Source organism: Mastigoproctus giganteus, chromosome 5 (genome assembly GCF_048544385.1).
Source record: "Mastigoproctus giganteus isolate SK-2022 chromosome 5, ASM4854438v1, whole genome shotgun sequence".
Lineage (NCBI taxonomy): Eukaryota > Metazoa > Arthropoda > Arachnida > Uropygi > Thelyphonidae > Mastigoproctus > Mastigoproctus giganteus.
Genome location: NC_143579.1, coordinates 163367108 through 163655465, shown reverse-complemented (window position 1 = coordinate 163655465; position 288358 = coordinate 163367108). Strand labels below are relative to the sequence as shown.

Below are 288358 nucleotides of genomic sequence, written 5' to 3'. Positions count from 1 at the left end.
CTCATCCCAACTCGTTCCATCATTTTAACTTTCAGCACTCCTGATTTGTCATCCACATTAAAAACTGGCTATTTAAACTGCCGAATTCGGCCATATATTCTGAATCCTCTTCATTGTTTTAAATGCCAGAAATATGGTCACTACCAGCAGGCATGCATAGGTGATGCAATCTGTCCTATATGTGGATCGAAGAATCATACACAAGCAGATTGCTCAGCCACAATTCCGGTTTGTCCCAACTGCAAAGGAAGCCATCTTGTCCTTTTCAAATCATGCGATATGTGGAAAACTGGAAAGAAAATTCAAACGTACAAAATTGAACATAGTGACATATCCTGAGCAACGCAGACATTATATTGGCCATTCCTAGCCTGTCTTATGCATCTCACACCCTTATCAGCTTCCAGAAATGATTCTCCTATAACTAAAACCAGCGAAGCAACTAACGCTCCAATTAGTATCCCAACTGATACTCTAACCGCATCAAATGACAGCAAAAAATCAAACTACCAAAGACAGTAAGAAAATCGAATTGCCAACCAACAGTATGGAAGTAGATGTACACTCTGATAATGAGGAATCTATCTTAGAGCTTCACACGAATGACACTATGGATACTGGGCGCTCTTCCTTCCCAAAAAAAGAACGGAAAAAACGCCCAGCACACAAAAAGCAGTCTGATGAATGGTCTTCAGACAAATCTAAATAATGCATAACATCATACAATGGAACTGCAGAGGACTAAGCAGTCGTTCCGATGACTTAAGCGATTTACTAGCCCAATTTAATCCTATAGCCGTATGCCTCCAAGAGACATTCTTTTTACCCAAAATTTCGTTAAAATTCTCAAATTATACGATCTACAGACAAGATAGGAACTCAGTTGTTGTTGTTATTTGGTTTTTTAGGAGTATTAGCAACTTCGGGGATATGTGGTGGTCATTCCTTTACCTTTCCGCATCCTCCATATTTGGTGGTCACGGGTTCGAACCCCGGTCTAATCAAGAAGCGTGTGCTACGCACTGCTGCTCAGGAACTCAGTCTTCAGCACGTGGTGGAGTAGCCATTCTTGTTAATTCTAACGTACCATCCAGACCAGTCCAATTAAGAACCAATCTAGAAGCTGTGGTTGCTCGTATTGCAGTGGGTATTTCAGCTTTTTTTTTTTTTAATGAAACCCCCAAACACGAGAGGTATTAGAACCTATAGTACTTAGTACCGTATTGGGTTGGAAGTTGAGAAAACGAGAGAAGATATTTGCTGACGTTAGACTTGAACTTCTGTAGAGGGTAATTTTCAATAAATACGTACGAAGGAAGGTTGTTCCAGAAAACGGCAGTTGAATGAATAAACGAGGAAGATGAAAAGTTGGTTCTGTGAGTTTGAAGTTGAACAGTAAATGGAACATGGCGGCACGTGTTCGGACTGTTTTGAAAGAGAGAGCGAGAATTATAGAAGCCAATTCAGAAGAATAGTGCCCATGGAAGTATCTGTAGAAGAGGCATGCAGCAGAAACAATACGTCTATGGGACAATGAGTGGAGAGACTCTGTTAGAGATGAATCATTAATTAACTTAACTGCCCTCTTCTGAATGGAATCAAGAAGCCTGAGAGAGGTTTTGGGGGCACCACCCCAGATGTGGGAACAATATTCCATGGCAGGGCGGATTTGCGATTTATACAGAGTGAGCAGCTGTTTGGAAGAAAAGTAACGCTGAGAGCGAAAGAGAAAACCAAGTTTTTTAGATGCAGAGGAAGCAATATTTGAAATGTGCTTGTGCCAAGAGAGAGATTAGAGTCAGGGTAATCCCTAAAAAAGATAACTTGCCTAGAAATCAAAGTGTCACCAAAGATAAGCATAGAAGCAGAAGGATCATTTTTGCGAGATAAAATAAAAGACTGTGTTTTCGGAGGATTGAAATCAACTAAGTTGTCTTTGTCCCACTGGGGAAACAAGTTACTCTTGTTTCTATTTATATCCCACCATCTCTACCAGTTCCGCAATCGGAACTTGACAATCTTATTACTCAATTCCCAACTCGAATTTGTCTTTTCGGTGACTTTTATGGACACCATTCATTGTGGGGGGTCCACTACAATGGGCAGAAAAGGCAAATTGATTGAGGAACTTATAAATAACAATGATATTAATTTACTCAAATCTGGATCTCCTACCTATATTCACCTACCTACAGGATCTACTTCTGCAGTTGACTTGTCGATTTGTTCACCATCCATCTTTCTAATTATGACGTGGTCGGCATTATACGATCCCTTTAATAGCAAATCACTTTCCAATCATTTGCTCAATACAAATAGTGGCAACTCAAAATCCGATCAACGATCCAATTGTAAGTTTAATAAAGCGAATTGGGATGGCTATTCTTCCAAAATCCTTTTAGATAGAATTTATGTTCAACAGAAACCAATTGATGATGTAACCACTTACATAACCAACCAGATTCTCTAGTACTTTCATTGCAAAATCTAAGACATACCACACCCATCGAAATCACTGGTGGAATTCAGTGCTTTAATACCAAACAGGAGAAAAATCGTGCTTGGAATAATTTCCACATGCATCTTAACAACAGTAATTTAATTGCTTATAAGAGACTTAAAGCAAAAGCAAGACAAATTAGACGTAAAGCTAAACGTAACTCATGGGCTGCCTTTGCTCAACCATAACAAGAGACACCGACATACGACTCATCTGGAGACGGATACAAGGCCTAAATGGCAAATTTGTTCGGCTGCCCTCTCCAATACTTCTTGGAAAGGGAAAGACTTATCTACCCCTGAAGAAGTTGCTAATGCACCTTCTTGGGGCGGGGGATACACGGACTAATAGGCTGGCAGAGGTGAAAGTGATTCTTGCACTGCTTCTATCGAAATGCAATTGAGCACCAGCCTGGAAAGCAAGGCAATGGGGATTTTCAGAACTCCTGGGAGTCATAGAAGAACAAGTAAATACATGGACTGTGTTAGGGTAAATAAGAGTAGAAACAGGTGCATGTATACTTGTATGTACACCAATTCTAGAAGTATAGTAAATAAATTTGATGAGCTTGAAGTGCTGGTCAAGACGTCAAGGGCAAATATTGTTGGGCTATCAGATACGTGGTGTCACACAGACATAAGCAGTGCAGAATTGCACTACAGAGAAATAGTGGGCCAGTAAATGAGTGTCTTATAATGGGGGAAGCATCAGCCAAAAAAAAAAAAAAAAAAAAAAACACTTCATTTCATCCATTCGTTCATTCAAAATATCTGTCCAGCTTAGCCTTAAATTTATTTAGGCTATCAACTTCCACAACAAGGGATGGAAGTCTATTCCACCAACCAGAAAATTTCCGCACGTCTATCCTACACCTATCTTTCCTCAATTTGAATGTATGCCCTCTCAGGTGATTATTCTGAACAAGAGGAAGAATCCCATCAGCTTTGAGCATGCTCAAACCATTCAAGGCTTTATACACCTCAATCAGATCACCTCGCTGGTGTCTAGTCTCCAGACACTGTAATTTGCAAAATTTAAGCCTTTCTTCGTAAGAGCACCCCTTTGTTCCATTCACTAATCTTGTTGCCCTTCTCTGTACTCGTTCCAGCAGCTCTACATCCTTCTTAAAATGAGGCCTCCAGACCTGTATACAATACTCAAGGCGTGGCCTGACCATTGCCTTATACAAGGGAATCATCACCTCCTTATCCCTGCTAGAAAAATTCCCGTATATCATTTACAAGACACCATGAGCTACTCTTGCAGCCCATCTGCACTGCTCAGAGAACTTCATATCTGCCTGCACAATTACCCTCAGGTCCTTTTCATTCTCTACCACAGTCAGTGTTGTACCACAGAATTGATACGTTGCTGTTTCCCATATGTAGTACTTTACATATAGGAGTAATACAAGAGTATTACTCCCAACTAGAGGGAGTAATACCCTTGATCTGATTATCAGTAGTGATTCTTCATGCGTTAAGAATCGGAAGATAAAGCAACCACTAGGTGGCAGCGATCACAGTGTGCTGAAGTGGGATTTACTCAGTGAGTTACCATCAGGTGTAAAGGGAAGGGTGTTTTGCTTTCGTAAAGGTGACTACGGTGGACTGAGACAGTATTTAAATTCTATACAGTGGGACCAACTGATGATGTTACTAACAGCAAATTCAAAATGGGAAGCATTCAAAGAATTAATCTTGGAAGGTTCTAGCTTTTTCATTGAACTACGAAATATTGTTCAAGATTTAGGCCTAAATGGATGTGAGATGAACTAATTAGACATGTGGCAGAGAAGAAAAATGCATGGAATACAGGTGACATAGAAGCCTATGATAGATATAAGCTGGTCTGTAACCAAGTCACAAAGGAAGTTAGGCAGCAAAGGCAGATTACGAGAAATCTTTGGTAAAGGATGCAAAGAAAAACAGCAAAGATTTCTTTGCCTATGTAAACTCTAGAAGGAAGGGGATGAAACAGATTGGTCCACTTGATATCGATGGGTCAACTGTTGATGATCCTGCTCAGGTAGCTAAAAAACTAAATGAATATTTTGCATCTACATTCCCACACGACGAGTTAATCAGGAAAGGGAATTCCAGAGGTGTATTAAACTCTGGCAGTAAGCTAGATAATCCTGTAATAACTGAGAGTAAAGTGGAGGAGAAATTGTTGAAGATAAACATAAGAATGGCACCTGGGATGGATGGAATCTATCCAATTACTTTGAAGGAGGCAGCAAAGGAAGTAAGCAAACCCTTAGGCATACTTATGAGAGCGTCTTTGGACTCAGGGGAGGTATCCATGGACTGAAGATGTGAAAATTTGATCCCAATCCACGAAAGAGGATCAAATGGAGACAGGTAAATACAGACCTGTAAGTTTACCTTCTGCCCCAGGAAAATTAATGAAGGCACTGGTTAAAGAAGCACTGCGGGATCATCAAGACAAGACTTCAGTTATAGCTCGGACACAGCATGGGTTTGTTAAGAGGAAGTCTTGTCTGACCAATTTAATTGGATAATATGATGTAGTCACAAAGGAACTGGATGCACAGAATAATTTTGATATCGTATATTTGGATCTTAGAAAGGCTTTTTATACTGTTGCACATGGAAGACTGCTGCACAAATTGGAGCCTTGTGGCAGTGGAGGCAAATTGCTGCTATGGATAAAGGGATGGTTGAGTGGGAGAAGACAGAGAGTGGTAATCAGTGGGCACTGCTCTTCGTGGACTAATGTTATTAGTGGAGTCCCCCAGGGTTCAGTGTTGGGGCCATTGTTGTTTTCTGTATTCATTAATAATATTGATGATTGTATATCAGGCTTAATGTCCAAATTTGCAGACGATACGTAGGTCGGCAGGGTTGTTAAGGGCATTAATGACAGTACACTGCTGCAACAGGATCTAGAAAAGTTGAGCAGATGGGCTGAGAGGTGTCAACTGAAATTTAACATTGACAAATGTAAAGTACTGCACATGGGAAGCAGTAACCCCAGAGTAACGTATAAACTCTGTGGTACTATACTGACAGTGGTAGAGAGTGAAAAGGACCTGGGGTAATTGAGCAGGCAGATATGAAGTTTTCTGAGCAGTGTAGACGGTCTGCAAGAGTAGCTCATGGCGTTTTGTCAATGATATACAGGAATTTTTCTAGCAGGGATGAGGAGGTGATTATCCCCTTGTATAAGGAACTCGTCAGGCCACACCTTGAGCACTGTATACAGGTCTGGAGGTTTCATTTTAAGAAGGATGTAGAGCTGTTGGAACGAGTACGGAGAAGGGCAACAAGATTAGTGAATGGAACAAAGGGTTGCTCTTACGAAGAAAGGTTTAAGTTTTGCAGATTACACTTTTTGGAGACTAGGCACCTGCGAGGTGATCTAATTGAGGTGTATAAAGCCTTGAATGGTTTAAGCATGCTCAATGCTGATAGGATTCTACCTCTTGCTCAAAGTAATCGCCTGAGAGGGCATAAATTCAAATTGTGGAAAGACAGTTGTAGGATAGATTGTGCAGAAGTTTGCCTTTAGCCAGCGGATGTTTGATTGCTGGAACAAACTTCCATCTGTCGTTGTTGAAGTTGATAGTTTAAACAGATTCAAGGCAGAACTAGAGAAACATTTGGAGCGAGTGGGTAAAGTTTTCGAACGAATGGTCCACACAAGGCTCGCTTACATCATGAAGTCACAGAACCTGCTGCCAGATCATCAGTTCGGCTTTTGAAAAAACAGATCACTCTTATTCGTGCTAATCAAGGCTGAATTTTATATCCACAATGCCTTTGTCAGGAAACAATATCTAATTATGGTCAATTTCGGCATCTAATTATGATCAAGTTGGAATCTCGATTTCAGTGATATTTTTCAGGATTCAACTGCACCTGTTCCACCTTGAATGTACATTTCTACCTCTTACAATGTACACTTTCTTCAGTGGGGAAAGAATGGCATACCTTTCTTCTATATCAGGCAGTTTCACTCGGCTCACTATACTCTGAACTCCCATGCCTATTACACCTATACTGACGGATTGAAAATTGCCAGTACGGTTGGTGTTGCTGCAGTTTTTCCTTCACTTACTGTTACAGCCTCATTAGCATGCAGCGTCTTCACAGCTAAATTATATGCAATGAAATTAGTACTTAGTAAAATTATTGAGCTTTACATCTCATTTGACGTAATTTACGTCGACTCCCTCAGTACTATCTCTGCCATAAGGAAGAATTTCTCATCTTATCTTGAAAGATATTCATTCCTAGCTATTTTCCTGCAGCGCATCCAATCAGTCAATCAGTTTTTGCTGGATCCCTGGCCATTATGACATTCCAGGAAATGAAGTGCTGATCTTGCCGCTAAACATCCACAATTGTCTCTCTTACAACATCCTCAGGTTCCTCACACTGACTATAAACCCATTATTCGCAAAGAATGCTTCGATAATTGGTCACATATCTGGAAAAGTAACACCAACAATAACTTGTTCCAAATAAAAGAAGATCCAAAGCTGTGGCTCTCTGGCTTAAGATGAGATAGGCAAGAGGAAATAGTATTGGCAAGGCTCAGAATTGGGCACACTCATCTCTTCCCATTATTGGGAAAAAACCTAACTCAGTGCTCATCCTATCAGACGCAACTTACCGTCCGTCATATTTCGGTTGATTGTCCCTTACATTCAACCATCCGGTCAAACACTTTTCACTTTCAATGTTGAATATATCACCTGATTTATGTCATATCTTAGGAAATGAAGCAAATATTGAAGAACTTTTATTGTATCTAAAACATATTGGCTTGTAGAGGAGCATATGATTATTTAACATCTATAACTATATGTTGCCTGTAAATAAACGATGAACAGACACAATTTGGCCTCAGTAACCGTTGTTTTTAAGCCCAACACACACACACACACACACACACACACACACACACACATACGGGAGAGCTTAGCAGGTGGTATGGAGGGTAGCATCAGCTTGTTCTTGTTGACTGCTGGAATACGAGCGAGCTGTAAGACCTCTTTCCTATCGGTTTTATTTCTGGTAAACTTAATCAAGTCAGCATCGAGGTGCTGTACTTCAGTTAGCATTTGTTTGAGAGGAAGTGATTTGAGAGATGAAGTCTCTGGTGTTTTCTGCAGAGCATCGGAGTTAACTGAAGTTCTGGCTTGGGTATTAACGAGTAACACGAATCCCAAATGAACTGCTGGGATTTGGTCTGTGATCATTTTAACTGCGGCTACTAGTCGCTGCACACCCATTGAAGAAGCTAAGGTTGTAATTCTGTCCTGTGTTGAGAGATAATCTTTCTGGTTGGCCCATTTAAGGAGACAGAATTGTGCAGCAAGGATTGGCTTCTTCGTTGTGATACCTTCAGATGCCTGTCTCGAGCTTCAGATTTTGTTGCAGCAGCATACCATCATTGCTGTCAATTACCACCCAGGCAACTTTTGTATCATCTGCAGACTTAGATATTAAGCTTGATATACTTTTATCAATATCATTAATAATTGCAGAAAACAGCATTGGGCCCAGCACCGAATACTGTGGGACTCCCCTAATAACATTAGTCCATGTAGAGCACTGTCCACTGATAACCAATCTGTCTTCTCTCATTCAACCATCTCTATATTCATAGAGTAACTTGCCCTTAACGTCACAATGCTCCAATTTCTACACCAATCTTTTATGTGCAACAGTATCAAAAGCTTTCCTTAAATTCAAAGTATATTACATCAGAATTATTCTTTGCATCCAGTTCCTTTGTTACTGCATCATAGTATCCAATCAAATTGATCAGACACGATCTCCCCTTCACGAACCCATTCTACTCGTATAAATAAAGTTTAATTGCACTCCTGTCTAGACGGTTCTGCTTTACTTCTTTACCGTGACTGCATTTTCCCCTGAAACAGAACTTAAGCTAACAGGTCTGTAATTACTCGTGTCACCCTTTTATCCTCCTTTGTGAATTGGGAATACATTTGTACACCTTCCACAGGGACTGCTCCTAAATCCAAAAATGCTCTCATAATTTTTGCCAAGGGTTTGCTAACTTTATTTGACGCCTCCCTTAAAATTATTGGATAGACTCCACCCATCAAAGTTCCATTTTTATGCTGAACTTCAACGATTTCTCTTCCACTTTGCCCTCAGGTATTACAAAATCATTTAACTCTCTATTAAGGTCTGATAAACTTCTAGCTTTCACTTCCTTAGAGAACCTTCGTGTGAATGTGAACCATTAATATCAAGTGGACCAGTGTAATTTATCCCCTTCCTTCTAATGTTTTCATATGTAAAAGAGTCCTTGATGTTTTTCTTTGCATCATTTGCCAAAGATTTCTCATTATCTTCTTTGGCTTACCTTACTTCTCTTGTGACCTGTTTACTTGTTTATATCTACTGTAATAGGGACTAGTTTATCTCTATTACAGAGTAGATATAGTTTTAAATCTACGCTGGTGTCTCATTAATTCATCTGACATCCGTTTAGGTCTAAGCCTTGAACAGTATTTCTTAGTTGATATGTAAAGCCTAATAGCTTCTATGATTATTTTCCTTGAATGCTTCCCATTTAGAATTTGTTGGTAGTAACATCATTAGTTGATCCCACTATATAGAATTTAAAAACTGAGAGCACTGCAGTGTCCTTTACCAAAGCAAAAATCCTTCCCTTTACCCTTCATGGGAGTTACATCTTTAACTAAATCACTGTGATCACCACCACCAAGTGAATTTTTTATCCGCAAATTCTTAATGTACGAATAATCCACGCTGATAATGAAATCGAGCATACTTCTCTCTTTTTGCCTTTTTAGTATGCTGCTGTAGAAAAATCTACAAAAGTCTTGCTAGTGTGTAAATGATCAACTCACAAATTTCAGTCAACAACTGCATAGTTAAAAACCCCAATTATAAGAGATTCTGATTTACTGACCCATCCACTCCGTTTCTCTTCATAGTTGTTCGTTGTACTCATCATAGTCATTAGGCCTATAGCACACGCCTACTGTCATTTTTGTTTTCCCAGTGCTTATGTCACATCAAACTGACTCAATATTGCACTGACCACCCATGTCGAATGGATACGCTGCTTTTGAGTTTATGTGCTTCTTAATTAAGAGCATAGCATCCCTCCTCTCCTGTCCTTTCTGTATAAATTGTACTCCACATAATCAATTATTGCATCTTTTATACCTGAGTGACACCATGTCTCTGATATCCCACAATGTGGTATTTATTGATTTGACCAGCACTTGAAATTCATCAAATTTATTTACTATACTCCTAGCATTGGTGTACATGCAAGTATACATGTATCTGTTCTTACTCTTAGTTATACTAACACAGCCCATGTATTTCGTTGTTCCATGATGACCCCAGCAGGCCTTGAAATCCCCTTGCTTTCTGGGCTGCTGGATGTTCCAATAGAAGCGGTGAAAGAATCATTTTCACCTCTGCCTGCGGATATTGTTTTACATTAGTTTGTGTATCCCAATAATCTAGCAGTTTTTCGACCCACCTAACACTGCCTCGATAGCATCAGCAGATATTCTTGCACCCTTTCTATTTAAGTGTATTCCATCCCTGTAGAAGCAGTCTGTCCTGTCAACAAGCACAGATCACGCTGTGAAAAATTCTACCCCACGAGCTTTGCACAATCTCTCCAGGGCTGAATTAACTGACAAGGCTCTCATCTTGTACTCCCTCATGTCGTGTCTGGGCAGAATTGCAGACGCTTCTAAATTTAACCCTAACTCGCTTTTTTTTTTAAAACATAACCGTGCACTCGTTAATAAGTCCGCAGATTTTCTATTATTAATGTCATTAGAACCAACTTGTACAACAATATCACCTTTTGTGCCCCTAAAAGATGATATCTGCTGTTCAATATCATCAATATTTGCCCCTGGCAGACGAACACTAGTCCTATTCCACCTATCTGTTTTGCACAAACGAATGCTGTTCATTTCATGTTCTTACTTTGCAGCAATATTTATTATAATCATTGTATTGGGTAGCTGTGGGATTGACTGTAAGGTAATGTTTGCAGTTAACTCCAGTCCAATTATATTCTTTAATATTTTGTGCAGTCTGATTATAAAATTAATGTCATGGAATCGAGTGTGCCTGGAAAGCAATTAAAGACAATGTTTAAAGAGCTAAAAAAAGAAAATACTGAGATAAGAGGAAATCAGGAACATTAATTTGATCAAGACTTACTTACAGACACAACTGAAAAAGAAAAATATGCAAACCTGGAATATTTGAATAAGAAAATCAACATTTAAGGATCCTTACAATTTATCCGGATTTGTTAAATTCTACAGAAATGTTTACATTTTTGTCTTCTCTGCTCTCGACAACGAAATGAACTGCAAGATAGAATATGATATATACAAAGGGACTTCGCATTTATTTTTCCATTTGGAATCGATTCCAAATCCACGAAAATCCAAATCCATTAGATATTATCGAAAACGCGAAATTGGGGTACCTAAAACAGGCTATTTTTATCTGGTTATCCAATTTAAATATTTTGTAAGAGATTGAGTTGAAAATACTTCTTCTTGTTTTGGTGTTTGCTCCTTAATTTTTGAGCATCAGTGCACGTGTAATTTTGTTTGTATAATTTGTAACGATTGCTGGATATAGTATAAGTGTTATATTACTACTAATAATAATAATTTGTGCGTGATTATAGTTAATACGAATTAGTGTTTTTTTCTGAATGTATTTTAACGGTGTATTTTTTTTTTAATTTGCATTTTTTTCGATGTAATTATACTCATTTCATGTGAATCCTTTCTTCTGCTGTAAGGGGAACTCGCCAATTTAATTATTGCAGAGGTAAAGTGAAATTTATTTATATTGTGATGCGCTGCAACTCGAAAAAAGTCATTTATGCTTCGTTGGTAGCTGGAATTAAGCTGAGGATTTTTGTTCGACTTTAATTTAACAAAGTACATTATATAACAAATATTACTTCTCCATTCTTTTCTCAGCGATAGAACGAAAGTAGTATGGAAGCAGTTTTAATATTTAGAGCATTCTTAGAGAAGATTTTTTTATATTATTTTGTTGTTTACCTGTGGAGAAACAGATGCTTGGCTGCGGTGAGAGGCTTTTGAAAATATAATTATAGTGACGCCTTCGCCATGCACAAAACTGCAATTCTTAGAAATTTGAACTGTTGCTCACTTGAACTACGACTTACAGCCCGCAATTTTCGTCTCTTTTCAAAACTAATAAGCGGAGACAGATTCTCCTGGCACAGAGAATCTAATCAAGCAGAGCATCCCTCCGAGGATTTTTTTTTAAATCTCCTCTTTCAAAACCCCCTAGATATTACCGACTAAAGCGACCCGACAGCGCTTCTCCAACAACAACATTCTATCGGCCATAAATAAATTGACATGGACATGTTTCTTCCTAACAAAAATGAAAAATATTCAGACATGTAGAACATAATTCTCTCTTCGTGGTAGCTGAAAAGTAGAGGCATAAATACAAATTATGAGCCTCCATTCTCATAAGAACCTGTTAGAACCAAACATGACCCTCCTTGACGCTTCGTGTTCCCTTCACCCCACCAAAGAAAGACCTGGTTGACCAGATCTTTCTTTGGTGGGTGCTTGAGACTCAGAACTAACGTCTGACCGAGAGAAAAGTTTTTTGGTGTTTCGTTTTCAACAAGTTTCTTTGGGTGAGGCCGAAGCTCAGAAATATCCCTTGGTGCTCTCTCTACAGGGTAATGTACACATAAGATGTTCTTGTGAAATATTAGAAGCAAAATATTTATTAAGTTAATAAAATATGCTCCACAGAAGTTGCTTTCAGTGCAATTAACAAGATGGTTCCTTCAAATTGTATAGAACCAATTGTTGCCTCCTCTGTCTCGTCGAGAGTTCCCCTCACCCTAAGTGAGATATACCATACAGTCCTATATGGAAGTTTTCGTAGCTTTTGGAAAGATCATATTTTCTTATTTCATCACATGTTGAAGTTTAAGGAGTATACAGGATGTATCATAACATTTTGGGACCAACTTCGGGGATGATTTAGGACCTGCAAACAATAACAAAAGTTCATGTACACATAGGTCTGATTTCTACATGACACAAAAGTCTGATTTCGCCTAGTTCCCAAGCAATACCCATTTTTCTGTTCCAGCAACTATCTGTTTGATGCTCAAAATACCTGCTCAAAAGTTCCAGGTGTCTTTCGAATTTGCTATTCTAGTGCTACTAGTTTCAGGTTGGTCTATCACCATCCGAAACTCATTTTCTAAATGAACCGGTTTCCGCGAGGAGTTCATGTCTGTCAGATCTTCTTACTTGGCACATGACGATTGGGGAAGTTTTAGGCATACAGGTATGTTGTCTCACTGCATTGCATCTAGCAAGCTCATACATGAGATGCATTTCTGCGATCTGAATAAGCATCCATTATCATAGCAAGTGCACAGTATCAAAATGTTAATAACAAGCTCCAAATATAGTGTCCTTGTCAAGAGAACTAACTGAAATCATTCAAAGAACAATATGGCATCTTGTTTACATAATTATCAGCAAAGCCTTCTGTGATATATCGGGCATTATTTGTAACCAGTTGAATGGAGTCAGCTACGTTAACTCAGTACGTGTAAAGAACTGCTGGAACCCAAATAGCAGCAACCCGGAAATAAGGAGAAATCAAACCTAATATATACATGAACTTTCTTCATTGTTTTTAAGACCTACATCCAGTAGATCAATTGATTGGTCTACTTTGCAGCGCGCGTTTCTAATTCTGAATTACATTCAGTTATTTCCCTCCTTCAACTCGGTGGAGGGAGTTTAGTATATAAAAAGGCATGGTAAATGAATTGGAAATCAATATAAACTCATATATTTGTTATCATTGTCTGTGGAAGCAGCTGTATAGTTCAAACTGTCATGTTCAGTCGATGTTTCTTGTGAGTTTGACTATTTGGTTCTTCATACTTCTACAGCATTTACTCAGAAAATAAAATTGACTAATGGATAACATACACTTGAAAATAGTACATCAAGAATTGGTAGACAGCCAGATCGGCACGAATTATTTCATATTCCGTTAGTTCGCCAACGGAGTTTATTTATTCTGTCGAAAATAGATCACAAGGGAAACACCACTGGAGCTTTTTGGCTGGCACAGAAGTGATTTCGGAGTTTTAAATAAAGACAAGCCTTCTTTCACCATCCCAACGATTCTCCATTGCCTTCATTCTTTTTAAATCTCATTTGTATCTCATATTTTTTCATCTGTAGCTCGTCTTGCCTGATGTTTCTGCATTCCACTTTCTGGCATGGAATCAACAGCATTGTCTCTCTTCATAACACAGTTTTCACTGGCGTCTGGAGTTTTCTGACATTGGATTCTTCTGCTCCTTCGGGGTTTGTCAAATAACTGGAACTCGGGATTAAGTGTCCTTCCTGATGCTAATCATAGATAAGCTACACTTCTTGAAATTAAAGTTCTTCTATATTAAATGCAATTATCCGAAGATTATATTAATAAACAATGACTGTACTGTTTCCTAGTGTTGGAGGGCAAAAAGTGAGACCCGTGCCAGAATCTAAAACCCCCCTTTGTTCTCATTACGAAGAATCCTTCCCCCACTTCCTTCATATTCGTTAATAGTTCAGAGTTCAAGGCATGTTGCTGTTTCTTTCTGTCACCCGCGCAGCTGTAATTCGTAGGTATTCTTTGAACTTTGAATAGCGTGAGTATTTGCTCGATAACTATAATTTGGGAAAATTCAACAGAAATACTTATTGCAGCTAAGTTTACAAATGGCTTTTGTGTAGTCTATATAATGAGAGATTTCGCAACTGGCGCCGTAAGCCCAGAAGTCTCAACATCTGTTAAACGCACCAACTGAATTATGAACACTCAGAAGGTATTGCCTCTAACTCAATCTTTGCCACATCTGTCTCTAACATTCCCTGGCATCAATGCGACCTTCACAAAGACTGCTTTGTCCTGGTTTAGTGTAGTGTATCATAAACTCTGTAATATATGGCATTTAGCACTTACAACACATTCGCACTGCATTTCTAAATATTGACGACCCTAGAGATTATCATTTCTCTGAAATAGCGGGGCCGAACAGGATTTCATCGTAGCCATTTGTCACGATTATCGCAGATTTCCTTCGCCGAGCCTGTAATTAATGTCACCGATAATCGAACCCTATTTAGACATTCTCCTGCTCTTTATAATTAGAGATGTTTATTCACCGATACAGAATAATACTTGAATTAAAATTCCTTCACGATCTTGAAAATTACAGTGGGAAACTTTGAGCAACAACTACAAATAATAAAGAAGCACAAAGGTCACAGCGTTGTTTATACTGTTACCAGTATTTTAGTTTAAAGCATTCCTTAGACTAAGGAATTTTAGTCTACTTTTCGAAAATAGAAAGCGGACTTTTGAGATCATCTCATTTTTGTCTTTATATTCCAATCGAATTAAATTTACAGCATACGTGATTCTAAGGTACTCCGACGAGTGCTTTCATTGGCCGTTGTTGAAATTATAAGCGCATTCATTTATGGCCCTTGTGTTTGATAAAATCCGTTTAACCAAATTTGGATGACATGGAACATTATAGAACAGTGGTTGTTGGACTGTCAATCTTCTAAAGTAGCACATTGGAGTTAATCAGCTTCCTCTCCACACCGAATGGAAAACGCCTACATTCGAATCCATCAATAACGAGAGGAAATTTAATCGACTTTTCTTATAAAGTGACCCGTCTCAGGAGACGGTTGAATATGATTTTTCTCTCTGAATACTTGGTTTTTAGTCCAGCGAACAGGAAGATCGATCATAGAATTGAGGTGTTACAGACAAATATAGTGACCCTTCATAGCCTTAGTTGTTTCGGTGCTTAACACACACACGCGCACGTATATACAACCACTTTGAGCAGCCAGAATCTGTTGTGGGTGTTTTTATTTCAATTCGCCGTACTAGAACCATATAACTGGCACTCAAATTATAAACATTATTTGTTTAGAATTCTTCTTTTAACAAAGGGTGCCCTTCAATATCCTCCTTAGGGTTATTATTGTTCAAATTCGCCATTTTGAAACAAGATGGCTTCCACGTAAATTACAAATTATCATAGCCGACCGGGCTAGCCGAGTGGGTAAAGTACCTGCCCGGCAACCCCAAGGTCGCGGGTTCGATTCCCGCCTCGGGCTTGGATCAAAGTACTGCAAAAACCTTGGGAGGTGCAATATGGCCACAGAAGCCGATGCGCCAACAACTACCAAATCAAAAAAAAAAAAAAAAAACAAATTATCACTCTTCGTTTTCCTCGCGATTACAGTCCAGTGATAGAACAATATTTTTTTAATTAATTAATGTATTTATCTTTAAATATTAGGAAAGCCAAAGGATGATAATATCCACAAATATCTTACAAACCTTCTGCACTAGCACGATAGGATAAACATTTCACATTCAGAGTTGGAGCAAAAATTTACCCACATCTACATAAGCCTAGAAGTGATAACTGTAGTTAGTTATAACTAAGGACTGTCTTATTGTATTTCAAAGAAATCGGTGTCTCGCTGCCACATTTTAATTATAAGTTACACGTATCAAGAAGCTGGTTTGAAAGGAGTTAATTTAGATGAAACATTACTTTAGAATTCTAGCAAAAATATAGGCTTTTGAGTCAAATGAGGGCTGTAATTATTCGTTTACATTCTTTTCCAGATTCAAATTTCACTGTCTATGTTTTCTTCACATCATTAATTAGAAGAGTGCAATGCAGCCGGTGACTTGTCTGTTTTGAGTGTGTTTGGCCTTAATGACACGACATTCCTGGTTGAATTGTAGTTCCTTGCTATAATTAAAATTGTTTAGTCTCTGAGCCGTTCGTATTACGCAGATCTCTGACATGATGGCCGGAAATCTGGAAAGGAATTTCTTTCTAAAGAACCGAAACGAACTCTTTGATGTGCCCGTATATAATTGAGGCTGAAATGCGCCGTTCTACCTAAAGAGCCCGTGCTTTTTTATATACAAAAACTGATCTAGACTCGTGTCATTTTAGATGGTTAAAATGCATTTGGATTGCTTCACACAAAACAGCTTTTTTATGAGTGAAGTTAAAAATTCATTTGGAGCCCCATTTTTGCAATAAAGCTGAAATACCTTGTGTTCCTTAATTTTAAGGAACATTTGCGCATAATCATTAAAAGTCCGAGGCAGTAAACCATCATAGTTATTTCATAAGTGTGATTCCAAATGAGTGCGGTTATAAATTTTATAAGTGCGATTAAAAATGGCTGGGTCCTTTTTTTTTTTATTTTTTTTTCTTCACTAAACAATGTCCAATAGAAAGCTATGGCATTAATGCAACGTTGGTTATTTCAATTTAATTCAAATCGTTATACTGCTTATGCACCGACCCTTTTTATGAAGATGTCCATAATTCTTTTTCACTTACTGATTAGAGAATTAAATAAAATTTTTATTGCAAGCACTTGCTATCTCGATGCGAAATTTATAAATTACTATTAAAAATATTACTAAGCATTAAGATAATGTTAGCATTAAAAATAATGCTAATTGCCAAGCTGAATAATCAATTTGCCCAAATGTACCTAACGGTTTGCTGTCAGCTGGATGAAAAGCCAGACTTTAAGAGAGTTGAAAAATGTAGTCCTCGCTGAGACCTGCTAACTGAGCCACGTTTAAAAAAAAAAAAACCATAATTCCTCGCGTCACTGACGGAATTCGAACTCTGGCCTTTTGGGAAGACGGTAATTATAACTACTATGAGGCACGCGAGAATAATATAAATTTTTCTGTCACTGAAGAGTAGACCTATTGGTGGCCATGTTATTTCTGATATGCAAACGTATAAGACAAAGAATGAGCTAAGCTGCAGTAACAGGAATCGCAAGAGAATCGCAATCTGATAATTCTGCTGACCTTAATACTGCATTGTAACTTCAAATCGAATTTCTTTTTTTACTGGGGAGAGCATAAATTACCGCTGATAGGCAAAACCTCCCCTATTATCTGCTCACCCTCCTCCCAGAGGAAAGAAATCCATTGAACGAAGAAGGCAGGGAAGGGGGGAGAAATGAGGGGGGACTTCCCTGGCCCAGAGGCGTTGCAATCCAGGACAGAAGCAAGAGAGGAAAAAAAATGAGAGTTGTGTAGTGTTGGGTTATGTTAGTATTATTTCTTCGCTATTTAGCTGCCATGGCCCCATAGTGGGGCCCCGTGTTTTCGTCCACCGCCTTTGGGAGGCAGCCGGATAGAGGAGGAGAGAGTTCTCTGGCGTGGGCGAACCCTGGGCTGCGTCTGAGCTTTTCAGAGAGAGCCCCAGATAAGAAAAAATAACACTCTAGTGGAGGAAGACGTAAGGGGGTGATTGAACGGGAGAGAACACAGCAAGAAGATTAAGGTGGGCAAAAGGAAGGCAGTCCACCTAGAAATCGGAAGTTAAAGGGATAGAAGGGGACCCTCTGTGGAAGGAGCCCATCCGCCACGAGGGGGGCTGTCAAGAGAAGGCAGAAGTGAAGGGTTTGTGGTGGTAGGGTTCATCAGCCGATGGATAGGGATGGGAGGCAGGGGAAGGGAGGGTTGGTGCACGGTTTTATAACATATTTAGGGCAGCTGTTGAAGCACATGTCGCGACTATCTCACTCACACTCGCCATCTTTCATTCATATAGATTCTAGATACTGAACGGGACGCAGTTGCCACCTAAATGAACAGTCCTTTACAATTGCACTTTTCTAAAATCTCAAATCAGAATACATTCACTCAGTCACCTCATAATCAATATAGGTTCATTCACGTTTATACAGATTAACGTGGGAAAATTTAACAGCTATAATTTTTTTATTTTAACTTAGACATAGTTATTCAGTGGCATATATCGGACATTCTTATTCAGTCATCATTCACACGCAGTTATCCCTTTCAAAACAGTACTCTGAATAGGACGTAGCACACGTGTTTTGTAATTTTGTTTCCCAGGTTAAGTAGACTTATTTCACACCCAGTGAGCTAAGCAAATTAAAACTATTATCAAGCTGATGTGAGTACACCTACTAACATACAGACATACATACACACACTCACGAATGCATAATATATACATAATTAATAACACATACAACGTGCATATCTGCGTGCAACACACATACATTCATACATACACACAAACATACATAATCATACATTAATACTGTACTAGAGCATACATATAAACTTACAATAAACAAGTGGGCATACACAGGGGAGCTGCATTCCTTTGGATTCAATGATAGTAGATGCGCAAAGCCCAATGGCAGCCTCATTAATGCCAAAAGGCGTTTGCAGTGGTGTATTTTCCGACTCAACAACAGCGACAGATGGTTTATAGAGTAATGAATCTCGCTACACACTTTTGTTTCAATGGACGCAGAAGTGCGCAGAGAGCGCTTCGTCTCGGAAGCTTTCTCCGGGTATCTCCTAGCCGGCTTAGAGTTAGTCCAACTTAACGGCCTCTTTGACCTGCCGAACTCAGAATACGTCCTTTCTTTCAAACGGCTCGAGATTCTGCCTTAGGAAATATATCCATATTCGGCCTGTATAATAGGCTCAATTCTCAACAGGAGAGTTGAGCCTGCTATACAGGACAAAGATGACCATGTAACTTATTGGGCTTTTGAATGAAAAGTCCCTTTGGAAACTACCTGTTTGTGTGTGTCCGAATCTGTTTGATCATACAGAGCAGAAGTACTCAAAGAATTTTAAAATGCATCGGTAATAAATTAGGTCTCTTTGAGGTAAAATATGGATTTGACGTAGCCGAGTGGTCAGGAGCGAGAGTGCATCGCACACTCTCTTTGAGTGGACTGGGGTTCAAGCCCGTGACTGCTAAATACGATTAATGTTTGTATTGGTGGTTTATTGTAAACCTCACTGACCTGGTGGTCGTGCCGGAGTATAAACAAGAACATCTGTAGCTTCGCATGACATCAGTCACCTTCAAGACATGTTCAGATATAAGTATGCATCCGAATGTACGTTTTGGTGATATGTGACCACCTGAAAGTGCTTCTTGGTCATTTCAGACACTTCAAATATTAAACTTTATTCATATATCTATCAGACAAGTCTGAGCGTGTTAAGATAAAAAGATATTATTAGGCAATGAAGCCTAAAGTGATATTTTAATAAACTGGGGCTTAACTGAGCAGTTTTATTTTTAATTAATTTTATGTTTAATTATTTCAGTTTTCATTTTAAGTTTTGATTTATCGTAAATCAAAGAAAAGCTTTCCAGATTCATTTAAATGATTTCAATAACTTCGCATGCTCAGTGTACAATGAAAAAGCAGCCATAAGATGTTTTAAAAATTAGGCTTTTCAAATGTTTTCTATGTTAGAAAATTCTAGTGGGCAGTAAATAATATATCATTTGGCAGATTGGCAAAAAGTAGTATCGCAAAGGGAGGCTCCTTATTTGTGTGGAGAGAGACAGAGAGAGAGAAACCAACCTAAAAGGATTACAATGTGACAAGCAGCAAATCCCATTGGCTTCAACCAGTGACTCCTGGCTCTTTATTCTGGTAGAAATGTTAATGGGTACCCTGCAGCCACGAACGGAGGGACGCGCCTGGTGGGAAACAATTTACAGATAACTTGTGGTATCGGTGTTTCTCCAATGGTATCAAAGTTCCCATTGTGCACCACAAAACCACTCTCTTACACACCATTACTTCGCCACCACCAGTCTGCATTGTTGACTCCTCCCAGGATGGTTTCATCGACCCATCGTATTTCTTGGAAGGTTGGAGTAATCGGTACAGTAAAAGTAAGCCACGTTTGTTAAGTGTTTACAAGATTATTTTCGATTAAATTATGAACATTTTTACAATGAAAATTATGGAGTATCTGCAATTTAAAATAACGTTTTAAATTTCAGATACTCCAAAATGAAATGCATTTACAATTACGAATTTGTAAATGTAATTGATGACCGTTGTAGATTTAACCAACATACTTAAAGTATGTGATGGAAGTGATGTTATCGAATAGGAGATCGTAAGCTTGTTACATAATCAGGTATCCCTGATATTTTGTAAATTTACATGTTTTTCAGCATATGCTAATCTTGCAGATTAAGTTTTCATAGGCTTTACGTTAATTAGGTGGCATTGAGCGGTTAAATCTTCATATATCATAAGATCGGTAATACAATTGATTCCCTCCTCCCCCCCTCTCTCTCTCTCATTGTGGTGCAATGATCATTATATCTTATACATCTATTGTACTTTATTGGCTCTCATTGAATTAAACCGAGCTCTTTGTTCCATGCCTCTTTCGATGCATTAGGATGTGTCCCTCGGGTGCACTAATTAAGGTGCGTTTTCGGTTTATAGATATATATGATAAGCAGGTCAGCTAAATTGATGTTGGATTGATTCTATTGGCTGGTTAGCAGCCTTCGAAAGAGAAATTATTTTAGACAAGATGAGCACAGGACGTGAGGTAACCCTTTCGTGGTGGGCGAATAATGGTGGGCGTGTACCCTGTTGAAACTACCGTGAGTAGTTTGTGAGATGAATGACATGCCGGCATAGGTGTTTCAGTGGTTAGTCTGATAGTGAAAAGTTCTGACTCCTGGTTACGCACCTATGGGGCTGCCTGACGAATGAATGATTCTGATCCTGCTTTGGTTAATGCAACACGAGTAGCACTTCATTGGTACAAGTGAGAGAACGCTTTCTTGTGGCAATTTAGGAACATCGCGTCCAGTGCTGTGACCAATATGAATCAATGAGACAACTATGAAATTGATCTCAATGTTGAAGTATTGGTCAGAACTGAACTTAGGGAACGGACTTTAGTTTGAATTTGGGATCCATCACCCTCGAAGCACACCTGTCGTCTCTGGGTGGCTGGGTTCGTGTAGGAGAAACTGGGGGCACCAGTAGGGGATTTGACCGCCACGGCGAGCCTGCTGCTTCTGATGGCAGGCTCGCCATGGCGGTCAAATAGTGAATCGTTGCTTTGCTTCTTATTGATTTGGACATGGATTACATTACATTTCGAGACGCCAAAATGGCTGCCGTTATGGAAGCACGTGTTGATTAACGCTCTGTTAATTTTGTGTTTAATTAGTGAGAAATTCTGCTACTACAGTCAGGATTAATTGCATACCGAGGTTTTTAAGGACAAGGATCATCGTGGTGAGTTTTGTTTTATGCTTCTTTGGGTCCTTTAGTGTGCTTCAAGTCGTCATTTATTCAACGCCGGCGGTAATGTGTCTGCTTATCACAGCGGCATTATCCTGGAATTGAAGAGAGTGGCAAACAAAGGAAATTCCTGCTACCACGCTTGAACTACACTCCTTGACTGGGGAGGGATACCACCCTGTGAAATGGCTACAATAACTTGTTTACCATGACGCTGATTCTTGTGGGCTCTTTACCATTTATTAATGTACAAATTTTAGCGACTCTTCAATAAACGTATACTCAGTGCAGGGAACTATTTTTTACTGCGCCGTACTACACTGGGACGGCCAGCGACGTCACACGACTGCTTCACCGTAGTGGACACTAGCTTCGCTGACCAGTAACGTGTCCTCTCGCTGTCTCTCTCCGTCTCATGTCACCTCATTCCCTGCAGCAATACTCTACAGCAGGAGGTCCCGCACATCCTTTGAGAAAACTTTACTGTGACTAAGAGGATTAAGTTTTGTGTGGCCACCAAATACGAAGTGTTCACTTTCATTTATTTTGTCAATTATGGAAGGGGCAACACGTTCTAAAAATGTACATAACTGCAGATTATGCAAACTCGAAATCAACAAAGAAAACAAAGGTGCATACATCAAATGCTCCAAATGCAAATTCCAAATTTGCCAGAGCTGTTCAGGTCTTTCCTACATAAGCCTGAAAAAATTATCAAGCGCAGCCCGAGCGAAATTCGTTGCGTACTGCTGCCGAAAAAAGCCGGCGAATGGGCAAGGGAGCCCTTCCCACTCAACCTTGAGCCCCCCTCCCAAACTGCTGCGTGACTCCCACCTGATGCTGCCGTGCCCACTGCAGCGTAGTAGAAGGCGGCACGTCAGTGACAGCCAGTTGTATTCAACTCAGTTCGATAAAAGAAGCCATGCTGAAGCTGTTACTAACTCAGGAGAGCTTACAGCACACGTACAAGAAGAGTGCACAGGGGAAGCAAGAGAACAACCGGAACTAGCTGCGTCCCAAAGAGATGTAAATGATGATAAACAGCAGGAGCCGCCCCTGGACCACACGCTGCCCGAGGGCACAGTCTATGAGAAAACCCTCGTATTGAAAACGGCCCTAGAACATATCTTTACGGACAATCCCGATCGAGTATCCACAGGACTGAGGTCGCAAATAGTGACCATATTTCACAAAATGGAGACGATCCTCCATGACACGTACGTAGAAAGCCAGAAAGCTAACGCACGGCTACAAGCATATAAAGAATGCGGGGCAAAACAAACGCCACAGCGTGTCCCGACATACTCGGAAGCGCTGAGGATCCCAATAGCAAAGGAAACCCAACCAAGCGCAGAGACGCACCAGAAGAGGAAAACACTGTTGCCAACACCAAACCTGGTGATACTCCGACCAAAGGAGACTGGCAAGATCCCCTCTAGTGAGGAATTAAAAACAAAAGTAATTAGTAATATGAGGGAGGACCTTAAAAATACAAGAATAAAAGGAATACGGAAGATGAGAGACGTAGGACTAGTAATTGAAACCGAAACTAGACAAGAAATACAAAGCATCATAGAAAACCCCAAAATAGACGCTCTCGGATTAACGGCCCAGCCGCCCAAAAGGAAGGGACCGTCAATAATAATCTATGACGTCAATCCAGAAGTCACAGCAGCCCAGCTGGCCGAAGAGCTCTACCTCAGGAATCTGCAAAAGGAAATACCAGACAAAGAAACACACGAAGTAATAACCACAAAGTTTCATATAAAGGCGAGAGGAGGAATAAACAACAACTGGAGTGTGGAGCTTATACCGGAAGCTTGGCAAGTCTTAAAGGACAGAACAAGGGTATATATTGAGTGGGGCAGCTACCGATTCCGGGAGCGAGTGGTGGTTCCGAAATGCTTTAGATGCTGCAAGTTCGGACACACTACGCATGTCTGCACCCAGACAGTTCCAACTTGTGGACACTGCACAGAGAAGGGACACGCTTTTAAAGACTGTCCACACAAAGACAAGGAAGCCACCTGCGCAAACTGTAAGGCAATGAAAATAGAACACGCGCATTCAATCAAAGACCCGAAGTGTCCAGTCTACCTTAAAGCCAAAAGCATATACCAAAATAGAATCGATTATGGGGACAAGAAATAAAGAGTATAATATAGCAATGATTAAGATAATCCAGACTAACGCGCAACGAGCCAAAACAGTGGCAGACCAAATCCGGGTCAGGGCCGATGAGGAAGACACCGACATAATCATATTGCAGGAGCCATACGTTCACGCAAAGCGGGTGGTGGGGTATCCACTGCAATATAAGGCCGTCCACACGGAAGAGGACACCCCATGGGCAGCGGTCCTAGTCAGGAACACCAAAATCACTGCAACAAAAGTAACTCAACTGTGCACGACCTGGGCTGCCTGTGCCCAGCTCATTACAGCATTAGGCTCCCTATATGTAGTGGCCCTTTACAGCAGGCCAGGCCAGGAAATTGAGACCACAATCAACTACCTGCGCCGTCTCCAAAACACTCTACCGAATGAAAAAATAATTATAGGAGCGGATGTAAACTGTCGCTCTCCACTATGGCACAGCATTACTGCCGACAGAAGAGGAACAACAAATGGGCAGCAACTCGAAAACTATCTGATAGGATCCCAATTTGTTGTACTGAACCAACCGCACCAGCTGCCAACATTCTGCAACACCCTCTGGGAGGCCACCATCGATATCACCCTAGCAACTAGGAACCTGGCGAACCACGTGACCGACTGGAGGGTGGAAGACGCTTGGACCACCTCGGACCATCGGGTCATCACCTGCAAAGTAACAAGAACGCTGCCAAGAACAATAGCAAATATACAAACACCCCACAGATACGCAGTTGCCAAGGCAGATTGGCCCCAATACAAAGAGCTACTAACTACAGCGGTTAACAACAAACCTCCGTCCCTAGATCCACAGAATAATCCGAACGAACTGCAGAAGGCAATTACTAAATTGGTGATAGATATCAGCAACCAAACTATCAGGAAGAAACACCCCCGGCTGGGCGCAGTCCCCTGGTGGACCCGGGACATTGCCATGCTCCGGCGACAAATGAACAAGAGTAGGAAGGACTTCCAGAGGGCCCGAAGAACATGGCCAGCAAATGAGGTTGAAGCCCTGAGGCAAATATATAGACAAATAAGAAACCGGTACACTGACGCCATAAAGACAAGTAAAAGACGCTCTTGGGAGTCCCTGGTCTCCACAGCAGGGAACAATGACCCCTGGGGCATTGTCTACAAAGTAACAACCAATAGACTGCCTAGGGGGGAGGTGATTTCTACCACTAGGACTCGGCAGGGAGATCTCACCACAACCTGGGAGCAGTCGATGAATAACATACTCGACACAATATATCAAAAACCAAATATGTTAACTATGCCAGGTCAGAAACAGACATGCGAGAGAAACGATAACTACAGAAACCAGGCGATTGAGCCTCCCTTCACCCTGGATGAACTCAGCGTGGCCACTAGTAGGGTCAGAAATAGAAAATGCCCGGGCCTCGATCTTATTGAGCCTGAAATACTCAAGAAAACCGTCGAATACAAGCCGCACCTACTCCTCACACTGTACAATCGATGCTTGGAAACAGGACATTTCCCAACTGCATGGAAAACAGCAAATTTAAAACTAATACTGAAAAATCCTACCAAAAATCCAGAATTTCCGGATTCATATCGACCCATCGCACTGCTCCCAGTGGCAAGCAAATTGTTTGAAAGATTACTCCATGTGAGAGTTGTAAAACACTATGAAGCGGCAGGCCTACATGCCAGAAATCAGTATGGCTTCAGACCAGGATCCTCAACTGTGGACGCACTGGGAAACTTGTTAAGGATATTCCAGGATTGTAGACGAAAGTATCTGCTGCTCATCTCTGTTGACTTTGCTGGGGCGTTTGATTCACTTTGGTGGCCAAGCGTCCTGGCAAGGTTGAGGGAGGCTGAGGTGCCTCTTAACCTCTACAAAGTAATTGAAAGCTATTTAACGCAAAGAAGAGTGGAAATCAATGTGCACTATCAAAAAATAACAAGAGAGGTGCACAGAGGATGTCCGCAGGGGTCGGTGCTCGGGCCGCTCTTGTGGACAATGGTCCTCGATGAATTCCTGACTACGGACCTGGGTTCTGTGGCAGCACACGCCTTCGCGGACGACTTGACATTGACGGTAGAGGCGGACTCCAGGGCCCAATTGGAGACGCTGGCAAATCAGGCACTGCAGCGGCTGCAGCAATGGGCATCAAAGAACCAGCTGAAAATATCGTCAGACAAGACCTCATCGATCCTGCTAAAGGGGACTCTGCAACTACGACGACCCCCGCAAATTAAAATCAACAATGTAACAATCAAATTTGTGAGCCAACTGAAGTATCTGGGCGTTATCCTAGATAAAAACCTGACGTTCCAGCCGCATCTGAAATATATCAGAAGAAAAATCAGAGGATACTCTGGACTGGTAACCAGAATCACAAGGAAAGATTGGGGACTCAAGAAAAAAGCACTGATGCTTTACTATAAAACAACCTTCCTGCCTGCAATCACCTATGCAGCAGCGGTGTGGTATCCAAAAACGACACTGGTAGTCAACAAAAGAACACTAGAAATGACCCAAAGGACCATACTGCTATCAACAACGCGCGCCTGCAGCACGGTAAGTACCCCAGCATTGCAGGTACTTGCTGGAGCGCTCCCTCTGGACCTGGAGGCAGTTCAGGCGGGGCTACTGTTTTTGCTGGCCAGGGGAGTGGCCGCTACCCACCAAGGATACACGACTGACCCGGCGGGCAACCTAAAACACGAAAAAAATAGGCTACAAACCCACCTCCTAGATCTTTGGCAGAGAAGATGGACAGAGACTACAAAAGGCGAAGTAACAAAAAGATTTCTACCAGACCTCCGGAAAATATACCCAAAGCAGCCACCATGGTACTTCCCAGGGTACCATATGACAACACTATTAACCGGACACGGACCCTACAAGGAGAAGCTGTTTGGCTTCCGGCTCGTTGAGGACCCCAACTGCATATGTGGGGAAAGTGAAAGCTGGAGCCACATAGTCTATGATTGTCAACACTATGAAGACCTCAGAGGGCTACTAATAACAAGTTTAAGATACTTCCCAAAAGGACTGGAGCATCACTTCCTGGACACTGAGGATGAATATAGGGCACTCTCCCAGTATGCGCAAGACCTATTCACCAGGAGAAAAACACTAATAGCTATCTACAGCAACGTACACAGAGATTGAAAAAAAAATCGACGCCAAATGTGACAGAAAACCGAAACCCTGCAGAGGACCAGCACTTAGACAAGAAGAGTGCTGATCACACGGAAGAGAAAAGCAAGGACGGGGGAATGCAGCACAGACAGTAGAGAACAGACAAAACGCAGCACAGTTGCAAACAGCTTGATGGCGATCTGAAGAGGACACCCTAGCCCTCTTCACCTATTATTCCCACTTCCTTGGGGGGAGGGGACATTTTTTGTTCCTTCTTCTCCACCCCCAAACTTCTACTCTGGTGGGGCATGGGCATGCCCCACTGAAAACTGGGGCTATCTACTCTATTGGCCCCATATTTCTGTCTTTTCCCCCCAATCTTCGGTCTCCCTCCCCTCTCTACCTTCATCATAGCGAAAGCCCCACACGTCAAAAACTTAATATGATAAAATTACCTTACGCCCAAAACTCGGCCTAGCAAACCAAAGCGACATTACCCCTACAACAGCGCAGATTTCTTATTTATTTATTTTTTCTTTCTTTATTTTTTTTATTTATTTTTTTATTTTTTATTATTATTTTTATTTTTATTATATTTTTTATTTATTATTTTTATTTTTTATTATTATTATTTTTATTTATTTATTTTTTTTTTTATTTATTTATTTATTTTTATTTTTTTTTTTTTTATTTTTTTTTTTTATTTTAATTTTTTTTTTTTTTTTTTTTTTTTTTTTAAGGTCCTAGCCGCCGAAATCCCAGGAAATTAAGCGGCAGGACCTGCCAGAGTGAATCTACAGCTACTGGGTTCCTGGTCTGCCTCCACGGGGCGTAAGTGGGACAACGTTGGGCCTCAATAGGGGTCCAACGGCTAAATGACCAGATGAACAACGGTACAGAACACAACACATGAACAATTCCCACACACTTTTAAATCTCTGGCATTTCCCAGTGAACTGGTTCACCACACTGAAAGCAACACGGAGATGGGGGAAATCCCTGGTGCCGTAAGACAACAACACACACTTACACACACTTACACTTACACTTACATTACATTTCCTGAGCAGTGCTATTCTTGATTACGGCTTAAAATTGCTATGTGATGGCTACATCAGCTGCATATTTTTTGTGGTTACAAAATTCTTGACTTATCCTGACTGATTTTATGTAGTGAATGCAAAGTCGACTTTCTGTGGTGAGGTTAAGGTGGATATTTCCCCGTGAGAAAGTCTTATACTATAATCAAGATAAGCACACTCATGATCAGCTTTAGTGCGAATGCGAAATAGCTGTTTTATTGACATATGTACTGATGAGCTGACATACCCTCCAAATTGGAGATATTTTATTGATGCTGTCTGTGATGTTATCCATACGCTGGTAGATTGTATTTGATATCATCTGTACGCAGGCAGACGATCTCTGGCCATCCCCATGTGCCACGAATGATGAACAACTACTAAACTGGCTGAGACCACTTTCTTTAATAAATTAAAAAAATATATATCTCTGTTTCTTTCTGGGTATTATCATTACGCAAATAGCAGATCAACCAGGGATTTTAACCCACTAGCCGGAATTATTTGTTATATTAATGTATTGTATTTATGTATTACATAAATTATTTGTACGGTATTTTATGTACCTGACGTGGTTGCCAGGAAAGCTGATTGGAATCGCCAAGTTTAATAAATAAATTTTAAAAAAATCTCTCTCTCTCTCTCCTCAACAACTTCTCTAATACTCCACGGAATATTGATTTCACCACTTCCCACACGTTTTCGAATCTCCTGGGAGACTTAAAGATCTCTTCAAGGGCATTAATTATTCGACGTTTTAGACGGAAGAGAGAAATATGAGCAAAGAAGTCGTGTCTGTCGTGTACACTCCACGGTAGACCCTACAATGACCTCCATCAATGTTACATAATTAAGATAGCTTCCAGTGCATGGAAGAGCAGGAGACTCTCCTTGGAGACCGATGGATTCATGCTCGCCATCCAAGACCAGTTACTCACAACCAATAACTACAGGAAATACATCGCTAAGGACCCCGGAGTGACAGATGACATAACATATGCCGAGTATGCAACCTGGCTCCATAAACAACCAGCACATCACCACGGGATGTAGGATGATCATCACCCAAACGGAATACACTCATGGCACGACCGGTAGCCAGAATAATACATCAAAAGCTAGCAAAAATATCACTTCATCAAAGAATGTGTACGGTATGACAAATACGATCCCCCAGGGGCATAGAGGCCCTACTCACAAACTATACTGGAACCGGCCATGATAACGGTCAAGACAATCCTCGCAACAAATCAGACATAACTATCATCGATACTTACCTTCCTCATCGACATAGCGGGGTCCAACATCAACAACCTCCAGATAAATCTACGAGGAAAAGACTAGGAAGTACACAGACCTAAGACAGGAAGTCCAAGAAATGTGGCATATGGAACAAGTAATGACCATCCCTATCATCGTGTCAATCACAGGCATGGTGCCAAAGAGCTTCGATCTTGAAAACCCGTAGGACAGAAAGAGAAAGATCCTCCACCAACAGTAATAATACTAATAGGACACAATCAATCACTCCATGCACTTGGTACCGTAGCCCGTCACGAGGCAGAAAACATCTCATAAGGAGAAAAAGTCATAATAACCAACATTTTAAATAAATGTTGTTATTATTTGGTTTTTAGGAGCATTAGTAACTAAGGCCATGTTGCTCTAGGGATATGCGGTGGTCATTCCTTGACCTTTTCGCATCCTCTGTATTTGGTGGTCACGGGCTCGAACCCCGGTCTAATCAAGAAGCGTGTGCTATGCACTGATGCTCCTGGCTACAGAGGTGCCAATAAATGAATGTAATGTTTATGATATCGATGTGATTTATATCTTTTCTTATTCTTATACATATTATAAACGGATTTTGAGGATAAAGCAAATCTATCACCTCAACTGCTCTAACAGTAAAACGTTCTTTCTCTGTGAGGTCTTGTATACTTAGGGAAATACCTTGATTCGGCTACCGCGATATTCTTTCTATGTTTTTCGGTGTCTTACGTTTCTCGACGAGAAGTAAGCCTTTCTTTTATCTTAAACGTCCCTTACAACGAGTTTACGCGTCAAACATTGCTTAAAGCATCAATTTTTCTCGTATAAATCGCCTTTCTCAACGTCAATACTGAAGTTTCTAGCACAATTCTTAGAGATTTTTTTCAGAACAAGAATGGATTGTAAAGGATGCTCTCGTGAGACACGATCTGGGTGGAGCAAACTTGGTTTTTTTCGATACGAGTTAACGCGCTTGGTTAAAAGTTCCCTTCAAATTCCAAGGCCAGATTAAAAACTTATGAGAATTTGACATTTACAGATGTTGCCTATCACCACAAAAATGGCGAAATTTTAAAAATGGACTGTGTCCATTTATTGCCATCAATAATCGTCTTAATCAGCTTTGTTTGGTCTTGATTTAGAAGTAAGACGAAGTTATAAGGCGTTGGTCAGTATGTCTGTAAGTTGTTTGTATTATTTACAATAAGTCGCGGAAAGATAGCAACCTTAACCACTGTTCTCGTCGTGTGGACCCACTTAATAATTGGAGATAAATAATAACAGTCAACATCATATGTTGGTAGTTGTTGCAATAAGAAACTAGACTATAATCGATTAAACTGTGATGCGCTGTGATGAAACATTTTTTAACTATTTTATGACACGTGTGGGCGGAAATATTTCATCATTCTTCCAGCGGAGTTAGTAACTGGACAAATGAATGGACTCTGCCACATTCTTTCTCAAACTAAGCGTGTCGCATTGTCTTTCTTTCCATCATGCGCAGGAAGTTCTTCCATCATGACAAGAGTCTTTATCTATTGAAAAGGTAAGATCTTTTGCAACAAAATTGAACAAGACCCTGAAAGCAGCATCAGGGATTTGAAGTGTAGTGATATTGAAGATGTCATGGATTGCCTTTTCGGAGAGGTAGAATTGATTAAATATCATATCACAAAAACACACCGAAGTGCTTCGTGGATGGGATGGTGTGTCCTTTTTAAAATGTACTTCGAGTTAGTACCATGCTCAAAGCTCTCGAACGAAGAACAGTTTATGTGAAGCAGCTGATTTGTCGATCGCCCGTTGATACAAAGATCTGCTTACAGTATGTCCAGTGGAAATTTCTTTCTTAGGGGGTTACTTCGTTGTTTACAAACTTTGTCGCCTTTCCTGCATAAAAGAAGAAAACAAATTAATGTTGTTTAAGAAATTTGTTGTTATATTGGCGTAGAATATCTATATGTAAAAATGCTTGTTCACAAGCCGATTTTCACGTTGTGCAGGCGTAGTTAGATCAGCTAACTACACCCTCTATTGGAGAGGTTTATCAAAGCTACTTTATCAAAGAACTGTCTTGTGGAAAATTGCAATTAAAAATATCACAAGTAAAAATTAAAACCACTTTTTAAGTTGTCCCTCATAGAATTATCTTTCACTGATAGTAGGGTGGAAATCGTGTGGTTGCAAGTTGCAAAGTTATTAAGGAAACCTGTCGTTTAGCTGGTAAGAAATCTGTATTTTCAGATGGACAGATTTCTACATCAATCAGTTAAATTTCGACATTTGAAATTTAATCCATTAAAACGATCAATTACTGTGACCTCACGACTACTGTCGTTTTTCAGTATTTTATTGCCTGGACATCGTTGGTGTATAAGCTTAAATGATCGTTAATCGTTAAACACTTAAGAAAACGAGAAAAATTATCGCCTGCAGTGATTCCCAAAAGTGAGATTTTTATTTCTGTAAAACCTGTTTTGAGTGATATTAAAATGCGAAAACACAATCATTTCACGATAAGTATTATGATTAAGCGATCGATATTACCCCTGGCTCACTGACGGGCTTTTGATATGGATGATTGATAACCCCCTTGAAATTTGCAAAAAGAGTGATGATTCTTTGTAGAAACTTTGGAATGAGTTGCCAGTAGACTGGGAAAAAAGCTAAATTTATACTTCAGTAAACTGGAGCCATTGGAAATGTGTTATGCTTGCAGTGACAGTGCTACTAATCGGAACTCCGTTACATATGTACGAAGGAGCTACCGAAGGCAAGGCGAAAGAATGATGATACAACCTTCTTTCTCCCGCTCCAGTATGTTTGCAGAATACCTCAGGTCGACACGTGGTTGAAGCTGGTATGTTTGGCTGAATTTCATGTTTAATCTTCTCAAGAAATATTAATAAATAAATAAAATAACAGGGCGTTTATTATCATAAAATAATAATAATACTCTCTGCCTGTCTCCAAATGTCTTCTTAACAATTATGGTATGAGTTAGCTCATTCTTCAGATATTTTTTCATGCTCAGTAGTAATATGCAATTCCTTGTGCTATGGAGAACTCATTGTATCCGATGTGTTTATAGTCTGAGGCTCATAGTCTCAGATTACAAGTACATCGGATGATTTCAATAAGATCACACAGTTCTTGTACTTCCATACTGCTAATGCTGCTCCCTAGTAGCTAAGTGGCCAGAAACAACAAAAAGAACAAACGCTTCGCAGACATAATACCATACTCATATCTGACGATTTTATGGAGTTCTGTTTTCATCAGTGTACTATGACGGAGTTAAACTTACGTTTAGGTGCTGCCGTGCATAAGACATCACACTTGTCCAGTTCCTTTTACTGTGTTTAAACAGAACTGGGCTTGGATTACTCATTTCTTCTTGGAGGGTTCTTTTGCGAATGGACTTTGGACAATGTTGTGTACTTTTGAATGGATGTACCTGTGTACGATGTTTTGAATTGTATCCAAATTTGGGAAATCATGCCGTATTGTAAATATATATTGTACCAGGCAGGAACCGCCTGGTACATTATATCAAAAAAGTTAAGTAACACTGAAGAACAGATATAACGTTTTTGATTCAAAATCTCCACATTAATAATTACCTGAAGCTCCATTAATTTTTTTCAAGGAACATCTGCTCAGTTGAATCCATTAAGACACGCAGATTCGCAAATGGATGATTCTAGAGTAAGTCAAGTATGCTTTAATATCGTATTGAATACCATTATTAGAGCAGACATTTATAAAACCTTTTCTGTAATACTCGCCACTCTTTTGATGAGCCCATTCATTGAGTGTCTTATTAACCGACTGAGTTTATGTGGTCATCATCGGAGCCGTTGGAATTAAAGATAACTCCTGGACCATTAAACAGGTACATAAAATTATCTCAGCTGGAGAGGGCAGGTCCCTAAGTATCGCCTGGCGGCTGACTGACAAGGTTTCTCACGTTTATTTCGCAAAATATTTAGTTTTAATGTTCGATAGTTTAAGTTGTCACTATAATTTTTCCGTTCTATTTACTGCTGTATCTGTTTCACTCGTGGATGGCACAATAGTAGTTATGGTTACCATTCATCCACGGGAGGAAGTGTCTCTTATTGGCTTCGATTCACATTGGCAAGGCTTGAAATTTTAGGGGAGTTTTAGCAGAATGGCCTATTGAGTCGGTTTCGGACTATAGTTATAATTTTCTCTGGGTTTCTCACTACCAGAAAGAGGCAAACCGATCATTCAATTCATGCAATTTACAGGCACAATCTAAAAAAACAACCTACGTTTATCCCAAAACGTTCCTTATATCATAAGACCTGGTTGCAAATTTGGTAGATGATCTGAAAAGAAAAAAAAACGAGAGTGACTTTATATCAGTTTTTTTTCCTTCTAATTCCTCTGTCCGTTTACTTAAAGTGTTCCACAAGCTTTAAAGGCGAATGCGAAGATGATAAACCAAAACTAGGAGGGGATCATTGTGTTTCATCTCTCCAATTAAACAGCGACCAACTATTAAATGCTATAAAGTTTCCCATCTGGCTATTTATCTTGTAAATTCTAATCGAATCACCAGCTTTAGCTTTCAGTTTAACTTACTCTGGATTATAATCGCACACAGTAATGTTTAAACAGAACTGGACATAGAGCACTTGTTATGAAAGTTGTTTACAGAATCGAAGAAGATAAACATTGTAATCAGTTGATTAAATGTGAGATTGTGAGAAGCAATTGCCGATAACTGTGGCTGATTTTAATCAAGCATTAATCCAGTTATTTTGTCTGTGAACGCTATCGTTTCAACTCCTTCATGATATTTATTGATGGGAAATTAAGCAAGAAATAATTGGATGTTTTAAACTCCCAGATAATATTTGAAATGTAATCGTAATATTTTTTTTTGATTTTTCTTACGCAATCCACACTAAAAGAAAAATATTGAATAGAAATATCTTTTTTGTTCCTCTAAGCGTGCAAAATGTCTTATACCAAATTTTTTTATCACCTTTATTACTCTAATGACAAGAATGAGTTGAGGATTGGGAAGCCAGAGGTTTACATTGCACTTAAATTTTGGTGTATTATAAATTTTGAGAAATACACACCACAAGGAATGCTGTTTCTAAGGATGAATTAAAAGGTAGAAAGTTAAGTGAATTGGTCTTACAGTTGAAGTGCGGTGGCTGAAATGAAATAATCGAAGTAACAGTTATCCCAAAAGCAATTTGTCGCAGCGTGATTCATTGAATGTCAATTAGAAGTATGATGTCACAGTTATCGTCGTAAAATTTTAAATAATATCACGATATCGCAGATATGGGTAGAGAAGGGAAAGGGTTAAGCAAAACTCCTACAGTTAAGATCACTTTTATTTAGGCCATTTACTCCTACCGCTTTTCTTTAGTCCTCATGGGTAGTACATTTGGTATAATCACCCTTTCCTCGACAAAACCGTTATTATGCAAATAACGTAAGTTATTTTTTTTTTTACAATAAATGGCGAGCGTATTCTTTATTGTATCTGTTATCCAAATTTCTCTTCAGTATGAGCCTTAGAACTCGCTCCAGAGCCCTCTACATATAGATACTTTAATTTTAACAATTTACAAAAGGAAGGGGTGTTGTTGTTGTAGGCTTGTTTAAGGTTTTAAATAGGGACCACTACCAGGTCCCAATTTATAACCTTAAAACAATAAAGAAAGAACGTTTATGTAAAAACAGATCTGATTTCATCTTGATTCCGAGTTAAAGCATTTTCGATCCGGCAATTCCATTCATCTATTTACAAACAACTATTTATTTCGTTCTCGATATCTTATTGAGGGCTTTGCTGATAGTTATATAAACAAGATCCCGTAGTGTTCTTCGAGTGATTTCAGTTAATCCTACTGACAAGGGCACAACATTGGAGCTTGTTATTAAATTTTGATATTGTGCATTTGCTGTGATAATGGAGGCTTATTTAAATCGAGAGATGGCAGATATACATCTCCTGTATGGAATGGACTTGCTAGATGTATTGCAGCCGAGGAAAGACATCTGTATGCAGAAAACTTCCCTAATCGTCATGCGCCAAATAAGACCTTTCGGAGAATACATGAACGACTTGCGGAAACTGGTTCATTTAGAAAACGAGGAAAATTAGTTTCAGATGACGGTGGACCCATCAGCACCAGAAAAGCAAATCCGACAGACGCCGTTATCACAAACCTCCTCACCGCTCAGAAATTTCACATGTAATTTTTTAGCGGATGAGAAGGTCTGCGATGAAGTTTTTTAGGCGGATGGTGGTCATTCTGAGCATTTACTGGAAACGTAAGCAGATAATTGGGGAACACAAAATGGCTGTAACTTGGAAACGAGACGAAATCAAACTTATGTTTATGAGCTTTTTTTAAAAATCGTTTTCAGGTTTTAAATATATCCCTGAAATGGGTCCCACATTAGGTGAAATGCTATATGCAGTAGTTCCTCTCAATAATTATTCATATATTGGTGAAGTATCACTACGTTATTTTGGAAGTTAATATTTATCCTTTTATTTTAGGATTCACCATATGTTAACAACAGTTCCAAATTCGAAAAATCAAGTAAACAGAACTTATCCTTAATGCTGTGAAGAGAAAAAAAAATAAGCTACCCGAGCGGTAGCTCCTACACCCTAATTGCAAATGTAATTGTGTGTAAATTACCCATGTTCTCTAACAAAAGTAAACGGTTTCAGAAATCTTCCAGTTATTATAATTTTTAATTATTATTTTACACTGGGGAGTAAAGTATGAGTTACAAAACAGCATGTAATAAAAACATTAAGATTATACAATTTTAGAATAAAAGGAAAAAAAATTCAGTAAAAGAAAACTTTCCTTTGAAGTGAACGGAAAGATTTTCTGATATAAGTACAAAAACAGAACATCAGGCAGTTCAAAACGATGGATAGTTTTTATTAGAATAGATTTTGCATTCTATTCTTCTGAGTCGTTGTAAGGGCAGAAACGACCGTTAGCTGTGCGTGTAAATGTATGCTAGTGTGTTCGCACATGTATTCGTTGTAACAGAAATAAAAATAAAAATCTCGTACAGAGAGGTTATACAGTACGTCATGCACACATTCCCGCAAAGCAACAGAGACTTACAGGGAAGCTACCGTTACATGGGAAGCTTTCTCCACTGTAACTTAGTAAACGAATCAGTGAATTCGCACAACTCCTGAATTGGATTCGCAAATATAACGAAGTAGGTGTTTACAAATAATTATTTTTTGACACTACAGACTATTGTATTAACTTTTTTTGCCAACATATGAAATGCAGAAGAGCAATCTTAGAGGGAAATAACAACGGCGATGCTTGGCGTTTCACATAGCCCAGAAAAGCAATTTATTGTTGAAATAAACATTAATTCCCAAAAACCCGAATATAGGTAGTCTGTATCTAGCTTTTCTCTTTCGCACCAAGATAAAAAGCAGAGTACGGCATTATTACTACACTGGTGTGCAAAACTTAATGGCCAACGCTATTTCTAAAGGTTACAACAATAAAATCAAACGAAACAGCCTGTGGAAATTTGCATGACTGTGGCTGTTCAGAGGTTGGCACACAATATCACCCCGCTAACATCACTGAAAGGGATCGATATGCGGTCGAGGAGTTCTCGTCTGGGGAAGCGTTATCTTGGATGGACGTACACAACTCCAGATACTGGAAGGTGGTACTGTAACCAGTGCTCCCTACTGTACTGAGGTAATCCTTCCCCATGTGCGACAGTTCCGAAGTGCCATTGGCCCCGAGTTCGTATTTATGGATGATAACACCACACCCCATCGCACTGCTCTGTTGATATGCTTTTGGAAAGTGAGGACATCGTTCGTATAGATTGGCTTGCCCGTTTCACTCGATATAAATCCCATCGGACACATATGGAACGCTCTGGGAAGATGCCTAGTGGCACGTCCACACCCATCAGAAAATGTTCACCAGCTGAAGATGGCGCTGACAGAGGAATGGACGATGTTACCGCAAGAACTTATCGACAACATTGTTCTTGACTATGGGCAGGCGGTCTTGATGTTTTCTCTCCAACAACCCTTCTAAGTACACAGTTGAAGTGAGAGGTCCTTTAGGCACCTCAGATCACAACTTGGTGATTGTCTCTTCTCCTACAGAGCCTTTATCTCATGGCTGTTCCCAACCTCGTATTGTTTGACATTACATGAATGCAAAATGGGATGACCTGCGAGATTTCTTTTCTTCTTTTCCTTGGTCGGATTACTGATTCAAAACTTCTGATGTAAACGTTTGCTCAGATCGTGTCCGTGAAACTATTCTTTAGGAATGGAACCCTTTATTCCACACTACACTTGAAAATCTCGTCCTTTTTCTAAACTTTGGTTTTCCAATAAATGTGCTAAGGCTGTTCAAGAGAAGAACGTTGCATATCGTAATTGGCTTATTTCTAATTCTTTAGTTTCATTTTCTGCCTACACCAAAACTCGAAACAATTGTAAAGCAGTTATTAATCAGTCCAAACTAGAGTTTGAAGAGGCTAAGAGTAGAAAACTTGCTTCTTGCTCTAATTGTAGCCAAGCATTCTGGTCTCTTGTCAAAGCTATTGGCCGCAACTTTTGCCCATCTTTGTCTACCTCTATCCAAACCAAATGGTTCTGTTGTCACTTCAGCCAAGGATAAAGCTGACCTGCTAGCATCCCATTTTTCTTCCAGCTCAGGTATTAATGATCTTAGTAAAACATCTCCCACCATTCCCAACACGCTTCATTCAATGCCTCCTGTGGTCTTCCGCCAAAAGGATGTCAGAAGGATTTTGACGAATCTTGATGCTAAGAAAGCTCCAAGTCCCTATGGTATTTCTCCGCTTGTTCTCAAAACCTGTGCTACTGAACTTACTCCTGTTCTTTGCCGCCTTTTTTCACTTTCTTATTCCAAATGTGTTTTTCCTTTTGCTTGAAAGTTTGCTCATATTCAGCCAGTTCCTAAAAAAGGGTGACAAATCCCTCTCATGCATCAAATCCCTCCAATTACTTCTATTCTTTCTAAAGTAATGGAGAAATCAATTAACCGCCAACTCTTAAACTACCCAGATCAATGATCGCCAGTATGGATTCCGTCAGTGTCGATCCACTGGTGATATTCTGGCTTATGTTACCTATTTATGGACTAATTCAATGGAAAAGTTCTGTGAAACACAAGCAGTTGCTCTTGACATCTCAAAGGCTTTCGATTGAGTTTGGCATAATGGCTCTCTCTCTCTCTCTCTCTCTCTCTCTCTCTCTCTCTTTCTCTCTCTCTCTCTCTCTCTCTCTCTCTCTCTCTTTCTAACTTCTCCAGTAATGTCGGTGGGGAAAGAACAAGGTTCAGTTCTTTCTCCCACTATTTTCCTCTTGTACATTAATGACCTTCTTCAATTGACTGGAAATCCTATCCATAATTTTGCCGATGATAGCACATTGCATTCAACTTTCCATTTTGAGAAACTTTTCCCTGCTCAATCAACTTCTTCAACAGCTTCAACTTCTCGAAAATCTGCTACCAATTCCTTAAATGCCGATCTCCAGGTAATTCAATTCTCCAGTGGGGCAAAGACAACTTAGTTGATTTCAATCCTTCTAAAACTCAGTCTTGTTTTATATCTCGCAAAACTGATTCTTCTGCTCCAATGCATATCTTTGGTGGCAGTCCGATTTCTAGGAAAAAATATATATTTCTTTTCGGGATTACCCTGACTTTTAATCTCTCTTGGCACAAGCACATTAAAAATATTGCTTCCTCTGCATCTAAAAACTTAGTTTTCTCTTTCGCTCTCGGCGGTACTTTTCTTCCAAACAGCTGTTCACTCTGTACAAATCGCAAGTACGCCTTGCCATGGAATATTGTTCCCACATCTGGGGGTGGTGTCCCCAAAACCTCTGTCAGGCTTCTCGATTCCATTCAGAAGAGGGCAGTTAGGTTAATTAATGACTCCTCTGTAACAGAGTCTCTCCACTCGCTGTCTCATAGATGTATTGTTTCTGCTGCATGCCTTTTCTACAGATAATTCCATGAGCACTGTTCCTCTGAATTGGCTTCTATAATTCCCGCTCTCTCTTTCAAAACAGTCCGAACACGTGCCGCCACTAGCCAACATCCATTTACTGTCCAACTTCAAACCCACAGAACCAACTTTTCATCTTCCTCGTTTATTCATTCAACTGCCGTTTCCTTGAACAACCGGCGCCTCCGTAGCCAGGTGCCAGGAGCAGCAGCTTCTTGATTAGACCGGGGTTCGAGCCCGTGACGACCAAATACGGAGGATGCGGAAAGGTCAGGGAATGACCACCGCATATCCCCTGAGCAATATGGCCTTAGTTGTTAATGCTCCTAAAAACCAAAATAACAAACAAACAAACAAATTTGAACAACCTTCCTTCATACGTATTTCCTGGAAATTATAGTCTATAGAAGTTCAAGTCCAATGCCAACAGATATCTTCTTTCGTCTTCTCTACATCCAACCCAAGCACAGTACTAAGTACTATAGGTTCTAATACCTCTCGTGTTTGGGGTTTACATAAAAAAGGCAGTGCAAATCCTGCATTGACATTAGGGGTGGTCATATCTCCTACTGAGGACCACCTCTTTCCTTTGTTCCATTTTTAGCAATTATGCATCTGTATCATGGCAGCCAGTGTTATGTTGCCATTTTTCAATAAAGTCCCTCTGTACCGTTTTATTTCCGTTGTTCTGTCGGTGTTGTTTCCTTCATCATTTCCCTACCTCACGAGGTTCCTTTGGTATGCTTTTCCCATATCCAGGCCATTCCTATGAGAAGCTACAGATGAAAACCTGAATCGTCCTTAAGTTTTGCACAAAAGTGTATGATTAATACCCGTAATTCCGTTTCGCCTTACAATAACTATTAGTCATTGGATACCCCTGAGCAGGTTTCACTGATTTCACTTAACTGTTGATTTAAACTGCATTACTTCTGAAGAAAATGCGGTTCCATTGGTGGAACAAATAGAGATTGTTGAAGTCTGCGAATATTTTCAACCAACGTAATAATGTTTTAATCCAGTAAAGAAGCGGAGTAATATTTAAACACAGATATTGATGTATATGTTCGAGAGTCAAATCAGTGTTGCCTCCTCCTCCTCCTTTGATATTGGCAAATATGGGGCTTTGACATTTTAGAAAACGACTGCGTTATCGGCGAGTCGACTAATGTGACTAACCTCGGTTTTTAATCGAATAATGTCACTCAGAAGGTTCATCTATTATCCATTAAAAACTGAAGGGCACTGTTGTGAGTGACTTCGGAACTGGTCCATCATTAGACATCAGGAAGCCAAAATTAGTGATCTTGTGTCGAGTGGCGAATAAATGCATCGAATCAAACCGAGCATCCAAGTGGTGTTCGAAAGAACTGCCAGCTGAAATCGTAACTTCCATTGCTTGATAATAAAACTCCTATTGGTATGTGGCGTAGGCTCGCTGCATTGATAAAGTAAAGAAGCGGTATGGTGATAACTGGCCTATTTCAAACGTTGATTCTGCTACAATACGTATAATAATTGCACGGTGGGATCTTGTGCTGTTGTCACCGCAGTTCTCTATTGAACTCAAATGCAATATCTGCGCTGTGTCCTCCTCCTCCTCCGTCTTACAGTTCTAACCGCGTTTTGTCTTCTTGGGAATCGATTGCACGTTTTCTTTATTAGATGGTCATTTTCTGTGAGGAATAATATTAAGAAGAATAAAATTAAAAAAAAAATAATAAAATTAATAAGAGAAAAGGAAATGGACAACCTAAGCGTTTCCCTCCTCCGTTGGTAATAATCCAGTTGACCTTTGAATTTCCCCAAACTGTCAGCCTCTACCACCCATGTAGTAACTTATCCCAGTAATTTATAACTCGCTGGCTAAAATAAAACTTCCTGCAATCCAGTCTAAACAACTCCCCCCGTAACTTGAAATTATCGCCTCTAGTTCTAGAATCATTTATAATCTTGAAAATTTCGTCCTCATTCATTTTACTGATGCCTCTCGGAGCCTTAAACACCTCAATCAAATCTCCTCTAAGGTGTCTAGTTTCCAAACTCTGCAACCCGCATATTCGAAGGCTTTCCTCATACGGACACCCTTTTGCCGATCTCACCAGGCGAGTTACCGAACTTTGAACCCTTTCAAGAAGCACAATTCTTTCTTTCGGTGCGGTCTCCATACTTGAACACGGTATTCCAATGTGGTCTAACAATAGCCTTTATATAACGGGATTATGACGTCCTTATCTCTACTAGCGATTGTTCGATAAATCATCGATAAGAACACCATGGGCTTTCCTTGCAACCAGTCTACAATGCTCGGAGAACTTCATATCTTCATATAGTAATACCCAACTCCCTTTCCTCCACTACCGGCTTTAGTTCAACTCCGCCAAGTGTATAAGTTATTTTGGGTTTCCTGTTCCCCAGGTGCTGGATTAAAGCATAGCTGACATTTTTCTGACCATCCCTGAAGTCTATCTAGGTCATTCTGAAGAGGCTCTGCTTGGCGGAAATCATAACTACTCTACCAATTTTAACATCATCTGCAAATCTAGACATCACGCCCTCTATCCCTTCATCGATGTCATTTATGAAAATCAAAAATAATGGTCCTAAACTGATCCTTGGGGAACCCCACTTGTTACATCAACCCTATCTGAGGAATAACCATTTATCCTGCCCTGACACCACCCTGTTATCCATCTAAGGATTTTCCCAGTGATTCCAACCTGTTTCAGCTTATAAAGTAACCGCTCATGTGGAACTGAGTCAAATGCTTTGCTGAAATCCAAATAAAAAGCTTAGAAATTATTCCCTAAGTCCAGCTCTTGAGTGACCCTGTAAAAATAGCTAACCAGGTTAGTTAAATATGATTTCCCTTTACAAACGCATGCTAAGTATCCGTCATAATTTCATTTCTATCTAAGTGAATTTGAATTCCACTCTTGATCATAGTCTCTATGATTTTCCCTACTACTGAAGTTAGAGTAACCGACCGGTAATTTCTCACTTCACTTTTAGAACCGTTCTTATGTATTGAGACACATTGGAACTTTTCCAACCCACCGGAATGACTCCCTAGGCCAGTGATGCTCTCATAATTAGCCTCAATGGTTCAATGCACTAACTTATTGCCTCCCTTAAGATTATAGGGTAAATGCTATTAACCCCAAGAGCCTTACTGGCCTGTAAATTCGAAAGTTTTTTTCATTAAATAAGCGTGTGAAATTTCAACATCATTAATTACATTTTTTTAAACTTCACTCCCAGAATTTCTCATTGACGCGAAAGGTTTTCCTTCTGTAAATATCGATGCAAAGTAACTGTTGAGTTCATCTGCAACTTCAGCTCGGGTATCTAATACTGTCTCACGTCCATTACATAAGGGTCCGATCTGGTTTGTCCTTCTCTTCTTTGCATTTATATATGTGAAGAATTCCTTATTACTCTCTTTGCCAGCGATTTCTCATAATCTTCCTTTGCCAGCCTAATCCTTTTAGTGGCATTATTACAGATCAATTTGTAGCTGTTATAGGCTTCGGTACTTTTTATTGCTCTGTAACTTTTCCATGCCATCTTCTTCTGCTCAAGTAATTTGGCAACTTCATTATTCATCCAACTTGGAATCCTCCTCGTGGAGTATTTTTAATGGTATATATGCATTCAAGGCTTCTGTGATTAATGTTTTAATGGTATACCATAATTCAATTGTATTCGCTGTCTGTGAGATGTCAGCCCTGTTAATACAGGCCATGTAGAACCTTAAGGCATCGTAATTTCCTTTCCTGAAAATAAAACCCATTCCTTTTCCTTTAACTACTGCTACCTCTCTCTTCATCTTCCACCAGAGAACTCCCTGATCACTTGCTGCTACTGGTTCCTGCACTGTCAGCCCTATTATGTCATCTGATTCATGGGTGATGATGACTTCTAGAATATTCTTTTCCCTGACATGTTGATACAAATAGCAATCATCTAGTTGATTTAAAAATATCGTCCCCTATGTGGAGTTTCCTTCCCATTTTCTCCAATCAATTAGAAGCAAATTGAAATCACCCATAATAAGACATCCACGCTTACTTGCCCATTACATTTGCATGTAGAGGCCCTCATCATAATCTTCACAATCATCTGGTCTGTAGATTACTCCCGCTCTCATACCTTTGCTTCCAGCTATCTCACACCATACAGATTCTATACTAGCATGCGAAACGTCTGAATCCGGGAAAGCTTTCGTCGCACTCGGGCTACTGTTGATAAGAAGCATGACCCCATCGCCCCTTCTATCTTCCTAAATACATTATACATACCTATATAATATCGGTGTTTAGATACACCATAGATAACTCTTAATAAACTACAAAGTAGTTGTTGTTGGCATCATTTGCTGTTTCTCATATTGTGCTCTGCCTTCACGACGAGTTGCCATGATATTGCACTACTTCGAATAAGTAACTCTTCACTAATAGAGAAGACTATTGTTACTTATTCTCAGTTGAGTACCACCACCCAGACATTAAATATTGACATCTACACCTCTTGGCATCTCTCATATTGTGTGATTAACTTCACAACTGGGTCGTCATGTCTGCATTACCAGGGTACCTGCCCACCCACTGATGATCGGCCAATAGCCGTGAAACAGTGCTGTCTGGGTGGTGGTACTCAACTGAGAATAAGTAACAATAGTCTTCTCTATTAGTGAAGAGTTACTTATTCGAAGTAGTGCAATATCATGGCAACTCGTCGTGAAGTCAGAGCACAATATGAGAAACAGCAAATGATGCCAACAACAACTACTTTGTAGTTTATTAAGAGTTATCTATGGTGTATCTAAACACCGATATTATATAGATACCAAACTCTTAAAGTATTATGCCTTGTGCATTTATTTATTTTAAATATTATACATACCGTACTGAAACTCATCATCCCCTATCTCCGGTGGCACCACGTTTCTATAAGCCCTATTATATCCACGTTACTTGTCCTATCCAGCTGTTCGAATTCACTCGTTTTATTGACGACACTTCTGACATTACTGTATAAACAATTAAGAATTAGTGTTCTTGTATAGTTAAAAGTTTTTGTGTAGTTAAATAATACAAAATACTGCAATACATAGTAGCACAATGCAGAAAAATCAGTGTGGTAATAGGAGTTGCTATAGTTTACAATTTGATAATAGGAGGGGTTCGCATAGTATAGCAGAATAGTTTTTATCTTAAGCAAATCCATGTTAATTCATGCAACCATGAACCAAGCTTATGGTTCATGGTTCGTTTCGATTGTAACCGTCAGTAGGCAAGGGTATTATTTCTGCATTTTCTCATGTAGTCTACTTAATCTTAGTGCTTCAATCATAGCAGAAATACGTGTTCGGGGAAGGTGGTACTCATAATCTATCTGCCGATGCAGCCAAAAGATTCTGCAAAGAAAATGGTTTAGGTAAACGGTGCTCAGATTCAAACTCCAGCGCATATCAAATTGTGACATAGGCTGTTGAATAGATGTATTTTCTGTTGGTGACCAGGTGACAGACGTGAAGAAGACAACTGAAATAGGCGCTCGTTGAAGAGGTGGCATATCTGAAGTAAGTGGGAATTTCACAGAGAAGACTATTTCTGCCGATTTGGATGTAGTGAATACAAGTCGAATTTGGAATTCCTTTGGCTGACAGCATGGCTACCTGAAGAACCATTGTCCCATAAGGCCCATACAGGTTAATGATTTGTCGCCATATACATAGCAAAGAGGAATCCTAGCGATTGTGGGTGAATTATATGAGTATAGTTGTCCTGCTAATCTCCACCTGTTGTAATTTCAAATCGACCTAGCGATAGAAGCATTTCTGGCCAATGGAAAGCTGTACAGCGATATTTGAGAGTGATTGATATAGAAGTAGAGGCCATTGCCTTCTGGCAATTATAATTGCTGACAAATCAGAAGGAGCTTGGATACCAACTACTTCCGCAGTCCTTCCATAAAATCCGACAGTATTCCATTAGGATCTATGTACCACTCTACCGACCTCCTGGTCTCTTTCCATCAGTTTCTGCAATTTACTCGAAGGTTCCAGATTGTAGAAGGAACACTGTGATGTTTCCGTCTAGTGATTACTAAAGCTACTCTGATGTAAGGTGTTGAGGTTATGCTGCTACGAAGACATTGATTACTAATTTGACATCCTATAATGATTTCTCGTTGGAAGTCGCTAAGCACAACGGCTCGATCCATCTACTGTATTTCGTTGATCTGCTTATTTTTAGAGTGAATCCAGTTTGCTGCTGTACCTGTTCCTTACATGTGGGTGATGGGTTCGGATATACAGGATTCAAAATCCATGCAACCCAAATTGCCAGTGCTAATTTATCACTAACAACTTCACGGAATTTGATTCTAACTGATACAATACAGCACTTGCCTTCGTAAGATGTCCAAAAGTTGTTACACGATGTTAAACATTAGTATTTTTTTATACCGGATAGTAGTAGTAATCGCATGTGATGCAAGAAAGCAAGTGTATGAGCTTATGCAGGATTAACCAAAAAAAAAAAAAAAAAACACCATTTCCTCCATACGCCTGTCCAGTTCCTCCTTAAATTTATTCAACCTATCAACTTCCACAACGACAGATGGAAGTTTGTTCCAGCAATTAACTACCCGCTGGCTAAAGGCAAATTCCGCACATCGATTCTACATCTGTCTTTTCTTAATTTGAATTTATGCCCCCTTAGGTTCGTAATCTGAACAAGTGGAAGGATCCCATCAGAATTCAGCGTTTACTTAAGTAAAGAAATCCTTGCTGTTTTTCTTAGCATCTTTTGCCAAGGATTTCTAGTAATCTGCTTTCGCCTGCCTAACCTCCTTTGTGACCTGATTACAGACTAGCTTATACCTGCCATAGGCTTCTGAGTCGCTTGATAATTTATATGCATCCCATGCATTTTTCTTCTCTGTTACTATAGGTAGGTAGCTGTTGTTGTAGTAAGGTTTTAGGAGCATCAGCGATTAAGGCCATATTGTTCTGTGCATACTGTCTGTAAATTGAGTGTTTTTCTGGTCGGTTTTCTGTTTGCTGGACGAAAAATCCAAGTTTCCAGGAGAAGAAGCCATGCTATCCTCAGACCAACTAACTCAGCCATGTTGTGAAAAAAGCCTATAAAATACATCATCGACGGGACTCGAACTCAGATCTTTTCCACTCGGTGTGGGAAGGAAGGAAGGAAGGCGATTCTACCAACTATTCTACCCACACGAGGGCAGGTGGGTAGCATGTTATTCCCCAAGCACAGTATGTGTTCATGGTGGAATATACACACGATCTCTGGATTTTTATCTTTGGCGTGGTGCACCCTCGCAACCCTTTGCATATTGGATGAAATAAAAATTAATATCAAATCAAATTTCAACAATGACTGAAAAAATATGGAAATAGATATTTTTCTTCACCTGCCTTTCAAAGAAGTGGGAAAGAAAGCTACAATGGTTTTCTTTTACTGCCACTTTATGCAGTTCATAGAAAGCCAATATTTAGATTGTCCTTCTTAATTACTGCTGTAGAGGGCAGGTGATCCTTAATGCCTGTTCCTGCGAAATAGTCTACTTCTCTTAGTCAGAGTAACAGAGTTTAATACTTATGTTATTAGGCCACACACTGAAAACTAATCCCGGGTTCGATTCTTATGTATTATTTTGTCCTCGCTGGCAGCACAATGGTTATAATTACCGACCTCCTACATCTAGCAAATTTTAAACACTTTTTTTTCAGAATGTTGCTGAGTTAGTCAGTTTGTGGCAAGGGTTATTCGTCCAGCCAATAGTAAACTGACCGAAATTGCAATTACACAGCAACTGCAGACACAATATACTTACAATTCAAAGCTTCCAGCTTTTTGTTGGAACCAATAAACATCACTCTTTGTAGCCACCATAATGGTCACGACTGCCGTTCTTCCATATTGTGAAAAAAGGTGTGGGTTTCCTTTCTCTGAAAAGAGAGAATATTTATGGAATATTTAAAAAAAAGGGCTTCATGGTTCTTTCCTACCAAACTTGGTTTTCATTCCATCGACTTATATAATACTGCTTTGCATTCTTGTTTAAGTTAACATCATCCTTATCATCATCACTTGTATCATCCGTTTCTTCTCCTTCTTCTTTCTCTTCTAAGATTTGTTCCTTGTCTTTAAGCTTGATTGCTATTCGAAATGATTTATTAATGTTTTCGTGTATTTACTCAATATGTCAATAAAATAGACCAGTTTGTTTATAATTTCCTCATTTGAAACTGACTTTTCAATAACTTAAGTTTTAGTTTATTAAAAGGAAATTAGGGTTTTCGAAAAACATTAGCAGCAGCTTACGTTAACTGCTTTCTCATAGATTATCTGATGGGAACTTGATTTATTCGAAAAATTCAGAGCAAAACGGTTTAATGTGTTTGAATGCATTTTTAATGGTACATTCTGAAGGATTAATATTTCATTTGTTTATTGCTATAAATATTCCATTATATCAGCATCGGGAAAGATAACTTCACTGCCTTATGTACCATACATTTTACGAATGGAATAGCTTCAGAATAACTAATTTTTTATAATAATAACCATCCAGCTTTGTCATAATAATAAATACAAAGTTTGATAAGGAATAACTCAGTTTTAAATTGTGAATTATTCTTTGATTATATTCTTGAGAGAACGATCTTCTTCATGAATCACAAAGATGTTAACAACAACTAATTTATGCAGAGTAACACATTACTCTGCATATACATTGCTGTGCAGCACTTAAGGACCAATGCTATTTCTAAAAGTTACAACCACAATCTTTACTTAAGGTACTCTTCACTGATGAGAGTAGATTCAGTCTCAGCAGCGATTCTGGACGTCAGCTAATCTGGCGAGAGGTAGGTTGGCACACGGTATCAGCCCGCAAACATCACTGAAAGGGATCGATATGGCGGTCGAGGTGTTTTTGTCTGGGGAGGCGTTATCTTGGATGGACGTACACAACTCCAGATACTGGAAGGTGGTACTGTAACCGGTGCACGCTCCTGTACTGAGGTAATCCTTTCCCATGTGCGTCTGTTCTGAGGAGCCATTGGCCCCGAGTTCGTGTTTATGGATGATAACGCCACAACATATGGGACGCTCTGGGGAGACGCCTAGTGGCACGTCCACACCCACCAGAAAATGTTCACCGGCTGAAGATGTCGCTGACAGAGGAATGGACGATGTTACCGCGAGAACTTATCAACAACATTGTTCTAAGTATGGTCAGGCGGTGCAAAGCCTGCATCGACATTAGGAGTGGCCATATCTCCTACTGAGGACCACCTCTTTCCCTTGCTCCATCTTTGGCAGTGATGCATCTGTATCATGGCAGCCAGTGCTATGTTGCTATTTTTGAATAAAGTCCCTGTACCGTTTTGTTTCTGTTGTTGTGTCGGTGTTGTTTTTTTCATCATTTATGTACCTCACGAGGTTCCTTTGGTATGCTTCTCCCATATCCAGGCCACTCCTATGAGAAGCTACAGGTGAAAACCTGACTGGTCCTTAAATTTTGCATACCAGTGTATTACAGAATACGCTCTATTCCTTTCATCACCGACAACTGGTCCAAAAGAAAAATTTTTCCATGTAGACTCTTGTTGACAGAGTAGATTAATATTTTTTAATATTAGAACTTTTTATAATAGAACTATGAATTATACTTTGAGGGTTATTTATTTATTATGCAACGCGAACGCATTGTTTGAAAACTTCAAGGAAAACTTGAATTTATTGAGCTATAAACTGTCTGATAAATGTGTTTGTTGTAATGTTGTCTCTGCATGTTTCTACAAGAATAAAGCGAAGTCTTCGTATATATCGTGCTTTATTTCTTCAGGGTAGATAATAGGAAACATATTGGATCGAGTCTGTATTAGTTCACGAAAGATATATATATTATCCGAGGTTTTGGATTAGTGTCTTCTCTCCACCGCCTTATCTTCCAGACATCGAACATAATAACTTCCCATTGAGTTGAAAGATTAATAAAATAAATGCTTTGCTCATGCATTGGTTCTGTAAATTTAGATTAATATAAAAAGCCTGAGATCAGCTCCAACTGTAGTTTGTCCAAAATGTTGCTACAGATAATGAGTTATCATCGCTAGAAATGTAATCTTCTTGGCTTCACAATTGAGTCCAATAAAGCCCCTATGATGCTGTTTCCTGTATTGGTTCAAAGTAAAAAAATTGAATTTTAATATTCTTCAACACTGGGTCAACCATTTATGAAACAAATGAAGAGATTTTTTTTTTACCATTATAGTAGACAAAAATAACTTCCGGTGGTTTGGGCCTTATGTCTTTCAAAGTATTTTTTGAAAAGAGTAAAAATTGCAATTTTTTATATGGCCTCAGTAGCCGAATGGTCAGGAGCGGGAGTGAATTAGCACACGCTCTTTGAGTAGACCCGGGATTCAAGCTCATGTCAGCTAAATACGGTCGATCTGCCAACCCGCACTGGACCAGCGTGGTAGATTATGGTCCATTCCTTCAACATGACTTGTTGAGGAGGCCTCCATCCTGCAGTGGATTAATAGTGGCTGAAGATTCATTTAGATCTGCATAAATGAATGGTGCGAGTCTGTGCTACCAGGTGCAGGATTAGTATTTATTAAATTTTCCAAGGAAGACATAATTCATCCATAGAGATACTTAAATGGACTTGCCGTGTGGTGAGTTAATGAAGCATTGATGTAAGCAAGAATACAATGCTGAAGTTGTACTACGAAAATATCAACGTATGCACAATTTCCGGCGTGGTCCATATTGCTGTAAAACTGTGAGCAATTTTGTAAAGAAATCCGAGGCCACAGGTTGCATGCGGGCAAGGAGCATAAGAATAGAAATTCAAAGGATACCGCTAGTATCTGCTGCTTCCTACCATGAGGTCCTATATTCACGACACTCTTCATGAAATAACTGGACTTCTATGTAAAATATCCCAAGTAAAATCACTTCAAGCAGATCACGAGGTCGCGCATTTCTTGATGTTCTTTTCACGACAATTTCCAGGTTGGAAGGAAATAAACCGACAACGTCCTATGGAAGGATGTCAAAAGGACGCGTGAAATAAACACTTGAAATTGTGTTATTTGGTTAGAACCAAATCCATATTCTATTTAGCAAACTCTTCTTCATTACGTAAAAGCGACAGCTTTCTGTGGACTTTCACTCTAATTTCATTATTGGTCCGTTTAATGAGGAACTAGTGGAGAATGAACCCTTTCTGCACATTTCAGTCAATAAATGAAAGATCATCGACAAATTTTCCCGGCTGAGTAACTTCCGTCATTTTCTATGCACGTAAAACCTCCTCATAAACCTTCTGGAGTTACGTTCGTCGGACGTAAGCCAAAGGGTTTTGGTTATAGTGTTCCTTAAAATCATGTCAACGTCTACAACATATACAATGTGTTGTAGACGTTATTCGTAGTCACATTGTCCTCTGTGGATAATAACCCATCGAATGGTATACGTTTGTGAGCTCCGTTTATGACAATTATTTTTGTGTCAGTTTATTTATTTATTCTAGTAATAGTTATTCTTTACTGGAGAAGCATTGGAAAGCCACACGTTAACTGGGAATTGTGTCTGACCAGGTTCAGCAGCCGTTCGTGGCTGCAGTGTATCCATCTGCGAATGGATTCTCCCAACTGGATAATTCTCCATGTTATGAGGCCAGATACAAAAACTGGTTTCAGGAATATGAGAGCGAATTCAACCTACTGAGGTATCCCCTCCATCCTCCACATGTTCGAAAAAGAATTGACTATGAGATGAGGTGGGACTAGCTCTTCGGTGTAAAGATCCGCAATAGATATCCAATTTGAAACGACTGTGGGAAGAAATTGTGTCACGATTTCGATTCAGCATTGATTCCACGTCGAATCCAGGTTGTTCTAGGAGCTAGAGAGAGATCTGTTCACAAAGTGAACAGATCTCTCTTTGGGAGTAAAGGAAGGGGGGGGGAGCATTAAGACGATTATTGTACTTTGATTTTTAGATTGATTTTAATTTTAAACAAAGTTAATCACTTAAATGTATAACGAACAACGCACAGAATCGATGCTGTTCCCATTTCAGTCTTGGTCTATAAAATAGAAATTAAATATCCCATTCACCCCTTTTTCCTACTTCACTGATCCCGCTATTTCTTCTTAAATAGACTGTTTATAGCAGTTCAGGTCACTCTCGGTAGGGCTGTAGAAATGCCAAAAATTTGAACATTATAATGGAACAGCAGAGCCAAAGTAATTTTCACATTAATCGCATCACCTCCCATTGACGTTTTAAGAGACGGTTATTATGTTAAAGTGAATTTCTCCCAAGATAAAATATTGCAGCCAATCCCCAGCTATACTGAACCCCCTTATCTTCGCGGGTCGCGTAATAGTTACAATCACCGTCATCCACACAACGGGTGGAAAAGGCCCGAGTTGAATCTCTTCGACGACGCAGTGAACTTTTATGGGGTTTTTCACCCCGTGGCTAAGTTTCTCTGTTCCAGAAGAGGATAGCAAGGTTTTTCTCCAGCAAAACAAGCTAACCAGAAAACACCCACAATTTTACAGACATAATATACACGGGTAGATGAGGAAATCTCGGGTGATCGGGTCCCGGTCTTCGCGGGTATTACTGATCATAATCTTCCTAAATCGGGTGGAAAACTCCTGGGTTCGAGTTCCACTAATGAAGCAAGGAACTCTTATGTGCTTTTTTTCACTTGACTGGGTTAGTCGGTCTCTCAGTGAGGATAGTAAGTTTTTTTTTCCCTTCTTTTCAGTAAAACAGACAAATTGACCAGAGGACACACGCAATTTACAGACATGATATACACAGGATTATGAGGCAATTTTCGCGTGGCCTCAATATGATATGACTTTTTTTTTATTCTGGATTCCCTGGTGTTAAGTTCTCGACGACCGATGTACTACATACCACATTTGTTCCTGACCATCCTCCCGTTTATAGTGTTTTTCTTTTGCCAATCATCCGTTATAAACATTACAGATGACTGTACTGATGGCCATCTGCTTTGCGATAATGATTTCAGCTGAAAAAATATCGGCGTTTTTCGCCATAACTGGCAAACTGCTCTTTCTGTAATGCAAGTTGCGCTTCTTCTTTTCAGCACTCTCAGCCAAACGTCACCTTAGTGTTACGTCATGCTTTGCATACAGACTTCATGGGAAGCATCAATGTAATTTATACAGCGTGGAAATCTTCCACATGTTTTATAGGGTTTTTTTCCCTATTTCTCTGTCCTTCCGTAATCCTTTCGTTTCTCTTCAGGATCTATCTCTGATAAAAACATTTTTATGGATTTTTTTCCCGTGATTCCTTGAATACTAGAAGCAGATGAGTTGGAAAAAGTACCAGCGTTTATATTATTCCGGCTGAAACCTTTTGGGTGGAGCATCAAATGCAACACATCAGTCAAATGCAACTTTTTCTCTTTAAGACCACCGAATATACAATATCTTACCAAAATATTAGTGCATATTGGTTGACTCTGTGAACGCTTTTTCCAGTCTGGATTTCGCAGGCGTATTTTTATTATATTTTAGCGACAAAGTTCATTTCTGTGCATTAAGTTCATCGAACGTTTCATTTTCTATGACTTATACATAAGGCAAAATGGGGTGATAAGAGTGAGGGGAGAACTAACAGAAAAAGCGAAAGTTACAAGGGAGTAAGACAGGGATACTTACTTTCACCTGGTTTGTTCAATACTTTTGCTGAAGTGATAATGGAGACACTTGGGAATCAGAAGTGGGGGATTAAAAGAGGTGAAAAGTACGTATAGGATATTAAGTTTGCAGATGATCAAGCCATACTAGCAGGTTGCCCTGCTATGCTGCATATGAAAACTAAGGCAATGATGATTGGTAAAAGGTTAATTCCTTCCGAATTGAGATCGATGGAGTAAGAATAGAACAGATGGAGCACTTTAGGTATCTGGGACAGTTATCTGCACAGGACATTTCATGTGAAACTGAGATTCAATCCAGAATTGCAATGACAAAACAATCTTTCAAGAATAAATTATCCTTGATTACACAGAAGATGTCACAAGAAATTAGGAAGAAGACAATAAAGACATATATCTGGTGAGTTGCACTATATGCAGCAGAGACGTGGATTCTAACAACGAGAGACAAAAAGAGACTTAAGCCTTTGAGGTGTGGCGCTGGCGCTGGATGGAAAAAATTAAATGGACTGAAAAAGTGTCAAATGTGAAAGTATTAAGACGTGTCCAAGAAACTTTTAGGGAGAATAAGATTAATTAGACTAAAATTGATGGGTCACGTGATTCGACATGGTGGATTTCTTCTGGATGCAATAGAGGGGACTGTGGAGGGAAAACACCCTAGGTGTGGACCAAGAAAGACCTTCATCGGGGCGTTGCTGAATGAAGCAGGACTTCAGAATTTAGAGAAACTAAAACTAACGGCACAGGAGAGACAAAGATGGCGACAGCTCATCAGAGGAACTGACCAGTCACAAGACTGAATTACTGATGATGATGCATAACGTTCATATGCATAAAATTCATTTCTATGCATAATTATGCATAGAAATGAACTTTATCACTAAAATATAGATTCGCGTAGCCTCGATATTGTCAATACCACAGATGAAATTCGTATTAATGTATTCCTATTTCTTCCGAAAACTTTCAGGTTTTAGGTAATTTCAATTATTCGTCAATTCTCAATGAATTGCTCAAATAATGGGGAATTTCTGTTAAATTCCCTTCTAATAAAACAATAATTTCTGTTCATCTGTAAATGTACCAATAACAGCCATTAAAAATATCTTGATTTCTAGAACAATACAAAATTCGATATTTTTAATTGCACGATCTGAAATATAATATTCTGCATTTTCAGTGAATGTTAGTCAGGTATTCTTTTGAAAAAAAAAAACACGATAAAATCAAATCAAATCAAATAGTTTCTGTTTAAAAAATTGTGTTGTTCGCTTTCTCATAAAAGAGACGTTATCTCTTCCCATCGCTTGATCAAGACGCCACGCACTCGTGAGGATTTGGTATTGCGATTGCTAATGAAATCAGTTGCTTGTACTCGTTCGTATATTTACATATGCAAACCAGCACGCATTTGCGTTGCTAATGATTCTGTTAGTGGGCAGTAGGAAAAGTTTATTATTATATTGAAGTAGGCACATTTTCTTGATAATCCAGCACTTCATCTACAAAGAGAACTTTGTTAAATTCGTGGTTTAAGTTGGTCATATTTCATAAGTAATCAAACACACGCGGAAATGTTTATTAAGGAAGCGCTTCCTTACTAGCAGACTTCATAAACTTTAGTAGAACATAAATTAGCTGTACATTTTATCCACTGTTTGCGAGCTAATATTTGGCAAAGTTGAATTCCAGAAAGATCTGATACTCGGGGTTAAATGCATAATTTCTTTGTGAAATCTCAATTTTATATTAATCAAAGCAGATTCACCTACTGGACAAACAGTTTTCTATCAAAATAAAGTAAATATTTTCTACCAACGATGGCTCATCGAAAAAAAATGTCGCTTTTCTTGTGGTGGGATCTTTTTCCTCTTTCTATTCATAATTCAACCACCTGCAATATCCTGAGAGCCTTCAGACAGTGAAAAAGAAAACCACCTGACACCAAAATTATGACATCAAGTTATGGAAGCAGTACCTGTCCTATCTATTTTGAAATTCTTTAGAATTTAAAAATAATGACAGGAGGCGAGGGAGACACTTGATATCAAATATTGACATTCCTGCTCTGCGAGGGCCACTCAGAGGTAGTTGATTCTGCGGATGTAGTAATGGATGTGCAAAGATTCGTCTATTGTGAAATATGAACGCACAACAGGGACTGAAAAGAGGAACTGTGAACAGCTTTGCTAGGTATGAAATTTTATGCTGGTCCACTCTCTATCTCTCTCTCTCTCTCTGATACAAAATTTGCCCTTCAACCTATAACAAGTTCTTTTCAAAGTCATAGGAAGATATATAAGCATTTTTCGAAAACGAAATGACGTAAGACATTTAGATTCTTGATATCTCAAGAAATTGAGTAGGATTTCTTTCTGATAGTAGCTATTTGGTTTTATAACAAAACAAAATACAAATTTAAAATGGAAAATTGGAATTTAAAAATTTTGAATTATTTGAAAACAAATTATTAAATATGTATATTAACTATTAGAATTAGGGGTGTCAGAGTTGAAGAAGAGAAAGGGAATTAGTCGTGATAATAATTTAAATTAATAATTTAAATAGTAATTATAATTACTATTTTACTATTTTAAATATTGCACATCTAAAATTACTATTTTAGATATTACACATCTAAAATTACTATTTTAGATGTGCAATATCTAACCCGGTTATTGTTAGGGATTAATTTAGCATAATGTTTGATACAAATTAATATTTTAACGTAGTATAAGAAGATAGGATTCTTCATGACATTTCCCTTGTGTTCGGCTGCTAATGTCATTTAAATTCTTCGATTTACAAGAATATATAGTATGTAACATCTGTCTTTCATGGAAGGAATACTGGAAACTTGTGAAAACCCATTCTATAAATGGAAAATGGTCAATTTTCCGGTGCCTTTTGAGTTTTAATTCTTCGCAAAAAGGTCTCAGTAGATTAGAATAATACTCGACATTAATAATGGTATCTTCGTTCCAGGAAATCAATCATGATCACTCCTCCTGTATCCCAGAAGTCGACTGGGGTATCCAGTAGACTTCTGGGATACAGGAGTAGCTTCAAAATGCTGCACAATCTCATGAGAGTGCCTCATTATTTCTATCTTCTGTTCTGCGTTCAATGCTTTAAGGACCCACCTCGAAGAAACCTTCTTCATTCCTAAAATATTTACCACGATATCGTGAGCTCGCACATGGGATGTTGAATGTTGCTTCAATGTTATTTTGCACTCTTGCATGACCAGGTTAGGAATATTGTTCACATTTACCGGTGTCGACACGGTAACAGGCCTACGACTGCTGGATGCATCTTCAACACACTATCGTCCACGCTTAAATTCCGCAACCCAGTTTTTGACCATGGCGTATGAAGGACAAGATTCCCTTAATGTTTGTGCGTGCCTTCATGAATTTCTCTCGATGAAATTCCCTTTAAATGAAGGTATTCAATGACCGATCGATACCTCTTTCGACCTAACTAGATTCTAGCGTCCCCCCCCCCCTATTTGTTTAGTTTCATATATATAGATTCTAGCTACGGAAATCTCAGGAAATTAGGTGGCAGGACCTGCCAGAGTACTTATCTAAAAATACTGGTGTAACTTCTCTGCCTCCATGGGGCAAAGTGTGGGCAGCGTTGGGCCTCAGCAGAGGTTCAGCGGCTAAATGGCCAGATGAACAACAGAACATAACACATATCCATACACTTCTAAATCTCTAGCCTAGACAGGGTACTGTTCTACACCTACAATGAAAGAAACGCGGAGATGACGGAAACCCTGGTGCCGTTAGACACTAAATACACTTTACATTTTGACCGATCGATACTTGATTCCCTCAAAAGAGAATCAAAAAAACGGTACCATCTTACTTCACTTTCTTCTTCTTCACCATCTTACTTCACTTTCTTCATCTTCACCATCTTCCTTCGCCTTCCACACTTCATGTCCTGTATAAAGGAGAAGAATGTAGTTACAGGCATGGATTTTTCTGTGAACACAAGAAAAAACACAGCACAGATTGACAATATTGCCTTTCACGAAAACCTTTGCTATCTATATTGGGCAAAAAAACTTTTCGACTCCTCCTCCTCGTATTTCAACTCTTCTAAACAGACAAGTTGTTCTTCTTGTGTCCACATGGATTATTAAAGGTCTTGTATTTTTTTATTTGTACGTTACCAATTGATCCACTTCAACCAAATTACAAAATGCAAGTAAGTGGGATGAATTGGCTCAATATTGAATTTAAACTGTGATATGAGTTTTTGTAGGTTTTCGTTTTTTGTGCAACATGAAATAGATGCGTTTAATATAGATTAACTTATCAGTAATACACATTCACCTTTATAACACCATACTGAGGATCTCAACTGAATACCATACCTTGGTACTAAAACAAGTGAGAATGAAAAAAAGCTGCTATGAGAAATGCACAAGTATAATCGGAGAATAGAAGTCAAAGTAAATAAATCAACAAACTGATTTACGATACATTTAATAGGCGTTATTCTAAAAAGAATAATAATTACATTAATTATTATTATTACAATAATTATGCCAATCCATGCACAGTATATGTACTATAGATTCTAATAACCTTCGTGTTTGTAGATTTAATAAAAATACAAATAACATATATAGTAGTTTAGAATAGAAAAAAGAAAAAAATACTGCACGTGCCGTCTAAAAAAACAAACAAACGTCCCTAGTGTTCTTAGGTAGTTACCATCTAGTTATGACTATCTCAAATTATGACTTCGCTTACGTATTAGGAAAAGTAGAACTACAAAGTCATCACTTGAAGAAATTCTGCTCTTCATCTTCTTTTCCTAAGACGTTGTCTTCTACTTGAACTTTGTTATTTTCTCTTTCATTGATTGTTAAGCTTATATTCGCGCCTTTCTGTCACTTTGAAAAAGATGAACTTTCTTTTTTCCACCCATAAAGCACCTCGCAAACTAAAAGTTTTATTCCTATTCTTATTTCTTTTTCCCGTCGCTTCTAGTCTTAATTTCATTTCTTAGCATAACATCTAATAGGGCGATTCGTCGGTTTTCCTTAAGATCCAACTTCAGGTTTGAATTTTTATACTCTGAGCACGTCTCAAGAATAGCTGTCTTTATTACATGACTTAGTAGATTTAAGTGGAGTTTTCTTTCCAAGCCCGTGAGTCATTTTTAAAGACGGCTACAGCTTATCAAGATGCTGGAATAGTTTTCTCCTTTGGAAAAAGTTTTGTGACATCGCGTTATAGTTTTCTCATTATGATCTTCCTCCTCATATCTTTAACGTTTACAGAATTTTTATCTGTTTTGTGTCACCACAAGCTGTCCTTGATACATCGGCTAACATAAGAACCTTTCATCCAAAAAGCAACGCTTACAGTTATTTTAAATCCTTCTTTTTTTTCATACTTTTCAATCCTTCATTTGGATTGATCTCCAGAGTTATTCATTCAGCTTTCCCTCTCTCCATCTTATCTCTATTAAGGTGTATAATATTCAACAAGCTGTAATTTTCCAACTTACCAGGTTTCGGTTGAAGCAATTTAGATGAAAATTGCTTTACTGGATTACTGAACTGTTTAATGGTAGGCATTTCCTAGAGGACGAATGTTGCAAATTAATTGAGTCTATATATGACAAAGGCCTTACGAAAATTGTGTGTGACCAACACGTAGAACATTAAGTTCCACCTTGATACGTTTCAATTTCAGTTTTAATAGCTGCATTTCTTTTTAAAATTAATACTATTATTTTGATATTTCCATCACTGCTCTATATTCGATCAAGTTATTCGGTCGAGGGTCGCCATTAGGGTTTATCACCCTTCAGAGAAAACAAAGTCCAGAACGTACATTTCAGAAACATATATATTGACTACTTTTCATGGTCCTAGTTATCTCTGGGAAAATCCCAAAACAACTTATCCCAATGATCAAGTTTAAAGACAATCCAGAATATGAAATAACTTGGTTAGTAGATATAAACATGCAGATTTCCATATATTAAAATTTGACAGGAGAAGAAGTCTTCTTCTACGAATATAAGGAATTATTAAGTAAATATAAGGAGGAAATTTACTTAATTATTTAAGTAATTAAAGAATTTGCTTATAAGGACTAAAATCACTGTTTGATTTTAGCTTTTAGTATTAGATATGCATCTAATAATGATCTAAAAACAATGGACTGGACGTGTCTTAGAATTAAAAGGAAATAATTAATATTCGCACAAATTAAGGAGTTTAACATTAATAATGTCAAAATGAAGAACAAACTTGCACGAACACAGTCATTAAAATATCCATCACATTTACTCATCCTTAACAACAAGTCGTCTAATCCCACTTTAAATTTATTCAAACTGCTATTCTGCAACACTAGTTTATTCTAGCAATTAATTGCTCTAGTTGAAATAAAATATTCGTCCATCTATCCCGCAACCATCCTTTTCCGTTTTAAATTTATGTCTCATTTTGTGTGTTGTGCTAGGAAGAGTAAGAATGGTATCACCTTTAGTTTACATTAGCACTTCAGTCAGTTCCCCCGTGTAGCAAAGTGGTTATAATCACCGCCTTCGCCACACCAGGTGACAAACGGTCGGATCTAATCCCTTCGATGACACAAGGAAAGTTTGTGGGATTTAGCAGCTAAGTAACTCGGGGGAATGGGACCTTGAGGTCCACGTCCAGCAACACTGCACATATACCACAGAACTTATGTAATTTATGGATGTAGCAAACATGGGTAGATCAGCTCACTCTCAGGTGGCCTTAACACGACATATTTTGAAAAGTTCGATCAAGTATCCTCGAAAGTGCCTAATTTTCAGCCATTGTAGTCTGCAGAACTCATGTCTTTCTTAATAAACGTACGCTTTTGTGCCCCTGCTTAACCTTATTGTTCTCTGCATCTGTTCCAATGGATCCACACCATTCTTAAAATGAGGCTTCTAGACCTGCATGAAGTACACAAGATCTTTCCTAGCCATCGCCTTATTCAATAGGATAAACACCGCCTTGTCCTTGCTGGAAAATTCTTTTATATCACAGACAGAATCCCCCCCGGTGTATTTATAGTTTTAGCTAGACGAGCGCACTTTGAATTAATTTCTAGCAAAAGTTCTTCAACTAGTAAAGCGCTGCTAGTTTTACAAATATAAGTTCTTGAAAATTACAGAATTGTTAAAAACTGTTTGGAAAAGTTTATTCTCGGGAAAAAAATAACAAAAGTTAAAAATTATTGGAAAGCGGAATGCGTTAGTAACCAACGAAAAGGAAACAGAGTGGGTGTTAATCGTGGGTGTCGGGCTAGTGACCTATGCACTTAAAACGATGGGATGGAAATACTCGTGTAGGAGTCTCATTAAGAACGAGCACCTACATATTGTCTGTACCTAAGTGCAGCACGCAGAAAGAAGCAAGCCCCATTAAAGATGGAAAAATTCTGCAATCAAAGCAATGTCATTCCGAGATTTAATTGGCTAGTTCCTGAGCCTGCCTAAACTGAAATAAATCGCGTTCTTTGTCGATTGCTTGTATGAGGAAAATTAGAGATAAAGAAAACATTTCTTAGATTCATGGAAGGAAAAAACCCTGAAAAATTGGTTTCTTATTCTTAAATAAAATAAAGGGATAAAACTGGCTTGCTCAGCACATGAATACTAATTATTTTCTCGCTTCGCTTGTGAAAATTTATCTGTTTTTTTTTTTTTGCTTTATAATGCATTTTAAGATGTCTAAAGTTAATTTCTATGAAGTTCTATTCCAGGTAGTTAGTTGCCCAATAGAAAACTGGGAGTTGTAATCAAGGGAGAAATCTTTATCCCTTATATTAGTAAAAAGGTATTCTTACGATTCGCTTTCATCTTATTTTCGATATTCATTACTCATTTATAGCAGCTGTATCTGCAATAACATCCACAGCCTTTTGTAGGATGCTGTGAAACTCTGTTTGTGTTGGGAATAGTCGTAAATACTGTATGGATTTCCAGAAGACTCTGAATAAATTGGCTGGCGCGATTAGTCTGGGATCAATCACTAAGAGCCACAAAATGCTATTTTATGACTTTCATTGAGCAGGTGGTCCGTAGGCGATCTATAGATTAATGAGATCCTTGAAGGAAACGCAATGGTTATAATCGGCGCCCTTCCCCACACCGGGTCGAAAAGGACAGGGTTCGAAACCTGTCAATAACGGGAGGAACTTTTATGGAACTTTTGCACACCTTGACCGAGTTATTCCTGGTTTTTTCGTACAGAAAAGCAGGCAACTCACCCAGACAACACATGCAAATTACTGACAACAATACATATGAGTGGATGAGTCTGTCTGCTTGGGATCTAGGGGTCTTGTTCTTTTGAATGCGGCAAGGAGAGATGGAAAGTACATCATGGAAGGGTACAGCGATGTTCAACCTAGACCGAAAGTAGTCGCATGAACTGATGATGATCAGCATCAAGAACACAAGTATATGATGTTCATAAAACAATAATTATGAGAATAGGATTGAACAACCTGTCTTCAGTTTAGGCAAGTTCTTCAATCCACTCATGAATTAGCTGAGCAGTACAGCTTATCAAAGAAAATAGATGTCTGGATAATGATTTGATAGCAGGTGAGAGCTGTGAAAAGATTTCATCTAGTTCTTCCAAACCTTTTAATAACTGTTTAAAGCTGGGCTGTTTTTCTTCACTTTTCCATCACCTCGGAAGGATGCGTTATTAAAGAATAATGCCCAGATCACCTGAAAAACAAAGTCCGGGATTATTTTGCCCAATATCTGAGAAAGGGCGATGAGAGGATGTTGACAGACAGGATTATGGGCTATATTACTTTGAACCATCCGGTGTCTACTAAACAGAATAGGTTCACCTGTGGATGAGGCACGTGTTGGCTTTCACTGTGCAAATAAACACTCTGTGCTGCCACTTTATTAGGTACACCCCTGCTGTGCACACAAATGGTTTGTCCATCAACGTTGCAAGTCACATGACCACAGTTGTGGATATAAATGCCGCAGAACCTTTCTAGTATCAGTTAAGCGTACAAACCGTAGTAAGAATGGATGGAGAAAAGAAGTGATCTAACGGGCTTCGAACGTGGCATAGTAGTAGGCGCAAGACGTGCTGGACAAAGCATCTCTGAAACGGCAGTTCTCCTGAACTTTTCACGCACCACAGTTTCAAGGGTGTATCGAGAATGGTGCAACGAACAGAAGACATCCTCTCAATGACACTCCTGTGGAAGAAAATCGCTTGTTGATGAGAGAGGTCAGAGGAGGATGGCTAGAATTATGCAAGCAAACAGACGGGCCACAATGTCGCACATCATGTCATCACGGCAATCTTTGCTTGCAGAACAAAATATCGCAACGGACCACTAGTCGCACTTTGTCGCGAATGGGCAACAACAGCCGACGGCCACCGCGTACCTTTGTTATCAATGAAGAACAAGAGAGCACGCCTCCTGTGGGCACCACAACACCAACACTGGATTATCGAGGATTGGAAAACAGTTGCCATACAGGATTATGCAATCATGTATGGCACGTGACATCATCTAAGAGAGCTTTCTAGAGATGGATAATGCAATTACAAAGCATACGCGATATACTGCCAAATTTCACAGAAATTCAGTGAATTTTTAAAGTAATTCAATTTTTTGAGTACCACTATATACACGGTGAAACTATCTTCTATCTAAAGGACTCTAACACCGCATTCAGTACTCTTTCAACACCATCTTACTAGTGGAAAGATACTCGTTGATTTGCCTAATTTATAGACGACTGTCCTATTGCGACGTTCTGTACCACACAACTTTGGCGATCTGCAAATAAATGTAAATGATCCCAAGAAGGAAATCGCGAAAATTTGAGGAAACAAACTCCAACTGTTTGTCACTCTACCATTGAGTAGAGTGACAAAAATTGTAACCGATCAGTCGAAGGGGCCAATACTTTTCGCAGTTCTTTCCACACGTAAAACAACTGTTTATGTGGCGTGTCCATGGTTTGTCCAAGCCTGCAGTATACGTTTATTTTGATTTGTCACGAGCCCATTTGGGCAAAGTTAAATAAGTTGAGAATATTTGAACGAATTAACTATCTGTGTCTTCTGAAGAGTCTTGGAATCTCATAACGAATTCCTACAGGGGAGCTGTAGGAATTCGTTATGAGATTCAGAAGGTCATTTTATGTCTGAAAGATTAGACGTGGTTGAAAGGTAAAGCATTCAGAATATTTGGTAGGTTAGTTCTAACTAATACAGTAGATGGCTCTATCACTGATGTGTTTTTTTAGAAGCAACTGAGGCCATGTTTCTCCGTATATATTGTCGTCAAATTGTGTATGTTCTGGGGTCGATTTTTTGTTTGCTGTAAGAGAAACCTGAGTTTCCGGGAGAAAAAAACTATGCTAAGCTCGTCTGAGACCGACTAACTCAGCCATGTTGTGAAAAAGACCCATAAAAAATTCCTCCCGTTATTGACGGGATTCGAACTCAGATCTTTTCCACCCGGTGTGGAGAGCACGGCGATTCTACTAATTTTGATAATGAGGTTTTATCACTAATGTGACAAGTCGCTAAAGTTAAAAGTTGAGGAAGCTGCCTTTCAGAAGTTAGCAAGAAACTTGAGGGAAGTACCCTTTGTGACAGTACAATGGTTTTTTTTCACTTGTTTGGAGAGTTTTGTATTCGAGTTGCGTTGCTGACAGGAGAAATTTCTAAATTAGTCTTGCAAATAGTCAGTCTTGTCAATGATGGAAAGATTGCGTCTGCTCTTTGTGGATTCCGAAATACGCTGCCCTAGTGGTTTGTTGTGCTGCTACCTTGGTGGTTGAATCCATATGGTGACTCAATTGCGCTGACCTTATTGGCCAATCCTGGATAACAGTTTACTGTGCTGCCTTACTGAATGATGTAGGTGGTGGATAATTATACTGTCTTAGTGACTGATCAGAATAATGGCTCATTATGCTGCTTTAGCTGTTGATCTGTGGCGGCTCTTTATGCTGTGTTTCGTGAGTGATCTGTACGAGAGACGGCTGGGATACCGAAGAAAAAAGAATTTCAAAATGAAAGTTTCTCCTTGCACTCTGAGAGGGCTAAGTTTCGATAGTTTCTGAACTTATTTGTGAAAAAAATGAATAATACGAGGTAGCTTAAAAAAACATAATAAAAGTTTCTCCTTTATAAAACCCCGGACATCCACTGAATGGCAAAAATTTATGTTCTAAGGAATAAGGAATATATCAAGGACTTAAGATAGAAGTTTTAAATTTTGTATAGTTAATATGAAACCTCTTAGGATTGTGTATTAACTTTTATTGTTTCCTAATTCACCTTTATTTTACATTTCCAACAGAAATCAGGTATTCTGGTTCTCAGAACATTATCGTGTCTTAAAGAACAATTCGAAGTCATCGGAAGCTGATCCAAAGACAAGTAAGTGTTAGATAAGAAATACCATAAAAGTTGATACAAAATCCCAAGATCTGTATTAACTGCAAGTTGATAAACATTTCAATTCGTTTGGATTCAGGACTTAAGTTAGAGCCAGAAAGCAAGTTTTATAGAACTAAAGAGATAAGCAATGTTGTTTCAAACTACCAGCATAACAGGGACTTATATTTCAAGAAGCAACCTTTATTTATCTTGTATTAATTTTGACAAATCTGTGCTTACATAAAGCTTAAAACTTGCACAGTGAAGTTATTGAGACAGAAAAATTTTTCCCTTACTTATACAAGAAAGGTTCATTATATCTATATAACAAGTACTGAGTAGAAGTATTTCGTTCATCGAAAACTAACAACCAGCGAAAATACACATTTGAACATGTTCGTAACCGACACATTGAGTACGTACATTTATAATACAATGCGCCAAAAATATATTTTATCAACGATGTTGCATATCATTATAGCCACCAGTGAAAGTTTGGGAAATTAGTAGTGTCGCACCATGTGGACAGTGAATCAATGCATAACTTCCCTTAGAGTGACAAGGCGGAGAACTTTTTTCGCCCTTGACAGACACAGAAGGACAAGTGTGTCTTAAAGCTGCCTTAAAGAGGAAAATTGTATTCCTCTGTGTATATTGGGCTTGATATATTTATATATATATATACTTATCGAACTTTCGTAAGCATTTGAGAGTATCAAAGAGTTAAAAGTTTGAATTCATTACACTAATATGGGGATTTTTGTATGATACAACTTCAAGGCAACTTTAATTATTTTTTTTTCCACAGCATATAAAGAGTTTGTATTATTTTGGATTATGGAACATTAATAATTAAACACTGAACTGTTTATTTAATACGTGTTGTATGTTTAATTATTTTTTTTATTTAAAATCATAGCTTTGGTATTTATATTAAATATATATTTTTTTAAATTTGATATAAAATAACCAACAGTACAAATATATTTTCTTTTTCTGTCAAACAGAAAGAAATCCAAATTATAACAGCAGTTTTTTTTTTTTTTTTCAATACACTATCGATGTTTATTTTTCGATTATTCAATAATTTTCTCAAAAATTCCTCATCAACACTTTACAAAATCAGCCACATGAAAAGAAGTGACTCCCTTTGTATTAAAATGCAAGTTTTTTTTTCGTTTCACATTCTAATTTTGAAATACATTTAATTAAGACATTATAGGATATTTGAAAAATAATCAATCATTTTCTTCCTATAAAGAAACCTAATTACAACTGCAAATAGGTAACCACTTGATATAATCGAAATAGAGTAAATTTTTGTTAGTGTAACCTAAGCAAATCATTTTTATACAAAAGATGGCACCAAGTATACAATAAAGATTTCCATCTGCCTTGAGAAAGAAGTCACTGCCTAGATAAAACAGATTTCTCAATGGTAGCACCGTCTGCCATAACTTTTAAGGAACAAGTGTGATTATTGCGATAGCATTAGCAAATATTTATACTTACAAAGTTTTCACACTCGAGAAAAATGATCATTACATCGCACTAGAATAGATTAAGATCTGAGTTCTCTTGAAAATTTTATACAACAATTTAGGCGTTTGTTTTCCAAGGGAGCCAAAGTGTAAAGTAAGTGGGCTGTTACACTAAACTCATTGTAATTTCTCCTGCGGATTCTGTTCTGAGGGAATTGTTCGGAAAGTAGAGGAAAAACACAGTTTAATAAAACAAAAAAAGGTTCAGAATGCAATTTTGTGAAAACTGCAAATTAAATTATATTTATTAGTAAACCGATAGCTAAAATATAGGATTTTCTCCCCCCACACCTCATTATCTGGAAAGTTCTGTTTAGCGAATTTGATGGTGCATTGTTTTCACTGAGATCTAAATATAACTGAACTATAAGTTCGTAGAATTCTGCGCCCTCTGCCAAAACTTTCGTTGCTGGTAGTCAAGGAAACCAACCAATATGGCCGGGAATATTTCATTATTAATGTAAAAACAGGTTTTATATTTAATTTTTGTTTGATGCAAATAGACTCATTCTTAGAGAATTATATATATTTTTTTCTGCATTAAACTGGACTTTATAATCAGACTTTCATGCACTTTTCGAATTATTAGTTGTTTATTTGCATCGTCCAAAAGTTAGTTTTCTGCCATTTTTTGAGTATTCTTTTAAATTTAGGGTTTAAAATTCCGAGTTTTCAACAGTGTACAAAGATCTTTGCGATATCAACTTCTCGAGGTCAAACCACGTGCGCTTCACACCTCACTTATTCGAAATGAGATTGATTGGTGCAATGCAGGACGTGCATAAACGAGTCATTTTGGTGCTTTTTAAATAACGGTCGCCAAATGTGTAATAGTGAATGTTATCCTACTGGAGAAATAAATGAATAAATATTCTACTGGGTCTCCTATAGACTGTAATATGTGTGATACACTTAGAAAGACAAATTCTAAGAGCCAAAACAATTACAACATTTTAAGAAACACTCAATAATAGGATGAAGATTTTTTTTTTTTCGATGTAACATCTCCTCACAACACAGTATCTAAAACTGCTTATGTATAAAAATGAATTATCGTGTTTCAAACACAGTAACTAAGACATTGTAAACAAAAACATTCTGATACTGCATATCAGAGAAGTTCAGATTTCATTATCAATCTGACACATCTATCATCAGTTAAAATAAACCGATGATATATAGCGGCTAGCGTTTAATATGTACAAGTGAACAGGAAAGGCGTCTTAAATTTAAAACGATAATGTATAGATATACTTACCGAATTTGTTTGAATTTTGTAGCAGGTGAGGCATTTGCAGCAGGGTCTGAGACTGGTTTCAGGGAAACATACGTAAAACGTGTGATATTCTTGCAAAAACTGATATGTTTTAGTTTAGACTTCGATAAATAACATTATTAAGAGAGACAGTTACATCTTGGGAGCAGTGACTTGTTCTTGTAATAAAGAGACGAGCAGATACATAATTCCACAATTGAATCCTAAGCACTAGGACACAAACAGCACGTCAATTATATTGATATAAATTTAATTAATGTCCACAACAAATAACGCATTTGGCTTTATCATATAGATGAAAAAGGTAAAACTCTTTTTACAAGCCATAACCAGTGCTATCATCGATTTCAAGTATCTAAACCTCTACTGTAGTTCATTATAATCGAGAACAATAACAAACATATAGCATAAAATGGAAAACTTTTATGCTAGAGGCACACCGATAAACACGAATGGGTTTCTGAAATAGTTCTTCAGACTCATCGCTATTAAACAAGTGAGATTAACAGCTCAATCGCGAAATAAAAAAAGATTATTTCTTTAACTGTGCCATGGAGGCGCCTCCTAACAGCAACTGCTAAGAAAGTGCGTATTCTCAACCAGCGCTGCACAAGAAGGTGCTCAATCCATACCTTAATTGCTTCTAACTCACCTCTTCGTGGAGGGCCAGCACATTTCGTTTCGATCACCAGACTCCACTCGCCATTCCCAATTTCGGTGGACAACAGCCTCAAAGACAACTGCCTCCAGCGAAATATCGTGCGTGTGCTACCTTTTTTTTTGGTGTTTGCGATATTAAAGGAAACAATAATATTAAGTATACAGGAAGAATAGTGATTCAAGGATCAGGTACAGTTAGCCACGGAGCAGTTCACATTGCATTTGGGCTTGGAAGGGTAAAGTCCGTTGCCGTTTTCAAGCTATAAAATATTTTAGGCACAAAGAGACAACATCTTAACTGTTTTTCACTCGACATGAATTTTAGGATAATATGAATTTTTCCAGCTGGTTTAACACTTAATTCAAACGGCAGTATCCACCTGAGATACACAAAATATATCGAAGTACATATGCATTCATATATACACATACGTAGATAATTAGTATGCATGAATGAATATGGTATTTACATGGGAAATATACAGATTACACAAAATACCTGACCGAACATTAATCATATTTTAAATCATACATTTCACTAGGGATCTATACACACACACATACGATCATTTAAACGCTATTTACAACAACGTTTTTTTAGATTTCCTTCAATAAAATTTTCATTATCGCTACTGCAACAAGATTTTTCTGAGGCAGACAATTTATTGCTGGTACAGCGACGTGTATTTTTTTTACTTCGATTCTGTTTCTCAGTGTTTTAAGTAAGAATAAAACATGAATATGTAGAAAACAGTGAGAAAGGCTCCTTACATTTTAATCAGTTTTGTAGGTTTAGTTTTATACTGTATAAACACTGTCCTACGCTGTAAAATTATATTAACACACCCTCATCTACAGGGCTTTAACACAGTACACCAATAAAAGGCTTTTAGTAACAACAACAACGTCTGCAACAGTTCCAGGTCGTCCATTTTCGAAGCCGCAGCGCACAATATATCAGGCACTTTCTTGTCTTTGGCATTATGGAAGACAAGACGAATGAGAAACGGTGTCTCTATTTAAAGAGGATTTTTCTGAATGCCCTTCGAAAATCCCTGTTAAATATTGTATATATGATAGGGTTCAGTGCCGAGTTGCAATAGCCTAACCAAAATGCAACTGCGAACCCCGTTTCTGGGATCCGGCATTTGCTGCAAGTCGCTTCCAGAACGTAAAGCACAAAGAATGGCAACCAAGCTAAGATGAAAGAAGTCATTATTAATCCTAGAATTAAAATCGCACGACGCTCCCTTGCCTTGGCGATCTTGCGCTTTTGTCTTTCGGCTTCATTTGGCGTTGGCCTCATTGGTAGCTCTTCGGGTTGAGTTTTAATTTTGGATTTTTTCTTCTGTTTCTTCCCGTTCTTCAGCTCGTACAATTCGCTTACGTCTTCCTCCGATCTCCCGTAGTTTGCCAGCGATAATGTAGACCCAAAGGGTGACTTGAGGAACTTTGGAGCAGTTAGCATCGACAATTTTCTTAACGGTTGAGGAGTATACAGACGCGAAGTCTCGTCGGTTTTGGGAGAATAAGAACAATCAGAAGGGATGTTGTTCAGCTCGATATCCTTCATAGATGCCAAACTGTCACTCATAACAACGTTTCGCCTCTCGTTTTCTGACTCGTGCATCGGTGAATGGAAATCCGAAAACGATTGACTTCTGCCATCGAGACTTTCGCAGGAAGGTTCGATTATTATCTGTGGGGCCTGGGGAGGCAAAGGGATTCTGGGCTTGTTGGTTCCGTTGCTCTCGTTTTCTCTAGATTTCGGGGGCAACGTAGAAATGAGCGAATCTTTACTTTTGTCGGGACTAGGATTCGTGAAGCTTGTAGATTTATCTTTGATCGGATCATTCATCAGTTCTCGAGTCTGCTGCTGCTTCTTTTTCACGTGTCTTCTAGCCCTAGACCGCGCGGCAATAAAAATCCTTATGTACACGAATACCATTACAATAGCTGGAATGTAGAAAGAACCCAAAGCAGAATATAAAACGTAACCAATATCATCACTCAAATCACATGATGGATATTCCGCTGGTTTCTCTGGCTTCTTCCATCCTACCAACGGCGGCAGTGAAATTACAGCGGATAGCACCCATACGAAACATATCATTCCAACGGCTCTCTTCGGAGTTCTGTTCTTCAGGTAGCTCACTGCATGCGTTACCGACCAGTATCGGTCTAGGCTTATCAGACAAAGGTTATTAATTGAAGCAGTGCATAGTAGTACATCTAACGCAGCGTAGATCTCGCACCATACCCTTCCGAATATCCAGTACCCCATGACTTCATTGGCTAACGAGAAAGGCATTATAATAAGCCCGACTAAGAAGTCTGAAATTGCAAGGGATGCGATGAACCAGTTTTGGACAGTTTTTAAAGCTTTCTCAGTCGCTATGGCTATGCAGACTAACATGTTTCCGACCACTATTAAGATCATAATGCAGGTCACAAAGAGAGCTGTCAGAATAATCCGAAGTTCGGTGTAGCCGCTTGGATACGGAGGCGCGTCCCACGAATTAAACCCATTTAATGAGCCATTAGCGAAACGGAAATCCGAGTCGTTGTTTGACATAAACATCTCATCGCCGGACTGCCGGGAACTGTTATCACCTTCATGATACTCGAAGGAGTAAAGCGACGAGGAATTCGTGCTATTTTCGTATAAAGACATTCTTCCTCTCCACCTGCTCCTCTGCAACCGGCTTGTATTGCTTTATCGCGATTCCAAATGTTTCTGCAGTTGTCCCATCTCAGTTAAAATGCAATTGTGTTGGGCAGCAAAAGTCAGACCCACTTTTAACGTACTGGTGAATTATTCTTGGTGCATTTAAAAAGAAATGAGCCGTTTAGAGCGTTCGACTGTCTAAGGAAGTTTTCTTATCTTGTCGCATCTTCAGATTCACAGGACGACCCTCCTTTATTCTTGATACCTGAAAGAAACGAGAACTTTAGAAAAAAAATTAAAAAGAAACTTTTGAAAATATTTCTTTGTATATGAAGACATGTAATTTATGTACATTTATGTGAATTTACATAAACATGCACGTATTTAATATACTGTACGTTAAATACGACTGCAAAAATTGTAATTCTTTCGAATGTGAGGTTGCGGGGAAAAAAATAAATTCTATAAAATATGGGCATCCACTGTATATATTCAAGATAAAAAGAAGAGCAGGTGGCGGCAGGACTAGATTAGAATTTGAACAATATATTCGTCAGAGCTAGATTAGAATTTGAACAATATATTCGTCTGGCTAGATTAGAATTTGAACAATATATTCGTCTGGCTAGATTAGAATTTGAACAATATATTCGTCAGAGCTAGATTAGAATTTGAACAATATATTCTTCAGAGCTAGATTAGAATTTGAACAATATATTCGTCAGGCTAGATTAGAATTTGAACAATATATTCGTCAGAGCTAGATTAGAATTTGAACAATATATTCGTCAGAACTAGATTAGAATTTTAACAATATATTCGTCAGAGCTAGATTAGAAACGTAATCTTACGTAACAGGAATAGAAAGCTGCTAAAGGAGCAAAGCGCGAGGAGAAGAAACAAGTGGATTCACAAATGGTGCCTTCATATAATTTTAATCAGGCTGCAGCTTGCAAAGTTTCGTTGAGAAAATTGTCGCTTTTTCGAAAGGAGAATAAACAAGTTCTAAATAAATTTAATTTATCATATTTCCTCAGTATTAATAAATGAGATGTCTTTATGGTACATTATTGATTTTAATCCAATTTTTGTTTTTCTTTGAAGAAAGACTGAATTTAAAAATATCGGTATATATATTTGTTAGAGAGGGCTGTCACTTCGTATTTTTGTATTAATTATTACAAAAATTAATAATAATATTTTAACGTCAAAATAAGTTTCTCTGGTCTCAAAATATTTAACATCCCCACCACATGATTGATGCTGCTGTATTTCCCACCACACTAACACCACTAATGATGAGGGGTCCATTCTTGTTGTAAGATGCTGCTGAGCATGCTACAATGGAGAAGCTGGATCTTAAGAAATTGGCACTAGGAATTTGCTCTACCGACTACTCCACTGTTATAGTTTACAGAGTTTTATATTATTCGTGCACAGTAAATGTAATATTTGCTCCTCTTTGGTGACTTAACCTAAAATGCGTTCGTGTAGTCGAGAATTCTGGTTTTTTTTTTTCCAAAACAGCAGGAAAAACGCGATAATTAGGCACGATTTATAGACAGGACAAACCGATCTCTCGTAGTCTCAGTTGCTTTTAACATAAAACCAACGCAGTATGAAGAGAGTAGGCCACAACATTCTTATCTGTAGCATCTCAGTTATTATCAGTAGTGCAGTCAGCTGATTTTATCTTATTTTGCTTTATGATGACGTTATCATTTGCATTGATCAGAGAATCCAGTTACTGAATGGGTTTCAATCGATCAAAATTTTATCGCTCGTTGCTATCACTGAGATATTTAATTTAGATGTGTGAAAAGGGGTTCTCTTCCACACGGACATATCATTCTTTCGGCAAACAATAAACGTAAATAACCATTGATTATCGAATATAAGGATAAAACTATCATTACATCCATAATAATGTTGTTATAGTTAGGAAATCAATTTATATATTGTTTGACGATGACAGCACATATACGCAAGAAATTTCTGCAAAGTTGGAAGTATCTTATATTTCACTAGATTAGCAGTGGAATACGTTGAAACTTTAAATTTATTTGGATTTTATATCAACGCTTTTAAAATTAGTGAAAAGAAAGTACTGGATCCATGCCACTGGTATTGGATTCGGGACTTATATCGGAGTGCAGGCTACATTCGAGGTCCTTTTCATTCTGGTAATCCAAGTCGAATTTTCTCAAGTTTGTGCGTTCCTTGCAAAGATCATTTTAATGGTTAAAGACTCGATTGGAAATATACAACGTTAATAAAGTAAATAGATTTCAATGCAATATTCATTTTAACAATCATTTGTTTAGAAATCGCCTTCCTTCATTAGAAACAGTTTATGCATTTTCGCTACGTATGAAAAGTATACGCATGATTTCCACTCAGAATAACATTTTATCTCAGATGTAACTCGTCGTTATAAGAAGTAAAAATTCCTAGAACGATTAGCGCTGCTAACTTCAGGAATCTTAGCCAGCACCAAGAAACTCATTAAACTTTTCTCTGACCCGTATTCCGTTTATTCGATCTACTGTACTCGAACGATTCCATGGAATTTGGTGCATTCACTGTAAAAATTAGGAGGCGAAGCGTGAAGAATTGGAATTAGATGCTTTGATTTCTGATAATGATACACTATTCGCTGCTTTAATACTTTATCTAAACTACAATTTTTTCTACCTTTATCTTAAACGAATCTTATTATTCCATCTCAGGAGTACGTACAACAACCACGACACTTTATAAAGAATGGTTTTATTCTCTAAAATCGCTGATTCTCTAAAAAAGTGTATCATACTTCCGATATAATTATTTGCAAGAGGAATATCTTTTACCTCAAAGCTAAACAATTCTTTTATAGCTTTGAAGTACGGACTTTATTATTTTAAAAACAAGGAATCGAAATTATTTTTATATCAACAAGTTGGTTGATATTTCAGCAAACATTTAAAATTAGTATTAGCATTATTAAACATTTTAATATTGCAGTAATATTCCAGTCTTTATTAATATGAAATAATTTCATACCTGCTGCTGAAAAAAATCTAGACTTCACCCTGATTTACGAGTTGTAGTAGCAACACTCCCATATCTTTAGTTGTATCGCTTTTCTCAAAGGTTTTTTGTTTTAAGATTCTAGGCAGAGACGAAGACAAAGTTTGTACTTGAACGTGTATATATGTATAAGAATTAACTGTTCCAACTCAGAGTACCAATAACGTCAATAATGCCCCAGGATGGATGGATGGATGCTGCTGTAACTTCAATAGAGGTCATCCATCCTATTACGAGCACTGAGTTGAAAAATATCAAATTATTTGTGGAACTCCCTAAGCTTACCTTTTTTTTTTCTCAAATATTTAAATAGACTCTCCATTGGGAGTCTATTGAAATTGAAACCCCGTGAAGTGGATTCGAAATTACAAGAATTTGAAAAGTTTATGCAGCCCATAAAGGATACAAAATTGAATTAGAGTAGTTCAATATATTCTTATTAAAAATATGCAGTGAAAAGAAGGCAGCGAATCATTTGATGCAATAGGATGGCTATAAGAATATGGGAAAAACATCTTAAATGACAAAAAATCTTCATCAGAAAATTAGCATTAGTAGAGGCACATGATGCAAGAAAGCAAGCTTATACAGCATCAGCCAAAGAAACCCCCTTCCCTTTCACCCCTCCATTTGTTCCAAATGCCTGTCCAGCTGAGCCTTAAATTTATTTAGGCTATCAACTTCCACAATAACAGATGGAAGTTTGTTCCAGCAATCAACTAACTTCTGACTAAAGGCAAATTTCTACACATCTATTCGACAACTGTCTTTCCTCAGTTTGAATCTATGCTCCCTCAGGTTTGTAATGTGAGCAAGAGGAAGAATTTCATAAGCATTGAGCCTGCTCAATCCATTCAAGGTCTTAAACACCTCAATCAGATCACCTCGCAGGTGCCTAGTCTCCAGATGCTGCGATTTGTAGAACTTAAGCCTTTCTTTATAAGAGCACCTCTTTGTTCCCTTCTCTGTACTCGTTCAAGCAGTTCTACATCCTTCCTAAAATGAGGTTTCCATACCTGAACGCAGTACTCAAGGTGTGGCCTGACCATTGCCTTATACAAGGGGATAATCACCTCCTTATCCCTGCTCGCAAAATTCCTGTATATTATTGACAAAACCCCATGACCTACTCTGGCAGCCTGTCTGCACTGTTCAGAAAACTTCATATCTGACTGCACAATTACCCCCCAGATCTCTTTCATTCTCCACTACCCTGAGTGTAACACCACATAGTTGGTACATTTCTCTGGAATTACTGCTACCTATATGCAGTACTTTGAATTTTCCAATATTAAACTTCAGTTGTCACTTCTCAACCATCCAACCAAATTTTCCGGATCCTGTTGCAGCAGCATACTGTCATTACTGCCCAACTCAAAGCCAGAGCACACTCTTAGGCACCAGGCAACCTTCAGGGCAGAATGCGCTGGTCCCACAGGTGCTAGTTATTGTTGGTGACTCAATTCTCAGGGAAACGGGAAATATATTGTGCAAAAAGGATAGGTGGAACAGGACCAGGTGCGTGGGGGAAATATTGTTTGATTTAATTTGAACTTTACTGACGTCTCAAACCCCACAAAACCAAATCTGTTGCGTTTTGATTTCCACCATACCGAAGTACCATCCTACTGACTGCAATTCACAGAAGATTCTAGGTTGTGTAAAGCGACTGTTAGCAGAACATTAAAGACACATTTATTAACAAAAATTTAAAACCTTTAATGAACATTATATACAGCATTTACTTAAAAAACAAATAATTACATACATGCATACCAATTTCCATATATTTGAACCATACTAGAACAATACACTCTCTCTCATCAACTATTCTCAATTTACAAATTATTAACTTCAGTTTGTATCAGTTGTATCTTACTTAATATGAATCCTCGATGATTACTCAATCATTCTCTTCCATTACTAATTTTTATCATTATCGTCAGTGAAACTCATTTCAAAATTTATTACAACTGGTATCCTCTTACATCAGTAATATTTATTACAAATCACTCATTCCACCTTAGTTACTCTCTAGTTACCATCTTAATCATCCCTCTTTACTCATACGTTTTTTCTCTATTAATAAAATTTCTTTCTCTTTACACCTCACCTGGTATATTATCTTGTGTTGGCACCTGTCCTAATTTAATGATGTAGTGGCATGTGATGCAAAAAAGCAAGTATATGAGCTTATGCAGCATCAGCCAAAAAAAAAAAAAAAATTACAAAACAATTCTCTCTAAATGTTTGTCCAGGTTCTCCTTAAATTTATTTAACTTATCAACTTCCACAACGACAGATGGAAGTTTGTTCCAGCAATTAACCACCCACTGGCTAAAAGGCAAATTTCCGCACATCTATTCTACATCTGTCCTTTCTTAATTTGAATTTATGCCCCCTTAGGTTCGTTATCTGAACAAGTAGAAGAATCCCATCAGAATTCAGCATGCTCAACCCATTCAAGGCCTTGTTGACTTCAGTCAGATAACCGCGCAGGTGCCTAGTCTCCAGCCGCTGCAATTTTCAGAACTTAAGCCTCTCTTGGTAAGAGGATCCCTTCGTTCCCCTCACCAATCTTGTTGCCCTTCTCCGTACACGCTCAAGGAAATCTACATCCTTCCTAAAATGAGGCCTCCAGACCTGTACGCAGTACTGAAGGCGTGGCTGACCATTGCCTTATACAGAGGGACAATCACCTCCTTTTCCCTGCTAGCAAAATTCCTATATATCATTGACAAAACCCATGACCTGCCGTGGCAGCCTGTCTGCATTGCTCAGGAAACTTCGTATCTGACTGCACAATTACTCCCAGGTCTTTTTCGTTTTCTACCACCTTAAGTGTAGTACCACACAGTTGGTACGTTTCTCTGGGTTTACTTCTACCCATATACAGTACTTTGCATTTGTCAAGGTTAAACTTCAGTTGCCACTTCTCAGCTCATCCGCCTAACTTTTCTAGATCCTGTTGCAGTAGCACACTGCCATTACTGTCATTAACAACACTGCCAACATTTGTATCATCTGCAAACTTCGACACTAAGTCTGATATACCTTCATCAATATCATTGATAAATATACAAAGCAACAGTGGGCCCAACACCGAACCCTGTGGGACTCCACTAATAACATTAGTCCACGAAGAGCAGCACCTTGATCATATAGGTTAACACATCCTTACAGTACTACCCCTAAAAATATAATTTATTTACTAATTCCTTTATACTGTCATTTTCCCTTTATTTACCCCTGTGTCACACTTTCGTTATTTCATAATCATTAACATAACACAAATTGTCTCAGCCTTAGTAACTAACTTGCCTAATACAACAGGAATATTCTTTTTTTAAAAAGAATTATCACTCAATTGCTTACACAGCTAGGTTAGGAGTCCCTTGAGTTCAGGATTCGAGAAAAAAACAGGAACAGACTTACATTCCGAATTGGCCGCTACTTCCAATTTCCTTGCGTTCAGGCTTCCTTCGTGGCAGACCGGCTTTCTTCCATTTCTTGGGCACACTGCCTTCCGATTCCGGACCAGGCTTTCTTTCTCTTCTTGCATGTTTACATTAACCTTAAACTTAACCACAGCCATGACTGCCCTCCGATGCCGGACCGGGCTTTCTTTCTCTCACGTTTTTTTTTTTTTTTTTACTTTTTCATCTTGCTACCACTAGATGTGAACTCTGACCACCAAAAAATCTTCTTCTACTTCAACCCACAATTCACGACCCCTTTCGACCACAGAAGTCAGATACAGAGTCGACACTTTCTCAATTACTCCCCCCAAAACTACTTTCTTTTTCCCTCAAGTTTGAAACGCCTCCCCCAAGGACTCGTAACCAATACTCATACTCTGCTTAATTTTCCATGCCTTCCTATTTGCTAAAACATCACACCCCAGCTATCTCCCTAGCGCACAAACCAACCCTCCTCTAGAAATTTCTTGTTTTTTTTACAGGGCAGTATGGCCCTTTCATGTTTGCCCGTCACCTCCAAAACACTCATTTTCGTGTTCACACTTTCTCTGCTAAATATATCGAACTTATCTAAAATTCAGTCACCCTGACGCCATTTTATTTGTATTCGAACACTGGACGTCCACTCATTCCCTGTTTACTTTCTAACGGTGGCTTAGATCAAAAGAGACGCTTCGTAACCCCGTTTCACGGTCCTATTCTTCTTACCCTCAGCAACCCTTTCACACCTGTTCTCAAATGGCACCCCTTCTCTAGTGCTGTCCCTGTTTGCTCTCTATATTATTTAAATTACTTGTTTTCCTTTAGCCGCTATTTTAATCCACACGTCGAAAACTGTCCATTACTAAATCCAGTGTTCTTCCAACTTTAACCATTTTTTACATTCAACCTAAATATTCTATCTTAATACTTATTATATTAAACTTAATACAGGAGCATTAATGCTAATTCTTACTTTCCACTTCCCTTCCTGGATTTATTTTAGCTAAACAGATATAATAGATATTTCTATTTTATTTGTAAGATCTACATCTTACACAGGGTATGTCTGTCAGGGGCAAAGGTTTATGACGTTGTAGAGCAGACCAACGATTTCACCTTTTGTGCCCTTAAAAGATGATATCGTTGTACATGTTGGCACTATGAGATTAAGTGTAGGAGATCTGAGGATTTACTTAGCAAGTACAGGTTAATGCCAAAAAAAAGTCGTGAGTTAAGGTTGAATTTGAAAGTGTCTGCAATTCTGCCCAGACACGATAGGAGGGAGTATATGATGAGAGCCTTGTCAATCAATTCGGCCCTGGAGAGACTGCAAGGCTCATGGGGTAGAATTTTTTTCAGCGTGGTCTGTGTTTGTTAACAGGAGAGATTGCTTCTACAGGGATGGGATACCCTTAAATAGAAAGGGTGCAAGAATATTTGCGGATGCTATCGAAGCATTGTTAGGTGGGTCGGAAAAATGCTAGCTTGGGGCGATTCACAGACTAATAGATTAACAGTAGCCACTGGCAGAGGTGTAAATGATTCTTGCACTGCTTCTATTGGAATGAACAGCCTCGTGGAAAGCCAGTTGCTGGGGGTTTCAGGAGGAACTGCTGGGAATCATGAAATAAGTAAATACATGGACTGTGTTAGAGTAACTAAGAGTAAGAACAGTTACATGTACACCAATGCTAGGAGTATAGTAAATAAAATTGAAGTGTTGGTTAAGACATTCAAGGCAGATATTTTTGGGATATCAGAGACGTGTTGCCACTCAGATATAAGGGATGCAGAATTGGAATGTGGGGAATACAATGTGTGCAGAAAGGATAGGAAGGGAGGAGGGGTATGCTGTTTGTTAAGAAACACATAAAACCTAAGGAAGTTCATCCAGTTGACATAGATGGACAGTGAAATGTTGAGTCAGTTTGGTGTGGTGTGATATAAGCACTGGGAAAGCAAAAATGAGGGTAGGGGTTTGTTATAGGGCTAATCACTCTGAGGAGTACAATGAACAATTATACAGAGAAATAGAGTGGGCCAGTAAATCAGAGTGTCTTATAATGGGGGATTTTAACTTCCCAGATATAGATTGGAACTTGTAGTTTGGTCACTCACGCACACTAGCAAGACATCTGTGTTGGCATTTAATGATTGTTTTCTACAGCAGCATGTTAGAGAGGCAACCAGAGGGAATACTACTCTTGATCTGATTATCATCAGTGATTATTCATGCATTAAGAATTTACAAATAAAGGCACCACTAGGTGGCAGTAATCATAGTGTACTGATGTGGGATTTATTTAAAGATCACGGGTTATGGGAAGCGTTTTTGCTTTCGTAAAGACGGCTACACGGCAAACGAAGTAAGCAAACCCTTAGCCATAATTATGAGAGCATTGGACTCGGGGGGAGTCCCCACGGACTTGATGTGTAAATGTATCTCCAAATCACAAAGTGGGATCAAAGGGGGATACGAGTAATTACAGACCTGTTAGTTTGACTTCTGTTCCAGAGAAAATAATGGAGTCACAGGTTAAAGAAGCATTGCAAGATCATCTAGACAAGACAGCAGTAATAATTCAGACACAGCCCGTTTGTCAAGGGGAAGTCTTGTCTGACTAATTTGATAGGATACTATGATGTGGTCACAAAGGAACTGGATGCAAAAAATAATTTTTTGATATCATATACTTCGATTTCAGAAAAGCTTTTTATACTGTTGCACATCAAAGACTACTGTACAGATTGGAGCAGTATGGCGTTAAGGGCAAGTTGCTACAGTGGATAAAAGAATGGTTGAGTGGGAGAAGACTGAGAGTGGTGATCAATGGGTACTGCTCTACGTGGACTAATGTTATTAGTGGTGTCCCTCAGAGTTCGGTGTTGGGCCATTGTTGTTTTGCATTTTTATCAATGATATTTATGAAGGTATATCACGTTTAATGTCCAAGTTTGCGGATGATACGAAGGTTGGCAGGGTTGTTAATAACAGTAATGACAATATGGTGCTGCAAAAGGAACTGGAATAGTTGGGTAAATTCTCTTGACAAGAAAATCTGTTTTAAAATAAAAGTAGTAAATTTAAAAAGCGTAAAAATATTCTAATACACATTTGATGACCAGAAACTTGATCACTTCATTTCAGCCAAAAGTTCGGTATTAAAGCAATCTCTTTAGCAGAAATGAGATAATCTTTTTGTGATCTTTTAAAGAGGTTCACTTCATTGTAAACAGCCCATTATCTATAATAATCTTCTAGCAACCAGTGTCATATAATTAGTTTGGAGGTAACTTTTTTAAAAAAAGAAATATTTAGGGATAAATCTATGTTTATTACAATTTATAAAATTATAAATTTTATACAATTTATCTCGCATATAGGTTTGCAGCACTTCATAACTTTAATAGTTCGACTATTTAAAGAATTCTTATAGAATGATAAGTTGCATTTTTATCAAAATGTGCTTAATTGAACAAATTATTAGCTTATTTCTGAAAAGAAAAAAAAATAGTCTTAAAAGAAAACTAAAACAGTCTTGATTTCTGAAAAGAAAGAAGGGGCTGTTTAATACAAATTAGCTCACTTCTTACTGCGTAACTAACTGCATTCAGTTAAATTTTTCTTGGATCAAGAGCGACTTGTGGGTTAACTGTTCTATATTAAATCAAGGTAGACTAATTTTGGATTTTAATAAACAAGAAGCGAAAAGTTAAATTTAGAAATGCTATTTGTTAACGTACGCCAACCCCTCTCAAGCTTGTGTACCGCAACTATTTTGTGGGTAGATTTTCAGAAACAAGGTTTCAAGAAGTATAATAACCAAGCAAACACTACGTCAGTTATTAGTTATTCAATTCTCCCTCTTATCTCTAAAGTTTATAATGAAGGGAAATCATCAGAAAATTTGCTTGGAAGTTTTCATGCATGGATGAAAGAAGATATCGACTTAACTGGATTTTCGCAGTCTTCACTCAGGGAAAATCGGATGAGAACTAATTTTTCTGTCATTATGAATTATGAACTGCTTTATGGACTATCATTAATCAGTCGGAATAGCGATTGCACATATGAACGGAGATGATCTGCTTTATTGATCAACTTCGAGACGCGAACGTTTTGTTTTTATTAGAACAGGGCTGGATATTCTTTTTATGGAGAGCCTGGTCTGTCCTTAACAACACACATCGAGGTTTCAAACAAGATTAATGTTAAGATTATTAAGAAAAGTTAATAAAAACTTTTATTTACTAAAACATGGCTTAGTGCAAAACAAAAAGCTGCACTTGGGTGCTTTTGTTAACTGAGTACGTACGTACAGATAGATTAAATCTTCTCGGAACAATGATTGCAAGTTCTGGCTTACCATACCATCTGGAAAAGGCTTGGATCAAATCTTCTCAAGAAAGAAGGAACTTTTACTGACTTCTTTTGCATTGTGGCTGAGTAATTGAGATTTTTGGAAATTTTTATACTTCAGAAACTGGGTTTTCGCATCTATCAGAACAGACCATCCCACTAAATTGTGTGAGTAAGTATTTATGAAGTAGACTGTTTGTGGCTTAATTTTTTAATGAAAAGTAGAGTTGTTAGAATCATGAGAACTCGTTTTAGAGCCAAGTAATGATCAGTCTTTGTGGTTAGAGTAGTGTCAGCAGTCACTATTCTTCTGCACAGTGTAGAAACGATTGATTTCTACGTCTATGGTTAGGTTAGTGATGCGCATGGTTTTCCTCTCATGAATAAGCAAACTGGACATAGAATACACACCACTTGTACGATTTACAATTTGAATAGCTCATGGCCTAATCTGCCCAGCTCTTACTCAAAATTAATTTCCTGGCAGACAGCCCATAAGCAGTATTAGAATTGAATATTCATAGAAATATGTAAATTATTATACAAAAAAAAATTAGAAAATGCACGGGCCTGCGGGCTTTGTTTATGACATCGCATAAGTTGTAAAGTACTGAAATTTGAACAAGGAGAAATCAAATTTTCGCATGTTTGATGGAAAAGAATACTTGGAGTGTATAAACCGAAAAACACTCACGTGTTGTTATTAGTTATATATGTATTCTCTTGAAAAGCAACAGAAATACTCCTGTTTTATATTGTGTATGTCCAGTAATTTCTGAATTAATACCCTTGTCGGATCTTTCTTTACGGCCTTTTATTTAAATCGCATGCATTTCAGGCACTGTCCTATTGAGAGTAAAGTAAACTTAAAATTCTTGTAGAAATGCTAAGCAAAAATCGATAAAACTTTACTGCAGTTTTTTTTTCTCTTCAGTTTCACAAACATAACAAAATAGAACCCTCTCTCTCTCTCTCTCTCTCTCTCTCTCTCTCTCTCTCTCTCTCTCTCTCTCTCTCTCTCTCTCTCTCTTGATGCACAGCGTTGCATGTTACGAAATTACGATATGCACCAAATGATCCCCGAGAAGTCATCGTGAAAGTTTAGTATATAAGATTCTGTGGTAAAATTAAAGAAAACAAAGAAATTCCTCCCTTGTGTTATCACATTTCAAAATGGGAAAATGTGGAACTGGGTCTTCCAGTCTTCCAGCATCTGCAGCTTCTGAGATTTTCATATTAGAAACTCGTGCATTTCAAAGCACAAGCCTGACTGTGATTTTCACTTTCGAGACACAAACCGCAGCTAAGATTCCCCAGAAAACTAGCAAACATAAGTGGACTCGTACCTTTATAAACATATAAAACGTCTAAACTTAGTTTTCAAGTAAAACTTAAAATCAAACATAATAAACGTACTTTATAAACTAATAAATCATATCCCAAGGAAAACTGTATTCTACGCTTCAGAGCAATTTTGCTTTGAGTTGGGTGGGGGACGGGTAGAAGTAGGAAGCATAGATCACTTATGCTTCCTCGTACCCTATTATATTATTTTTTTTTTCATCGTCACAGTCCCAGAAATAAAAGAGGCACATCATTCACGTGAAGTACGACGATACGCGACCTTGTTAGCGTTAATCTTTTAAACACAACGCCCATTGGATTTAATTAATAAAAATAATCATTTTATTCGACCTCCCCTGGTCCCTTTACATTGACTACCACCTGGGAAACTTCCTTTCTTCTCTTCGCTTGCTATTGCCTTTAGGCCGCAGAGTGTTAATCAACCGCCCTTGCCGTGAGATAAGGCTTTGCACGAAGTAGAAAGGCGACGAAAGGTAAATCCTATTACTGCCCCGATATGACAATAGAAATAACATGAAAAATCTTTTCAATGTGACAGTAATTCTTGATAACAGAGCTGATAGAGCGCTTAATACTGCCAAAGCATATTTTGATAAAAAAGTACAATTAAAACTGTGGTGGGATGGCTTTTAACCCGTTTTTCAGTTTCTAATCTTTAATGGTAAAGAAAGATTGTGTAAAGTCGTTAATGAACACTCTGTTACGTGAACTTTAGTATTCTTGCGACTTTTATTCAAGATATGGAGTTAGGAGGAAAACTTTCGGTGTTATTTCTTCTTTGTCTTAGAGGAAGATGGATAATTGGACTCATTGCAAGTAAAAATGATTTCTTGCTTTTTTATTTAAGCCGCAGGCAGCAATTAAGAAGTGAAAGTTCAGTGTCCACACACAATAGGGGCTTTATAAGCACTGCGCTTATAAAGGTATTGGGATTCTTGCGACTTTTATTCGATATGTGGAGAGTTATGAGGAAGAAGTTAATGTTTCTTTTACTGTAACTGTGAATAAATAAATACTCGGGGGCATCCACACTGGGTCAGAGTTCTGCTTTATCCAGAACTGGTGATGGATTGAATTGAATCCAGGTATTGGTGGAATTTATGATAAATATAATCATTATTTCAGAAGAACCAGTTCAGAATAATAATTATAAACACGATAATAACTACAATAACAATAAAATTAAATCTGATTATATTAACTTTATGTTGGTGGAAACGAGATTTTGCATTTCTATGTATTTCCTATTTATTCTAAGTTATTCTCTTGTATTTGCAGTTTCTGTGTATTTAGTATAATGTCTCCAGTTAATTGTTAGATTCCTCTGGATAATACTTTTAATTAGCCAGGACACTAAATCATCCCAGATGTCCATGATCTTGCTGAAAAGTCTTCACAAAATGACTTTGTCGTGTTGTATTTTATATCAATGGCCCGCCCGCTCTTCATATACTCAATGTGGTTTGTGTGTCGTGAGTATCCATGGATGCTTGTTTAGACAAGAAGTTGGTTGCAACCATTCAGCTACTGGAAACCTTTGTCACTTTAGTGTTTGGGGCTCCTTTTTCATCTCAAAGAACCGACTACAGAATACAGAAATTTGCAGATAATGCTGATATATCATGGCCTTATTTGCCTCAGAGTAAATCCAGAACAATCCCAATGACATCAACAAGTGGGTACTCTGAAAGCGGCTAATCAGTCAAAGGTTAGTAATATTTAATTTATTGTTTTGCAGAATTAGATTACTTTATTCCCAGATCTCATATTATCCTTGCGTCAGTAGGTTTGACGCAATGCAGATTATTTAAGACTTGTCTACCCGACTACAATGGATTGTTTCGAAGAACCAGCTTTTTGAAACCTGAATTGATTAATACTCATCTTGTTATACTGAAGAGTACTGAAAAATGCAGTACTTTAGAAAAATGTCTGATTCATTCCTGCTGATTAAACATACTAGAAAGAATTTCATTATCACTTGATGCTATTTTTTTATAGTTTTTGCAGGAAGAATTTCATTTAACAACTGTTTGTAGTTCCTCATTACCAAAAATTTCACTCCATTGTCAACTTACATTTATCCGGCACCAGCTGAAGTGTTTTAATTAGACTGATAACATAATATAAAGCCTATCTGAAGAACAAACTACTTGAAAAAAATTAATAAGGCAGAACATAAACACAGTACACGGAATTAATTATGTTGTCAGACACGTGTAGAATACTATATTTGTTGTTGTGCAGGATTCCATTTTGAATTAATGGATTTCAAAAACTTTGCGGGGAAACTGTTTACGTGACCGGAATAAATGTTCTTTAAGAGTAGAGTAAAGTACTTGAGCCGGATATCCAAAGATATTTCGAATTGTAGATGCTTGATTTATAAATTGGATTTCGTATTAAACGAAAAGCTTTATAAATAACGTGGTCATGAAACAGCAACATGCATCTGCACTTTTTGCATGCATCGCGCTAAGTCATTTAAAACTTTGTGCTGCATCTCGTATGTAAATTGCTTCTGAGAGTTGCCAACCCACAGTTCTGTAAGGCAAGCCCGGGCTACAGAGCTGTTTAAACTATCCAGGTCCGTTGGCGTAATAAGCATTTTATAGTAACTCGGCGACATGTTCATTTATCTGCCTGTCCCTAACTCAGTGACATACGCCAGATGCACAGTTTAAGTACATGATCGGAATCTCTTCGTGATCTGCCTATGAACTTTTTCTTTTCTCTTTCAAGTATGAAGAACGTATACGTTAATATCTTTTAGCTCGATACAGACATTGCTCAGAGAGCAGTAATGCTCTATATAAAACAAATTACTCCGAAATGTATTTCGCAAACTGATATATGAGAACGATTTTGAAACGGGATTGAGTTATCAGTAATTTTAACATAACAGATCTTTTCCTAATTCAGCCGGTTTTGCATAAAAACAAAAACTCTGTCGTTATCTGAAGCTGTGCTTCACATTTTCTGCTTGCCTGTCGTTATGAAAAAGAAATTACAGAAATATATTAGAAGGCAAAATATAACCTAGCGAAAGCGAAGTGTATTTCTTAATAATGGTACTCCAAATGATGCTAGTTCATCAGCATTTGAATACTCCCTTGGTATCTCCAAAGAAACTCTGGACGCTTTGCAAATATCAATTTGAGAAATACGCTTTGGCTATTTGTATGCATTATCTCGGCCAGTGTTTTTCAAATGTTGGTACTGGATATGCAATTTACTGCTTCGTAGCTACAAGTGAGCCTTTCGGCATTGGAAATGCTGATAATAAACATTGCTTTGTCTCTACTCCTGGAAAGCAATATGGTTAAGAACCATCGACCTAGATCAGTAGAGAGGATATCGTTGCTCTTGAGCAACGATATCCTCTCTACTGAGTCTTGTAGATGTAGACTGTGGTTAATGAGGTAAGGAAAAGGGAAAAGCATCAGTCTTTTTTTTTATTTTTGAAGCAGGGATGATTGGGCGTTAAAGAAGAGTTTATAAATTAGATTATGTTTTTAATGATGTTTTTTAGACTAAATATAAAATATTTTGATATATTAAGGAAAACAATATTAGGGACGATAACCTTGTTATCAGACGCTGATGTGTCCAAAGATATAAACACTGTCTGGATAACCAAAGAACTTATTGCAAAAAAAATGAATTGAACAAACATGAAGCTGTTTTAATATCGTTTTGAAAATGTCAGAAACATGAAACCTTAATTTCGTCGGTACTTAATGGAAATTTTTTTTAGACACAAGGAATTCACGTCAGATATTCATTTATTATTTATCATTAAGGAAATATTTGCGCAACTATCTCAATAAGTCCATCTTTCACTGTACAGAATAAATAAATGAAAAGCTGAAAATTATGCAAACTGAACGTTTACAGTGATACGTTGTCAGATGATTTCAAAGTAAGTTTTTATATTTGAAACTCAATATTTAGAGTACTTCTTACACATTTTTTCCCTGAGAGTTCACCTTTACAGGAAAAGCAGAAGGTCGCATGGTGCACATATTTCTATTAGACTTTTTAGGAGAAATCTTCGCAGAAGAGAGTGACTCTTCACTTGACCAGGAACATTTAGTCTGAATTTCTTCTTGTCAGTTGTGTTCTTGTTACCGATATAAAACGCCTTGTAGCTTCTAAAATTACTTTTATAATTTTACCTCTAAAATTACCCCCCCCCTAGCCGGTTCCTACCATGAGTTAGAGCCCCTCCTGTCAGCCTTGGTCCTGGCTGGGGATGGGGGAAAGAATCCTATTTGGGGATGAATTGATTTTCCATGCTCAGAGTGTAACAAAATGGTCCCATTCGTATTTACAGACCGTGGGGAACCTCAATGTACCTGTCTATTGCCTGTTAAATAAATAAATAAAATTTTGAAGAAATATATATTAATTTAAAACTACCAGTTCTTCCTCATGCACTCAAAATTGGGAAGGAGAACTCCTTTTGCTTAATTATTAACAAGAGGGACATAGGAACTGGCTGAAAACTCTTAGAGGGAGATAATTAGTTTGAAATTTTTGTTTGAAGTATCAAGTTTGAAGTATCAAACTCGGCTGCGGAACCTTGCCTAGGAACAAAAGAAAAAGCGAAGTACCAACAACCAGATAATACTACATTCCTTCGCCTAGACGACCAAAAACTGGAACTCATAGCGAACGAAATAAGGCATCTAATAATCAACACTCTAGACACTCAACTAATGTCTCTAGTCAAAGCCAAATTATTAAAACTCTCTGAAGATCACGACAATCAGGGTACGATGGCGAATACCCCCAGGGTCAATTCACACACGTCATATCAACCAAGGGTGAGGTCACTTAATGGTCATGATACTAGAGGCACCCAAAACCGTCAACACATGACGAGTTGTGTTCAATCAGTTCCAGAAGCTAGTGTTATCAACGGTATAAATCCTTCGCTAGAAATTGAAACTCAGAATTGGCAGCATTCTAATCTCTCAGTACCTCATGAGTATAAACTGAGCACATGCAATTCATGTCATAGAACGGAGAAGTTAAGTCTCACACCTGCATCGAGTGACTGCTGTGTGAATAATATCATTTTTCCCACATTAAATAACCCTAATGCGGTAGGTCCTAAGGCCAGATATCTCTACACAAACCAACCAACTGAGTTTCAGAGAGACCACTTAACTCATATGGGAAAATGCATCGACAGATCCACAACAAATAATCCAGTCGCAAATTGCCTTAATGAAGAAGTTACTGAGTGACCGTATCAAGAAGCTAATACTTCATGCACCAGTCTGCCGGATTGCCCGCCAATCCAGAATGCTACACACTGTCTCAGTAGCCTTATGCCGAATAGACTGAATAACAAATCATATGGGAACAGAAATGAAATTTTCTTCAAAAGAAAAGTTGTTCAAAGACCTCCCGTCCCCTCCTACACATCTAGTCGTAGCGGATACAGCCCAAACAACTCCATCCTGGCAGCTGGTACACAATACCCTACCAATAACAATTACGGTAGATTGTCAGGTGCATCATTCTCCTCTCGAATAAAACCCATGATCACAAGACCCATCCAACAATCTAAAGCAATCTTTGTTTCCCGAGTCGACCCTCAGACTACTCCAGACCAAATTGTGTCTGAATGCCTACGACTCATGAACATAACTGTAAGAGTCACCCTACTGAAGAGGGCAGCCACATATGCGTCCTTCAAAATTGAGTGTGATGAAAAAGATATTAATAATGTTGCCGCCACTTCCTTCTGGCCAGTGGAAGCTCTCATCAGACCTTTTTATCACAATGGCCAGCCGAGATTAAAACTACCTCGCTATGTATATCCCAGTAAGCCAACCACAAACTCACAAGTATGACGCCAAAGGAAGGAAACCAGTCCATCGCAGAATATATGTACCCCGTCAGTTACACAGGATACTGAACCGCTACCGGATCGCCATTCAGATGTCAATCGAATTTCTACAATAGTCACTACCCGACACATGATACAAAGTAAGACTATACCCCGTAGAAGACCTACTAGGACACAGATAAAACCATTATCCATGGGGAAGATTTTTTATCAGAATGTTAGGAGCATACGAAACAAGTTGGACACATTGGAACAAATGCTCTTGTCACGGTCTGCTGATGTTATCTGTCTTACAGAGACCTGGCTCCAGCCACATCAAGAGTCTCTGGTCGCTGCTGACGCTGCTGGATACAATGCCTACTTCAAATCCAGATCTGTAGCGAGGGGTGGAGGAGTAGCCCTGTTTGTACGTGACATAGCACTTCAAATAATCTCGGTCGCCTACTCAGATTCAGAGTTTTATGAGGCATTACTCGTCACTCTAAAAGTCCACTCAGCACTCTTGGATATAGCAGTCATTTACATTCCACCTGTCCCTAGTCTAGAAATGATAAATAATGTAGTAGACTGGCTTATCAACAAATTACATGTGTCAGCCACCCATATAGTATGTGGAGATTTCAACCTTACACCACAGCTCAACAACCTACTGGACACCATGTTAAATAAACTACAGCCATGCTCCATCTCTGTTATCAATGACCAACCTACAAGAGGTAAAAGGGAAAATAGACTTGACCTAATTCTGTCTTCTGGTAAATGTATAATTGATGTACCCCCCGAAATGTTCTTTCCATCCGATCATAGCCCAATTGCAATGCTCATAATGCTACCGTATGTGGACTTCAATGTCAAAGAAAAAATTAAGAGCCAGCTTGTCACTTCGCCAGCCTTTCTGGACCCAAATAAATGCTTATTTGCTGCCAGCTGTATCCCGTGGGAATGTCTACTTAAATGTGATGCCTTATTTGCAACAACTCTCTTAACAAGTTGGATCAACTCTATTACAGAATTTGCGGCTTCCAAAGTAGTAAGGATGTCATCAAAATCTAAAACCTGGTGGAACTCTAGCCTATCTACATTGTTTAAACTAAAGCAAACTCTGCACAGAAAATGGAAACTGTCTAATGACACACAAGATAGAAGTAACTACTCGAGGGCCAGAGCAATATTTAATAGGGAAAAATCTAAAGCAATCAACCGCTACATAAAAGACACACTTGACAGGGGAAAGCTACCTCGCTGCACACATAAAAGTGACACAAATCAGAGGCTGGACAAAGAAGCGTGGATGGACCACATCAGCAGATTCTCTAGCATATATCCTGAGTCTCAAGTCAGGGAGTTTGAGTGGGATCAATTAGTTGACAATGAGATGGAGTCTATTCCTATCACTAAAGAAGCACTAATACAGAGTATTAACTCCCTCAGGCTAACTAACACAGCTGGAGTTGATGGAGTCCCCCACTTCATGGTAAAGTGTCTTAGTCCTTACCTAATTGAACCACTCCAAGCAATTTATAGCTCTATCCTTGCTTGCCGAGTTTTCCCTGAGAGCTGGAATAAGTACGCTGTAATTCCAATGCCAAAAATTACAAAGCCTAACCTTGTGGAGCACTATAGGCCAATATCTACTGCATCTACCCTGTTAAAAGTACTGGAGAAAGCTCTGTTGCCAAAGTTGTCGAATCAGATACTAGCTGGGCAGCCTCAACAAATTCATTATTCAATGACTGCAAGATCAACAATAACTAACCTCCTCACAGTTCAGGCCACGATACTAAATGCTTTCCAAGCCAGAAAGGAAATTGCAATAATTTATGCCGATATAAAAGCAGCATTTGATAGTCTGGATGTACATGCCTTACTTCATCTGCTCCAACACGCCTTCCAAATAAAAGGAAATTTGCTGAAGTTCCTACAGGCCCTACTTACTTGTCGGTCCATTTATTACCGCACAGATAATCAGATCCTCCAACGCCAACTCCATGCAGGAGTTCCACAGGGTGGAGTTTTATCAGGACTCCTCTTTACCGCCATGATGATCCCGTTCTGCAACGGTAGGGATGATGTATGCACTTATGCAGATGATATTAAGATCCTAACACCTATCCAACCGTCCATGAACAATAGGGCATTATGTGAGCAGATTAATTATAAGCTTCTGAACTTATTCGTGTACTTGGACAAATTTGGCTTGGTCCTAAATCCGCAGAAGACCGTAATCATGGTGTACTCGCTCAAAAAATCGCCTACGCTCGTACACCCGAAACTTCATGGCAAACCTATCCCAGTTGTTGAGACGCATAGAGATCTCGGAGTAACATTTGATACGAAACTCACGTTCAACTCTCATATTGACCTGACTGTAAAGAAAATGAACTACTTACGTTGGGCAACAAAACAGCACCTCTTGCACGTGAAACAGACTGCAACAACCGCACGATATTTAAGAACCACAGTGTATTCAGCCATTTTGTATGGCGCTGAATTGTGGGCGTCAGCCACCCCTACCCACATTAGGAGAATATATGCAAGTGAATTCTGGCTGCTGAAGTGGGCAAACCATAAGCACCACCTCCCACAACAGTTAAGGACCACGAAGCTCTCTGAACAGCTTAAACTGCAGCGTTTACCAGACATCATTGCCTGGAAACGATTAATAACCACAATCAAAATGATGACTGGCATGATATCATCACCATGCTTCTGGCAGCTTTGTGAGTGGCACATCCCGCCATCTGCATTAAGAGGTACAAAATCCTTGAGAATGAAGACCAACAGACTGAAGATGGCCAACAGGTTTATACCCGCCAGTGGGTTAGAATCAATTCAGTTCCTAACACATATCGGAATTGACCTACTAAAGCTCATAGAAGACCCGAATTATAGGAAACAAACCGCAGTGTGGGTCGCTGAGGCTACTGTTGCCTAGTAGTTGTGTGAATTTCTGTCAAGAACTGTGTACGCAATTGAATAATGTATATCTCGCACAAGTTGATCAGTGGATGTGATGTTAAGATGAACTTTTGTATTACAATTGCCAGGACTCTAGACAGAAATGTAGTGAAGAGTAATGCAATTTATATGTCATCTTTTCGTGTATATTTATTGTATATTTGTTGCCCTTTCTTGTATATTTTAGACATTCTTTTATTCACATTTTATGGTAATCCCCTGGCATTGTCTGCCGTGAAGGGAATTTGTCGCTTACCAATGTACTCATATATTTTAAATTTGGTAGGAAAAATAAAGATTTATTTATTTATTTATAAGTTTTGCCTCCTGTCCGTTATGGAACCATTACAATAACCTCAACTCTTCTCTGTTCTACTCATGGTAACTTTTGAGGGCTGCCACTGACTAGTTTGTCCGGATAGGAGCTCAGTAACAGCGCGAAAATCGCAGAATAAAAGATATTAATTTATGTTGGACTCCTGGAAACTCTCTTCCTCCCACTTCCGGTGGTGCCTCCGGTTCCCCTAGCAGTCACGGGAGGGAAATTGTTCAATAAATGTGCACATTCATTTGTGTGTGTGTGTTCGTTCGTTCGGGACCTTTCTTGGGGTGGAGAACACCCTGAGTGAATTCCCACTTATGCTGCTTTCCAATCTTAGAGTGAAAAAATATGTGCCGTCTATATTCAGAGTGCTGAACGAATGGATATGAATGCGGAATGAATGAGAATATTCAATTGACTGTTTGATGTTTTCATTAATTGTGCACTCGGAATACATGTCCATAAAAAAAAAATAAATAAATAAAATAAATCTTTCCTTTCATGATAAAATGTGTAATTGTAGAATGGATGACTTGGTCATGTGCGCAAACTTTGCGATGGCCAAGTGAAGTCAAGACTATGTGTCTTGCTTATGGAAAAAAAAAAAATTATATGTGATGTTTTGTCTGAGTGAAAGGAGGAGTGAGTGCAACTGTATTATCGGTGTCACGGTTATTATACGTAGAAATGATCTGTGTGTCAGACTAGTGTGCATGTATTGTGTTCTTGTGGTAGACAGGTCACCCCTGAGATTGTGACTACAGTTGGGTGGAAACCTATCCTGGAAGGTCCTCACTACCCTGCTAGCACCGTGCTGTTTCTGTTTTCTTACGCAGCATGGTGTTGGACGCTGACACAGGTTTCAGCTGGCGTGACCAGTGTGGGATGATACATTTTTTCAGCGGCCTAGATGGTGACCTGTACCCCACTAAGGGCAGTCTGGCCATTGGGAGTTCTTAACAGTTGCACTTTCTCCGTGCAGGATGGGTAGGGACGCACCTCTGTCCCTTTATCTTCTAATTCCTGGTGGAAACCTTCTTACCATTCACCTTGTTCACCTTCACCAGTTATCCACGACTTAAGCTATCACTCCCACGATTTCTTCCAACAAAAAAAAAATCCTACTTTTTTAAGAGACACTCCCTGACAAGCTCAGGCGATGCTTTGATTTGCCCAGCCACTGATCTTACCTTATTACCCGACTCACCTCCACGTGGTTCTAGACGGACAACGGGGGAACCATTGTATTCCAAGGGCTCACGGCTATGAGACCAGATGAATAACAGATGAACACAACTCCGCACAATATGACGCAAACCGTCCGTATAATTACCCAGGATATTTGCCCTTCACTGAGTTTGTATTGCGTTACAAGATTACATTGCGTAGTTGGGCAGAATCACAAGACATTGCACTCTATACACTACAGTTATTCGATTCTCAGGAGTGCTGCTGTGCCATTTCGTGTGTTGAAATTAAGTAATCAACACAGAATTATGCACCAATCCTCAAAGTTTATGTGAATTGTGCCATAAAAATTAAGGGACCCGGATGTTTGATTGATGGTGTCAGTTTGTTACGCGACAGTTCTCGAACACATTGTTCGACACACTATTGCCACTCAAATACTGCGCTGGAAGTAATGGAGCATCCGCATCACAGTTCCAACTTCTCGCTATTGTGATTTTCATGATTGCAGAAGAGAAATGATTGGCAGGACGTCGATTCAACACGGACAGGTGAGTGAAGGAAGCCCTCAGAGAATGGTGCCAACAAAGAGCAGCGAAAGAAATTTATAAGTAGGGTGAATGAAAGCTGGTGTTCAGATGGGAAAAGTATTTTTTCCCGTATAACTTACGTTATGATTAACAGATGTCAGTCATAATGTCAGCTACATGGGATAATTTCTATATTAAGCTACTTTATTAAGACGCCTGTTATTTTTGTTGTTGCTTAAAATTAGTGCTAAAGCAACTAAGGTTATGAAGCTGGCTTCGTTACTGTTTTGGTTTGCCTGTTTTTTTTGGATGAAAACCAGACTTCTCAGGAGGAAAATCATGACAATCTTTCGCGAGAACGACTAATTCGGCCATAGTGTTGTGGCAAGAACTTTTATAGAAGTTTTATGGGCGTTTTAACATATTTAAAATCCACAAAACTCCTTCTATTTTGAGGAATATGAGCTCAGAACTTCTAAACAGTGTGGGAGGACAGCGTTGATAACAACTGTTATAATCACAAAGAAAACATTTCCCGAAATTTAATTTTTGATAATTTAGATTATCAACAGTTGCTGAAAATTACTGCTGATAATTTATAATTAACTATCACTCTTTACAGTTTAATGTGTATTATTCAGAAACTATGAGAGGAAAAATGAACAGCGCAGAATTCCGAATTAAATAAATCACCACATTAGAACTTCGAAGTGTAAATTACTTAGTGCGCGCGTTGAATGTAATTTTAAACAGTCCAATGCAAGCTGTATTCAATAGGTAGAATGGAAAGATATGGAATTTCCAAAGCAACGCTGCTGCTGTAAAGTTTAACCTGGTTCACAAAGCATGCGGGGATGTTCAATTGGTTGAAGAGAACTGCAGAAGGGATGCTATTGAAAGATCAGTATTGTTTCGGTTTTAATCGTACCTTGAACGTATTGATATAAGATGGGTGAGTAGCACTTGGCCGCTGTCAGTCTCAGTTGTATCCTCTGAATGGTTATTAATTCAAATATAAAAGGCTTCGTCTTATCTTCTTGATGAGACATTATTAGAATGATATTTCTCTATAATATTAGCATGAAACGACTAAAATATAAAGTCTAACAAATGAAAGACAATTGAGTTGACAATGGATGAAGTCTGTATTTTGGCAGCGTCGATTTAGGCTTTTATAGTGTAATAAGTTTATTTTTGGTAGAACCAAAATTTCTATTTTATTTTATGCATTCTTTCTCCATATAATCATAAATGTACAATTTGCTATATACTAAACTGTTTCAGAACAAACCCGCAAATGGATTTGGATTTCTGTAAAATGCACAAAGGTGAAAACACGGAGGACGTGTTCTTCTAGGAATTTATTTAGTTTGCCGAAGCTGAAAAATTACTGTAGGAAGTTTAAGAACGTACATTTTGATAATATAAACAAAAGTGATTATTTTGTTCTTCCGTTATGGATGGAGAACACAATAAAACAGAAGATGAACAAATAATGGTAGTAGTCATGAAAGGAAGTTTGATATACAATAGCACTGTTCAAAGATGTTTTAAGCTCGACCTCAATCAGGATACTACACTCGATAGTCACAGCAACGGTGAAATACTGCAGGATTTTTATTTTTGTACGGATCCCTTTGATAAACATCTTGTGAGACGAAGAAAGAACGAAAAATTCCACCCTAAGTGCTGGAGCCATCTGCGAAATTTCCACCAAGACAGATTTCATTTCGTTTTAAGGGAATACAGGATGAAAATGCACGCATTGACATTCTACAGAAACGACAAATCCTCATTATATGAGACCACTCTGGTGATCTCAGGAGCTTCAGTTTGTAAGATGGTTCTGCGCCTACTAGCCGATTTTTTTTTAAGTATTTCCCCAAAGTATGCAGATTTATAACCTTACATGCGAATAAAAGAAATAAGGACCGACTTACATAATTTTGAAAGAAAATATCCCTGTCGCGAAATAATCTCCTCTTTGCGAAATTCATTTTAAAGATCACAAATGAAATTCAAAAACGAGATTAAGTATAGAAAAGGAAACTGCTTCACGAAAACACCGAAGTTTTTATCATTAAGATTAAAAATTAGTTAAGAAGTTTTAAAATATAATTCAGTTCTAACATATCTTATAAGAAATTTATATTAAGTGATAAAAGTTTTTATTATCTCTCTCACGCCATGTAGAAAAGTCTGGGTTTGATTCCATTTGTGGGGACGGCTGAAGTTTAATGGGCTTTCGTCATGGCCCTGTAAAGCGGTCTGGTCTCTAGCATGGGTTGCAAGGCACTGTTTAAAAAGTCAATGTGAATTTTAATTAAAAAATCAGGCCGACAGAAGAACATACATAGCTTACAGCATATTTTACGAAGACCTCTTGGCCTTAGTCTTCTTCATCCACATTGTAAAACATTTCATTCAACGTATCCTATCAGTAGTTTAAACATTTAGAGGAAAACATAAAGGGATTAAGCATAGCAAGACTCTATAAACGAATCCCAAAGACATTTTTATTGTAACACTAATAAAATTCCAAATTAAGATTCTTTATTGCAGTAGTATTAAAACTTCAAATAACTTGCAATTAAGTTTTGGTTTAATTTGCAAGATAAAATTAAACATTTTATAAAGCATGTTCTTTATGTGGTACTTTTAATTACAATGGCATTAAATATTACTATAGAAGCTTAAGCAAAATGAGATTTAGAAATAGTCTACATTTCCCTAGATTTCTGGTGACAATTTTTAACTTGGCGATTACGAATTTTCATCCCTTAAAATAGGCAACGTCGTAACATTGTCTTTGTTTGTGAGAAATGGCTGAAATAAAATTCAGCCATAGTTTACAAAATTCTAAAAGGTCACAAAGAATTTTAAATCAGTCTTACAATAGAAGAATTGCTTTATTTCTTACTACCTTTTTTTCTGGATAGGATAACATCATTTGTCACAGATATGTGCATTCAAGTTATTTTTACTGGCTTTTTTTCTTCGACTCTCGTAGCATCTCATTTACAACTGAATCAGTAATTCTTTGATAAAATGATATCCCAGTTTTATAACTTATCGCCACTTGCAATAATAAGTTAGAAATTCTAGAATTTTCGATACCGTTCAGTTTGAAATATCTAAATAGTTTCTGTACTACTTCGCCGAGGATTTTGTCTTTATTGCATACATCTGAATACTCTTGTTGTAATAGGGTTTTGGGAGCATCAGGACTAAGGCTATATTGATCTCTCTGTAAATTGCGTGTGTTCTGTGGTCGATTTTCTGTTTTCTGAACGAAAAACCCTAATTTCCGGGAGAAAAAACCATGCTACCCTCGCATAAGAGTGACCAACTCAGTCAAGGTGTGAAAAACTCCCATAAAAATCCTTCACCTCATCAACGGGACTCAAACTCGAGTCTTTTCCACCTGGTGTGGGAAGACGTAATCAACAACGCTGATTATACCAACTGGTGCTACCCACGAAGGCTGAATGCTGTTAAGAAATCTTTATTGTACAGTAAAGATACTTTCGCTTTTAAAGAGAAAGAATGCCCATTTCATCCATTGTCTAAATTTTCTGTTCACAAGTTAAATAAATTGTGACTATTCTGAATTGATAATGAAACTCTGTCGATTCAGATTCTTCTAGTTCATTTAAATGATTAATTCTTTAGCTAAATAATAGTGACTTCGTATGTACAAAGCATCGAACTTAACAGTGTACGCCTTGGCTCTCAAGGCTATTCAAAAGACAAAAAAGAACATTTCATTCAAGTATGTAACTGGTTAATTATCTGTCTTACAAGAGACACTACCCAACAACACCTTCGAACAGCACACCAAGGACAGATCGATATTTGGGAGTTGTTGGACATTTTCAAAGCTATGTACCACTCCTGTGCATTTACAATACAATGAAATTCTGTGTTAGGATTTGATAAATTAGTGTAACAGTACATACTAACTGAAAAAGAAAGGTAGTAATTGATTTCATTATGATGTAAACAACACGGTTTTCAAACTGAAATTGAATTACTTCACTAATTAAGCAGTTTGTGTTGTTTGAAGTGCCAACGGTTAACAACAGAAATTCTGTTTGTCAATACCTTCAGTAGCTACCCAACATCGAAATGGTAGTGTGACACCGCAGTTCTCAATAGATGTTCTCGTAAATTAGTCGTAGAAAGCGCAATTTAATTTAAATAAGCGTAATGTTTATATAATGTGCTTCGAGTTGCCATTACGTGATGTTGGAAGGGGGCAGTTTCAGGCAAAATGTTTAAGGAGGAAGGACTGTTCATTTAAAATACTACGATTGGTGTTTTTTAACATCAAAACTTTATTGATTCGAAGTACGGTGATCTGTTTTGGACACATTCCATTTGAAATGGCAAAAGAAAGAATTATGCACTTAAACTCTAACAAAGAGCAAACGAAGTGGAGAACCTTGTTATGAAATAACAGTTCGATGTGTTCATTAAGCGAACGCGTATCCATTTCCCTACCCTGCTGAGAACTGTTAACCATCGTTGTGTTTCTTATAAGTTGCTCTTGTGCATTTCATAGATTGTAATCAATTTGGAAATAAAAATCTTCATTGTTCTTATTTGGGCTCGCATATAAGGGCCGCCTCCTCACACTAGCAACATATATATGCTGCGATACACACACAGTTCGCTTTGCATTATCAACATCTCCTTGTGTAGGAATGGACCAGTCTGTGACGCTGGTAAAGGCTCAAAGTCAGGAACAGATGAATTACGATTTCAATTCGCATACGTGTGGATCAGTTTTTGAGTGTCTGCGAGAAAGAATGGTTCGATGGCGAGATATTCCAACCCTTGAACATGAAATACTGTTGGGAAGAGAGGTGCAGGTGACTATAGCTCGACAACAGCCAACATAGTTAAACACTCCCGTTCTGTCGGGATGTTGAACCAGTCACTAGGCTATCGTGACTGGCTCAACAGCCAACTAAAGGTCACATGTGGGACAGCCACGTGTGATCGATGCCCATGGTTGAGCGTCGTGTGTTCTTAACACACAGCGACGCAACAAAGTGGCCCAACTGATCACCCCGTACAATGTAGGAACAGCAAGACCACTGTCCACATGGACTCTGCGTCATTCAGTACCATATCTCGTATACATTATGGCACTCGACGGCCCTCATAGGTTTTTATGCTCACTGCGAGACACAAGAAACTGTGCCTACAGAAGCCGTCAGCACCAACACTAGACCACCGACATGTGGAAATACGTCGCCTGGCGTTATGAATCCCGCTTACAACTCTATTCTTTCCAGCTTTCTCCAGATGCGGACGTATCCGCATCTGGAGAAAGTTGGACTTGGAGCATCATACCCTTAGTTGTTCATGCGCCATAAAAAAAATCACTCACTTACTCTGGAGAAAGCAACGTGAGGCCATGGCATTTGGATGCACTGTTTGGTCTTTGGCAAGCTAGAGGCCGTGGTGTTCTGGTTTATGGACTGTTTTTGTTGCATGCCCTGAGTCCCTCTGATCACCTTTAATCAACGGCTCGATGGAAACGCCCACATTTCTGTCGTTGCCGAAGAAGAAGACAGTATATTCAGACAGTGCCGGCTTCTATCAACAAGACAACGAACCATGCCACAAGGCCTGGTAGGTTGCTAACTGGTTTCAGAAACATCGCAATGATTTCTCCCCTCTCACCCCATGGCTGTCAAAAGCATTACTGAACACATTGTGTAACGCGTGGGAGCACTACAACACGATACCCTGCAACACAATGTGCAGTCCATGCAAGACGTGTACGGGTTGTATTACGGGCAAAAGACAAGGAATTGGATAAGTACTGCTAATGCAAAACCAACTCTGTGTGTGTGTGTGTTTAAAAGAAAAAGAAAATTAGTATCGCAAGCATCAGTAGACCACAGAGCCAATAATAGTCAGGGAATCATTGCATTTTGAACATTGGACAGGACATTAGACATTTGCGGATCAATCTTTGGATCGGTTCGCCTTTGCATGGATTTGTCAAAATGCAGTTATTCCCTGACTATTATTGGCCATGTGGTCCTCTGTCGAGATGGGGCATAATGGTCAGTCTATTTTATTTTCATTTTTAGTTTTGCTGGTCCCCTAGTGTTGTAGAGACTTTCAGTCTCCATTATTATTGATATTTCACATAATTTGGACCTCGTTCCATAAGGGGTGCTGCAAAATTTTATTTAATTAGCTTAACCAAATTATTATATATATATATATCCGATGCAATGTGGTCTAAGTGTCTGATGCGCCTAAAACCGAAACAGTTATAACTGTTCTTATCTGAATTTATATTTTTCAAATTTAAAAAAAGAACAATCTGCTAAAAAGCGATATATCAGTATTAATTTTGCACTTGTTTTCGCGATAGTTTTTAGATGGCGATTTGTTGAAAAGATCTTTTTAGGGTGCTTTAATAATACCGTGGCCATATATATATATGCATATAAAACGCCGCTGTTGCGATAGTATCGTAGTGTTCATCAGCAAATTCACATTCTTATCAGAATTTGCAATAATAGCAGCAGTTAAACCCAGCATTCAATTTTCGGGCTGATTCTTCCAGGCGAGAGCTGTTGGCAAACGTCTTTTCCTACCCGAGTCTTTTACTTAGCGTGATAAGAAATATACCTGGAGCAATGTCAGCTACAATAACTTTGGGGTGAAATGCGTAGAAAATACAGAAACATGATCACGAAGAAAAGCAAATTGGTTAGCACGCGATGAAATGTTCAAAAATAAAAAGAAAACGAATAAAAGAAACGTAATGGAGGTGTCTGACACAAATTTCCTGGTCACGGTGCTTTTCTTGTCTCGAACAGCAATCTTGTAAGGCAGCTGATTCAGAGCAATCGCAAATGGCTCTTCCCTCACTGCCATTAAGCGATGCCACTATTTATTATGATTAAAGCAGAGCTTTTGCTTGTTGTTTCAGTGAAATGCAGATTGTGTCCAATTCTTTTTCTCTTACATGAATTCCAAAATAGCAACGATCTAATTTAGAGTTAAGGTCTCATGTGACGATTAGCAGTATTTCAGGAAGAATTTTAAACATTAAACCCTTCTGCCCTTTTTGCTGATTCAACATCGGTCCTTATTGATTATAATGTAAGTTGTAATTTGGTAATACTTGAAATAACCAAATAGCAACAATGGAGGAATTAAGTTGTTTGTTTTGTCTACTGGAAGCAAGCTTCAGTTGAGAATAAATCGTTGCAACCATCCCTTTCATGTTCTGCTGGAAGAATCTGAAAGTGAGGAAGTTTCGCAAATATTGTGGAATCAGTGAACGCTGTTTGTAATTTGGGAAACTTTTAATCAGCTTGAGAAGGGAAGAGAGAACACACCCTCATCCTTCCGCTGGAAAATTTACATAATTAAGTCTCCAAAACTCACTCAGTTCTTTTTGAAGTGAAAGCCTTGTGTTTGTTTAACAATTCCGATATAGGGATAGACAGCGGGAGGGTAAAAAATTAATAACTACACGAAATGGTAGCATAGCTGATGAGAGCGAGGATGAAATAAGATGGAGGATTCGTAAGATGAGGATGGAACGAGGCGACATATGTAACTTAAGGCAGAAGAATAACATTGCATCTCGCTGTTAAAGAATGTCACGAAAGAAAATAGAAAAAAATGAAGGAAATGGATCATTACGGTAGGAATGAACAAGTTAGAAGCAGATGTTCAAGTTTATAGAAAAAAATATGTAAATGGTCAGCAAGGGATAATACTTTGCTTTTTAAATTCCAATTACATTTTGTTACTGTTCAGATAATAACGTTGATGAAAAATTCAAAGTTTTGCATTAACCGACATTTATAATTTTAAAATTGAAGTGATTCTAAACTGCATATTTTCTTATAAAAAAAATTAAAACTTTGTTCTCCTCTTGCCGTTAAGAATACTCGCAATTTATCCACTGATATTCATTCTTAAATAAGAGATTTAGCTACTGAATATCACAATGGACATCATCATTTTCAGTTATGAAAGTTTATGGTAGAATTCTTTGCTAAGGGGAATACACTGAGTGGACAGAAATCATGGGATACCTACCTAGTAACGGGTAAGCTCACCTTTAGCCCGGATAAGGGCAGTCACAGGGCGAGGCATTGAGTCCACTAGTTCACGAAGTATTTCCATCCATGTTTGCTGCACCCCTGTCTTTATTTCTGTCGCATTCCTGGGTGGAGTATCCAAACCTCTAACGGACCTTTCCACAGCATCCCAAAGTTGCTCCACAGAGTTCATGTCCGGTGAACGGCGAGGACGTTCCATGGTGGTAAAATCTGCAGAATGCTCTTCGAACCATGTTCTAGTCGCTATGCCTCTGTAGTGAGGCGCATTGTCCTGCTGGACGAGTCCACTGCCCTGTGAGTGCACGATGACCATGAAGGGATGCAGATGGTCTGCAAGGATGGACATATAACCTGGACCGTTCAGAGATCCGTCTAGACGTAACACAGTTCCCAACGTGTGTCAGTTGAACACGCCTCAAACCATTACTGGCCGACCTGAACAGTTCCTTGTTGACATGACGGGCGCATAGCGTTGTCCAGGAACCAGGTATCCCATGAATTCTGTCCTTTCAGCGTATTATCCAATGTATGCTGCTGTTCTAAGGAGTCTACCATCTAGGACCTTACCATCCTAATAATTTTACTGAAAACACAATATTAAACAACTTTTAGAAACTAGGTGATTATGAAATCAACGCTTTAATTTTACTATTGCCTCTTTCATTCCATGATTTTTACACCGGTAAATTACTTAGGTCTCTAAGGAATAATTTAATCAAATTTAATGTATTGTAATTTTCATGTAAACGCAGGCTTTTAGGATAATTCACGATGTTCATATGGATATGGTTTAAAAGTAAAACTCATATTAGGGCTACCCACAAACTAACTCGTCTGTCTATGCGTAATATGGTCCCAAATTGTGTGTTGTCTGGTCGATTTGCTTGTTTTACTGAACAAAAAACCCCTGGATTTCTGAGAGAACGCAGATATAATTTGGGGAATAAGTTTTTCATGTCAAATGTGCGAAAACAGCGTACTCCAAAGTTGCATCTACGATAAATCAGCAATTCGCGATACCACGCTGGCCAGGGAGGGGGAAGCTGTGTAAGAAAGATAACTAAATAATATTCTGTAGAAGAAAATGCGCATCAGCCGGAGATCAACAAAAAATATGATAAATATGCGCACCCTGTTCCTAATAAGGCTCCCGGCAATCCCTGTCATTCATGTGTTTTTAGGAATTTTGCTACTTTGATTAAATCACCCCCCCGCCCACAATTTTTTTTATCAATTTCAGGTATCATCCAATATGGCATATACGATACGCTATACTTTATTAAGAAGAAGAATGGCATACTCGTATGTTATATGAAGATAAGGTGGAGTTTATTCATTACAATAATATGTAGAATGGATCCAGACCAATCTTCACTACGCTGCCTTCAGCCTCCTGCAAGTAGCTCTATCAATGGAGTAAGGCAGATATGGAAACATTAACGGCATGTGCCTGGCTTGAATATTTCTCCAATCATTCATAAAAAAAAGTAAAATGTATATTACCACATTTATTGTAGCTAATCTACATAAAGATGTCTCATAGAAAAGTTTCTTTCTTTACTTAATAAGACAGTGGACTTTTTTGTGTAATGATCTTAATGAGTCCGTGTAATGACGCTTAAGAAAAGGGAGGAATACAAAAAAGAAAAGTGAAGGCAAGAGAAGTGGCCGGTGGCATAAAACATGATAGGATGAGATTTATTTATTGATAAAAATAAATGCATTTTGTGTGAGACGCATCCGCTAAGTTGCCTCTTCTTTTTCTCACAACTTGATTATATTATTTAAGTTTTGTATCATTTATCGGAGTATGTTATTATAGTTGGCCATTAGTATTCATTTCTCCAGTCAGCAATTGAACATTTGGTTAGAACGAATTCGAAGACTATCTGTAGAGTACCAAGGCCATGTTACTCTTGTATAACTCTTCCATATCTGGCGATAACTTTCCTTAATATCTCGTTATTTTAAATATTTTAAAAGTCGAAAGAGGAATTCAAGTACTTTGATTAATTACGAAAGCTAGCCTTAGAAAGACGCAATCAAAGCTGGAAGGCTGCGTCCACACTATAACCGGAAAGATATCGCGCGCTAGTAATGAAGTAGATTCAAATTGTTCCAAGATCATTCTTTCTCCGCTGTTCATTATTCATTATTTTTATTCAAATGTTCTGATTCATACGATATTTTGAGATATATTTGTAGTCATCGAATATAAGCAACCCATTAAACTTATGTTTTTTGCATGCAGTTTTCTTGAATTTACTTTGTCCGTCATGTATATCCCCTAAAGAAACTTGGAGTATTCCTCCAAATACTTTATCCTGTTCCAGATCGAAGTAGTCTCAGACGAAGGCAGTGGTTTCCCCAACGGGAAGATTTCCGTTTTTTTCCAGCGCCGAACAGACAAATCGATCTTCATAATACACGGAATTTATAAACAAATATCCAGACGCATCACAGCCCGAGTTGCAGATGCAGTAATGTTAACAGCCCCTCTTCCTACATCCTGTAATTCTTCTTATCGCCACCATATCAAGTTTATTCGAAGCGGACAAAATAAATAAAGAACTGGTGGGCAACGTATTGATTCTCTATGATTGTAATAGTTATTATTAATATTATTATAGCAGACAAAGACTACGTTACAATAAACGAATAGAGAGAGCATCTTTGGTACCCTCGAGCATAGATAATTTAATTCATTAGAGTTTCCAGACGTCTTTTTCTAAAATGTAGACGAGCATCTTATCTTATTCACAGGCTGTTTAACTCTCCCCAATAATTCGTTTTCATCTGGCTTTAGTCAGGTATCTCTGGAGAATTTAGGTTGGCCTATTATTCAAGAATAATCAACGCTGCAGTTGTCTTGAGAATTCTGAAAAAAACTGGAGATGTTTCGTCAGATAACGTGATGAATGAATATGTACAGCGCAGCTAACCTCGCAAGTCCCGGTATAACTTACTGATTACTGGAGGATGGCATACGTGTCATCGTGCATAATGTGTTGGTCACAACAGAGTTGAGAAGTACAAGCGATGTCAGTATGATGTAGTGGTCTTCGTCCCAAGCCCCAATCTCGACACGGCAGCTTTCTTACGTTCTTCATTTATAAATAAGCCTTGCGCAGTAAATTTACTTGATGAGGCTGCTCTTTAATATTATAATGCAAACAAATGACAGTAAATTGTGTGCATTGTAAATTAGCTGTTGTGACTACATTTGATGTATGCGAGATTATTTTAAAAACGGAAAATGCTTTAGTGTCTGCGTTGGTGTTACAGATAGAGACCACTGGATCATACCAGCGTCCAGTAATAACACTCTGTTTAGTTTAACCTTCTCCTTCCTGTCGCTGAATATTCGCGAGCACTGTCTGAAGATAACACGCGTGTTAACTTCTGTGCTTTATCAGTTCCTGGTGGAAGGAAGTGGGTTAGCTAAGCTGTATAAATACAGGATATTACATGCAGGGTAAACCAGAAAAATAACAGTGTACCAAGAAAGCTTCTCCAACAAAAATATTTTTCGATGGAATTGTAACAAAACTTAACAGAATTCTTCTGAAGATAAATAATTAGAAAATAACTTTGTAATGGATTTTAGATGGTGTATTCTTTACTCATAATGCAGGACACCATATTTGATGACGCAATTCGGAGACAGTACACTTGGAGCAATATAGCTTTAATCGCTGATGCCCCTAGGAGGAATTTCCCCTGATGCCCTGATCTGCTTGTATATAAGAATTGAATCTTGAACTCTGTGCCGCATATCTTCAGCGCAGATGACAGAATCGCTTGTTTCCATAGTGAACTTTATCCATCTTAAAACTTGATCATTATATATGGAAGTACTCTTTTATTGTTTTTTGGCTTTAATATTAAATAATTTCTGTACGATTGAGGTTTTTTTGGTTGAAATAATGCAGTGCTTTTTTATATTTTGTGTGTGCTGATGAAGTGCCATTTTCTTCAACTGTCTGCACTTTTATTTACATTTAAAATATGGTTTAACATGTGATTTGAACCAAAATTTGAATGAGAAGATAGTCTTACAAGTTTGTATACCGACTGTGTTTTTAGTTGATTCAGCCATTTTATTATAAGAATGGTGACGTCCTCTATAAGCATATTTGTGAGAGAATACCAAGTGCTGTAAAAAAATTTTCTTTCTGAAGGAATTTTATTGGTGGTATTTTTTGGTGATCTCTAAAGTGAAGTGAGCCTCTGCAGTAAACTGCTGCTTGCAACTCTATACTTCTGTGGTCAGATTTAAGTGTAATATTACTGCCCTCGTTTTCTTGAGGTGGAAGATCGGAAAAACAAGAATAAGAATTTGATTTCCTCTGGTAAAATTCATGTTGATTTTTTTGTTAGCTTCTGGACTAGTAAGGAAAATGGGACAGCAGTTTTATTTGGGAAGGGGATATTAAAATCGGCCATTATGCTTATGTTAATTTGAATTTTACGAACGGTAATGATCCAGTGGGAATATAAATATTACAAATTTGTAGCAACGAATCTTTAACTTAGATTGGCAAGAAAATTCCTTCAGAGCTGTGCCGTCATGGTAGCACAGTTTGTGTAATCTTCATCCTCCCCACACCGGCGGAAAAGACCTGAATTCAAAGCTCGTCAATAGCGTGAGCAATTTTTATTATGCTTTTTTCAAAACGTGGATGAGTTAGTTGGTCTTAGGCGAAGGCAAAATGCTTTTTCTCCCGAAAACTCGGATTTGTTGTCCAGAAAACAAGCAAACCAGACCAGAGGACACTCACAATTTACAGACGTAAATAATATACGGCGCAATATGACCTATACTTCTGTGATCAAGCCTAAGTTGCTGACGTCTTGAAAATCCTTCAACAACAGCCTTCAAAATTGTAGGCTTATGTGTTCATGACCTTCAGATGAGATTTTAAAATAATTGCTGCTCCTCCACCTCTTCGATTAATGTCGTGTAGTTGAAAATTTTTGGCAGTAGATAAACGTCTTGTAGAAGTTACTGCATCCACTTTTCAACTAAACATATGATGATATCATTCGATTCTTCTATTAACAAAACAATAAGTTTGAAATTTTATTTTTTATGCTGCTTATATTTAGAAAAAAAAATGTTGAGATGTACCCACGTATTAAAACGATGTTTGCAAATAGATGTAATAAGTGGCAGGTTGAAGGAAGGACTACGACGCGAACCAGGCGAGGTATTTTCTAGTTATGCAAGCAGTCAGTCAGCAGATTGAGAATTAGATGGTAGATTTTCATTTGAGTTGTTGATTGTACTTCCAACAGCTCCATAATTAATATGGCATGACGAGCAGATCAGTGTGCCAAATATCGAGTTCAGAAATTGTTCTATGCCACAGATCTTTAGCTCTATTCTGAAAGATATGTATGTGAAAGTTTTGATTTTCATTTTGATAACTCTTTGTGATATTTCTAGATCTTAAAACAGCTAATCCGTCTGCTGGGGATTAGTATTTTGATCTGACTTGCTAACAAAAAAGTATTAATAGGCAAACTGCTATGGATAGGTACTTTAAGATTGAGATCAGAAGGATCATTTTGATGGTGCACATACAAACTGTCAGTTTCTGTTGATTATTCGCATTGATAGGATTCAGTTGTATGCTTAGGTTAACAACACGTTGTCAGCAATCTCCAATGAGTTCACTGAGAAAGATAGAGCTAGATTTTGAAGATTGCGGAAGTGTTTTTGCATTTTTTGCTGGAACGAATTCTTCTAGACTGAGGGCTGGAACTGCAGCAACCAGAGGAGTTTGCGGTGAATCAGGACTCTCAACAGTTATCTTTAGATCAAGAAGCAAGTGAAAGAAATTACACTGCTCATCTATCCTCTCATCGTATTCATTAAACTGTTTCTTCGGGATGTGTAACTAGTATCTTATAATTGGTTATAAGTGCCACCTTGTAGAAAAGAGAGTATATTTACATGCCATTCTTCACAATTACATTAAATGATCCAAACCCTTTTATAAAAATAGATATTGTGCCTATAAGAATCCCGCGAGCAAGAAGACATATACAAACGAGTATACAATGCCTTTTTTAAAGCTCAAAGCATTTCATGGAAGATTCATCATCGGTGTCAAGAGCATATCCTAACTTTCCGAAATGCGTTGGTCGGATATTATCATTATCTGTAGACAAGTTCTTTTAGTTTTAATTGAAAATTGTTAAATTAAAACAGCCTTAATTTAAATTAAAACAATTTGCTCAAACTGTAAAATACTTTTCATAGTTTGAGAAGAAGGCGTCTTTCTAGGTTAATTTAACTACTTCTTGGTCGTTTAAAACAGATAGAATTCTTTCAGAAAGGATGCTAAATTCACTTTTGAATTATTCGGCGTGATGGCTAGAGAATACAGTATGTATGTGGGCCAACTTTGTTTACGGCATGCGTGTCTTAGCCTTTTAACAAGTCTGAATAGGGCTTTCTGAAATCTAAGGAAGTGGAAAGCTGCTGAATATTTTAGAGACGCAACTCTCATTTCGAAGAAATGAAATAGCTTAGCAGAATAAATAGCTTAGGAGAAATAGCCGCAGTGTAGCATCGCCGTAATTTTCCGTGTTGATTCTGCTTTCTCATAGTCCCAAGACTTTATGGACTGTAAAATGTGAGCGGAAAACTTAGAACTTTCATTCGAGAACTGAAACCGTAAGTTTAAGTTAATTCCATATTTTATTAAAGCCAGTTCTAAAGGTAAACACATTTCGAATTGCGTGGTTAGCCACAGCTCAACAGAGTTGTAAGTAAAAATGATATTCTTCATCGTGAATATTACCAGTTTATTCAACAGAATACGAATAAATATTATTCTAATTTAGCTGTCAGTTCTTGTTGATATTGAGGAGAGATCCATAAATATCGGCGCTATTTTGAACAGCTCTATAGAAATAGAGGAATTTACCTCAATGCTTTTTTTGTAGAATGCTTCACTACAACACCCTCCTAAATTCAACCAGACGTAAAATTATTATTCAATGGCTTCCTTTCCTCAGATATATGTATGGTCCGACGTATCCGTTGCGCCATAGATGCCGATGCACCAAAACAATCCCCAACAAAACCTACGTATCCGCGATCGGTAGTCAAGATCTCCCAACCCGACCACCAACACATCAAACCACCTCAATTAAAATCAATTTTGAATAACTTCTCTTCCTGAGAGAAGTTATTCAAAATTGAGTTGAATTATTTTAGCTAATTTAAAGATTTTAACTTTTATACGCCGCGGTCATTTTAAAGATTTTAATGATTTTATTATTAGACAAGATGCCTTCTGACTCGAGTTGTCTTGGTGGTCGGGTTTGGGAGATCTTGACTACCAATCGGAGATAAATGTAGAACTTATTGGACGTTATATATCTATTTTATTTATCATAATTTTGAATAGCTGTTTCGTATTGCATCGCACCACAGTCTCCTTGGTGTGTTCTTCCATGACGTAGCTGGAATCTAGATGAACTTTGCAAAACACATTTAAGCGCGAACGATTATGGAATGCAATTTCGGATCGGTCTAGCTAGAAACAGTCCTGTTATTTCTTGGATCTAAGCTAGTTGAGGTCAGATCAAGTAGGACTATTGTAACTTAAAATCCAAGAAGTAAATGAAAAACACAAATTATTTTTTAAAATACACTTCATTATTTATATTAAAACAAAATATAGATATTAAAATAAATAATGTTCGTATTGGATTTAATTAATAATTTGAAAAAAAATATAACGTTAACAGTCAGGAATAAACAGCTTTTCAAAGGGACAGTTTTGATAATTAATTCTTATTTATCTGAAATTTAGAACTTATTGTATTCCAGATAGGAAAGGCGTTGCTGTTTTAGACTCCAAGGCAACCAAAGATCGGTTTATTCTTTTCCCTGGATGAAAAACTAGAATTTCTTACCGTACAATCCTCCCTGAAACCAGTAAACTCTTCCACAATGAATAAAGGTCATCCATGTTCCTTTTTGAAAGAGTTGAACTATTTCACAGGGCATGGGAGGACCGCGATCGTCAGTACTGTTCTAACGTCAAGTATAACTGAATTCTTCGCCGTCTTGCAATTCTGTTTCCAGATTTATAGATTTATTTCCAGATTTATATTTTCTGTTTCCAGTTTATAGATTTCCATAAAAACAGAGCATTCTTTATAGATTCAGAGGAGAGCGGGTTTCAAGAAGTGATTTTTACAGTTCAGGATTATTCTTTTTGCATAGTAGTAGCAAAAGGATCATGAAATACTCAGAACGAAAAGCTTTGCAGTGTACTAACAACTTGTCTTAAGGGACGTTGTCAAAATGGGGATTTCTGCTGAAGTTATATGCCTCCCCATGGTTCCAAAACAATTTCTCTGTGCATATTCGTCAATGTAACTGGAAACGATATAATTTCTAAGAAATATATGATTGGATCAGATACTTTCAAGACATAGTGAAATAGACTATATAATCATCTCTTGTAGGCCTTCCTTTCCAAGTCAATGGCACTTTAACCGTTCACTGATCTAAGAGAGAGGAGGAGGTTGAATGAGAAAAATAAATGTCTATAACGGTTATTATTATTGTATGAACTAGACGTTGTCCTAGTGTGTTGTACCACTTCGACTAGCAAGTAATCATCCAGCTGACAAACAACAGCTTCATGCGCATCTCTGTAGGGAAAGACCGTTTCATTTATTGCTGTCCATGACATTATTGGATAACGAATATCCATCAGGTTGCCGCAAAGACATCACTGAAGATAGCCATTAAGATTTTTTCTTTTAATATTCTGTGGCTGTTTGCTTTATTTATCCTAATTATTTAAGCATTGGATCGTATATAAGAAAATGTGATGGAGGAGGACTAACGAGCTGAATATGCATCCAGAAATCACCTCTTTCATAATGAAAATCATATTTATAATCTTACTGATTTAGACTTAAAGATTTTTAAAAAAGGGTACAGTCATCAAATTAACCATTGGATAATTATAAATTAATTCAAATGAACAAAATAAATAAATCATTCATGTTTTTTTTAATTTTAAAATTGAAATTATCTGGAATATACTGTCTCGAACTTATTTAAGTTTTCAGATAATAAATGGGGAACGATAATCTGTCAGAAATCCATCCCTTGATATCTGTTGAAGAGATATAATTGGGAAAACAGTGAATATAATTCAAGTACACTGATGGGTAAAAGATAAGGTATAATGAATTAATTTCAAATAAAAATCAAGAGATGCGCATCTCGTTCTAATATACAAATATGAAGCTTTAATTATAATTGTGTGTGTGTGTTAAGCATCAAAGCCGCTAATGCATGAGAAGTCAGTTATTGGATAGCGTGCATTCTTCTGCCGGTTTTCTGTTTGCTCGACGTAAAACCCAAGTTTCTTGGAGAATAGACCATACAACATTCGATGGCGACAGGCTAATCCGGCACTTAAAAAACTGATAAAAATTCTCGCCATCCATACGGGATTCGAATCTAAATCTCTCATTGTTATTCCGCACGGTAAAATGACAGTTGTAACCACCAGATAAACACGAGGGCAAATTGAGTAGTCCGACAGTGCATCACTCATTTCATTCGGGTGTTCATACAAAACAATCCTGAGTAATATTCACTAACCCAATAGCACCGGGATACAAGTAAAGTTACCTTTCTGTGGAGAACTGCCATTCCGGATCCATTCTACCGGACCCTGATATTCCAATTGTGAAGACAGTTACAGAAAATATTTCGAGATCGATCAATAATCAAAATATCAGTGGATGATCCAAATCTGACTCGACGATGTAGAGATATGGCAAGTGGCAACAACGCATTAACTGACTTCCGAATTGGAATGTCCGCCCCATAAACTATACCCAATAGGCTGTAGAAAACAGGATATTTACTCAGTTTGTAGTCCGATTCTCAAACCCAAAAACATCAGGGAAAGGTCTTTTATAGTGCAGGAAGATTAGTGGAGCTACATATTTTCGAGAACGGAACAGTAATTGCGTTGAACTATAGGAAGAAGGCCGTGGAATTCCATATGTGACTTTTTGTAGAGTTAAATAGATACTGCTATCCTTCCAATAGATGATAATACGCCCCCTTCCATAGGGTGGAACTGGTGAAGGACTCTGTTCAGAGGGCAGATATTTCCAAAATAAAATGACCATCGAGAGCTTCAGATTTACTGAGCAAATATTGGATACGATACTCTGGAGAGAAATATTTCGGGTTCTCAACCCTACTCTCAAGCCATATTTGGAGGAGGAACTGTTCTTCTGGAAGAGGGAGCTTCAGTGCTACTACAACCCATGAAAACCTATTAACAATATAGGAGCCCAATATGACTGTTGCCTGGCTGTCGGGAAAATCTTAGCCCCCTTTTAGGGACCACAGTGTCCTTTTCCTTTACCTTTATTGAGTGCTCATTTTCAGGTAGCTATGGACTAATTTGCATATTTCAGAAATGAAATGCTTAGTCGTTGACTGTTGCATCATAAAATAAAGGAAAATGCCTTACCAAAACTTTTAGGTATGAACACAATATTTATTCAAAGAAATAGCGTTTGGTACACTTTTGGTCGTATTGACTACGTCAATGCGCCATAGAAGACTAATTTCTGGGAGAAAGCTGGTGGTGTTATGTTTCACTCAGTCTCCGCTCTCTCTCTAGCTAAAGGACCGAGAAGAGCCCACGATTTTCAGTTAGTCTTAGCCTTGCCGCAGTTCTGCTTTCCAGTTCATTCCATTGGTATTCAGTTTGGTTTAGGCTGGAGTTCTGTGCTGGCTACTGCAGTGTTTGATATTATTCTCTACAAACCACACTCTTACGATATTCGCTTTGTGACACGGTTCGTTGTCTTGTTGGAAAATGTAATTGTCAAGAACACCAGTGTTGATGCATCCTAGACCCACGGTCGAAGTACATGGAACCATCTACTTCGACTGGTGGGCCCAGTTTTTATTTCAATGAACACCTCGAAACCATGATACCTTTTCATCCCAACTTCACAGTTCGGACAGGAACACTCAGATAGTAAGCGTTTCCCAGGCATCTTCCATAACTAACGGGTTTTTCCTCAGGACGGAAAAGCAAGTCGCCTGAGTAGTCGCCCCATGGGATCGATTTCTATTGATCAACAATCCAGGACTGTTGCCCCTCGAACCATGTCAATCAACAATGCATGCTTTTGTTATCGATCCTATGTTATCGAAGGCTTCTGGGCTACATCTCTCTTGGGCTTTCTGTAGCCGTTTTAAGCTCAAAATTGCGATTCCCCGGGATCTGATGGCGAAATGAAGAAACCAACTCAAGGAGCATCAGCTTCTGCCAATCAATATTTTACTACCTGATATTTTCTTGGTCTCATTTTCAGGACTTTTCTGTTACTTCGTGTATTCGTGGACTTTCACCTTAATTGCTTATTACTTTATAAGCCAAAATATTTGAATATTTTGTAATCGAAAATTTTGGCTATCGAGAGTGCCCCGTAAATTTTGACAGGATAGTGTAGTACAGCTTTATATCAAATTTCATTCATATGTATCAAGTATTTTGAAACTGTTGCAGTTTTCTCATATATACCAAACAGCCAATCTGCGCTAGTCAATGCAATTAATTGGACCATATACTGTCTGAGAATTGATTTATTAACTTTATAAAGAATTCAGTAAGAAACGTACATTTCGAATAACGAAATTTTCCTTATCACCTCAACTGGCATAGGTGCGAAATTAATGAAACGAATTGGAATCGATTTGTTTATGGAGCGAATTCCCGTCCATCGCTCTGAGGGGGCAGGCCTAGCATAATAGGCAATAGAAAGGTTTCTGACGAGGGCGAACTCTGGACGACGTCTGATTCTGCTGGTGAAGGCCCCAGGGGAAAAAAATACAAAAATACTGGAAAGTGAAAAAGGGAGCGGGAAGAACAGATGAGGAGGAGAGTCACAGATGATGATAGCAAGACTTGTCACCTGGAAATTGGAAATTAAAGGGATAGAGGCAACCCTTGTGGAAGGAGACTATCCTCCACCAAACAAGAAATGGTTGGGATAGGACGTGGGGACGGGTGAGAGAGATCGTAATGGAGTACCGTATAGTCATAGGTCCAGGGCGTGCTATGTGGGAGAGGAGATTACACTGTAGATATGGAATGCTTCTCTGGTAGGTCGATTGTCCCTTACATTCAACCATCCGATCAGCACTTTCCACGTTGAATATCTCACATGATCTATCTCATTTTATAGGGAATGAAGCAACTATAGACGAACATTTGACATTTTTAAAATGCATTGGCCTGTGCAGGAGGATATAATTTAACATCAATAACAATATGTTGCTTCTACATTAGCTATGAACAGACACAATTTGACCACAGCAGCCCTTGTGTCGTTAAACCCAATAGCAACAACAACAACTTCTCTGATAATAACCCCACACCGACCAGACCAGCTGAAGCCGGTGTCAGCAAATCCCACGTCAGTCCTTAGAGAAGGGGACATGGTGTGTTTAGGACGGAGGGGTTAGTTAGCTGGTACGTTGCTCCACCCTTTACATGCACTCAGCCAAATTTCACACCTGTCATACTTATATTTTCATAATTATACGCTGGTTTTTTTACACGTGTTTAGCAGCAGGCCCAATAGCAGCACATACAACTCTCTCTCACATATTTATCACCTTACTTTCATCATCATGCAGACAGCAGGACACAGGTACTACCTAAATATAACAATTACCAAAACACTACATTTTTTATACTAATCACAAACACTCATTCAGTAATCGGTAACGCTCGTTTTTAAACATTCTCTCCGTTGTATTTTTCTTTCTTCTTCATCATCTTCTTCTGGGGCTAATGGAGTGTCACGCGTGTTATCATCCCACTACTTTTCCACGCATAGGTTAGAAATTCAGGGAACATATAAACGACCTTTTATGAATTAACTGCCTCCAGGGTCTGTCTTCTGTATTTGTGAGATTAAAAAAGCGAGTGAACAAATACATTTAGATTAAATTCAATAAATATATCAGAAAATTTAAAGATATTACTCTATTTAACTAAGTATGATGTATCCTTAAAATTAAATTTCTAAACTAAAATACGGAAGGTATAACTCGCATCCTGCACTGTGTTAATCTCTTGGGAAGGGGTTATATAGCCATCCCCACCAACAGATCTGATTTCTCACGAGACGAAAGGAAGAACACTGCTTAAGAGTACACGCTTGTAAAATCTGAGTTTACAGAGACGTATTTTATGTAAATTTCCTCCTAAATTGATTTCCTCGAATTGTGGGATCGCTTATCGAAGCTGCAGAGATCTTATTATGATCTTCCATCAGAATAATGACATCATCATCAACGAAAATTCACCTAGAACAAACTACGTAACTAAATGAAGCAAACATAACAGATGTTGAATCCTTTCCATTACTTGAATCATACGATTACATTTACAAAAAAGGAAAATAAAATTGCAGATAAGAGAGAGAGAGTTTTTCCATATAAACGAAGGCATCTGCGAAGCAAAAGTTAATATCTTTAATGATAATGATATATATCGCGTGATATATAAAAGCAGCCTTCCTAAACATTAAAGAAAACAATTTAAAAGGATGATTTATGTAAATTAAGCTTAATTACTCACACAGTTACCGAAAGTTAATATCTACAACTATTTTTTTCACTTCGCATTAAAAAATAAGATAAAAAAACAGAACTTGTCTTTATTCCCTCCAGCCCATCTCATCTATTAAAATCACCAAACCATTGTTTGGTTAAATTCATTTTTCCGCACTAAAATTTCTAAGCAAGCCAGCAAATGCAATCAGGAGCATGCCACAGGACACCATTAACCATTGAATGATTCAAACAGATTACTTTCTTTTGATATTAGCTTCCTGTACGCTAATATCGATATTTCTCATATCTAAGAGATCGCTTACTTGCTAATCACCCATCTTTTTTGTTATACAGGAAGTAAAAGGTTAAACACATCAGTATCTCCAAATTAAGTTTGTTTTCTTTCCTCTTAAAGCCAAACAACCGATCAGAAAAATCCTAGGAAAAGGTTTATTTAATCTCTCTGACTATTAGTAAGCATGTTACTATATAGCATGCCGATTCCAGTCTTGGGACCTTAGTTTTTAGAGAAAAAGAGGAACTCGTCAAGAGATCATCACAAATGACTCTGTACACATTCTTCTGATGCATATAACAGTGATTTGTTCGAGACTTCAGGGGTTTTGTTGCTCTCCTAAGTTAGTTTTATTGGCAAAGGAACCAGCTGGACTTCCAGCTGGTTCCTTTGTCCAGCTTCAACCAGCAAAACAAACGAATAGCTCATAGAGTACTATAAATTTACAGACACTATATACACCAGGAGTTGTCAAATTCAGACGGAAAGAAACTTGAGAGTTGTATTATAATATACATAATCGTAATCCTTATTTTTCAAATTTAATGATTATTTGAGAGATTAAACCTCACATGGAGAAAAGAGCAAAACATAAAGTTAATTTAACACACAAAAAATCTGGATATGGCGGATTTTTCTCCTTTTGTTTTGTTAGCTTGTGCTGCTCAGTATGAAAATCGATATCAAATTAAACTAGACATATGAAATCAGCTAGACGAACGAATAACAAAATTAATTCAGACATCAAAAAGAATCGCACATCGTGGACGATTAATTATCTATCCAAGAAATCACAGATGGATGAAATTGAAGTTTAAAAAACAGATGATTGATCTCACTAAAAAAACACAAAAAATATATTCGTTGACCAGTAAATTTTTCTCCACATGTATGACTAAATTCTACCATTTCTTTTTATTTTTAATAAATTTTCTTTATTCTTTTATGGATCGGCCTATCAGAAGGAAAGACAACGACATTCTGACAGTGTTTTTATTTTATAGAAGTTAGAGTTATAATTTTGTTTCATCCTAAATCATTTAGCCGTTAAGTCTGAAGTAATCCATCAAAGGAATTACGAAAATCATAGAATAAAAAGAGAATTGTATTACGAAAAAATAGTATAATAATGAATTTATATAAATATGGTGATTGTTCAAGAAATAGTGGTTATTGAAATAATGGGATGTTGGTTGCAAACATCCAATGATTGAGAATTATCGTATGGGTTGAACAAATCTACGAACATAAGAGAAATAAGCCTCTTTGCTACTACTACATTGGAATGTTAAGTCTCCTGGAAGATGGGAGAACGTTTCTGTTTCAGAACCTCATAGTTAAGGTTTTTAAGAAATTTACCAAGGAAAATTGAGAAAGCTTAGGCATGCTATGCAGATAGGGTTGTTCCACGATCTCCTTCTTTCGAAATATCAGGAATAATCTCTTTACTCTAGAAATCTAATCCACTACGAATGGATTTTTGGAAGTAAGAGGTTCCCTACGAGATTGTAAACTGCCTTCATTTTTTATTCGGATACCAGTATTTCACAATAAATCTACTTTGGGACATTCCCCTTCTGCAGTCACGCAGTTTTGCTATCACTCATACTATTGTTGAAAACAATTTCCATGACTGCCTTGAGTTTTCGTAGTAATGATATCTTGGCTGTCAAAGAAGACCTCCACTATAACCTTGCTCATTGATCAGTCTGCATGAACTTTTATCCTTCTTGAAAATGAAGCTTTTCGATACGAGGACTCCGTTTCTATTTCAAATCATAAAGATAACTCCACGTCTTATTTGGGGATAAATCTTTTGAGCAGATATGGGTCTTCGCATCAAATCTGTTGATCGTCCGACTTTCTAAGAAGAAAATCTGCCCGCTGGTCTCCATTTTTATTTTGTGGTGTCAGTAGCTCAATCAGATGATGCATCACATACGCCCTCGTGGGTAGCACAGTTGATATAATCACTGCCCTCCCGATACCGGGTGGAAAAGACCCGAGTTCGAATCCTATCAATGATGTGAGAAATTTTTATGGGCCTCTTTTAATAATGTGGCTCAGTTAGTCTGTCTTGGTACTGCGTGCAGTCAATGTGCAAAGTAAACCTTATGACATTTTCTGCACCGATTGTAAACTCTAAATACTGAAATTATGAAGTAAAAAGAACAGGATGAACAAATTAATTACAGTCAAATCTAATTATCGAAATCTTTAGTGCCTTTATTACTCATCATGCAGAACATCTTAATTATAGAAAACTGCTTAGTTTCGCAACGTTCTAAAAAAATGTTTTTTTATTCATTAACGAATTTTCGCAACACACTGCAGAAGTGTGCATTTTTATTTAATTATTATAATGAAAGAAGTCTTTAAAAGATGCCCAGCGTGCAGCAGTTTCAATAATTAGCAATTTTAGAGAACTGGAAACAATTTAGAAATGCGTGTATATATTTTGGAACAACAAGCGAGAATTTAAATCGTTTTGGATTAGAAGTAGGAGATAATGGCATATGAAAAGTTTGTCAAATAAGGCACCAGCGCTCTAAAGCGTTTAGGGCATACTGTTGTTTTCTTCCAAAAGAGAATCTATGCTTCACTGGTCCATCTGCAAATATTGATCAATGGGATTGCAAGGCATAGTTCCATTTGTGGCAGATTAATGTTCCAAGTATTCATAATGGTGAGAGTTCTGTTTAGTTTGAATATATTCTGATAAATAGCCGTGTGGTCGAATAACAACAGTTCACAACATTGTGCTGACGAAAATGTGGACGCTGTATGATTATAAATAATTTCAGAAAATCACATTTTCTGGAAGCACTTTTAGTTATCTCTGCTCAGCTAACAAATAGGGGACTTTTGCTTGTCCTAAACCATGCCTATAGAAAACAACTTATATCTTATAATATTGTCACACCTGATGGTGCTTCTTTGCTAAATCTTTCGCATGAATGTGTTCAGGAATATAATAAAGGAGGGGACACTTTTGTAGTGCATGTTATCGAAAAATCGATAAAGTTTTATGAAATAACTGAAGTCCCTAAGCCCAAGCGCTGTCACTGAGGGTTAAGAGCATCCTGAGACAATCGACAGAAAAATATAACGCAGATATTTGATAAAACTGTTTCAATGTTTGCATATCTTTCATTGCCAAAGCACTGTGAATCCTATTGCATCTCTTTTGTATTCTGAAGATTGCATCAAAAAGCAGATTGGTATTGCGAACACTAGTGTGGGAGTGCATCAGTATTTGTGCATCAAAATAACTAAATCTGTGAGATTTCTGTAATATTAAGCTATAAATTGCGTATGTTCATCCATGGTTTGTTTGTCGGTTTAGATGAAAAACAAGATTTTCACTTTTTTAACTTTGCTGTTTGTTAAACAGAAAATTTGAAAAAAAAGACTAAAAGAAGAAATATACGTACCCCCCCCCCCCTTCCCAATGAATATATATACGTACGCAAGACACATAAAAATCCTAGAAAAAAGGAAACGTTGAATTAACCTGTCAGAAATACTGAGTTAAATTTATTTGTATTTTCCACCTGGAAATCTAGGGACAGATGGATAAGATCTTCCCCTTTCAGAGTGGGCAATTTTGGGAAATAACATCCGGTGTCCTTAGCACGTTTTTCAGAATCTACCACTTATATGTTAGTGCCAACGAACATAAAGCTTTTTTGGTAAGATTTCTTCAAACATGTTACTGCGTCGTGAAGAATCGCCACCGAATTAGCAACTCGTGGGTTTAAAACAGATCATTGGAAACTGCCTTTAAGAACTAGAGATTACAATGTTAGAAAAAAACAGTCGTCAACACTTTTATCTACTGAGGCAATATCCATCAAGACGTACAACGTGTACTCATTAGGAAACGGGGAATTATTCTTTAATTTGATCATTAACGGACATTGAATGCCACTTTCATTTAAACATCACATTACCGAATAGCTGTTTTACATAAAACACGTGGAGCGTCTTGTTTCTTTTCTTTTTTTTTTTAAACTTCGTCTGTTTCTTTTCTTCCATTACATTTTTCTGAAGGCATTAGGAGACACCCATTGCGCTGCCTCGTACTACTTCGGAAAGAGGAGCAAAAAGAAAGTTCTGCATCAGAACTAATTTTGCTTTTTATTTTCATTTCTTTGACTACGCATTTCCATTTGTAAGTTTTTACGCTGCGTTTCTTCCCAGCTTCATTTTTACGTAGAATTTTCAGGAAGAAATTTGTAAAAGGGTAATTTACTTTGTCATATCATATTATATCTTTCTAGCACAGCGCTTTAATTTAATTATACGTTTTCTGATGGTATTGCACTGCATAGCGATGCACACATTTACTGATTCCATTCTTACTGGTTGGAAGAGTCCAACTCACCATACAATTGAAGTTATGTGATTGTTCTTATTTTTCTGCGTGTAATAGTTTATCACAAAACCATTTAGTTTCTCAATTGAACTTCCGTTTCTCTTTGATGTTGATCACCAATATTGTGATCAACTTAATTTCTCCATTATTATGGGTGAACACAATTTCCGAAAAAGGAATTGGTTCTCTTCGTGTCTGGTCGGAAGTCAGCAAGAGGCTTGCTAAGAATTTTATAAGCGCCATCTGATTAACTCAATGCCAAGTCAAACAATGATTAGCAACTCAGTTAAAAGAAGAATCGTCAATGGTCACCTTTGAAGAAGCTCAGATGAGCAATATCATTGATGATCTAGCTAAGATTGAGAACTGCCCAAGAAGCTTCAAGAGAGAAATGGGTTATAAGATAGCAGAATAATGACTTATTGGCATTTCAGGGCTAAACTGTCTCTCTTGACTGCCTAGTTGGCTCTATACAACCGTATAACATTTGTATGGATCGATCTGGATCCATCTCCATTCTAAATGCATTTTTCAATCGAAGCTGTAGTCAGCCGATATCGAATTTGTCAAAATTACGAGAGCTATGTCTTTTACAGAATAATCTCTGACGCAATCTCTATAGAGTTCTGCAAAAATCGGATTCAATTGTATAACGTATGCATAAAAACTTCTGTCATGTAGAAACCCTAGGGACAGTTGGTATCCTTAGTGATCCAGGCTGATAATGAAATACTTATCTAAATACTTATCTAGTCATTGACAAAAAGCTTGTCCAGGAATGGGCACAGTTCAGCTTACAGCAGGCAGATTTTCCTGACTCTGATTCCTTTCTCTCGCAGGAGGACTGGTTACCTAGGGCACACTTGTCTGAAATAGAAATAACTAGAGAGACCCTAATTGATGTCATCAATAAACTACCCAACAAAGCCACTGTAGGTCCGGATGGTTTCCCACTCTTTATTATCAAAATTTGCAGCCCATATATAGTCGACCTTCTCCTTCACCTTTTCAGACAAATCCTGCAATCTGGAATAGTTCCTTCAATTTGGAAAACTTACAAAAAGTAATTCAGCCAACAATTGCCCAGCATTGCTTTGCACACAGGCCCGAGTACCTCCATACCGTTCTACAAAGGAGATCGACAACTACCAATCTTCTTGATACCCTCTTCAGAATTCAGCACACTCTTAACAACAAATCACAGATTGACATCATATTCCTCGACATAAAATCGGCTTATGACAGAATACACCTCCCAGCTCTTTTTACCATTCTGAAACACTACTTCGGCCTGGCGGAAACCTTACTTCAAATTTTGAAGTCTATTTTACTTCCTAGACATCTGTCTGTGACCCACAATGACTTTCAAGTAACTATTGACGTCTCAAGAGGCATTCCACAAGGAAGTGTACTGTCAGCTATCCTGTTTGCAGCAGTTTTGGAGCCTTTCCTTGCTCAGAATCCGAACTTTGTTTCTTATGCCGACGATCTGAAGTTCTACGTGAGCTCAGATCATAATCATCAGATTCATGATATCAACCAACAAGCTTCTAGGCAGATATCGAGCTTGGAAAGTTATCTTGCCACAATAGGACTGCATCTGAGCCCTTCCAAATCAGCACAACTGACGATAACCAAGAAGAAAGCCAAAAATGATATCCAAATCTTTGTGAGTGGGGAACCGGTGCAAAAGGTGACCTCTCATACTGATCTTGGCCTCACCTGGGACGTTGGGCTCACATTTCAGCCTCACTTTGCCAGGATGAGGCAGAAGACGTACGCTGCTCTTTGGGCAGTGCGGCAAGAGCTCGTTGGTGTGCATCAGCCAGCGCTGCTTGTTCGGCACATGCTGAGGTGTATTACGCCGATTCCTCTCTATGCTTCAGAAATTTGGTCATCTGCCCCTGCCTCATACCTTCAGAAGTATCTTAGTTTAGAGTACTGGTTGCTTAGATGGATGAACAGGGTGGTAGGCCACCCCCTAACTATCTCCAGATCTATCCTACAAGCAAATCTAGGCACCACTCCCAGGAGACATATCATCATGACAAAAAATGTTCTCACGCTTGCAGGGCTTATAACGAGGCGAATTGACGCTCCATCAGTATCCGCATTAATCTCTGGCCCGAAGAGGGCAAGAGGGAAGCACCCCGACTCCTGTCTCCCTCTACGTCTTACGCTGTCAAGCATTGATTCCCTGAGGAACATGTTTCCAGCCAATTGTCTTCGGATCTTCAATAAATTTAGGATCCACCCTGATAGGTTCTGTGAAGACAAGCCCTACAGGAAGGAAATCCTCAAGAACTGTTACCAGATTATGAACCTATAATACTCACCTGCTCCTGGACAGACCTTTATTTTTTTTTTATTTATTATTATTATTATTATTTTTTTTTTAACTTGCCTCTTTGTGTATGACAAAGACTCTGTCTTCAAGTAATCATGTATATTACTGTATATTTTGTACATTTTTGTTTATTTAATCTGTAAAAGTCTCGGGTCGAGCACGAATGTACCCTTGTTTGTTGTACATTGTGTTCCTCGCACCTTAGTCTGTATTCACACCCTTCTGGCACAGAGCCGTCCCGGGGTGACCCAAGGTTTTTTTTGGGAAATAAACTGATTTTAATAATAATAATAATCTATGCTGACCTATCATTGACCTTCTCTAAGTACTTACTTTCATCCATCGTAGCTTCTTTTAAAATTCAAGTCACATTGTGTTCTCAAGTTAACAGCACATTAATAAGCACGCACAATTTCAACAAGAGGAAGTAGAGTTTAACGAGCTCCATATGAATGAACCTGTTTACATCTACAACAAATTAGGGGTGAAAATATTACTTAAGCCTGAGACACTTTGTAGGTAATTCTTTAAACTTGCTTTCTATAACCTTTCTCATAAGCCGTAATCTTTAGTAGCAATACATTCATTACAGACGTGTCATGCTACTCTTATTACGAAAAATGCCTAAGTAAAAGCATAAATTATTATCACAGTACCTCATGCAAGACGTAATTAATATGCAAATCAGTAATACTGAGAAAAGTGCATGCAGCGATGCAGAAAGTTTGAAAGGTAATTTTGGAAATTTTCATATCGTACTCGGTTGTGAACACAAGCTGCCAACAGAACGTTTTGTATTTCGTTCATCCTTTAAGAATGGTTGGTAGATAGATAGGTCTTTGTCAGGAGGGCCTCTTCGCGTTTAATACAGTGGTTGTGATTGCTATCCCTTCCATACCTTGAAGCACTCGAAGTCTATTAAGACAGAGGAAATTTTTGAATTTATTTGCACCCATTGCCAGTCAGGAGTCCCGAGCAAGGGTGCATGTTTCTTTTCTTTCCTTTTAACTTCGGAAACTCGAGTTTTTCATCCTTAAGAAAGAAAATCAATAAAATACTCGCAATTGAGCAAAGAAACATAGTGCGTCTTCCTTCCAGAACCTAAATAGCTTCCATAAAAAGCAACCCCCCTTCGTTTTGGATTTACAGAGGGATTGTAAGGGTTTTCGAGTTGTTTCTTTTGGTTGGCTGCCTTGGAAAGGACAAGTTAAGAACTGTATTAGCCATCGTACACACTAGCTAATATGCATGCTAGTTCATGAATTTATTGGGTGTTTTGTCTGTATAAACGTGTTCATGGACCGAACTGCATGTTGTGTAGGCTAACAGCCTTAGATGTTGATGGCCTTTCATAATTATTTCTTCCTCGATGGAACTTCAACTGAAACTTCTCCAAACAAGTGAAAGGTAATGATTTTCAGTGTTCAAATCCCACTATATATTCAAAATGGGAAGGACACAGATAAAAATGCAATATGATAATTTTTAACATGTATGACTTTAATAAAATTACATTGCACAAAATTATCTGGACCTGGAAACTGCTACATAAAGTTGTCCATGAGCAAAAACGTCAACTTTGTTGAAAGTCTGACCCTGAGACTTGTTGATTGTAATTACAAAAGCCAAGAAATTGTTTTCTCTTCAAAGTAAATGGAATTTAGTGTTTCACTGGAAGCTAAATCAATTCTCGGGATTTGAAAATCAGTAGGAAATTTTTTTTTTGGATTTCCCCCCAATTTTACTGCTAAATAAAACCTATTGCAAAAAGAATCAGGACAAAAGCTTGTCTAGTCTTTGACTTATCGAAGTTCAAAGAGGGTTCCGGACAGAGTGACTTAAGCAAATTATTACGAAGATTTTCTTGACCTAGATCACCAAGCAGATCACCGTATAAATTGAATATTTCAAAGCGTGACTACATCTCTTACCTTTTCATCTTATTCAAAAAGGATAACCTACAACGACTGCTGCTGTGTATTTTATGGTTTAACTGATACATATTCGACGTTCCCTATTACTCGGTTCTGACATTGCGTTTAATCTTGCCGTTTTTATTCCTCCATGTACCATTTCTTCGTAGTTATCATTGAAAAACGTAATGGTCTCGAAGTCTGTTTGCTCTTTCATCTTTTTTCCCTCTTTCTGGCGATTCTTCGCAACTTTGTTTATTTATGATATTTCTGATGTTTGTTCGAGTATTAAAACTCGAGTCTCGTTTTCTTCGGTGCCGTTAACGGTAGCCATTGTGCAAGCAGCAGTCGCCGAAGATTGGCGATATAAGTTCTCACTCTTTGTGGCAAAGTTATATGCATCTGTTGACTCTCAGTTCATATCACTTACTGCATTCCTTTGTAGTGTGATGTAAGCTCTTTATTTCATCTCCAGGTGTGCGTGATTTTCAGTGGGCTCGAACAAACAAGTCGTCTCAACTCTTATCTTAACCCGATAAAATTCTTTCTAGATATCTCCCTCCTCTGCGAGGAAGCTCTTTCAAAAACAAACTCTCGGCCTTTATAAGGCTTTGTTCCATTTCTTTGTTCCATTAAAACGGATTTCAAAGGGATAAGGAGCTCCCTTTTGGTATTCAGAACTTTCCATTTCGCAACATCCGAAATCGGAGTTTGCAGTTCTTGGATCAGTTTTATCCGATGTAGGGCAGAATAAATAATGCCATCGCTTTAAAAGTGCAACTTTTTGAAGTTTGTTACTTTCTTAAAAAAGAAATATAGGACTGTTTTTGCTTCTTTTTATTTTTGCTAAGGAAAAGTTCATGTTCTGTTCAGTTTCATGGTCCTCTCCTGACCAAACTTTCAGTATTTCCTGTTATCCACATTTCATAGTACAGCATATATTAAGTTTATAAATCATATGTTGATTAGAAATTATTTACGATCGAAGGCCAAGAAAGAATTTTTGGATCTCCCAAATAGCAACAGAAAATGCTGCTGGTGATGATATTATATTTATGATTTACGAGAATTCATGTTTTAATGCCAGAAACGTTAATTTTAAATAATAAAGAGTTTATCAACGCTGGATAAACTGAAAAAAAAAATTAGTTTATTGTTCCTAAGAGTATTATTATTATTTATTAAACCAGGCGATTCCAGTCAACTTTTCCGGTCCCCGCTACTTGTTCACTTATCAGACATATCTGCGCACCCAAGCACGAATCTCACATAGCCGTGGAATATAATTCTGAATCATAGAATATTCACAGTACTTGTCCATCCAGATGCTGTTCAGAATGTAAAAGCTCGACATTCCAATGCTCCACAAGGAGGTACAACAAGGAACACTGAGATAGTGGTAATTCATCCTTTAGGGTATTTTGATCATGAAGGAAGGCAAATGTGATGTCCCAGTAGGATTGAGATGCTAGAAGCCTGCTGCGCCACAAGGAGACACAGAGATAAGAGTGATCATGCACCACAAGGATGACCATTGAGTAGTAACGAAGTAATGCACCAATAGGATATGCATCACATTGCGCTACAAGGAGACTCAGCAGCAGCGACCTTGGATAATATAAGGAAACTCAGGTCATACACACCACTACGAGATGCATAGCCATGATGGCCATTTTACTTTCAGTAACTTTAACCTACGTCAGTCAGGCATAGAGATAACATATATAAGTCACACAACTGGTCGATGTTGACAAGGACATACAAGAGAAGAAGCAGCCATGAAGCAGATATTTAATCCAATGCCATTGGACAGCCAAGACAACCAAATGCTTGTCTACTTTGAGCGTTGCTAATCACCATTTCTGTAGTAATACAGTTGATATGTGGATGTGCCATAATACCCTCACAAGTATGCTCCAACTCTAATAGCACACGCCGTCTATTAAAACCCTTGAGCCTCCAAAGTGTCCTTAATGGCTATAAGCTTTTCCTCACATCCAGGTTCCAAGACTGAAAAGTTGATACCGTCTCCAAAAATTTCTTCTTGAGGTCCACATATTTGTGACACACGTATAGTATATGTTTAAAAGTTTCAGTACACCCACAAACACAGTGCGTACGTTCACAGATTTCTAAGGCATTCAACTTAGCATAAAATTCCCCCATAGCTTGTTATGAAAAATGTAGTCTGCAAGGTTGGATTAAATTAACGCAGCATCCTCCTATCTTCTTCGCCACATGTGGGAAAATCTCTCTGGTGATATTCCATTTTTTCGCTATTGCTCCATCGATCTTGCCAAATAACTATCGCAGAATTTCATAGACGTTTTATCTCTTGTTTATAGCCTGCGTATAACTGTATTTGTACAGCGAGTTGCTCGTTGTAGGTGTTAACACCAACTTCTGAAGACCAGTACCAAATCTAGTTGTATACGTCATGTTATAAGTTGAAGCACCTCGTTCGCACCTTCGCATCTTTTTTGTTTGACCAGAAGATGATTTTACAGTGACAAACCTGTTTCGAAAGGAATCTTTAATTATAGAATATATTTGCTGGCTCCATTCCGCCAAACGGAAAACAATTAGTAAGCTAACGCACTGGATTGTATCAAAGGCACCTGCAAAGTCCACAAAGATACCGAAGCAGTACCTTTTGTCACTGTGCCGTACAATTGTTGCAATGCGACGTCTGTGTCCCTTCCTGACGTAAACCCATACTAGGTTTCTGATACATGATAATTATTTATCAGAAATAATTACCAGTTCTGAATAATAAATGTTCTCATAATGGGATAATCTTGAAACTGTGCTTAATGGCCTTCAATGAAGTCCATCCTTGGGTATTTGTTATCCTGAATTCTCCCTATTCCCATTTCTAGTTCTTACATTCGAAAATCAGCCTCCTCACCTACACCCTGATAAGCTTCATTCTGCATCCTCATTCTATGAAACATTTCTGAACTGTGTTCATCAGTTCCAAGAAACTTCCACTCTCCTACCAAGAGCTCCAGGATTGCACCCACAAATTCAGCCATGTTGGAGTGACGTAGCTGCTCTTTTTGACTGAGTAGGCTGCATCTCCAGCGGGGATTTCCAATTTATTAATGCAAAGCTTATATACCAGCTCCAACGGACCTCTATTTCCATTCGTTCGAAAAAGTTCTTTCCCTGATTTAAATTTTTCCTCATCTTGGGATGCCTGATACATTAAAATTTGTAAATCACTTCCAATAGCAGATAGCCTTTTCCCAAATACAACGATTTGGAACCTTAGCCTAATTATCAAGCTAAAAGAGAGTAGAAAGAGAGGAAATCAGGGATAATATGTGTTAAAACCAGAATTAGCATAAATCAAAAAACTGATATTATAAACGTTTCTAATCTAATCTTATTACAGAACCAACCGAAAATTATAAAAGAAAATTGGGTATTTTAAATGAAATAACTGCAAAATATTTGTTAATGAATGATAATGTACAGAAATTGTTAGTTCTTTTACTAAATATTGATAATAGGGAGGATAAAATAGCAACAATAAAGATGAAAAACTTAATAATAGGAAGGGGAAAACATTCCAAAACACAAGATTAAAATCTCCCTTTTTTCTGTGCGGCCAAACAAAATTTTATCGATAAAACTAACTCAGAATCCGTAGCTAAAAAGACTGATATTAAATAATACCTTTTAAATCTTTTGACCTGTAGATAATACTCTTTTTAAATACTAAAAAAAATCCTGAAGAACAGAACGAGACGTGGACAGAGCGAGGAGGAGCTGCGTCCAAAAAATATTTGCTCATAGGCGCTAGTTTCGGCCCTCCTCTCATCTGCTGACTTGGAGATTACATGCCCTGTCTTTGTAATATACCACATTTACTTGTAACTCTATTATACGCGGGGGAGGGGCTGAAAAGTTCATAATATGAGTATGAAAATATAGTGGTACAGTATACGTAATGTATCACACTTCAAATTGTAGCCATAAAGTTTCGTGCAGTTTCAATAATATCTATTTTAATTAAAAATCCCAAAATCAATAAAGTTGTGTGAATGAGGAAATATGGTCAAAATCAGTCATCGTTCAGTCATCCAATATTTGGGTAAAAAGGGACTATTGACAAAAGCAATTGAGGATTTGGTTACAACATTGGGGTAATATCGCCCTCCTTACTGAATGGTTTAGAAGTGAGTAATAGAACGAAGAAGGGAGAACCCAGAAGATGAACCACGTTTTGGAAGACTTGTCACGTCCATCACTCCAGAAGTTGTTGATAGGGTGCATGATCTGGTGATGAATGATCGACAGCAACAGTTCAATACATTGCCAGTGTCTTGGGTATCTCATCTGAATATGTGCATCACATAATAACAGGGGTTCTGTATGTGAAAGGGTTGTGAGCACGATGGATTCCTATGTTGTTGACAGCACCTTAAAAACGCACAAGAGTTAAGTCAAGCGAACATTTGCATTATTTACAAGGTTTGTAAACCATGGATGTGACATGACTCTAGCTCTTTTAGCCAGAGACAAAGGAGTAGGAGTAGTCCAAACAGTTGAAACGCATCTCTTCCTCTCCTCCTCCTCCTCCTCCTCCTAAGAATGCCAAGTCTGTTTCTTCTGCTGGAAAGATGATGGAATCGATTTTTTGGGGTGGATGCTGATGGAGTGTTGTTAGTGGATTACCTTCATAAAGGCCAGAGAGTCAAAGGGGCATATTACTCAGACCTTGTAAGGCGCTTGCGTGAAAACATCAAAGACAAACGCTGAGGAAAACTCAGCACAAGAATCTTGTTCCACCAAGACAACGCGTCTGTTCACAAGTCTGTCATTGATATGGATGCAGTGCGTGAGTGCAGCTTTGAAATCTTTGACCATCCCACATATTCACCAGATCTAACACTATCGGAGTTTCACCTATTTCCTAATTTGGAAGGGCGCCTCCGTAACCAGGTGGGCAGGAGCAGCAGTGCTTAGCACATGCTTCTTGATCAAACCAGGGTTCCAGCCCGTGATCCACCAAATACGGAGGATACGGAAAGGTCAGGGAATGACCACTGCATATCCTCGGAGCAATATGGCCTTAATTGCTAATGCTCCTAAAAACCAAAGAATAACAACAACAAGAATAACTAATTTGGAAAATACCTCTTTGGCATCCATTTCCCCAACGGAGAGTGACGTCGTTGCTGCAGTGAATGCATCTTTCATGCAAGTTTTCTCTTGGGCATCCAGGTCCAAGAGGAAATTTTCTTCGCAGATGGAATAAACGCATTGTAGCATCGGTGTAAAAGTATATTGATTTCAATGTGGGGGGGGGGGTTGGCCTACGTTGCAAAGTGACATGTTACCAGACTCCTTAAATTAACCCTTCATACTCGGGCCACGAATTTTTCAAATGCCTCACGTAATAATGTTATAATGCAAGTATCAATTAGTGTGTAAACTTCATGGAATTAGTAGCTTATTTAAGTATAAAAAAACTTATTTTTGCAATACGAATTTTGCTGATAAAATTGGGAGTTTATTTCGAAAGCTACTGAACACCTAATACGATTATCCAGCATTATGTTCTTCTTTTTTTTAACTGTGGTTCTATAGAGTTTTGTAGAACTCTATAGAACTGCATATCACCATCGGAGTGTTGCAAAAAGCGTTAGTGACGATCAAACAGCTTTAAATGGCCACTTTTGGGAAGTTATTTTTGAATTATTCAGTTTTCAAAGCAACAGTATACATTGTTGATGAGTTAACGCCATTTTGTCCAGATTTCTTTCTTCAACATATCAATGAATTTTCCATCCAGATCGTTCTCCAAGTGCATTTTGAATACAGGTACGATTTTGCTCACTCATTTATTTATAAGTGAGCGTATCGCAGAGTATATTTATGAGTTTGAAATAGTTTCATTGTGGAGTGTTTTATATGTAGGAAACTTGGCAAGAAACCAGTACCATCGATTATTTAAAGTTTACCCGATTCTCCTTTCGAAAATCCACAGGGAATATTTCAGTGCTTTCTACTAGCACCCGCTAGTGTTACTTATGGAGAAATGACACGCAGAGTAACCGACCAGATTATTCACGAGTGTCACTTTTCTCTGGCTGAACAATCACACGAGTAGACAGTAATCAATCCTTTTCTCTCCTTTAGATTTTTATAACAGTAACGCTGTCGACATTCAAGCCGATCTGATTTTGCACTTTTTATTTTGCCCTAACAAAGGAGTTAAACACAATTCAATTTGTTAATCTGTTGTAATGCATCGTTGTGACAAGTTCGCTTTGTAATTAACTGATATATCACGGATCACTTTTTAAGTTACAGCTCCATCTCAAATATTTAGAATATTCGTGAAAATATTTGAAGCTTAACAATGTATCTTAAAAATACTTCAAAGATTTGATTATTATTATTATGAGTTTTATGAACAATATGAAAATAAAATTGTTAATTTTAAAGATTTGTGAGCACCACCCCATTAATTTTTAGGATCTGTTTTGTGAGCACCACCCCATGTCTGGGGTGGTGCTCACAAAACAGATCCTTAAAACCCTCAACAGACCGCTTGTTCATGGACCAAATGGCCATGGTTGTCGATGACCAACTTCTCTAGTTCAAACCAGCAAGCAGGACCACACCCAAACTACTTTAATCAAACTTTATTGTTTCCAGAGGGAATTCATCCTTCACAGACTCCAAACTGAATTCTTCCAGTAGGTTTTAATTAAGGTACGTAGTGATTTTTTTGTACATGTAACACATTACTGTTTTCCATTATCCCAGCTGACCAAAATCTCTGAACCTCCTTTGATCGGCGTATACGCACGTCTAGTATTCGTTCCATGACAGAATAATTAAATGTCACTCCTGAAGACAGGTTTGGGATCCAGTCCTCACGATGGCCTTTTGTTTTTAATGGGATTGGTCTCAGTGGAGAAACAGAATTTCTTATATTTGATTTTAGCTTTATTTTCAATCGCAGATATGGAAAAAAGTGTACATCTACAACACTTTGCCTAAGTTGGTAGATGTATACTGTGTGGTCACAGTATTGACTCAACATTTATAACACGTATTCTGAAATCTGTTTGAATACAATAACATTTATTACCAAATTAAATCATCACAAAGCAGTATAATACTTTAAATCTTACCCTAAGATACTCAAAGTTAAGTAAACTTATTCTTTACAAATCTATACTGTTCGTGTGGGTGTTAGGGAGCATCCGAATGAATTAGCTAGATAGAATAAACTTCAAAACAGTTCGCCATTTCCTTTTTTGAAATGTTATGAAGAACAACTTTCGAACAAACGGGATTTATCCTTTGGAATTCCGCTTTTGATGCACTCTGCATTCAGTCTCAGAGATACATAAATGTCTATCTAAGTGTGAGCTGTGGTTACATGTGTTGCTCGTGCAGATGAATTAAGAATTATTTTCCCAAATGTCTTTCTGTTTGCGTGAGAAAATGTTTGTGTTGACCTGGGAAAAACGATGGATGAGCCCTTAGAGGGTTTATAGAAAATAATCGATAACTAACTGGAGAAACAGAAACGTAAGGCAATTTATGTACCCAGCAGGCACTTTAAATATGATAAATGAACGCGTTGAGTCTGTACAAAGCCGATTTTAAGAAAACTCTCTGAATCACTTAGTAATCGCAGAAAAGAAAGAATATTTTCGAAGAGAGAAGGACATGCAACGAATTACATTCACCAGCACGCTGTACTTCAGCACACTGAACAGATATGTTTATCTTTTAATATTATTTTTTGTTTATTTATCTTCTCATTATTATCTCAGAACTTTGAGATAAGGATTGGTAATGGCCGCTATTCATAAACAAGACTCGTTTGATAGGTTAATCTATCAAGTAAGAATAGAATCAAAACCAATGCCCGCCTGTTTTATCACTATAGATTAAAATAATACTTTAAATACCTTTAAATGCGGGTAGTTAAGTATTTAATAATATTAAATTGTCCAACAAGTATTCAAAATTAGTGCTTCTGTTTTCAGATATTGGACGCGTCACATTAAATTTTCCTTTCACCTCTGAAACTTTAGTTAATTTATTGGGGGATTGAATAAGAAAAGGGAAATGCAGAGCGAAAGACTGAGAAATTCAGTGTTTTCATAAACTGGTGTTTTTTGTGAAGTCCCTGAATTTGTAGCGTTTTAATGAGAAACTTAAAGAATTGGGAGTTTTTGAATGAGTGTCGAGGCATAGTATGGGCGTGAAAAATGGAAATGACAATAGGTTTTCCCCTAAAAAGGAGCCCATTGTGTGCTAGGACCAGAGACGCTGTTCCCTCCAATAAGCTAAATCTGCTTCTTTCTGCGAAATAATACTACTAAGGTGCCATTTTTGGTGTAGCATATTGTAAGTTGTGTGGGTTTGTGGTTGCTTTGCTTGTTTGAAGATTAAAGACTTGAAATTTTGGGGGAAAATCAAAACACCCTCGCTGACTAGGTTAGCCACGGTGGATTACAACAAAAAAGAGTTGAAGGCAGTTTGGATGAAAGGACAAAAGTGCTTTTAGCCTGATAGCTTTGATGTAGATCTCACATGTATCATATCCTACGTTGTCTGAGATTTCTAGGATGTCTGGTATCAATACGAATGTCTGTCAGTAATGAGTAGTCCCTTTTCAGAGGAAAAACAGTTGATGGTAAACACTACAGCTTCAGTATTTCTGTGATTTTACTCTGTCATGATTATGATTTAAATGGATTGTTCTCAAAACACGATTGGACAGGAGGAGGAGTATTTAAATCGAAAAAAATGGCCTAAATTCTGTAAAATTATAAATTTTGCTGGATGAATGCCATGAAAGAAATATTCTAATAAATAAAAATTAGAGAACGAACAAAAATACCAAATCATTTTTTACAAATCCTTAGAGAATTATCCCTCATTATGCATAAATGGTTAAATGGAAAGTGAAAACTCTCTTTGAACCTAAATACTTACTCCTGCACTAAAACTATAATCACCTTGCTTGCGGAGAAATAATACTGTTTTAAATACTCTCACAGAGTAGTTTTTTATGCCAGTTTTACTTTCATTACTGGGTTTATTAGGCAGCGAACGGCTTCCCTTTATCCAGTTTAATCCCGCTGCTCTGTGTCTTCCAAGCGATGATGTAAACAGCCTCATTCCCAGAGATCTGATGGCAATATACAATAAAACCTATCCCAAAAATTAAACACCCTAGATGTACAACTTATTTTACTCGCTGCTCATTTGCCTGAAGATTTTGTAAAGCTCATTAATTCTGATCCCGAAGATCATTATTTTATCCATAGAACTCAGAATCCCGTTATCTGTATCCAAATTACTCCACAACTTCTTTAAAGTCTAACAAACCATTCAAGAGGAAAGGGGGAGAAAGCAGCTGGACTTCCTGGTTATCCCTTTCTTCATTCTCATTTCAAATTCCAGAATGAACATTCTGTCTTATTCGATAGATTCTCCATTTGGTGTGAAGGTCTGATACAGAGAACGACACTTCCTAGCAATCTGCTGTCCACCTTATATTTGCAAACTAATATCATTTTGAGCAACGTCCACAGCACTTCTGGAAGGTCGGTACGTGTACTGACTGTAATACACTCGCTGTTGTTATCATGGCTGGTGCCAGAACATCTGCTAAAAGATTTGACCGACCAATAAAGTTCAGATCTAAGAAATGTTACTGGTCTGCTTCCTTAAAGCCCCTTCTCTCTAAAAAACATTATTTACATTTAATTGAATACGTAGAACATTAAATAATTAAAGTTTTATAATATTTTGGATTGGACGAGTTATTTAATAAAGCTTCAAGGTTGTTATTCGCTGTTAGGAACACCAGTTTATATATTTGTTTGTTCTGTTTTTATGGTTGTTTTATGCGCTTTAAGAAACTTTTCTTTATGTTTCCTTTACATTGCATATTACATTTCGGGTTATTTATGTTTTATCCAGAAAACACAAACAAAATGAGACGCTACTCAATAAAAAGAAATGGTTGTCAACAATTGCGGTGGTAAGTCAGATAAAAATACTGCGAAATGTTTTATGGGATGAAAAGCTATATACGTATACACACACAAGCGCACGATCATAAGGAATGCACGGACAGTTAACAGATAAACACGAGGCACACACACACGCAGATACGAGTATCTTTTTTTTGCCACACGCTCTTCCACGAGGACTTCATGCACTGCACTTTCCTTATCTTTAAAACTTTCGAAACCAATGATATTTACTTATGAAAGACAGAGACAAATAAATAAAAGAAGGTAGAAAAAAAAGGTTTAAGGGCAATTCAAAAACAGATAAGGATTATTAAGTGTCAGAAATATTTCATTCTTTTTATATTAAGAAGCTTTACGAAACTTTAGATATTCAAATCAGCTCGTGTACATATTCCAAAATTCTTTATTTTTTCACTGTAGTTAGCGAAATTATTAGCCCATTTATTTGTTTCGCAGATAATGCCAGTTAACCTTCCCATATGAAGTTTGATAAGCTAATATGAGTAAACCTCGGCTGTGTTAATAGAAAAAAAGCTGACTATTATTCAATTATGAAAGAGCGTACAAGCCAATTACACGCTACAGTGCCTATATAATGCGTTATGGCTCATTCACTTAATTTAACTTAAACTTTTCAGTCCTACAGCCTTCTGCTTAATTTTTATCCACAGGCGTGTTTGGCTTGGGCAAAGACGAGTTCAGGATCCTTTATGTCACATCGGGTGATGTATTGTTATTGAATATAATAGCAGCTATCATTTTAAGCAACATAATATCTTTCTAAGGGTAATTTTATCATCGTTAGCTTTAATATTTTTATGGATATTAATAATTCACCAAATCGAGGAAAGGCTGGTGGCATTGTAAAAATGTCTGTTTATAAAAATGTCAGAAAATAACATATTAATGTCCAGCGTAACATTATTGAGTCTCAAAGATCATACGTTAACCAGTTACAACACTTTCCTAGCCAACTGGAAGTGCCACTTGGGATTAAGTTGCTTATAATTCATTTAAGGAAATCTTGCGAAGTGCACAGAGCAGTTACAACAGTCATTGCTCTTCCAATACCAGAATGGTAAAATAACTTGGGTGTGGTTATATTGGAGGAAAAGGTAATTGCGATACTGCACGTTGTACACGTCTTATACAAGTCTCTAATTTGCATTTAGATGCAGTTATTATTGGAATATAGATCCGTGTCAGTATGACTTGGTACCTCTTTGGAAAAGTGTAGATTAGAATCATATTAGAGACTGGAAGAATTCCTGACGTCCTTTTCATCGGTCTGAATCATCTGGTATTAAGAAGAGGTGAGGGATTTTTCCAAGGTATTTTCTCCGCTCTAGAGGAAAATCTGGTCTGAAATAAAGCCGCTATAGACCTGAATACAGTGGGCGGAAGGCAATGGCAAACAACTGCATTAATCTGTATAAATTCCCAGAGAAATATGGACCGGTCTTCAGGCAGAACACAGACAATCAATGAAAGAATCATTGGAATAAAGTAATATGAATTATAAGTACATTAAATTAAAGAACAACGGAGTCCGTTCATTATAAGAAAAAAAAAACGTTTTGAATGCAAGGAATTTATTTATCAAGTGTAGCCTTTTTGGTATGAGACTCGTACTAAAAAGGAGAGGAGGTTTCTCAACATCCTATAGTCTAAGAAACGGTTCTCAAGCTTTTATCTCCTTTTTCAACATGAATGTGTTTAAAAACGCGTGGAGCATGCACTAATTTATAGCGGATATTAAACTGAATTATCTATTTATATGCCTAGCGTTGCCAAAATAAACGGGTGTGACAGTTCATCTCAAGTCATAGTAATTCTAAGGATGTTTCTGAGTAGGATTCTTAGGAACCTCGGAAAATCAATGTTTTTCCTCCTGGGAAAAAAAAACAAAACAAAAAGCGGGTGCCTACTTTGGGTTCAGAAGCAGTTTTAGGTTTGCTACAACCAGGAGCACTAACGTGTAAGAAAAGGTTTTCAGTTTTTTGTACGCTGATAGAATTTTCTGTTAAATGGTTCCCATCCTCAGTTGCCATTTCTTGAGTGAACGTTTAATTTTTTTAATTGGATTGCCGTTTATATCTTCTCTGGCCTCTCAATAGGTGTGGTAATAAAGTTCCTGGACTAGTGCAATAAAAAATAACGTAAAGTGAAGGAGCTAAAAATGGTTTTGTTTTAATTCAAAGTAATTACCATCTGATTGAATGCACTTATTACACCGTTCTAAAATTTTCTGAAAAAGAGTCAGCGAAGGCGTCAAAGGAGGTGATGTTCCTTTGAGATCAGTTTTCACTTTGAGAAAGAGAAAGAAGTTCACTGTGCTAGATCGGGAGAGTTGGGTGGATGGTTGATCTTTACCATGCCATGTTTCGTCAGAAATGTCTTCACAACAAGAACTATCGAATGGGTGGGAACCTTGTTGTGAAACAAGAACCAGCAGCTGCCTTTCAAAATTCCGACCTCACCCGGGAACTGCAATTCAGTAGTCTTTGAAGCACTTGTACGCAGAACGCAGCATTAACTGTCTCTTCCCCCTTGAGGTACAAAATTCTTGGGAATCATACCCTATTGGTTGAAAAACATGATCAGCATCGTCTTGATCCTGATCTGCTGTAAACGAAACTTTTTGGGTCTTTGTGATGAAGACCACTACATGCTCTGGCGCTTCGTCTCTGGGTCGTATTAAAACACCCAATCGTTATCTCCAGTGAAAGTACAACCGAAAAAATTAGGGCTGCCTTGGCAAGTTCGGATAAAGTCTTCGCATGATGACACTCTTTACTGCTTATGATCATCTATGAGGCTGTGTGGCACATTTTTTGCACAGACTTCCCTTTTCCCTAAATCTTCATGCAGAATTAACGAATCGTTTGCTTATTCATATCCAACTTATCAGCCATTACCTCATTCTGATGATGATCAAACGATGATCCCTTGTTACAATTTCCAGAATTTTTGCAACTTTGTCCTCATTTCGAGAGATAGGCAGATGTCCACTTTTTTTGACGTCAGCCTCTGAACCGCTTACGCGATTCAAACACTGATACGACTTAATGTTTCATCACCATAAATAGTTTTTAATATTACATACGTTTCTGTTCCAGATTTCCAAGGCACTAATATCAAAATTTGATATTCGTCCATTGCTCCATTGCAAAATCGTGACAACGTTATCGCTAATAACGAAACTGGTTGTTACTTGTAACCTGTTTGCCTACTGGAAAATTAGCCATCATCTGTTAGAGGAAGTTTGAACTACAAAATATCACCTTCGTTCATTTTAAAACTCATCAAACATAACTGCAACGGCACCAATTCGGGAACTTTATTGCCACATCTCGTATATGTGATCACAGAGCTCTCTCTGTCTTCTGACTTCTCGAAAAACAATAAATAAATAAATAAATAAATTGTATCTCTACACTCCAGAAAGTCCACACAGACTCATGGGATTTAATATAGTTCAAAAATATTGCCGTATTGCTTTGATTCGAATACGGGATATTCCTACTCTGAACTTCACATTGACCAGTCAGCTACAACATTCTTATGATGAAATAGATCTAGATTTTGTTCTTTCTCATACGCTTTTTCCTTCCCTATATATTAGAGATCATATCTATAGCTGATGGTAACAAATTTCTACTTTGGGGCAAAGTTTGTTCTATCCAAACTCTCTCTCTCTCTTTCAACTACTCTAATATCCGTCACCAGCTCTTTAAACGACGACCTTCAGGTTATTCTTCAATTGGCGGAGCATGCCTAGTGAACTTCAATCGATATGAAACCGAACACTGTCTTATTTTCAACTAAACAATATTAGAGAAGAATCTGTTGGTCCAATGCTCCTATTCGTTGAAACTGATAGACAAGATCACATTTCTTGAATTCACTCTTAACCTAACTTGACACAAACGAATATCATTTTCTTAGAATTCTAGAGTTTTCTCTTTCGTTCTTGGAACTCGTTTTTCTTCTAACTAGCTGCATTTGCCTCGAAAATCTCTAATTCCACCTCCAGAAGATCAGCGACGTTAATCAATATTCTCCTTACAAAGTCACCCCACCTTCTTGTCACACAGACATTGTTTATTTGACACGCGTTTTCTACAGATATTAACACGGGCGCTGTTTATTTGAACTGACAGCCGAAATTACACCATTTTTTAACCAGCCAGAACTCCCTGGCATCAAACAAAGTTGGCTGTGAATAATTTAGTTTGGAATTTTTGAATGCGCAATGAGTTGGTCTCCATTTCACAAAGTAGAAATTATCTAATACGACCCTCCCCTCATATCGAACTCTGTATTAAGTCATTTATTAGTTAAAATGAAACGAATAAAATTTATTTTTTAATTTTCGTCTTAAGAATCTTAAAATATTCTTTAAAAGCAATTTTGAATCTCCATGCTTGTATGCTTTCCCCTCTGAGTATGTATTTCCAGCGCCTCTAGAGATGCCAACAAATAATAGTTTTAATTAGCAAGAAGAGTGAGAGAACAGGGGAGGGTTTAGAACTAAAACCGAAAGAAACCGTGGTCTTTTTAAAAGACCACGGTGTACTCCTCAAATTTATTTTCGGTTGAGAGTGAATAGTTTATTTGGAGTTTATGTACTCGCAGTGAATTATTCTCTGTTTCGCAAAGAAGAATAGTTTGATACATTTTCTTTCGCAAGGTTTATATGAATTGAATATAATTGATCCTAGCAACATTAGCATGAATCCGTTTAGAATGCATACATATAACACCAGAAATGGAAACACTTTTTGGTAATACACGTTACGTAGCATAATAACTTAAGCCTTTTTAGAATGACCAAAACATCATGGAAAATACTAAAGATTATAAACGCATTATAAAAGATTTTAGACAGAGTATGTACTGTCACGCGGCACCTGGGACTTCCCCCGGTGGACAAATAAATATGTTAATTTATTGATTATTATTAACTCTTCGAAAGTGTGTTCGTGTCTATAGGGTGTTCGAAATTTTGGAACCGATTGGGTTCCTTTCAGGATGTCTAGCATTAAACTCGACCCTCACTTCCCTCTGGGTCCATCTCTGACGATCACTAAGAAGGACTATGTCCACCCTTTCATCCAGTGTTAATGTCATATTTTTACCATTGGTTCTAGACTTTTTGGACACTCTGTATATTTTGCCACCATAGACCTGAACAAAAAAAGTACTGTATTAAGGCCACTCGAAAACTAATTCATCTGCCTATGTGCATTATATCTGTTTTTCATCTGTAACTTGAGTGAACACTCAAGTAAATTTCTTGTCAAGCTATTTATGGATGAAAAACCTGAATTTCATGGGGAATTTCTCCAAGAAATTTGGAGCCATGGAGTAAAAAAAGTGATTAAAAGTTCCTCGCTTCATTATTTCGAACCCGAGCTTTTTCTGCCGAGCTTTTTCATGGCGGGGATTTTCTGCCATGATTATAACCACTATGTTACCCGCACGGCCATGCACCTGAACAGAACCTTCCATTCAGTCTACTCCTGTGGAAATATATTTCACAGGAGTGGCTAAAACAATGCATAAACTAACATCCGTCAAGAGCCATTTAAAAATAAAAATTTAATATGACAATTCATCGTAGAACTCAAATTGTCCAATTATAGACAAAATTAAGTATGTCATTTTGTATTTTAAATCATCATACCAGAGAACTGAGTCCGAATTAAAGTAATTCAGTAGACACATCCCGCATTCAGTAAATGAGCCGATTTTCTTGAGTCTAATTAACGTAGGAGGAAGTTGAAGCGAAGATCATGATTTATGTAGGGGACTCCTCTAAACAAGATACCGCCAGCAAGGAAATTCATTAATCGCGCCCGGAATGTGAAGCGAACCAAAAGAAACTAATTTCACCTTCCATCTAGTTTGAACTGGCAGGATCTTCAATTGTCGTATAAAACAAGTCTTAAAAATGCAGGAGTAAACTTAACTCATAATTTTGCTTAAGAAACTATTCCTAAAATATTAAACAAAGTCTACAGAACTATTGTATATTATCAATGTATGTACTCAATTCAGAAGGAGGAGATACTAAACAAACAACAACAAAAAGAAAACGTACTTAAGAGTAGAAATGTAAAAGAAAATCCAAATTGACGAATATATTGAATAAATGCACTCAAGGAATGTTTTATAGCAAAAGAAAGGACCGATGCATCAGAAACCTTTACATGGATAGTAGAAAAACAAGAAGCATCGTCGGAGTAAGAAAATAAAGTAGAATTCACATGAGAAAAGGAAAATAAAAGGACAGAAAATAAAGCTTAGAAAGACCCACAATGTGAAAAACTTATAATACTGTAGCTGTAGATAAACGGAGAACCTGATGATTTCAGAATTAAATTGGACACTAAGTCTGTTAGAGAATCCAACGTTCTGCACACCTCCTGTCTTGATTAAACGAAATATTTTTTTTTACTTTCTGGGTCCCTTGGGGCGATAGCCTATAAGAAGAACTGGTGCCTCTATTATGTAATTAACGGTGTACCGTGAGAAAAGCAGGCGATATGAGTAACCTCAAGACGCTTAGAACATTCATGAGGACAAGGTTCACCCCATAAGACAATAATGAGTCAGCTCAGATTGAGCAAATTGAGCAGAGAATTACTTGATGTAGAGCATCTGCCATGGCTACTTTAGTCACCGGACATGAATCCCATCAAGAATCTGTAGGATTATGTAGAAAGACACATCCGAGATTGTCTTCAGTAGCCAATGGATTTCTTGAAACTAAATGTCGAAGAGGAATGGATTAATATCACTAAGACCACCCTCGTACACTTCATCAAAGTAACGTTTGTTACTGGAGGGTGCCATTATCGCCTTTTCAAGCTGACCTGCGTATTATTAGGTAAGTTCCAAAATACTCTATTAAGCAATGCATATTCTTATTGAACTGTAAGGGTCACTAATAATCGTCGGAGGGACGGTGTTAGAGTTATAACATTTAGAACTTCGTTTAAAAACTCCTTAAACACATGTTCAATGTTTATTTATTCTTTGGATTCAGTTTCCTTGTCTTTACTGATTGACAACACTTTCGACATCGTGACCACACTGTTTTAAGATTGCAAATGGATTTCATTTCTAGGACAGAAAAGCACATCATTCTGGATAAATCGAAAAGGGAAGTATTGACAGACTTTAACCCAATTACTTCCCACTGCATCCTCGCTACACCAACTTTACTGCAGTGCTCCAAGCAGTTTTCTAAATTGTCATATTTTAAAGAGCTCGGCTATGCTGCTGAGCCTTTTTAAGAGGTTCATCAACTTGTTAAATAATTGAGCTGTCACAAATTGTGGAGTTCAGCGAGTGCACGAATGTTATATTCAATCAACTAGTTATAGAAACAGCCGGGAATCAACTCACAAAGGCTTCACACCTGCTTTTGGCATACCTTCGTCCAACTGATCATTGATGCAGCTGTAGGAGAGAGAGAGAGTGTGTGGGTGTCAGTGAGTTGCTTATATTTTCTGTTGGTAAATTAATTGACGTATCTGAACGGCTTGTCATGCGTGCAGTGTATATATATGTAATCAGGAAAGCAGGTTTCATTTCTTTAATTATACACTTATCTTTCGTTTTATAGATTTTAATAATCTTCTTAAGCCATTACCATTAATTATTATTATTGATGTGTAATATTCAGGTTTTCCCATAAATCGGGTGTCATGAGAAAATACACTGTTAATAAAAGAATTGAACTACGTGTAATAAATCACATGTTATGTAAAATATGATGTAGGAGAAGTTATAATAACTGAAAGGTATAAAATTATTATTATTCAGTTTATTAAGTTTGCTTTCACAGTGTTTGACAATGAACTTGACTGGAGTTGGTATAGTTTAAGTATATATATATATATATATATATATATATATATATATATATATATATATATATATATATATATATATATAGACAGCCAAAGTCTTCAAGTACAGGAATTCCTGAATGTATGCGTCCATTGATGGTATGCGATGGACTGACACGATTGTGTTGAGATTCACTGTAGGCAAAGGCTTCGATGCAAATCTTCCAAGATATTCCTCCTGTATTTCTTGTCGTCCAATAGTTTGTTGGGGTCAATTTTCAGCTGGTTGAAATGTTCAATAATATTTGCTGGGAACATGTCTTTAAGGCAGACGAGGTTGGTAAGAGTCGACCTATAACGTCGATTATCTCGCACTCTAGGATGGATTCTTGATGCTGAGATGATTTCTTCCACGTTTGGGGAACCTATCGTATTAGTCAGTAGTTTGGCAAAAGTGATGAAGTTCTTCTCCAGAATATAGATTTTCCATGGTGTCATATTCATTTTGCATGTAGTATAGATGTAGAAATGGTGAATGGGTTACCATGGATCCTGTTCAACAACCTCAGAACCCAATATTCAGTTGCCAGGAATTTCTTTGCAATACTTGATGGGGCCGAGGACCATAGCTCAGACGCGTATAAAGCGATGGGCGTGAGGCTCCTTTCAGTGCATCCCATATAGACATATGAAGTACAGTGGTGGAAGTCCAATGGTGTGCAGATTCTTTTCATACTAGAGCGTTGGATTTGCTGATTATTGTAGATGATACAATGAACGGATGAATTACCTTACCGTAATATTCTGGAATATTTTGGGCTTCCTGCTCCCCACACCGGGTGGAAAAAGACCTGGCTTCGACTCCCGTCGATGACGTGAGGAATTTTTTGGGCGTTTTTCACAACGTGGCTGAGTTAGTCGGTCTCAGGCGCGGGTGAAATGGTTTTTTCTCCCGGAAACTCGGTTTTCGTCCAGCAAATTGAAAATCGACCTCAGAACACACGCAATGTACAGACAACAGAAATATACACAGAGCAATATGGCCTTAGTCGCCGATGCTCCTAAAACCCAACAACAACCAACACGGTATAATAAACAGTAGAATAATATAAAATATCCAGTAATTGAAATATTAAATCAAATATTATTATTGAATTATTGTGATTTAATTTTATGATTAAATCTCTTTTAGAAAGATAAATGCAGTTGAATAAAAGAATTTCAATCAGCGGAAGACTCTAATTCTAAAATATTAATTAAATTTAATAATTTAAAAAGGAGACAAAAACATCCACAATCAGTTCTAAAAGATGAACAAAATAAATGGTTCTTTGTGGTAGATTTGGTACGGAGAGGAAAATTTATAAGTAAGAAAAGACCGATAAAAGAAGACCATATTATTAATAAATTTATAGAAAAAATGAAGTCCAGCGATGCTTCTCCTTTTCGAGGGGAGGCGACATCTATTTGTATATCGATCTTTATAAAAGAGAATCTTGGCATTTAGTTTAAGCATTTGTTTAATGGCCTCACGCTGGACTTTTATCAAGGGAAATTTCATCTCCGAGTTCGTGAGAATACCACTGACCGACTGTGGAATGAAATTCAGAAGCGTGTGCAAACCGTCCACGGCAGCCAACCTTAGAAGTTTCTTTGCGCTGTTATGGCAAAATATTGGTTTGGCATAACTTGCCTATTGTATGTTACTTTTGATAACGTAGTGTATTTGCTTCATTAAGCTTGACAAAATATTAGGCTAAACTTGGGCCCAAATGATTTTAAGAATGATAGCGCAATGAGTAATTTGGGCAGTAAATGGTGAAATACCACAAATGACCAAAATGATGATCACTCTCTTGTTTTCGTAAGCTAATACTGTGATTTAAAGTCACTTTACCATTATTGTTGCAAGTATTGAAACACCAAGAGAAACACAAAAGTTTACAGAGCAGATATTTTAAAACAACGATGGACTTACTACAGCCAATTTGTGACTGAAATACTTCGATGTTCCAACTAAACACATTTATCCACGTGGCTTCCACGAACGAGCCCACACTCGTCTTTCCTATTCGTACTTCAGTGATTTTATTGGATTCAGATGGGTGGATATAAAAGTATATTGTTATTTTGTTCATCTGGATGGCACAATATTACTCCTGCACGGCGCTTTCCACAATAAAAAAACATTGTCCGGGCATACCAATTAGATTAAAGTCAAAAAGAAAAATAATGCTTTATCTTCGACAACTGAAGGTTTGATGGTGAATCCTGTGGTTGAATCGTTAATTTCATTAAAAATTGAATTATTATAAAATGGTTTACAGTTTCAGAATGTTAACAGTCGAACAAGAGATAATTCTTTCGGCAATGTATTATTTGCAGTCAAACACTCCGACGACGAATTCCCACTAGAAGAATCGCCTCATCACTGTAACTTAACATTTAGGAATATATACAGGGTGTCCAAAAATGTATACGCACTTTATCAGCCGGGGAATAACTCAGTAACCTTTTTTCTTAATCAGTTGCAAGTTGGTTTTAATAATGGAGAAGAACAAACTTACATTTGAACAGCGTAAATTTGTGTTGAAGTGGTTTTGGAAGTCGGAAAATATCAACGAAGTCTAGAGACTGTTTAAGAGTGAATACCACACTGAACCACCAGCGCGTCTCACAATTTCGTGCATTCGTGATAAGTTTGAAGCGGATGGCACTGTACAAAATGTACACAGGCAACGACCAGGAAGACCTCGTACATCCACGAGATCACAAGTGGTGCTGGAACCTTTCCTACAAGCTGCTAGCGAAACGAAAATACCCAAACCATGTGCGTAACATTTTAAAGCGTGAAAAATGGAAAAGGTACATTCCACGATTAGTATAGGAAATCTGCAGAGGACGCTCTGTTTGTCAATAAGATTGTTTGGAGTGATGAGGCAACATTCAAGTTGAATGGTACAATTAATCGCCACAATTCGTACTATGATTTTCGTTAGGGCAACGGAAAATCCGCACGTTACTGAGAAACAACATTTGAATCTACCAGGGATGGTGTGGGTTATCATCCTTGGGTTTGATTGGATCATTCTTTGTTGATGCAAATGTTACTGTGCTGTTTACCTCAACTCGCTTTAGGAACAGTCGTCCCACACATTCATGAGCTATTTGAGGATGGTGATTAATTTTATTTTCAGGACGATGGGGCACCTCCCAATTTTCATCTCGATATTAGAAGAAAATCTTTATTGTACAGTAAAGATACAGATACAATAATGTCATCTGGATGAAACTTTCCCAAATAGATGGATTGGATGAAGAGCAGTGTTGAGTTGCCTCTGCGCTCTTCAACTGTAACGCCATTGGATTTTTATTTATGGGATACCTCAACGATAAATTTTATGCCACAAACCAGCAACAATTGCTGAATTATGGAAAGCTATTGAAGCAGAATGTACAGCAATATCAAAAGATATCTTAGGTGATGTATGAAATTCAGTTTCTGGACAATGTCAACAATGTCTGGATGAGAACGGAGGACAATTTGAACACTTGTGTTAATGCATATTTTTCTCTCAAATTTTTTCTTCATTATAAAATTATAAAATCGAATTTATGAAAATAAATATAAGTTATTAACAATCAAAGTGTGTATACATTTTTCGTGGACACCCATGCATATATTCTTTCAGTTCTGCCTTATCTGTTCTATTGTTTCAGAAAAGAATCCGTGTTTTATAAATTTCCGGAATCATAGCAAGTATGTAATTTAAAATTTTACACTATTTCGTTTAAAATTACTTCAACTGTATGGTTCCCGATAATCTACAGCTCACAGTCATCAGATTTTTTTATATAATTCGAAAAATATTAAATTACGTAAGATCTTCGTATTAGGATTTTTAGGTTAAGAATTCGGGTTTTGCAATTTGTCAACTTTATTCAGTTTCTTTCGAAAATAATAATTCGTGTATCGCTTGAAAACTACTTATTAACTGGAGTGTAACGCAAGTTAAGAAATTCCTTAAAAAAGATGTATTACCACTCGTTCTGAAAGAGAACACATCCGTTGAGACTTGAACAGATATTCAGGTAAATATTTACTTTCTATATATCAACAGAATTTAACAATTTGTTAACAGTGGCTTTGTTTTCCTCTTCCAACGGTATTCTGTCAGTTGTTTGGAAGAATATCTTTGGAAGTTTCTCCAAGAGCAACGATTAATCATGGTTGAGCAGGATAGACTCTATCCTTCGAGCATCGCTACTAATCGCAAGGGAACTATAAAGGTAGTTGAGACTTATAACGGAACCTTTCTGCGTGTATCTGTTGGAGATTATTCGGTCTTTGAGCACTTCATGGAGATAATCCAACAATCTCTCAGCCGTACGAGAACGCGCACCGTCTTGTTGGAACCATAAATCGCCGTTGTCTCCACTCATCCCTTGCAGGAATGGGACAAACGTTTCTTCCACTAATGATAAATAACGATCAGCAATTGCACTTCATGCGGAAAAAAACTGGCACGGTTCCTACCATAGAAACAGTACAAACCAAACCGCCTCTCTTTCTCACACAAATGCAATCCCTTGCCTCAAAAAGATAACGAAAGGTTTCCCTAAATGTCATTTAGTAAACTCTTAAGGACCTTCATTTAACAGATAAGAAAATTTGACTATTAAAAATTTTGATTGGCCACGTTAACTTGTTTTCTACTGTGTATCAACCAATAAAGTCAAGGTAGATAAAAGCATGTTCTTGTTTAATTTTATTTAAGTGTTTCTAATGAATAAATAGAGTAACTGTTTAAATTTTCAATTATGTGGAGTTTAAATTGTCTCGGGAAAAAACATTCGATTTAAGGGACATTCGGTAATAATCGACACACCCCCTTCTTCCCGTTGGTTCGTAAAATTGGGAATTTACTTACCGGAATCATTATGAAAGGTATGAAAATCTTTCTAATTAGATGTTCTTCTGTAGATGTGGGATCTGGTCTCCAAGCGATAAGAAAACAGATTTGACCAACCACATTTAAAATTTCATATTTATTTATGCAAATAAAGATTTTTTCTAAATAAACAAACATTTATTTCGGACATCTAATAAGACATTTTGTTCTGGCTGAGATGAATCCTATTGGAAATAAACAGATAATAACAACTGCATAATTCAAGAAGCTAAGCAAAGATGCATCAGCGTGAAACAGTCGGTTCTTGCTGTTTCACGCTGATAGGGGGAGCGTAATATGGCAAAACAGCATGAAGACCATCCTGTCATCTTCACCGATATCTTCAATATCGGTGAAGCAGGATTTCGATGCCACAGGTTATTTGGAAATAGTTTCCAACAGGCGAATCCCTTCATGGCCTCATTGTATCCAATTACGGATGGGGTCTTCCAACAGAATAATGCACCACTTCACAAGGCCAGATCGCTCAAAATTGGTTTTCCAGCACCATGAGAGTATTACATTTAGCCAACTTTGCTGGACTGTACAGTCATCAGTTTCCAACTGAGCACCCGTAGGATGAGGTGGTCGAAGGAGAGTAGAGATCCGCACTCACCCAATTTGAAACAGCTGTGAAAAGCAAGTGAGCCCACGTTGACCAGCATTACTATTGAAATTTCGACACCCCGTTGAGTCAATGCCACTACGAATCCAGGCTGTTTTGGGGACTAAAGGTGAGAGAGGGACCTACTTACAATTAAATAGGTGTGACTAATAAAGTGGCCACTGGGTATATTTGAAAGTTGAACTAAACATAATATAACATCCTTATTTTTATTTATCATAAAGTTATTTATGAAGATATATAAGAAATATATGCGTGTAGGGAGAACATTTCATTTAATATTCAAGAACTGTCTAACACTAGTGATAGTTATTATAATTCTCAAGCCAGTATCTTTTGGAAATACGTAAATTTGAATGAAATACTGGAAGAGCAATTATGGACTTACTTGTTAAGATAAAAGAATCCTCTTCAAGTGGAATATTTTAGCAAAAGGAAACTCCCGTTTCTAGGAGAAGCATTGACCGAACCGTATTAACTGTAGCCTCTAGGGGGGAAACCCTTTACAGTGGAAAAAAGTTTGTTTGCTGAGGGAATGAATCTCCGCCCAAACTCATGTTGTTGTTGTTGGATCTGTTGGTGTATCAGCAACTGGATATACTGCACTGATTCCTGATGATCTCCTAGAACATTCTGACTCAAACTCATGACAAAACGCTGTATCCACTGCTTTGGTAATGTACACAGTCTGTTCAGATACTGGTATTTTTAATATTGCCATTATTTTAGAACTTTGAAATAAGTTGAGCGTAAAACTATTTGGACTGAACTGGACCAGAACATTAAAATTTATAGAAATCAGTAGTCTTGTAGAAAGTGGGCAGGTTTATTTCTTTATATATTTCTTCCCCTCAACTCAGATGAGAAAGTTAAGAATAACAGAGTATAATACATTTAAATTTATACAAAATTGAGCTTAATGAAACAGTGAAAAGTAATTTCATATACATGGATTCGTTAAGCGTATAATCAGTTTGGTTTGTTACCTAAAGGAAAAACAAAACTAAGAATTTCCCATTTAGTATGAATACTAGTATCAACGTTGATAACTATAAAACAGAGTATTGACAAATAAATTATTAGTGGTAGAGACATGCAGCAAGAAATAAGTCTGATTATGAGATTTCATATAAGATATGGTGAAAGGTTCTTCAAGAAGTGATGATTGAATGAATAACAGAGTTTATAATTTTGAAAACAAAAAGAAACCATCTGTGAAAGGTAAGAAGATTTTGAAAACAAAATTTTGATGAATCTGATTTTAAATCGTTCTGGTTTTTGAGAAAGGAATTGCTGTTGGGTGGAGAAACCAGATGATGTCATAATTTTCAAACTCTGGAATTGTAAGCTGCTTTTTAAAGATGGATGTTTTCACTTTCAAAAGTCGAAGAAGGATCCTTGTGAACCGAGAAGTGTGGAGGTCTGAGATATGAGATTGATATCGTAGGAGGGATGAAGATCAGATCGGAACAAGGCACCTGAGTCCTTTAATGTGGCAGTACTTGCAGTAAAAAAATTACAATATGATAATCTGAATATTTTGGATCGAGCTACACGATTCGAACATAATTTATATATCAACAGGTTTAGAAACATGCTTTTTGTTGTTAAATCAAAGTGAAGGTGTATCGAGAGGGGAATTTGAGTTCATATTTGAGTCAGTCAGAGAATTGCTGATTCTGTGAAGTTCGTGGTCAACTGCATACGATTGCCATTCAACATTAGCAAATTGAAATGCAGTTCATAAATAAATGTAAACAGTAAAGTAAAGCGGACCTGAGGATGAACCTTAAGGGCCACCATATGAAAGAATAAATGAAGTTGAAGAAGCATTTCAATTATTACAATAGTTGGCAGTGGCTAACAGTGAATCGAGCAGATCTAGTGAAGGGGTTCACGGAGAATAAGATGAAAGCTTAAAGAGCAGAAGATCAATGCAAATTAACTTTATTGACAAAATCTGTAAGAAAGAGGTGACAGGACCTCATCAGTAGTGAGTACTAATCTTCCAAAGCAGCCATTGTTATTACATTCACGCCTCTCCTTTTGGTATAGCACATCTTTCAAAAAGATAATTTATGCCAAAAGGAGAAGCGATCAAGACATATGAGTCGTTGGAAGTCTGTGAGATTTCGCCAACTATTGATAATTAATTGCGGTTTGACTATTAAATGAAATTAATAATAATTTATTAAAAACATTAAAGGAGATGCTTTTAAATTCTAAATCGTTATAAAATCTCCGAGCGTGATGTTTCCTCCTAACACAAAATCATTTCCAGATTCGGAATAATGAAAGAAGAGAGAGAAAAAAACAAACAAAAACAGCGCTCGCAATCCTTGATAGCTCTATTGGAAGTAGGCAATTTGTCTGTCCCCCGTTGACATCGCTAGAGCAGAAATTTATTGTCTCAGGACAGCGAAACTTGTTTGATAACAGCACTGATGGCACGCCTGATGATATCTCTGCTGGATCAATGAGGGAATATTTATGGATAAAGCTATAAATGGAAAACACTGTACACACGCATTAAACTTTACATTTGAAACATATCCACGCGTGTATTACGTTTAGTTGCCTACGTATAAAGATGCAATTACTCTTGAACATAACAGGTGACCTGGTACTGCAGCCAGGGCATTGCTGCAACAGTGTTCCTGCACCTCTGCTTGCTTAAGGCACTCTAATCGATGACAGTGGCTAACCTAAATTATCTATTTGCGTTACATATTCTGGCAGAGAGCAATATTTCTATTTCGGTGGCTTGAAATGTGCGCTGAGAGTTAAAAGAAGGCGTACTTATGGACAAGGGCATAAATAGGAGTTCAGCTAGATCGAAACCTTCTCTCCATCCATGTTCTTTCAAATACTTTTACCTTTGTTGTGAGAAGACGAAAAAAATGAAGTTTTTTGTTAGCTTTATGTGAAATGATTCTGCATTCAATGCAATAAGAACTTCTATCGCGAACCTCTTAGATAAATAACCATCAACTGAGAAAGCATTTAGTTAAACTGATCTAGTCTCAGTTGTGTAATTAGCCATTCCAATTTTTGAGTCTAATCGGCCAAAATATGTTCCTGTGCCAAAACGGATAGTTTCTTCTTTTTTGTATTAATTTAAAACATAAATTACTCAAACGTAAATAATTTATATTTTAGTGTTATTTCAGATATCGGTAATTTTATAATATCTTAATACTTTGGTAATTATGTGGTGGATAACGCTTTTCTGCAATAAGATATATTTAAATAAAATCATCAGGTGACACAGAAGCCTATGGTAGATATAAGCTGGTATGTAATCAAGTCACAAAGAAGGCAAGGCAGATTGCGATTTCTTTGGCAATGGATACAAAGAAAAACAGCAAGGACTTCTTTATTTATGTGAACTCTAAAAGGGATGAAACACATTGGCCCACGATATCAATGATTCGACTGTTGATGATCTGCTCAGGTAGCTGACAAACTAAATGAGTATTTTGCATTTACATTCACACATGAGGAATTCCGTAGGGAAGTGGAGGACAGAAGCTTATTAAGCTCTAACAGGGAGCTAAATGATGTTTAATAACTGAGAGCAAAGTGGAGGAGAAATTGTTGAAGTTAAACATAAGAAAAGCACCTGGGATGGATGGGATTTATCCTGTTATATTAAAGGAGGCGGCAAAGGAAGTAAGTAGGCCCTTAGCCATCATTATGAGGGCATCCTTGGACTCAGGGGAGGTCCCCAAGGACTATAGATGTGAAAATTTATCTCCAATTCACAAAGGAGGATCAAAGGTTACACGAGTAATTACAGCCCTGTTAGTTTAACTTCTGTTCCGAGGAAAATAATGGAGGCACTGGATGAGGGAGCGATGCAGAATCATCTAGACAAGACTGCAGTTATAGTTCAGACATGGCATGTCTGACTAATATTTGATTCTTGTCAGAAATCTTGTCTGACCAATTTGATTGGATACTACGATGGGATCACGAAGGAAACAGATGAAAAAAATAATTTTGATATGATATACTTGAATTTCAGGAAAGCTTTTGATACTGTTGCACATGGAAGACTGCTGTAGAAATTGGAGAGGTATGGCATCAAGGATAAGCTGCTACAATGGATAAAGGGATGGTTGAATGGGAGACGGCAGAGCGTGGTAATCAATGGACACTTCTCTTCGTGGACAAATATTATTAGTGGTTCCCCCCGGGTTCGGTTTTGGGTCCATTGTTGTTTTCTATATTTATCAATGATATTGATGAAGGTCTGTCAGGGTTAATGTCCAAGTTTGCAGACGATACGAAGGTTGGTAGGGTTGACAGTAATGACAGTACGCTACTGCAAGAGGATCTATAAAAGTTAGGGAAATGGGCTGAGAAATGGCAACTGAAGTTTAACGTTGACAAATGCAAAGTACTACATGTGGGTAGCAGTAATCCCAGAGTAACGTACCAACTGTGCGATACTAACACTCAGGATAGTGGAGAATGAAAAAGAAAAGACTTCGAGGTAATTGTGCAGTCAGATATGATGTTTTATGAACATTGCAGCTAGAGCAGCTCATAGAGTATTGTTAATGATATACAAGAATTTTTCTAGCAGAGATAATGAGTTGATTATCTCCTTATATAAGGCAATGGTCTGGCTGCAACTTTAGTACTGCATATCATGTTGAGGAAATAGTTATAGAATAGATGTACGGGAATTTGCTTTTAGCCAGTGGGTGGTTTATTGCTGGAACAAACTTCTATCTGTCGTTGTGGAAGTCGATAGCTTAAATAAATTCAAGGAAGGACTGGACAAGCTTTTGGCGCCAATGGATGGGTGAAATGGAAAGGTTATTTTTGGCTGATGTTGTATAAGCTTTCTTTCTTGCATCATATGCCTCTGCCAATGCCGTTATAAATAATAAAATAATTATTATTCTTATTGTATCAACTGCGACATGCTGTATAATAACTATCTACATACTTTTGTTGTAGGACAGATTCTTAACAATAATTCTGTCGCAATAGGAAAATTATTGGAATACACAAACTTAGTTTTATGAAATTTACTTATCAGTTTTATCAGTTCAATTATTCGTTTTTATATTCGTTTTAATACTATCAGTTTTAAGCTCAAAAATTTCTCCTTATCAGCATTACATCTGCAGTTGTAGAAACGTTTATACATTGCTTCTGATAAAGCGCATTGGTGCACAGAATTTTAGAGTGAATATTTAAATCACTGAAAAGTTTTGTGTGTTCCGGGGAAAAACCTCGGGAAACTGTATCATCTTGCTATTCAGAAGATTGTACCTACAAGCCTTTTAGTTCTGGCGTAAGCAGTGGTTAAAAGTGTCCACTAGACATCAATGGTGGATAGTGACTACTCAGTGTTGATTTACGGTACTAGTATGGTTTTTCGAACGCCTTCTGTGGGGTGTACACAATGGAAAGGGTTCTGAAATCGTTAATGCAGATTTCGGTTGGTTCACCTCAACGTGTTCCTTGGTTAGTCCATTCCTGTAGGAATATGATTTCCTGATTTCCCACATTCTTCGGTAGCTCTACCTAGCGGCTTTCAAATGCATTTTTCCAAAAGAACCTTGGGTTCTCGATTGGATCAGAATCGAATCAAATTTTGAATGTTCCAAAACGAAAACCATCTTTCGGAATAAAGCAGTCGATGCTCCTAGCAACTCCCAAACAGCGAACCAACCAACCGATTCTTTGTTTATTGTGTTTATTGAAAATTTGCCCGTTTTTGAGGAATGAAAATTAAAGTTTCTTGGAGAAAAACAAGGAATTCTGGCTCAAGGCCAATTGATCCATCTATGGTGTGAAAAAAGGCAATCGCAATCCTCTCTGCTTCAACGGAGTTGAACTTGTCCTTTTCGTACTCAATGGCAATAATGTTTAAATACACCTGAGAGTTTCAGAAGAAAGGAATCTTCATTCTTGATTGTGGAGTATCCTTTTGTACCCCCGCCTTTTGTGTCTTACGTGGATTTTTACGTAGATAATTTGGACGAAAGACATGGTGCAGATGCATTATGGATCCATTGTTTAGTGTGGCTTTTTCCACAATCTTTTGGTGGTCAAATAGTTTGAAGTAGATTCACCAGACCACACTGCACGTTTCTCCTGCCTTAACGACCACTATCGATGTTCACATCATCACAGGAAAAGAGTCATCAGTTCTGATCGAGAAGTATCCTATTCTCGGCGTTCTTTGTGCTTTGTCTGCGGAATTTTTTCTCAACTGAGAGTTGCTGATAATCGATAATGTGTCAACTCCGCTGTTGTCGTTAGGAAATAAATAGTCCACTGCATACGCACCTTTTCGTAAATTCGCTGATGACGCCATTTCCCAAAGTGTTAATAACGACAACGAGCTTTTGTAATACTGTATGCAATACATCTGGTAGGCTCAATTTGATAAATTACTAAGTGGTGAAAGGCAGTGGTAAGGAACTGAAATGCCTAATTTCAGTTTATAAAGTATTGTAGTGATACGAAAAAACTCAAGTACAATGTATGTTAAGTAGGTGTATAAACAAAATGAGGTATGACGTCTTGGTTCTTTTATAACTTCTGGAAGTATTTAATTGGAATTGCTAAAACTGCAAGGCATAAAAATTGTGTTATTGATAACTTATTTTTTTATAATTATTTACAACTTGTATCTCCAATGGTTCTCTTTTTCTTTATTTCAGAGAAGTGTAACTGCACCTTGGTATTCTATGAGATATTCGCCATATCTCTCGAAGTAGGAAGGAGATATTATATCTCTTTCTTATTGCCAAATATTATATTTCCCATAAAACAGCAGCATCACTTACAACAGATATAATCGTTATAGTAAATACCAATCAAATAGACCTTTACTATTCACCGCATGACTTCTGTGACTTTGAATTTCTTCTAGTACTTACTAATCGGTATTAGTTCACTTCAGGAATGGATTATTAAGAACAGCCATCTGTGATCTCTGTAGTAACTGTGGTGACAAAGAAGCGCCTGCAGTTTACTCGCTATTTCTTAATGATCTTCCACCAGATATAAAGAAACATCACGTTCAGAAAAGAGTCCTCACAGTAGCTCGTTGATTATGATCACCATCCTCCCACACCGGGTGGAAAAGGTCCAAGTTTGAATCCCGATAATGACGTGAGGAATTTTTGGTATTTTTTTTTCCACATTGTGGCTAGCCGAGGGAGTTGCACCTGAGTCTAAGTTGCTGATGAGCCTAAAACCCTACAACAACCATCCAAGATAAGGAGATATGGGCACTTTTGAGACAATACTACAATCTTTTAATTTTCTATCAAAAAATATTAATCGAAAGTAGGCTCTAGAAGTTACTTAAGGATTATTTTTATGTATAGAAAACACCAAAGTGTCTATTTGAATAAAAAATAAGAAAAGTTCACAATATTTTTCACCAACTCGAAAGGAGGATAATTCACTGCTCTTCTTAGAGCTGGTGATAATTTTTGGTTTAATGTTACTTTCAGCAAGCTTGTTTATTCTTACAATAGGCGCTTGAGTCAATTCTTTTACTGAAACCTATGGGAGAAATTTCAAACAAAAGATAAGCGCTAATAGAAAGAGGGGTTTCAGTAGTAAAGAGAATTAACATATACCGTCTCAAGATCTCTTTCAAGATAACAGCAATAGTCCCTGCATACAGATTACCAATCCAACAGTCATTCGCTATTCTTCGTATCTCTCTCTCTCTCTCTCTCTCTCTCTCTCTCTCTCTCTCTCTCTCTCTCTCTCTCTCTTTGTCTGTTGTTGCACAAAGTTCACGTTGACGATAACGAAAACAGTAGCAGCAGGAAAGATAAAGAGACCATCGAACAAGAAAGGAGACTCCTAGAAGAAGACTACGAAACGTCTTTAAATAAAAAAAATATATATAAATTCAAGATTCCAACACGCTATTTTGTCTGGCTGCTCTCTCCATTCAAGTCTATTGAGTTAAAGCAATAACTTAACAAAGAAGTTGAAATGCAAAACTCGTTTGCTGTATGTAAAGATCGTGCAGTACGACTTGTTGGTACTTTTATAACTGTTTCTTAAAGTAGTTGATTTAAATACTGTTCCAGTACCAACTACTGAAATCGATCAGATGAGGTAGAGCCTTTTCTGCTCTCTAACTTACTATAACGGGCTTCTCATAAAAAAATACATTCTACAGCCTAAAGGCTGGGATGGCTCTTTCAATTCTAAAAAGTAGAGCTTCTGCTCGATTACTTAAATGTCTGTACCTATACTGTACTTAGTCTGCAGCTATATAATACATCGAACTGTAACCTTTCTATCCAATTTAAGTCTAAAATTTCTTGTTTTTTTCTTTCTCAAAAGTATTGGTATTCACCAATATTGGTTCTTTGGTAAAAAGTTAACTGGAAAAATAGGAATGTTAACTGGAAAAATAGGAATGTTAACTGGAACGTTAACTGGTTCCAATATTTCCTTTGGAAAAAGCGCAGGATTAGCCATTCTTCAGCGAGGGTTGTAAAAGTACCTCTTCCTCGCTGAAACCTCAGGTGGGTGTTTCATCCAGAAAAAGAAGAAATTGATCATAGAACGCAAAAGATTTACAAATCCAGTGGGCTAACACCTCCATAGCCTTAGCTGTTTTGACTTAAAAACTAATCTGCGGCCTCCAGTTGATCGAGACCGAGAGGTTAAACTATATTCCCAAGGCTAATAATTACTGTACAACTCCATTATTCCGTTTAGCAAAGCTTGCAATTTTTCTTAAGGTCTGCCCTCTCTTGGTACCCAAAGAATTAGCACGCAATTAGCGTGTGCATTCGAATGCCAAATTTTGAAATCATCCGCTCCACTTCTTCGATGTGTATTCTAATAATCACATTATGGTAAATTAGAATGGCTCTCTGACTGTTACTCTCATTACCAATACTTGCATCGATCGGTGTCCCTTTTTCTTTGTTAAAGGTGCATTTAAATTAGACGGTTAAGAAAGAATAAAAGCAATAGATACATTATTTCTTGTTTCTTTCAATGGAATTCATAGTTAACGGTTCATAATAAAGAAGTTACAATGAAATCAAAGAGGAATTTCTAAAGAAATCACTGGAGGCAGTTTGAAGACTTAGTAGAAGCTCATTTTCTTCGACTAACGGTTCCAATCAAATAAGAAAAATTAATAGAAAATTGGTTTATTTTAATAGTGGTTATTTATTAAAGTATATATTAATTTCGTAATGAAATGAATATAACTGCACGATTCATAACTATAAGAAATTTTTATGGATTAGTAGTTTTCCCCCTTGTTTAGTCCGGATAGTTAGTTTAACCAAAAACTATTTTTTGGTTATGTAAATGTAATATTGAGATAAACGAACAAAGCAGAGATCTGTACACTTAGTGGAGAGTCATATGCCACAAAGAATTTGTGCCATTTAGATTCCATTTTGAAGTTAGCCAACTCAAGCTGAAAAGAAGGGCTTCAGAAGGGCGAAATTGCGATCCATCCTACAATTTTCAGAAAAAAAGAACAATAAAAATAAAAAAAAGGGAATTCTTCCACCAGACAAAGAATGCCTCCAAGGGAGAATGTAATGCGCCTGTTAAAGCGAGAAATGAGGACTATGGTGAGTGAAAGATGGCCGGATATTTTGTTTTCTTTCTCTACCTTGAGAAAAAATATGACTGATAGCTGACTAACGGTCATTTTTTTACATATTTTCTTTACAAAGACTAGCGAATTTTGTGTAATATAAAGGTGCAGAGTTACGTACCGAGTTCGATTCTGCATTGCATTATCAGTATGCGCTCATCGTCCAGCCAGCGGATATGCCAATTTCATACATTTTTTCTGATTACAAAGAATAGTTTAATTGGTCTTCGATGGGCCCCGCGAATCACCTGTATGCAGTCTGGTTACGAATAAAATAATTTGAACTTCCTGGGTATCGCTGTTGTTTGATCTTTTCAGCTTCAGAGAGAGAAAGAGGGGAAAAGGTTCAACATCCACGATTTGTGTTCTGTATTTTGTTAATTGGCAATATCCGCTTATCTACCGGATTTCCTTTATCGTAATTTTTATATAAATTGAATATAAATTTCAGACTTTTATGAACTGAGCGTCTCTGTCTTTTTCTCTCTCTGTAGAGTTGTGACTCCTGTTCTTAGGTTGGACAGAAACTATTCAATAATTTTGCAGAAAAGCGTATATTTTTGTTGATATTTATATAGCGCTCTAACATCTAAGCCCATATTGGTCTGTATGCTCAAGAAGGGAAAAAACTCTATCCCTAACGTCAGAGATCAACTAACCATAACTGCGAACCAAAGTGATCTTTAAGGATTCCACCAGTTGCCGACAGAATTCAAACGCATGTTACCAAAAATGAGCGAGAAGGCGAAACCACTCTACTCTCAAAAAGGACGGTGTACAATTTAAATCAAAAATAACAAATAAGTGTTCTTCTATACTTTTCATAATTAATTCAGAAACATGTCACTGCACCCAGAAATTGGATGTTTTTTCTAATTGAATGAAGTGCGAAATATTGCACGGAAAATTTAGTTGGCGATTTCGAAGGTTGAATATCTTTCAAATATTAAATTGATCTTGCCGCAGCATCCATCGTAATCCGAGTACATATAGCTGCGGGGTGAAGTTGGTCCGATACGACAAAGCGACATTCATTTGAAATAACGGTCTTCTAAGATACGACCAGACCCAATCTATATTAACAGAATATACTCCATACCGTGATGTCACTTCCAGCAGCATGAGTGGTGGATACGAAATAATCTAGATGCACGGCTTCATGAGATTATATCACACTTTCACCCTAGAAAATAGTTTAAATTGAGAACCTTCAGAAAACATGATCGTTTATTTAACTGTTCCACAGTCTTGGCGTTACCAGTTGCACTCCAGCCAAATATTTCGATTTTCTTACAAAAAGAAGTGGATATTCTATATCCTAAATTCTTCAATATCTGCATAGTTCTGTTGCAAATGGGTCTTTCTTTACCTAAATTAACTTTTCAGTCATTTTCTGAGCACTGGACCCTCTTCTGTGCATTGGACTCTTCTACTCTACGCATAATTCTCATTAAATTCTTGGACTACCGACTTTCTCCCGTATTTCTTCCTTTTAGAGCTGCAGTCCCCTTTTGTCTTCCACGCATTATATACTTTTAAGATTGATTCTTTCGACATGCCTGCGATTTCCTTTATTTTCTGAACTGTTAAATGTGCTCTAACAACAACATCTTTCTGAAAATATGAGAGATACCTGCTTTCCCCGTCACTGGATTGACTAAAAAAAAACAAAACACAGGAAAGCTACAGTATTTATCTGATGCAAGAAACCTGCTGTCTTACCACGTGACAATTGATATTTGCATACCGTGCATTTAATTATCTTCTGATGCCAATTGCAAAAAAAGGGGGAAAAAAGAGGAATCTTCGTATCCCAATCTTAGATGAGATAATAAAAATATGAATCGTGTCCGCGTAGTATATATTCATTTTTATTGAATTATTATTGTTGCAAACATATGTAGGCGTTAGAATAAATGTCCAAGTACCTTCCTTCTTCCCAAATTCAAACAGAAATTCTTTTCATCACGTTTGATAAGACTCAACGTAGTGGTTAATCAGTTTTTTTTAAACATTTTATTCGATATTAGCTTTTACTTCATCGACTTTATGATTATTATTAGTGTATACCGTCCTCTTTTAAGTAGCCCCAAAGATAAAAGTCTCAAGCGGTTCAATCTTGAAGAATGCGATGCTCACAATATGAACACGTGTAGTGTGTTCTTGTGCGTATTTGAAAACGACTTGGTGCAGTCGCTGCGAATTGCAGTCACTGGCGCCACTGGTTGCAATTATGGTGTAAGAAGTGAATCTTACAGATATGGAGAGTTAGTTTATGGGAAGATTTTCTTTTGTGAGTTGGGAATAAATTATTCTTTGACATGGTAAATCCTTGATATGGAAAGAGAAATTCTTGAGATTGGTATAGAGTCCTATGAGAGGAGGTTCAAACGACGGAGAAAAAGTTGGGGGTGGTCAGTGTGAAGGGAAGAAGGAAAAGTGACTAAAAGAGTGATCGTGGAGACAGAGTGAAAAAGGTAAGTCGGGTAGTGCAAAAAGGGCCATAGACAGTAAGGGGGAAAATAGTTAAGAGTAGCACGTAAAGGGAAATACACGTCTGATAAGCAAAAACAAGTTATGAAAGACGGTTAAGTGGACCAGAAAAGGTAACGACCTCTTGGAGAAAGATACATCTGAGAGATCCATAGTAAAGGAGGAGTTGTGTATTCAGAGCAGGAAGTCCACGAGATCAAGGATGCCAGACCTAAGCAGCCAAGAGCTCCGGAAAATCATCTAAAGCAGAGTCAGGAGAAAGCAAATGAAGGAAACTAGAAAGGAAAACCCAAGATGACAGCCTGGAGAGCCTAAGAAGAAAACTTGAAACCTCCCTGGAGAAGAAGAGAAAGAAGTAGGTGCGCGATATGTTAGGTATATTCTAAGTCACAAGGACTGTTAGTAAAATAGTAGGGTAATTAATGAAAGGGGGTAGTACTATAATAAAGAAAGATTCTGAATAAGTTTTAAATGATAGATAATTAAGTTATATGAGCAACTCTAAATATAGTGCATTAATTTATGAAGACTTGTGTACAATTGGTTTATCTGGATGATTAGTAACAAGGAGGGAAATTAGAATACTGAAGATTGGTCTACAAGTATATTGTAACAGTTTAGTGAGAACAAAGAGTTGAAGGATGAATGTAGCATTTTGATTATTAATATATGAAACAGTATTGTATCCAGGAGTAAAGGAAATAGATATAGGGAATGTATAAGTGTTAGGAGTTAATTAGGAAATAAGACAAGAAGAATGAATCATGTTTTTATATAATTGTTTAATGAGATTAACTATTGAAGGGCAACTGTAATAAGACCAATATATGCAAGGTATCTCTGAGTCAACTTTGTATATTATGATCATACGCTTTCTAATTCAGTTGTATATTATGCTGTATATATATATGAAGTAAATTTCATGTTTTATTTTCACTTTGAGTCCTATTCTAAGTAACACACGCCTTGCTTGCCTAGTTAAGAGTTTGCTCTCCAACAATTTGCAAGAGAATCCTGGAAAACTGACTAAAGGGAAACAAAGGAAATTATCCTCATGCTCCTGAGAAGCCTCTGTAAGATATACAGTGTATAGCAGTCAGGTAGCAAAAGGTGGGCCTTTGTAGGTGTGAGGACACCTAAGAAAAATCTAAATAAGAGATATACAAGGAAAGGTAGCTGTGAATTGCAGTAAATAATATTATATTATCCCCCCCACAATGGAATGTATTCCGACTGAATGGAATGTATTCCGACTCGTTAAAAAGTAAAAAGGAAACATAAAATTTATTGTAAAATCATCTCTCATTAAAAATATCATGGATCACCAACAAGCTCTCATGGAACCCTGTTTGCAAACATAAGCTTGACTAGTATTTTTGTAAAAACCCTCAATATATATAGTTATACCCTGACAATTTAAAATTATTTAAAACTACTTTCATTATTCATCTCATTATTATTAGCGTTTGAATAATTATTTGAACGTCTTGTGTCACATAAGACGTCTAAGCATCCTTTAAAAAGTTTACTGTGAATCTTATAATTAAGTTCCTTAAATTTTCCGTTTTACTGCAGTTGCAGAACGTATAGATTGTCATACAGAATACTTTAGCTTTCCAGACTATTTTTTGTGAGTATGTACATAACTGGAACGAAATTTTATAAACCCTTAGGTTGACAAATGATTACATTATTATTAAAGCTAAGGGGAAATGTCTTTAACTCTAATCCTTACGGATAATAATGAAACTTTGCAAGTGGATAATTATTGAGGCGCCTTTCTTCACAGATGTAAAGTAATACGCTGCATACACAGCTTTTTTCTTCTATCAACAGATAAAATGAGCACAGAATACATTTAGGCATTTACAGGCAAAACACTCTGACTCCTCATCGCCTCAGTTGTCATGGCGATTAATTTAAAATAAACCAAGAAACCATACCGGCCCTGAACCATTGAATCTCAAATGAGCTAAAATATAGTAGTTGATCTAGTTATTCTTGTTGTCGCTCCACCCCATTGCCATTTATTTTTTAAACTGCTGTTTTTAAAATAAATGGCAATATCTTGTACAATTATTCCCAAGAGTTTCTTTTTGGATCCTTTCTTCCCCCAGAGTTTCTTTTTGGATCCTTTCTTCCACCATAGTTTCTTTTTGATCCTTTGTTCTTTGTCTGCATCACTGCTCAGCTTATCTCTTTTCCGTTCAAAGTCCAACTCTTCGCGGAGACTTAAATTAATAAAGCCATCACTTCTTCAAGTGACACGGCCTCAAAACATTTTCTGTAATCGTTGCTTGTTTGGTTACTCAAGAATTCTGTAAACTTGAACTTTTCTAAATATAATTATTGTTCATTCAGTACTATGAGCAGTGTTCTTCAATGCATTCTAATTACTTCATTGATGATAAAGCTAAAAACCGCGTCGAGTACTCTGATTCAAAACTGGATCTCTTGTTTGCTCTCTCTCTCTACAGTTATCTTTTTCAAGAGATTCATGTAGATATGCTATATGCCACTCTATCCTTTTAAAAACCAGCTGTTTAATGTGCATATCAACCATTTTTTTCTTAAATCTCAAGTACGCTATAAGGTATTGTGTGGTCTTCTGGTTCCTTTTTACTCAGTGAATTGATGTACAACTTTCCACGTGTTATGAATATAAATATATAACTAACTAAAGTTGTTGTTTTTTTAATTAGAAATGCATGATTGTTATTCATACTGCATATTGTGGTTATTTATATGTTCATCACCACTCTCAGCGAACACTGTCTTTCGTTATCACATATTTCGTTGAGGAAAGAAGCGCGTAATATGTTATATAAATTCAACTCCACCTTCTACGCGAACCTTTTTCGAAAAACTGATTTTTTACAAAGTTTTCCTCTTTCTCGAAAGACACAAATGATTGCTGTTTCGGCTGGATGAAAAGCACCTCCTGTTGTCATCGCTGTTGTCAATATGGTGATTAACAGCTACTTGTATTTTATGTTGTTTGCGAATAATTTTCTAAAAAATCTGCATACTGCACAGGCAAAGCGAGAATTAAGTTCATTGGTTTGAAGTCATTTAAAAACAATACTGTAAACTTTTTAAAATTTAAAAGCAATATTGTAAAAAAGTAACACATTAGAGACTAGGTGTCCCTCCCCCTTCCAGCGCCCTTACTTTAGCCAGCCAGATTTAATCAGAAAATCTGCTTCAACGTAATCAAATTAGGCATTTGGAAAACCAAAAAGTATTGATTTAAAGGGAAAAAACTTAACATTTACTTAAAAGTTATAAATACATAATGAAAAAAAGCGATAAGTATTTAGTTTTGAGAGCGCACGCGGAATATCAAGGAAGTTTTCTTTAACTCTATCATGAACATTTCTTACTGGAAAAAAACAAACGTCAAAAACATCTGATTGTCACAAAAATAAGCTTTCCTTTCTCCGTGATATGTTTCTGATGTTTGTAACACTGAAAACCCTACGGTAATAAATATTGGGATGATGTTGACTTCCTCAGGCACAAAGACTCGATTCACTTTGTAAGCTGATTTCAGATTTCGCGCAATTAATAAAAAATAACAGCAATCCCTTTTCGTTTCTTTCTGCAGAAAGATATTTTTGATAGATCTCGAGGTTAAAAAAATATTCTTTCGATCAGGTGTGACCCAGAAATAAAGATTGAGCTATATCACTTCGACTTCAATTTAATGATGAATTTCTAAAAATGAAGGGCGTCGGTTCTTCTTACATACATGTAATGTGTTCATTTTGGAACAGTTCGCGGTTTGGAAAGTCATTTCTCTCTCACTATTTGGATTTTATTCTGTTCTCCTTGGTTGAGTTGTCTGAACTTTTGAGAAAATCAACCTGTAATCTTTCGTCATATCTGAATTATATTGTATTTCTCCCCGAGGTTGACTTTGACGAAGGCCCCCACAATTTTATGGAAGTTACTGTAATGATTGTTTCCTTATAGGCATTGAAAATTATGTCTATTGTGGCTCTGCTATTCAGAAGAAGTCCATCCATTTTCTTCTTGTTAATCTGTTGCATTTTCTGTCTTGTAGTGCTTTTTGGGCCCATGTTCTGTTCGCTATTACAGGAGTATAGCACTTGTATTGCAGCATGCATTTTTATGTTAAATCAACGCGTTCACCTAGTGAATCTCAATTAGGCTAAAGCAGAACTCCAGAGTGCTATTAACTTCTTAACGATAGGGCAAGACTACTTCAGATCAGTGCAATCACTCTTTATTGTACCGTGAATGAAGTACATCTTTAACTATAAGGGTGTTTCGCATAAAAGAGTGTGAGAATCATGAGCTTATTTGTTCTTAATATTTTTACCAGTCTCGCGAGCACTATTGGACAAAAGAGCAGTAATTTGAGAAATAAATCATGCAAGTCCATGACATTTGGTACAATATGCTATTACGCAATAATTAACCTTTAGCCAACGTATTAGTAAAGTTAAAATGCACTGATGGGACTGTGAGGATCGGTTATGGTAGTCGTAATGTACAGTAAATGTTCTGCAGTCTTTGTACTGTGTATTGAACTTGTATTAAGCGTGTTCTTTTTACATAATCATCAGCTCAAATGGCAGGAATAGCTAGCAGTCAAAATACTACTCACTCGCCTTTATATAGGTTAATTATATCCTGAGTTGAAGAAGCCTTTGAGAATTCCTTCGATCTCCGACAGGATTTGAAAGCGTACATTTTCAAATAAGGAAATTAGTGAACCCACTATACTGTCATGGATGACTGAGTGTTAATATTATTTCAGTAATGGCTGTCGCGCTGATCAATCTATACATTCAGCTGAAGCCCTACTCAATCAGAAAAAATAATTTAAAAAGAATTTTTTGATGTCCATGTTCAATGAAATATACCTGCAGAACTTGTCTTCTGATTAGATGGTTCAAGCTAATGCGTACGTTAGTCTGGACACAACTTCCAGACTAATTGCAGACAGCTTGGAATCAGTTATCAATTTGAAAGAACAGAAATGATTAGGTTTTAAGATAAATAAATAAATACACTTGAAAAAAATCGATGATAATTACTGATTCTAGCAAATAAGATGAAGGGACTGAAGTGGTTACTACTTTTTACGAGAACATATGCAAATGCAGGCGAAACTGATGCATCCAGTCGATATGTCGGTTCCTGCTGTCTTCTTCTGCCAGGACAGCGACGGCGTGTTGCTGCTGTTGGTCTGGCAGATTATGTCAATTTATCTTGAGTTCTTTCGTTTGCGCACATTACAACCACTATAGAGGACAACGCACAGACAAAAATAAGCAGAGTTATTCAAATCAGATTTCAGTGCACGTACCTGCCTATTACCTCCTGTCATCAGTTAAGGACTAATTGCAACTTCCACTAATGTAACAAATTTCAAAATGTCTCTCGACGTTCTCATGGCTTCCAAGTACGATTTATAATTGCAGAATCGTGGTTTTATTACCAACACTATTTTATTTCAAATATTATTCTGTAAGACTACAGTGAGAATCCCTTCAAAGAAAGCTCCTTTCTGTACATTAGTTCAATACAGTATTTCTACTGACATCATTGATATAGCAAAAAAGCTTGCCATGTAATCTGTCTGAGAGTTCGTTCAAACAACACTGGAACAAATCCGATCGAATTGCTCACTTATTGATGGGTTTGTAATCCAACGTAGGTATGTAAATTAAAGATAATGCAGCAGAGGTAGCGCTAATATTCGATGCGAATGTTAATTGGCACTGGCTTTCATTACAGTTCTATGTTCTTGGCGCATACATTTTTGTTTTCTGAGCAATTATACAGGAAATGGAATTCATCGAACCAGGAGATCCTAGTCCTCTGGTGTTTAATTAATTATCGATTTGTTTTATGCTCGGTACAACCATCTGCAACCAGAAGAGTTTAAAAATTCAATAACAACGGATTTGTAAAGCCTTCATTTTTGTGGCAGCTTACGGATTCTAAGTTGCAACATGCCCATCTGTGATCAAGTACGCTACTCCTTGCAGATCCTCGTGTAACTAGATTTTCTTCAATAATCATCTCGCATTATTGTAGTATAGACTGGACAATACCGAATGCTTCGTAATTACGGATAGCTGTCACCGTGGTCCATGGCTGAATTGAGATATTATTTTCATCATCTGTTATTAATAACGATCACAACGAAGGGTGATGGATTCAGACTGAAGGAACTAATGCAGAAGTCGAACTCTCTCACACACGCACACACCTGTTTAGTGTCTACAGTCTACGAGCTTCAAACAGTAGAGTTTGCAACATGTAAGCAACTTTCTTAATCGAGAATTCATAATGTATACAGATTCACTGATTATAGTAATTGCTTTGTAACATAAATCTTCGTCCTGTCATCTTAATTTGAAATAAATCATTTCATTGCTAATGTCCATTCTAGAACGCGAGAAACTGGTTTGGTTTGCGGCAATACAGAATCTTATTCAATCTTATCTACGGGGACAAAAGATACAGCGACCCACTACTATCATTTGCAGTTAACAAGATAAAAAAAATGATCACTCCAAGAATTATAGCTTGAGGAATAGCATCACTTGGTTCTGAAAAACTCTTAATTCCAGTTATATCAGTACCAGAAAATACATAAAGTAAATGAACATATTGATTCATTACATTCGTAGGTTGCAGAAAGGAAGTCCCTAATTACCTGATACCAACGTTCAAAGATGAACAAATATTTAAAATTCTCTGCAGTCCAGGAATATCCATCTTTCAGCCTATTTCTGGTGACTGGTTTCATTGATACAATGCTGCCGAGTCCGCATTGTACAGACTTACTTCCCAATGACTTATTTCTCTTTATCTGATGGTTACAAATGCCGGATGTCAGCCCAGTAGGGTTTCTATGGAGTGAGCAATAACCCACCAACCCTAGGAACCTGCTTTTATCCACCACCTGTGTACTTGGGGTCTCTGCCATTCTGATTGCAGCGAAGAACTTTTGTCTTTTTTCTTTAATGAAAACGCTGAACACGAACGGTATTAGAACCTATAATACTTAGTATCGTGCGTGGGTTGAGGGTTGATAAGAAAAGAAGATACTTGTTGACATAAGATTTGTCTTCTTGAGATGTCAAAGCTTTTAATGTGTTTCCAATGATATTTTCAACTGAGTATAAAGAGGGCAGAATGCCTCGAAAAAAAATCAGTAATATATGAAGTATAAAATAAAATTTCATTGTTATTTTAATAACAATGAAATAATTAATAAATTTCATTGTTATTCAATGAAATTTATTAATTATCATTGAATAACAATAATATTAGAAAACATTATTATTATCCTAATAACTGTTCATACATCTATTGCAAAAGCATCGCGCTCTACAGAAAAGAAAACAAGAGTGGATTATTTTAACTTCTGGATTAACACTTAAAATCCTCATTCAGAGGTGATTCAATAAAGTCCCAAACCACCGTATTTCATCCCGAGAATGATCTCCGTGTGTCGAAATTGAAGTGAGAGTATTTTAAAGCTACAACATTCGCGAGCTAAAGCATTAATTTAGATCCAAACTGCAATCGTTGAAATTCCTTAAGGACTGTGCTTCCTGTTATTGTTTGCTTTGCTCTACTTTTATTCGAAGATGACTCTCATGGGGGCAGGAGGAGGAGTGGGATGTATATGCTGCCTATAATAAAAAAAATGTAGTCTTAAAGGTACTTAAGAAAAAGCTATGAAGTTAAATTCATCTTGCCTTTTATCCTCTACCCCGACCTTCCCACTTCCTTCCCGTGGGCGGGTGGCATCACAATAAAGTTCGAATGGTTAATACTACATCAGCAACGGAGACCTTACTTGATTGAAGGCCATGTGGCAGCTACAGAGAGAGAGAGGGGGTGAGGCCGTTATAGTATTAGAAAATTCTTTTCTCTCAGGGTATCCGCAACGTATTTTGGGGTACCTTCTTCTGATTTTTTATTAAATTAACGATTTGGATCTTCCGATTTCAGTAGTAACTCGCACGGTCTTTACGTGCACGTTACAACAAACAAAACATACAAAACATACATAACATACATAACAAAACCTTCAAAACATACATAAACATCTGCTTTGTTGCTGTCATTTCATCAAGATTAAAGATTGAGTATTGCAATTAAACACCTTTCTTTGAAGTGTATATGGGGAAAGTTTAATACTGTGGAAAACACATTTTGGTCGAAGCCTTGAGTTGGCCAGAAAGGTCAAAACCAAGATCATTAAAAATGAACTGGAATAAAGATAAAAATACTGATGAAGTATGGACAGACCAAACAGCGTCTGTTGTCACCAAAGGTAGACGAACCTTTCACTAAGCTGCCATGATTACATAAAGTCCTTCATGTAGGTTAAGTGTCTCTGCCACTTATTTTGAAGGTTGGAGGATTGTTTCTTTCACTAATTGGATGATTTTTTCGAAAACGACATTTTTCTCCAGGAATGTTGTTAGCTGGGAAGAAAGCTGTGAATAATTTTGAGAAGGCCATATTTTACGCCCGGATGAATGCATATCGACTTAGAATACGATCAGTTTATTGATTCAATGTATCGTCTCCTCGTGGTTTTAATGGAGTTGGTGCCACTTTAAGTCAGTTTATGCCCCTGTACATTCACCTTACCGTGTTAGATTGATATTGTCATTTAGTGTTTTGTTGGCCCATTTTCAGGCCTAAAAAGGCCTATTTTCAGCAGATAAAAGGATTTTAGGAGGAGAGCACTCATAATTACTGTGCTAGCACGAGGGCCTAAAAAATTAAGTAAGGTACTATGTGGAATACAATTCGTAACTCCTGTTTTTATATTAAAAAAAAATTATTGAAAGAATTAAGAATTGAATTGAAAGGATTATTAGTAAAAATCTTAACGGGGGATTAAAATAGTCCCAGCCAGAGCGACACCTAGTCCAACAGATGCGTGTACAGCAGTCGATAAATGTTTGAAATTATGATCGTTCTTTCCGCTTTGTTCATTGTTCGTGATAATGGCGTCTGGTTATAATTTTTCAGGATTCTACTCTCAGTAGATAAGAGATGATTCCGTTCTCGTTTTATTTTTCTTATTTTATAGATAAGCTGCTTTTGGGAAAGTTTCAGCGGAAGACTTCTGATTCAGTAATGAAAACTTATCTGTTTAAGTACATATTGTAGTTTAGGTCTTTCCAGTGAGCTAACTATTCTTCATCTTCTGCAAGATAAGGTTAATCGATTGCTAACTGTAATAATTGGAGTTCTGTGAAACTTGGAGTAACTTATAATTACCATTAAATATGTTTTTTTAATTAAAAAATCAACATAAAGTTAATTAAAATGAACTTTATATTATCCATTTATTTCATGATCATAGGAATGTTATTTATTCATTCAAATTTTGCTATTTGACCTTACGGAAAGGGTGGATGGGAATATTTCTATTAATCCACGCATTTCAATATTTTACTGGAGTACTTGGTTTATATCCTTGTCAAACAGTTCTTTTCTCCATTCAGAATCGTTTTACTTCCATCAGACAAAGTCCCGGTGAAAGCAGTATAATTTAAGGTCTTTTTCTTACAATATGTGAGAAAATTTAAGCTGATGGGCGTATACTATGCTGTGTACAGTGTTGGAGTATGCACCTGTGGGATTTTAAGGATTTGTAATTTTTCTAGCCCCGCGAATAACTAGATGATACACGTGACACTTTCTTTTAGTTCTTCGTTCTGCAATTGATTGGTGATTTGGGCTCCTCCACTCCTGTGGAATTTATTACGATATTTTTATATCGAGCGTCTCATCAGTGAGAGGGAATCAATGGGAAGACGCACAGCTACTTAGATTTCATGGTAAAAACCAAAAGAAGTATCCACACTTGATTCTACCTTTATCATTCAACCAGAAATATCAATTTAAATAAAATTGCTCTAATTTAAGAAGATTTGCAAGCAAGCGCAATGGTGTTTTTTTCAATTAAAATTATTCGATTGGTTTCACTAGTTTTTAAGTAAAGTTATGCCATTCTTTCGATCAAAAATTATCTCTTAGCTCGAACCAGAATAAAACTGTATTTAAACGTCAAAGTCCTTCCAGAAAAAAAAAATGGAAATTAGAGAAATCAGGGCAAATTTTAAATGATCGACGATCCTTGATAAGTATTTTAATGTGTATCAGAATCTATATCTAACATTATAAATGTAACGATAAATTTTAATCCAAAAAATAAATAAATTCTAATCACTACAAATAGCGTTCGGGTTAATCTACTCCCTACAATTTCAGTGTAGTGTTGTTACTTATAGAAATTGTAGGACTGTGCGGCCGCTTTATTAGGTATGATAAAATAGAATTGGAAAACAGTTGCTTGGTCTGACGAGTCAAAGTTCCTGGTGCATCATGTTGATGGAAGGCTCTGAATTTGGCGAAAACAACATGAATCCATCGACCGTCATGTCTGACGACTACTATGCAAGGTGATGGGGGCAGTTTTATGGTGTGGGGAATGTTTTCTTGGCAAACGTTGGGTCCATTGATACCCATAGATTCACGTCTGAATGTACATCGTACTTAAACATAGTTGCTTCCGTTCATGTTGATAGTGTATCCTCAATCAGATGGTTACTTCCAGCATGATAATGTGCCGGTGCACAAAGCCTGAATCACTACGGAATGGTTCCAGGAATATGACAATGACTTTTCTTTGCTGCAATGGCCCGCTCAGTCCACGGATCTCAATCCTATTGAACATCTTTGGGATGAGCTGGAAAAGGCTGTTCGCTGCAGACCTACACCTTCGTCGAATCTCAAGGAACTGCGTGACGCACTCATGTCTGCCTGGTACTCCATTCCTGCACAACGCTTTCAGCATCTTTTTCAATCCATGCCTAGACGAATTCAGGCTGTTTTGAAGGCTAAAGAAGGTCTAGGTAGGTATACCTAATAAAGTGGCAGTACAGTGTATGTTCTTATAATAAAGACTGCTTTAAATACTCTAAGATGCGCAGTCGAACTTTGATTTAGTTCAAATATTTTTAGGAAATAATTATATTATTAATTAGCATATTAATTAGCAATTTGTTGTGGTATAAAAGAAAGCGATTATAGTTCGCATTCATCGAATAGGAACTGATATTTTTAGATATGTAACAGAAGGCGGTTTCATTGTGACAACAGCGTTATTTGAAGAGCACTAGCTTTTATTAGTGAGGTGCTTAATATGGATTTTTTCTAGAAAAACTTCTGTTTATTTTGGATAATTACTTTCAGATAATTTTTGACATTAATCAGTCAATGTCTAAACAGGACTGCATGAAATAAGAGTAAAGCAAAACGTCAAGAACTCTGCGCTGTTGATGATGTTATTCTTTGCGGAGTTACATCAAATAAATGCATATCTAGACGATCAAGGTGACACTTTTAGAACATTTAGCAAAAATTAATAGAATTCTCTATTCGTTTTTAATAAATTTTTGTTGTTCTGTAAACTGGATTTCGTTTTAATTGGATTAGCCTGTCTAACAGAAAATTCTAATGCATAAAAGCATAAAGGTTTAAAAGCATTTAAATCAGGAAAATTTATGTCCTTTTCTCTGAAAAAGTTAAAATCGTGTAGCTTTTATTAGTGAGCACTTTATTTTCAAAAATAAAAAGGTATATTGCATGGAATAGTCTGTCCTGCGGTCACTTCTTTGTCTCCTAAGATTCATGCACATTGTCCCAGCAATTTAGGAATACCTCAGAATCTGCTCATGGAATTCTTTGCCTTTGCAGTAGTAACATCAGCTATGATTTTATCATCAGTTTGGGACGATACCTCCAAGGTGATCATTCGGTGGATCAAATAGATGATGATCAATCTGAGAGTATGGAGAGATAGTTCAAAGCCTTCCACCAATTTTGAGTAGTGATCTGATAGCACATTGGTGGTGATGATACGGGAATTTACTGCAACAGAGATGTCATATACTGTAATACGACGGTCAGTGATCACTTATTTATTACCGAATTCAATTGAATACTACAATTGATCACATACTGATTCAGTGACATTTCTGAAACTATCTATCTATTTGCACACAGTTTGCATGATAAGAAGCGCAATATTCGCTTCTTATCATGCATTCTTATCATTTCGCAGCGCAATATTTTAGGATAACATTTTTGTTTTTATTTCACTAAAGCCTAACATCACAGCGTTGTTCCAACACATCAGACACATTTAGTACCTTGCCTGGTCAGAAGATTGAGAAGATGAAAGAAGACACTTGTTGACATTAGCCTTGAATTTCTGTATAATTTAATTTTTGGGAAGTATGTGTGAAGGGAGGTTGATCCAGACAACGGAAGTTGAAGGAATAAATAAGGAAAGGGAAAAGTTGGTTCTTTGAGTTTGAAGTTGGACAGTAAGTGGATGTTTTATGGTTGCGGCACGTAGTCAGACTGGTTTGGAAGAGAAACAGGAGGAATTATTGAACCAAATTCAGAAGACCAGCGCGGTCAGGTTAATGAATGACCCGTGTAAGAGATGGATCATTAATTAACCTGACTCCCCTATTTTGAACGGAGTCTGAAATTATGGGGGCTCCGCCTCAGATGTGGGAACAATTTTCCACGTTAGAGCGGATTTGAGTGGAGTAGTAGTTTCTTAGAAGAAAAGTAACGCCGATAACGAACCAACCCTCAGTGATTGTCAACATTGGCAACTATTGTACTACCACAAAAGTTGCCAATGTTGTCACTAAGTTCCAAACTCTTACACATCTAGCTAGCACTGTATGCTGCCTTCTCAAAAGTGCGCGCAGACCTTAAAGAACCATTATTTTATTTAAGAAAAATATAAAATTAAATATAATGCAGTTGTAGAAAATACGATATCAACGCTTGAGTTATATTTCAAAGTTAGAATTTTTTTTTTCTAAGTATTATGTATTATGAAATTCTTTGTTAACTGGAAAAGAAATCTAAAACACATTTTGTAAAGTCAGAAGTGATAATGTTGACTACAAAAATGAAAAAAAAAAAGAAGAAACCAATAAAATGGACGTTCTCAGGTCGATTGATCGTTAATGTTTTGGGTGTCCCTATTGGGAGAAGATTTCTTCATCCATTTTCTTACTTTAAATGGGGAAAGAAATAATCTAAAACGGCACTCCAAGTATATTTGTTCACTGATCACGTTGTTCGTGAATGATTTGCTGTACATGAGATGCTTTGGTCATTCTAAAACCATTAAACGTTCTGAGACCGCTTGGTTGCTGGATAAATTGAAAACGTTGAATTGTTTAGAAATACTTGCAATAAACTTGTTGCTTACAGCGAGCACCATTAGTTACTCCTGTTAATAAATGACAGCTGTTTAAAGAACACAGGAAGCTTTCTACAGTTTGGCTGCTGTTCTACACTGCTCGACAAAATTAACAGATTAACGTGGTGTAACTCGTGCAGTAAATTGGACAAAATTTGTTATGGTGGTGTACCATAGAATAACGACGATGAAATGAAGAGACAGCGACAAACTTCAGGCAGGCTTAAGGAACATTTATAAGGGCTGAAAATTACCAAAATCGCTCACATTACAGAAGTAGATACAAGATGCTCAAAAATATGGTTACATGACATGATCCCCTCCAAATGCTTAACAGGCCTGACAGCGGAGAACTATATTCGATATGAGTGTCCATAAGATTCTGTGGCAACAAATTCCATTTTTCCACCAGCGAAGACCTTAGCCCATCAAGTGACCGAGGAGTTGGCTGTCAGTGCGACGACGAAGGGCATCCCAAACATGTTCGACCGGAATTAAAAGACTGCTGTGGCCAGCACGGTCTTGTGATCGTGCTGGCCACAGCAGTCTTTGGATATATTCAGATATCCAAGATATTCCTCCGCCAATCAATTGAGATCTGTAGGCAGTGGCATTGTCGTGCATGAAAAGAAAATCTGGTCAACCGCACCCATAAAAACTCGCACATAGGGTTTGAGGATTTGTTTTCGGTACCCTTATCAAAACATGGAGGGGTACGGCCGTTGATCATTATTCCGCCCCAGACGAGAATAGCGCCTCCACCGTAAATGCCCCTTTCTCTTAGAAAGGTACCGCATGTCTCCAGATAAAATAACGTCTGGAATCTGTTTGTAGGCTAAACGGGTCTCATCGAAGATCAGAAATCTACCCCATTTGTGAGGGACTCAAACTACAATCAATTTCAATGGGATGCAAATCACTGGCTACCTTGTGTAGAGCCCAATTGAATTCAACCTTCTTAACACATTCTGGTTGGAAATATTTTCACCTGTGGCCGCAGTAACCTTAAAAGACAGTTGATGACAGGACATCGCAGGGTTACATCTTGCTGTTAGAGTCAGCCAGCGGTCTGTTCTGGTTGACGTAGACCTAAGGCGATCTTGGCTAGCTCTTCTTTCAATGGTTCCTCTCTCCTGAAATTGTTTCCATAGTGCCGAGACGAAAATACGTGACACATTAAGCCAAAGTTCCGCCTGCGACTGCTCGGCTTCATGTCTGCCAACGGCCCGCCACCTCAAAGGATCATCTAAAGAACAATGACTTGCCATCCTGAGTACTGAATATGCGGCTATCCCACTGAGCAAGCCAAAAAACGGGAATGAAGTTTTGTGGTCTCGACCCTTATTTATTTTTTTTTTGGCTTAAATAATTTGTGTATGGGGGTAGATCAATTTCAACTGGGTACTCGAAATTTTCATGCTAGGATGCCTATTATATCAAATATTCATTCGCTTTCGATGCCTATTAGATATAATAGTTCACAATAAAATATTAATGAAAAACATTTTGTCGAGCTGTGTAGTATAATTTATATTCGTAAAAATCGAACTGGAACTTCCTCAACATGATCCTAAAGCAATTTCCGGGATGGGGGAGAAAATAAGATCACAGTACTTCAGAACCGGAAGAATAAGGCATTTATTGGGCTTAAATGGCTAAATCCCAAAGAAACAAGGAAGCTGAACCTTTAATTAAGCATTCTTCTGAAAGCTCAAAGAACAAGAGCTGCTATGAGTGGAAGGTTGAAATTCATAGAAAATTATGACAGTAATAAAATCGTGGGATACAAAATAATCTACGTAATAATTTGTTTATGTCCCTCTGTCCGGAACGCTCTTTGAACTTGAGTAACTGAAAGATTTAACAAGCTTTAGGTTTGACTCCTTTTGCCATAGTTTTATTTAACCATAAAATTTAGAAAAAAAAGCGATTTGCAGTAAAATTACGTTATTTTATAACAGTTTCGTTAATTTTTTTTTTTTTTGGCGAAATGTTATCCGTAGTGTTTTTAATAACTAAAAGAACATAATCATAACAATTTTTTATTTATTTATTGTACTAGGCGTTCCCTGCCAAATTCTGGCATCCTGCCTTAAATTACAACACCGTACATACGATTTTTATTAAAATTTACACTATTATACAAAAAATGTCCTACAGCCATTCAAAAGTATGGAACAATGTCCGAAGTCCATCCGGTTCCTCACTCTCACAAAGATAAGAACTACAGTCCATCCGTACATTTTGACAGACCGGAACTGAACAGCACAAGGAGCTGCCCAGTCCTGGCAAGTTCCGTACCCAGCACCACAAGGAGATGCTGAGACGAACAGCACAAGGAGCTGCGCAGTTAACACGATAAGAAACCAGCACCGCAAGGAGATGCTTATAGAATAATAGCTTTCCTCCTTCTTCCAGACTTCAGAATGATGCTATTTAAGGGTAAGCAAATCGGAACAATTCTATTTAGCTTGAACAACCCTGTATAACTCGCTGAACTGATACGGAAGAAAGTGTCTAGTTGTTAGCTCAAGTCACCTGAAGAGGTCGAAAAAACACGCGCAGAGAAACAAGTTTCTGGATTTATTATCGTACAAAATACATTGTGGTTAGTTTCGGTTGGACTGGCAGCAAAATCCCAAAATGACTAATATTAAAATGCTTCTGCAATTCAGACTCAATGGTTCCAAGATATCGATGATACTGGAGATCAGTAAGTTTTTTGTTTTCCATTTTTGCTGAAAATGAATAAAGTGAACGCTGTAAATGAATTCAGGTGAATAAGAATCACTATTAAAGAACTTCTTTGGACTGCACCGAATAATTTAATTTGCATTTGGTTTTCATTTAACTTCTGTTAATTTCATCTATCAACAATATCTATAAATTCTCAATAAATGGACCAGTGTTATATCTGCAGTTTCCACCAGAGTTTCTTTATTTAAAATATTTTTTTACAGCGGATCGAACTAAAATTGGTCTTTAAAATTCGAATTCAAATATTCAACTCTTTTTAAAAGAGTTCTGAAAAGAGATTTTAAAATATTTATGTCAGTACATACTGATAGCCAATGGGAAGCCATTGGCTAACAGTATGTACTGAGACGACTATAAAAAACTTTGGGAAAAATCTTGTGCTGGGCGCCATCTGGACGGGAAGAAGAAAGATATTTTAGGGCTTATCTCACACCGTGATAGAGTTGGTCATCGCAGGAGAGAGGGATGATTTTTTTCTCCGATGAACTTGGCCTGTTAGTTCACCAACCGGGCAAACTGACCAAAGAATAATGCAAATTGCAGACGTATTACACTGAAGCCTCCTAGCTTTAGTTATGTCAGAGAAAAAATAAATAAAAAAGAAGTGCAAATTTGGCTTTTCCCGAGAAGTCTGTTGCTGTACATGAACCTTAATCAGTATTTGAAAGTGAGTTAACGATGAAAATCACTTGAAAGGATAAAACTCACTTAAACTCGCTAACTAAGGGTTGCTAATCGCTTTTCTCATGCTGGTCATGTAAAAAACCACATGTGTTTACATTCCAAGCCAACATTTCAAAACATACAAGGGTAAGGATCGAGGAGTACTCTGATATGGTTAATTTTATAATAGGATTAAAACAGATCCAATCATCTAGCAAGCGCAGGATGATTTTTTATTCATTGTATACAATTTCTATTCTTTGCATTTCTTACCAACGACATAATTACAGTACTTTGTAGTGAAAGGAGGCTTGATTGGCAACATGGAATACTGCAGAAGTTGTCCAAGAATTCCAGGGTTAAATTTTTGGTGCTTTCTAACCGTTAACCCTGAGATGTACCACAAAGGATTAACGCGGACCCAAAGTCATCTAATAAGCTAACGTGTTTTATTTTATTTTATTTTTGGGATTATCTTAAAGACAGAGTGTTCCAGAAGGATCCATGAACCATTCATGGATTAAAGAAAGCAATTGAAGATGAAATTTTTGCTGTATTAGAAAAGTGCCAGCTATATTTTAATGCAGCAAAATGTAAGGTCTTATCTTGGGGAATAGCAATCCCAAAATAAACCATACGAACTAAAACAGTAGAAGAAGAAAGGGATCTAGGAGTTATAATACGGGCAGATATGAAGTTTTCTGAGCAGTGTAAACAGGCAACCAGGAAAGCCTATGTTATCCTACCGATGATTTATCGAACATTATCCTTTACCGATCTGGAAGTCATAGTCCCACTGTATAAGGCAATGGTAAGACCACATTAGGAATGTTGAAGTATGGAGATTTCATGTGAAAAAAGACATCGAGCATCTTGAAAGAGTCCAAAGCGACCACACGAGGAGCCACTCCGAATATGTGTGCTACAAGCTTGACAACCACGTACCTCAGAGGTTACTTGTTTGGGTTTAGTAAAATGGATGAAGGCGGAATTTTCACTGTTATAGAGAATTCCAGAACTCGGGGGCATAAATTAAAATTACAGGGGAAGAGGGTTAGACTTGATTGTAGGAAGTTTTCTTTTAGGTAGCGGGACGTTGATTTGTGGAACAGGTTGCCTTCAAAGAAAGTTGAGGTTGAAAGTTTGAGTAAATTCAAAGGTCAACTGGATTCTTACCTGTATGAGGAGGGAAGCGATTGAGTCGTTTTTTTCCTCTGGCCAGTGCAGCCTGTGACTTCCTTGCACTATATGTCTGTTACTATTAATGTGGAGCATTCTCTTCCCAATTTCACATTCCATCTGCGACGCATTATTAATAAACGTGAAGAGTACACTGAACATGTTGTGGCATGAATTTCCAACCTTATTTTACGCCATGGGATGAATAAAATGGTATTATGAATAAAAAATCACCACGTGGGAAGAGCATAAATTAAGCTCTAAGTAAATTTTGATAAAATCATCCTTTTAGCAATACCCGTTATGGAAGTTCCCCAACCATTAGTCAACAAGTCTAAATTAGAAAAGACTGAGCCAGAAACCACTGAACTAGAACTTGAAAAATATATATATATATATTCCAAGAACTTTATGAACTTGTCCAGGAATAAAATAAATCCAAGCTCGTGACTGGATTATTCTACAAGCTGTATAAAAAGAAAAGATATCTACCAAAGTAGATATTCTGTCGGTTCAACTTCTGGAAATCAATAATCACCTCCACTTTGGGAAAAAGATATTAAATTTCCTGTGCGTGTTTCAATAACTCCACACAAATAAGTCGTTTTTCCATCCATCTCCTGTGCTTCAACTTACACTCCCTCATTTTAAGTAACGGTTATTTTACAGCTTTAAAAGTTTCTGTTATATATTTGATAATAAATTCTAATCCTCCAAAGATCGCTGTTATTATTACTAATTAAAGACGAATTAATAATTAGGGAGAAAAGTCACATTCTTTGGTGATGGCTGCTGAATACTCCAAGTCAGAACGGTAGTAGATTGTCTTAGCAATACTCGTTTCCCGACATCCTCCACTTCCATTAGTCATTTGCAAGGTGTATGGTTGGCATGTTGCCAATTTCCATTTTCTGCAGCCTCTTCAGTCAGTTTTTTTTAAGATGCGTCGAGGATTTCTTCCAATGATCCTACGTACCACCGGTTGAAAACATCTGCGCTACAAAACCATTATTTACACTTCGAACAGTAATAGAATTTCTACGCGTATTATTGTAGTGATTAAATATAACGTTTTGTTTAGAATGGATTCCCTTTCTTATCCTATTCTAAACACTTCTCATTTTTGAAAATGAGAACGTATTTTGAATTATTTTAGTTTGCATCAACAAACAGGAAACGGAACTCGACAAATTCTCACCTTACTACATTGTTGGCCTGCATTGTTAGTATTCCAGATGGAAAAATGTTCGATTTTAGATAAGATACTTTTCTTTAGTGTATTAATCGATGTACTTTAATTAAGAATCACAGTTGGGTCGATTTTCTACAACTTACCGAATCCAGGATATTTATTAACCCAGAACTTTAAATCCTTTACAGCGTAAGAAAGTTTTATATATTCGGGAACCTTTTAATATCCAACAAAAGAATGTTTAATGAAATCAATAATGATTTTTACCCATTTCATATATTTAATTTCTAGAGTTAATTATAATTAAAGAAAAAATAGATGGGCGTAGTTATAAGGAGCCTCTGGATGTTATTTTCATATTGACATTAGCTTAATTGCCTTCATATCTTGTCTTGTTCCTTCTTGTAATTTTCCCACCCACGTCTTCGAGAAGCAAATTAAAGAAAACCATTTACCCGCATAGCTTTACCAGAGTGATATTAGGAGTGAGTTCTTCGAGGAAAATAAACATCTGTGATGCGCTCTAGAACGTGTTATTCACGGTGAGCGAGTCTTGTACACGTTGGATGTTCTTCATCCCCCCTCAAGTAACAAATGGTTGAAATTAAACGGCAAACCAAATTAAGGTCTGGACTTAATTTATCTTTTCACAGAGATTTAGTTCCTGACTACTCTGTAAATATTGTTAATGGGCACGGAGTTTGTCACTTGTTTGCTTATTTTGCTTTCACTAACCCATATTTAAGCTAGGGTGATGACGCCACCAGTTGCTTAAATGCGATGTGAGAATTCTGAACTAACTACTTCCTTTGCTAACACGTGTACACCCTAATTAGTAAAGCATTATTGCATCAGAAGGTGGCACTACGTGAATTTAGTGGATAACATATTTCGATGAGCATAGTCATTTGATACCTGACAGCGGGATGAATTGCAACCCGAGTTAATCTCTTCGAACCTTTCATCCCGCAAAACAGACGCGCTGATACTTGGGATGCATCAGATCGGTTGAATCTTACGAATTCAAAACAATTCAACCTTCAAACCTTTCCGTTCGTTTTAAATGCGAGTTAGTTGCAGTTGTTGTTTAATAATCTTCCTAGCGTTTATGTCGAGTGTACGTTATTTATGTGTGGGCCATGTTTTTTTAAATATTTGGACTAAACTTTTTGAATTTGCTGTTAAAATTTGAATGAATATTAGTATATAGATATTAAAATCTCTAACTTAAAATTTTTACTAATGAGCTGCTTTTTACTCAGTGGAAAAAATGCCACTGTCATCCTTTAGTTTAAAAACACCATCGGTGTACCTCTGAAATCTTATTTATTTAAACAAAAACCAAAACGAACACAATGAATGAATTTTCTCTTTTCAGTACGCGCGCATAAATCGTAAAATGTAAATAATTATTAGTCCAATTTCAACATAACATCAAGTTCAAAAACTTCAGCTCAAATATGAGAAAAAAAGGTCCAGAAGGAAAATGACCCCAACCTGAAAATAACCCAAATAGACCCTAATACCTTTTTAATGGAAACACCCTGCATGTTCATAAGTCATTTCTTTTCCAAAATCAAACTGCAAAATAATACGTAAATAACTTCAATATTTTGATCCGTTCACTGTGAATAATAGAATACATACGGGGTGCATGATGTCGGATGTGGTCTAGACATTGAAAGACGGCAATAAAATAAGTTAGACAGAACTCTAATAGTGAAAATCCCGACGATTCTTTATTCTTTCTTTTTAAATGTAAAGTTGATATATTAACTTTACCTTGTATCTCTGGTGTAATGCAGTGGAGAATTATTTATAGTACGAGACGCAGCAGTGTTATTTAAAAATGTGATCCACTTTAGCGAACGACTTTGAATAATAATAATAATAATAATAATAATATAGTTGAGACTGCATTGTTTTTATTCCCCAGAACAGGCTAAACCAAAGGCAAAATTCATGCAATTTACAGATACGATTTACTCAGATTGAAAATTTTCTTGATAATTATATCTGACTTAGTTACAGTCGACTTAATAAAACTGGTTAAATGGCATAGGGCTTAAATAAGAGAAATTATTAATAACTCTCCTCGGAAGTTTTACATGCAGCGTTGCTTCCTGGGTGTAATTTAATCTGGTGCCAGAATATCATTTAAGCGTTGAAAGATGAAGATCAGGGGAGTTATGAATTGTTGGGCTATAATCTACAAATTAGGGTAGTGGTCAGCAAATTTCTTGATAATATCTACCTCCAAGAGATCACATCCAGGAGTTTTCCCTTCTTTCATCTTGGCCAACGTCATGTTCAATTCTATGGTTGTGAAAGGTAGTTCGTCTGTTCCTGGAGTATAGGTTGCATTGGTGGCTATGATCTGTTGTTGTTCTGGAGATAGTTATGTGTCGACATTTGGGTAGATGGAGTCCAGGATATTGTTCAGTGAGTCCATCCAGGAGTAGGTGGAGGTCCCATCGGGTTTAAGGGTTGCATTCAAGACTTCTCCTCTGGTTAATTTGCTTGTTACAAATACGGAAAACAATTCTCCAAGAGTCACTGTTTCCGGTGGTGGTCACCAAAGCCTGCCATGACGCTTTCTTGCTCTTTCATATTTCCTGAGTGTAGTTATTGCGTACAATGGGCACGCGAGCACCGAAACTCGACCTTCAGTGATTTGAAGAAGGTCGTCTGGTCCGATGAATCACGTTTTCTGTTGCGCCATGTAGACGGCTTGGTACGTGTGTCGTTTACTTGGGAAAGTGATGGCGCCTGGATGCACCGTGGGACGAAAACAAGTCGATGGCGGCGGTGTCATGCTTTGGGCGATGTTCTGTTGGGATACCCTAGTTCCAGTCATCCATATGCGGAGCACTCTGATGCCTACATCCTACCACCATAACATGACTCTCCCAAAGGAAAAATCACCAGGGTAGAAATCAACCAAGCCTTCATGACTATGAATCTCGGACGGGATTCCTCCCACAAATGATCCTAGCATCTTGAAAACCAAAACTGGGATGCTGTCCTAGCCACGACTTTTCTACTGGATGTCAATCGACAGCTATTACCAATGTGCCATACAGGCGATTTGAGCCGGCTCCCTTTTCGGCCACTATTCCTCCCCTTACTTAGGCGGGAGGAGTAGACGGCCTCGAATTCAACAAATAGTCAATAAATATATTGACTGTTTTCACCACAAGGCGTGCCAAGCTCACCGCTACTAGGACATTCCAGAATACTACCCACTCCCTGCTAACCCCTACGGGGGTAGGATAAATGTAAATCTGTGCTACCGAAACAATACTGGAAACCCTTTGTGGGTAGGATTCATGCTGGCACCCAATTTAGGGTACGGGATCACTGCTAGCACTCAACTTGGTGCTATATCAATGCACAGGGACACCTGCTCCTGCGACTTTTAATCTCCTTTCCTGCCCCAAATTCACCTAAATACAAGGTGGACTGTCTTCACTATTAGTCCAACTTTCTTTCACCCCACAGTCTGACCATCTCCTCCTTTATTCACTGTGAACTCTCTTCAACATATTTTTCTGGCCTCTATCAGGAAGTTCAAGCGACCCTGGCAGAGGCAAGCCAGAATATGATGGGCAGCCTGGCTCACCTCCCAGTGGTGGTGGCGGCGGGCAACATAGGGTCCCATTAGGGACCCTGCGGCCAATAAGCCAGAGAAATAACAGAACCCAACACAATACTATACATATACAACATACCACACACATTTCTGGCATTTACAGAGCCGTGTATAATTCACAAGAGTAGAGATGGTGCAGTTGTGGGAACCACACGTGGTGCCTTACCCTAAATACTATGCCACTGCCCATTGTAGGCACTGTCGCCGGTGAACCGTGGTTAGCATGGGCACTCGGAGCGGCCTGCGGCTATGCAGCCTCATTTTCAGCAGGGTTCGATGTATTGTGTGTTTTTATACATTACTTGCATCACCAGCGTTCCAATTACCGGCGAGTTGCACCACTGTCGCCCTTCTGTTGCCACGTACCATCCGGGAGAGCCTTCGCTCAACTCGAGCATCGATGATCTGTGTGGTGGTACAACACCTTGCCGGCGGTTTGTGGGCTTCCCCTCCTCGGACGACTTTCGCTAGGTACTAACCACGGCTGACCGTGAGCAACCCACCAGCTGTGCCGTTTCGGATAAGCTCTGGTGTTTTTTTATACCGTGTCCCGACCCGCACACGCGCCATAGTTCACCTGCAGTTGCTTCAATTTGCATAACGACTCGCTGGTCATAATGTTTTCGCTCATCGGTGAAAATATTTTGATTAATTAAATATGTACTTACATATTTTTCTCGATATCTCATATTTTATGGTTGCAACCTACGTTTTGGACACCAGTATACTTATTTAAGTTACACCCAACCATCTTGCCATCACTCAAGTCTCAATGTGCTAAAAGCCTATAAAGATAAATGCATGGGAAGGTTTTATGATCTGTATTAAATATAATCCTTATGTTCATAATGGTATCGCTCTACAAGAACTTAAAGCTGTTAAAAAGCAGTCCGATAATTTCCAGATAATCTGTAGATAGTGAGTAGATCCTACAAGCAGGATCTACTCACTAAAGGTTACGCAACGGTATCCCAACACCCTTCGCACGTTTTGAAGTATGGAGTCATTATCGGGCACCACACAAGTTGAATTTCAAGTGTCCGGCCGCAGTTGTCAGTACCGTATATCGGAATCCACTTATTGCTAGCAACGGAATATTACAATATGGTCCTATACATCAGGATTTATTGTGCGAGGATACGCATCAATTTGAATTACCACGCGCTTACTATTCACCCCAAGCTTTAGGCGAAAATGAAATTTAAGGTAATCGCCACTCTGCTGGCATCCATTGGATTTCCGCGGCGAGATAAGCACTTTTATAGCGGGAACATGGACACGAACTGATTGCCAATGTGATCCTCTTACGTCCAGAATTCATCATTCCAACTACAGCGCAGGAATCCAAAATGATTTACGTCCACCTTATTAATTCACGCTCTTTGAAACATCCCCACAGCTCGAGTAACACTTTCACCGAAAACAGGGTTCCGAATCCGTTCGAGATTTCAATCATTACGGATCCTTTTTTAATCAACGGGCCTTCCAGTTCGATTTCCGTGACTTTCCGCCATAACAAAAGCTGCTTCCATAGCAACCCACGCGGCCTGCGATCGCTACAAGAAAAAATTAATACCGACAAACTATAAAATTGCTCGCGAGAAATAATCTCTGAAGTAAATATTCATTTGGTGTCACGTTCTGCAGTCACTAATACCACCTGCCTGATCCTTAATGTAAATTGTAAACCTTTGTAAAAATAATAATCATACGGTTCGAGGAATTTCTTTATAAGAAGGACAAATGCAAAAAAATAAATAAATAAGAAAAAATATTTTCTCCGGGCACTTTTAATTACATCGTATCTTCCTCGCTGACGTTTATTTCCATCATAACCCGAAGGCCTATTAAGTTAATGAACTTAGGAACTGTGAACTGGTCTGTATTTACAGAGATTAAACTACTCTGCAGTAATTTGCAGCGCGTGTTGTACTATAATTGAAACACAAATAAAAGCCAGTTTATCGCTTAAATTACTTAGGACATTCGCAGTTGGATTGAATACAATTGTTTGTTGATAGTTCCCAGATCGGTTATCGACAAGTTCAGCTATCCAGAGTTATACTCGAGTTCAAATGTTTTCTGCTACTTAAAATGAACCTAAATATACCGATGTTTCGAAAACTATCATTTAAATTAACGCTTTATATATAAATAGTTTCCGTTATGGAAATCATGAAGGAATTTGAATAACATTGATGAATACCAATAAAAGTAAGTTTAGTGTAAAGCTAGCCTCATTAGTTAATTTTTAAACATCGTGTATGTATCAATTTACCAAGAACAAAACAAAAACATGTAAACTGTAATCTTGTGGGACTTCTAGAGTTTACTCCAGAAGTCCCACAAGACTGTGACTCATTGTAGTCAGAGTTATATTCCATACAAATGCTTCTACAACAGTACAGCACCAGAAATAGGATGGCTGTTTGGGAAGTAGAGTAATAGGAGGGTGACAGTGTGCATTAAGCCCAAGTAACTAAGGCTATGAGGCGTCAGTATATTGTATCTGTAATTGCGTTTACTCTTCGTTCAGTTTGCTGGATGAAAACTCGAAGAAAAATTACAACCGTTGCGAGTGAGACCATCTAACTCAGAAACGTTACGAAAAAATTCCTTGCGCCATTGAGGGGATTCCAGCTCCGGTCTTTCCCAGTAGGTGTGTATGACGGTGATCATAACCAGTGTGCTATCCACGAGGATCTCAAGGTACGAGTGTTAGACGATTTTGTGGAAAGTCAAATCACGGGAAATGAAACAACAAAATGAAAAGTAAAACAACACGAATGAAGACATATTAATGAGTTATATTTCGACAGCCACCTGTCACATCAGATATTTATTCCACTATGTTTGCTTTCGAGCACTCGTACGTCTATCTTAATACCGAGGGACGTTTCCATTCAACCAGGGTGCAACGCACCTTTAACTTCATCACCACCCAATCGGTTGCTTTCCAGAGATGTTTTCAAACGCCTGAGCAGGTGAAAGTGAGAAGTCGCAACTCCCTGAACTTTCTAATGACCTTGTCTTGTGGACGACTTTGCTTAAACCGATTTTACCGAAATCAGACTTGTTTCTGTATGTTGTTGTACGTAGTCCCTTTGCTATTGGGAAATCACATAACTGCATAAGTATTATTTAACCTTTTTTCATACAAAATGCCAACCACCTTACTTTTCGAACAGCCCTCATAATTGCACACCTTCTTTTTTAGTGAATTTCATTCCCACCATTGCAGAACTACCAATAAAATTCGCTGGTGTTAAGGTATAATTAAGAATATGTTTATATTCTTAATTATACTAATATTTATTACTTCAAAATAATGTAGACAAATCAATTTTGCTTCTGCTGAAAGAGCAAGTACTGTTTCGTGAGATTTATTATTTTAGCCCACGTCTATAATGATTTTTGAGTTGACGTCATAGTTCAAATTCTAGAGACATTTCTGCGTGTTTCTTTTCTAAATTTCGAATCCAAATGGACCCGAGCTTTTCATCGTGTTGCTCCTTTCGCAAAACGAAAATAGATTTTTCTGTCGTCGTCCGCGTGCTTTGAACTCCAGAAATCTCCCCTTGTTCGTTCACCGCAGTTGTTATTTGCGCACCCACGATTGGTACTACCACGGAATAGTGACGCGATCATAATTTTACAGGTCAAACTGTAAGTCCTCTTACGATTTACCGTTTCATGCAGTGAATTCGACAGCTGTGCCTTCTGGGGATATAATATAGTCCCCACATGCCACCAATCGCTGATTACTAGACCACCCCTCCATTTTTCAAGTAGAAGGAGAGGAATGGTAGGCAGGGGTAACTTCAGTAACTTCAACTATCACATTTGAACTCGCAATCAGCGGTTTGGTTTTCTCCGAATCAGCGAGTCTCATGAATTTCATCTCATTGATCGATTTTGGCACCTCCACCATCATCAAGCCAAGCCAATCTGCTCAAAGTTTGTTTTGTTAATTTCTATATTAATGTTATCGTATTCACTTATCTCATTTAATTATCTAAATATCATTTTATCGCTATTTCTTCTCTTCACTGGCTGTCACGTTCTTTTCACGTGCCTGTTTCCTGACTGTAAACTTCTCGTTTTCACTTTTACCCGCTAAGCTTCGCACACGTTTATCTTGGATGTTATTATACGCTCCTGTCAGTGACGCATTCGTGCTGTCGCTACAGAAAGTGCTTGCGTCACGTATCTTCAGAACGCTATGGCAGTTTTCAAAAAGGCTGTTTCTTTCAGTGACCCACAGTGAATAGAAGTTTCAATTACTTTTTATATTTTATGCTTATCTCATAAATTACAAACGGAGAAGACTTTATCTTCTGGGGAACGGAAATAAACCACTTCCATTCAATCTCCCAGTTGCTGTTTTTTTTTTACTTTACTCACTGTTAGGATTTTAAAAATGTATCCTCAGGATTGTGTGTGTGGCTAACTTTCTTCCAATTCAAATATCCCAATAACCATTAGCTGAAAACTAGAGAAGAACTAAAGTTGTTTATTTTATGCTTAAAATAGGAACTATCTTGATGCCTTTAAGGTCAAAATGCTGTAAAACAGTTTTTTTTAATTGTTTTATTGTCAGATATGAAAAATATAAACTACATCAAGAAGCATTGAAATTATGGGCCCATTTTAGTAGCTACAAGTTAGTCTGACAAGCGAATGAGATTGCAAATACAATGGTCTTCAAAAGATAAGGAATAAACAGAAAAAAATTTCAATATAGTTGACAAGGGATGTGTTTTAATAACGCGTCTTAAGGTGCACAAAGCCTACACAAACATCGATCTGAAATTCCAGTTATTCCATTAGCTATCATGAGCAGACAAAATTGGCGTCAATAATCCATAAAAACATAAGGGTAGCAGAAGAGGCATGATATCAGCTCCTCCTGCTGAGAACTGGACTGTTAATTAGTGCCGAAGTATCAATATACATTAAGGGCTGGCACAAACTCAATAAGATTTCTGAGAGTGGTTCTGTCGCTTGCAACCCTCCTGCTTAGAGTGTCTGAGCCATGCTGTATTCAATTGAGATATGGCTAGCCATTCTATACGGGCCAATACTTCGTTATTAAAAGTAAATCTAGACCATTTGCTCTTAAAAATGGTTGAATATAAAGATCAAGGCTCCGATGTCCATACCTTAGAGGAATCACGCGATCTATTATCTACAGGGGTCATTGAGATCTGTTACTATCCGTACGTTGTTCTTGTCAGCGTAAATGATTTCTAAAGCTCCACGTTGGAGCGGAGATCTGTTTAGACACTCTGTACCACAGACCATCGTTTCTTAGACATCATTTTTTTAACGTTCTCGCTCTTTATTGGTTAACTTTTGGGTTAAGTCCATCTTAGTGATATTAGCATTAGGCATTTGTAAGAAAATACAAATTATGCGCTTCCTTCTCACATAGGTAAGTATCCAGTTGACCTTTGAATTTCTTCAAACTGTTGGCCTCAACTACCTGCAGAGGCAACTTGTCCCAATAATCAACAACTCGATGACTAAGAGAAAACATCCTACAATCTAGCATAAACCTCTTCCTTTGTAATTTAAATATATAACCCCTAGTTCCGGAATTCTTTATAGAGTAAAAATCCCGCCCTCATTCATTTTATTTTTTTAGGCGATCAATTGTTTTTAAGATAATTAAATTTTATAGAAAATTTATTAAATAATTCCAGCAATGTAATTACAGACGACTGAAAGCATGGAATCAAATTACATGACTCAAGAATAATAGATATAAAATTCAATAAAACAAGATGTTAGTCTAATAGCCCCATAACAGAAATCGCTATCACCTGAGACGCTTCTTTTATTAATTTTTCTATGATGTGCGCAACTGAATTTAAACTAATATGTTTTGGATATTAAAACTAATAGTTATAAAATCCAAAACATAAAAAAGAGAGAAACACGAGACAGCCGAAGCAGGACTTGAACTCAGTCGCCATCTTGCTCAGCAGACCAGCCCTACTTTGCAACATAATTAGAATAAATTATTGACTACTACTTTACTTTTGATTCAGTATTTCGATATTCAACGTTTCTCTTATAGCGCGCACAACGTTAATAAAACGGTGTCCTCCCATCTACTGGCTCGTGTCTCCCTTCATAATGGTAAATATGTAAAACAGCAAATAACTTTGATCTAAGCACGTGCATGTGTGCGTGAGGAGAAAAATTATTAATAATATGTTTATCTGCTCTGTTAATACGCGCTTCCTTTCGTGTTATGATAATATCTGCTTGCTGAGAAAAGCTGATATTTTTTTTGCCAAGGAGAGTGGACTTACTGCTTTGACAGTGCACTTTGGCTTAATTACCGCGCGTGTGTGTGTGTGTTTCTGAGAAGATTGCACGAATTATGAATTCACGTGCACACATACCAGCGAAACATAGCTGGCAAAACGGACAGAATAATAAATAATTTATGGAAAGTCATTAAAGTAACTGATTTAGTATCAACAAATAAGGCAGACATATTCGTGCATTGTAAATATACTGAGATAATTAGCAGTAAAATATTTCCGGCATTATCTTTCATATGTCATGGTGGAGTTGATATTTAAAGTGTCACCTTTTATAATTCCTCAAATGGAAGAACTTAAACTTGCTCATGAATAATTAATGAACATTATTAAAATAGATGCTTCTCTTTACAGATAAAAAATATATTTTTTTAAATATTGACAGGCGTGTCAATGGTAACTTAGCATTTCGGACTAAGCGCTGGCTCGTTCGTATAGGAATATATTTGGTGTACTCTAATTTTATAAAGTAAAGATATGGTATTAAAATCTGAAGGTCACGTGTTCGGTTATGGATATGGACACACGCTTATCACAAGGCACGATTCCAGTCGTTGAAAGAAGAACTTGGTTTCTGCGGGGAAGTTAAGGTCAGTTGTGGCCAACCGAGACCGTTTTCGTATTGTGTATTAGCGTAGTGCTTTTGCAGCTGCAGCATTCTCTGCTGAAAACGTGCAGCTGCTCTGGTATGATACCCACGAGGTCTCTGTAAATGTTTTCGTCTCACATGCCAGTATTGCTCAGGAAATTTTATTCCAGAAGGAATACGCTTCTTCCGAAACACGCACAGTCACTATGAAACTTAAAAAGATTATAAGGAAAATCTGAAAAACAGGTTTAAGGCAAAACCAAGTGATGTGGAATCTTGAAACTGTGCTGCTTAAAATGCAACGTATTTATATATTCATATATTAGAAATTTGACTAATATATAGTTTTTAATTTTTACACGTTTTTTTTAACTTTGTAAGAATAAAATTATTTCAATTTAAACTGTTCGTGTTATCAGGAGTACACAATATAAAGGTGGTCTTGCGTTTCTTTATCTATATCTCATTTTGCTTTGTTTCATATTTTTGTGTACGAATATCCGAAAAAGAAGAAATAAAAGAAGAAATTACTTCTTTTACCAAATTCATCATCAACTAAAGATTTAAGCTTCAAATCCAAACCTGTTGTCGCTGGAAGTGAATCACAAAACTGCCCTTCATCTCAAGGTTCAAAGGCGCTTAGGCGAAATGGAAATATTTGTAAAACAATCTCACATATGGAGATCACTCTGCCATTTCCCACATGAGTAAGGAAGGAATGAGTGCACACCAGAGATTTCTGCAATGCCGCCAAAGGAATTAACAGCTGCGCTACGCCATTGATTTTAGAGGCAGGATTCAACCACGCAAAGGGAAAATCGAAATAAGCTCCCAAATAGAAAACGATATTCGCTGAAATAGTACAAGAACGTGTTTCTACATTTTCAAACGACCGAGTTCTTTATCAAAAAATAAATAAATCAATGAATTTAATTGTTTATTAGGCTCAGAAGAAAGACGCTAACACTGGAAACATTCAGTGCAATACATTGCTTGTTAATTACGCCCAGTGTTTGTAAAGTTTTCAAATGAGAGAAGCTAATATCCTTATCATTAGAATAATTGTTCTGAACTTTATCTCGCTTCTGTAGGATAATTTTGCACAGCAGTAAAAAAGCAAGTGAATATGACAGTTCAGATAATCAGCAATGGTGTCTATTGAAATCATTAGATTTTAATTATTATGACAGTTCTAGTGATATCTGTTAGCCGCTGTTGCTGAGTGGTCAAACACCGAGGCACAGAAATAGAAGCGTTTGAAGGACCGTGGTTCCGAGCCACTTGACTACAGTATACAGTGATATTTTTGTATCCCTTGTCTTCTGACCCCTTATGCAGCCCTCTGTTTAAACTCCAGGAGGAGTTTAAACTAGGATTACTTTCTTAGCATAGATTGTACCGCATATATGCGGTACAATACTGAGAATAGTGCAGGAAGTAAAAGACCTTGGGAGGCTGACAGGATAATGCATGAAGTTTTGGCTGTGATATGCTGGAATTTTTTCCAGTAGGGATAAAGAGGTGATTATCCCGGTGTATAAATCAATGGTTAATCCGCATCTTGAGTACTGCATGCAGGTCTGGTAGCCTCCTTCTAGGAAGGATGTAGATCTATCGGACAGGTTGCAGAGAAGAGCAGCGAGACTGAGAGGAAAGAAAGAATATATTTACCAATAAAGGCTTCGGTACTGCAAATTGCTGCGTCTGACAACTAGGCGCCCGTTAAGAAACCTGATTGAGGTGTTTAAGGCTTTGAATAGATTGGGCAAGGATTCCATCAATATCCATCAGAATGATGGAATCCTTCTCTTGCTCAAACGACACACAGGAGGGGCCATAAATTAAAATTGAGGAAGGATGGTTGGGGGAATATATGTGAGGGAATTTTCCTTTAGACAACATGAATAGTTGATTAGAGGGGATAGACAATTGATGTGGATAGACAATTGATGTGGATATAAGTATTTGTGTTTTTGGCAGATTCTGTAGAAGCTTGTTTTGATGAAGAGCAGGCTTGTTGAAGAATTTATGAATTTCTCTTGCCAAGTTCTTTGGCATGCAGAAATCAGATGCCTGTGTTTTACCTCAAAAGAATCTGCTACCTAAATTTCTCTCCAAAGGGGTCATTTACTTCAAATTTCTTCCTAAAACATCCGTTAGCTTGATTTTCAGCAGCCGTCTTATATATTAATTAATTATATTTTACGTGATTTATGACAACAAGACAAAAATTTATTAAAAAATTACAAATACATAAATCACACTAAGGCGTTTCTTGAATGAAGGTTAAATATTCGTGGGACGTGAGAAACTTCAATTTCATTTATAAGCTATCCCAAACCATAATAATGGGTAAAAGAATATGGCCCCGTGTCAGATATTTCAAATTTGAAACCTAGACTAATTTTAATGTTACTTAGCAATTAAAATTAAAACGTACACTCATTTATTAAACAACTTACAATTATGATATATTTTTTTAAAGGCGCATTATTTGGCATACAGAAGTAAAAGTTAATGAAGTTAAATCTTTGAAATCCTGAATACATAGCACGATAGGCTTAGCTGCAGCTAGCCCATAGATTAAAGGATCGTCTTGAATTTATTTGTGTGCGATGAATTCATACATTAAACACGTTTACATCATTCGACGTTGGCATCACATGGTGCGATCGGCCCTTCAAGAAATTAGTAAGCATGAATAAATCTGACAGGACGAAAGGGTAGCTCGAATTCACAGCGGAGCGTGGTAACACCTGCCATGGTACATTTAACTGTCTTGTGGACAAGTTTGCTTACTACTTGACTGGATGAGGGCCCAGTTAATTATTGTGCATTAAGTGTAACACGTTCACACTTGAAGCGAACCAGCATTGCATACTTAAATTGCTCACACAGTATTCGTATTAACTAAATTATAGCGAAATGGAAGCATAATTCGATATTTAATTAATTGCGCGATTTTAATAATCAAGGGGAGTTTGTGAAAAGCAAATATTCGGTTCTGTCGTGTTTTCCATGACAGAGCCGAATATGGCAAACTCTGAAAAAAGATGACAAGAAGTTCAAATATCTTGGTGGTATTTTACCAGTTTTAATCGTTTTTCACTTGAAATCTGAAATTATGTTTCATAGCCTTAGAATCTAAGACACAGCAACGCAGGTTTGTTTATCTTTCACTCACTGTCTCTCTCTTTCCCCTTGGATAATGACCTAGATTTGACAATGGAGATGGTTATAATATGATTTTTTATTAATTTTTGTTTTCTTAATTCACCTCGAGAAAATTTATATTCGCAGATGTTCTTAGGATCGATTTAAAAAAAGTATGATCCTGGTTTTATATCAGCCATTTTAAGGTTAATACTATGATTTATAAGGTCCACGTTAAGCGAAGTTAAGACTCAGTTATTGTAAATCAACACAGCATAACTATTGTTCTTGGTTTGTAAGGAGATTTTAATAGATAAGTATTTCAGCCAGAATGCACTTAAGGTTTGTCAGTCTTATGAACATTGCTATAACTCCCATCCATGCTCTTCGAGATTTGCATTGATTATTTCTGTCATTTCGCACCATGTGAAGAGGCCTTGGTGCTGGAGCCCATAGACAGGCTGAATTTTTATGAACTTTTATCATACAGTAGCCAAGTTATTTAGGAAGATGGTTGCAAGGTTGCCCCTTTCCATTACCTCCTTGAATTTCGCCCTACAAGCAGGAAAACATCTTAGTGGAGTTTTAAAGGAAGACTACAGGGAAACATGCAAATAACCCTCTTATAAGGAGAAAACAGATGTATTTAAATTGCATTTTACTCAGCTGTTTATCAAAATGTTGTTAGAGGCGTATCTCAACTACTGATTCCTTTTAAGATTTTGTTCCGATATTAGTTTACTCTTTTTCTTAGAATTAGAGATGAAAAGGAACAAGGCATCGTTTTTGAAATAACTGAACCGAGATATGAACCCGTTGCTTCATTTTAGATCTGGCATCTTTCTGTTATAATATTTTCGTTGGTGAAGTTGAGCTGTTCAGCGATGGGGCATTAATTTAGAATTAATTAACTACGTAATTTTTACAGGCAACATAGTGGCCTATTAAAGAAATACGCCTTTAAGCGGTCTAGCGTGTAGTGATCATTGCCTTATTTTTTAACAACTCCCGAGAGGCACCATTCCCTCCTTATTTTAAAAGAAAATGACAAAGAACAGCTTTCAAGTTGGTCACTTGGGTGCCCAGATAAGATATCGCATCTGGAAATAATGCCCTGTGGCAGGAACAAAGTTTTAATTCTTACCTTGTGCGGTACAATGTATGTTAAAAATCTATTGGAAATGGGTTGGATTTAATGCATCCTTCATAAGACAGTCACCACGAATTCCTTACTTCATCGAAAGACAATTCTCTGAAGGACAGTTCGTTACTATTCACTCAAAATAAGTCGCCATCCTTATAGTCTCTTTAGTTGTGTTGCTGTCTCTTTGGTGGTTGGGCAGCCACCTACCAGGGCAATTAAGTGATGTTTAAATTACGATCCTGTAGCATGACGGATATTAAATTGTATTGTCGAATGTGCAATGTGTAATATAATGCACGATTTATTCAAATTATTATTTTAACGGAAATGGAATTTACCATTCATGCATGTACATGTGTACGAGCCAATTTTCATATTGGTTTAAAGGTTCCCACAAAATTTACTCGTCATCGTTCCAAAAAATAATTCCGAATTAATTTAATTCTCTCGAATAAATAAATTTTGATAACTTGAGTTTGTTTTATGATCCATTTTAATTGTTTAACTGTCAGTGTTCTCTTGGGAAAAAAAATGAACAACACACCCGATGGACAGTTCAAGAAAATCCGAACTCGGGTATTTTAAGTTTTGAATTAGAATTTAATTAAATGGGCATCTTAAAAATAACCTGACTATTGCAACAGATTCAGTTTTCCAAAGAGTTCTCTGCTGACTGCCAAGGATGTGGTGTGATTTTTTTCTCAAAAACCTAAATCTTCTTTGGAAATGTTGAGAAAATGGAAATACGTGGTTATTAATAAAATATCTAGAAATAATTATTTTGTTATAAATACTTCGCAATAAAGATATTGGAGACACTTGACTTTCTCGCTTCGGCCAATTAGTATCGCTTTAATTCAGCGCCTTTGTTTTTAAAATTTACTGTCCCTTAATTAGCGAAATTTCCATTAAATAAACTTTGAAGCTAAATAATTGAAAGCCAGTTAATTCGGGATGCTGCTTAGATCGCGGGGTACTTTGAAATTATTCATATAAATCCAATTTAAAGTAGCTCGTGACATTTTGACATGGTGAAATGCGTTATTTGCTGATAAAAGTAAATAAATAAATACTCTTTTTCGTATCTATAACACGATTATATAAATATCCTTCATAGCTAATAAGTGCGGAGGTTGTAATGCAAGTTGGCGTGAGAATCTTCCAACAGCACTAATTGAGTGACTTTGAATGTCTTCGAGGAGTATTGTTCTTTACTTTTTTATACTTCCTGGCCAATTTATTAGGACCATGGAGGTTGGGTTTACATGGAACAAGCTATTTAAATCGAAGAGGTGACGTGTGTAGGAAAACGATACAAACCAGTGTGACCCAACGAGCATTCAAATCAGTTCAAGGAGACTGAGAACAAACAGGATCTTATGTATCCTCAAAGCGGTATGATTGCCGGTGTGTTTCGCATGTTGCTGCAGCAGATAGGAGGGCTGCACTTGTGGAGTGCTCAAGGGGTAGTATCATTCGAGTTTTTAACGAATGTAAAAACACTCGGGAAACATCTATGAACAGACATAACCGTAGCCAAAAAATGTAAGCTAATGGAAGGAGGATGGACATCTGAACAGATTATCAAGTGTAGTTGTCACTACATGACAGAACAATTAGCCTTGACATTGGTATAATTTTTTTTTTACTTTATAAGGATATAAGGCCACATTAGGTTGTGTATTATGTATGTTCAAATGCGTGTGGCCAATCACAAAATATGTCGTTCTGTGATTTTAGGGATATTTCCCAGAATAACTCACGTGTAAAAGTCCTTCTCCCCTTTCCTAAAATCGAAGAAGCCTTTAAGAGTCGTCACGTGAAGGACGATAGGCCCTTGCTGCTTACTACTGGTACTTACACTTGCAGAACTAGAATCTCAATTCCTTCCTAACTTACTCTACGTAAAACGTTTCTGTTTTGAATTTTCCCTGCTCATGCCAATTAAGTGTATGTAATTGTATTAATAATCACAACTGGATAAAAATCATTATATCCTCAATGATAAATAACTTCATTAAAAGATCCTGTACATCACTCAGTGGGTAAATATTTTTGTGAATCATTACTGTCTTGAACATAGTTTGCAATAATAATATTATTTTACAAGATTAATAAGATTAATTTTACTATTAAAGACTATAGGACAAAAATCAGCATATTCCTGAACTTCTCGTTCGGCTTATAAATACTATTCCTGCATTTTTACTCTAATAAAATGCAATACACTTATTATTTTGAAGAATAGGGAAGAATATAAGCACTTCAACTTTCCTAGAATGAAATCTGTCTGTAATTTAAAACAACGTTTCGTGGATGACTTCTTGTATAACTTCTTCAGTGACAGAATTGCTGTCCTTATTATATTATGTGAAGTAAAAGCGTAATGAGAAAGTGGTACAAGGATCAGCACCAAAAGTCTGAAAATTATCTATGTAACTTCAAGAAGTTGAATACTGATCTCTCTCTTTCTGTCGCTGTCTACTCATAATCATTATTTCCAATTTGATTTACCTACAGGTAAATAGAAATGGAAAATAGATGCAGGTAAAACACTATAAATATCAAAGATGTTGGGAATGAATCTTTATTTCATGTTCATGTAATTGAAATACTAACATATTTTCTATCAGTGTTAAGCGTCACATGACTCTTTTATTCAGGACAGCGCTTTTTCTCCAAGAAATTTAAAAGCTGTATGTTAGGTCCATGGACAGATTACGAAGTACTCCTGTTATGAGAGTAAGAAGAAAAAGGAATCCACAATCGCAAAAATGAATTTTTAAATTGGAGAACAATAGTAGAACAATAGATGGTGTTACGAAATCACCATGACCACCGAATTGTCAAGAATTGCGTCAATCGATCTTCGGCCGAATTTACAAGCTTTCTAAAAGGATACAAATCTACATTAAACAGATTACAAAGAAGAAATGGATACGTCCATCCACTTCTTTGTAATCTTCGAAGGAATGTAAAGCTCTAAAAATGGTAAGGACGGAGCGATTAGTCAGAAATTATGTAGAATGGGCATCATCAGATGATTGGTAGATGGTTTAGAAAGGAGCGCAGCGATTCACGGTGGTTTGGTGGACCGATACGTTGAGGCTTTGAGGATGATTGTTAGGATCTATTTCCATTCCATATTGCCAATGTAAAACTAGGTGTTTTTTAAAGCTGTTCCTATATTATGTGAACATACAGACACCGGACAAAAAAATTGTCGCTCTTAATATATGGAGAGTCTAATTAATTGAGTACGAGTGTGTTTTCCTTACATTACTGAAATCAAAGCATAACGTTAACCCGCTTTGTATATTTATAGATATATCAGCTAATACTGTAGAAGCAAAGGTTTCAACGGCATAAATTGAAGTCGGTTACCCAAAAAAGACTAAGGCTAACAGCTGTAAAAATGTCCATCTAATAATGGCCAAAACTAAATTATTGATGACAAAAAAGCTGGGATGAGGTCTGACGAATTCAAAATTTGCCCACATTCTGATGATGCGGGCATTGAGTTCAAAGAAGAATCAATCATTGAGAAGCAATGAAGGATTTTCATCAGAGGTGTCGTACAAGCTGGTCGTGGGTAGTGATTCTTTGGCGATGTCTTAACTATCATGAATGGATCCCCTTCTTGAAATACCAACCAAGATGGATCAGGCTGGCTGAAAATATTCTAGATGATCAAATTATGCTTTTTGCTGAACGTTTGAGGGACAATTGTGATTTCGATACTCCCGTTTACAGGGCCTTTACTGTTTTAAATTGACATGAGGAATACTAGGGAATGGTAGGACATTTTAGTTGGCCAGCCAAGTCACAAGATTTAAAATCAAGAGAGAACGTATATCATGAATGGGAATATTTTGAATGGAAAGTGAAAACAAAAAAGCGTTCATGAAACCTGCATGAATTACGAGATCACTTTTGAACATTTGAAGGGGACCTAATGTTGATGTAAACTATTTAAGGGGTTTGAATCTTTGAGAATTCATGAAGCGATTCATTCTACAGAAGGATATTAAAATTATTAGCTGAAAACTTACACAGGTCTGTATTTTCTATAATTTTCTTCTAACTGCCTTTTTAATGTTTTATGCATTGATAATTTATTTCATTTTACCTCATACACCACTTTGTTACTCGTATCAGAAGTTCCTTATTGACAAAGAAATTAATTAATTTCTGAAAGTCATTTGTTACTGTGATTTCACAAAGTGATTAATTACCGAAGCAGTCAGTCAGTCACTAGATGAAAGAAGTTGTTTTCTTTTCCTTTGAAATGAAGCAATCAGAATAATTTACAATCTACCATTTGTAGTTTCATATTTCGGTAATGTTTCATAATTACAAATATTGACTAACAACTTAAGCCTCCTTTCAATGATAAATCCTGTTAGTTCATGCTCCCTGGAAACACCCTATGAATTTAATAAAGTGCCCTTATACGGGCTGTAATAGGATCAGACTTTAAAACTATTAATTGAGATAATCCTAATTAATTGGATTATTAATTTACAGACATACCCTTAATGCTTCAGCGCCCGGAAGAATAAAAATTTAAGATCAGGGCATGTTTCACAAAGTTCATCGGATTACAATCCTTTGTTAGCGCGTGATCGTAATTAATTTCCAATTTCATAATTTAGTAAACGATACCTTTATTCTGAGGTTGAAAAGGATTACACGAAATTTCAGACAGCCTCCTTTTAATTAAATTTACTCTTTCGTTTCTTATCATATTTAAAGTATTGTGGGTGGCACAGCGGTTACGATCGCTGAACCTTTCTTTTTAATACTGTTGCCGACCTAGTCGGTTTAGACAAGGGACTTCATCTCTCCCGGAAACTTTTACTTTATAATCCAGAAAAACAGGAAAATCGACAGGAGAATATATGCAATTCTGTCGCCTCGCAGCCTTATTTGCTTTTACTAGTAAAATAATTGCTGTATTTATTTAATTTATCAAGGGCTGAATATTATATATGTGGCTTATAGGTATTTTACAGGATGGCTTGTATTTTAGAAGAACACCCAAAGTTTCCTGGTGAAAAACGCCATGCCTGTCAGTTCGTCAATGCGGAGCCCATTGGAAAGGAAAGCACCCAAAGGAAAGACTGTTTTCGAACGGGGAAGGAATGATTTCTGCGCTGGAAAGGCGGGAAGGGGGACATTGCCGACTGTTCGATGGCCGCCGTAGTGAATATATGACAGGAATGGTCCAAAGAGGGACACAAAATCACTCGATGTGCCAGGAGCGGGGAATCACCACAAGTCAAAACCAGATGACTCACTGTCCCTCAATAAATTAACGGTAGACTGCAACAAGGACGCGCAGAGAAACGTTTCTGAGCTCACCATCGAGCAGACGCTCTTGCGATTAGGCCTACGGAGTTGGTAACCTGTTCATTTGCCCATGGTGATTGACTCTTATCGGCACCTCCAACTCAGTGGGGACGGGAGCATATTTCTGGACATTGGACTACTGGAAAAAAAGTTGCTGGTTCGATAAATGAAGGTTCTACCTCCATCATGCCGACGGATGGGTGTGGATTCGACGGCGAGCAGGTGAAGAGCTGCAACTAGACTGCACGGTTGAACATAGTGATATCATGGTTTGGGGATGTTTTCATGAACATCACTGGTACCATCATCCCTACTGAACACATCCTCTCTGCTAGACCCTACCTAAGCATTGTTGCCTACCAAGTATTGCCCTGCATGATGACCTGTATCCATTTCTTGTGCTCCTCTGGCCGCCGAATTCCTCTCCGGCACCTAACCTATGGGATATTTTTGGAATGCGGTAGAAAGCAGCATTCGCCCGTCAACGCATGTGCCTCGCTCCGTTGCCGAATCTGGGAAATCCTTCTGTACAGCTAGCTTAGGATACATAACACTTTCTATGGTCTTGTGGAGTCGATACCACGCCGGGTATTCTCCTATTCTCTGATTTTTTTGTCTCATGTTTGCCGTCGATGTTATCTCTCTTGTCGCTCTTCACTTTTTCAATCAATTTCTTACTCCTATTATCCCGTTGGTGCTGGGTCAATTGTCCTATCTTGACTCTTAATTCTTCTATCTTCTGCTGAGATTTTCCTTAATCTAGCGGTTCCTTGTTTGTTTTCGGTTCTTCTGCTGCTGGTCCCTCGTTTCTCTTCCATTAATCCCAGTGGCTGTACAGCACACAACTGTGTGGAGGCCTCAAGTGTTGCACTGTTGTTGTCTAGAAAATGTGGTATTATTTGCCGATTGAGGTGGTCTTTGACTCTCCACAGGATTTTGTTCGGTCTCTGCTTCGATATCACACGCGTCTTTGTGGGGGTCATTCCCTCGAATTCTGTTAGGTCCTTCTACTCGTTTTATATTTTGGATATAATGATCTCGTCTTTTTCAACTTCAGCTTCTCTGGGTTGTATTTCTTCTTGTTCCACCTCCACTGGTTTCCTACACTTCTTGTTCTAACCACTGGTATGTAATCGCGACCTACAGGGAATGACCACCGCATATCCCGGAGCAATATGGCCTTAGTTGCTAATGATCCTAAAAACCAAAAAACAACAACAGCGTATCGCAACCTATGCATTGTCATATCGGTGTCTAGCTTGGTTATTTCGTAGTATGTTCGCATGATGTACGTATTCATTTCGATGCTCCACTGCATGCTTGGCGTTATCTTTCTTCCTGGGTGCTCACTAGCACAGTAAACACTTCCATTTGGTTGGGCTGGATGGTCTTGCTCTGCCATTGTGGTAGCCATTGGGGGGGGGCGCCACTTGCTCCACTGTCTTCCTCACGAAACTACTTCCGACTTTTCGAATCGACCCCTTTTCCTAAGGCCTGAAGACGAGCGACTTTATCCTGCGCCACACTGAATGCAGTATGATCATTGATTTTCTTCGACATCAACATCCGTCGGTGGAGATGGACCTGTTTAGCTTCGTCTTACGTCCAGTGGAAGTGTTATTTCTTGGGAGCTGCACCAGATGGTGCCACTGTCTGTCTAATCCGTCACTTCGACTGTGGGGGAGGTATGCATGCTGAAGCGACTTTCGCGATAACAGCTAGCTTTCTAAGGTTTTCTTTCAGTAGAGCTTATCTTCGTAGAATTTATCCAGATGGATGCATAATTTGTTGAAGAGCTTTTGGCAGCAATCTCTACTTACTGGGCCAATTTATCGTTCATAATGACGAGTATTTGTTGATGTTATCTGACTGCTGTTCATTCTAAGTATTTACACTCCCCAGCTTTCTTTTTTCTCTATGTTTAGCCTGCCATTTGTCAAGCACATTTATATTCAAGTTAGTGGTAGTACTAAACTTTTATACTCCACATTAAAAGGTTGGATAATAATTAATAGCTCTGGATATTCATAAATATTTCTCGCTGTGTTTTTATCCTGATCGATAAAAGTGTATGCACTATGTAGGAAACATTGCTACGAAGACTTAATGTCGAATTCGAAGAAAATTCCGCCCTACTACATGAAAAAGTCCCTTTGGTATTATTCATTTTGCTGTCTCTGCGAGCTGATGCTGGGATACGCTTTGCCTGCATTGCATCTTGGCATGACTCTGTGGATGACAACGGTTTATTTTTATTTTTCGACTTTTGTATTATGAGTGGCTGCAAGGCTGATTTTCACATCCAACATTTTAGAATCTTGGTGAGAAACGTATAATTTGATGGGAAAGGAAGTTACCTTCAAATTGTACTTCAAAAAAGACGCTAAATCGAAATCATTATCAAAAATTAATCCTTTAGAAAAGCATCGTTTTTATGACATTGTTGGCCTGGCTTGTTTTGATGTAGAATTGAAATTTATGAATATTTCTTTTGTTTGTTTTTTTCCCCTAATTCTATAATCATATAAGCTCTATAAGCTGAAATATCATATTATAATTATCACATTAATAGTTATTAAGTAAAATACTTTCTAAACCTCAATGACTACGTAGGCTAATTTTTACATCAAATTTAAATGCTCCAGCCAAGCCGCGAATTAATATTTGTTTCAATTTTTATCATCAAATGCCAATAAAAGAAAATCCTATGAAAACATCGTTTTAAAATCTTAGAAACTCTCATTTAATAAATAGCGATTATTTGCGATATAATTCGAATGAATTATATAACAATTAAGTCTATTAATTTATTCTATTCTAAAATTTTTATCCCCCAAATCAGCTACAACAAAACTATCAGAGAAAAACCCCAATCTCGAATTCTAGAAGGCGTCTGCTTATTTAATATCTGAGCAGACGTAATGGAGACAGATAATTTAAACTTAGTTCAGGTGTGGGGCTCTATTATGGACAAGACCTTATAATTATTGTTTCGCTGAGCTGACTGCGCTGTTAAAGAATAATTTTTACTAAAACATTATAATATATTAAAAGTAGCATTATTTAGTCTCTTAATACCTAATAAGATTTTCTTCTTCCATCCCTGTTCGATCGTTTTCGTTATTTCAAAAGCTACACCTTTCATAGACACAAAGTTTGCAAGTTTAAAGTATTCTGGACGTTATCCCACGCGTAAATGTTTCCTAGTTAGCCGTGTCGAGCGTAAATAAAGTTTGTCGTAAATTCATCTTTTTCTTTGCACGCCGGTTGGGTTGCGACACGCGTGTGAAGAGCCATCTGTTGACTTCAATTTGTCCGTTTCATTTATTATGGGGGGTTTAATTTTCCGACATCAGAAAATCTGCACACACCAGGTGCTCATTCAATTACCTGTGCAAGCTATCACCCGCGTTTAACATTAAAATCGTCGTGTGTCGAGGACCTCTTTGCACGTTGCCCGAAGCTCTTTCTGTTTGGAATTGGCATTACCGAGCAGCTAATGGTGGGTAATACCGTGACTGCATTCGCAATGACTCGCTTCTTGTTAAAATTTCGTTCTCTGATCCAATGATCCGAGAAAGAGGAATATAGATGCCCATTAATTTGAACTTCTTCAGTCCGCTTTAAGTTTCCTTCAATTAAAAAATTTCATCTTTCTGGTTTTGGTCTTCCTGTTATCATAAACCGTTATGAGAGTGTGGTTACATTTTCTCTATGATTATTAATGATGATAAATCACTGTTTTAATGATTTTGTTCACGGTTGTCAGAAACAAATATTTTGAGGACAGACATCTTTCTCCACGATAGGATGGCTATTATATTAAAGGTTTTTCATTGGAACTTATCAGTTCATCAAATAGCAAATAAGTTTTCGCAGTATGTTCTGAACAGAAGATAATTTTGTAATCTTCAGAATTGCAAAAGTCAATTACATCTCAGATAGGTGACATTTCTGTATTCCTTCCAGGGTGAAAACTTTGCACAACTAAAATAATATGTGCCACTATCTGACTTTCCCAGATTTGGTCTTGCTCATGAAAATTAGTTGCTGATTTCCCCGAAAGCAATAATTTTGTCTTTTGTTTCATAGAGTCTGTTATTTTTTGATTATCATTGGCGTTTCTTCAGAGAGCGATTCAATTCCCAATAAAAGTAAAAACCGCAATACTTTCACTGGGGTTCTGTAGAACCTTGAAAGGTTGCTAATATTTTAAGTGTAGATTGATGTGGTAGCACTTCAATCTACATTTAAATGTTAATATGAGGTGTGATATGTGGAGTGCCCTCCCCCCCAAGGGTTCGGTATTGGACCCATTGTTGTCTTCTATATTTATCAATGATATTAATGAAGGCATATGAGGCTAAATGTCCAAGTTTTCAGATGATACAAATGTTGGTCTGGTGGTTTTAATGACAGAAATGACTGTATGCTACTGCAACAGGATCTAGAAAAGTTAGGCAGATGGACAGATAAATGGCAATTGAAGTTTAACATTGATAAATGCAAAGTACTACATATGAGTAGCAGTAACTCCGGAGTAACGTACCACCTGTATGATACTACACTCAGGTTAATGGAAACTGAAAACCCCATAGGTAATTGTGCAATCAGATATGAAGTTCTCTGGGCAATACAAACAGGCTGTGAGGACAGCTAATGGGGTTCTGCCAACGATATACAGGAATTTTGCTAGTAGGGATAAAGAGGCCATTGTTTCATTGTGCAAAGCAATGGTTTAGGCCGCATACACGTCTGGTGGCCTCATTTTAGGAAGGATGTGGAGCTGCTGGAACGAGAACAGAGATGGGCAATGAAATTGGTGAGCGGAACAAGGGGCGCCCTTACCAAGAAATGGTTAAGTTCTGTAAATTGCAGCGTCTGGAGAATAGGGACCTACCAGGTGATCTTATTGAGGTGTTGAAGGCCTTGAATGGTTTGAGCAAGTTGAGTGTTGATGTAATTCTTTCTCTTGCTGAGATTACGCACCTGAGGTGGCCATAAATTGTAATTGAGGAAAGACAATTGCAGAATAGACGTGCGGAAATTGCCTTTAACCAACGGGCTTTAACCAACCTTTAACCAGGTTTATTCCTGGAACAAACTTCCATCTCTAAACTTGCTTTCTTGCTTGCCACTGCTAACCCTAATTAGTCTTCTCTGCTGAGGAAGCGTTGCTTATTCGAGGTAGTGCAATAACAGGAAACTCGTTGTGAACGCATTCACATTATGAGATGTAACAAAAACGATGCCATTTCACCTACTTCGGTGATTTACTACGAACTAAAATGATGGTTTGCTCTAACTTTTTCATCTAGAAATATGTATTTAACTGAAGGAAATATTTACATTATCTGTAAACAGAGAACGCTTTGGAGGCGAAGTATAAGCTCATTATGAAATGTTAAAGTGATGAGTGAATTTAATAGTAATAGCATTCGGTATATAGTGCAAGGAAGCCACAGGCTTTTGTTGCACTGGCAAAATAAAACGAGTAGATAAGAAAATTCAAATTGTGTGCTGTGCTTTCTTCCTCACACATGCAACTATCCAGTTGACCTTTGAATTTATTTAAACTGTCGGCCTTTACTATATCCGAGGGCAACTTGTTCCAGCAATCAACAACTCGCTGATTAAAAGAAAGCTTCCTACAATCTAAATTTGACTCCTTATCAGTGCATTAATCAACAACAGAAAGTTAAGCCTTCTGACTAATTTTGTCTCTTCTTTTTCTAGTGTGGGCAACAGAATATATTACTATTATCTATTTCATTTAAATACGAGACCAACGTGATTTAAAATTGAAAGGATATTAGAGTATTCTATGCAGATTTTCTTTAATATTGATTAAAAAATATCGTTAATTTCTTTACGATGGCCAAAGTAATAAAAGAAATAAATATATTTTCCTTGTGACAGAAACTGATGCCTACTGCTGAGTAGCAGAGCTATTCTCTCAAACCTCCCGAAAATCATCTCTAAGTATGTCAAGGTTATCGCATTCATGAGATAGTTTGCGTAGTGTGGGCTCCTTTTAAGTTGCGGGAGAAACCATGTTTTCTCTTGGAGGGTTAGAAAGGTTTCCATGATGTTTTTCGCTGGCTGTGTACTCTTCTTTAAGCACCATCATCCCGTATATAATATTTTAATTTAATCCTTGAAATTTATATGGCTAAATAACAATCCCTCTCTTGGAGTTATTTCTTTTAGTTTCTGGAATGAATTTTGGAATTTTAAAACGTATAGAACGAAAATAAAAATCTCTTTAAAACAAATTTCGGAAACCTTTAAGTGATACCGATTAGTTTTAGATTAAATTAATATGTAAAAAGAGAAATGTTTTCATTGTACTGATATGCATTTTATACACATGTATAAGCAATCACGTTACTTTGAAATAATTGGAAAAAGAACGTAATATGCTTCAGATATAATATATGTGAATATAAAAATAATAATTGCCGGATTTCTATTGGTTCGATTTTAATGAACTTTTGGTAGGTTACAAATCGTTCTAAAAGAGCCACACGTAAAATTTCATGAAGTCCATCTCCTCTGAGGTGCGTTATTACATGCGGACGGACAGATGTGGTGAAAACGACGATTTTGAGCGCATATACAGGATGCAGTCAGTCAACACGCATTTCACTTATCATGTGATTATGTGGGGAAGGGATATAGAAGCGGGATGCTGTACATCTCGCATTAATTGTACTTTGTTGGTAAAGTTCGCATCAAGTCTGTAGCTTAATGAATTTCACGGGAGAGGGATAAAATGTGGGAGAGCTCTTTAGTTAAATCCGCATCAGAAACATGACTTTTATTGCCTTTGACTGACGACATTGTTAAATCAGTTTTCATCTGCTGGGATTGTAAGGTTCCTGCAAACTTGGCTTTCCACAGCCAAATGTTCTCGAAGTGCTGCTAGCAGATACATTACTCGAGTTTTCAAAATGTACAATTAGCAATGAAGATAAAAATGGAACCTTTTCTGTAGTGAGAAATCATTTAAACAGTGGTGAATATTTTCTTAGTAAAGCTGTCAAGTAAAGGTGAACTGTAGTTTAATTAACTGTTAAGTAAGATCAAAAGGCTCTCCCATTCTTTTTTTTTTTTATATAAAATGCTTTGCTTTTTTGATTTTTTATAAATTCAGTTTCTGATGGGCTGTATCTTTTTCTTCAGCTCTCCATCCTTTGCATCCCGCAGCAATTAATTACTTAGACAGCTTTGACGTTTCGGTTTGTAAAAGCCAGTCTTACTCCAAGATAAAACTAAAATTTCAAATAAAGTTGAAATTGTATTAAAAAATTTAAAGAATAAAAACTGAAGTTAAAAGTTCAACTTATTTGTTTTATAATGATAGCTTTTATGGTTAATTCGAATTGAAAATGGAAGCAAATGGAAAGAAAGAGCGTTTTAGGACAGAGAGAGAGGGAAAAGGCTGTCCAGGTGTGGAAAGATACGGAAGCTTACCTTTTTTAAATAAATATTCATAGTCATTTAGAAAGAAATAGTCATTTACAGTAGGAAAGGATGCCACGACCACTTTTGATCGAAGAAATGGGAATGCTATCTCGCTTGTTTAAATATACGTATGGTATATACGTATAGGGTCCAGTCACATTATTATGACCTACCACCTACCTCGTGTCCAGAATATGCAGTCAGCCGCCGTTGGAGGGACTCAATTAGTCCGCGGAAGGTTGCTACGGGTATTTGTGACCATGCAGACTGCAGTGCACCCCGGAGTTCCTGTAGGTTCCTTTTGGTGGAGGATCCATCCGTCTGATGTGTCGATCGAGGTGGTCCCGTAGATTTTCAATTGAGTTAAGATCTGGGAAATTCGGTAGCCAAGGGAGTAGCTTGAAGTCTTTGTCGTGCTCCTCAAACCATTCACGGACAATACTGGCGACATGGCATGGCGCATTGTCTTGCTGATAGATACCATCGCCCTCAAGGAAGATGGTCAATATGTACGGGTATACCTGATCGGCCTCGATCGATAGGTAACCATTTGCGTTCAGGGTGCCCTCCAGAGGTATCAGCGGACTCATGTCATGCCATGCCATGAAAACATTCCCCAGACCAAAACGCCCACCAACCTGCCTTCTGCCAACAATCGTGTCCGGGTGTCTATTTTCGGAGAATAATTGGCGCAGATGTGGGAAACCACAGGTGGCGCCCGACCCTAACACTATGCACACTATGCACACTGTCTATTTTCGGAGTCTGCGCGGTAGCACAGTGGTATCGTCACCGTCATCCCCACACCGGTGGAAAAGGCCCGGGTTCGAATCCCGTCGACGACGTGAGGAACTTTAATGGTCTTTTTTCACTCCGTGGCTGCATTAGTCTGTCTAAGGCGTAGACAGACTAACGCAGCCAGTCTGTCTAAGGCGTAGATAGCAAGGTTTTTTCCCAGAAACTCTAATAAGGTTCTAATAACTGGGGTTTTTCAGACAAAAAAAAAAACAGACAGATCGACCACACAACAGACGCAATTAACAGACATAAGACACACAGCACGGCAGATGAATTTAATTATTCGGGTGGCCTAAAAATAATAGTTTTTTTTTTTTTTGTCTGTTTTCGGAGGTTTCACGCCTAATGCGCCACTGTCCATCCACTCGGTGGAGCAGAAACCGTGACACATCGGATAATGCCACCCGTTGCCACTCGGCCGGAGTTCAGTGTCGGTATTGCTGTGCAAACTGACAGCACCCATGCTGACGGCCATACACAACAGGGTTCGCTGCATTGTCGTGTTGGAGACCTTTCTGGTGGCCCCATGGTTCATTTGGACGGCCATTTGAGCAACAATATCACATCGATCGGTCCTGAGCAACCATTTCAGCCGACGTTCACCTCTTGGATCAATGGTGCAGGGGGCTCCACAATTGTCACTTTCACCACTGTAGCACGTGAGCATTTTTACAAAGTCCGCTGTTTCGGAAATGCTGGCACCCCTGGCCCGATAGCCGATGATCATGCCTTTTTCCAGGTCTGATAGGTGGCGTGCTTTGCCCATGACAGAGGCTGTTACTGTGTTCAGGGATGCCGAACATCAAGCCTTATATGCTTGCGGTGTGTGAACTTGACACGTGCGATGTATGATTCGCTAGGCGTGTGTGATGTCTGCTTTGGGGGGTGGTCATAATATTCTGACTGGACTGTATATTTATGCACATTGTTAGTAAAGTTCGTATGAGAGATAGTATCTCGAAGTATGTCATTTTGATTTCTTTAATATTGAAATATACTCATTCGTTTAAGTGGGGTATTTCTTTTTGTGTTCAACAGTTTTTATCAAAGTTATTTTGTATTAGTCCAGAGAGCGGAAATTTATCCTATGCGCAAGTCAGCTGTGTTCTAAAGTTGTCTGTGTTTTAAAAAATATATATAATGTATGTTCTGTGAAAATAGTTCACACCAGTTAATTCATCCCGGATTGAACAGCATCACTAAATGTTTCTTGATATCGATTAGATTCGAATCAGAACCGTGCTAAACTACTAACAAATTGACTTAGGCACAAAAGCCCTGTTTCCATCGCACTCTGTTCTACTGCACTCTGCTTTTCCAGTGGCTTTAAATGGAGTGGCATTTGTTATTCCTAATGGGAGAAGACTCACCTGCTAGAATAATAGATTTTTCTACCACATACCTAGCACACCTGGTTTTATTTTTCTCTAGGTAACCGATATCAAGTTACCTAGAGAAAACTCTCGTCTTAAAGCCCCGTGCTCATCCTCGGCCTTACAGAACATTAGAAAAACGCCAATGGAAGGAGGAGCATCCTCCATTTGGTATTTTTGTTTGAAAGTTTCGTAAAAATTGAAACCCTATTTCTAAAATCTTTCTTGTAGGAGTAAAATCCTTTATTCCTAAATTTCGCTTTAAATTCTTCTCTTTTATACAAATCAGCGTTTTGCAACAAACATGTTGACACCGATCGATAAGCGAATTAAAGTTATCACAACTGGTTTTGCATCAAAATATCCATCTTCTTTTTGTGCCCACACAAAACCGATAGTTGCAAATAAGTTATTGATGAATGTAAAACTGATTTTAAAAATTTCGAAAGAAAGCTTACATGTGTTCCTGTGGAAGTCGTTACTTTTTATCTTATTTCTAAAGTCATTGGCCGCAATTTATGCCATTTTTGTTTCTCCAATTTTACGTCTCGATACGTTTGTTACAATATTATCTAAAGGAAAGATGTTCTAGTAAGTAAAAAAACGCCTGATATGTCAGAAGCCTCCAACTTAATTTGATTATTATCAGGAGGAAATAAAAAGGATTTCAACAATCTTGATATAAGGAAATATTCCAGTTCAGAAATTTATCATCTTGTTTGTAAAACATGTGGGCCGTGGTCAGCTCGTCTTCTATGCAGCAGTTTTTATATCCTCGTATTCTGCTCTTAGATTTTAGTTTTTTTACAAGGATTTAACATCAGGCCATCAAAAAAGAAGAACAATCTTTGTCTTCCTGGTTCCTTTGTTAGAATATAGAAACCTTTCTAAAATATCGAGAATTCAATTAACCGCCAACTTTTACAATACCTTGAAACTTCTGCCTAATGAATTATCCTCAATACGAATTCCACAATTTCGGTCTTCTGTGGATAACATAGTCATAAGAATTCAACTCTCTGCCGGTGATTTAATTCTGTGAGTAGGTTGATGTTTTAAAGTCATTTCATTGAGTTTAGCGTAAAGGTCCGACTAAGATTTCATCTAGTTGTTCAACCTAGCCAATGCTAGGTTGAACAACTAGATGAAACATAGCAGAAGACTGATAACTAACCAATCGCATCCTTCCCCACAACATCGTTTTGGAAGATCGGTAGTTTTATCTTAGGAAATCTTTCCTGTTGGGGTTTTTTTGTTTCAGAAGTTTTCGTTCTCTTGAAATATATGCATTTCACCGATATTATACTGATCCTAAACATCATGAATTGCTTTGAGGTGAATCAAACGCAAATGCCTTGATGGTATCTATGGTATTTTGATGCCCATTTTCTCTTCTGGCTACCTGCAATGTCTATGTGACGAAGAGCGGACATCCTAAAACTTCTCAACTGGTACTGCAGTACTTGCTGCGAAGCACTAGGACTATAACAGTAGTATAAGTTTGGAATCACATGCTGATATCATTCCAATGTTATCAAAATAAAATTTTCCTTTATTCACCTCATCTACAGAGTGATGCAATTTTTTTTATTCACCATACTCATACTTTTCTTTGCAATTTCGTAAGCTGCACATTTTTGGTATTAACAGCATAGAGAAAAGCTTACAGATTTGTTAGACAACGCTGAATAGTGCAGTTGTCCTGGGAGAAATTTTTGATAAGTTGCTTTCTAACCACTAATCTGAGGTGTGTGACAAAGGACTGGCATGGACTCCAACGTCTCCTGATTTAAATCTACTCATATGTAATTTTTATCTCTGAGGTTATCTCAAAGACAGTTTTTCAAGAACAAACCACAAAGCTTTCCTGTCCTGAAGAAAGCGATTGAACAATAATTTCTTTCTGTGGCGAGGAAACATTGGAGGATGTGCATCCCAATTTCCCACTCCAACTGCGTCACATTGCTGATAAGGTATAAGTGGACATATAAACTATATGTTAGGTACCTACAGATGAATACAGAAAGGTATGATGCATAAAACATCACCCTGCAGTTCAGTTAGATCAACCTTCAAACATATTCCTAGAAATTACAACTCGCAGCCATTTCATATCCAGTATTAACAAGATTCTTCACATTCCCACTCTCTATGCCATCCTGTCTATTGAACTAGTCTATAATAGATTTAATCAACTATTTTTTTTGTTTAGGATTCATCTAAAAATATTTTATTCAAAGTATCGTATATCTAAGAAAGAAAAGTTTGATAATTATAAGACTAATTACGAAGTGTCTTTAAACTTCTATATTATTCAGAAGTTTACGGTAATTTTAAGATTCCGCATACGCAAAACACTAAATTATTCAGGAAGACACCACAGTCTTAGTCTGAGACTAATCAACCATGTCTTAGATGCAATGGCGCAAGCGTAAGAAATAGTCTGACGCTTTCGCAACTTGAAGGATACGTTATGTAATGAGAAGAGTCACAAAATCCCACCACAAAGCAGTCGTGGTAAGAGACTTCCATAGAGATTAATCAGTGCCTTCCCTGCTAGAGCGGGTGGGAGAAATTTGTTTACTGTGTTATGCCGTGCGCGCGCGAGTGAGTGACGAACGGTAGTGGACAAAAACTCGATATCCAACAAAAAGTTTTAAAAATGTGTAAATAAATGTAAAAAGAATTCGCTTACACAATGTTTTGCAAAACATATAATTGTAAACGACAGCCTAATGACGTCAGTCCTGTTGCGAGGCCATCATCCAGCTTTTTGTATTTAACTTCACAAAGCTAGATCCAGCTCACTTTTTTTCCCTCGATGACTTAAAAACGCTTAATTGGGCACCAACAAAAAAACATAACTTTTTTGTAACGAGGACTTTTCAGAGATTAATTGTCCGAAAAATAAATGTCACCATTCTAGAACTCTCCCATATACAACTGGATCATAAGAAAACGATAAGATGGGTTAAGGTGAAAGTCAGCAGTGGCAACAAACGAAAAATTTCCATTCCAAATCAGGATGGTTATTTGTTCAAACTAACTTGACGTGGCCGCATTGTAGCTTCAGATTAGCTAAAATAAGTGGCGAGAAATTGGTAGGGCTGGAATCGTCTTGTATCGACAGAGTAACTTGCAGTTGATGCTTTTTTAGAAAACAGCCTATTTAAAAAGAAAAAGAAAACTAATAAAACTAGGTGGAAATGTAAAAAATAATATGTAAGAGCCTAGCATCGAACATATAGAGGAATTTCTTCCCTGATAATCTATTGGATCATATTAAGGTGGCGAAAAGGTGAACAGTTTCATCCTGAAATTCAACCAGATGGAATGGATGTGCCTTCTTGGAAAGAGCATGATTTCATGGGAATCATCAATAACCCTTACTGTATATGAAGAGAAACTGAAGATTTGAACCATTTTGACGTTGCAGTTGATAATCTTAAAAACATTCCACAAACACTAATTACTTAGCAATATACATGGATTGCAGAAATACACGTGGCAAACATATAGCAAAATTGGTCGAAATTATGGCACGCTCAAACAGGTTATTCAAAATCAGAAATCAGCCACATTTGTAGAACTCCAGTTGTCGATGGATTAGACATGAGAAAGAATTGGTCATACTCACTCGTTAAGCCCCCTCGCTGCGTACATTATCAATCTCTACTTACTGCAACACATATTATTAGCGGCATCCATTACTAATCTGCTAGATTTGAATAATTTCAAACCGGTAAGAGGACATGTGCCTTCAGAATTATTTCATCTCGTCCTAGGAAAAGTTACAAGACAATTGTTTTTTTACGTGAAAATGAATAAAATCTACATGCACTTTTAGAAATGCCTTGATCACTTTAGTAGCTTTAATCTTTTCTTTCCTAAAAGCATCATTTTGTCATAGCAGCTCCTGCCAATAAACCCCATTTTATGAAATAAAGACATTTGTTTATACAATTTTACTCCATCGGAACCTATATGCAAAATTTCATGTTTAAAATGAACTGCTAACAGAATGTTGATTAAAACAACAACAACAGCTATTAGCATATGAGAAAAAACGATTGCACAGAAATATCGAAATATTTCTTGTATTTAGTACCGAAAATTGATTCTCTCTCCTGCATTAAATATTAGACGTGATGCTTTGAGTTCTGTCATGAGGTAGAATTTGCAGTTTTCATAAATAACGAAGTTGTGTCAAACTATTTGCGAAGTTTTTTTTACGAAAACCCCAAACACGAAAGGCATTAGTACCTACATTACTTAGTACCTTTCCTTGGTTGAGAAGATGAAAGAATACACTTCTTGATATCAGACTTGCATTTCTGTAGATTGTAATTTTCAAGAAACACGTGTGTGTGTGAAGGGTGGTTGTTCCAGAAAACGAGAAAATGGAGGTTGAAGGAATAAACGAGGAAGAAGAAAAGTTGGTTCTCTGAATTTGAAGTCGTGAGAGTAAAAGGATATTAACTGGGTACAGCACGTGTTCGGACTGTTCTGGAAGAGAGAAAAGGAATTATAGAAGCCCATTCAGAAGAGCAGTGCTCATGGAAATATCTCCAGAAAAGGCATGCAGCAGAAACAGAACGTCTATGAGACAGAGAGTGGAGAGAGATTCTGTTAGAGATGAGTCATTAATTAACCTAACTGCCCTCCTTTGAATAGAGTTTAGAAGTCTAAGAGAGAGAGAGAGAGGATATATATAGGAGCGAGGATTTGCGAAAGACGATATTGCTTAATTATCTGTAAATTGCGTACATTCTGTAGTCGATTTTCTACTTGCTGGAAAAAAAATAACCCAGTTTACGGGAGAAGAAACCAAGCTACCCTCGTCTGAGACCAACTAATTCAGCCACGTTATGAAAAAGGCTCAAAACTTCCTCTCGTTATCGATGGAATCGAACCCAGGTCTTTTCCACCCGGTATGGGAAGGGCGGCAGTTCTACCAACTGTTCTATGCTACCCACGAGAGCGGTTATGGGAGTACCGCCCCAGATGTGGGAACAATATTCCATGGTAGGACATATTTGAGTAGCGGTTTAGAAGAGAAGCGACTCCAAGAGCAAAAGAGAAGAACCGGTTTTTTTTTTAGATGAGAAGAAGAAACATTTGTGTTTTGCTTATGCTAAAAGAGATTATAAGTCAGGGTAAGTGCTAACAGATAAATCTCTTGAAATCTGAGTGTCATGTAAATTCAGAACAGAAATAGAAGGATCCTTTTTTTGCCAGACATAAGACAGGACTGATTTTACACGAAGAAGGATCGAAATTAATTAAGTTAACTTGGGCTCATTAGAGAATTACCAGGAGATCGGCATTTAAGGTACTAGTAGGTGATATTCGAGACGACAAGCTGTTTGTGTAGAGCAAGATTTCTCAAACTAGACGGTGGAATGCAATGTGCTATAATAAGCAAAATTTTGGATAGGATTTCCAGTTAATGGAATAAGGTTGTTAATATAGAAGAGGAAAAGAGTGGGAGAAAGAACAGAACCTTGGGGAACGCTAGCATTAGTGGAGAAGTTAGAAGACAAATAACCATCTTTATCCGTAGAGAGCGGTCAGAGACAAACCTGCATACCCAATTACAGAAAAATAGTTGCCAAACTATAAGATGGAAGCTTATTTTACTTACTTACTTTTTTCCTTTATACCAATAATGATCAAAGCCTTCAAAATGTCAAGAGCACAGAGCGCAGGTTTTCAGAAAAGTCAAAAAATACAATCAGGATCAGGAGCTTTCTTGGCATAGACACTGTTCAAAATTCTTCTGACATCCTTTTGACGGAAGACCATAGGAGACAAGGAGTGCAGTGTACTGAAGTAACTCGAGCCTGAAGAAGGAGTCAAGCCTTCAAGAGTTCCATGATTAGTGGAATTGGGAGATCGATAGAGCCAACAGATGATCTTTACAGAATGGTATGGAGAGAATTTAAGCCAAAGAAGATATCGAAAAGAGGATATTACTAATTAATAAGTGTCTGATCTCTGAAAGGGAATATCAGAGCGGACATATGCACGAGTATCACTTCTGAAGCGAATAATCAGTACAACTGAGATGAGCAGTTATAGAATCAAAAGATAACTGAGATTCTATCAGAAAGAGTAAGTGGGGGCTTGGCAGACTCCAAGTGGAAATGGGCATCGTTGAGATTGGAAATAGACCACTATATTTGTGAAGTGAATGAAGTGTTTTTTTCTATCAATTTGACTTTTCACGATGCATACCCTAGTAAAGAAAGGGTAGGGGAACTTGCTGTACGAAGTAATTAAATTTTTGCATATGGCGTACAACACACATCAAGAGTATAACCACCTCCTTCAGATAACGTGCCCTCGACAGTGCTACCCCCCCCACATACGCACTACTGGGACTCCCACCAGCCATCCAGCTGATCCTGATGCCTATAGTTTATCGTGGGGGGGGCGGGACTATCTAGCTGCCGACCTTCGAACACCATCTTAAAGCTGTACCCTTAAAATGCAAGGAAGGTTGGATCTCGCCAAGATGCCTATCATAACCTCAAAAGACGAAAGAGATGAGGGTTGTCGGAGCTTTTCTCTAGAGACTAAACATGGGTTTCACAAATTCAAGTCCCCAATAAGTAAAGTAGTGGTATATAACCGGCTGATGAGAGTCATCTACCACTTAGAATTGCCAGTTAGCCCAGAGGAGCGGCATTCCTCTGCTTGGTGTGGACGTTACACATCGACCCCTGCTTACTTTGGTTCACACCTGAGTGATCACCTCCAGTATACTAGGTGCCATATTTCGGCAATTGCACAAGTGGCTAGACCCAGGGTTACTAACAGTCCTACTACTGAAGGTGCAAGGAGAGGATTTTCTGGTCGTAAAATGACCAGATTTCGCCCAAATTCGGTCTACTTGATACAGTGCCATCTGAATATCATTTCCATCAGTGTTTTAGATACCCTGGTTGAGCGCTCAGCTATCAGGGAATTTTAGAACCTGAGGAAACATCTGTGACAATCCTTAAGGACCAGCAGAATTATTTAGACGTTAATTGTAGTAGTAAAATTACGGGTTAGATGAAATTACCGTTGCTAAGCACAAAGCAAAAATTATTGTATATATAAGGTAAGTTCACAAAGTTTCTGAAAAATAATGTACTTAATCTGGCATTGATGTGGCAGAGTGTGAAACATTTTTACATCACTTTCGATACGCTTAAAGTGGTAAGTTCTGACTGTTTAGAAGTTGACGGATGGCCAACAGTTGGAATCCACGCTTAAGCGGTGAAGGGACCCATTCCGATTTTCTTGTATCAGGATTATTTTTTCCTCTTTTGGAGAGCAAAACAATTTGCTACGAAATCCTTTCATAATTTGAGCGAATTATTGGAATGAATATTACCTTGAACAAAAATTACGTATTTTCACTCATTTTCAAAGGGTAATGCAGAAATATAGTTCCAACCCGGTTTTGAAAGTTCTATGCATAGTAATAGTACAACGCTTTTGAGTTGATTACGGTTCGAGCCCACGTGATCGGCAAATGCTGTAACGTTCTTCTAAACATTGTCTCGTAAACTCCTCTGACCCTACGTGGCCTCCCTGTACTATAAGCAGAAACCTTTTTAAATAATAAAGTGCAATACATTGGAGAGATACGACTGAAAATCTCTGACATGTGATCAACAAAATGATATGATATGATAATATGTATTTTCTTGAGTGATACCACCTGGACACCTCGAATTGGTATTAGATACAGTACGTTTTTGATGAATACATCGAAATGCATTATCGTTTTTTCTTCTAAATTTTTGATTTGAGATTCGCTGTATTTGGTTCTCAAATACAATATTTTGAGAAGCTGGCCAATAGTTTTTAAAATTATTCAATAGGACTCTTTTAAATTAATAAAAGTGTTTTATCTGCTGTAATTTGTTTCTATTTTTAAATATTTACAAGGAAGTTCCCATTCGTGGATCCTAGTAGGATATCATGGGACCGTCACGACTTCGACTACAGTTTGGGAAACGCTGTCCTCGACGTATCGTTGTTCTAAAGATATTTTCATAATTTGGCGATTTTTGTACGCCACTGTAACTTTAAACAAATGGAATACTGAAATTTTCATAGCGATATAAAATATTTATACGAAGATTCGCTTCAATGCGTGAAAGCTGAAATAATTAATGATTTTTAAATCAGGAGGCAAAGTATTCGTGCAATTTATAACATCAAAGATGCAATTTAGTAGCTACTTATCAGTAAGAAAAGTAAATAAGCTGAGAGATCCGGAAAATACTGTTTGCATCTGAAACAATCTTGTTTAAAATGCAGTTAGAGATTAAATCAAGAGAAATGGCCTGCTCTTTTCCATTGTGTGTGTCAAAAACATGATTTGTTGGATTTAAAATTGTGTTTACGTGAAAATAAATAATTGCATCATTCATTATATCTTTTAATGAATAAATACAACTTTTAGTTCCCTTGCAGAAAGATTTGTGTTGTGTGGATTAAACGAAATGAATTTATTTGATGAACAGAGAAAACTTTTAATTTGCTTTATCATTTGCTAACAACTTTGGAAACCTACAAAATAAGCATTCTAACAACTCTTAACTACCGTTGGTATCGGTTAGATTGAAACAACTCACTGAAAAATGATTGATAGTTTGTTTTATTGATTTAAATTCTTTAAATCAATAGAACTAGCAAAACATGTCTGACACTTAAAATCCAGAATCTTTTTGCATACCTTAAACAATATGTTAGAAAACAAGAGCGGAATTATCTGGGTTCAGTTAATCCTACAATTGGGAACTGGAAATTATTACAGAGTAGTAATAATTTCCTCGTCATATTCACAAAAAAGTACCAAATGTTTATGGCTCGAAGCCAAGTATGACAATGAGAACTGTGACATTGATTTGGAATTCGGGTTCCCCCATTTGCTCATAGAAACAGAGAAAAATGGCCGTTGTGTGCCACATGGAAAAATGCAACCGAAAAATTAAAAGTTCAGGAATAATTTTGCCTTAAATAATGTACTGATAATTCGCATTAGTTAGCTAAGTCGTTTTGCTCACTTGATTTGTGCAGAAATACACGTAATTTGACATTTTCCTTCGTTTTGAGATACGTGCTATAAACGTACTTGCCTCTCGTGGTGCTCATGCAAATCGTAACTCATTTTACATTCACGCGATATCCACGCGTTTTATTAAACAGATGTAATTAAAGCTTCGTGGACTCACTTCGAAGGCATGACCATTTAGTGGGGCGACTAATCTCTGTAATCGGAAAGATGGATTACTGTCGTATTAAAGTGACAGAAGTCTTAAATTTAATTCCACGCAGTACAGAAATACCAGAATGTTTCTCTGAGTTCAAGTTGGGCTACAAAGGAATCACCACTCATACTCTAAATTTCAGAGAGTGTGAGCAGTCTGGTCATTTCCCCAGAAAGGGATTCCTTCTTAAGTATTATTTCTGCCACACTGAACGGTACAACAATTATTATAGTTATAATTAATGTTGGATCAAAGATTTGAACGTTCATTTAAGATGAAACGTAAGATGCCTATATAAATGATTGAATTACTGCTGAATAAGAATAATGATAATAATAGGTAATTAGTTGAACTAAATACAATTTTCCTTTTTTTTAAGGTTAATAATGTTAAATTAATTTTAATTAGGCCACTTCAGTTTAAAAACCTTATTATTTCCATTGCAAGGCTGGACAATCATCGGAAATGGCACGCGATACGTGGTTTATCACCAAAGATTAAACTAATCTAAAAAAAAACGTTATACGTGTGTTATGAATTTGGTTAATTTATTTACTGAATGCTATAATTAGAAATTTTTAAAAACACCGGGAACTGGAAAAAATGTTTCCTATTTTTTTGGTGGTCTTGTCCTACTTTACTAGGGCTGATGAAGAGATTTAGTGAAATCTGGAAACGTCAATAGTTGCGTTAATCATGACATGAATAAGGGCGTGTCAAAGTGCTTTTAGAGTGCTTTCACTTTACAAGGCTGAATTAAATATTCAAATTTTTTTTTGTTGTTGTACTGTGGGAATTCTTTTGTAATTTATTTAAAAAAATTAAATAAAAATTATTATTGATATACATTTTCTTGTAATGTAAACGAAACTTGTGCACAGCTTTTCTAATTGAATTTCTAGTTTAATCAGCACGCCAGATAAATTAGCATTTGTCATGGTGTTTGTTTATTATTTATTAATCTACAAATTTGTATTTATTATTATTATTTCGGGTAGGCTTTTGCTGCACTGACCAAAAATACAAAATACAAATAAATAAATTGCCTACGTGTTTCCTCCTCACCTAGTTTATCCAGCTGACCTTTGAATTTCCCCAAGTTGTCAGCCTCAACTACCCATGGAGGTTAATTACTCCAGTAATTAACAAGTCGCTGGCTAAAAGAAAACTTCGAAATCAAGTCTATATATCTTTCTCCAATAATTTAAGTTTATGGCCCTTTGTTCTGTAAGCATTTATACGTGTGAAACGTATAAAAGGGGATATAAATTTCCTGTCTTTAAGCCATTTTAAGAAGTTCGATGTCTTTATTCAGGTGCAGTCTCCATAACTTGGATATATATTCCAAGTGCACTCTTATCAATCGCTTTATACAATGGTATTATGACCTTCTTATCTTTACAATGAAATGTTCGTTAAATCATTGATGGCACTGTTTGGGCCTTCCTGCCTTTGTACCCTGCTCGGAGAACTTCATGTCCGTATGTGTAGTAAATCAGAAATTCTTCCTTTATTGATTTTAATTCAATCCCATTAAATGTATAATGGCTTTGTGGGGGGGAAGCGATTTCACCAAGCATAAAACGTAATATTTGCATTTTATAACATTAAACATAAATATCGGTTTTCTGACCATCAGTGAAGCCAATCCAAGTCGCTCAGAGTGAGTCCTGCTTGGTGTTAATTATTAGCTACTCTCTGCCACAGTCTTTAAATAATTTGAAAACGTTGATATTACGCCCTTAATCCTTTCGTTGATTTCATTTTTGAAAATCAGGAACAACAATGGTCCTGGAACCGATCTTGGAAATATACGCCTAATGTTTAAAGTGTAAACATAATTTTCTGCCTCCTGCCTGCAGCCATCCTACAGTCCATCTTAGAATCTTATCCTAGTCCCAACATATTTCAGCTTATATGATAACCTGTCATGAGGAATGAGTCAGGTGATTAATCAAAAACCAAATGAACAATATCAAAATTATTTCCTGCATCCAGATTATGTAACTCTGTTAAAATATCTAACCAGATTACACATGATTTTCACTTAAAACCATGTTGTCTAAACAAAAAATTTCTGAATTGCATTCTTGCTCATTACTGCCATATGATTTTCCCTACCACTGAATTCAGATTACCCATTTGGTTGATACTTCTACCATTCTAATAAATTACTCCCAAATCCAATGGCATTCCCCTAATTAACCTTAATGGTTCAATGTTCTCGCCACTTCACCCTGAAATTATCTAATATATGGGATCAACTCCAGGAGATTTACATACTTTTAAGTCTATGAAAAGCTGGTCTAAACACCCATTATAAAACTGAACCGAATATTACCTTACGTGCAGATGCATCTGTGAAAATAGATGTACGAGTAAAATCCTAACCTGAGTAATCCTAACCCTGCAACAGTTTGTTTCTACGTTGTCTTTACACTAATCCAAACTAGCCATAAGTATACTGTAAGAAACTGGGAAGGTGAGATGACATCTGCCAAGAGTTTGAAATATTTTTAAGACAGGTGGAAAATGTATTGTTTATTTAGATCACATTTCACTTGAATCATACTTCGAGCCACTTTACAGCTCTTATAATATTGGGCAAAAAAAAACTGGCGTTTTATTACTATTATTAATAATAATACCTGAATTGAATATTGTTAATATATATATATATATATATATATATATATATATATATATATATATATAATCCAAAGACAGTACGAAAATCAGATACATAATAATACAGTTTGCCATCGAAATACCACTGAGAAAGCAAGAGACACCTAAATTGCAATTCAGTAGGAATCATTATCTAGAGAAATATCAACCTGCTTAGCTGTCTAGTGTGTGCAAATAGTGATGTGGGAGACCAGGATACACTGAAGCACGACTATCGATCTTGTAGACACAGAAAAATTATCCCAACAGGGAAGGAATCCTAAAGAGACAGTCAAACAATCCCGACGTTTTAATCTTGAGAGGAAGCTGGAGTTTACTATATCATAATCGAGTCAATACAATGAGCGGAAATTGCATTTCGTGTGAATACGTGAGCGCGGATGCATCAACCGAGCTGTTTATCAGCATTTTCAGCATTATTGTCAGACTGAAGAGCGAATTGAAGGCAATTGAAGGATTTAGCAGAGTGAGGAATGGCACTTCATGCCCTTTCCGGTTCGACGGATACAGAAGAAAGAAAGAAATGTCTTGTAGACGACTATTTCACGCCAACTGTCACGGAACTTTGCAACTATGTTATGGTTTGGATTTGGTCTTGTTGTTTCAAAAAAAAATATTGCCACTTTGGGCTAACCGAATCTTTCTGCGAGAGAAAGAGTATTTTCGTGCCTTTACTACCAGTTTCTGTTATATATGATTATTTTCCTTTCCAAGCTTCTAAAATTGGCGAAATCGATAAATGAAATTTGAAGGATTTTTAAAATTATACGACAAAAAGTTGTCTAATAACTGGTGCATCCTAGAAGTCACAAAAACAGGATACATTGTTGGTCCTCCACTTTAGCAAGTAATGAATAATCGTGGCTTAGCCCTACCTCCTTTAGAACTGGGTGGCTGTACACGATGTACATTCTGCATGCAGATATAAATAAATGCTGTTCGGTGGGCTTCTAGATTTTTAATTATTTCTAAATTAATTCTGGATGACAGTATGTACGTAATTTTATAGGACATATAGGAAGAATGACTTAAGGTGTGGACTGCAAAGTTTGATAACTAGACATCTAAGTGGGATATCTAATTGAGATGTAGAAATATTGAGGAAGGTTTGTCGTTTGTGAGTCATAAATCATGGGACATTGATGACTGTGGGCAGTGGGTTGTCAAAAGCTAAAATAAGTTGTCTTACAACGTAACGCAGAAGTGAGTTTAGCTATGTTTGAAGCAGAATTGGACGATTACCTTGTTGGAATGGGAATAGTGTAAATATTCCGTTTTATTTGATTTTTTATTGTTTAATATAGTTGGCGAAGAGCTATTTTCCATAGAATTATACTTTCAGTAATGACCACTCTTATAACCACGTGAATATGAAGATTCAGTGAACTCAATTCTATATGAAGATTCAGTGAACTTAATTCTATATGAAGATTCAGTAAACTTAATTCCATATGAAGATTCAATGACCTACTTTCTTTCCTATACGTATTTAGGTAGATCAGATATATTGCGCAAGAGTACGATCCAACGCAATTCATGTTTACACTAGTTTATTAAAAAGTAGTTTGTCTGTATGTCTGCTTTATATATTTTATAGGTTTAATCATTGTTTTGGCATAACGTTTCAAAAATAATAATATTTCAATAACAACAACAACAAACTAATAATTCTAGATGGCTCCGCAGTAACTCAAGGGCAGCCGCACTCGAGAATCATTGGTCTCAGGACTTAATGAAACTGAAAATGACATAGTTCTGATTAATGATGTCTCAACACTCATTAGCTGGCAGATGGTACAAATATGAAAAAAAAATCGAAGTAATTTTCTACTTGGAAAATCAAATCGTAAGGAGCAAAAAGTTTGTGAAGTAGAAAATGAAGAGAAAGATCTCAAGACCATAAAGGATTGGAGTACGATGAAATAAAGAGAAGAGAATGGGCTGTAGTAGCTTTCAATGTAGGCTAGAACGTGGGCACATCGCACTGCCCCATCTTTAACAGACTACTTACTTTATACGACTTTTATAAAGACGTTGCTACCTAGTTAAAGAAAGAAAGATAAGGGGTTAATTCCTTATCAGGAAGCGCTTTCCCAATACGCAGTACGAATTCAATTTCCTCCTCACTTATATCCAGAGACAACAAAAAATCCTACCCAGCAAACAGGCCGTTTCATTTACCGATCATTTTAGGACCGCACTCTAATGAAAGCGAAGTTCTAAAATGGCGAGCAAATGAAATTTCTGCAACATATTTAGAAAAGTAATCCTTCAAGTGCGGGTACTTTCTTAAGCTGTAGTTTTCTTTCTTTTTTTATAAATGAAAGCGAACAATAAATGTTGTACGAGGTTTTGCCCCTTTTTTATGGAACGAAAGAAAATTAAGCAATTCCCGACCAGTGGTGAAGCCGATGTAGAATGGAAATTTAATCAGTCAACACTACAAGCTCCTTAAGCGATTGCGCCAGTTGCAAAGGTCTGGAAGGATAGTTTAGATATGGAAAAATCAATTTATTCAAAATTAACTTTTGCTATCACCTGACCCACGATGATGCAATCTATAAGCGGAAATAACATTAACTAATAATTGCTTGGCAGATCTGTACTCTTCCTCGTCCACGATGTAATTCAGCAAATTAGCATTCTGTTGAGAAATTTAAATGGAATATCAAGAACTGCAGATAACATTGATTTTGCAGAAACAATCAGTTACGGATTTAAGCATTAGATTCAGTGTCTGCTCAGTCTCTAAATTTAAGAGATATAAACGAAATTATTCCATCTAATATTGACAACAAAAGACTTGGCCATTAAAAATCGGAGAATATTAATAAAATAGAAGTATTGGACATATTGGTTCATGGCATTATACCCTATAATTTTAAGGGAGGTGCCAAGTGAGTGCATTGAACCATTGGGGCTAATTATGAGAGAATCCACTGGATTCAGAAAGATTCAGTTGGATTGCAAAAGTGCCGATGTATTCCCAATACATAAAAGCGGTTCTAAGAGTTAAATGTGAAATTACCTGCCCCCGGTCAGTCTCTTCAGGATCATTTGGATAGAAATAAAATTTTGAATGATACTCAGCATGGTTTTGTAAAGGCAAAAGCATGTTTAACAAATCTGGTTAGCTATTTTGACAGGGCCACTCGTGAGCTGGATTTAGGGAATAATTTCGACATTGTTTATTTGGATTTGAGCAAAGAATTTGACTCAGTCCCACATGAGCGGTTACTTTATAAGCCGGAACAAGTTGGAATCACAGGGAAAATTTGGAGAGGGCTCCTTAGCCAAATTTTCCCTGTGATTCTGGCTCTTGCCATCTGGCTAAGAGCCAGAGAGCTGCGATAAATAGTTATTCCTCAGAATGGGTTAATGTAAGAAGTAGGATTCCCCAAAGATCAGTATTGGGATCACTGTTGTTTTTGATTTTCTTAAATGACATTGATGTAGGGATAGAGAGCGTGATGCCTAAATTTTCAGATGATGTAAAGATTGGTAGAGTACTTAATGATCACCGTCAAGCAGAGCTTCTTCAAAGAGTGACCTAGATAGACTTCAGGGATGGTTAGAAAAGTGATAGCTATGCTTTAATCCAGCCAAGTGCAAGGTCTTACATCTTGGGAACAGTAACCCCAAAAAAACTTATATACTTCGTGCACTTGAACTAAAGTCAGTAATGGAAGAAATGGACTTGGGTGTTACGATACGGTCAGACATTAAGTTCTCCGAGAATTGCAGATAGGTTGCAAGGAAGGCCTGTGGTATCTTTTCGATGATTTATCGAACATTTTCCAGTAGAAATAAGGTCATCATAGTCTTATTATATAAGGTTATTATTAGACCACACTTGGAATGCTGTTTTCAAGTAAGGAGACCACACCTAAAAAAGACATTCAGCTTGCTGAAAGGGCGAAACACTGGTAACTCGCCTGGTGAGATACGCAAAAGGACGTCCTTAGGAGGAAAGACTTCGAATATGTGGATTGCACAGCTTGGAAACTAGACACCGTAAGGACGACTTGATTGAGGTTCTTAAGGCTCTGAGAGGCAATAGTAAAATGAATGAGAATGAAATTTTCACGGTTATAAATGATACTAGAACTTGGAGCCATAAATTCAAGCTATGAGGAGAGATGTTTAGATTGGATTGCAGAAAGTTTTGCCAACGAGTTATAAATTACTGGAATAAGTTACCTACATGGGTGGTAGAGGCTGACAGTTTGGGGAAATCCAAAGGTAAGCTGGAAAGGAGGGAAATGCATAGGTTGCCTATATCCTTTTCTCTTATTATTATTTTATTTATTTATTTTTTCTTTTGTTGGTGGAGCATGAGCCTTAGGCTTCCTCGCACCATATGACCATTACTAATACTTCTGTAAATTTATTGTTTTTGGCGTATTTGAAAATACAGATTTCTTGTTCAGCTTTAGAAATTGGCCCTCTTGTCCAACAGCCGAAATGATAATTGCACTGATCAGGTTAAGCATGGTTGTTGCTTTGCAATTGACAGCTCTACTATTTTATTCCATTCAAACATCTCTTTATTTTTAATTTTCTGGCGCTTTGCCTTCTGTAATTTTTTAAAATATTGCTTTTGTGAGGATTTTGGTTCTTTGGCGTGATAATCGTTAGCACTATTTAATTGGGTTTATTACAAGACCATTAGGACATTTCGAAATTGGAATATAGTGACTAATGGGCTCATAATCTGCAGATTTTTGACAGTCTACGCATGTAAAAAAAACTACCATCGATTGAAAGTTCGCCGACGGATTTATTGATTCAAGGAGAGCTCATAGTAAGAATATTTTCTGAACTCGTGACTAGGACATTTAAAAATTCGCACTTTTAAGTGAAACTAGACACCTTAGCCAGTTCGGGAATACTAATATTACTGGAATTAATAAGCATGCAATTACAAAGCAGATTGACAGTAATAATTATATATTATAAAATATATGATTCTTAATTATATAAAATTACATATCTTTATATAATTTTAATATTAAATTTTATTTATCTGCTTTAAATCTCAAGAACAGTTGCGATAATATATGATTTCACTATTCGTTGAGATGAAAAATTAGAAAGGGAAAGATTATAATGAATCCCTAAGATAACCATTTAGTTAAATATGCATTTAAATCTAAATACAGCCATCTGAGGCAATAAATTAATTAATTTATTAGTTGTAGTTATAGCTGCACGCACTTACTATTGTGTAATGTTGAGAAAATTATCCAACAACTTCAAATGGCACCCAACTAATTGTTGAAATTAAGATCTCGGCAGGGCAGATTAATCAGGCATTCATGTGCGATCCAAATTCTATAAACTGCTAACCAGTTTCTGTTTACGTTGCACTCCCTGAATAATCACTCCAGTGCAGCTGCATTATCTTGTAAATCGGAGAGTTGCAGAATTGGCTGTATAAACTGAACGGAGCGCTCGCAGAATTATGATCACATATTGGTGCAAGGTTCCGACAGACCACTGCGAGAAACTAGTAATATAACATCCGCTCTTCATTTGTGCAGGATCTGCGTATCGGTCGATGGAGATTTTGCTTTTAGATGTAAAGATCTGTATGAAGTCATATCGGAATTCTAAACTATCCAAAACAATGATTTCATTGGAGCATGCAACAAGCCACAAATGAGGCCTGTACTCTAAGGTCTTCGATACCTTCCCACGGACTTCAAGGAGTTTATCGCAAAGTATAAATTTGGAAGAAATTACTGTTCAGTTATCATATCTATCTTCTAAGACGCTAGTGTATTACTTCAAAGACGTGGAATTCGTATTGCACAGAGAAAAAAATTGACAACTATCCAACGAGGCCCCAAAATAAAAGAGTAATTAAATATTCCACATCTGTGTTATTTTACATTGGTTATCGATCAATATTTTGAAAACAAAGCAGTATGGTAAATTTAATCGAATGATAAAAATCTGATGACACATGAAATAACGCGCTCAATGATGAACAGCAATTTCCAGACTGCTGGTGAAAAACCGATAATCCCATTACGTTTATGAAACACGAAATTTTAATGCACAAATAATTGATATCAGATATTGCTGAATTTTATGAAACAACATGCACGAGGTTGTTTTGCGATGAATATTTGGCAATGAAAAATGGTAGAACGGTAACACTCCCGAATATCACGCATCTGCTCGTTTATCTCTGAGAAAAAATGGCTGAAGAAACCACCGCAGGAACCTTATATTTATTAATATTTAAATATAAATAGAAACAGAGCCACTCAGAAATTTAATACCATTTATAATGCTAATAAATGTAACGCCAAGCCGATAAATGTCCATTAGGATTGAATATACAACAATACCATTTATATACAGTAAAATCTTTAAACTCTGATGTCCTCGGGGTTTGAGAGGTTTGTGTAATGTTGAGAAAATTATCCAACAACTTCAAATGGCACCCAACTAATTGTTGAAATTAAGATCTCGTCCGGATTTTAGAGAGATATATCCAGTGGGTTGAGCAGTTTTAGATGAGCACTATTTAATTATTTAATCCGTCATTTATTCTTCCAACAAGCTCATGGCAACGAATGTAATTCATTGCGATGTGTATGAAAAAGTAGATTTTAAGGAACTTTGGGATAGAAAACAGATCTTGCTGATGAGCAAAAATTCATATTTTGTAATTGATAATATCAGTTACAAAATACCAATTATCGGACTCATACCAGGTGTAATTTTCTCGAAATTAGAAAGGTGCTCTAAGATTCACACTTAAGTTTGTTTAATATCTTCCCTTTTATATTATAAACATTATTTTAACTTTTTGCAAATTCTTGTAGCACATATGGCAGTAATGTTGCCCAAAAACATTACGCATTACCCTTAAAGCAAACAGAGTCTCAAACAGAGACTCTCTGTTTGCTTTAAGGAGTATTAGTGATGGAGACCGAAAACATTTTCATTTCTTAAAGAAATCATTCATGAAATAAACTGTACAGCACACCTTGTTGATTCCCTTCACTTGATGAGTGTTTTATCTAACTCACACCTCCATTTCTTAAATAAATAAAGAAACGAAAGCTGCTCTCAGTCATCTGCTTTACTTGTATTCACTACTTGAAATGTCTGTCAGATGTTGTTTATGGTCAGTATGAAGATAACCGGTTACTGTACTTACTTCACTTCCGCCTTTTATGTAGGCCATTCATTCTGCTTCCAGATCGATTGAGCAGAGTGAAAAATATCTTCATGAATCGTACCGCTGATATGAGGGTAATATTCCTTGACAGTTTTAAATCATTAACATTAACTGCTCGCTTCGGACAACTATTGGAAAGGCGATACGTGTTCCATGGCGAATGTAGACCATGCAAAGAACTAAATATTTCCCTCGAGATCTTCGCACGTAGTTGATTTAGGATGCATTTTAAAAAATAGTGGATTTGGTCATTCGATAAACCCTTCTACTGTTACAGTTTTCGATTTACTGGACAGAAATCGAAATTTAATCTGTGCAACACAGTTTTCATTACAAACCAAATGATAGTGATGATGTTATTTCAAACTGTAAAGCGTGAAAACGATCTCAGGTGAGGGACGTGGTTTATCTCTAGTCCAGCAAACAATCGAAGACACTTCAACTGGCACCTCATGGCTTTAGTTGCTTTGGCGCTTAACAAACATTTAACATAATCTGATACACAACTAAAGTGCACATAAATGCACACTTAAATATAAGCACTGCGTGCGTCCGTTTTGTTTTATAGCTGGCAGCTCTTTCGTTATGTTTTAATTCACTTTCATCCTTGTGAACGTTCATCTGACCTCAGTATTGATAAGAGCGTTCGTAATTTTCATAATGAGAGATTAAAATGAATCCGTACAATTCCAGCACGTTATATTATCACAGCTTCCTTCACCACCAAAAAGAAAATTTCGCTAATCTTCCCTTGTCCACATTTTAATTTCGTGCCTAGTTAATTTAATTATTTCAGGCGCCTGCTCCATTTTAGTAGCATCGAGTTTAGAGCATCTTATCACTCGATAGAAGCACTCCTATCAATATCGATGTTTCTGTGGATGTTCATGAATGGTTTCTTTCAAAAGTAGTTCATTTTAAATTACGATTTCTCATCGCTGCTTCCTGATGATTTTTTAATGGATATTAAATCAAAAAAATAAGATAAAAGAAATTGGTGAATTCTGGGAACTTTAATAACAACTGAAGCTGACTCAAAAGGAAGATGGATTATTTATTTATTAAACGTAATGGAAAACCGTTAATCTTCGTCCTACTTGGTAAATAGTTGGTTATTAAAGGCTTAAAAAGAGCTTATTTATATTATTTAGAGATCAATTATGGATAATTCCTTTCCGGAGTGGAAGAGGTTTCCATGATGTCAGTTTGAAATTATATTTGCTTGGCTTTTTATTTAAAAGAATCATTGAACCATATAATGATTGTAAATCATCGAAATTGTACAATTATATTTATTTAATTTATATTTAGTAAAACGCTAAACTGGTTCGAAATTAGATTTATCATCTTACTAAAAATAATTTGTGATAAATACAATAAACTGCACTTATAGCTTAGAATAATAATTTTTAATATTCGTTGTTATTATAGAAGACAATAGGTAGAGGGATCATTATATGGACAGAATTTACTCATGTTTTCCAAATTTATGGATTGAATGTAATAAAACTAACATATACCTCGTGGTACGGTTATCGTTCTTTACAAAGTTGCCAAAACATTCATGCACTTGTCCCACCTCAATGAATGGACTTAATTTGATGGGCTCAAATTGTGGCTTCATTAGCTTGAATTTCTAAACTGCAATCGCTCAGAAGGATTTCATGGATTCACAATATGAAAATATTGTGAATCCATGAATCCATATTGTATAATCCACCAAATATTGTGGTGTATTATAGTTCCTTCAACTCACATTTCATGGTGTTGTGAATTGATGGTAATATATGGATCATGAATTCATGTGGACGCAGCTCGTGGTGCTGTGTCTGTAGGATGAACAGTTATCATAGGATGCACAGTTCATTGTGCTATGCATATTGATAACAGGTGGCCATCGGTTATGATGCAGGTCCATATGCTGCACTCTGCAGTTCGTTGTGCTGCAATATAGACGGTATGGTAATCTGTTTACACAGTTCCTTCTGCTGCAGGTTGGAGAACATAATACTAGTTTATGATGCAGCTCCTTTTGCTGCATCATGCTGGATAAAATGATACAATCCGAATTCATTGATTACTGTACTGAGTATGGACCAGAACTAACTTATGTGTGATGACTTGTATATTATGTTAATTTGCTTTTGGACAGAATATAGATGTGTTACATAACATGGAACGGCCTTGCTGGGTACAGTAATGTACATAAACACGTAGCGGGTTTTCCATGTAGCTGGTTTTGGACCGCCGTAACTTAAAAAAAAAAAATAATACGCCTCCCACAGGAGAACAGAAGTATTTTGTTACCTTAATTTTTCCACTGATGTTGCACTGCTAGGAAAGTGACACTTTGTTATCATTTTCAAACAGCTATCCACAGGTGGTCGAACTTGAATACACTAGTCGTCTCTACTAGGTGGATGTATGTAATTTCTACCAACACATCAATAAACTATAACTTTTAATTTCACATGGGAAAAATGATTTTTATAAATGGTTTTTTGCCTTTATGATCCGTTGCAATTGCCCCGTTGTTTTTGTTATCCCACGAGTACCACAGTAGTTACCATCATTCTCCTCTCACACTACGTAGAAAATGAGTTCTGATTCTATCAAGAATGGAGGAATTTTTATGAACTCTTCACACACCGCGGCCCAATTAGTCGGTCTCCGGGGAATATTGTACCGACAAAATAAACTAATGCCGCATAATGTTATATTTTGCCAAAAACAACAACAGCCATATTGTTTTGCGATAATGTTGAATATGGAGTAAATAGTTTGTCGGGAAGGGAAGATTGGACTGTTTGTAGTACTGATTGATACGTTTCTTCTCCTTGTTGAAGTGGAATCACAATTTCACCTACGATGTTTCGATCCAGGAAATGTTAACCGTTCTTATGATGGCGCGCCAAGAATTTCCTGTACAAACCCATGTTTTCTCTTTTCTCAATGATTTCATTGAAGCAGCTTTCACAAATAAAGTAGGTTTTGCACTGAGCTTGCTGGAGATCCCGAGCAAGCTCTTACGATGATTAGCCAAATGTTATTTCAATAATTACTTTACCTGGATGTGATAGTTCCTGGGCAGGCTCTTGATTTCTTATACTATGACATGTTTCACTGAATGTGTCCAATTGTCCACAGCACCCAAACTACAACTGTTGTTTTTCCTCATGTAAGGTAACCGACACTGTACCACATCGCTACCAGAGGACTTTTCTGTTTGGCCTCATCCATTAATAAATATATATTAATATTGTTCATATAATATTAATATTGAATACGTGCATACTATTACTAGTTGAATAATTTTCAAGTATCATTAGCTATATTAGAAGCAGAAGTATCTTTCTTGAGCCATTTTAGCACGTTTTGAAAAACTTCATGGAACTGCCACTTAATGTGATTTCCTAATTATGTAAATTATATTTCATTTAATATTACTTTTAAATGAAATATTTCAGTGTGGTCCTTTTAATAATATCGAGCGTTTAAGCTTGTATATCCTGTGACATTTGCAGTAGCCATGAGACCGAGGGACATCGCCATGATGAAAACTTCGAGATCCACAGGCGTTTAGAACGCGTTACTGCGTTATATCCATCCCTCATAAATGAAATTTCAATTCTTTTGCCGATATCTGAACTCGACTCTCCCCCTAACCTTGTTATTAATCAATATATTCATTGAATTTCTAATAAATAATCTTATGACTCCAAAGTAATTGTTTGCAGATGTGCCCATCCTTGAGAAAACTACAGCACGTTTTTAGTTTCTGTTGTAATATATTTTATATTATAATCCTCTGATGACATTATGACAACAGAGCTCTGAAATTATGAGGAAACTTGAACTTTGATTCTTGGCAAACGATCAATAAAAATGACGCACAGTCTTCCTGCTAGGGCTACGTAGAAGATTTCACTAAAAATTTGGAGCCATCGGTTTTCTTATAGAATGTCTCGTTCTTTGTATGAAAGCGGTAATTACAATAGGAGCATGGAAACTTAACGACGCACAAGTCTCGTACATGAAAAAGACACAACGCTGGACAACAGAGTTCAAAGAAAAATAAAAAAAAAAACTAAAGAACGGAGGTGAACAGATTAAATACCATCGCGAGCGTCTACCGATTGCTAGTACATGCAACAGCTACTCGTGTTTCCTGTAGAGAGAAAGCTTACAGTGTTGATGATTTAGTTATATAAGTTATTATTATTTTTTTCGCTTTTTGAATAATGAATTATGCAATTGCATTTCACGAAAGAGGCATCCTGAGACCAATAGGGCTTGGGAAAAGAAACTCATCGCCATTGGCATGTTCTTGGTAATCCATGCTCTTACAGGAGAGAATGACATGCTATATACCATGTTATTTAGGAATCTTAATAACGTGGCAGTTCGAAAAATAAGATATTCAGAACTGAATAAAGCGACATAACAATGCAGGGGCACTTCAAGGAACATCTAAAAACGGGCTGCTGGAGGTTACGTTTTGTGAGTTATCTAATATTATATAATTAACTTTAAAACTATTTCATCTTCAAGAAAAGAGTTTTTGATGAGTGACAGAGCAATCCGCAATGTTTTCTTCCTACACAAAGATAAACAACTTTATATGGGTGATACTGAACATCTATCTCATGTGATGGTAATCAATAGTCGCCGATAAGTAATAAACCATCCTTTCGATGGTGGTTTAAATCAATAAACGTAGATATGCTGAGCGCCTGGTATTTATCGCATTTATGATACGCCCTAAATGAAATTTCCGACTGCCCTGAACCAGCTGCAGATCTATTACTGGTTTGGCCAGTAAGCAACCCTGACTTCAGCACATGTGTAATACTTTACGGGGGATGTGGGATACGTGTGTTGGATGAGCGAAAGATGATATCCAACGATGATTTCCCAAATGCTTAAAACAAGCTTCATTACTTGGCGCATTATCTTATGTTGAGATAATGACCCAATTAAGGTTTGGAGTCTCGATGAAGGCAAGAACAAATATATCTATGGATTGTTCTGTAAATATTGCTGTCTGCAATAGTAGCACAGTGGTTATAATCATCGTTCTCCGTGCACTGGGTGGAAAAGGCTCTGGTTCGAATCACGTCAATGCCGGGAAGAACATTTATGGGCTTTCACGCCCATGTGCCTTCGTTGGTAGGATCGCCATCCTGCCCACAATGGGTGGAAAAGACTCTAGTACTTGAGTTCGAGTCCCGCGAATGACGTGAGGAATTTTTATGGGTCATTTTAAAAACGTGGCTGAGCTAGTCGGTGTCAGGCGAGGGGTAGTATGGTTTTTTCTCCTGGAAACTCGGGTTTTTCGTCCAGCAAATTGAAAATCGACCATAGAACACACGCATTTTACTGACAATATACACGGAGCAATATGCCCTTAGTCGCTGATGCTCCTAAAACCGTACAACTACGAGTTTATTCACCTACCTCATTATGGGATGAAAATTCTGACATTTGTCACTATGAAAATTTCTACATCTGTTAGCTAATATGCACTGCATTTCTTATAATAATTTCTTATTTGCTATTATAATAAATACCAAACAAGAAACTATATATTTGCTTTCTGTAAAAATTAATAACGCCGACGTGATCTCTCATATGTGATGTGGAGTGAGACTTAGATATTCCTAATTAAGGAATATTCAAGAAATCTTTTTTTTTTTACGGTTGAAAACAATTAACATATCTTTTAAATTCTCAATTTCTTTATTTTATGTTCAGTTTAGCCGTAATAGAAAATCCCCTCCTCATATTCCTCTCCCTATCTCTCGTACGAAGATGCTCCAACTGTACCCTGTTAAGTTCAACAGCCAGTACATCTACTTTCCATTAAGTTCACCAAGAGCACCTTCTACTGGCTTATTTCATTTCTCAGATCATGCCTGACATCATCTATCATGACGCTATCTATCTGGCCCTCTCACTTCCAAGGTACTCAGCATCAAACACAATATCATCAATCTTTGGAACGTTCTCCGCTCTTACCCAACGACACAGTTCCCTTTAATATTTAGTTTAGTGCTTTCACATCGCAATTAAATTTTCCAATCGGATTAATTAATTGCTTCCTGCTGCTCTAGTTTTCCCAAGAGTTAAGATTACTCAAACCCGATTGCCGTATCACTCGGACGATTTCTATATAAATCATAGGACGAAATCCTTATCAACCTATAGTCCTAAGTACAATGGGAAATTGGTCCTTATCAGCACGTGACATCGTTCACGAATATTAGATAAAATTGCTAACTGACACAATGCGCCACTGGTGTAGAAGAAAGCAATCATCTGTACAGGAAATATAGGCTGAATAGAATAAGAGAGCCCTGTCAACGGTGGAATATTTTGGGCACTTCAACGGCACACTTGTATCAATGGAAACTGCCCGAGCCTTACTATAATAAAATAATGCGCACTCGGGAATCGATAATTTTCTATTCCTTCCAATTCCGGTTTGAATGAAAATAAATTATTTTCGACTTGATTTAAAATTTACTTTCATGTCCTTTCGATCTGTTGTATTAAACAGCGCCTTGAGTTTATATAAAATTAATATCGAATTTACACATTATTTCCGTAATACTTCGTTTATTGATGTTCGATATTTATGTTTCTTTCTTTTTTATACTCGTAATAAAAATGTTGAGTTGGCTATAAATGAGGATTATCTGATTGTTATGAATTTTTTGTTATTTGAAAGAATTATTTGATCGAAAAACTCGCTCTTGAAATAAAGCTTTGTAGTTTATTATTAACGAGAATTTATCGCTTATTTAAACATGTTATTTGTATTTTAAACGTTATTCGTAACGTTTAAAATACAAATAGTAAACCTATGGCCAACAGTATTTTATAGTCAATTTTAAAATTATCAACACGTGGTAAGATTGAGCAGCGCTCAATCATTCATTTAAATGCCAATTTAAGCCTTCGGCAAATTTTATTTTGCCAGATGCAGAAAAAGAAGCACTCTTCCTAACATTATTTAGCCATTGGCCAAAAAATTAGAAACCTTTTGCAGATGTCTTCAACAAATAATTAAACGTACTGTATACAAATGTAAGTTGCCACATGATGTTGATCACAAGTTATTTGGTATCAGATAAATACTATACGCTTTCCTGGCGCTTTTTAATCGATACGGTCATGGGGAAGACAGATGACCTTTCCAATTTTCAGAAAAGTGTTATGTTGGAGCTCGTTTATCAGGAGCCAGAGTTTAAAAAAAAAATCAGTCACTGAATCAAAGGAAATCACTGGTGCCAAAATCAACCATAACAAGAGTAAATAAGAAGTGGAGAACAATAGGAAATTGCAGTTCTAAAGGGAAGAAATGCTGCAGAAAGTCGGTACTCGAAGATTGAGACCGCAGGAATTTAAAGCGAATTGTGCATCAGAAGGGAAGGTTCACTCTGCAATGAAAAATTCAATTTAGGCAAAGAAAGATCCATTGCTAGCCAAACTCTACGTCAAGAGTTGAATGATCTGGGGATTTGTCGTGTGACTAAAAGAATGACACATATCTGTGAAAAATGGAAAGATTCGGCTGGAGTGGTGCCGCCAACACCAAGACTATGGAACGGTGGAAATCGATTATGTTTTTTGACGAATCTTAATTTACATTTCTTTGTACCAATAATAATGTGAAAGTATGGCATGAAGCTCATGGAGCTATGCATCCAGACTGTCTCCTTCCCTCCATTCAACGGCTGGAGGTGGTGTCATGGTATGCGATATGTTCTGTTGGTATGAACTAGGGCCGCTCACATCGTTAGAAGGTCGTGTTACATGCACGTAATAACTTTCTGTCATATCAGTCCCTGTACTGTTTAATTTTTATATAGATTGTGATCGATTCAAAATGACAACGAAACTATCTGCCATTGTATCTTGAATGGTTGGAGGAACATTTCCAAGATTTTTCAACAACTATCCTGGCCGCCTAATTCTCCAGATCTGAGTGTATTATTTTATATTCTAAAATTGCTGTTGCTACTTTTTCAGTCACTCTTGTATTAATAACTACAATCCTTATATGACATATATAAAGCATCGATATATATTTCGATTAGGTTATATAACTTGAATAAATATCAAATAAAAAGTATTTTCAAAAGAAATGTTTAAAATGTTTAAATATATATATAATACAAAATGACGCGTATGAATGTTTGGTTCTACAGAAAAATCTCATTCTTTTCAGTTGATAATTTGAACTTCGTTTCAATTTATGTAACTCTTTAAAGATTTTTATTGCAAATTTCACACAGATTACAAACCTAGAAATACGTGGATCACAAATATAAATGAGCACCCATATTCAGACTGGCAGGTAAATATTTCACGTCATGCTTTCCGTTGAAATTGGCATTCAAAAATAATGCAAAACGTGCAGCTTGGACAGACAAATTCGTAGGAAAAGGAAATTTCTCTTATTTAAATAATTAGATTGAATCTAATCTGATTATTAACCGTGGTGTTTTTTTATTTAATACTACAAAAAAACTATTTAATTATGATATACAAGTGTAAAGATAAGCTAGTTTGTTCTGTACCTCGAGGTACAGAAGGTAATGTACCTTCCATTGCGTCTATCTATATTTATTTCTAAAATTTAACACAGTTTTGATTCCCTTGGAGTTGTATATTACGCTTAAAAATTGAGTTTCATCCGAAATTAAGCAAGATGCTGGTGGTACGACAGCGATGGTACACTCTTCACAAAGCCAATAACTGTTCATTATTTACAAACACCAGTTGCGTGTTACCTAGAAACAGTTCTCGACAGAGAACCGGACAAACTCTCACATCACTTGATTTTCTGGATCAAAAGTGAACGATATCGCCTAGGCTAGAATAATCTAGGAAAATTATTCTACCTCTTTCAGTGTTTCAACTCATTAACTGTTTAGGATGTCCTAAACTAACGAAGGGTGGTGTGCTGGAGAAAGTTGAAGTCCGATCCATTATAAAATTTATTTATTTGTGAGGTAAAGAAGCAAAATATTTTAGTCTCGCCCATCATGCGAGACTAAAAAATTGGAAAAGAGTTTCGGTGTGGGTGAACACTGGCCCAAAGGTACAATGACCCAAGAGATGGACGACTGATCTCAGACTCACAGGATCTGCCACTATGAATAAAGTGTAATAGCTAGTCCTTGCAGACAGATGTGGCAATAAATATCATAACAAATGAAGCCATTAGTTGGGTCTGTTTGCACCATAATGCATGGGTTTCTGAACATATATGCCATCTAAGGAGGCAGGTTCCGAGATTGCAGATATCCACTCAAAAGCTCCACAGGAAAAGTGGTCAGCACTTTGAAGATTTTCAGAAATAAAATGTTAATGATGTAATTTTTGGCCGAATTATTATGATGAATCAATGCTGGGTACCTAGCCGAGTGATCAGGAGCGTTAGTGTGGTAACAAGCGCTCATTGAGTCAGAAAAATTATTAACAAACCTTAATCATTTTTCGCAGCCAGTGGCTGCGAAATATGATTAACGTTTGTGTTGATGACTTATTGTAAACTTCACTGACTTGGTGGTCGTTCCGGAGTATAAACAAGAACATTATGACCCAAGGGAGAAAAAAAAAACATATCAGCAAACAACCTTTAGCATTCCTCTAAAAAAAGTCAAGATTCGATTATCTGCTAAAAAGGTCACGTTGCCAGTCTTTTGGGTATCATCCTTACAGATTAGACAGAGAGAGAGAGAAAATCTTTAATTGCAATTTGATGAAATACAATATTGATAAATAAGTACAGTTTCAACTGTCCCGTCACGGCCAAAGGGTCAAAGGGGCCAAATTATTCCCAAAAGGTGAAAACGTCACTGGGGAGTCTATAGAAACCTCCTGAGAAAGTTAAGAGTGGCTTTCAAGTTGAAGAAATGCGGGAAGCTAGGTGTTTGCCTTTTAACCGACAAGGCTTTGAAAGCCTACAGTATCCACTGTATTCTCCTAACCTTGTTCCCTAAAATGAAGGGAGGGAAAAACATTAAGGGACCAGAGATTTGAGACTGATGTGAAGTAATTCAAGTGAAAGCCTGGTTTTATGCTCTAAGTGAGGAGAAAAGCAGGCTGGATTCATATTCAATAGGCTTGGAAGAGCTTATCCAGCGATGGGGAAAATGTGTAACTGAAAAAAGCAGCTACATAGAGAAGGATGAAATCGCCAACAAAGTTTAAAATCTGTAACTTAAATATTTCTAGGAGAGGGTAAATACTTACTGATTGCCCTCGTATTTCTTTTTATATGTCCTTTTTATGTTGCTTCCATCTAGCTCTACAAGTGGACAATTATGTGTGTAAACGGCGTGTGTTTTCTTGTCTGTTTGCTTATTTCCCAATTCCTGTTTACACTCCAGTCAAAAGAAACAATTTCCAATTAAACCATGGATACAATCGTTAATTGTATTTAGCAGTCATGCGGGCTTCAACCACGGCCCACTCAAAGAGTGAGTGCGACCGCATCCTCGCTTCTGACCGCTTGGCTACGTCAGGTGTGTTTTATGGACTAAAAATACCAAGTTTCCTAGAGGTGGGGGAATAAGAACGACTGACTCGGCTAAGATGTGAAAAATTCGATAAAAGTTTGTCATTAATAAGATTCGAAACCAGGCGCGGTTTATAAACCTGTGCTACTAGCAAGAGACTCTACACGTGGACAAAGAAACTTCATACAGGTAGCCTTTATAAAATATCACTAAAACTTGAATATTTCAAGGGATTTTCGTATGTCGCTTGCCCTTATAACAGAAAGATAATCTTGATTAGTGATCGCTTCCCCATCCGGTAAAAATAAAGTAAAATTGGGAGGTTGCCAACTTCTTTCAAAATGTGTCTAAAACATAAGGTTTATATTAATTTACATGATAAATAACTGCTTAAAATTCCATGTTGAGGAGAAAACCCGAATATTATGGATATATGACTGATTACAGATAGATCCTGGAATGTTTATTGTATTCAAGTAGTACTATAATTCGTAATTCTTGCGGCCTATTGCTATTTGAATTATTGTGTTATCGCATTGGACTAAGAATTGATCAGAAAGAGCCAAAATAATCAATTTTTGCTTTTAAACTGATTAGACTAGTGTTATTATGCATCAATATTTTATATAAATGATTGGTTTGAAGCAACGGAAGAATATTTTAACATAATTTATTACAAGAGATGAAAGACGATGTTAAGGTCGGTGACTGAGGGATAGAAAGGATAACATTCTATCAAATTTTATAAATACTAATACGATATTCATAATGGTATCTTACTGTTTTAAATAAGGGAAAAAAACTTACTGCTTCTTCAAATAAATTTGCAGCAAGTGCAACCGAAACCAGTGAGAGGCATTGCAACAGAATTAACAAAATAAATCGTGATGTTACTTTTAAATATTAATAAATTAGCGTGACCAAAATAATATTTACTAGAATTGTCTGAATTGCTTTATTAAGTTCTGAACTGCGTGATGGGAGAGTAACCTGCTAAAACATATCAAGTATGTTTATGATATGGCTATAAACATAATCTGCTTCTGACGTGTAGTAGCTTTAGTTTTTAAAATTAGAATTAAAAGAAGAATTAAATCTGGGGTATTGGGAATGAATATTTCGTCATATATTTAAATCCTCACACAGGTAACTATTCAGTACATGCGAGGGCAACTTTTTCCAGCAATCAACGATTAAGAGAAAACTGCCTACAATCTAATCTAAATCTCAACGCCTGTAATTTTAATTTATGACTCCTAGTTCAGGAATTCTTCATAATAGTACGAATTCCACCTTTATTCATTTTCCTAATCCCAGTGAGAGCCTTATAACTCTCACAGGTGCCTGGTTGCCGAGCTCAGTAGCCCACATAACCATTCTTTCCTCATACAGTCATCCTTCTGCCAATCTTATCGAGTTTCCCGTATTTGGACCCTTTCAAGAAACTCGATGTCTTTTTTTCAAATGAGGTCGCCATTCTTCAACACAGTATTCCAAATGTGGTCTTACAATTACCTTATACAGTGGGATTATGACCTCCCTATCTCTACAGGATAACGTTCGATAAATCACAATAGGGTACCACGGGCTTTTCTTGCTGCCTGTTTAAACTGTTCAGAAAACTTCATATCTGGCCGCATTGTAACTTCTAGATTCCTTTCCTCCTCCACTGTTTTTAATTCAATCTCACCAAGTGCATAATTTATTTGTGGGCTGCTATTCCCCAAGTGTAAGATCTTGCAGTTAGCAGCATTAAAACATGGCTGCCATTTCTCTGATCATCTTTGAAGTCTGTTCAAGTCATCCTGTATTAGCGCTACTTGGTCTGATCATTAACGACTCTGCCAATCTTTACGTCATCTGCAAATTTTGACATCAAATTTTGATGAGAAACAGCAGTCAGCCAAGAACCGATCCTAGAGAGACCCCACTTACGACGTTACACCAATCTGAAGAATATCCATTAATCACAATCCTTTGCCTTCTGCCCTGCAGCCACCCAGCAATACATCTTAGAATCTTACCAGTGATCTCAACCTGTTCAAGCTTATACAATACTCTATAGAGAGAGAGAGAGAGGCTATTTCCTTTAATAAATAAATAAAAACCTAGAATTATTACTATAATTTAGGTTTTTATTTATTTATGAAACAGACGTTAGTAATTTGTTGTTTGTAGTATTTGTAGGAACTCAATGATGCACACCTTCATTGTAACAATCATCTCTTTTGAAATGTCAAATGTAACAAATTTTTCTTATTGATTTATTGGCTGATTTTCTTATTGGCTACTGATTTATTAAAAAAAACAATAATTGCTTATAAATTAATTAATGGTGGTTTTATAATTTATTTACGTCTATAAATATAATTATGCCATTGGTGATTAATGCATTGTTAAAAATAAAAGTTTCAAGCAAGACCATTAATGAAATTCCAGGCTTCTGTGAAGAATTATTGAATGTGTTTTATAACGTTTTTCATCCAGTAGTTCTTTCAAGCGCTAAGAGTCGCGAACGTAACAAAGCTGTTTTTGTTGCTCACATAGATAAGGAAACTTGCGCCTATTGATCACTGCATTTTACTGAAATATGTAAGTTCCGAAAACAAAGTCAGTTCGAGTCTCAAGAAAGGCAGCTTTTGTGTCAATTTTTATTGATTCTGATGGATCATTATTCTTACTATGGTTATGCCGTATAAACACAATGGGTGCTTACATTATTATGAAAAGAGATGAGAATGAAAGGGAAAATCTGTTAAGAGTATTTTCCAGCGAAACATCACCTTTTAGATAGTTTTTTTTTTTTCTTGATTTTAATACAGGAACAAACAAAAAGATTCTAGCGTACTTGCATTTCTGAATAATATCGCATGAACACAACAGTAATAGTAAATTTAAAAAATGTTAATTTTCTATACTATAATATATATGATGAAAATTGTTAATTTACATATTTTACAGATATTAATATTCATATATGGACTAATGGCAATCAAAAGTTCTTTGCTAATTTCGTTGAAGTGTCCGCTATATTAATCGGGATATGTTCGACCTGTAGAACATTGTCTAATGTTGACTCGATGTACGCAGAGAATAAACATGGTCGCTTAACCATTGAATCAATACTCTTTGGTTCAAGAAGTGGTTAATTTTGCACAAAAATCAAAGCCATCAAACCAGACACTTACAATTGTCTTTGGGTTGAAAATTCCGATAAATACTTTTTGAATGTCACCAAAGATTTCTTCGACTACCATAAAGGAATGAGGCCGGATTCAGTTGTTGGCTTTATCGATTTCCAATAAGAGCATATTCTTTTGGAGTGATCAGAACGAATTAACATTCAGTGGGGAAACGTTCAGTACATAACTGTTGATCATCTGCTGAACCAAAACTGCTATTGAATTAAATTTCGATATCTCTGAGCAGGCGCTTAATACGTTACCTGAATGGTATCCATCGAAAATGGTTTCCATAACTCGTTTGTCAACTGTCACAACCACGAAAATGCCAGCAGGTCTTTGAAGCCGATTGATTGTGTACTTGGAACACAACTGTACAATTATGAGATAGTTCGTGACTTCGTGAATTTTATTTATGGACGCCATCATCTGAGTAGTTTCCAATCAGTTCCCCTAAGTACGATTATATGTAGGAAGTTATGTATAAGAGGATAAATAACTTCACACTTGCCGAAATGAATATTCATTTCCAGTTGCGAGAATTGCAAATATTGTTTTATTAATGAAATCTACATCTGAGCTCATTTGCAATGAGTAACCAGACTGCCATCACCAAAGAGGGGCCGATATTCTAGTGAATTATAAAGTATAATTAGCTGCAACTCATTAGCTGCAGAAGCTGCCATTTCTAATAAGATTTAAAAGGAACAGACAGCCTAAATGGCGAAGAATTGTTGCTTTTGAAGTAATTACATTCACTACCTTTTATAATGCGATAAACATATATTATAATTAAAAATACCATCGTCATTCTCTGTACGAAAAATTACAGTTTCTCGAGATATAAACGTGTCGAAATATTAAGCACGCGCCATCAATTTCAACTAAATCGAACCTTCGCGTTTTTCGCATTTATATAAATATGCACGCGCTCGAGTTTATTTATTTTATTATTTTTTTTCTCTTAAAAGCAACATTCCAGTACAGTTGCGCTAGTTTTGTATTTTTTTTTATGCATCGTAATGCGCAACATGAGGTTGTCTGCCATCAATTTTTTCAGCAAAAAAAGAAAAAAAAAATCGAATAACCCAAATAACGCGATCAACTGTTCCATTCGCTGCCACCATAGTATATGACGAAACTCCGGCTGCATTCTGTTAGCAGGGTTGGCCACACACCGAACCACATCGTTAAAGATCATTTCGCTGACACGTTTCTTATCGGCAAGTATACGTGATAAAAGGTTCGCTAACAAACCCGGAGGTGCTTTTGCTGCGACATTATTGCGCAAACGTGCTAATCACCGGCTATGGTTTATACTTTGCATTGCCTGTGTTGTCTAGGAGGAGCTACCCCTCGTTTTAACCGAATGTCGCTGTAACTATTAATGGACAAATAAGATGGCGAGGAGTGTTGCTTTCTTCGTTTGTCTCAGTTGCTCCTACACCAGCCCTTCGCCCTTTTCAACGAAAAGCGATTACAGCATTAGCTTAAGAAGGAACAGGCGATTCCGATAGCTGCGAAAATACATTTATTACAAATAAGGATTAAGGAGATTTTCGCCCAAAGCGTCTGACACTGTGTACAGATTATCATCAAACTTTGAACAATAATACGTTGGTTATAAGCAAAATACAAACTTTATCTACAGCTTTAAACAACGTTAGTGTGTCAGCCGTGATGAAACACAAAACACACACACTGTGTAGGCTTGTGTAATACGAGACCTGCGCGTGACCTCGACTAGACTGGAAGAGAATAGTTTAGAAGGAATTTACGGTGATCGGAAGAGGCAGTTATCTCTCTAAATAGCGCTAATGTTGGAGTATACTTATCTAAAGCTGAATGAGAAAGAGCAGACGAGGGAATTGTACTTACCTCCCCCTTACGAAGCGCTGAGTTACCATTTCAATTGGCCAGCAGAGCTACAGGCGGCTACTTTATTAATTTATTGCGTAGGAAAAGCCTTAAATACCTCGAAACCATCCATCTCATGTGACTCCTCCTGGATGTCACTGCGGCACACAAAGTTCTATATCACAGCGGATCTGTACGATGCGGGGGAAGCGAAAACTTTCATTCTCTCAGCAGTAACATGAATGGGATAGAGCAGTGACACCTTGTTACTCCGTTTTTCTATTCAGTAGCACACAAGTGACTGCAAACTGAAGCTACTGTGATCAAGCGTCCACTGACGGTTGGCGGCAGCCTCTCTAGGCTGCGCTGCACCAGGATCGATCCACGTTGCTACAGGGTGGGATTCAAAGTTCTGACAACACAGAGCCACCACTCAAACTGCTCCCGAGCACATAACCCGCGGTGAACTAGACACCATTTCGTTCAGATCACCTAACGACAAGATCAAATCAGAATCGTTTAACCACACGTTTAAACAGAACCCCGCTCCGTGAACACATTGCAGGTGAACAGATACGATATCGCCGTCGAGACTGTGCTTCTTAAGCAGGGTGCTGTAAGAGATGCGGTGCGGGAAGGATGCTTATTTTTACATCCGCGAATTCGAACTGCGCGCATCTCAGTGGCCAAAATTCTTTATGAAACTTGATTGCGTTGTATGTGGTACAGGTGGAAGGTCGCCCGAGGACACCATTTAGGACCATAGTTTTCTGTTAGACACTTTTCTCCCAAGAAAACCAGCGCAGGAATGGTTGTTTAACGATTTCTGTCGTCAGGCGGCTCCACGCATCGATGCAGTGGCCTCAGAAACATATGTACGCAGTAGATAACAGTTGTATAAAAAAGAGCAACTTATGGGGACTACAGGTGGCGCTGCTGATAAGACTGATTTGTATACATTGGCGAATCACCTGTTGCTTTTCAATAGTCCTCGGAGGAAGTAAATGGTTCCGGGTGAACACGATGGAAGTGTGGATTACCGGGATGGGAATATCATATTCCAGTTCGATGCAAGCGCCGAAGGTTATTTGGCTAAATTTTAATGCAGAGAAGTCCGGTGATTTGCTCTTCTAGATAAAACTCTCATCAATCATCTCAAGTCATCTGAAAACTCGTGAGCGTAATAAACCATTTAATTTTGATTAGTGTGGATTTTGATATGTGGATGGTCACATAAAAACTACTAAATGGCAATTAATAACTGCACAGAATACACCAAGTTAATACTCCATTAACTGGCCACAATTTTGCCGAATTATCTTGACTTGGTTGTATAGTGGTTATCGCCACTTGCCACAAATTGTAGAGGTCCGGATCAGAATCCCATCTATGACGGGAAGAATTTTTAAAGTCCTTTTCAGTCGAGGCTCTTGTTAGTCGATCTCATGTAGATCTTGCATTGTGGGTTCAGGAGCTGATTTGCATAACGTGCAAATCGGCCCATGAACCCACATTTGCAATGGAATAATGGAATATAGTCTAAGTAGCTGATGCATCCCAACATTCGCTCAATGGTGGAATAGAAGCAAATTTCTGCAGAACAGTGCTTCTGCCTAGAACAAATCCTCAAAGAGCAGTACTTTGAAACGAGGGATGTGTTTTCATGCTCACTGATGGATCCGTTTCGAAAAGTTGTCGAACTGATTTATTTTTATAGATTAGCAATTTTAATTATTATCAGTGAGAACACTATGATTAAATGGGTCTCTCTCAATCTCAGACAGAAACTAATTAGCCAAAGCACGAATGCTGTGCCTAAACTAATTAATACTTGTTGCGAGTTAAACAGAAACTAATTCTCAGATTCCTAGAAGTTATCCACACGAAAGATATGTGTTTGCAATTCGTCTTATTTTTAAATCCTCTGCATAAGTTCTCAGATATATATTGGAAAACTCCCTGCACAAATTACACCACGTTTCCTACATGGTCTGTTAATTTTGTCGAGCAGTGCAAATTTATAAATCTTCATTCAATATCTTATTAATAAATAGCATTAATTAATTAATTCCAAACATTTCTGAAGTCATACAGTACGTTAAAATACATTCTTCTGAAACTTGGGATATTACTTATGCAGTTTTCTTAAAACGTTAATTTGCAGCGAAATGTTTTCTTCGAATTTCGCTTGAACATTTACGCAACTTGGCTCATGGATGAGTTATATAATTTAACTCAAGTGGAATTGCTGCTTTGTTAGGTGTTGGCAAAAACTCCCGCATCTAACACAGCGCTAAATGTTTAACCGATCGATGAGGGCGTATGAAGAGGGTGTCGTCTAGATGTTTCTTTTTTCCCCCTCTTCTCTTCTCCTTGTCGATTACAAAGGCAAAAAAAATGTTAAGACGTATGTGATTCAAAATTAGGTGAAAGTGAGAATTGAATTGGAAAACTGAGGTTGAATTCTGCTGGCTCAGATATTAAGAGATATTTTTAGAGTTGGCGTTTTAGAATGAGCGTCAAGCAAACTTATTTTATAAAAATTTAAGTATTTTTAAAGGTTTAGAGATAAGTAGAACCTCTCCAGTAAATCCGACTAAACATAAAAAAGGATTGTACTATCGGAACGTTTGGATAGAAATAGAAAAGAATTCTGAAGGATACGCGATATGGTTTAAGGGAAAATCATGTTTAACTAACCTCGCTAGGTTAGTTAAAATATCGTGTTGAATTATCATAATTTAAATAGTTAATTAATAACTGTCCAATTTAATTATTAATTGATTGAACGTTTCAATTATGATAATTCAAAAAGTTGTGTGTTTATTTCAGTTAAAATTGGTTATCCATGTGGACATATAGCTATGTCCTTCAACCGTCTTATTTTGGATTAACCCGGTTTGTCTATTTTGAGAGTTTTCATTAATTGGACGAAGAAAACAAAGAACTTAGACACTGTTCATTTGAATTTTAGCAACGTAGACTCCTGAGTGGTTAGTATGGAACGTGATGGGATTACAGGTAAGATTCTAAGATGGATTGCAGGTGCTTGCTGCTTGGCAAGAAAGCAGAGATCTGTAATTAATGGTGACTCTTCAAATTGATCTAACTTTAGGCATGGGATTCCCCAAGATCGGTTCCAGGATCCCTGTTATCTCTGAATTTAAAAGTGACATCGAAGGTGTAAAGAGGTAGGGAAAGATGGTGTAAAATTGGGGAAGTAATCAATGATCAGCACCAAGGAGTGCTCATTCTGGATGACTTCGATAGTCTTCACGAATGGTCAGAAAGTTGGCAGCTGTGTTTTACTGTAATTCTGAAAAATGTAAAGCATTACACTTGGGGAACAGCAACCGAAAATAACTTAACACACTGGAATTTAATTAAAAACATCAGAGGAAAAAAAGAAATTTTGGAATACGATACGGACGAACATAATGAGTAGTGTAGACTGGCAGCAAGAAAAGTTCATGGAGTCCTATTGATGATTTATCAAGCATCTGCTGGCTGGAATACTGTGGGAATACTGTGTGCAAGTATGGAGATCGTACTTAGGGAAAAAAGAGACGTCGTGTTTCTCGGAAGGATACAAACACAAGTAACCTCTGAAAAAGGGAACATGTATTGTATTGACGAAAGAATTCGAATATGTGGACTACAGAACTTGGAAATCAGGTTGAAGAGGACCTCAGTTGAGAACTAAAATGTAAAAATAATACAACCCAATCAGTTACCTCCTTGGGTTGTTAAAGTTGATAGCTCAAATTGAGAGATCAGCTGGATAGTTACCAATGTGAGGAGAGAAACACACGAGTCGTTTATTTTCTTTTCTTTACATTTGTATTTATTTTTTTATATTTTTATTTTGTTATTATTTTTTGGATATTGCACAAAAGTCTGTGGCTTCCTTTTATAATACCAATATCAACTTGAAAGAAATATTCTTCGAACTTCGCAGAATTTTATGAAACATACTTCATTATGAAATAAAAAAAACATAAAATGTTGTGATTAGAGTGTTTTATTGTGCCTACCATTTGTGTGGAGAAGAAAAACTTGAAATCTTGCCATATTCCATTGTGGCATTAGAAACTCTGAATAAACCAAATAGTGCCCTAGCTGGAGGTTCAGATGTCCCACTACTGATGTATGACACACTAGGTGGGCTTATGGAAGATGATGATGACCATGAAAATCTTGGCTCCCTCTCACTCGGCTTTATTTTGAATATTTTAACTAATGGTAAATATCACCAGACTGAGGCAGTTACTTCATCGAGCCCTTAAGTCAAAGATTCACTGCACATAGAATATTATGCTTCATATTTAGCAATGGTAATACATCGATAAGGATTAATGTTGGCTAAATGATTATAAATTAACAAAGACGGTTAAAGTAGTACTATTTGATATCGATATCAGGAGTGTAACTTCTGCAAATAGTTTTGAAAATGCTGGCCTGTTTGAAAAGTAATAACAGAGAGTGTATGTGTAGGTTAAGTAGCAAAGAAAGTAAGGCTACAAGGCGTAAGTATATTGTATCTGTACCTATATGTATTCTTCGGTAGGTTTTCTTGAAAAAAAAAGAGTTTCGCTGGGATGAAACCAAGAAAAAAACGAATTTTGCTAGAAAAAAAACCAGTTTCTCGTAAACAAATACAACACAACACAACTTGAGACCACTTATTTGAGCCAAGTTATAAGAAAAAGCAGATAAATGTACTCCATTCGAGTCGGGATTCGAACACAAGAATCTCATCTCCGATCCACACTTTTCGAAAAACTGTACAACCTGTTAAGTCCTACTATGTGATTTTAATATCCACAACTCCAGCTCGCTTTAATTTTCTAATTTACAGATCCATTTGGTAGATATGCTAAGGCCATTGCTACCTTTGCTCTTACAACGACCTTAAACATTTTTTTTTATTTCTTCTTGCGATCCATCTATAAGAATTGAGTCTCCTTTGAACATGTCTCTTCTAGCGCTCCTCTATTTTCAGTGAATAGATCTCTGAAGGTGGTTTAGCAAAGTAGCTATATATTTTCTGTTCAGGTTTTCTTTGGTCCTCCTCTTCTTCTTTTCTTCCCTTTCGCTCTCTCTTTCTCTGCGAGTACGTTTGATAGTATTGTCCTGGATCAGTCTGTGCACACGTCCAGACCATTACAGTTTTATTGGTTGTTTTTTTTCCTTCATTATCAGAAAACAGTGATCTACCTCTCACAGTCCTTGAAGAGTTGCGTAAAGTCATTACAGTGACCTTACACAGCACTTCTAAAATCCAAACAATCTTAACTAAAACCATTGCTCATGAACTTTGACTCACCAACAACTCTTAAAAATACACAGTATTGCTTAAATTATGGGTACCTCAGATCATAACTTAGTGAAGATCTCTTCTGCAAAGAAGCCACTGGTTGTCCAATGACTATTTTTAGTCTCGATTCGTTTGCCATTGCGATATTGCAAAATGGAATGTCTTGTGTGATTTCTATTCTTATTTTTCTTGGTTTGATTACTGTTTTAAGGGTTCGGATCTTATTGTTTTCTCAGATCGTTCCATTGAAATTATTCTTTTATGGATTAAATGCTTTATTCTTCATTGTGCTCTAACTCTCTCGTCCTTTATGTAAACCATGGTTCCCCAAAAGATGTGCAAAGGATTACAATATAACATACGCAAGCCTGTATCCAAATATCCAGCTATCATTTACTGCTCACACTAAACATTGCAACAGTTGTAAACAAGTTATTAATAGATCCTAACTTGATTTCAAAAACAATAAACTTACCCGTTGGTCTAATGGTAGTCCAGCCTTCTGATATCTTTGCAAAAATATTGTCTGTGGCTGCTGTCCGTCCATATTTCTACCGCCATTAAATACTCATGGTTCTATTGTACCTTTATCTAAAAGTAAAGCTAACTTAATCGCATGTTTTCCTGTGTCTCTTGCATTGACTAATTTGGTAAATCTCTTTCTGCTACACCGGACCCATTCCATTCAATGCCTTACTTGGACTTCAGATAGAAGCATCCAGAAAATTTTGATTAAAGAAGACTCCCAGTTCTGATAATATTCTCCACTTGTTGTTAAAAGTTATGGTCCAAATCTCTCATATTAGGGCGCCCTGAGCGTCATCTGCCATGAATTCATCTGTATATGAATTCTGTGTATCTTATGGTTTAGGTTACTGTTTTTCTGGAGAGCAAAACCCTAGCTGTTGGCATTTCTTGGGACGAAGCCTTCAGCAGCAGAAAAACGATCATTACTGTTGGAATATACCAATTTTCAATACATCTAATGAGAAGATGGAACACATCATTTTCTTTCATTCGTTTCTATTACAATCATACATGCACAATACATTTATTTTAACTCCCACCATTCAGCAGTTCCAACATTTCAGACGCCTGTATTAATTACTTCATAATTAAAAAATCTCACCCACTATTCTCCCGCCTACTGCGTAATATCTCGTGCCTGCATAAGGTACCTTTCTGTTATCTAAGAAATCATTAGATTGAGATGCGCAAAAAAATTAATGATGTAAAAGCAATTTATTTTTTACACTTATTTTGTTTATAAGAACCCCAACCCGTTTTTTTGTATCAGGTTGTTTTTATCTTATAAATATACCCGATATAATTTTACAAAAGATAATAAATTTTCTGAGAGTGTGACACTTAAATCAATGCTGATGAATTCCTCACTTATTAACCAATTTTATTTTTATTATATCCTATCTATAATCGATATTTTAATGAAGGTTTTCGTTATGAAATATAATTAAAATTTTTACGTGTTTTCTCTTCAACATAATACAAATGAGTGAAGCGTATATTCTTTTGTTTTCCTGTTAGATTTTTGAGCTACTTTATCTCAAGTCGCGCTCATCAGGTTTCCTCACCAAAGAGAAACCCGGCACTGGAAGGTATATTAACTTACCACGCGTACAAAATGTGTATGGACATTTTCAATGCGTACTCATCCATACAAGGAAGCCATCAGAAGTAAAACATACTCCATTAATTAACAGAACTCAGAATGTTTGAATGAACTTCTGCAACTTTGGAAACTAATATGATAACAGAAAAGTACCTTTATGTCTGAATTAAAACTTAATTTTAATTTTTTTTAAATTTTTATAATTATCTTCAATATTTAGTTAATATATCATTGCTTGATCTAACATAAAACGCTTGCATATTATCGTTTCCATTGCGTGTTATTTTAAATTGGACATCAGAGAACAGATTGAGCTTCCCGAATAAGACGCTGTAAAAATGCAGTAATCCCCATCACCGGGGTGATATTTAACCAGATGCTCAGTTTCGACCACCATCTGCTCATGAAGGCACATCTGCTCCGAAGAGTTTAAAACGAATGATCCCTCCATATAACTTATTTCCAGTGTTCCATGGTCGAAGAAGTTGGTCTAGGAGCCACTGCAAACGACGTGTGTGTTTTGGGCTTGCGCGCAGCAACTCTACCATAAAACCCATATCCTAGGGCAGTGGGCGCAATTACGGACACTCCTGTGGTCAGCTGGAGCTCTAGCGTAACCTATTCTAGCGATGCTGCTTGACTCGGTTTATCACCAATTTCTTCAGGTCATTTCTGTCAATTGCTGTTTTAGCCTATCAAACTGGGTATGCATGCACATCTACATCGCCCAAGGTCTTCACCCTTTTCGCTAGATTGGGTACGATTAACTTTGCAAGATCAAAATGTTGCTATCACACGCAGTGATGGCATCCGACAATTAAGCCTATTTGAAACATTGCACCACAAAATCATCCTATTTGTTTGTGATATCTGTGCTGTTGCTGCACGCTTTTAAACCTGTTCTATTTTGCGCACATGCTGTTAACGATATAAGAAGGGGAGGTTCGAATACTTTTGATAGGATGGCGTACAGTTCATTATGTAAATTTTACTTTTGTTTCAAAATAAAAAGACACAAATCCATTCTAAAATATATCTAAAAAATAGTAAGCAGTTGTGACGTGTCTAATTAGCGAGGAATTAGTATTATGTCTCAAGAACAAGAAACAAAACTGAAAAACATATGAAAAACAACTGAAAAAATATATATATATTTATTTATTTATTTTCGCACTCACAAAATGCATTCTAAATTGCACAGAATGCAAAGTTTAGAGACTTTTTAAAATTAAGTTAAATGAGGTGATACATCGTCCATATGCACCTGTTTAAAAATTGGAAAAGTAATCATCATTATAAAAGAAAGAAAGAAATAGTTTTGATAGGCTTTCATAAGCTGTGCCCAGAAACTACTTACTGTTAAGGCAAAGAGTGTGACCAAACATGTCTCTCTGGACTAAATGTGGTCTGTTTTGAATATGTCCAAAATGTTTTTTAATGGTTAAATGAGAGCTGTGAGTAAATTGGCGATGACCTCTATTTTGCCTTGCAATCTGGAGGTAATTGGTGGATTGAGAACGGAGAGGTTTGGTTAATCTTATGGCGTGTGGTGGCTCGAAGAAACTGACTGAGAAATAAAACTGAGTTGGCATGATCTTACAAGCAAAACTTAGTAGAAAAATGAAGTTAAAGTGCTTCTGTCGCTAGTGCTGGTGTATTTGAAGTACAACTCTTCATGTAAGGACAAGGTGTCAATTCTACATTCAGCATTGCATTCCGATAAACCACAAAAATTATACTGACCACTCGTGAACCTCACCAACGTCTAATGGAACCACAAATTACCAGGTTTCAGGTACATCAATGTCTTCGGAATTTTGCCGACGCTCTGGCCCAATTTCCTGAATAGAGGTTGATACGCTGGATTTCTTGTGATTGGATCACTACACTCCCATGGACAAATATGAGCTCATACCTTAATCAGTATAAGTGCCTCAAATTCTATCTTAACATATGTACAGGAAATGGGGATTCACCCTAAATGAAATCTCCCAATTCAAGCTTTAATCTCCCAATTAAAGTTTAACAAAATTAACAACCAGCAAACATTAATGGATTCTGCTTTGGAAAGTCGTCATTAGACCAACTGAATTCCAAAGCAGAATCCTCGAAATCTCGTTACTTTTTCGGATTATGGGAAATTTTTCTCGATAATCTAAAATGAAATTCAACCACGTGAGAAAGTGTTATTCAATAATTAACTAATACTCTAAGAAACTCATGCATCATCCTCCTGCGACCAACACATCAGCAAATTTATTATCATGAATTCTAAGTGCTTCAGTGGGAACTTAATCCTTCAGAGATCCTTCCCTTTACTTGCCTAGAAAGTGGAATTATCTCAAATTCCATCGATTTTCTCCATTATAAAAGTTCGCAGTTGGTAAATTAATTTGTAGCAGAAGTGAAGATGGAAGAATAAAAAGTTAAGTCGTCTTCTTCGATTAAAACGACGACAGCCACAATGCAACAGTTATGTTTAGAAATAGGTTTTCTAAACAGTTAAAAAATAGCCAACATTTAAGTTAGAAAAATTGATATCGCTTCCACGCATATCTGCTATTTTCATAAAATTAAATGAATATAAACAGAGGGAGCATTAAAGCGAAATAATAATGACGCTGCCGGTCTTCTGAAACCTTCTTCCAATTATCTTGCTCTACGTTCTTCTGAAATGATGAGGATAGTTTACATAATGACAGTTGATTCGGTATCGACATCTGGGTTAACCAACTCGGGAGGAGCCAATAAAATCACAATGGCTAATTTGACTGCTTGACAAAAGAAAATTTATTAGATCGTCTTGGATATCGGAAGAAAAGACCATTCATTTTCGTTCTAAAAAGGTTTAATTGTACTCTTCTCGTTGTTACACCAAATTTCTAAGATTCTTCTTAGAATATTTCATCGAAAAGTAATGAAAGCGTGTTTATGGACAAGGACAAGATGCTGGACGGGTATCGCTTTCACAAAAGGTTAGTTGCTTTTTAGTTTATTATTTAAAATATTATGCGAAGATGTGAAACATGTGTTGGCAGTTAATCTTCAAAATTATCAATTTTATCTTCCTCAAGATAAAATATTTAGCTTAGGACATTAAGCTTTTCTGAATCTTTGGAATTCCTTAAAGATTCGCAATGTCCAGAGAGGTTTGTATTGCATTCTGGTTATAAATTTCTGTTGTTTAAATTTTAATGAGCATTTTCAACTTTAGAACCAGCATTTCTGAAATTAAAATAAATATTTATGAGACATTAATTTTGAAAATTAAGAAATCTAAATCCAGGATTATTCTGTAACTTTCTCAATCTGTTTGATTATTATTTGAAATGGAAATAATTAAAATAACGACTTAATGTGTAATGGAATAATAAAAGATTTAAACTGCTGAAACAGAAAAAAATAACTCGCACTACTTTAGCAATCTGCGTTGTCGAATAATTAAAAGGAGATAACAAATGTAAATAAAATCTTGAGTTTTTGCTGAGGTTTCTTAATCGGTACATTTATTTTTAGTCATCTTCACTCGCTTTGAAATACAGTCAGTTAACTGTGGTCTTAAAAAAAGATTCTTTTTCTGTGCGTAGTAATTATTTATGTTAATCTACGCTTAACTTCGCTTTAATTTTTACTGGAATTTCAAGTTTTAACGTTGGCATCCAAAAAAATTCTTAATTTCTTCGCTAGTATTAAGGGCCCTTCCATTTTCATTAAACTCTGTATTTTCGTGTCTTTCGCGAAAAGATTTAGGATTTATAAATCAAAAAAAATAGATGCAGACATCTAAAAAGAGATGTCAGTGAATTATACGTTTCTGAAATAGACTTTCATTGAAATTCCGATGATGATTTCAATCCTTTAAAACTGAATTCCAGCGTTAGATTTTATTCTCTCGCATTTCAAAGCTCTTTTCGATTTTCTTAACGCTTTGGATAATTGAGGAAGTTCAAACAAATCTGTCTTCTTTCACGTGTATCTGAATGGAAACTAAGACAGCAATTGAAAATGTTTTTTAATGCATTTGTTTGATTGAAAAGTCTTAGAAGGATATTTCTTCGGCGCTTTTAATCATAATTTCAGCTATCTAAAGTCGATAGCACTTATTAATATTTTAAAAGGTGTTTAATATTTCTCTACAGTCTGAAAGAAATTTTAAACTAGAGAGCCTGCAGTTAACTGACCACTGTAGTAAGCAGTAAGTTTCTCTCCAGGATGGTAGCAGAAACGGCATTTTTCAGGAAGCCTAGAATCAAACCCGTGAGGACAGATGGCATTTGATTGGATGTGGTATGCTATAGTCTTCTCTGAATATCTGTATCAGCTTTGATAGATTTTATTTTGGAGTGGAGATGCCTGTGAAAGATCGGCCTTCCCTGGTGGAAATTCGGTGGAGTGTGAACTGATTGATGGTCAGAGGAAGTTCTGTTGAGGATTATTTTGTTATTACTACTATTGGTATACGGAAGGACAGAGCTTTACCGCATGCTGCTAGAAGATGGTGTTCAAAAACAAGCTCAATTCTCTAGAAAGAAATTCGGTTTTCTTTCTCTTCTGAGGTGGCTTTCAATTTCAAATTTTATATTTATCTTGTACATTTTTTCTTGGATTTTTGCACATGTCCTTGGTAACTGTCATTAAAAGTTCGGAGACGTAACATTTCCCTTTTGTTCGAATCTCAAGCTGCGCCTAAGAAAAATAAATATGGATTTATTTATCACGAAATTGCAGAGAAAATGTTTACTTAGCGGGATAGATAAAACAGTATCAATTTCAGAGTAAATAAGACTTTTTCCATCTCTGCAAGGCATCTTTATGTTGTTTGGGGAAGCTGTGGAATGGGGAGGGTTTCCGTCATCCTTAGGATGATTGATTGAGTGAGTCTCTTGGTGGCTTCTTGGAAGACACTGCGCGTGGTGTCTGAGTCGAGTTCCTTCTCATTCAAACTTCGTAGGGAGGAAAGCAAGAAGGGTGACAACAAGAAATTTCAAATAAGGCTTCCAGTGTAGTAGATTTCGAAAGGATTGCGAAATTCTTGGTATTCGTAGCTTCCGAGGAATAATTACGTTAGTAAATCAAAGTAAGGAGGGCAGCCTGATTGGCTATTTTTTACAATATCCTGGAAAGAAACCGATCAACTACGGTTTGCTGCAACTCAGTTAACAGAAAAATTGCGGTAATTAGATATTATTCAGTTATACTCAGCAATATAACTTAATCAGCTACTGACTGAATTCCATAGCTCCACTCAGTCCATTGTTTATTATCCAAGTGTTCAAAAACATAATGAAGGTAAAGCGTGGAACAGTTTAAAAATACCAAAATAAAATTTAAAATATTTATATACTATCTAAAAACTCTTGGAGAGGACGTTGAAAACTAATATTCTAATGTCTAGTTTAATGAATATTACTGCATATCGATCTAACGAATCCGATATATTTTTATAATGGACTACTTATAACTAATGGTATTAGTTATGGTATATTTTGATAGTTATTGTATATTTTATGCGTAAATTAAAAAAAAAATTATAGTAGGAAAGCTAAGGCTACTACATCGCTCCACATACTGAATTCACCAGAATCGATAGTCTTAAAAGCTAACTATAACTTCTGTGCTTCCGCACAGCATCGCAAAGGCTTGGATTCGAATCCCGTCTAAAGAGTATTAAAACCATCTTTCTGAAACTGGAAGCTTGCTTAAGTGGACGTTCAGACTGTTGCTTTAGGATCTTGCAGCTATATTAGAGAGTAAGAGATATTTGGAGCGACTTCAGCCAACTGATGTTCGAGCACAACTCTTCTCATATTATTTGTTGGACAACTTCTTCTCTGTGTGCCATCTGAAGGTCAGCGATGACCACGGCAGATTTCTCTGTCTCTGGTGGACAACTACGCTGATTATACTTCCAAGTTTTCATCCAGTGTTTGGGCTACCACTAAAATGTCTTCAATAGTAGTCAACCAATGCATTTGAAGCATCCTGTGCAAACTACGAGTACAATAAAAAAGATCACCACATCCCGTCCTAATATTTTTATATTTGTAGATAAATTAATGCTTATTGCCCAGGATGTATACGTAAAATATGTTCCAGGTCGGCCACATACAGTCCAAAGAATCCAGAAGTAAATCAAAATGCATATTTTATGGTATCTCTTGAATTAGAACATGTGACTCGAATAATTGCACTTGTCAGTGATCACTCGGATGTCATGTGCAACATTTAATAGTTTGAATATTCCAAGATAAACATGAATTTGAAGAAGATTAAAGACTATCTTATAGACTGAAGAAAGATTTTATTTTGGCTGAGCAGAATAAGTTCACTTCCATCCTTGCATATGCTGTTTTAATACTAATACTAAATAAAATAAACATATCATGAAACTGTGCGAGCGAAAGGAACAAGCATATAGCTCCCCTCTTCCATTTTATAATCTTGTAAAGCTTCACTAAACTCAGGGAGTATTACTGCGTAAAAATATTCATCTTGTACCAAAGGATAATCATTTCTTTTGTTGGACATGAATATATTAATCAACATATCTTAGAATTATCTGCGTAATTTTTCTGATCCTAAAAACGACATAATCGCCAATTATTTTTAATATTGTGTCCTTATCCTCCCTCGTGCATGAGAACTTACACGAAGAGCACTCACTTTCAAAATGGATTTCTCTCTCTCGCTGACGGATTACTTCGTATCTTTTCAAAATTTTATTAGCCCACTACCTTCCAGCAACAGGCTTAAAAGATCTGTCATCACATATCCTCTTTACGTCTGTAGTCCAACAAATGTAAACACTATTCGTTGTAAAAATATATATATAAAAGCAAGCCTGTTTTGGCACGCGACAGCGACTTTTCTAGCAGATGGTACATCAGGATTTTTGGTTCGAAATTATATTTTATTAAACTAAAATGTAAAATTCTCATGGCAATATATTATTATTGTTAGGTTCTGTATTTAAGTAGTACTTAACAGGAGTTAATGCAGGAGGGAGCTTAAATTCCTAAGGGTGTAATTTTCCCCTCATCTTCTGGCTTGTGTTTTTAAAGTCCATTGGTGGCTACACTGTACGACTTTCCTGTGTGGCAGAGAAGCATCATCTCCGGTTTAATTAAATTATGTCTAACAATGGTACTTGTATCTCATCTATTCATTTGAAAAAGCAACGACTTCTACTCCATGCGTTGACACCTAACCAAGGTTCATTCCCATTTACTTTTAAAACAACGGACCATAATTTACGAGGATCTTTCTGCGCCTAAATTTCCTATTTATCGTAAAATTTAATTATTCCTGTAGATAGATTGAAATCTTCAGCAACTCCAGCATTTCGTATCCGCATCACCTTATTTGGTGAAAAACACTTACATCGAGTGTTCAAACTTCTCTGCACCTAAAAGCGTTACTTATTAGTAATTCGGTAATCTCCAGATGGCCCTTGGGTGATTCTTATCACTTTATGGGTATGAAGCTTTTCTGTTTGTGAATTTTTAAACTAATTTTTGAAAATATACAATAGAAATATATCCATATTATACCACTGTACTGCAATACAGTTAAGTTAATGTAGAATAGCTTCATACCATCAGTGATTCTCTTCTTTACTGTAAAATTGGCCACATTTTTGTTTAACAAATTCAGTTCGTTTGAACCTTCTTTGAGGTCTTTTTCAAATGTGGCTGGATGATTATTTTTTTTTTGTTCCACTAACAGATAAACTAGACTTTGAAATCGTGGAGTTTTCAGACAAAACACACAGTATATGGATGGCCTTATCTACTTTTCCAGACATTGATTCTCAGAAGCAAAAGTGTATTCACTAGAAACTTTTCTAGTTTCTTTTCAGTCATTACGCCTAGTATTTTTCTAATAATTTATCAACTGAATTGGAGGCTATTCAGAACGAACGTTATTAATTGGACATAAGATTGAATAAACTGAACTCAAATTGATGAATGATGAACTTGAATTGATGAATGATGAACTCGAATTGATGAATGATGAACTCGAACGATGAATTTAACTCGACTATCAAACTGTAATAAATTACTAGCATTTAAAAAATCTTTTTGATATAGATGGGTATAGATGGACATGGCAATGGAGAATGCACAATTACAAAACACAAACTAGCATGACATCTTTGAATAATAGCATCTCCTCATCACCTCCAATATTTTCAGTTCGTATGTAGAACATAGAAGTTAAAATGCTTGACATTGCTTTAGATCAAATTACTTTAAAAATTACAGATCACAAAGTCGTCATCGCTAATGTTGGCTCAGAATAATCTATGCAACTGACGCCTTATATAACATTTAAAATTCTGATATTAATTAGTTTATAGTTTAGTTTCAGATGCAGAATAATATTCTTGCCAGTTGACCCCTCGTTTTCAAAAGTGTTCAAATTCCATAAGTACCAGGACGCTTTTGAGAGCTTTTTCGGAGGAACTGAGAAAGCCAGTTCTTAGGCTGATTCATTGTTTTCCCCAAGAACTCTTTTGGGATATTTCGTCTCTCAGATAAACATTCTAATCTTATAACAGACGTAATTTAGGTACAACAAGACACCTTACATCATGGCTTGCTTTACTACAATTTAGAATATTCCAACGCAGCACGCTCTCTAATGAGCTTTAAACATTGCTCACTATGTCGGAATGGTAGTTCATCTATTCTCTAATAACTGATCTCCATGATATTGTGGCTTCGCCATTTACTACTGCAGATTGAAGAGGTTTGAGTTCAAGTCCCATTGTAGACTGAAGAAATTTCTTAAGTCCTCTTCAACCGGGGCTGTAGTTCACCCATCTTAGCAGATGGAGTAATGTTCCCCCTGTGAGTTGTTCCAGTTTTGTTTCAGCCCATACAACATGCATATCGACCCTTGAACACTCACTTAATACTCAACCAACCACGGTATTTAACGACACTTCATCTCAATAAAATATACTAAGCTAATCAATGGAAAAAAAGCCAAACACAAAAAGGAAGCAGTCCAATGTTTCTCCAAACTTTTTAACGGTCATTCGAATTAGAATACAGCTGTAAGTTTTTCTACTGTCTAAAAAAGAAAATTTGCAGAGACGGCATATAAAGGGAAATAAGATATCTTTAATGTTTTCTCTGGATTTTATTAAATTGTCAGGCCTGAAGGCGACTGGCATAAAGTCATCCGTTTAAGATATGCTGTCGGGAATAATGGGTATGGTTTCAAGAAATGGCTCGGAATTGCTGTTAAAGAAGCGCAATTTTTCGCATAAATACTTATGTAATGTCAAAATAATTTATTGATTCTCATCACGAAGCAATCCAAGCCACGATTTCATTTTCTTAAGTTCAAATTATAAGTTTCTGTTTTATATACTGTACTTGATTATATGATTCCTTTCTCTCAGAACTTTTAAAAAAAGGCGTATACTGCCCTTTTCTCCTTAACGAGTTAAATATTTGATTAAAAGGAAATAATGTTAGTATATTAAACCTTTACAATTTTACATGCTGGAATATTTCTTAGATCGTGCTAATCTTTCTGAAACAAATAGACATATATGAATTCCTGTGATGACAAACGGGAAGAAATTATCATATTCTTGAAGAATAATAATATAGTAACTGGGACAAAGTGGCCTCAACTGCCCTTGTACCGTTAAACACTCATATAAATATCTTTCTTAGATAATATAATTGAATATAGTTTATCTTTAGCTTCTTAGAACGGATCCATAGATTGCTATGGGACTTACTAGTGCTGATATCAATGCAGGAGAATTATCCGAAATAATTCTTCTTTCGACTTATTTCTGAAATTGACTGTTTGAACAAAATTGCAAGTTTGGACAACGGAAATCTTGTAATTCAGCAGTCTTCGAGGTCTCTAAATGAGTATATTTGCATATATCTCCGGTTTCACTTGTGGGAACGCATAAACCATATAATTTGGTTGGAGTGATGTGTAAGGTTAAAGTAGTGAACGATGCCTTTTCAAGTTCATGGGTACAGATTGTTACTTATGAGATGCTAGATTATTTATTTAACATGGAATATATACAAAAACATATACCTCGACTAAAATAATAATAATAATAATAATATGATATTTATTACTACTTAATTATTTATTACTGTCATCAGCCGCATAAAATGGAGGAAGTTCGAGGGCAAGTTTTCCAATTCCATTCAGAAGTCCATATAATAAAATCACAATGTTTTATTAGTTGAAAAAAACATTGGTATCTTTCTCTTTATCTCTCTTGAATTTGAACTTCAAGTCTCTATTTCCGTCTCTTTTGTTATAAAACTTAAAACAGAAATAATCCCTCGTTCTTTTCTGTGCATTGAGGACATCGTTCAAATAAAGAAGGGAACAGATTAAATCGTTCAATTGCTGTGAGCTCTTGCTACTTATAGCCTACTATTTCAGTGTAAACAAGCAATGCGCATCTACACGCCAATCTATTTGAAACATCTAATAAAAATCAAAACTTAATTTAATGAATGGAGCACTGGAGTTAGGACTAACGATGGTTATGTTTAAAAAATGTGGAAGGTGTTTTATTAAAATGACATTTCGCTCCTACATTAGCTTATCAAAACGTACTGGGGACATTTAATAGCTCGCCTAGGGCGCTAAATACCCTATCGCCGAGCATACTAGTTCTTTGAAATAATAATTCCGGTGGTTATTGAGCGAGCTTATCCCATTTCTGTCATCTGTCTCTCGCGTCATCTCATTAATAACGCCTTTACCCTCCACTTATACCCTCCGTATAAGTGGACACCTTTAGTGACAGTCGTTTTTCGACTCTCTTAAGAAACACCCTCTTTTTAATTCGTCTATTTCTGATATTTCTTTCTTTTAAAACTTTATCACCTTTTACTACATTGCACAATAATCTGTCATGAAAGCGTTAAGCATCTCCCTAATGTCAAGAAACAAACCAAAACCTACAAACATCGGTAACGAAGTGACATAGCTCTTATTAAGACTACATTTATATATGGGATAAATGAAACATATTTCAAACGATTGTACAAAATCTTTTATTGTATGGAGCGGAAATCTGGACGTTGAATAGGCGAGTGGAAAACAAATTGTTCTCCACAAAAATGTATTTTTGGAGACGCTCAGCAAGAACTTCTAGAAGGGACAGAAAACGGAATGAAGACAGAAGAGAGAAAATGGAAGTGAAAAAGAATATTATTGATACTATCAAAGAAAAATGTTTAACGTGGTATGGACATGTAAAACGGATGCAAGAAACCAGATATCCAAAGGCTATCCTGGAATGGATACCTCCAGGAAGAAGGAGAAGAGGAAGACCTAAGAGGACATGGGTAGATAGAGCACGGGAGCGTATGACAGCCCAAGATTTCACTGACCAGGATACCTTTAACCGCACTTTATGGAGGGAAAAATTCCTACCAAAAAATAACTTGTTGGCTGAGGAAACCCATTGTAAATGGAAACACTCCTCTTGAAGAAGAAGATATACGGGCTACCATAATTACGTAACTGACCACTCCTTGTTGCTTCTTGGGTACTGTACTGAAATCTTAAATTCGTTTATCAGTAAACAATGCCTCAATATGGAAGCTTTTTTGCTAAAGATACTGAAGAGAACTCAAAAATAAAACCAAAGAACACAATTACCAATGAATTCCATGAATGCACGTATTCTTTGAAAAATTTGATTAGTTTAAGCTCATCTGACTTCTTTGGGTGTTGGAGTATAAGCAAAACATTTTAGGTGTCCCAGTATTTTTTACTATTCTTGTATTTTGCTATCCCGTATCAGGATGTATCTTGATACATTTGTACATTACTAAATCAGCAATTGAGCACAAATTAAGGCATAAATCACTGGTAGGTGGTTCGCCATATTTGTTTCATTTTACAAAATTTCAGTTGGCATTTGCACAATTAAAATAAAACTGCTAAAATGAGAAATGAGCCATGAGATGTGGCTGTCTATTTAGTATCAGCTTTCAAATTTCTGAAAACAATGCTTAATTTTAACTACGCCTAGGACAAAATGATTTCAAAATTTGAAATTTCAAAACGAATGATTTCAAAATTTGAAATTTCAAATTTGAAATTCATATTCCTATACAAAATGGTCTTGTTTTTTATAAAAAGAAAAACGTACAAGAATAACGCGATTTAAGTTTTTTACTTTCAATATTTTCTTTCACATGACCCTCCCATTATGTATTCATTCCACCTTTCGATCGTTGAAAAATCTTAGCCCTCTTCAAATGTCTTTCTTTTCTTTATCCTTACTCTAATTTGTGATGTTCATTTTCAAAATTTGAAACGATGACGTATCAAAATCATTCCCTGTAATTTCTGCAATTTCTCTTTTTCTCCGTTTTATGTATCGGAATTATTGCCATTTCTTCCGACCCTGCATTTCCTTTGTATGCCAGATTGGTTGGAAAACTCCACGAAGTTTCTTTGTGCCAATGGTCACCATAATGGTTTAGCTGTCATCTCATCAATCCTGGGCAGATTTTTTCCCTTCATTTTCTTTAAATTCTTTTTAGTTTCTGTCTCAGTAAAGTCTGGGTTCTGTCTGTTAGGCCTCCAGGTTTTCTCTTCAGATATTTCATTCACTCTTCTATCCGTTCTTAAAGAAATTCCTTCGATTTTTTTTTGTTTTATCTCTGTTTGCTTGCTTTATCTTCATTTCACAGAAACTTTATTTGGTATTTATCCTTCCACTTATTTTCAACCGTACGAGAGTACTCTTTTTATATTTTCGTTTATATAACGTTTTCTTGTAGGTTGTTGTAGTTAATCTTTCCAGCTTTGTTCTGTATTGTTTTCCCTTTCGCATTGGCTGCAGTTCTCTTTCTATATCTTGGTACGTAATAGTATATTCTTTCAACTTTTCTTCTGGGTCTTTAGTCGCCAATTTTAGCTGATCACCTCAATTTCACATTGACAATATAAAACTGCAGTAGCAGTTGTCTCAGCTTTTATATCTAAAGATTCGTGTGTTCCATTTTGCAGCTTAATAATTTATCATTCTGATAAATGATTTAAGCCGAAGTTATCATTTTTGTCTAGCCCATCCTATAGTTATTGTATCTGGACACTGAAAACAATTTCTTTTATGAGAGCGCTAGTTCCTGTAAATAAGCAGTAAAACAGAAACATTATTATTAGTAGTAATGACATATGATGCAAGAAAGGAAGCTTATAAAGCATCAACGAATAATAGGGAAAAAAACCCTTCCACAGCTGTCCAATAATTTGTCTGGTTGTTCCTTGAATTTATCAAAACTGCTCAATTCCACAATACCAAATGGAAGTCTGTTCCAACAATCAACTACAAGCTGGCTGATGGCAAACCTCTCCACATTTACAGTCCTCCCCACACCGGGTGAAAAAAACCTGAGTTCGAATCCCGTCGATGATGTGAGCAATTTTTATGGGCCTCTTTTTCACAAAGTGACTGAGTTAGTCAGTTCAGACGAGGTATCATGGTTTTTCTTCTTGGGTTTTACGTCTAGCATGCAGAAACTCGACTACAGAACACACGCAATATACAGACAGTATAGAAGGAGCAAATGACCTTAGTCGTTGATGCTCCTAAAACCTTATTAGAACAACAACCGTACATCTGTCCTGCAACCGTCCTTCTTCCATTTGAATTTATGTTCCCTCATGTGTGTAGTCTGAGCAAGGGGAAGAATGCCATCGGTATTGAGCTTGTTCAATCCAATCTAAATCATGAACATATTGTCCATAGTTTAAATACATATTTTGGGCAGGTTGTATATGGTACTGTTCATTATCTGCAAATGCTGAAAGCGACGTACAATATCGGGGCATGGAATCTAGCTTCTCTAGCGAGATGTCTGTCGTATTAGGATTATTGATTTTGAAGATCGAAGAGAATGACAGTTGGCACGGTACACCTTGTCTATCATATTGCTTCACTGCCAAAGGTTGCAAAGGTTCGAATCTCAGAAAGAAGAACTCAAAATGAAAGAAACTCGGGGGGAGAGGGGTGAAATAACTACTTCCATAACCGATCTTGGTCATGAAGGTGCACCTACATAAAAAGTAAAATGAAAACAGTTGTCAAATGACATTCACACTGTTGGAGTGTTCGTACGATTACTTCGATTAAAACGTTGTGGAAGGGTTAATCATTGCAAGGGTATGTTGCATAGTTTTCTTCAATTAGGCAAAGTGATTGCTGACAGGCATCTATGAGAAGTCCCATTGAGGTGTTTAAAGCCTTGAATTGATTGACTGAGTAAGCTCAAAGCTAATGGAATCCTTCCTCTTGCTCATACTACTCACATGGAGGAACGTAAATTCAAAATGTGGAAGAATGATTGCAGGGTAGTTGTGCCGAATTTTACTTTTAGCCAGCAGATGGTCGATTGTTGGAACAAACTCCCATCTGATGTTGTAGAGCTGGGCAGTTTAAATATGAGTTCATGGAAGAACTAGACAAACTGTTAGAAGGGAAGGAAACATGATAAGGGGAGTGTTGGAGTTTTTTGTTTTTTATGAGCTACATTTAACGAGTTAAATGTAGCTCATAACTCATAGTTTATTGAACATTTAGAATTACGTTGGATTGTTTTGGGATGTTAAAAGAATTTCTGATAGAATACACCATCTTATCCACGCCCGAAACCGACTAACTCGACTATGAAACGAAGAAAGCAAACCTAGGCCGTTTCCATAAGTATGGAAGAGAGAATCGGTCGTAGTCACTGTGCTAACTAGGAGAAAGAAGAAAAAAAATTATAAACAATAAATTACCTTTCTTCAACTTGTTGTTCACTTCCAACGTCAATATGCATTAACATTTAGAGTATCATTAAAAAATTATGCTGATGGGCGAAATGGGTGATTCAACATCATCTACCAAAGTAATATCAGTAAGCGTTGCTTTTCTGAAGTATCTCGGAGCAAACTTATTCTATATTATAAACCGCTCTGAAGAATTAAGGCAATATATATGCAAACCTGAGCTGTCTAAGCCAGAGCATTTATTGTTGTACTCTGATTCATATTAGGCAATGCAGACAAGCTGTTAAGAGGCGATATCGATTCAAAATTCTCATATCAGGCCAAGATTCTGGATAATTATCCGTCATTTGAAGATATCTAGATAGCTCGTGGAACTAATGTATTAAATTCAGCATTCTCTTCACTTAATCGTTCAACTTGAAAAGTTATAGCCCATTTGCTTCAACTCTGACAGCCTCGCTTCTGCGGTGAAGTCTCTAACCAAATTGAACTTTTATATTAGTAATTCCGGAAGCGCAAAGATTTGGTTAAATACAAGACATGGAACAATTTCAGACAAATTGCCATTAACGACAGAAAATTAACTTTAATTGGACAGGATCTATTTTCTTTCTTTCTTGTTTCTTTTGGTTTATTGTATGCAATAATCATTTAAATAGATTTCCGTTTGAAACACAAGAAAATAACGTTCGTTTTCTTATTTTATTAATTCATACTCTGCGGGAAGAAATACATTTGGATTTAGGTACTGTCTTTTACTCAATAAATGTTTTAGGAGGTTTTTAAATACGTCTTAAACTTCTTTTTTTTTCAAAATGGCGTTAATAAATAAACTGCTTTTTTTTCTCAATGGAATAATTATTTCCAATCTTCGGTCAAGTCTAAAAATTTCATTGGAGTTCTTCTGAAACAAACCGATTTTAAATTATTTTATGTGGAAAAAAAAGAAAAAGAAAAACACAGCAGTTTTAAGCGTGAAAATTTGCGATTTCTTAGTATATCTTAGTATATACCAAGAAATATCTTGGCACTGCATATGATGACGGGGGATATTCAGGTGACGAAATGCTGAACCTACCAGTATTTCTGTTGATTCCTGGCCTGGTCCAGGCTGAACTTTCTTCGGGAGTAATGGTGTGAGACCTGGAGGAACTTAAAACTCTTGAAAGATTAAAGGTATAGTTCTCGTGGATAATATGAAACGTCTTCCATTTCCCAAGTCACTCCTGTGGGTCGTTACACAGCTGGGACGACCCTGAGTTCAGTTGTGCAGCGGCCAGCAGGCAGTAAGCTGCTCGACTAGTTTACTGCACTTGTTGTCAACTTGGTAACAAAATCGCTCAGCTCTGAAGGAATGGGAAGAAGTTATAGCATCTGACAAGCCTGAACGACATCTTGTTAGTAGTAGTAGTAGAAATAGTACCCGATTTTCTGGACGAATAGTAATAATAAATTAAGGAATATGAGTTGAAATCAACCAGAAATCATCTGTAGAACTGTGGATGAAAGTCTGTGCTAAGTCATCGCGATTGGCAACGAATATCGCTTCTATTAAACGAAAAACTATTTGAAACGAGACGAGATCTCCATAAACATTAACCAAGGATATCACAGACAGACATTTTCTGAGAGGAAAAGAAACATTGCAAAAATAATTGCATAACTTGAATGTGTGTGGAGTAAAGTTACTGGGAAAAGACCAAATCTTAACAGTTGCTTATAAAAATCGCCTGGCTAATATGAGCTAAAAAGGCCTAAAAACTTGGTTATTGGAAAACTGTGATGCGATATGTGGTGTGATAAATCTAAATTTTGATAATACTCTAATGATGCTTGGCACAGGAGAAGGAATTCGGTTCACAGAAAAAGTAAGGAAATTCATTCATACTATATGCAATGTGTGTTCCATGCTAGTGGTGAGTCAGTGATGATTTGGAAATGTTTAACCTATTATGAAGTGGGTCCTCTACTTGAAATACCAATCAGGATGAACCAGGCTGGCTGTGCAACTATTCTGGATGATCAGGTTGTTCCTATTGCTGGAAATTTGAGGGTAACTCTTGATTTCGATATTCCTGTATTCGGGGATAATATATCTGTTGTCCGGATCACAAGATATCTGTTGTTTTAAAGTGGAACGAGGACCACATGGGAATGGTAGAGAACATTGGCTAATTACCAGATTTAAATATTATAGAGAACGTATAGGAGTATCTTGACTGCAAAGTGAACACACTACAATAGCATCCACAAATTACCGGCCCAGTTGTTTTCGGAAGGGCCAAATATCGACACAACCTTTTAAATAGTCTAGTTGAAATGATTCGTGATAAAGGAAAGTTATTCAATTTCTTTTTAAGAATATTGATTACCTTCCAAATTTTAAAAGATATTTAGGCGTAATTTTCATTCTTCAATGAGTAATATTATTCAGAATATGAAATTCTATAGTCTTGCTCTTTTAACTCTTTAATTATTTAATACGAAATCGTTCATCGCATGTATTTATTACAATATTATTTTCATGGCAGTCAGTAAAAAATAGCAAAATAAATATTTTCTCTTTATACGCTGTCCCAGAGACTGACTAAAATACTCTCAAGGAGCCACACCCTTAATACATTTAATGAGAAAGAGAATCCATTCAATCCCCCTTAAATATTTAGCATCACATATTTGGTGGCTACGACTGTATATTTATATTCTAAGCATGGCGTGAAGAGATACGTGTCACAGATAAAAGGTGACTTGTCATACCTGACATCTTGTGCCATTCCCTCATAGAAAATACCTATTTTCTCCTGGAGCAAAAAATCCTTCAGTCATCAACGGAATTCTAACTTTGTATATTTTTCAATTCCTGCCAAAACATCTTACCGAAGCTGCAGAGATGCGATGAACTTAATAACAAGGAGTGATGCTTTGTGACTGTAATCTGAGCTGAAGATGGATGCGCTGTATTGGCTTTTACAAAACATGCAGCGATATTTCTTTAGCTGCAGCTCATATACTGTGTGTATATATTTCTTTTAAAAGTAAATTTCCTCTGCACTTTCCAAAACAAGTTATAAATCAGTGTAGAGGGATTAGCTCTGCTTCTACTCTATTTTCTACTTCTCTGTATTAATATAAGCAGTACGTTCCGCCCTGTGGCATTGTCAATCTTTATTTCTTCTAATTCAAATGCAGGTACCTTATTATACACTTCACAGAAGGCATTCGTGTCCCTCAGCATGAGTTCGATGTCTCTAAACTACACTCGGATAAATTATCATAAAAATTCGCGTATGCAGTCAGTAAGAATTTTGAGTGAATTTAGAACGAAATACGAATCCACGGCCGGGGAGATTTGAAATAAAGATTTTACAGACACTCCAAAATAAAGAACAAGTTCAGAGTCGATAAAATAACCGGTCCCCTCTTGGGAACGCTGAATAAAATATCCGCTGCTCCACTCTTCACCCCAAACACCCCGAAAAACGGAAATAAAAATATTTAATCCGCCAGTCATGTTTTTATCTTCCTCTAAATGTAGAAAGATATTCGACGAGTTCTCTCCTCCTTTTTTCTGTCTTTCTCTCTGCCTTTTCCTGCCTCATATTTAGATATTTCAACTAGTTTTTCGCTTGTTTTGTTCCTGTTTTTGTCTTAGAAAAACCTTTTAGGCGTTTCATGTATTTTGAACTATACTTTTTATATTTGTATTGGAGAAATGTTTGATCAGAATTCACTACGCTCGCAACTAAGCTCACGTATTCGAAATGAAATATTACTTTTATTCCATTAATGTTACTTCTCTTTTTATTCTGTATGTGTCTCTGCTATACTTCGTGTATTTATATTCTATTCTGTATTTTTATTCGTACTTGATATTTTTCGCATTAATATTATCTTGCTGTCTGTATTGGAATAGATGAATGATGCTTTAGAAAAAATTAAAATGGCAGTTATCCATTGAAAATGAAACCTAATGTTTAGCAATTAAAAATGAAGTGCAATTTTTAAAATTTATGTAGGTATCTTTGAATAGGCCATTCTATTAGTAGTGGGACTATACTCTGCAAACCGATCTTGCAGTCCCTGATACTTATTACCGTTGCATTTTCAGTAGGAGCAGTCAAGAGGGAATATTGGTGTTCATTGAGCATCTTCAAGTTTCAGTCTTACAAGTAGTGGCATTACGCATTCCACAAACCCAAGTTAAAATATAAGGTCCCCTCTTGGAAACCTTATTTTTGAAATGAATTATTTTCCATTTCAAATTCATAATAGGTTAAACATCTCGAAACCATCACTGACTCACTACTACCATGGAACACACCTGGCATATAGTATGAATGAATTTCCCCACTGCTTTTCCTGTGGATCGAATTCCTTATCTTGTGCCCAGCATCATTAGAGTATTATCAAAATTTAGATTTATCCCACCACATAATTCATAATGAAAAATGGTGCCTCTGTAAAAAAATATGGTCCTTCGGCTACTAATCCCGTACACCAGAGGAATTTTAAGTCCTCTTCATTTTAATCTGTAGTTAGATGATCTGAGGCGATGGGATAGTTTCCTCTCCAGAGTTATTCTGGTTTTTTTCAACCAGCACAACATGCCGATCAACCAAAAACAGTTTGGTCGATCCTCCCCAAATTGGGTGAAAAAGAAATGAGTTTTAATCCCGTTGGCGAAGACTTTTAACGATCTTTTCCACATTCGTGGAATTATCGATCTCAGGAGAGGGTAGCATGGTCCTTTCGTTTTAGGCTTCAGCCTAAAACGAAACCTGAGTCTGTTGAAAAACCTTTCACTTTTTTGCAAAAACTCAGTGTGATAAAATTAATAGACCGTTTATTCGCATGAAATTCTCTTGAGGAGCATTATAATTACGACTATCGTTCTTCCACACTGGAGAAAAATTATTGGTTCGATTCCTATTTGGATGGAAGGAACTTTCATGATTTTTTCCCCTCGCTGTGGTTGTATTATCCAAATACAGCAATCTCGGTAAAGTGGGTGCATGTTCTCTCTCTCGGAAACTGGAGTATTTTATCCTCAAAACAGGGATGTTTTAGGTTTTTCACCTCCCAATTAACAGCTATAATATAATGACCATACAATGCCTTATTGGCCTGTTTTCATATGCTGTTCGCATCAATGCATATTAATACTCGATGCTACGTATTCCTCAATGCATATTAGTTAAATGCTATCTATTCCTATAAATTTTAGATGTTTTCACCACATATACCTTCCATCAAGTGTAAACGAATTCATTCTCCACGAATAAAACCCAACAACCCCCATCACCAGTTCAGTAATGTACTCCTCCTTGTTCAGAATACATCACACTGTGTCATTATATTAGTAAAGCGCATTCCAAATAGTGTACGCGACGCTTCTGAGGGTGGCATCCTTGAACTCCGAAACTACTAAGGCACAGACCTCAGCTTTAATTGCATAATAAAATCCTGATCCTCTGGTATTAGGTGCTGCAATTGAGACGGCCATTCATTCACACGAGACGTGACAAGGAAATAAATTGTCTTGAAAGTCTCCTGCATTATGGCTCTTGTCTCGTTCCTGATGTACAGGCTACCCAGCATCTTGAATGCATTTCTCTATTTTTAATTCTTAAATAAGCTTCTTCCTACAGTTACATAAATCTGTAGTACCGAAAGTGCAATTTTACAGTCCATTTTCTGGTTTATCAGAATATTCTGATACTTCTGCACGCTCCTATCTTACCATCCAAGACCAACAAAAATTTCTCCACTAATTGTTTTTGGGGAGGGATGGGAAGAAATTACATCGTTCACTCTCGAGGTACTTGTACCCAAATTAGCAAGTTCGAGCCAAAGCCCTTTACTTCTTGAGAATGGTGCAGTTTTATGCATTCGCAAAATTGATCGACGAGAGAGTTACAAGCAATTGAAACTGTCAGATTCAGATGTTGCAGGATGTCATGTGCTTTGTGCTGGCTTTTTCTGCAACGGTGCTTCTGATCTCCGCGTAACCTTACTGCTCGCACTTTTAACATTAGTTTGCAGAAAAGTTGATTGATTAAAAAAAAAAGATATTGGATTGAAGTAAGGTTGGCTGCGGATATTTTTTTTCTTAATATCCTGAGGCTAGTCGATAATGCTCGATAAATGAATATAGGAGGTTTATTTGATATTTAAATTTTGTCTCGTAAATATTTCGAACTCCAAATGTTTTCCGAACGAACTGTACATAATATATTACGCGTGTTTTTCGTTTTCAGTGGAATTATTTTCATTAAATCAATCTGAAACATTTTCAGATAAGGACTACTATTCATAATGCCCTTCGTAATTGAAACTCAAGAGAAGTCTGAAATGTGCTCATAAGTAGTAGTAATGAGCCTGTCAGAGTGATCGATTATGACTAATACGAGAAAAGGAACTTTTCTTCAAGAAGAACTCAGTTGACTAGAATGATTTTTTTTACAAAATCCTTATCAACAGAATAATATATATAAAAAACAGTCCTGGTAATTGCAACTAATGGAAAACAGTTAAAAATATTCTAGTGCAATATCAATATCGAAATTATTTGGAGTTGTAACTTACTGAAAGAGAATAAGCATCGATTTGTTTGAAATAACGACAGAAGAGCTGCTATTAATTTTGCAAACACGATAGATTGTACAGGATGGAACACCTATTAGCATACAATTCATTTTTCACGCTCAAAATTTAATATATAATTTATTTGGTGTTAAGTGACCTGCACGAGCATTGTGACAGAATTTTGGTCACACTAGCCAAGCGAATATTGACTAGTGTGCCTTTGCCAATTCCTCTTGTCCGCGAGGGTAGTGTGGTGGTTATAATTATCGTCTTCTCCACACCGGGTGAAAAAAGGTCCGGGCTCGAATCCGCTCTCAATGATATGAACAACTTTTATGTGATTTTTTTCACTCCATGGTTGAGTAATCGGTCTCAGGCGTGGACAAGAAGAGTTTTCCTCCCGAAATGCAGGTTTTCATCCAGAAAAAAACAGGAAAATTGATCAGAGAACAGTCAAAATTTACGGACATATTACACATGGGCATAAGAGTTGGTTCTCTTGTGGCCGTAATATGATAATCTTCTTTTTACTAATTCCACAGATTTTGGCTGTTATGAATTGTTCGGTTTAATTTGCGTAAATTAGTTTTACAATAATCCAGACACCATGAAATCGTATCCAATAAATTGAAGACACTTGGAGACACACTAAATTCCCTGAAATTAGTGTGTTACCAACCTTTTTTGGCGCAGTAAATTCTTTACATTTGTTAGTTCATAATTTTTGTTACGTCCTTAGGAAATTAGGAACTCAATCTACAAATAAATAAAAATAAATTCCATCATCAATTCCCATCTGTTCCTTTATAAATAAATATTTATTACCCAAGATATACATACCGAGAACGATGTACGTATATGAAGGCAAAGTTCCCTCCACGTCCAGTAAAATGGGCAGGGGATTGACACGGTAGATGAATTAACTGACAAGGAGAAATACGCTAATAGAGAGTCCCAGTAGTTTTCCATATCTTGTGGAGGTCTTGTTTCCAGCAGTTGTGCAAATCTTGTTTGTGGTTGAAGCAAGAACTGAGAAAAGGAGACCAGATGCGTTTGTTCTTTCAGAGATTCGCACAGTTTTCGATGCAGCAGAGATAGCAACACAGTTTAATCAGCATGTCATCGCCTTTGTGGGTAGCACAGTTGGTAAAATCGCCGTCCTCACACCTGAGTTCAAATCCTGTCGATGACGTGAGCAATTTTGCAATGTTTATGAGCGTTTTGTACATGTCACAAATATGCATTGTTAATACATGTACACTTATTCGTACATGTCACAAATATACATGTATATTTACATGTATATATGTACATGTATATTCAGTTGTTCTCATTATTCACTATACAAATTCCTTCGTTTCAGAGGTGATATTTTTGCATATGCCCGTACGGATATTCTCTGCCAGAGATTTAGTAATTTGGAAGCTGCTCTTTTCGATCTTCTCTGGCTTAAAATCTTTCTTCCCCATTCTGTCAAATTCATCTATTGTCTTTATCGTTCTCCCAACACCACTAATCAATTGAAACTCTTTGTTTCCTCTATTTGAAACTTCACTTTAGTCAGTCCAACTTTACTAACAGTGAGGTAATTTCCTGGTGATTTTACTGTTCACAAATCTACATGGCTTCCGTTTTTCTAGTAACACGGGATTAACTAACGATCTTGCACATGTTGTTATTTACCTACCAGAATACTAGACAGTCCTAACAATGCAGCCAACATGCTTAATCGTTTTCTCGCAAGTAACCCTTTTCAGTACAGAGTCAAGGTGAGTGGTCATCTAAGCACCTCAGATCACAACTTGGTGATGATCTCTTTTCCAATGGAGTCTTTTTTTCTCGTGGCTATTCTAAACCTCGTGTTGTTTGGCATTACAAGAATGAAAAATGGGATGATCTACAAGATTTATTTTCTTCTTTTTTTTTTTTTTTTTTTCTTAGCCGGATTGCTGTTCCAAATCTTCTGGTGTCGACGTTTGCCCGGATCGTTTCAGTGAAAATATTCTTGTAGGTATGCAAATCTTTATTCCACACTCCAATTAATATATCTCCTTCTTTATCTAAACCTTGATTTTCCAATAAATATGCTATCGCTGTTCAAGAGAAGAATGTTACATATCGTAATTGGCTTGTTTCCAAATCTCCAGTTTCATTTTCTGCCTACACCAAAGCTGGTAACAATTGTAAAACAGTTATTAATCAGACCAAACAAGATTTCGAACAGGCTGAGTAGAAAATTTGCTTCTTATTCAAATAGTAGTCGAACATTGTGGTCTCTTGTTAAAGCTATTGACCGCAACTTTTGTCCATCTCTGTTTTCAACTCTGTCAAAACCAGATGGTTCTATTACCACACAAAGTTGACCTGCTAGTATCTTCTTTTTCTTCCAACCCTTGTACTGATGGTCTTGGTAAACCACTTACCACCATTCCCAGTACACTCCATTCAATGCTTCTTCCGTCAAAAGGATGTCAGAAAGATTTTGAACAATCTTGATGCTAAGAAAGCCCCATGTCCTGATGGTATTTTTCCACTTGTTCTTAAAACCTGGCTCCGGAACTTGCTCCTATTCCGGTCACCATTTTTCACTTTCTTATTCCAAAGATGTTTTTCCTTCTGCTTGGAAATTTTCTCATATTCAGTTCCTAGAAAGGGTGAAAAATAGAGAGAGAGAGAGAGAGAGAGAGAGAGAGAGAGAGAGAGAGAGAGAGAGAGAGAGAGAGAGAGAGAGAGGAATGATGATATTCAGCTCACCATACTCACCAGATGTGATCCCCGGGGGTTAAAAATAGTCTTTACTCTTTGTCTGCATTCGAGACGTTATAACCAAGAGTAAGAAATATTTTGCTAATGAGACAGGACTATGACTGATAATGACGCAAATATCTGGCTCAAAATCCAATATAGTGTGGACAGCAAAGAAAAATAAGTCTAGGCGGTGCTGCCCTCTCTTAGCTTGGTTGTTAATTATCTCTAACTTTAATAGGTGAAACTCCTGGATCAGCATTTTCTGTATGAGAGATTGAAATTTCTAAGATGCTCAGTGCAGATGTGTGTATATTATTAATAATCCAATATGAAGCTTCCTGGATAAGACTGGTAGGATATGCAGAGTAGCTATATCAAGTAAACTATGGTGATATTGTATCAAGATGTTCAGTCGAATCAGTCTCAGCCCATAATGCGGAGACTATCTTTAGGGTAAGAATATTGCCCTTGAAGAACATGGTCACTCCACCTCCCCTCCTAGAACCACGTGAGGTAAAGTGGATCTTGAACCCAACATCATGAGCGATCGTAAGTGATCCTTCAACAGGATCAAGCCACGTTTCAGACACATACACAAGACATCTGTTTAGCCATACAGCAAAATCTGGTCTAAGGTTTCCAATTTGTTTTCGATGCTTCTTGCATTTTGGTATAGAATCCTGAGTGCGTCGGTGCGCTGAAGGGTCACTAATGTTTCGAATCTGAACGGCCTTGGCTTTCTAGATTGGGTGGAGGTCCGACACGTGATGCGTACTGGGATAGGCAGGACGTTTTCATTAGGCCGAGTACCTGCATGCATAGATCATTTCTCCTCCAATAACTCAAAATTGCAATGGGCGAGTAAGGGTTGAGAGCAAAATCCACTCATGTTAATTAGTCATATGTCAGAGCTAGTTTAGTCTTTAGCACTTGAAGGAGTAGGAGGTTGGTGTAAAGGGATGTTATTGTAAAAGAGTCTGGTCAAAATACCAAGGGTCATAAGGAAGGCTGGAGTATACGGAATTGATCTAGTGTACAGTCTACTTTAAATGAATGAGTAAGTGGGCATCTGTGTTCGAGGTTGTTGCACTGACGAGGAGAAATTCGGTTCCTCTTTGACCATCTTACTAATTCTTAGGGGTCTTTATTAGGGCCAAGTTTTTAGATGAATAAACTTCTGGTCATTCTATTAGAACTGTGTTGACGTAGGTTTAAATTTTGATGAGATTGACGTACCAATAGAAATTGGGTGAGGTTGTTTTTTTTTTTGCTGTAGACGAGGGCTGCTGCGCGGTGCCCAATACGCTCAATTAGTCTCTTATGAGGGCAGTAATATTTTCAGTATACACAATCAACTTGCTAAAAAAAACTAAGCCACTATGGAACACTTGACCCTCTATTATCCTGGCCGATGGTTATATTTCATATCGAAAATATAGGGTGAAAATATAGGGCAGGAAGTCTCAAGGGAATTTTTTCCATCGAGAGGAGTACTACAGGGATCATCTCTTAGGCCTCTTCTATTCTCCATCTTTATCAATAATCAACCGCAATTTGTTGAGAGAGGTGGTATTATGATCCTAATATTTTCCAATGATGTGAAACTATATTCATATATCAACAGTCAAGATGTTGCAGTTAACCTTCAGGCTACACTCAACTCTTTCGCTGATTTGGGGTACTTTGGATAGTCTGGAGGTTAATGCTAGATAATGCAGCTCAATTTCCTTTGCAGGTTCGAAGAAAATTAAGGCTTTAGTTAATCAATATTACATCAAAGAGATGCCGATTTCCAGAGTTGCCAAGGTTAAAGATCTGGGAGCTACTTTTTACCGCTGGATGTGGATTTGATAAACAGGTTAGAAATATATTAAACTAAGTGAAAAAAAAACAAATCGGCTTCATTAAAGGGCAGACGTACAGATTTCAAGATCCTCAGTTCTCTGTGCTCCTATTCAAAACAACTGTATTTCCTATACTAGAGTTTGCTTCTCCTACATAGAACCCACACTATGCATACTTGATACAGCAAATAGAATCGCTCCAGATGATATTTATCTATCTTTCCAGAGTGTAATCCCATGTTTTACCACAGAATCTTCTACCGGAATCTCTGTTCCTACTTCAAGCTTCAGTCTTTGGAAACTCAGCGAATTGTTCTCGATCTAAAACTATTGTACCATATCTTGGATGTTTCAACCTACCTGCTGGATCTTCTGTGTCATATTGATCTTCACGCTCCAGCGGTGGCCACTTGACAGAAGACTACATTCCACATCGGTAACTCTAGATTACAGATATCCAGGAACTCCTCCTCCAAAAGAACCGTGGCACTCATGAACAAGTTTGATCTGATATGGCTGTGAACAGGAAAGAGTTTCATATAACTATTTGCAGTAGGTTGACTGGTTGATGGATGAGTTCTGGGCTAATGATGTCCTCATTAATCCGTGTATATGTGATGATACGTCCTGCAGCAACCTGCTCCATGCGATTTTTCATGGCACTGGACTTGATGTCACGAAAACCTTTTTTTATTCCCGTGAATTGGACTTTTCCCGTTGGAGTGAACTTTCATTGTACAAAGTGTGTTATTCTACTATTTATTTTTCTGTTTTGTACAATCTTTGTTCTGTTAATTTTGTCGATCAGTGCATTTTGAAATGCTATTATTTTTAAAAATATTGTAATTAATGCGATCTTCCTAAATCAATAGGAATTTTTAATGGCCTTTTTCATAACATAGCTAAGTTAGTTGGATTCAAATGAGTGTAGAATGATTTTTTCTCCCGGAAACTCGGATTTTTCGTCCAGCAAACAGAAAATCGACATCAGAACGCTCGCAGTTTACAGACAATATACACGAAGAAATATGGTCTTACTCGCTAATGCACCTGATACCCAAAAAGAACAACAACCAGAATAATGAGAAACTCTAGGGAATTTCGCTTATTTTTTATTAATTCTCTCTATTCAGTGTCACAGCTCCACGGATTATGAATGTCCACAAGGGCAGATATCCATATTCTGCGACTACAGACACATCTCAATAATTTCTGCAGCTGGTGAGAAAGAGGAACAATTTTAAAATAAACTTCAGCAGAACTATATTCGGGACAGTAACAACCAAGCGCAGAATTTCTTACTCCCACTGACATCCGCTCACGCACGTCTACTCCTTGAACTACGTAAGTGTACTGACTGAGAGCATCCTGAGATGGAACTGACACATTGACATGACCGTTGGAAGAGCGAACAGAAGCCTTTATCTGCTTAAACGCAGAGGCAGAGTACGGGATACAGACTAAGGTATGAAAACGCCTTTATAAAGCGGACCTCGTCAAGGGCCTCCTAAACTCAGTGGTATGAAAAACGTTTATCAATAACAAAAATTAATGAATAAATAATAACAACAACACATTCATGCTTACCAACTAGAATTTTTGAAGCCAAAAATTCTCGAGGTCACAGACATAATGTTTTTTTTTTTCTACTTGTTATTCGTTTGGGATCGAGTCCATCGTAGATTGCAGCAAAATCTCTTCGATGGAATTAATCGATCCCTCAGTTATTCCATTTCATAATTTTAGATGAAATGTCTGATTTATTAAAAACAGTCTGTAAATGTAACTAAATTTTCATAAATTTTGCTTTGGTACGCTTTCTTTCCACAACATCAGGCATGCCTTTCCTTGTTAACTTTTTTCTTCCCAGTTGTCGATTATCAAGTTTACTGCCACATTATCGCCATCATCTTCTACTTACCGTAAATTGGAATTCGTATAACCGAATGACATTAACGAGACGCAGGAAGGTCGTGCTGACAGTCAACGTCTATGTCTAAGCAAATTGTGCGGTATTATACGAAATATGTTAAGGTTCGACATTTACTATTGACATATCTGTAGAAAGATAACGCTTAATTAGATGTCAAAAAATCATTTTTATTTGTAGGTGTAATGAATACAGGGCGAAAAACACTACGTTAATACAGAAGCAGTTATTTATTTGAAATATATTTAAATAAAACATACTATTAGAAAAAAGGTAAACCATTTTATATTTTTACTTTATATGGCAAGAGCTGAAATGGTCATACTGCGCAACTCACTTTTTTTTTAACGTGGTGACGTCATAAAACAATATCACGCTGAAACTGTGTTCTTATTTAAATATCGTGGCTTTCAATACTTCTTTCCTCTACAAAACTAAATGTTTTGAAGTTCGATTGTTAAAAACTGTGGTTTATTCTCTGAAGGCTCGTGCAAATTTATTTGTGGTTGTCTACACAACATTTCTCACCACCAGAGTGCGGTAATATCAGCACGAAGAAGTAGAAACGTGGCAATGACATAAAATTAAAAACAAAGCGAATAAAATGAAGAACAAACAGATAGTAAAATGAATAGATGTTTGTTAATTGCGTACAGGAAAGGAACAAAGGATTAGCTGCTAAATACTTGATGCCAAGGACAAGTAATAAGAATGATATCGAGCACATTAATACGAGAGACTACGAATGGAATTGTGAGTGAGAGGTGGGGCGTAGATAATCTTATTGGAATTGATGTCATTATAAAAAAAAAAGGTTGGTCTTAACCTCGATGACAGTAGACGAGGCGATTCTGCAAATATGAAACCCAATAAGTGTGCCCGACTCTGTTGGTCCGATAATTGCCAGGACGTTCAGAGCAGCCATTAATTGTTTGTAGAAGTTGATAATCATTTGCTAATCCTAGAAGCTTGGATGGAAGACGAAAATTAATATAGCAAGAGGTTTGGAGGGAAAAAAGATGAATTCTGATATTGAATAAAATTTATATCCCGATGGATGAACTGATATAACATTAGTGATAGTCTGATCATGAAATAAAGAAAGTTAAAGAATATATTTAACTGTATTTCGAAAGATTCAAAATATGTTCTTGATCGATAAAAGAAAGTGAAAATCGAGGTGGTTTCGATCAGTCTGTTTGGCTTATTTTGCCAATACATTTTAGCTTTACAGAAAGAGTGTGAGAGCCCTACTAAAATTAGAAATCTTTTGGAATTGGCGTCAACAGATAATTAAACGGTATGCAAAGGTAAGCTGTCCAGTGGTATGATCATAAGTTCCTTAGTATCTGTACTGTACACTTTATTAGGGCTTCTTAGTCGATCCGCTTATGGAGAAGACAGGTGAGATTTCCTGTTTTCAGAAAAGTGTTACTGATGGAGCGCGTTTTGGAGAGCTGCAATTGAGATAACTAAAGAAATCGCTGATGTGTCGAAAGCAACCAATTCATAAGTAAACAGTGAGTGAAAGAAGAAAGAATTGCAGGGATTTAAGCGAATTTTGCGTTAGAATAGAAAGTCCAGCGTCCAGCAAATGACTGAAATATTCAATTTAGCTCAAGGCCCATCTCCAACATAAATATACGGCGGGAGTTGAAGATGGGATTTGGTAGTCGTGTGCGTATAAAAACAGCTAATTATTTCTGTTAAAAATCGAAAGATTCGGCTTTACAGATGCTGCCACCTCCAACATTGGGCCGTGAAACCGTGCAAGAAGTCATGTGGTCTGGCAAGTCTCGATTTACACATTTTTGCACCAAGGGTAGAGCGAAAGTGTGGCGTGAACCCCATTAAACCATGCACCTTAATGTTAGAAGGTAGTATTACCTCCAGCGAATATATTTCTGTTTTATCGGACCAGCTACACGCTGCCGTGCTTCCTTTTTAACCAGATTTATGTGGATTCTTTTAAGGCTCAACTATCTGCTGCGCAAAAATTGTACCTCGGTGGTTAGAGAAACATTCCCAAGATTTCCAACATCTACTCCATGGCGCCCAATTCGCCAGATATATATCCTGTTGAAAATGTTTGGAATATGTTGATGAGGATTCGCAGCCGACCAAATACAATAGCTAACAAGTATCGTGATGGAAGAATGCTTAAATCTGGAACAATACTTCCTGAGACACCTGGTGGAATCCATGCCAACTTATAAGGACTGCAATTCGGGCTTATAAGGACTGCAATTGTATTTTCGCCATACTAGATTCTGAATAAGGGGTTTAGATTTTTGGTCAGCGAGTGCAATATTACATAATATCCCATACTAAAATAATGTGATCAACCTCCCTACTCCTTCATTTCATCCACTTTCCCCCCTTCTCACACTACCTAACGAATTTGCCCTTGCAACTTTTTATTTTTCTTCTGAAGGAGGAGATTATCACTTTCGAGGTGATAATACTGCTATTTTGGAGTTAATCCATTCGTGACTGGTTCGACGAACATGAGAGTAAATTCGCCAATTTCCCCCCGGTCCCCAAATTTAAGCCCTGTTAAACATCTTCTCGTCTCATTATAGTGTAGTAATACAGGCTGGCAGTCTGCTGTCTTCACCATCGAAGAGCCAGAATTTGATTGCTACAATTGTGGCTTAGAACTATTCTAGATATAATTTGACCACTAATTAAATCCATGATAGATCTGAATCGAGCACGGGCTAAAAGATATCGAAAATTTGCTTCCAGCAAACCTATTTACATTTGTCAAAATTAATATACATAGAATGGGTGAGCGTTAACAGAATGTGGCGTGATTGGAAAGTGGATTTTCAAGAATAAAATATAAGGTTACAAAAAAGATACTTGAAAATTAGCATTTCAAAGATTTCAGCAACAGCATTGCGAGCATTCTTGTATCAGTTACTACTAGGATTAGTTTAATTTAAAACCGCAATACCGATCGTGAGTCTTCCCTTGCTCTTTAATAACGATATCAAAACCTATCCTTGGTCATCGTGTCTCCTCTCCCCCGTCGAGGTTGCAAACCACTGTAATTTCGTCAGCGGCTCAATCTCCTTTCCCTTTATAAATTGGAATAAAGTGCACCTACCTTCTTAAAAGCATATAGATTATTAACCATTGCGAAGACAGGAAATCGGTTAAGGTTGGGATGAGAGAGAGAACACATTTTTTTTTAAATAAAACGAGATGGAACAAAGATCGGGATTAGAAGCAGTGGAGTTTCTGAGATGAGGGATCACAGAGTATTGTATTTTCGTTAGTTAGGATCAAATAACAGAGACAATCGACGTAAGAAAAGAGATTTGAGAGAGCACGGCCGTAAAGTTTAGAGAAGACTCAAACGAGAATATTATACTGCCAAGGATGAATTGATGTATTAGACTCGACAACGAATATCGAAAACCTGAAATAGCAAACTAATTTCTTCGAATATCCTCTGAATGGTTTTGAATAAGAATTTAGAATTAGCGCAAACAAACGAAAGAAGTTAATCAGTGTAACCACCAAAAGTTAACTCTAGCTTTGGTATTCTACAAAACGTAGTTTTTCTGTAATGACCACGTGATATTAAGGTAATGTTTTGGGAATCTTGCTGAAACCCGTCCTTAGACCATATGTAGGCTGTTGCCAGCCTCCTTACTTGCCGAATGTCTCAATTTCAACTGAGCAATTTTTCGAATCTCTCGGGATTGAGGCATTCGGCAAAAAGAACGCTAGCAACAGCCTATATATGGTCGGAGGATGGGTTCCGGTAAGGTTCCCGAAACGTTACTTTAATGTATAGTAATTTTAGTTAATTGCTAAATAAACTGTTTTAATATTCACGTGGTATAAGAGTGGTCATTATAGAAAAACTATATTTCATGGAAAACCACCGCGTACTATAGCGAGTAGTTGCCCTTCTATCCGATAATATCAGTATAGCCTTTCCATCCCTATGTTTCTTGATAAGGACGTAATCATTTTTTAATTCACATTTGAACCATCTTCTATTATTCCCAACCTAACTGGGAAAATGTATTTTCATCTGAAAAAAATATTATACCGAATTATTTCGGAAAAATCACCCTACGTTTTATTTCTTCTCTAACGTGCAGTTGAAGCTTGTGATGCAGGCAACCTGTCATTCCTCAGAAGCAGATGACAGGTTGACAGATAACAGTTTCCTACAGACCTGCGTCCTCGCCGGTCAAGCAGCGGTAGTATTCCTACTTTCTTTCTCTCTCACTCTCACGCCAGAGTGGAAAAGGTCTGAGTTCGATTTGCGCCGTCGATAGAAGTTGAAAACACTTCCCATCCGGACGGGACGAGCTTTTATGGATATTTTTTCCCAATAATCGAGTAAGTTCGTCTTGGACGAGTTCTGCAATATTTCTTACCTCGAGGAGACTCGATATTTTTATCACACGAAGTAACAAACCGATCAACGAATGTATTCGGCCTATAGAGATGCACTTCTCCCAACAGTGCAAGGTAGTTTTGGCAGAGTGCAATCCAGCATTTCAGTTCATTCAACAGGTTTCCAGTGGAGTTGACATTCGAACTCTGAGCCAGGCAGTCCATATTTGTTGTTGTAATTTTCCACAAACCAATCTTGTATGGCATGGCGCGTTGTCGTGCTGATACTAGGTAACGTATAACTGCTGCAACGTCAAAGCATGTCACTCAATTTATAGTCAGGTGCTGCTACCAATGGACCAAGTCTAACCCTGCTAAGAACATTTTACTATCAGACTGCTTCTACCAAACTTCATGGTGGAGATGATACACTGAAATTGGATGTGCTCTCCGAGAAATCCCTACAAAAACAAAAAGAACGAAACATTTATATGGAGAGGTTCTTCATCATACGTCTGAAAACGATACCACTGAACCCAAGGAAATATACCATTGAACCCGAGGGTTCAATGGTAAGACAACTGCAAGTTGAGGGACAGTTCAGTGGCCTCTTAAACTTGTTCAGCCATGTTTTCCGCAGAAAGGTGCATAAAACACGAACTATCTCCTTTATGGTTTGTAGAACACATTCCGTGAGATTTTGAATGTCCAGATTATTTTTTTTCTGTTTCGTTTAGCTGTTATTCAAAGATGAAAAACAGTATTAATCCTTATGCCTTCTACATGGAAGACATGAATTAATAACAAAGATGAAAGACTATATATATTCCATCTTTTGAATGACAACCGCCATATTAGACTTTAGGAGGGTCAGGTGAGTTTCGCGCACATAAACCCATAACCATCATCATCATAAGTCGAAAGTCTCTATAAGTTCCGATCCATGACCCATGCTTCTAATGTACTGTTGCCGCTATATAAGCGGTTTCAGTTAGATCAGTTTTCGAAATTATATCTGTGATACAAAATCAAACCCCACAGTTATCTAATAATTGTAGTACAGGATCCGTAGTACCGGGATTGCATAATATTCACGGGAGGAAGAATCATTTGACACACATACAAATTAGATCAATTGGCATTCTGCCATCTGATCTTATCATACTTTAAAATTATGACTTTCAGTACTGGTGACTCCTGATACCCACATTTTCGTTAAGATTCATCCATCGGCTCATAAAATTAAGAATGCCTCGGTCCATCTTCGACTATTTCTGTTCATTAGCGAAGATTAAATCAATTGCAGAATTAATATTTTGTTGTGTGTTCCAAAAAGTCTATGCCACAATAGAGCTCGCATAGTCGGAAGTATATACGGTAGTCCATCATATAATCGTCAAGACTCATTGGAGATGCAGTCAATTTTGCATTTTAAAATACAGGGTGAGTCAAAAGTCTGCCAGTCCTTGTATTTTATTGATATTGACTGGGTTTTTTCTATTCTTTTCAATTTTAACATGTTTCTTCTTTTCGGATTAATTAAAGTTAACGTATGATTGTAGTAATTTCATTTTTTAATTAAAAACTCAATTTCATACATCTGGGTTTATGAGCAACAACAAGCAAGATCTCATTCTTCAAATACTCTATAAAGAAGTCCCTCATAAAAGAACATTCTTCAAATTGGACAGAAAGCAATTCTCACGTACTGTTTCAATTCGAGACAAAAGTAAGAACTGCCAGACTAATCCTGGATAATGAAAGAAGTACTATAATCGACGAATCAGTTGAAAGGTCACCACTGGATTCGATTTACTGGCGTTGATAGAAGTTCAAATACCACGAAGAACAATAAAAAACAGAAGAAGCATTTAAACTGTCGCCCTTATCGACCACAATGAGTTAAAGAGCTATCGGATAACGACATGGCCGTTGGAGTCTAGACAACAACGGAAACGTTAAGGACTTTTAACACACCATATGGAAGTGTAGTGAAGACGATCTTTAGTGAGGAAGGTACCATTTATCGTAGCTCAAGATAATATGACATATTTACTTTTGAAGCAAATCAAATACTCATTATTTTGAGTAACCTTTCAACTGGAAAACTTCCTTTGATTCTGTTGTCGACAACATAATTATTTATCAATATTAAAGGGAGGCTTATATTCGAGGCTTCTTTTAGATATTCATTTATTAAATAAATAAAATTTCTGTTTATATTCTGGGAAGACCGCAGAGAGGTTCACAAGATACGGAGAATTCAAGAATATCAGTTTTAGTAGCCAAAAGGACTTGGACCACGGTCACTCATACACGTGTACTTATGTACCCTCTTTAATAATCGCAATTTTTATTTAATAATCACAATATGAAAATAAGTAATACTCACAATAATTTTTCATATTGTGATTATTGAAGAAAACTACGATTGCCATGACGATTTTAAATAAAAATTTTAGGATGTTTCATAAAGTGGCTTGGAATAGAGTTGTTCTATTCCACGATAAAAGCAGACACAAGCTTTGGGTTTTCATTATTAGGACAAAAAAATTGTCGTATTAGGGTTATCCAAGAATTCCCCATCTACCCATGTGTATGTTCTCCATAAATTGCGTGTTTTTATTGGTTGTTTTGCTGGATGAAAAATCCTTGTTTCTAGGAGGAAAAAATAAACAAAAAACTTGCTGTCTTCGTCTGAGACCGATTAACTCAATAACATGGCGAAAATGCCCATTAAATTTCATCGCCTTATTGACAGGATTGGAACCCAGGTCTTTTCCACCTAGTGTGGGTAGGATGGTGATTTGGACTCTCAAATAATAAACAGAATCTGTCTTAAGGCCATTCACAATAAAGTGAACAGGAATGCCGAGGAAGGAATGTGGTACATAACGAGTTTGTATCTGGGTTCATAAAGTTACCACTCATGAAGACCATTCGATAATTTGAGATGGGATTAACTTCAGTAATCCTTGCATTTTTTCTTTGTTTCTTGCATGCAAGAAACAAAGAAAAAATCCTTAATGCCATGGAGCCTGAAACAAGAACTGATTGGTGCTATGTAATACTCACCATACGATGAAATGTATAACACCTATTGCACTGGAGGCCCTTTGGGTGACACAGTGGTTAATTGATTCAGAAAGATAGTATATAAGATGAAATAAGCAGCTATGACCGTCGTAAGCTTAATATCTTTGCCAAATAACATTATTTGACCTTACATTCCTATTAGCCAAATTTCCTCAGTTGTATACTCTGTTCTGTTCTGTTTTTGTACTATCACTGCTACGTATAATGAATAACATTATCATCTTATTTAGCTATCGCATCACTTATCAGGAAGATGCACCATTTCTTTATTCTGAGTCAGTTCACAGTGATTTCTGAAATTAGATTTAAACCTTCCAAGCATCAAAATAGACTTTCGGGTTTTTTAAAGTTTCGTCTTACACCTCATAACAGTGTTTGTTTGTTTTGCTTTATAAAAAACATACAACAGATTTTTTCAAACCAGACCTATACTGTGTACAGATCTGGAGGCCTCATTTTAGGAAGGATGTAGAGTTGCTAGAACGAGTACAGAGAAGGGCAACAAGACTTAAGCCTTTCTTACCAAGAAAGGCTTAAGTCTGGAGACTAGACACCTACGAGGTGATCTGATTGATGTGTATAAGGCCTTGAATGGGTTGAGCAGACTCAATGCTGATGGGATTCTTCCTCTTGCTCAGATTACAAACCTGATGGGGCATAAATTCAAATTGAGGAAATACAGTTGTAGAATCAATGTGCAGAAATTTGCCTTTAGCCAGCGGGTGCTTGATTGCTGGAACAAAACTTCCATCTGTTATTGTGGATACATTCCAACTTAAATAAATTCAAGGAAGAACTGGAAAAACTTTTAAAGCTAATGGATGTGTGAAATAAGAAGTGTTTTTTTTTTGTTTGATGCTGTATAAGCTTACTTTCTTGCATTATATGCCTCTACTAATGTTTCTTGCTCATTTGAACACTATTTAACGTTTATATCAATATCAACTATTACGCTGAAAAAGCGAGCAGAACTTGAAAGTCTCCAAATGAATACGAGATGGAGTCTCCTAGAATAGGATGAAAGGAAGATATAGGAAGAAAATAGGGTGAAAATATAAAAGATGCGAAATATAAAGGATGCTTATCCTTCTGAAGAGTAGTTATAAATACTTTGAAGAGTAAATTCTGTTTTGTTAGGATATCGAAGCCTCGAGTTTTCTGCCAATAATCCATTATATTCCGTTTCATTGGATGGTAATGCTCAAACATTAACCTGTTTTCAATGTAGTCTTCCTTCCATCATTCGCTGGAGCATGGAATTTATTATCTTTTAAAACGCTACTTAACGTGAGCAGCACAAGAGATCTAAAAGCATCGATAGATAAACGGATTAAGAAGGAATAATGCGAAGTCTCAGCTGGAGTACGGTTTAGAGAGTGTCCCATTATGTGATAGGCGGTACTACCTGTGATACCAGTTTATTTTTCCCATTTTGTGTCCATTTTCGTGGGAGCAAAATTGAGTAAAAGTGGAGAATCTCACTGCTGAATTATTCATACGCAGTTATGTTTGCTGGCATTATCATTTATGCAGCACCTTCACTGTAATACCAACAAGTAGACGACTCTACACGATAAGATTCAGTCGTTCTCCTCTGCAGAACTGTCAACGCTTTCACTGAAATTTCTCATTCCTCTGGAAGGTAAAATACCCGAAGTTTAGCAAAATGTCTCGCAAGTTTCATCATTTTGTTTCAAGCAATCGTTTTGGATGCCTCGCTCCGTTTTAAGATTCCTATCAAACCGTAGCGTGGCTCGACACAGCCGTAATTGAAATTCAAAACGCGATAAATGGCAAAAGTGAAAACAAGTCGCAATATGAACTCGATTAGAATCCTTTAAGTGAAAAAGAGAAAAGAAAAGAATGCGTTTATACCTTAATACTACAGTTCTATAAATTTTAAAATAGATTTGCAAAATGAAATTTTAGTTTTTAACTTCGTTGTGTTCCACTTTTAATACCAGCAGAAGAGCGGAAATTAATTTCTTTCCCGAAAGTTTTTTTATTGAATTTTATGCAACCCAGAATGTCGAAAGAATTACAGAAATGTCGCTTTGTGCGCTGTCTGTATATTGAAACAGTTCCAAGTGTTTTCCACCGCTGTAGCAGCAGAAAGATTTCGGATTCTCGTTTCTGCAATGCCGATAAGAGAGAAAATTGAGAACTACGG

At 37.2% G+C, this 288358-nt stretch overlaps 1 protein-coding gene across 1 annotated transcript; it reads right to left on the bottom strand.

Annotated features, from left to right (window-relative positions):
- Positions 1-68900: 68900 nt before the first annotated feature.
- LOC150085807 (alpha-2C adrenergic receptor-like) lies at positions 68901-244213 on the bottom strand. The gene is made up of 2 exons (XM_090373496.1): positions 243905-244213; positions 68901-71066 (listed from the first exon to the last, which is right to left on the bottom strand). The coding sequence occupies exon 2, from the start codon at positions 70805-70807 to the stop codon at positions 69149-69151; it is 1659 nt and encodes a 552-aa protein (XP_090229622.1). The 5' UTR covers positions 70808-71066; positions 243905-244213; the 3' UTR covers positions 68901-69148.
- Positions 244214-288358: the final 44145 nt, after the last annotated feature.

What these genes read in the sequence shown, in the direction of transcription:
- LOC150085807 (XM_090373496.1), bottom strand. Translation starts at nt 70,807, where the DNA reads ATGTCTTTATACGAAAATAGCACGAATTCCTCGTCGCTTTACTCCTTC.